Source organism: Eubalaena glacialis, chromosome 6 (assembly GCF_028564815.1).
Source record: "Eubalaena glacialis isolate mEubGla1 chromosome 6, mEubGla1.1.hap2.+ XY, whole genome shotgun sequence".
Taxonomy (NCBI): domain Eukaryota; kingdom Metazoa; phylum Chordata; class Mammalia; order Artiodactyla; family Balaenidae; genus Eubalaena; species Eubalaena glacialis.
The window spans coordinates 6,174,129-6,462,486 of record NC_083721.1 but is presented as its reverse complement, the minus strand read 5'-3'; the positions used below and the strand labels follow the sequence as shown (position 1 = coordinate 6,462,486).

The following is a 288,358-nucleotide window of genomic DNA, read 5'->3' as shown; positions in this document are numbered from 1 at the left end:
TATGTTAATCCCAAACTCCTAATTCATCCCTCCCCCACCCCCTTTCCCCTTTTTGTAACCATAAGTTTGTTTTGTATGTCTGTGAGTCTGTTTCTGTTTTGTAATTAAGTCCATTTGTATCAGATTTTAGATTCCACATGTAAATGATATCATATGGTATTTGCCTTTCTTTTTTTTTAAACCAGTTTCTGAAATAAAGTCATTCTACCAGTTAGTCTATAAGTCTCTGCTGGCTTATGCATTCAAGAGTCTTTTTTATTGAAGTATGGTTGATATACAATGTTGTGTTAATTTATGCTGTACTTATTTGTAAATAAGTTCATTTGTATCATATTTTAGATTCCACATATAAGTGGTATCATATGATATTTCTCTTTCTTTGTCTTACTTCACTTAGTATGAGAATATCTAGGTCCATCCATGTTGCTGCAGATGGCATTATTTCACAGAACTTCTTCTCTGTCTTACTGGTTTGTAGGTGTTTCTCGTATATTCTTTATTAGTTTCAGCTGTGGACACATCTTTCTGCAACCTGACACCTTCTCCAATCTGTTGTCTTTCTCTAACCTTGTCCATGGGGTCCTCATGGGCAATAGGTTTTATTGATTTTGTTTGTTTGTTTGTGATGTGAGCTTTTAAACTTTGGCTTACTAATCCTTTTCCCTCTCTAAGGCCAAAGACATCCTCCTACATCTTCTTCTATTGAATTTATGGTTTTACGGTTCACATTTAGGTCTTTAGTCCAGTGGGAGTCAAAGCTGGTAATGAAGTTATCTTTACATTGCAAACCAAGCCGTGCAGTAGCCAATGTATAAAAGCCAGGCATTTCCTTGCAATGGCCAGAGAGTCCCCGTCTTGAGCCTGTACCTCTGGGGATGGCTCAGCAGGTATGTTCTAAATTCCAGTGGCTGAAGGCTTTACGGAGTCTCCTTCTTTTTTTTTTTTTTTTTTTTTTTAACATCTTTATTGAAGTATAATTGCTTTACAATGGTGTGTTAGCTTCTGCTTTATAACAAAGTGAATCAGTTATACATATACATATGTTCCCATATCTCTTCCCTCTTGCATCTCCCTCCCTCCCACCCTGCCTATCCCACCCCTCTAGGTGGTCACAAAGCACCGAGCTGATCTCCCTGTGCTATGCGGCTGCTTCCCACTAGCTATCTATTTTACATTTGGTAGTGTATATATGTCCATGACACTCTCTCACCCTGTCACATCTCACCCCTCCCCCTCCCCATATCCTCAAGTCCATTCTCTAGTAGGTCTGTGTCTTTATTCCCATCTTGCCACTAGGTTCTTCATGGCCTTTTTTTTTTTTCCTTAGATTCCATATATATGTGTTAGCATACTGTATTTCTTTTTCTCTTTCTGACTTACTTCACTCTGTATGACAGACTCTAACTCCATCCACCTCATTACAAACACCTCCATTTCATTTCTTTTTATGGCTGAGTAATATTCCATTGTATATATGTGCCACATCTTCTTTATCCATTCATCCGATGATGGACACCTAGCTTGCTTCCATGTCCTGGCTATTGTAAACAGAGCTGCAATGAATATTTTGGTACATGACTCTTTCTGAATTATGGTTTTCTCAGGGTATATGCCCAGTAGTGGGATTGCTGGGTCGTATGGTAGTTCTATTTGTAGTTTTTTAAGGAACCTCCATACTGTTCTCCATAGTGGCTGTATTAATTTACATTCCCACCAACAGTGCAAGAGTGTTCCCTTTTCTCCACACCCTCTCCAGCATTTATTGTTTCTAGATTTTTTGATGATGGCCATTCTGACCGGTGTGAGATGATACCTCATTGTAGTTTTGATTTGCATTTCTCTAATGATTAATGATGTTGAGCATTCTTTCATGTGTCTGTTGGCAATCTGTATATCTTCTTTGCAGAAATGTCTATTTAGGTCTTCTGCCCATTTTTGGATTGGGTTGTTTGTTTTTTTGTTATTGAGCTGCATGAGCTGCTTGTAAATCTTGGAGATTAATCCTTTGTCAGTTGCTTCATTTGCAAATGTTTTCTCCCATTCTGAGGGTTGTCTTTTGGTCTTGTTTATGGTTTCCTTTGCTGTGCAAAAGATTTTAAGTTTCATTAGGTCCCATTTGTTTATTTGTGTTTTTATTTCCATTTCTCTAGGACCTGGGTCAAAAAGGAGCTTGCTGTGATTTATGTCATAGAGTGTTCTGCCTATGTTTTCCTCTAAGAGTTTGATAGTGTCTGGCCTTACACTTAGGTCTTTAATCCATTTTGAGTTTATTTTTGTGTATGGTGTCAGGGAGTGTTCTAATTTCATACTTTTACATGTACCTGTCCAATTTTCCCAGCACCACTTATTGAAGAAGCTGTCTTTTCTCCACTGTATATGCTTGCCTCCTTTATCAAAGATAAGGTGACCATATGTGCGTGGGTTTACCTCTGGGCTTTCTATCCTGTTCCATTGATCTATATTTCTGTTTTTGTGCCAGTACCACACTGTCTTGATTACTGTAGCTTTGTAATATAGTCTGAAGTCAGGGAGCCTGATTCCTCCAGCTCCATTTTTCGTTCTCAAGATTGCTTTGGCTATTCGGGGTCTTTTGTGTTTCCATACAAATTGTGAAATTTTTTGTGCTAGTTCTGTGAAAAATGCCAGTGGTAGTTTGATAGTGATTGCATTGAATCTGTAGATTGCTTTGGGTAGCAGAATCATTTTCACAATCTTGATTCTTCCAATCCAAGAACATGGTATATCTCTCCATCTATTTGTATCATCTTTAATTTCTTTCATCAGTGTCTTATAATTTTCTGCATACAGGTCTTTTGTCTCCTTAGGTAGGTTTATTCCTAGATATTTTATTCTTTTTGTTGCAATGGTAAACGGGAGTGTTTTCTTAATTTCACTTTCAGATTTTTCGTCATTAGTGTATAGAAATGCAAGAGATTTCTGTGCATTAATTTTGTATCCTGCTACTTTACCAAATTCATTGATTAGCTCTAGTAGTTTTCTGGTAGCATCTTTTGGATTCTCTATGTATAGTATCATGTCATCTGCAAACAGTGACAGCTTTACTTCTTCTTTTCCGATTTGGATTCCTTTTATTTCTTTTTCTTCTCTGATTGCTGTGGCTAACACTTCCAAAACTATGTTGAATAATAGTGGTGAGAGTGGGCAACCTTGTCTTGTTCCTGATCTTAGTGGAAATGGTTTCAGTTTTTCACCATAGAGGACAATGTTGGCTGTGGGTTTGTCATATATGGCCTTTATTATGTTGAGGAAAGTTCCCTCTATGCCTACTTTCTGCAGGACTTTTATCATAAATGGGTGTTGAATTTTGTCGAAAGCTTTCTCTGCATCTATTGAGATGATCATATGGTTTTTCTCCTCCAATTTGTTAATATGATGTATCACGTTGATTGATTTGCGTATATTGAAGAATCCTTGCATTCCTGGAATAAACCCCACTTGATCATGGTGTATAATCCTTTTAATGTGCTGTTGGATTCTGTTTGCTAGTATTTTGTTGAGGATCTTTGCATCTATGTTCATCAGTGATATTGGCCTGTAGTTTTCTTTCTTTGTGACATCTTTGTCTGGTTTTGGTATCAGGGTGATGGTGGCCTCGTAGAATGAGTTGGGGAGTGTTCCTCCCTCTGCAATATTTTGGAAGAGTTTGAGAAGGATAGGTGTTAGCTCTTCTCTAAATGTTTGATAGAATTCGCCTGTGAAGCCATCAGGTCCTGGGCTTTTGTGTGTTGGAAGATTTTTAATCACAGTTTCAATTTCAGTGCTTGTGATTGGTCTGTTCATATTTTCTATTTCTTCCTGGTTCAGTCTCGGCAGGTTGTGCATTTCTAAGAATCTGTCCATTTCTTCCAGGTTGTCCATTTTATTGGCATAGAGTTGCTTGTAGTAATCTCTCATGATCGTTTGTATTTCTGCAGTGTCAGTGGTTACTTCTCCTTTTTCATTTCTAATTCTATTAATTTGAGTCTTCTCCCTTTTTCTCTTGATGAGTCTGGCTAATGGTTTATCAATTTTGTTTATCTTCTCAAAGAACCAGCTTTTACTTTCATTGATTTTTGCTATTGTTTCCTTCATTTCTTTTTCATTTATTTCTGATCTGATCTTTATGATTTCTTTCCTTCTGCTAGCTTTGGGGTTTTTTTGTTCTTCTTTCTCTAATTGCTTTAGGTGCAAGGTTAGGTTGTTTATTTGAGATGTTTCCTGTTTCTTGATGTAGGCTTGTATTGCTATAAACTTCCCTCTTAGAACTGCTTTTGCTGCATCCCATAGGTTTTGGATCGTCGTGTCTCCATTGTCATTTGTTTCTAGGTATTTTTTGATTTCCCCTTTGATTTCTTCAGTGATCACTTCGTTATTAAGTAGTGTATTGTGTAGCCTCCATGTGTTTGTATTTTTTACAGATCTTTTCCTGTAATTGATATCTAGTCTCATAGCGTTGTGGTCGGAAAAGATACTTGATACGATTTCAATTTTTTTAAATTTACCAAGGCTTGATTTGTGACCCAAGATATGATCTATCCTGGAGAATGTTCCATGAGCACTTGAGAAAAATGTGTATTCTGTTGTTTTTGGGTGGAATGTCCTATAAATATCAATTAAGTCCATCTTGTTTAATGTATCCTTTAAAGCTTGTGTTTCCTTATTTATTTTCATTTTGGATGATCTGTCCATTGGTGAAAGTGGGGTGTTAAAGTCCCCTACTATGATTGTGTTGCTGTCGATTTCCCCTTTTATGGCTGTTAGTATTTGCCTTATGTATTGAGGTGCTCCTATGTTGGGTGCATAAATATTTACAATTGTTATACCTTCCTCTTGGATCGATCCCTTGATCATTATATAGTGTCCTTCTTTGTCTCTTGTAATAGTCTTTATTTTAAAGTCTATTTTGTCTGATATGAGAATTGCTACTCCAGCTTTCTTTTGATTTCCATTTGCATGGAATATCTTTTTCCATCCCCTCACTTTCAGTCTGTATGTGTCTCTAGGTCTGAAGTGGGTCTCTTGTAGACAGCATATATACGGGTCTTGTTTTTGTATCCATTCAGCCAGTCTGTGTCTTTTGGTGGGAGCATTTAATCCATTTACATTTAAGGTAATTATCGATATGTATGTTCCTATTCCCATTTTCTTAAATGTTTTGGGTTTGTTATTGTAGGTGTTTTCCTTCTCTTGTGTTTCTTGCCTAGAGAAGTTCCTTTAGCATTTGTTGTAAAGCTGTTTTGGTGGTGCTGAACTCTCTCAGCTTTTGCTTGTCTGTAAAAGTTTTAATTTCTCCATCAAATCTGAATGAGATCCTTGCTGGGTAGAGTAATCTTGGTTGTAGATTTTTCTCCTTCATCACTTTAAGTATATCCTGCCACTTCCTTCTGGCTTGCAGAGTTTCTGCTGAAAGATCAGCTGTTAACCTTATGGGGATGCCCTTGTGTGTTATTTGTTGTTTTTCCCTTGCTGCTTTTAATATGTTTTCTTTATATTTAATTTTTGATAGTTTGATTAATATGTGTCTTGGTGTGTTTCTCTTTGGATTTATCCTGTATGGGACTCTCTGTGTTTCCAGGACTTGATTAACTATTTCCTTTCCCATATTAGGGAAGTTTTCAACTATAATCTCTTCAAATATTTTCTCAGTCCCTTTCTTTTTCTCTTCTTCTTCTGGGACCCCTATAATTCGAATGTTGGTGCATTTAATGTTGTCCCAGAGGTCTCTGAGACTGTCCTCAGTTCTTTTCATTCTTTTTTCTTTATTCTGCTCTGCAATAGTTATTTCCACCATTTTATCTTCCAGGTCACTTATCCGTTCTTCTGCCTCAGTTATTCTGCTATTGATCCCATCTAGAGTATTTTTAATTTCATTTATTGTGCTTTTCATCGTTGCTTGGTTCCTCTTTAGTTCTTCTACGTCCTTGTTAAATGTTTCTTGCATTTTGTCTATTCTATTTCCAAGATTTTGGATCATCCTTACTATCATTATTCTGAATTCTTTTTCAGGTAGACTACCTATTTCCTCTTCATTTGTTAGGTCTGGTGTGTTTTGACCCTGCTCCTTCATCTGCTGTGTGTTTTTCTGTCTTCTCATTTTGCTTATCTTACTGTGTTTGGGGTCTCCTTTTCACAGGCTGCAGGTTCGTAGTTCCCGTTGTTTTTGGTATCTGTCCCCAGTGGCTAAGGTTGGTTCAGTGGGTTGTGTAGGTTTCCTGGTGGAGGGAACTAGTGCCTGTGTTCTGGTGGATGAGGCTGGATGTTGTCTTTCTGGTGGGCTCGTCCATGTCTGGTGGTGTGTTTTGGGGTGTCTGTGGCCTTATTATGATTTTAGGCAGCCTCTCTGTTAATGGATGGGGCTGTGTTCCTGTCTTGCTAGTTGTTTGGCATAGGGTGTCCAGCACTGTAGCTTGCTGGTCGTTGAGTGAAGCTGGGTCTTGATGGTGAGATGGAGATCTCTGAGAGATTTTCGCCATTTGGTATTACGTGGAGCTGGGAGGTCTCTTGTGGACCAGTGTCCTGAAGTTGGCTCTCCCACCTCAGAGGCACAGCCCTGATGCCTGGCTGGAGCACCAAGAGCCTTTCATCCACACGGCTCAGAATAAAAGGGAGAAAAAATGGAAAGAAAGAAAGAAAGAGGATAAAATAAAAGAAAATAAAGCAATTATAATAAAAAATAAGAAAAAAATTATTAAGAATAAATTTATTAAGAAAAAATTTTTTTTTTAATTTTTAAATATAGATTTATTAATTTTTTATACTAAAAATAAGAAAAAAATTATTAAGAAAAAATTTATTAAGAAAAAAAATTTTTAATTTTTTAAAATAAAAAATATGAAAAAACTTATTAAAAATTTTTTTTTAATTTTTTAAAAATAGAAAATAAGGAAAAAATTATTAAGAAAACATTTATTAGGGAAAAAAAATTTTTTTAAGTAAAAAAAACAAAAACAAAAACAAAAAAACGGATGGACCTAACCCTAGGACTAACGGTGAGAGCAAAGCTATACAGACAAAATTTCACCCAGAAGCATACACATATACACTCACAAAAAAAGGAAAAGGGGAAAAGTTAATATATCCTGCTCCCAAAGTCCACCTCCTAAATTTGGGATGATTCGTTGTCTATTCAGGTATTCAACAGATGCAGGTACATCAAGTTGATGGTGGAGATTTAATCCGCTGCTTCTGAGGCTGCTGGGAGAGATTTCCCTTTCTCTTCTTTGTTCGTACAGCTCCCGGGGTTCAGCTTTGGATTTGGACCCGCCTCTGCATGTAGGTCCCCTGAGGGCGTCTGTTCCCCGCCCAGACAGAACGGGGTTAAAGGAGCAGCTGATTCGGGGGCTCTGGCTCAGTCAGGCCGGGGGGAGGGAGCGGTACGGAGGAGGCGGGGCGAGCCTGCGGCGGCAGAAGCCGGCGTGACGTTGCAGCAGCCTGAGGCGCGCTGTGCGCTCTCCCGGGGAAGTTGTCCCCGGATCACGGGAGCCTGGCCGTGGCGGGCTGCACAGGCTCCCGGGAGGGGCGGTGTGGAGAATGACCTGTGCTCGCCCACAGGCTGTTTGGTGGCGGCAGCGGCAGCCTTAGCGTCTCATGCCCGTCTCTGGGGTCCGCGCTGATAGCCGCGGCTCGCGCCCGTCTCTGGAGTTGGTTTAAGTGGCGCTCTGAATCCCCTCTCCTTGCACGCCGCGAAACAAAGAGGCAAGAAAAAGTCTCCTGCCTCTTCGGCAGCTGCAGACTTTTTCTCGTGCACCCCCCCGGCTAGCTGTGGTGCGCTAGACCCTTCAGGCTGTGTTCACGCAGCCAACCCCAGTCCTCTCCCTGGGATCCGACCGAAGCCCGAGCCTCAGCTCCCAGCCCCCGCCCGCCCCGGCGGGTGAGCAGACAAGCCTCTCGGGCTGGTGAGTGCTGCTCGGCGCCGAGCCTCTGTGCGGGAATCTCTCCGTTTTTCCCTCTGCGTCCCTGTTGCTGTGGGATCCGCGCTGATAGCCGCGGCTCGCGCCGGTCTCTGGAGCTCGTTTAGGCGGCGCTCTGAATCCCCTCTCCTTGCGCGCCGCGAAACAAAGAGGCAAGAAAAAGTCTCCTGCCTCTTCTGCAGCTGCAGACTTTTTCTCGTGCACCCTCCCGGCTAGTTGTGGTGCGCTAGACCCTTCAGGCTGTGTTCACGCCGCCAACCTCAGTCCTCTCCCTGCGATCCGACCGAAGCCCGAGCCTCAGCTCCCAGCCCCCGCCCGCCCCGGCGGGTGAGCAGACAAGCCTCTCGGGCTGGTGAGTGCTGGTCGGCACCGCTCCTCTGTGCGGGAATCTCTCCGTTTTTCCCTCTGCGTCCCTGTGGCTGCGCTCTCCTCCATGGCTCCGAAGCTTCCCCCCTCTGCTACCCGCAGTCTCTGCCCACGAAGGGGCTCCTAGTGTGTGGAAACCTTTCCTCCTTCACGGCTCCCTCCCACTGGTGCAGGTCCCGTCCCTATTCTTTTGTCTCTGTTATTTCTTTTTTCTTTTGCCCTACCCAAGTACGTGGGGATTTTCTTGCCTTTTGGGAGGTCTGACGTCTTCTGCCAGCGTTCAGTGGGTGTTCTGTAGGAGCAGTTCCACGTGTAGATGTATTTCTCATGTATCTGTGGGGAGGAAGGTGATCTCCGCGTCTTACTCTTCCGCCATCTTGCCCCTCCCTCAGTGGAGGCTCCTTCTAATGGAGCTGTTCCATCCGGAGCCCCCGGCACAAACACCCATGCACCCCTTCCTCCCCAGGACAAACCCCACTGAGCCCCAGTATGTTGGGGCCATCTGAGTTCATGGTTTCCAAGAAAACCCAATATGTGGTTCCAATGTGGTAGGAGCAGGTATCATCAGAGTAGTACCTGAAATACCTACATATTCCAATAACCAGTGCCTGCTTTCTGCCAGGAACTGTCGTAAGCACTTAGCACCCTTTATCCCAGGATCTTGCTTGTGGTGTAAGGTCTCATCGAAGCCTCAGTGGAGACACTCCAGGGAGTGATGAGACATGGCTGGTGAGAATTCATCAGGCACAGAAATGGAGTGACACACATTACACCCGAGAAACCAATGTCATTGGCCAACCTTCCAGCATCTGCTACAGGAAACCATTCATAGCTTGTACATCCTTTGAGCCCAGCCCTTTGCTTGAGGGTCCTGGTAACAGCGTGACTGCTTGAAATCCAGCTGGGGCAAATGCTGGATTTCTAGCCATGGCAAGAAATGCTCGCTGCTAAGGTTGTAACACAAAGCAGAATCTAAAAAATAAAAAATTCACGAGCTTCCCTGGTGGCACAGTGGTTAGGAATCTGCCTGCCAGTGCAGGGGACACGGGTTCAAGCCCTGGTCTGGGAAGATCCCACATGCCACAGAGCAGCTAAGCCCGTGCGCCGCAGCTACTGAGCCTGTGCTCTAGAGCCCGTGCTCCACAACAAGAGAAGCCACTGCAGTGAGAAGCCCGCATGCAACAACGAAGACCCAACGCAGCCAAAAATAAAATAAAAATAAAATAAAATAATTTATAAAAATTAATTAATTAATTAATTTAAAAGTCACCAAGGGCAGAAAGCAGCAGAGGGGTGGTGGTGGGATGAACTGGGAGATTGGGATTGACATGTATACACTAATATGTATAAAATGAATAACTAATAAGAACCTGCTGTATAAAAAAATAAATAAAATAAAATTCAAAAAAAATAAAAATAAAGTCAAACTCATAGAAACAGAGAGTAGAATGGTGATTGCCAGGGGCTGGGGGTGGGGGAAACAGGAGAGGCTGGTAAAAGGGTACAAACTGAGTTATGAGGAAGGTCTGAGGATCGAATGTATAACATGGTGACTGTCATTTAGAATACTGTGTTGAATAATTGAAATTTGCTGAAAGAGTGGAACTTAAGTGTTCTCAAGAAAAAGAGAGTAAATACGTGAGGTGTTGGATGTGTGATAATTAGCAGGATGGTGGGAATCTCTCACAAAGTATATGGATATCTAATCACCATATTGTACATTTTAAATACATTACAATTTTATTTGTCAACCATACCTCAATAAAACAAAAAATAAAGCTGTAGCCACATGTCAAATGGGGTTCTCCCCATCCCCCAGACCTCGACGACGTCAGCTTGGACCCCCAACTCCATGTCAGATGCAACAATGTGAGGTACTCTCCATTCATCCAATGGTTTCCTGAAGTTTCTCCAACATGTGAACACACAAGCACACACGAAAACCCAAGCATAATAACAAATGCTGGAGAGGATGTGGAGAAAAGGGAACCCTCCTACACTATTGGTGGGAATGAAAGTTGGTGCAGCCACTATGGAAAACAGTTTGGAGGTTCCTCAGAAAACTAAAAATAGAATTACCATGTGATCCAGCAATCCCACTCCTGGGCATATACCTGGACAAAACTATAATTCAAAAAGAGACATGCACCCCTACGTTCATAGCAGCACTATTCACAATAGCGAAGACATGGAAACAACCTAAATGTCCATCAACAGATGAATGGATAAAGAAGATGTGGTACATATATACAATGGAATACTACTCAACCATAAAAAAAAGAACAAAATAATGCCATTTGCAGCAACATGGATGGACCTAGAGATGATCATACTAAGTGAAGTAAGTCACAAAGAGAAAGACAAATACCCTATGATATCACTTATATGTGGCATCTAAAATATGGCACAAATGAACCTATCTACAAAACAGGAAAAGACTCACAGACATAGAGAACAGATCTGTGGTTGCCAAGGGGGAGGGGTGGGAGAGGGAAGGACTGGGAGTGTGGGATTAGCAGATGCCAACGATTTTATAGAGAATGGATCAACAACAAGGTCTTACTGTGTAGCACAGGGAACTAGATTCAATACCCTGTGATAAACCATAATGGAAAAGAATATTTTAAAAAAGAATGTCAGAAACAAGAAAGAAAAGCCGAGCACAGCAAATGCGTGCACGTGTGGGCACGAGCATGCCTGGCTATTCATGTGTGCGTGCATGAACACACACGGAGAGGTATACACATGAGAGGACACATGTACATGAACGGGCGTGCACACTCGCACAAAACCAACTCGCACAGAACACCCGTTAGGGGTGACTGGCTTCACTGCAGATTGGTGGCCAGAGAGATGGAGAAGGTTCAAACTGAAGTTCACCTGCAAAACAACCTCCAACTGCAGAGCCTCAGCCGCCGCAACACCACCACCCCCGTCCCCTGACCTCTCTCTCCTCCCCCCTCTTTTCTCATCCTCCTCTTCTCATCTCTGAAAAAGCAATGGGTCTTTCTCCTACCTCAAGTGTCATGGTGTTTTCCAAATATCACGACGATTTCCTCCTTGAGAAGAATTCTGCTGCCAGTCGTTCAGATGACCAATGCTTTTAAATCACTTTATATAGTAAGAAGAGATGTACAATTTCAAGAAATTCCTCTCCTGGGCTAGCCTTCCCATGTGGATTCTTGAATGATGCTCTTTGTCACCTGCCACGGAATGTCGGGTACCTCTTAGCTATTTCACCCCTCATGTGTTTTTCAGGATCAGAGCCAATGCCAGGAACCCAGGTGTCATGTCAGGCCAAGTCGTTTGCATTCTGCCCAAGAGGTTCTAAGAGAACAGCACACTGACACATTATCAACGAACCGATAAGCAGTTCACAGGGGTGCCTGATAAATGTTTTTCATCCTCAGGATATTTTCTTACCAACCACTTTCTCCACTCCTAGTTTAGTTGCCCGTGAAGTCCATTAGCTTAGAATGGGGGTTAGAAAAGCCCGTGGCAATGACGCAGTAAATGTGGAATCCTCAATGGCCAACGCCTCAAGACATCTACAATTGATATGGCCTTTCAGGAATGTAGATGAGCCTGTAATTTTAAGCACTGAACAAAAGTCTCCATGACTAATGAGGAGGAGGATAATCAAGGGGCAGAGGGTTGTCCTTTCCAGGAAGAAAAGAAGCTTATCTTCGATTTTAAAGTAGGTTCATCATGGGTTGTCCCAACTGTTTGATGGATCAAATGTCAGTATTATCTATTTTATAGCTTAAAAAGGCGACATAAATTCTCCAGTTCCACATTTTGCCCCATTGGAATCCACAGTAACAAAAATCACAAAGGAATTTCTGGACTCTTCCCACACGTTCATCCAAAAAATTGATAATTAGAGCATTGGAATATGGTCCCACGCTTGGAAAGCAGTGACTGTACCAAGCGCACAAAAATTCAGGCTCAGTAGAAACTCTAAACCTAAGGATTTGGGGGATGTTGAGTGACAGTTTTCCAACCTTTGCAGAAGCATCTTTGAGACTTGTCACCAGTAAGATCAATTTTGGCAAAGACATGCCACCTCCTCCAATCCACACAAAGATTGCAGGAACCAGGTATTGGAGCAACATTTAAGTGTCTAATTCTCAGTGTTCTTGACACCTTCACAAAGACTCACCTTAGAATTAGTAGTTAGTGTCTAGTTAAATATTGGTTGTGTGTGTCTGGCATGAAAGTGCTCACCACATTTTAAGTAAATAGGCTCTTTTAAAAGCATTTTCCCTTGGGGCGAAGATGCATTTCTCTTGGTCGGGTCTAAGGGAAGAGGTTGGATTCTATTTGTAAGTTTCCAGCTCCTCAGAGCCTCACTGGGGAGTTTAGACCAGTAATGACCACCAGTGTGGTCATTAGTAGTGGTGTGAACTGGTTTCTTCCCAAGAGGATTGTGTGCCAATATCTAACAATGAAAAGAATACAGAAATACACATTGCATTTGGAAAAGTGTCCCCTTTGCCTTGTCAATTCCAATAACACATATCCTCCAAGTTACCAAATATTCAGTGTTTCACACTTCAAGGGCTGGGCAAGGATTGGCTTTTAGGAAAGAAAACTGGCTTAGGGCATATCCTACAATTGAATTAGACCCTATTGGGTGTCTACTCTGTGTCAAATGTTATCTCTAACTAATAACAAACCTACCAACAAGGTACATTGATCCTGTGTTACTTGTCAAGCTCAGAAAGATTAAGTAACTTGTCCAAGGTCAACCAGCAAAGTGAAAGAACCGGTATTCCAAACTAATTTCTTCTGGTCCCAAACTATTGGTCTGTATTAGTCTTCTCAGGCTGTCATAACAAAATATCACAAACCAGGCAGCTTGGACAATAGGAATTTATTTTATCCTAATTTTGTTTTTTTAAAGCACTTTATTTTTTTAAATTTTATTTTATTGTTTATTTTGGCTGCTTTGGGTCTTTTTGCTGCGCACAGGCTTTCTCTAGTTGGGGCGAGTGGGGGCTACTCTTCATTGCGGTGCACGGGCTTCTCACTGCGGTGGCTTCTCTTGCTGTGGAGCACGGGCTCTAGGCACACGGGCTTCAGTAATTGCAGCATGTGGGCTCAGTAGTTGCGGCACACAGGCTTAGTTGCTCCGCGGCATGTGGGATCTTCCTGAACCAGGGATCGAACCCATGTCCCCTGCATTGGCAGGCAGATTCTAAACCACTGCGCCACCAGGGAAGTCCCTATTTTATCCTAATTTTGGAGGCTGAGAAGAAGTCCACGATCAAGGTGTCACATTGTCGGTTTCTGATGAGAGCTCTCTTCCTGGCTTGCAAACAGCCGAGCTCGCTGGTGTCTCTTCTTACAAGGACACTAATCCTCTCAGAGAAGAGTCCCACACTTACGACCTTGTTTAACCTTAATTACTTCCTTAGAGCTCCCAGTTCCCATACAGCTACACCAGTGGTCAGGGCTTCAACACAGGAATCTGGGGGGACACATTCAGACCATAACATGGTCTTTCTACTACATCATGTGGCCTCTCTGTATCAATATATCAATTAGAGAAAATACACTAAAATTTTGGATATTTTCAGTCACAACATCACACACTAAGACTCAGGTCTTCCCTGGCCTAAATATTTTCAACCATTAAATTTTTTTTACCGTTAAATCAGGAAGCAAGAACACAAGTTAGCAAGATAGAGTCAATCTTTTTCTTGACAACTTCTAAGAATTTTTTTGTATCATTTCATCTCAATTTTAATCTTCTGTCAGTTTTAGATATTACAAATACTTTCTCCTAGAGTGACATTTGCATGTCTGCCTTATCTTCTTTACTGAACTGGTCTTATTTATTGAACAAAAATTCTTCTGTTCATTTTAATGTGCTATACTATTGGCGCAGACACATGTGGAAGGACAAAGGACAACTTGGAATTTTGCTCCGCTGGGCTCAGATGACTTTCCCCAGTTCAGTAATCAGCAGGAGTTTGTCTAATTGCACAATGTCAGCCATGCCAACTAAATCTGTTCCTTGCTCAGAACACTGTAGAATTAAGATATTCCCAAAAGACTAATGAAGCACAAACCAATGAAAGACAGGAACCATAGAAAAATCAGAGTTGCTCCCAGCCGTGAAAGACATAATCTTCCTTTAATATTTTGATTCCCTAGCAGAGCAGAAGTCATTTTTCTCCGTGCATCACACTCAAAGGGACTTCAGACAGCATCATGCTCATATTGAAGGCTCCAGGGATTCACAGAGAGGCTGGCCTGCTTGTTATGATGATGCAGAGGGACAGCAGGCAGCTGTGATATTGATCGCTCCCAGCCCGGAGATGCTTTCAGAGATAATGGGAATCAGAGCTGAGTTTTGAAAAATGAATGGCCATAAAGAACAGTGGTTAAGACCATGGGCCTTGGGATAGGCTGACATGGGTTCAATTTCAGCTTCCAGCACTGTCTAGCTGCATGACCTCAGGCAAGTCACTTAACTGACACGGGGCTAGAGTGAGCCTTGGAAGGGAGCTGTGTAACAGGGCTTGGATCAGCCTGGCACTTGGTTTTCCACTTGGAACAAGTATTTGTGGGCAAGAGAGAATTTATTCTTGAGAATAGAGGTTCCACTGCAAATTAAGCATCTTGACCTCAGGACAGAGAGAAGACTTGCTCCTTCTTCTGGGCTCAGAGGGGAGGATGCAAAGCCCAGCTGAGAAGCTGAATGAGAAGAGAGCCCCCTGTCATGGTGCATCCAGCACTTTGGAAGGACCATTTCAAGTTCCTCCCAGGGCAGGAGGGGAGGTCGTTCCTCATAGTGTCTTTTTTTTGCCTTTTTTTTTTTTTTATTATTGTGGCAGAGTACACACAACACAAAATTTACCATTTTGACCATTTTTAAGTGTAGAGATCAGTGTCATTAAGCACATTCTCATGATTGTACAACCATCACCACCCTCTATTCACAGAACTTTTTCATCATCCCAAGCTCAAACCCTGTCCCATTAAGCAGTAACTCCCCATCCCCTCCCCTCTCCCCTGGCACCTACTACTCTACTTTCTGTCTCTATGAGTTTGGCTACTCAAGGCACCTCATATCATGTAGAATCTTTACAGAATTTGTCTTGCTGTGACTGGCTTATTTCACTTATCCTAACGTCCTCAAGGTTCATCCCTGTTGGAGCACGTTTTAGAATTTCACTTCTTCTGAAGGGTGAATAATATTCATAATAAGGAGTAAGGCTGGATAATCCTATGGATGGACCACAGTTTGCTTATCCAGTCATCCATCGATGGACACTTGGGCTGCTTCCACCTCTTGGTCACTCTGAGTGATGCTGATGAGCAACGGTGGACAGGTACCTGCCCACATCCCTGCCACCCCCCACAGTGCCCTCCACCCGGCCCTGGCCCTGGAGATTGTCCCTGTATCCAGGCTCTCTGATGACACCGATGCCCAGACATCTTCCCCTCAGGTCTCAGTAAAAGCAAGGCTGACTTCATGTCTTCCCTCTGTACTCATCTGAGGAGGTGACTATTCTGAGAAAAATTCCAGAACAATTCTCAGGAGGATGTCTTGGGGCCGCAGCAGCTGGGAAGGAGACCTGAGTTCACCCCCTACTGAGCAAGTGCAGATGATGCAGATGACACACTATCATCCTATCACCTGAATGTCGCAGAGAAGCCATTGCTTATCTTTCTTGCCAGACAATATATGGGGACCTGCCTTAGGAGGACACAACATTTTCTCTTGGTGGTTGTTAGCAGGTTAAAAGCCATGCAAACCTGAGATAATTGCATCACACGCCATAAATTATTAGTGTGTGTGTGTGTGTGTGTGTGTGTGTGTGTGTGGCAGTAACATAGACCAGTACCCAACAGCACTGAGTAGAGAGAATGATCTAGAATTTCCTGGTGTTTCCAAAGTCAGATGACCTCCAAGCAGGAGGCCTCCACTCAAGCCTGGTGACCACAAGGATGACCCTCTGGGGACTGTGGGTCCCAAGCCAGAGCTCAGCACTCCTCCAGATGGGCGATTCACATCCACCCCCAGGTGTGAGCCCAGATGGCTTGGCCACCCATCCCTAGAGCAGAGGTTTGACCAGAAGATCTGAAGGCATTTTGGGGAAGCTAGTAAAATAGTCTTGTTCAGGCTTCAGAGGAAACAATAGGCCTTTGACTAAACAAAGACCTTGAAAGAGCTACATGCCGAACTGCTAGACTACATGCAGGTCAGCAGAAATGGTGTTAGCAAGTCTTGGGAACCAACAGATAAAGAAGGGAGTAAGTCATGAATCTTCTTGGGCCTTGGGGATCTGGCTAGTTCCCGGGGATCAGGGAATATTCTGAGACTTACAACTAAAGTATCAAAGCATTTGCAATAACAGCCAGAGCTACATATTTGCACGCAAGCTGATAGTCATCAGCGTTAAAAGCAGGACTCCTTTGGACAGCACTCTGAAGTGTCACCCGTGGGGTGGATGCACCACCTGGGACCTTCCCAACTGGGACTCCAGATTGTTGTTCAAGGGACTTCCCAGCTGCTGCTTGGATCTGGAAATAGGTGTCAGCCCAATTCGGTGATGTATGCTCTGTTATATACTCTGTTAATATTCTTATTCCTTTCCTTTTAATGATTGTATATTGAAATTAAGTTAAATCACCTTCTATTAAAGATTTGATTGAAGCTGTTTATTTGTGTGAGACAAGTGATTATCTTGCCAGCGAATCCAATGAACCCTAAAACCGAAAGCAGGCTTTTGGCCAAAAAGGGCAGGGATGGAAACATGGAGGAGGGGATCAAAAAGTCCAATATTTAATTGGTGACCAATGTACCTATTATAAGAATAAAGCAGACAGCTACATAGAAACATAGAATCCAAAAATTCTCATGGATTGGTACAGAACATGAGAAAATCTAATTGAAAAACCCTCCAAGACCAGCTCCACATTGGTACCAGAAAAGTAGAACATGTCCTGCCTCTCCCCCTCCCTGGAGAAGTCAATGCCCCAGTGGGGAAGGGCAGTTAGGAAGGAGCTGGCTGGCAGAGTAAAGAAAGAAGAACCAGCCCCCTTCCCTGTTTCCCTTTCCCAAGGCTGGCGAAGGAGTGAAGTGAGGGGTTTTCATGAGTACATGGGGCTGGACATGTGCTAATTACTAATCTGAGACCTTGAGGGAAATAAGATGCCCAGAGAATTTTCACTGATCTGAAAGTAACCAGAAGAGCCATGGGGCCTGCCCTGATACCAAACAAGGTGACAGGAAATATGCGCCTGTATTACAGGACGAGATGCAGAAAAGAGATAACCTGTACGCCCTGCTCATTCACGGTAGGAGCCCTGAGAGCTTCCAGGAAAACCCTCCCTGGCTGGCAAAACAGATAACAAACTATTTAGAAGTAACTCGGGAAACCTTTCAAGACAGGGCGTTCAGAGAGCTGGAACCACCTCTGGGCTATGAGATCAGGAGCCTCCAGGCTGATTTGGTCTCTGATTCCAGGTAGCCTGGTGGTGGGGGAGTTAAAAAATAGTGACCCGCCCCCCCCAGCATTAATCATTCTCAAAGTTATTCTCACATGATTGCAGTGCACTCAGGTGTGAGGTTGCCACATAAAATACAGGATGCCTGTTGCAGCTTGAATTTCAAATAAACATGACGAATTTTTTAGTATAAATATATCCCAAACATTGCAAGAAACACACTTATACTAAAAGTTAGTCACAATGTATCTGAAATTCATATTTAACTATGCATTTTGTATTTTTAACAGCTTTATTGAGGTATAATTTATATTCCATACAATTCACCCATTTAAAGAATATAATTCAATGGTTTTTTGGTACATTCACAGAGTTGTGCAACCATCACCACAATCAATTTTTTTAGAACATGTTCATCACCCCAAAAAGAAACCCCACGCCCATTAGTGGTCACGCTCTACCCCCTGCACCCAACCCCACTCCCCGGCCCCTGACATCCACTACTCTACTATTTGCCTATTCTGGACATTTTGTATAGACGAAATCTTGCAATACATGGTCTTTTAGAACTGACATACTTCGCTCAGCATCATTTCTTCCAAGTTCATCCATGTTGTAACACATGTCAGTACCTCGTTCTTTTTTATTGCCAAATACTACTCCATTTGACGGATATAACACACTTCATTCACCCGAACATCAGCTGATAAACATTGAGCTGTTTCTATTTTTGAGTTATTACGAATAAAGCTGCAGTGAACATTGGTGCACAAGTATTTGTGTGGATATATGTTTTCATTTCTCTTGGTTGTATACCTAGGAGTGGAATTACTGGGTCATATGATAACTCTAACGTTTTGAGAATTTTCCACAGCAGCTAAACTATTGATTTTTTTTTTTATATTCCCACCAGCAATATACAGGGTTCCAATTTTTCCACTTCTTTCCTACTCTTATTAGTTTCTGGGCTTTTTTTATTATAGCCATCTTGGAGGGTATGAAGTGCTTGTTATCTCACTGTGGTTTTGATTTGCATTTTCCTAATGGCTAACAAACATTTTTTTATGTGTTTTCTGGCCATTTGTGTATCTTCTTTGAAGTCATATCTATTCAGATTCTTTGCCTATTTTTCAATTGGGTTGTTTATCTTTTTATTTTTGAGTTTAGGGGTTCTTTGTATATTCTGAATACTATACTTGTATCAGATATATGACTTGAAAATATTTCCTCTCATTCTGTGAGTTGTCTGTTCACTTCCTTGATTGTGTCCTTTGAAGTACAAACATTTTCAATTTTGATGAAGTCTAATTTATCTACTTTTTCTTTTGTTGCTTATGCTTTTGGCGTCCTACCTAAGAAGGCTTTACCTAACCCAAAGTCACAACGATTTACCCTTTGTTTTCTTCTAATAGTTTTATACTTTTAGTTCTTACGTTTAGATCGATGAGCAAGTTTCGTACATGATATAAAGAAGGACTTCAACTTCATACTTTTGCATGTGGACATTCAGCTGTCCCAGCACCATTTTTTCAGGCATCTTGTATTTTTATTTGCTAAATCTGGAAGCCCTAGTCAGAGGTTTAGCCACAGGAACAAAGCTTGGAACTCCCTAATCCTTGGCAGTTTAGGGTTGATCTTTTCTGGGGGAGGTGCTCATCCCCTTCTTTCCTCTTAGCATGAATTCACATCTTCCTCCAACTCTTGCCCTTAAACACTGGGTGGGAGCTGCTGAGGAGTGACCATGGGCTGACCTCCGTTAGCACGTGCTGGCAGTGGCACCATTGTTGATGTTCCAGAGTCGACACAGCCCTCGTTGGATCTGGCTTCTTGGCATCTGGTCTCACCCCCGGTTCTGCTTCAAGCTGGGCGCTCAAAATCCCGAACCAGCAACTGAAACTCAAGAACGTTTCTTCTTCCCGTAAGCAAGCTCCCGCCCCAGGTCTCTGGTGTTTCCTCCGATAGAAGGTGTGGACTTTTCCAAAATGGTGGGCACCAGAGGGCCTTTCATCTCTGTCCCAGCCCTCTGGGCCATGGCAGCAGTGCCCTTTGGGCTCTCTGCACTCTGCAGTTAGACTGCCACCCTCCCTGCCCTCTGCCACCTCAGTTCCCAGAAATCCCCTTCTTGTCCATAGGCCATCGGCCAGATTGCACAGAGGTTTCTGCCTGTGAGAACTGAAACACTTGTTGGACTGTGTTTCTATGAGCTGGCATTGGGGTAACTCATCACAGCCACTCTCTGTGAAAAGACCCAGCCCAGTAGCTTGTGCCAGGCCCCCTGCCTGGCACTTAGCCTGGGCGCCAACCAGGTAATTTACTTTAAGGTTCAGACCCGACATGGCTCATAACTTTCTTCTGAGCCCCTGGAGTCGCTTCCCCAGACCAGCTCTGTTGTCTACACAAGATGACTTACTCATTAGCAAGAGTGAATAATGCCTAAACACACCACTGGATTTTCCCACAAAGCCCTACTGGGGTGTGCATGACAGGGCGTAATCTCACCTGCAGAGCTGGAATTAGGCAAGCGTCTATGATGCCTGGAGTGTCTTGATTCATACCTGGGAATCGTAAGTGAACATCTCCAAGGCCCGTACAGCCAAACTGGGGTGGGGGGGGGCAGGCAGAAGGGCCCATTAATACATTTCTAGGTTAACAGAAGTCTCAGTGTCTCTGAATGACCCCTGGGATGAAAACAGAAGAACCAAAAATATGTCCACCTTTTCCATTCAAGACAGGCTTTTTTTTCTACCTTTGCAGTGGAAAACATCATTAAACTTTCACTTTGTTAATTAAACTCATCATCACAATTACATCTCAGTTTTGTTCTTACCACGTGTATCAGCTGAGGGTTCTGAGCAACAGAACCAGCTGTGTGTGTGTGTGTGTGTGTGTGTGTGTGTGTGTGTTTAGAGACAAACAGGCAGATGGATTAATTGATTTCAAGGAATTGGCATATATTGGCATATGCAGTTGTGTGGTCTGGCTGGGCAAGTCTGAAATCTGTAGGGCAGGTTGGAAACTCTCGGGCAGGAACTGAAGGTAGAATTTCGGTCCATGGGTAGAATTTCTTCCTCCTCGGGAAAGCCTCAGATGTGCTCTTACAGCCTATTAACTGACTGCACGAGGCCCATCCACAGCATCGAGGATAATGTAATCTCCCTGACAAAATCAACCGATCATTGAGGTTAAATCAGCATCATACCTAAAAAATATCCCCACGGCAGCGCCTATATTATCATTTAATGAAATAACTAGGTACCATAGCCAGGCCAAGGTGACACATGAAACTAACCATCAAACCATGAAATGCTTTTCTGTCATCGGAGGAGGAACACTGGCACCATTTCCCAGATGAAAACGCTGAGACACACACCAGGTGAAGCATCTGCTGGCCAACCCGAGATCACACAAACACAAGTGGCTGAACATAGGGGGTGCTGGGGGGTCACTAACCCAGACCCTGGACCAAACCTGCAGAGGACTCAGAACTCATCCAAGGGTCCTTGGGCCAAGGCCAAGCATGGGCATCCCACCTTCCTCCCATCTCCCCTTCTCATCACCCTCCCATTTCTGATCACGTCTGTCACCTGCCTAGAACTCAGTGGCTTTGAAGCAGTAATAGGAAAAAGCCCACATTCCTTGCATAAGGCAGGAAACCATTCATGACCTGGTCCTGGCCTGACTCACCAGCCTCCTCTGCTATTGAAGTTACCCCCCCGTCCTTGACCTAGGCAGTGACACACCAGAGCACGTGGGCGCCCCGCATACTCCAGCTCTGCTGTGTCTCAGTGCCTTTGCACCTGCCATTGCTTTTCCCTGAATCCCCTTCTGGCTTTGACCTCCTGAAACTCCCACTTCATCCTCAAAACCCATCTTGGCACCACGACACCTGAGAAGCTCACTGACCCTCTCCACCCTCCAAGTCTTTTCCCCCAAACTTAGCCCCCATGTGGGGGAGATCAGGGGCCCCTCCCCCATGCTCCACCAGCACTTCCCGCCCTCCTCTGTCTGCTCTGTTCTTACCAGAGTGTGATATAATCGAGCTTTTATATTCCATAAGCTGAGACATTGAGAAACTAATTAGTGCCCTGCCGTTCTTTTTCAGTGGGAAGAGAGAGTTACTATAGACCAGAAATCAGCAAACTGCAGCCCACTGCCTGTTTTTGCAAATAATGTTTATTGGAACACAGCTGTGACCACTCATTTAAGTATCACCCATAGCTGCTCTCATGCTATAATGGCAGCGTTGAGTCATTGTCTAGATGACCAGCAAAGCTTTAAAAACCTGCTATTCGGCCCTTTACAGGAAAAGTGTGCCATAGACTCACCAGCAAGAAGGTACTTTTCCTCCTGCCCCTCAGGAACGCAGGCATGCTCTTCAGTTCCAGAACTCCTTGCACCTAGGGGGCTAGCAATCATTGTGGGGTTTTCAATGTTCATTGCAGCATTATCTACAATATCTAAGACATGGAAGCAACCTAAATGTCCATCGACAGATGACTGGATAAAGAAGATGTGGTACGTATATACAATGGAATATTACTCAGCCATAAAAAAATGAAATAATGCCATTTGCAACAACATGGATGGACCTAGAGATTATCTACTAAGTGAAGTTAAGTCAGACAGAGAACGACAAATATCATATGATATCACTTATATGTGAAATCTTAAAAAAAAAAAAAAAAGGTACAAATGATCTTATTTCCAAAACAGAAAGAGACTCACAGACATAGCAAACAAACTTACAGTTACCAAAGGGGAAAGGGGGATAGGGGGAGGAATAAATTAGCAGGTTAGGATTAACATACACACACTACTACATATAAAATAGATAACCAACAAGGACCTACAGTATAGCACAGGGAACTCTACTCAATATTAATAACCTATATGGGGAAAGAATCTGAAAAAGAATGAATATATGTATATGTATAACTGAACACTTTGCTGTACACCTAAAACAAATACAACGTTGTAAATCAACTGGACTCCAATAAAATTTAAAAAAACAACACTGGATTGTGCCCTTTAAAAGGATGACTTTTACAGTATGTGAAAAAAAAATAGTTGTGGGGTTTCAAGGATGGCCCATAAAGATCTCCCCAATCCTGGTCTTTGCTAGGTGGAGGCTGCCCAAGGAGGGGCAAGGCCGTGGAGGCAGAGTCTCAGGGCATTCCCAAAGTGCTTAAAATCTGAACAGATCTGATTTAACTGCTGGCTCAGTCCTTATTGACTGGTCTCCCTCAATGAAATTCCAGGGGAAAGACTCCACAGATTAAGAGGATCTCTTTCAAGGATGTTGAGATTCTTGGGAATCTGATGAGGCAACTAGAACAAGTGCTTGTTCTGTGATGCTCTGGAACGGTAATATCCGCTATCCCCTCCTCCAGGAAAAGGTCAGCCCAAAAAGGGTCGAGGGAGAAAGGGACAAATCCCTCCTTCTCCTCCCATCAGCACATACTCAAGTCTCTGGAGGGGGTGTCCCAGGCCCTAAAATTGGCCATGTCTTGGCAGCGAGAGGCCCCACGAGGAGGTTGGCCTCCCACAAGAAACCACAGATCTACAGTGATGGTAGCCAGGATCCAAACAAGGAGACATTCAGATGCCATTTCCACCCATTGGAAGGTGCTCAGCTTCCCAGATGAGTAAATGACTCTAGTAATTTCAAGTCAGAACAAGAGCCCCAGGGGAAACCTTCATCTGGATGCTTCCCCAACATAACTGAAGCTGTCTGCCAACTTTCTGAAGTCCTAGGTGCGGGACAGACCCGCATTCTCTGCAGGCAGGTCTTAAAAGGAGAGTTCAGCCATGTCCAAGGACTGAGAGATTGGTCAATATCCCCACTGTGAGATGGTCAATGTCTTATTGGTGTGCCCTTTCTAGGTGGGCAACTGGCATGATATATGTGTGTACTCTGGTGGGGATCCCGTTCATCTCAAATATCTACTTTCCCAAAAGGTGGCACAGACCCCCTCTTCCTGCCAACCCAGGAGAATTTCCCTGGGATTTCAAATTATTTGCAGAACCATGTAGCCATTTATCACATCGATGCCATCTGAAGCTTCACAGAGGGAATCTGGCAAAATCACACACTGTTCAAGAAAAGCAAAAAATATTCCATCTTCCCCCTCCCCAAGGGAAGCCAGAAATTACACTTGTTTTTCCAAGACACTCATACCAGAGGCATTACAAGCGACCCAGAGAGATTTCTCATCAAAGGGATTCAAGACAATGACAATTTCCAACATGATTGGAATTGCAACTGCAGAAATGACTGCTCTGCTACTCAGAAACTTTTTAATTGCCTTGGCTGATCTCTACCCTTGCTTCCAGTAATTTTATTACTATTATTGGGTTTTGGTTTTTTTATATAAAACATCTCAGGGTGTTTTCAACAGTCATCATGGAGAGTTGGCACCAGAGAGACATCCTGGAGAAAAATTATTTCAAAGGCTCGTGTCCTCTAGACAAACACACCAAAAAAAAAAAAAAAAAAGATTTTGCAAGAGAACAAGAAAGGAACTTTAAAGACAAAAACATCATGATGTGATCTATAAATTCATTTCTCTCTCTGGCACCCATTTGGAGCCCTACCATCTGCCATCACCTACAAATTATTGGCTTTTATGACAATGTTATGATTATACATGACAGCAAATATGAAACTTGAACAAATTAACAAAGCATAATTAACACAACTGATAAGTGATCAAAAAACAACTGCAAATAAAAGCTCTAATGAGTGGCGGAAGGCATCAGGGAACCCGTCTACACGCATCTGTTTGGAAACATCTTTGTATTGAGGCCACTTGTCAGCTCAAACGCACAGGCTGATTACCAATATCAAGAGACATTTCATAACTTCTAAGCAAGTTTAGAGAGGATGACTCCTGAATAATAATCCACAAAGTCACTTGACAAGTCCATACAAGTTCTTTAACGTTGGGTGTGAAGACAAAGCAGTCTGCATTTTTCAGAAATGTATACATGCATAAGACCTGAAACACTGTCTCTTTCAACCATAAGGACCATATACATATTTGGAATCAGGTGAAAAATGGACAGGACACAAAATACCATGAGGCTGTGCTGTGGAAGAAAATGTGGTCTGTGCTCCAAGACTGCAACCTACATTACTGGGGTTGCTATTTCAGGAAGTACGAGAAAGGAAGTGCAGAATTCCAAGAGCCATTTCTTCTTTCTAATATGATGCAGCTTTGAGAAAAGACGTCAAAGAGAAGACCAAGGATCAGAATAGGGAAATCAAACCATCAGGTTTGTGAAGTGTGCATCCTTCCTTAGGCCTTTCTAATGTTTATGCGAAAAACTCGACCTTCCTTTATCTTGTATTTCCATCCATCCATCTCTCTCTGGGAGACAAGAGTCACCGATGGGTAACTCGTTTGGGACCGCTCAATTCTTGACCATCCACACCTATTGCACGATCATTTCATTTGTTTCTCTTTCCTCCCGTTTAGATGCTACTTGAACATTTTTCCTTTTCGATAGTCTCCTTTTAGAAATTTAGAACATCCCAATTTTAAGTCTCATCTGTCTTTTTTTTCCCCTTTATTAAATTCCAAGTTCTGCTGGAAAAACTTGAGGGAGAAGCAATCAGGAGAAGAAAAGAATATTTAAAAGAAAGTGAAAAAAAAGAAAAAGCTACTATCTCAGCAGCCAGAACAGAGCCGGAAAGATGGACCTCACGCAAGCTGCAGAGATCTCAGTCGTGGAGGTGAAAGAAGCTGGGAAGGTCCCCTGCAAAGGAAAGAAAAGTCCTTTGCTCCCAAGGGCAGGAGGAGGGTTTGGTTTTATTGCACAGCTATGCACCTGCTTGCTAAGTTTTTTTTAACCTGTGTGCTAATTTTAACCTCTCCCTTCCCCACCTGTCCCCATGCCCTTCCGTACACACTGAAGATTCTCAACAACAAGGACGGAGAAACCAGGATGCTCCCTTCTGGCTCCTTCCAGCCTAGCCTGGAAACCTCTTTCAGAGGCTCTCCAGTTCCTGCTCCTGACCATCCATGAAACACCCCTTCCCCCTCTGTGCTCATCCTACAAAACAAAACGTTTCAGGACGTCATCAGAGTCCTTGGCCAGTTCCCAGGGGTAGGGGTGGGTTCCTGGTGAGCCCCCTCTCTCCTGTGTGTTGATTTCCTGCTGTAACAAATGACCATAAACACAGTGGCTTAAAACAACACAAATGTGTCATCTTACAATTCGGGGGTCAGACATCTGACATGGATAGCACCAAAAACGAGGTCTCAGCAGGGCTGGTTCTTTCTGGAAGCGCTGGGGACAATCTGTTTCCTTGTCTCTTGGCTTTCTAGTGGCTGCCTGCATTCCATCGTTCCTTCCACCATCTTAAAGCCGACAGCAGAATCAAATCAGCAGGAGCTGGCACGTGGAGGAACCGTTGTTGGCTGGTAGGTGTTTTCGTGCCTGTGATCATTTCCATTCTGGTAGGGAGAGTTGAGAGTGGCCCTCGGTTTTTGATCCGGGCAACTGAGAAGTGTCCTTTACTGAAACAGAGGACAAAGTGTAAGTAGAGGGTTTGATGAGAGTAGGTCATAATATTTCCTTATTCATTAGTAACATAATTATTCACTGATGCAAGTAAGTATTAATTTATTTTGAATACTAACAAATCCATAATAAATGAATATTTACTTACTCATTCCTTCCTAACTATTACTTGAGGCTTCTGTGTGCCATGCAGTGTGCTCTAGGCACTGAGTAGACAGCAGTGAACAAGATAAATAACATCTCTGACTCGGAAGTTTCGTGTCTTTTGCTATGAAACTGGCAGGCTGACTTGTTAGCTCACAAGTAGGGTAAAATCTAGGGCCCTTTGTAGTTCTTGACAAAGTAAAAATGAACAAACAAACAAACTCGTAGAAAAAGAGATGGGATTTGTGGTTACCAGTGGCAGGGGCGAGGAAGGATTAGATTAAGGCAGTCAAAAGGTAACAAACTCCCAGTGTAAGACAAATAGGTACTAGGGATGTCATGTACAAACGATCAATATAATGCACACTGTTGTACATTATATATGAAAGTGGTTAAGAGAGGAACTCCTAAGCGCTCTCATCACAAGAAAAAAAATTTTTCTATTTCTTTAATGTTGTATCTATCTGAAACGATGGGTGTTCACTAAACCTACTGCGGTCATAATCTCATGATGTATGGAAGTCAAATCATTATGCTGTACACCTTAAACTTATACAGTACTGTATGTCAATTATATCTCCATAAAACTGGAAGGAAAAAAAAAGTATATGTCTTAAGACCTTTATACAGAAAATTTAAATTTGGCTTATGAAGCCAGACCAAACACTGAGAAAAACTTTATTAACAAGATATTAATTTTAAAAGTCTTTTCACTGAGTCAAAAAGCAACTGAATCCCACAGAAATGTAATAGATACTAACTCAATATACTCTGATTTAATAAAAAGATTATTTTCCCATTCCCGGGATGGTTTGGTTTACCAATTTGCAGGTTGGCCAGCGTGACAGAGAATGCCCTGTGTCCCAAGGGGCTCCTGCTTCCGAGACACACAGCTGGACCAACTCCCCGGTCCCCTTTGCAAACAGGTGGACATGTGATGGTTCTGGCCAATGGAACATGAGCAGAACACATGCCACTTCCTGGTCTGACCCTGAAAAATCTTCTGGGAAATCTTTCATATGCTCTCTTCCCACATCTGCTGACTGAGTGGAGAGGATGCCAAGGCCTTGGAGAATGGCATGGCCATAAGACTGAAGGAGCTTGGGTTCCTGAATGATGCTGTGGGGCAGACTCCCTTCCCACCAAATTTCTACCACCAACTGGACTTCACATGAATACAGAGTACATTCTGTTGTACTAAGCCAGTAAAATAATGGGATTGTTTGTTACGAAGGTTAACTCGTGGTGACTCATTCAAACAGTTCCTGTATGTGGATCTCAGAATTGCCTCTCTCTCTCTCACACACACACACACACACACACACACACACATTTACAGACACAGGTAAGTGACACAGCTGTGCAGAGAGAAATCCCAGGACATGGTCACCATCTACTATCACACTTCATCTTCTCTCCCCAAATCTTGCAGGCCCCTCTAATACAGAGAAATGTTCCAGATTCGTGTATTATAGTTGCTGTTATTTTTAGCCAGTTATATAAGTTATAAAGTTACGTAAATTATATATGACCATTCTTGTTTGTGGAAAAATACCGTAAAATGATGCTTGGTTCAGAAGGAGGTTCAGATTATCAACAAAGGAGATATTGCTAATTCAACCATCTTCCTAGATGCTGAGAATTCAGTGTCTGTGAACTTTGGGCGATTAATGCAACAGAGTGTTCCCTGGCACTTTCTTTACTGACCAGACAGTCTCCACTTTGGAAGCTTCAGTGGACACATGGCAAAGCGTCTAAGTCCCAAATTAAGACTTTCAGCTGCTTTGGTGTTAATTTAAACCAGGCCCCTCAGTCAAAATTGTCTTGAACTAGGACACTCCTTTATGGGTGGGGAAGAGACTAACCAAATGCACAGTCTTTAGCCCAGCTTCTGCTTCCTCCTTTTCTGACATATAGCTATCTGAGGAATGGTTCTAGAATGGGATTAATAAAGATTTAATGTGGCAAATAAATACATCTAAATCAGAAAGAAAGAAGTGACATTGTCTCTGCTTGCAGATGACATGATTTCATACAGAGTAAACCCTAAAATTTCCACCAAAGAAAAACTGTTACAACTAATAAAGGAATTCAGCAAAGTTGCCAGATACAAAATCATCACACAAAGTACACTAACAATGAACAATGCAGAAAGGAAATTAACAGTTTCATTTATAATAGAGTCAAAATTAATAAAATATTGCTAAAGGAAATTACAGAGGATACCAATAAATGGAAAGATATCTTGGGTTCATGGATTGAAAGACTTAATAATGTTAGGATTTCAATACTACCTTGAAAACTTTATGCTAAGTGAAGTAAGTCATCACATGAGAACAAGTATAATGTGATTCCACTTATATGAGGTCCCTAGTGTATAAAATCCATAGAGAAAGTAGAATAGTGGTTGCCAGGGGCTGGGGAGGGGACAATGGGGAGTTAGCATTTAATGTGTTTCAATCGGGGAAGATGGGAAAGTTCTGGACACCAATGGTGGTGATGGTTGCACAATAAAGTGAATACACTTAATGCCACTGAACTGTACACTTAAAAATGGTAAAAATGGTAACTTTTATGCTATGTATATTTTACCACAATAAAAAAATGAATTACTGTTATGAGAAAATGGAATGTAAGTAAGAGAACAGAACTATACCATGCAATATATACACAAATATATTTTAAAAATTAAAACTAGAATAGCTACACTATTATTAGATAATGTAGACTGTAAGGCAAGAAAAATTACTAAAAATAAAGAAGAATGTTTCACTTAAAAAATTTTTTTAAAGCGCAATACAGCAAAGGCTTGTTGAACACATATTACATGGAAAGCCCAGGGCTCTGCACTTAAAAAATACTGTGGGGGGGGGATGGGGGAAGTCACAGCCCCCGCCGACCTGCCTTCTGCGGGGACTGCGCTTTGCGTTCCTCAAATTCACAAAGCATTTCCCAAATGCCCTGCCGTTGTCCACCCCCAGCAGTGCTGTGAGGTCAGCAAAGGTTGCTGCCCCCATTTTATGGATGAAGAAACTGACTGAGGTTTGGGAGGCACAAGGGGGCTGCTGAGGGTCACACTGCTCTTCGGTGGTGGAGCTGAGACCCAAACGCAACTCAGTGTTCTTCCCACGTCACCACACAAACATAGAAACTTGATTACAACTAATCTAAGGTATGTTCCATCAATAATAGCAAATATTCCAAATTTGAGCACCAAACTAATTCTATCTCAACCACAGAATCCAGCCTAGAGGTAAGGCAGTTATCCCGGTATTTTACATACACACACGCCCCTCACCCCCACCTTTTATACTTTCTAGAATGTTGCCTCCACTCTTCCCTCTGTGAGCCCATGTCTGCAGCCTCTCCTGGCAGAGAACCACAGGGTTCAGTGCCGAGTGAACCTCAGGGGAGAAGTCATGTGTCCTCAGGGGAGAAGTCACCTGCAGGATTACCCACACCTGGAATTTCTTGTTGACACGCGACCACCTTGGTCCTGCTGACGCCCCTTCTCAGGATGCTGATTCTTCCTCGGGGCATGTTGCAGCTTGCAGACTCACCGGAAGACGCCAATAACTACTAATGGGTAAGAAAAAGAAGGAAAAGGGCAACACATTAGACAAAATCATGGGGATGCAATCAGCAATGTCAGACTCTAGGAGATTACAGGGCAAATGTGTTGGTTTCTTCAGTAAATAAATTATAAGAAAATTTAATAATAAGAGAGAGATGTATGGACCAATCTAAATGAACCAACTTTGTTTGGATTCCAATTCAAATAAACTGTCCAAAATGAAATAACATTCACAAGACATTCAGGGAAATGTAAACATTGACTCATTGACTGAGTATTTGGTGATTAAAATTTTGATTTTAATTTGATTAAAAATTTGTCATTGTTTTTAGATGCGATAATGGTACTGTGGTTTTCTTGGTATTATTTAAGTTCTCAGTCTTTTCCTTATCTTTCAGTTACATACTGAAATATTTAGAGATGAAATTATATGATTCCTGGAAAGTGCTTCAAGATAATTTCGGGGGCAGGGTGTTGATTAGAGGGGTTAAAAGAAACAAGACTGTCCACATCCCGATCATTGTCAGTGTTTCCAGTTCATGATAAACTGCTCTCAAATCTGGTATGCTTTTACATTTCCACAATAAAAAGTTTTAAAACCATGCTTACAAATAATCTTCAGTGACATGAGAAAAATGTCATTATATACTATACACCATATTAAGTAGAAAAGCAAAAAATCAATACAGTAAGATCCAAGCTATATAAATCAACATGTTCTAGACCAAAATGTTCACAGTGGCTATCTTGGCTGGTGGGATTATTATTGTAAATTTCATTCATTACTCTATGCTCTAATTTTCCAGCTTTCTACCATGGGCATGTATAACGGATAATTAGAGAAAATATATATATTTTAATTTTTGAGAGTAGAGAGCGATGAGCCATTTGAGGTAACAGTCTTGAGTCTTCAGCCATGTGTTTGGGGAACATTCTCTCAGGAAGGGCTAATGCCATCCCATAATGCACCTTAACACTTAAAATTCACACCTGGTGAATGTATCACTTGATTTTTAAAATAAGCCACCGTATCATGGAATTAAGGATTTATTTGTGCTTCCAGAATTCCACTCAACATTACCAAAGTCAGATTTGAGTACCTAGATGTCCCCAGAGGACCAGAATCTGGTTAATTATTATTAGGTGATCATCTTTCTAGAGATTTCTGTCCAGAGATGACTTGGGCATTTCACCTTTTTTGTTTTGCAGAAAGATATGATGCCGAGGATTCTACACACTCTTCTGACGCCTTTCTCCATAAGAAATCAGACTTTCTGTCCCTGCACCATGGGGGGAACCTGCCTAGTGGTATTTCTGCTGGCAGCCATGTCCTCAGAGACCCAGCCCTGAGCCACCTCCTACAGCAGGGAACTCGTTTTCCCGTGGGGTGTTTAGGTAAAAGGAATTTGTATGCCAGTGGCTTCTTAGGAATCTTTCTTTAAAATCATAGGAAAGGAATACTGACAGAGATCTGAGTAAGGTTTTGTTACCCACCAGCCTCAAAAGTTCCAGAAGGGCTCGAAACGTTCCTACAGCCAACAGCAGCCTGGTCTACTCCCATGGGGTCATTCATACCCTGGGAGGGTCTGGCTGGATTTTTTCCATTATCTCTTGGATTTCTTTATGTTTTTGTTTAATTTTGTTTTCCTCTTTTTTCTTTACACTGCCTGAGGATCATATGACCTTTCTGATAAAATCTGAATTTGGGAGGTTCTTGGATTTCCTACTTGGAGATTATTACCCCAACATCTCTGTATCCCATCTGTGCGTGTGTGTTGTTCCCAGCACCTGCACTTCATTCCTTCTTTCCCTGGGTGGCCCTCAAATGTCTTCTCCAATCTCAGGAAAGACCCTCCAGGAATGTAAATTCTGTGTCATCGATGGGAAAACAGAGACACCAAGAGGCTAAGCGATTTGCTAGGCTCTTGGTTGCTTGCTTTTGTAGCTGGCTGTCCTTAGCGAGGGCCGACACCCACACGCAGGAGCCTCTTTCACTGACCTCCAGGGAAGCCTGCATTTACATGCTCCATCATCCCAAACGGGAGATCCTGGTATCTCCCCACCAGGCTTCGTTTCCCAACCACGGCACGTCTGCTGTGACCACACCTACCCCGGGATGAGCAAGCAAATGAATCAAAGTCTCAGCCCTTAGACCGACTTTCCAACAAATTTTGCAAGATGGAATTTCAATTTACAAGGGTCCAGTATATAGGAATCTAAACTTACCCACGTAAGGGAGAAAACCGAACTGTGAAGTTCAAGCAGGGGAGAGCATCATTCTTCAGGAAAGTAGAAGAAAAGCTTAGACGACCCACCCACCTCCCTGACTTCACCCAGATACTATGAAAGAGCCGGTTTCCCGTGACCCAGGACACAGACATGGCTTTTCACACGCCAGGGCCGCCTCCTCTCCGCCTTGGCGCTAACAGCAAACAACAGTCCATTCACTGTTGCCGAATGTCCTGAACCAAAGTCCAGCCGGCTGAAGCCCCCGTCGGAGGAGGAGGGAATTGAACATTTCTTTTCCCTTTTGCTGTTTGCAGGCCAGCCTTCATCATCAGCCATCAGATATGAGGGGTCACCTTCCCCAGAGAGCCCAGGGCAGTAGGGCTTCAACAGAGAGGCAGCTGAGTTGGGGGAGCCCAGAGTCCGGGATGAGAAGCTGCGGATTGGAAAGCAGCTGCTGGGAGAGAGACACTGTCTCATCTCTCTGCAAAGAAGGGTTCTGCCTCAAGGTAAAGGGCCTGCGTAGGTGAAATGTACCACAGAGCCGCGTCTGGCTAAAATGCAGGGGCTGACCCAGCAAGTGTGGGTGGGCCCTGAGGTTCTGCATGTAAACAGCTAACAGCCAGGGAATTCCCTGGTAGTCCAGTGGTTAGGACTCCATGCTTTCACTGCCGAGGGCGCAGGTTCAATCCCTGGTGGGGCAACAAAGATCCCACAAGCCTCGAGACCAAAATTAATTAATTAACTTTAAAAAACAACTAAATTCTAGTTGATGCAGATACCACCAGTTGATCTGGACCATACCGACCACACTTAGAGGAGCAAAGGTCCAGGGCTGTACCATCCAATATAGCTAAGTAGCTCTAGCAACTGTGGCTTTGAGCACTTGAAGTGTAGTTGGTCAGAAATGAGAGTTGAAATGTGCTATAGGTATAAAAGACACAATGGACTTTAATTTAGAATAAAACAAAGAATGCAAAAATCTCCATTTTTAGAGTGAATATATGATGCGATGATAATATTTTGGATATACTAGGTTAAATAAGCTATATGATTAAAATTAGCTTCACTGTTTCTTTTTTCCTTTTTTGGAATGTGGTCACTAGAAAATTTTAGACAACAAAAGGGCTCAGATTCTCTTTCTCTTGGGCAGCCCTGATCTACAGCTCTCCCCAAACTTTAAAGCTATGATTCTTGGAAGTATTCTTAAAGACCGTTTTATATCCGATTGCCTCTTTTTTGAAAATCCACACAATTTCTCGGCTTGTCAAAATGGTCTTGTCATCCCACCTCTTCTCACTAGAAAGGAGAAGGAAAGGGCTAATGGAACCAGATATTTATCTGCCACAAGTTATCCCTCAGCCTCGCCAAGGCTTCCTTTGAAAATTATCATGGTGGCCTTTGATTGAACATATCCAGTTCCAGGTATCAGAGGCTCATCCTTTAAATTGATGTTTAAGTCTATCCAACAAAATACTAACCTGCTATCACCCTCTGGTAAAAGCAACAAGCATGATTGGAGTCCCCAGCTGATACTTTGCTTGACCAACATGATCAAGCAAATTGTTTTTTCCTAATGATACCTTCTCCTGTCCCTTTTGTTACCAAGCCCAAGCTTATACTGCTCGCTGCACAACAGGCCAATAAATCAAGAGCCAAGTTGTTGGGGCAAGGAATATTGACTTTATTCAGAAAGCCAGCAGACCTAGCAGATGGTGGGCTAGTGTCCCAAAGAACCATCTCGCCTGAGTTAGAATTCAGGCTCCTTTCATACTAAAAAGGGAGGGGGTAAAGTCCAACATTTCTTGGTTTTGGCCAGACTCCAGAGAGGATGTGTTACTTTCTTCCTTCCTGCAGCCATTCACAGGTAGGCCTGGTCAGGATGTTTTCTGTGAGCTAAACAAAGGTACTGTAGCTTAATGCTCATTATCTGGGAGGCAGGGTTCCCAGAGGTGGGCCGCTATGTATAATTTAAGCTTATAGGCAATATCCCTTTAGTGATTAACTTGTAAATAGAACACAAAGGCTCTTCCCTATTACAGGTTCAGCTGAAAATGAACAAAACATCTCATTAGCTGACATTTTTATTGACGTATAGTTGATTTACAAGATTGTGTTAGTTTCAGGTGTACAGCATAGTGATTCAATATCTTTGCAGATTATACTCCATTATAGGTTATTACAAGATAATAGGTATAATTCCCTGTGCTATACAGTGTATCCTTGTTGCTTATCTATTTTATATATAACCAACGTTTTCGAAACAGAAGGATTGTTTGTTTTAGGCTTCAAGACTGAGGCAAACATTTGTTATAAGGCTCCAAGGGATTTTGCAAACAATTTCCACCCATGACTTCCAAAGCTTATGCAACATTTTGTGCAAAATGCGTGGGCCGCTTCCATGAAGAAAGAGTTTCCAGAGATGTTTACTTTGCAGAAGTAAGCATGCATGTTCGCCCGTTCCCTTGAAAACTTCCACATGTCCACACAACAGCTGGAGTGTTGAGCAGACACACGCTCTCCTCTCCACAGACGGCCCTGGCCCTCCCCATGCCTGTCCTCTGATGAGCTGACTTCCTGTGACTTGACCCCTCTGGACCGGCCGTGGCTGTCACCTTGTGAACTGTCATCAGTTAAGACTGATTGTTCACAGGCCAGATACAGATGGTCTCTCCAGCCCTCCGAATGTAAGCCATCCAACCAAATCTCAGAAAGGAAAGGCCCTGGACAGTCCTAGGGCCGTGTTATGGATCGAACTGTGTTCCCAAAAGAGATATGCTGAAGTTCTAACACCTATGCTATAGACTGAATATCTGTGTCTGCCCAAAATTCATATGTTGAAATCCTAACCCCCAAGGTGATGATATTAGCAGGTCAGACCTTCAGAGGATGATTAGATCATGAGGGTGGAACCCTCTTGAATGGGATTAGTGACCTTATAAAGAGACCCCAGAGAGCTCCTTCACCTCTTCCACCACGTGAGGACACAGCAAGAAGGTGTGGTCTGTGAACCAGGAATCCGGCCCTCGCCAGGCACCTTGCTTTTGAACTTCCCAGCCTCCAGATGGTGAGAAATAAATTTCTGTTGTTTACAGGCCACTCAGTTTATAGTATTCTGTTATAGCCGCCCAAACAGACTAAGACATCCTGGTACCTCAGAATGTGACCTTATTAGGAGATCGGGTCTTCACAGAGGTAATCAAGTTAAAATGAGGTCGTGAGGGTGGGCCCTAATCCAATATGACTGGCATCCTTATAAAAAGGGGAAATTTGGACACAGACACACACAGAGGGAGAGCTGTGAAGAGATGAAGGAGAATAACGTGACAAAACTGGAGTTATGCTGCCACAAGCCAAGGACCATCTATCTGTGGCCCCAGAAACTGGGAGAGACGCCTGCATGGATCCTTACCCAGCACCGTCAGAGGAAGCACAGTCCCACCGACACCTTGATCTCAGACTTCTACCCTCCAGAACTGTAAAAGAATAAACATCTGTTGTTCTAAGCCACCAGGTTTATGGTACTTTGTTACAAAAGCCCTAGGAAACTAACACAGACCAGAATTCCAACAGTTCCCATTATTGGTTTATTTTCCATCACTCAGACTTGTCAGCCCAGCTTGGGCGTCAGACCCACATCAGTGATTTGGCAGCTCCCATAAATAGCCCCAGGTGTCCTAAGAATGCATTAGATATAGAGTTATCAATTTCATAAATAAAAGCACAGGATACCCAGTTCAATTTGAATTTCAGACAAATAGTCAATAATTTTTTAGTATAAGTATGTCCCATGCAATATTTGGGATATACTTATGCTAAAAAAATTATTGGTTGTTTTTCTGAAATTCAACTTCAACTGAGCATCCTGTATTTTATCTGGCAACCCTGGATAGGGAGCATCTTTGGAATACTTCCGACTCCCTGGAAAAGACATGTATTTGGTGCCACAAGACGAACTGGGAGAATTTCCACAAAGCTGGGCCAGAAGACAAGGCTCACTGTTTGGCATCAGGTCACTGATGCTCACACGATGAATGGCAGAAAATTAAGTGCTCTAGTAGACAGCTCAACTCTGGCATTTTCCATGTAGGTGACACATTTCTGTTGCTGCCCTTTATCTTTTTTTTTTTTGGCCATGCCACATGGCTTGTGGGATCTTAGGTCCCCAACCAGGGATTGAACCAGTGCCCCCTGCAGTGGACGCACAGAGTCTTAACCACTGGACAGCCAAGGAATCCCCTGTTGCCATTTATCTAATACCTATGTTGTAGTTCAAAATATAGAGCCCATCTCTGTGACCAAGTTATTCCACCTGAAATGAGAATAATCACCCTAGCCTGTTCAGAACAGAGAGGGCCAGTCACACAGGGCCCCGCGCTCAGAAGGGCCCACACAGCTGTTGCCATACTGAAGTTCTTAATTTTTGAGCAAGAATCCCTGCATTTTTCTTTTGCACGGGGCCCACAAATTACATAACAGGTCCTGAAGACAAGTGTAAAGACAAGGAAGCAGGCTACATTAAATGCTTTCATGACTAACAACTGCCAGGTTGCAGCTTTTAAAGCACAGTTGTTGCTGGTAGCAACTTGGAGGCTGGGTGGAGATTCTCCTAAAGCCCCCTGAACCTGCAGATTTGGGCTATTTGTCTTCCCACCAGTGTTGATTCCCAAGCTGTGTTACATGGAACCAAGTCTCTACCAACAGCTATGATGGTTTTCCAATCTCTGCTTTCCCTTCCTTCCACACACAGCTTTCTGTTTTCCTCTCTTTCTCCCAGCCTTTCTCTTTAAATTTCTGACACATCCTTTTCCTTGTCCTTTCCCCATTACTAACCCCTTCTCTTATGCCTGTCTTTTTGCTTGGCTCTCTCTCCAACAAAGAAAACCAAAAGATGAAATTCAAGTGTTTTCTGCTGAATGTTAGTGTACCTTAGTGTCTTGTCAAGGGCAAAGTTCGGGGGCAGAAATTATGAAAGTTGGTTTTCCAATTCATTCCATTTCTACACCAACCTCTTCAGTGATTACATCATATGAAGGGCATCAGAAAAGAAAGACAGAATTACGACTCAAAGTCTCTGCTATGTGACCTTGGATAAGGCACTTAACCTCTTAGGATCCTGGTTTCTTCAGTTCTCAAATAAGGTTGTTAGATGAGATAATGATCTCAGATGAGTCTGTAATTTGAACATCAAAGTTAAAGCTAATCAGTCTGGTGAATTGTTTTTCTCCCAAGACCACCACGTACGGTCGCTCAGGTTGTGCACTACCCAACCCCAGGGACTCCACGCATGTAGCCATTGTGTTATGGTGCCTAAAAACTGCACAACTCAGCAAGCATCCCTTCAACAAATTACCCCTCCCTTGTCTTCATGCTAACTGTCCACGGGGACCTTCTCTCTGACCATAGTTCTCAGTCTCTCCCATTCCCAGTGCCATCCCCATCCTGTCCCTTACAGAACCCTGCAACAAGACCCAAGACTGTCTGTGTTAATGTATTTCCACCCCATTCTCTGCCTTCCCTGCCCGCCTACACCTCCCAGAAATGTACATACATCTAACATGGATGAATTGCGGAAAATAGGCTTCTATCTAAGCAAGGAAACTTTAAGGATCATGAAGGTTGGAATGGGGAAACTAGTTGGTAATTGATGGGATCTACATGATGGAGAAATTCTGAAGAGGGATAATGAGACTCTGGTTGCCTACCTAATAGAACTCCACCTGGAGGAAACCATGTATATGGTGTTGCATTGAAAGGGACTTGGGGTTACCATAGACGCACCAGCACAAATGCATTGCAGACGCGGGGAGGCTGGCGTGCCGAGGACTCTGAGGCTGCAGGTGCCCCTCTGGGATACATCGTACTGTTTAGCATCCCTGTCATTGTTTTCAGTTGAGGTGAAATTCACACAATATAAAATTTACCATTTGAAAGTGAACAATTCAGTGGCACTTAGTACATTCGCAATGTTATACAATCATCACTTCTATCTAGTTCCAGAGCATTTTCATCAGCCCAAAAATAAAACCCCACACCCGTTAAGTAGTCCTTCCCTCTTCCCCTCCCACCCAGCCCCTGGAAAGCACTAATTATTTCTGTCTCTTTGGATTTATCTATTCTGGACATTTCATATAAATGGAATTATATAATACATGACCTTCTATACCTGACTTCTTCCATTTAGCATAATATTTTCAAGGTTCGTCCATGTTGTAGCATGTGTCAGTACTTCATTCTTTGCTATGACTGAATAATATTCTATTGCATGGATATGTTACATTTCGTCCGTTGATGGACATTTGGGTTATTTCCACCTTTTGGCTATTGTGAATAATGCCACCATGATTGTTCATGTACGACTATTTGTGGAGTCCTTGTTTTCAATTCTTTGGGGTCTATACCTAAGGATGAAATTGCTCTGCATCCCCATCATTTTGATTTCACAGCAGACCTTGCTGAGACCTTACATTTCAGTGTATTCTGTGTAATATCTGCTCATATTTTCAACATTTATCTTGAATCTTTTTGCTGTAGATCAAGGGTCAGCAAACTTTTCCTCTAAGGGCCAGATAAGTAAATAGTTTAGGCTTCATGAGCCTTGTGGTCTCTGTTGCAACTACTCAGCTCTGCCTTTGTAGCATGAAGCAACCACAGACAATACGTAAAATATTCTTGGTGCTCCAATAAAACTTCATTCACAAAAATAGGCAGCAGGCCAGATGTGGTCCTCGTGCTGGAGTGTGCCAACCTCAGCTCCAGGACGAGCACTAAAGGATGTGACCTCCTTCCACGTGCTGCATCCTCCAAGGATGGACGGGACAGGACAGGACAGGATAGGACAGAATGCATATACATATACACATATGGGTACAGGCGCAATTACATCTCCACTGCCAGGGAGGATGCCAAGGGAAGTGAACTTCACTTGTGGCAAAAGGGTCTCGAGACAGCACCTTAAGAACTTCTTGATTATGAAACATCTGAAGTCCTGTGATGTGTCCCCGACGTGAGCAGCTGAGTGAGTTTGAGGAAATGTGGCCACCCTCTGGCTGGGCTGGTTTTGAAGATGAAAGGCCGATGACTTCATTGACAAATCCCTCAATGTCTTTTCTAACATTCACCCTGTCTGAGATTGCTCAGGGCAGGAAGGGGCGCCCAAGCTCAGAAACTCATTCATCCAACAAGCATTTATTGAGCGCCGACTGTATATAGGCTCCATGCTACATCTTGAGTATTCCAAATCATGCATTCCAGGAGGTCTTCCTGGGCAATTTGGTTACTTCCAGTAGCGGGGAGCTCATGACCTGCACAGAGCAGCCTACCCCATTGGTGGACAGTGCTTTGCTTCCTCAGAAACACATAAACCTCCACAGCATGATTCCACACTTGCCTCCCACCAGTCAAATATCAACAGGCACCCCCGCCACATACAGGTACAAAGAGAACAGGCAAGGAAACAAGGAAATAGCAGGCGAACAAAGGAACACTGACAACAGCTTTTATCTCCCCCGATGTTTTTAAAAGCAAAATCAATTTCACATCCGATGACTTGCTGGGAAGTTCCTTAACTCGGGCAAAGTTGACAATCAAATTCTAAGGTGCTGTTTCCCACGAAGAAGAGCACATCCTCCCTCCAAGGACACTGTCGGAGCTCTTCCCTTAAACCGTGATTTCCAAAAAAGGCAAAGAGAGTCTGGATGGAACAGAGATGAAAACCACAGGCCTGGGGGCCAGGCAGGTCTGGGCTGGAGGAGCTGCCCTTTCCCCTACTTGCTGCAGGACCTGGACCCAGGGCGAGTTAGCAGCTGGAGGCCTGGGTGACAATCGAGCAGCTTCACAGAGTTGCCTGGATGAGCCACACCATCTGCAGTGGCTGCGAGGCTAGGCGCTAACAGTCAGAGGCCTTTCCCACCTGGCCGCTCACGAGAGGCTAAAGAGAATCCAGTGCAGGCCTGGGCGGAGGGCACCCCATGGAAACCAAGCAGCCGTGGGGTGAGGGATTAGGCTGACAGCCTGAGGTTAAAACAAAAATAATAAGTCTGATGGAAACAGAGGCAGACAGAGGTCAAGGCCAGGAGACAAGGGGAGGTGCCCCAATGCTGAAGCCACAAGAAGCAGGCCTACCCCACCCCAGCCCAGGAATTCCTTGGCTGCATCACAAGCCTCAATGCATCCTGCCCACGCCTGTAAGATCTGTTCCCCAGCAGCCATCTGTACGGGGGCTCAACCCACCAGTCAGTCATGAAATCAATTGAGATATCACAGCCAGCAATTGATAAAAATGAAACAAGACTGGAATAGAATAGAATATGTAAGAATGCATAGCATATGTAGGGTGTGTTGTGTTACACTGTTTCAGCAACATGCACATGTGTATACACGTACATACATGTGTATACATGCATGTACATACATGGATACATACATGGATACAGGTATACTCACATGGCCTAGAACCAAAAATGTCAGCATGTGTGTGTACTTTAATTTGCAGAAACCTCCCCAATTATACACACACACATACACACACACACACACACGTATATGTGTATGTATGTATACACGTATTTTGCTAAACTTTTCTCAGTTACACTTGGGAAGGATTGGAAGCCTGTGTCTAATGCATCCTTCAGGACCTCTGGGAGCCAGTGAGGGGAAACACCTGTGGTTCAATTTCATGACCCCACCGTGCTGTCTGGGGAAGGTGGTCAGGGCAACAGAAGCAGATGGTACAGCCAATCAACAAGTATTTTATGCATGGAGAGCCGTGAGACGTTCATTTACTTCCTGAAGAGACGGGTTCGTGAAATTAATTCTAAAGGCAACAATGAAATTCCACGGTCAATTGAAAAATGTGGAAAAGAGCTCTAATCGTTACTAGCCAGTGCCGCTTTGCGTCTTTCCCAGTCCCATTCGCATGAAGTATAAGCCAAGCTTGTACCCAAGAAAGACCTGCATTTTCATAAACCCAGTGTTCGTACGCTCAGGAAGCACAGATTAGAATATTGACTTTTCTAGCTTTCAGCACCAGCTAACAGCACCTGGCAGGGGGCGGTGGGCGTATAAACTGCAGCAAATCCACTAAAATATCAGCGCGAAGAATAGAATCCTGATTTTACAACACTCACGTAGAGATACCAAAACCTGTGGGTTTGAAAAAATTTTCTAGTCACCCATCAGTCTGTTGTTACAGCAAAATATGTAAGTCTGAGAACCCCAGGCAGGTGTCACCAGCCTGGGAAGTCCATGGTAAAGCAGGGCCCATGCAGGTGGTGCCCAGGGCTCCCTCTCAACCTGTCCATTCATCGTGCTGGGGTTCTGAAGTTTGGGCTTTACGTCTTCCTTCTTTTGAGGCACTCAGTTTGAAATCAGGTCACAAAGGGTGGGCCTCCTTTTAAGTGAGTTGCGAAGAAAATCAAAATCCCACAGGACTCCCTCCCCTTGAAGGTCAGGCTTGCAGTCTCCCACCCTCCACTATCGCCTGCCTTTCCTTCCCTCCTGCTCGTGCCCTGGCAATGCCACCCCACAGGGTGACAGTAGCTAATGCTTGCTGAGCACCCAATGGGGTGACCAACTCATCCCCATTTGCCTGGGACTATAGAAGTTCTAACACTGGAAGCCCGGTTTCCAGAGAACTTCAGTCCCTTCAGGAAACCCCAGGAACATCAAAAAAACTGGTCACCCTGACCATGTACCCAACGTTCTAAGCACTCCTGAGATATCAGCTCATTTGACCTGGGCCACCCATGGATCAGCCCCTGATCTCCTCTCCTCTTAACAGGTATGGAATTGAGACATCAGGCGGTGATGGGACTAGAAGAAATGATAATTATGGGATGTGGTGGAAGTGTCAGCTAATGCTACAGTGGAAATCAAACTGCAATATAAATGTATCAAATCAATCTGTTGTACAACTGAAACTTACACAATCTGTCAATTATATCTCAATTTTTTAAAAAACAGAGGTGTCTGGGTCACACCAGTGGTGAGGATGGAGTTGGGATTCTGACCCGGAGCCCAGAGCTCTATGGCAGGGTTCCTTCTCTGCTGCCTCCAACCCTGGCCAGCTGGGACCACGCCCCAGCTGCAGAGCTCCACGTGGAGGGCGGGGACCATGGTAGAGCTCTTCTTTATCAACACCTGACACAGCACTGGACTCACGACACAAGCTGCCCTCATGCCTATAATCGAAGGAATTCGTTCCTTCCAGAAATATGTATTAAGGGCTATTTTGTATCAGGCTGGGAAAAATAGTGGGGAAGGAAGGGAGGGAGGGAAAGAAATGCCCAACATGGTTGCAGGAAGCCAGGAGACAATCCTAGTAAGTAAGCTCTAATTCCAGGGGTCCTAATCAGGAGTGTCTATGGGCAGAACTTAGGGGGTCTTTGAAATTGCATAGGGAAATAATGACATTTATATTTTCACTAATCTCCAACTGAAAATCAGCATTTTCTTCCATTACAAATGGACACAACAAACAGCACGGACAGAATCTGGTACTTGGTCATGGATTTGAAATCACAGATACTTTGATGGAACATTACACGTGTTCCAGAAATCTCAGAATAGCACTGATTGCCCACCACTACTTTCATATGACCGGTTATCAAAACTGCTGGTAGGTCTTATTACAAAATACAGTAAAAATAAGAGCACAATTTTTTTTTAAACATCTTTATTGAAGTATAATTGCTTTACAATGGTGTGTTAGTTTCTGCTTTATAACAAAGTGAATCAGTTATACATATACATATGTTCCCATATCTCTTCCCTCTTGCATCTCCCTGCCTCCCACCCTCCCCATCCCACCCCTCTAGGTGGTCACAAAGCACCGAGCTGATCTCCCTGTGCTATGCGGCTGCTTCCCACTAGCTATCTATTGTACATTTGGTAGTGTATATATGTCCATGACACTCTCTCACCCTGTCACATCTCACCCCTCCCCCTCCCCATATCCTCAAGTCCATTCTCTAGTAGGTCTGTGTCTTTATTCCCATCTTGCCACTAGGTTCTTCATGGCCTTTTTTTTTTTTCCTTAGATTCCATATATATGTGTTAGCATACTGTATTTCTTTTTCTCTTTCTGACTTACTTCACTCTGTATGACAGACTCTAACTCCATCCACCTCATTACAAATACCTCCATTTCATTTCTTTTTATGGCTGAGTAATATTCCATTGTATATATGTGCCACATCTTCTTTATCCGTTCATCCGATGATGGACACTTAGGTTGCTTCCACGTCCTGGCTATTGTAAATAGAGCTGCAATGAACATTTTGGTACATGACTCTTTTTGAATTATGGTTTTCTCAGGGTATATGCCCAGTAGTGGGATTGCTGGGTCGTATGGTAGTTCTATTTGTAGTTTTTTAAGGAACCTCCATACTGTTCTCCATAGTGGCTGTATCAATTTACATTCCCACCAACAGTGCAAGAGTGTTCCCTTTCCTCCACACCCTCTCCAGCATTTATTGTTTCTAGATTTTTTGATGATGGCCAATCTGACCAGTGTGAGATGATATCTCATTGTAGTTTTGATTTGCATTTCTCTAATGATTAATGATGTTGAGCATGCTTTCATGTGTCTGTTGGCAATCTGTATATCTTCTTTGGAGAAATGTCTTTTAGGTCTTCTGCCCATTTTTGGATTGGGTTGTTCATTTTTTTGTTATTGCGCTGCATGAGCTGCTTGTAAATCTTGGAGATTAATCCTTTGTCAGTTGCTTCATTTGCAAATATTTTCTCCCATTCTGAGGGTTGTCTTTTGGTCTTGTTTATGGTTTCCTTTGCTGTGCAAAAGCTTTTAAGTTTCATTAGGTCCCATTTGTTTATTTGTGTTTTTATTTCCATTTCTCTAGGAGCTGGGTCAAAAAGAATCTTGCTGTGATTTATGTCATAGAGTGCCTATGTTTTCCTCTAAGAGTTTGATAGTGTCTGGCCTTACACTTAGGTCTTCAATCCATTTTGAGTTTATTTTTGTGTATGGTGTCAGGGAGTGTTCTAATTTCATACTTTTACATGTAGCTGTCCAATTTTCCCAGCACCACTTATTGAAGAGGCTGTCTTTTCTCCATTGTATATGCTTGCCTCCTTTATCAAAGATAAGGTGACCATATGTGCGTGGGTTTATCTCTGAGCTTTCTATCCTGTTCCATTGATCTATATTTCTGTTTTTGTGCCAGTACCAAACTGTCTTGATTACTGTAGCTTTGTAATATAGTCTGAAGTCAGGGAGCCTGATTCCTCCAGCTCCATTTTTCGTTCTCAAGATTGCTTTGGCTATTCAGGGTCTTTTGTGTTTCCATACAAATTGTGAGATTTTTTGTTCTAGTTCTGTGAAAAATGCCAGTGGTAGTTTGATAGGGATTGCATTGAATCTGTAGATTGCTTTGGGTAGTACAGTCATTTTCACAATGTTGATTCTTCCAATCCAAGAACATGGTATATCTCTCCATCTGTTTGTATCATCTTTAATTTCTTTCATCAGTGTCTTATAATTTTCTGCCTACAGGTCTTTTGTCTCCTTAGGTAGGTTTATTCCTAGATATTTTATTCTTTTTGTTGCAATGGTAAACGGGAGTGTTTTCTTAATTTCACTTTCAGATTTTTCGTCATTAGTGTATAGAAATGCAAGAGATTTCTGTGCATTAATTTTGTATCCTGCTACTTTACCAAATTCATTGATTAGCTCTAGTAGTTTTCTGGTAGCATCTTTAGGATTCTCTATGTATAGTATCATGTCATCTGCAAACAGTGACAGATTTACTTCTTCTTTTCCGATTTGGATTCCTTTTATTTCTTTTTCTTCTCTGATTGCTGTGGCTAACACTTCCAAAACTATGTTGAATAATAGTGGTGAGAGTGGGCAACCTTGTCTTGTTCCTGACCTTAGTGGAAATGGTTTCAGTTTTTCACCATTGAGGACAATGTTGGCTGTGGGTTTGTCATATACGGCCTTTATTATGTTGAGGAAAGTTCCCTCTATGCCTACTTTCTGCAGGGCTTTTATCATAAATGGGTGTTGAATTTTGTCGAAAGCTTTCTCTGCATCTATTGAGATGATCATATGGTTTTTCTCCTTCAATTTGTTAATATGGTGTATCACGTTGATTGATTTGCATATATTGAAGAATCCTTGCATTCCTGGGATAAACCCCACTTGATCATGGTATATGATCCTTTTAATGTGCTGTTGGATTCTGTTTGCTAGTATTTTGTTGAGGATTTTTGCATCTATGTTCATCAGTGATATTGGCCTGTAGTTTTCTTTCTTTGTGACATCTTTGTCTGGTTTTGGTATCAGGGTGATGGTGGCCTCGTAGAATGAGTTGGGGAGTGTTCCTCCCTCTGCAATATTTTGGAAGAGTTTGAGAAGGATAGGTGCTAGCTCTTCTCTAAATGATTGATAGAATTCGCCTGTGAAGCCATCTGGTCCTGGGCTTCTGTTTGTTGGAAGATTTTTAATCACAGTTTCAATTTCAGTGCTTGTGATTGGTCTGTTCATATTTTCTATTTCTTCCTAGTTCAGTCTCATCAGGTTGTGCATTTCTAAGAATCTGTCCATTTCTTCCAGGTTGTCCATTTTATTGGCATAGAGTTGCTTGTAGTAATCTCTCATGATCGTTTGTATTTCTGCAGTGTCAGTGGTTACTTCTCCTTTTTCATTTCTAATTCTATTGATTTGAGTCTTCTCCCTTTTTCTCTTGATGAGTCTGGCTAATGGTTTATCAATTTTGTTTATCTTCTCAAAGAACCAGCTTTTACTTTCATTGATTTTTGCTATTGTTTCCTTCATTTCTTTTTCATTTATTTCTGATCTGATCTTTATGATTTCTTTCCTTCTGCTGGCTTTGGGGTTTTTTTGTTCTTCTTTCTCTAATTGCTTCAGGTGCAAGGTTAGGTTGTTTATTCGAGATGTTTCCTGTTTCTTGAGGTAGGCTTGTATTGCTATAAACTTCCCTCTTAGCACTGCTTTTGCTGCGTCCCATAGGTTTTGGGTCATCGTGTCTCCACTGTCATTTGTTTCTAGGTATACAATTTTTTAAATTTGATAATTGTATCGATATACTAATTGATTTCTTTTGCAATCCAGAGTGTGTTATTATTTTATTTATTTTATGCATTTAAAAACATTATCCTAACAAAGGGTCCACAGGCTTCGTCAAAGATGTCATGGCACCCGGAGAGGGAAGAACCCCTGTCCTAATGAGAACCCAGCTCACAATAGCTGGGAGTACACCCAGGAGACCCCGAAGCGAGGCTGCCCCTCCTCCAGGTGAGCAACTGAGCAGCTCAGACTCCAGGGAAGGCGGCGGGAAATGGCTGCTCCTGGGGCATCCATCAAAATCTTCGCCACATTCACACTTTAGTGTAACTAAACTGCCTCAAAGCTCTTCTGCAGAGCGGAGATGGCTGGTATAAAATGTTTCATTCTCACCTAACAGTTTACAGACAGTATGCGAGCCATGGCACTAGAGCCCTGTAACTGCAAGGCTGGCAGGTTGGAGATTTTGCCATTTTTTAAATAAAGACATGGAAACAAAGAAATACATTTGTGTCTTGCCCAGCATCACTCAATCCATGTGCCACTGGTGGAGCGAAGCCTCACGCCTCGGCCTGCGTGGACCTAAGCCCTGGACCTGGCGCTGGCCGCCCTCCGCCGGGGCCTCCTTCACGCCTGCCTGTGCCGCGCATGCGCTCTGTGCGGCCGCCCTGCAGCCCGGCCTCCCAGCCCACCTGCCTTTGCCCGCCCCTCCGCCTGAACTTAGGTGGATGCGACGCCACGTGACAAGGTCCGTTAGGACAAGTATGCCCTTGTTTATTAGCCTGGGAGTCCCTTGGTTTCTCAAAGCATGGTGCTGTCTCCCCGTCTTCCGTTCGGGTGCCCTTGAGGATGCCATGAAAGCCAGGCAATGACAAATAGAATCGATGAAAATAATAATGAGGGGAGGACCCCGCCAGTCACCCACTTCCTCCAGGATATTCGTAGAAGTACACATAAAAGGTCAGAAAGCATTTTGATTTCCTGACCCACTGCTGTCCTTAGACTCCTCGGGCTTCTCCAGATGGAAGGGTCGGGGGAGGGGTGCCTGCTCCCAGCCGCTGTCACTGGGGAGGGCCCAGCTGGCAGCCTAGTGATGGTAACCCTCCCAGGAGGCAGCCTCAAGTACAGCGCATCCTCTCAGACAGCGCTCTTCAAGGAGTCGGAGAGACAATTTCCTCTCGTTTTACGGATGTAGAAACTGAGGGACTCCACTCGGGTATGGGGGAGACAGGTTGGCGCCTGTTCCCTGTCCTGAGCTCTCCTTCTACCCACCCCCCCCCACGTTGGTTCTGCAGAGGGCAGAGAGAGCGCGCGCACACAGGCGTCAGCTTTCTGCATGAGTCTGGATTACCCTTCCTCTGTGATCTACAGTCGTGATTGCCCCAAAATAGAGTCTGGCAGCAGCAAAACTGCCCTTTGCCCTCTTACCCTGCCCTCTGACCTCTTAAATCTCCCTTCAGTCTCCGGGACTTCCTTGGAGGAATCTCCCTGGAGTACTAGTCACAGGATTGCATGGGGTGGAGCTGGAACATTTTGCTTAGGAAACCAGATCCTGTTTAAACTGCACAGTTTTGCAAGCACCCACGTTTAGCATCCTTCAATCTCCTGAGTGCTGGGGTGGGGCACGGGGGGTGGGGAGGTGACTCAATCCGGCAGGTTGCATAAGCCTTGCACAGGAAAGATGAGAGAGAAGCCAGGAGCACATATGTGCATGAGCATCTGCATATCATCAGCCATTGGACAGCATCTCTGTTTTCCTGCAGATCGGAGGTAAGGATTCAAAATGCTGCAAACGGGCTCGCTGAGCCTCTTAGCGAGGAAACAGTCAACAGCAACTGAAGTTGGGGGGCAGGGAACGCTGGGAGGTCCAGGACCCAGCCCTGATGAGCTTGAGCCAGGTCGAAATTTTCCTCACAGCTGCTGGGCATTTCCACAGTTGAGAATACCAAAGGGTGTGGGCAGCTTACTAAGTGCCAAGCATAACAGGATGGACAATGGGCACTTCCTGGACCCACACTAGTGGCTGCACTGCTGCCGCTGGGTGGGGGGGGGAGGGGGGCTGGCAGTGGGAGGTGGGAGACAACCAAGGCTTGACAAAGGGACAACAGATGCTTCCTCCCTGGTGAAGTAGGAGCTCCCACTCCCACTCTTTCTCCTCCACCTGGCCAGTGTCATCTGGCCCTTTGTAAGAGTCACACGCATGCTTATTAAAGATGCAGGTTTGACCTAGAGGGGTGGGGTAGGGAGGGTGGGAGGGAGATGCAAGAGGGAGGAGATATGGGGATATATGTATATGTATAGCTGATTCACTTTGTTATACAGCAGAAACTAACACACCACTGTAAAGCAATTATACTCCAATAAAGATGTTAAAAATAAATAAATAAATAAAAAATAAGAAACGACTCTCCAGTAAGACAAAAAAAAAAAAAAGAATGGGTTAAAATGTAAAACAGATAGCTAGTGGGAAGCAGCCACATAGCACAGGGAGATCAGCGTGGTGCTTTGTGACCACCTAGAGGGGTGGGATAGGGAGGGTGGGAGGGAGACACAAGAAGGAGGAGATATGGGGATATATGTATATGTATAGCTGATTCACCTTGTTATACAGCAGAAACTAACACACCATTGTAAAGCAATTATACTCCAATAAAGATGTTAAAAAAATAAAAATAAATAAAAAATAAGAAAAGACTCTCCAGTAAGACAAAAAAAAAAAAAAAAGAATGGGTTAAAATGTAAAATAGATAGCTAGTGGGAAGCAGCCGCATAGCGCAGGGAGATCAGCTTGGTGCTTTGTGACCACCTAGAGGGGTGGCATAGGGAGGGTGGGAGGGAGACGCAAGAGGGAGGAGATATGGGGATGTATGTATATGTATAGCTGATTCACTTTGTTATACAGCAGAAACTAACACACCATTGTAAAGCAATTATACTCCGATAAAGATGTTAAAAATATATAAAAATAAATTTAAATAAATTTTAAAAAAAAAAATGCAGGTTTGGACCCTGCCCCAGAGCTCCAGAATCCAGCTCTCCAGTGGCAGGACCTGGGGAGCTGCAGCAACAAGCACCCCCGTCCATATGCCGGTGGCTCACAAATATCAGAATCCCCAGGGACATTGTCAAAATGCATGCATCTACCCCAATACATGACAGACTTACTGAAGTCAAAATCTCCAGAAACTAGGTCCAGATGACTCTCAGGCATCCAAAGTTTGGGACCCCATCTTAGGCGTGTGGTTCTCAAAGTGTGGTCCCCAGACAAGCAGCATCAGCATCCCCTGGGAACTTGTTAGACATGCAGGTTCTCAGGCCCCGCCCCAGACCGGCTGAATCAGAAACTCTGGGGGTGGGGCCCCACCCTCCAGGTGATTCTGATGCAGCGGAAGTGTGAGAATCTCAGGGGAGACTGTGAGCTCCCAAGGGCATGGACGTGTCCCAGTCTTGGCTGCTCCAGAGGGGACTGTCTGCGCCTCCCAGCTCCCAGAGCAGCTGTGTCTGCAGGAGAGACACTGCTGTGAGGGGAGAGAGCCGCCTGCCTACTGCTGTGGCAACCTCTCGAAGGTTCTGGTTGGGTCTGTCTTGCACCAAATTGGCCCTAAAACCTGACCAGAGCCTTATGCATTTCCAGAGTCCCAGGAGTGCAAAGTCCAGTGTGGAATGTGCTTTCTCTACTTGTTTGAAGAATAGAACAAATATCCCCAGCTCCCAAATGCACCCTCAGGGCCAGTTCTAGGGATAGCTCTGAACAAAATAGGGAACCCTATGTGGTCCCCATTGAATTGACTTGGACTTTGCATTCCCGCTGCAATTCTGCTCATCCCCTGGGAATCACGTGACACATGGAGCCTCCCAGCCTTTGCCACCACCCCTCCCATCCCGCACCCACCTGGCCCTTGTGCTCTGAAGCCCCGCTCAAGCTCTCCTCATCCACGAATCTTCTCCGGCCCTTTCCAGCCCTCACTGACCTGTCCACTCTCCACTCATGGAGACTCAGTTGCCCTCAGCATTTGGCACTTCTGTGGCTCTTGGACTTCTGTTTTATTTCCCCACTGAAAATACCAGTCTGTGAGAGCAGGCCCGATATTCATATATTGGTTTTTTTTTTCCTTCCCTCGAACTGTTCAGCACCCAAGAAAGTCATTGCCTAGGTGCTCAGTAAAGATCTGATGACAGTAAAATCCTCATCACGAAAGGCAAGAGATCTATGTCACTCTTGCTGCACGAAGAGCTCTAGATTTACATGCACACACCCTTAGGACGGTTCCAGGTCAACAGGGCATTTGTCCTGAGGCCTGTGGGTGAGCTTTGGGTCCTTTATAAAGACAGGAAAGCAGCACCACCCCCTGAAAACCATGCCTCACGGTCAACCTGGCTCCGAGGGACTTCACACAAGCCCCCACACATGCTCCTGTTGACAAAGTGGCAAGGGTTTGGGCGTCCACAGACCTGGGTTCAAGTCCCAGCCTCACCGCTTATTAATAATATTAATATAACTGTTAACCAGAGGGGACCTGCTTCTCCCTGGAAGAGTCTGGCTTCACACACCCGGTGTCTCCCCTTCCTGCACCCGCCCAGGCAGGTGTCCTGCTCTGGGAGGCATCTGAGTTTGGGAATCAAGAACTGGGAAAGCATTTCAGAGAAGAGCCTCAGGCATTGGAAAGGCATCCAGAGAAGAAAGCTGCAGTGCCTGGGAGAAGGAGGAAAGAGCGGGGTTGCTGGACGTGATCGACTGCAGCCCTTTCAAGTCTTTCCAGACCACAGATAAAGAATGGCATTTCCCTTACGTGATCTTTGATGACCAAACTGTGCCCTCCAAGGCAAAGCAGCAAGAGGTCAGAGTGAGGTAAGGGGCAGTGAGCCAAGAACTGAAGGCACATCTGGAAGCTGACAAAGGGAAGAAAAGGGATTCTCCCCTTGAAGCCTCCAGAAGAAATGCAGCCCAGCCCATACGTTGATTTTAGACTTTTGACCTCCAGAAAGGTAGATGGAAGCAGATTATGAACAAGAACAGGAACAAGAGATGTGAACTTTAACATGTTTGAGGGATAAGTCCTTCGATGCTACTGATTTTGGTGACCAGCCGGATGATCCACCAGAAACTGATTAGTATATTCTGTCAAAGTAAATTGTGGTGGGTTGTTAAAGTAATGGAATCAACGAATTACACCTCCCAATGTTTAAATCCACGCTTAGGCCCCCTCTCCTATTTAACTCCTGGTTGGGCCATATGATTTGCTTTGGCCAATGGGATGTTAGCAAACGTAACACAAGAGAAAGCTTAAAAAGAACTTGTGGTATATATCACATCTCTGAGATTGTCATGTGAAGAAGCCCAAGCTACCTCTTGGAGGATAAGAACACAGGGAGCAGAGACAAGCCATCTCAATGGAGGCTCCGTAGCCCAAGCAGCCCCAGCTTACGCACCAGGAGATCACAGCGTCGATAGTGACCCAGCAAGAAGAGCAGAACTGCCCAATGACCCCAGCCCAATTGCTGACCTACAAAATCATAAGCAAATAAAATGGTTGTTATTTGGTGGTAGTTTGTTATACAGCAGCAGATAACTGACATACTCTATTTCCCTAAATTTCAGGTCAAAACTTAAATAAATTGAAATTATCCTTTAAAAAAAGAAAAATTCTCAGGCAGAGTCACAGCTTCAATAAGACCCCAGCATTGATAGCGAGCATTTACTGGGCATGGGAGCTGAGGGTCACACGCGATCACCCCTTGTCATAACCACATTATGGGGGTTCAAGGAAGCAGAGAGAGATTACGAAATTGCTCCAGGTCCCACAGCTTGGCATGACAAAGCTGGGCTGCGAGCACAAGCCTGTCCCGAGGGCTGTGCTCTGGGGCAGGCAGAGATGTGGGTCCCACAAGCCGCCCTCTCCACGTGGGGCTTCACCAGGTTCTCATCTCCCTTCCCTAGAAGTGAGCCAGGTCCAGGATTGAAAGCCTGAGGCCGCCAGCCCTGGAAACTAAGCCCCGAGCTGACGTCTAAGGCTCCTGTTTGCTCTGGTTCCACCCCACAAGGAGCCAGCTGAGGTCTGAGCTGGGGCAGTGGGGACAGAGCCACCCGGGGGGCCTGGTGCCAGTGAGGCTCCCACAAGGAGGGGACGCAGCCCTCGGGTGGAATGGAAACCAAACGGGGCCGTCAGAGCCGCAGGGTCCGCTGTCCAAGGACCTGCAATTAATTAAGGCAGAGGGGAGAACTGAATGGCCCTTTTGTGGGTCAAAAGCCTTCGGTTGGAAACCCAGCTGACAAACCCAAGAAAACCGACTTCATGGTTTCTTTTAAGAAAACCATTAATACATCGTCGAGGACTGAAGAAACGCTTTGTTCCAACCCTCGTGTGACCACCAAAGATTCGGATTACAAAGCAGCTGGCACTGCCCAGTGACAGCAAACATCACCTCGCAAAGCCAAGGCTGCCCAGGTATAAGAAAGCCAGAAATAACACATGACAGCTGACGCCAGAGCTAGGGTGCCCACAACTGCCCTTTCACGATGTTTCATTTACCAAAAAAAGATACACACACACACACACACACGCACACACACCCTACAACTAAGGACCCAGCAAGACTAGAAATTGCCTTGACGCCCTCCACCAGGTGGATCCCCACTGAGCCTGTCTCGGTTTAGATTTTTCAGTATAAAAGGCAACTGAAAACACAGGACTCCCTTGGGTTTTTCAACCAAGGCTGCATGTTGGCATCACCAGGAGCTTTGAAAACTCCCAGGTCTGTGTCCTGGTCCCAGGTCTGGTGTAACTGACTTGGGGTGAGCCTGGACAGCAGGACTTTTAAAACCCTCCAGGTGTCATGGGCTGAGTGGTGCTGCCCACCAGAAGATATGTCCCCCGGAACCTCAGAATGTGACCTGATTGGGAATAAGGGCCTTTGCAGATGTAATTAAGGTAAAGCTCTCTAGATGAGATAATCCTACATTAGGGTGGGCCTTACATCCAATGACTAGTGTCCTTATAAGAGACAGAAAAGAAGACACACAGAGACACAGGATGAAGGCCATGTGAAGATGGAGGCAGAGATTGCAGTGATGAGTCCACAAGCCAAGGGATGCAAGGATTGTGGGAACCACCAGGAGCTGGGGGAGAGGCCAGGGACAGATTCTCCCTCAGAGTCTCCAGAAGGAACCAGCCCTGCAGACACCTTGATTCTGGCCTCCAGAACCATGAAAGAATACATTTCTGTTGTTCTGAGCACCCAGTCTGTGGTTCTTTGCTACTCGTAGCAGCCCCAGGACAGGATTCCATGGGTGAATGTCAGGTGCAGCAAAGGCTGAGAATGGCTGGCGGGTCAGGACTGAAGGTGACGCCTGGAGAGGCTGGGGGTCAGGGGGAGGCCAGGTTGTTGGCCGGATCTAGAACGCGCTGCCCACATCTCCTGGACCAGTGGCCCCCAAGCCTGGCTGTGCACCAGAATCCACTTTGTAAAATCTTGTTGTCCAGGCCCCCCTGGAGATTCTGATGACACTGGTCTGTGTCGGGCTCTGTTGGGGGCACATTTTTAAAGCCCCCGAGGTGACACTAATGTCCAGCCAGGGTCAGGAGCAGCTGCCAAAAACTCAAGGTCTTTTGAAAGCAAAGCTTGGCTGTGCCCACATGCTGGACACCAGTGATCTGGCCCTTCGTTAGCACGACGCACACAGAGTGACAGTTCCGGGCTTTCCTTGCTGAATTTCCCACAGCTTTTGCTGAGTTGAGCAGCCTTAACAGCTGGAGAGACAGCTTCTCTCACCAGCCGCTTCCCCGGCGGAGCTGGACCCAGAAGGTGTCCAGTTGTCATTTCTTTGCTTTTTGCTGTTGCTGTATGGTTGGTTGGTTTTTGTGGGGTTTTTTCTTTGGATTTTGAGATGCTCCAAACAAGTGGTGCCTGAAAGCAAACCAGAAGTGCCAAGAAAGCAGAGCCAGTGAGGTTTCCCAGGAGGTCAACGCAGGCAGGTGCCTGGGTACCAAACAGTCCCCCAGACGGAGGGCTTTAAACGATGGAAATTTACCGACTCAGGCTCTGGAGGCCGAAAGTCTGAGGTGAAGATGTGGGCAGGGCTGGTCCCCCTGAGGGCTAGCATGGGGGATCTGTTCCAGGCCTCCCCCAGTTTCCGGTGGTTTGCTGACAATCTTTGGTTTGAGAAGCATCACCCCAACTTCTGTCTTCCTCTTCACGTGACCTCCCTGTGCTTCTCTGTGTCCAAATTTCCCCTTTTAATAGGACACAGTCCTACTGGATTAGGGCCACCCGAATGACCTCACTGTAACTTGATTACCTCTATAAAGACCCGGTCTCCACATCGTCACTTCTGAGGTACCAGGGGTTAGGATTCCAACATATCTTTTGGGAAACACAAGGCAACCCCTAACAGGCCCCGAGCTCACACACCTGCCCAGACCCCAGAGGCTGGCACTGGTCCTTTCGGGGCGGAGGAGAACAGGGCCCAAGAGGACTTCTGGGATGACTGAAGGCCTCCAGGCTCTGGCCGGCTCCTGAGTTATGCGAACCAACAGCTTTGTTCGGGCTGTTCACAGGTCCGGTGCCTCGGCCTAAGACCCCTGGCCTTGTCTTCAGGATCTTTGGTCCCAGGTTGAGGGTGAGTGAAAGAGGGGGTACCCTGAGGTCAAAATGGAGGTGACCCAGCTCCTTGGCAGGTGTTCGGGGACAAGGAAACCTCCAGAAGGGGCTTATTCCAGTGGCAACCGGAGGGTGACACTGTGTGTTTATTAAGAAAAGGTACATTCACTTACAGCAGGGACTAGATTTTAGAGCTCTTTTAATCCCAACAAAACTCCCCACATTTTATACTGAAATAAGCTGTTCTCAAGCACTCTTACCAAAAGTATCTATTTTGATTCTTAAAACAGGCCAGACTCAAAAAAAGTAGGTGCTCAGCTAAAGGCCACGCACGGTAATATTAAACTCAAGGTCTGGTGCTGATTAGAGACAAATCCAGGCCCAGGTCCCCCGGGTTCTAGAAATTTCTGTACTCAACACACCACTCACCTCACCCCACTTTTTTAGGAAGTTGACTCATGGCTCGGATGACACACTCTCCCTCCCCTTCCTCCCTCACAGACCCAGCCCCTGGATGCTGACCACCTCCCGCCCTGCTCTGCCCGCTCCCATACTTCTACCCTGCCAGGCTGGGGAGTGGGGAACCAGCAGATGGCAGCTCCCCTGGCATCTGGCTGGTTCCTGGGCCGCAGAGAGAGTTCGTGAGTTTTGGCTGAAAGTGTTCATGAATGGGCAACTACCCCAGCCAGTTACTTGGAAGGTTCAATTTTGATTTTAATTTCTATGTCTCACAGTATTGCCAGAAAGAAACAAAAGCCTCTTTTATAGATTGAGACCCAAAAAATCAGACCTACTCCTGAGCTAAACAAATACTGATTCATGGACACAAGGTGGGCATCATTTATAATGGTAAAAAAAATCACTGTGCTAACACCAGGACATTGAACAAATACATCAGGGATAAAAATTAATTCCATATTGACAAAGTAAGTCATATTGAAGGAATAGTAGCATAGCAAAACATTTTAACGTGGGAAGATGTTCACAATACAGTGCTAAGCAAGAAGAAAAGCAGGTTACAAGCAGTGTGGGTAAGATGGAAAGATCAACCCCACATCCTGGGCAGAGCATTTGACAGAAAGCAATGTTGACATTTTTCCTTTTAATTGATCTATTTTCTACAGTGAACAAACATTAATACTTTTGTAACAAAATAGCTCTTTTCAAATAAAGTTAAAGGAAAAAACAACTTCCATTCATCTCACTGACCCCCTTGGTTGTCCAGGGACCTCTCAGTGGAGGAGATTTAGAAACCCGACACCAGTCAAAAGACCAGCCGCATTGGAGGGGTCTGAGTTCGAAGCGCAGCCTTGAAGAGGAAACCAAAGAAACACCAAGTCCAAGACTAGCCTTTCATCTGCTCCCCGGGCACCTGGCCCCCATGCTGACCGAGTCTCTGACCCTTCCCACCGCAGGGGCTTTGCCATCTTGGCCTGGAAGGCAATGCCACCCTCCGCCCAGCTTGGTGCTGATTCCCCGTGAAGCATGGGATCAGGTTCCAGCTGAAGCAGCCCCAGAGTCTCCGTGAGAAGAGTGCAGTGTTGGATGCTGAGGCCAAAGGGAAGGAAAAAGTCCTCTGTGTCCAAGGCTCCTGATGCGGGTGGCCGTGTTGAGGGAGCCTCTGAACCCCTTCACGAAAGAATGTTCTCAAATACGTAAAATAAAACACATATGATTACAAAGGAAGCCAGTGATACTGACACATACAGTCTGATCAAAACAGTGTTTACTTTTCTGGTATAAAAATAGATGTGCTCCTTTAACTCATTCGATAACAAGGGCGGGCAGCGAGTCTAACACGCCCGCCCGATGTTTTGAAGGAATAGAGGTTAAACCCGATTTCTCCATCTCTGTAGCAACTGTATCACAGCGGGAAGTTACCTGGGGTTTCCGTGGGGACAATGTGGCAGGAAGTCCTGCCACCACTGCTGCTGGGCACTGGTCCCACCGTGCAAGGAGATGCCAAATTTGGTCCAAGGCTGGAGATGGTGAAAATAGGGATATGGTTTGTTCCCAAGTGGGTCCGGGAGCCTTGAATTGGATCTGTGGTTGAGAAGGGCTCCCCGAGGAGGAGGGTGAGGGGCCCGCCATGCTTCCTGGTCCCTCATCCGCCTTCCCAGCATCCCTATCGTCTCGCGTCTCCTCCACCAGCCTGGCCGGGCACTCACGTACACGTGGGCCCCAGCTGAGCCCTGCCTGTAACCATGAGACCATAATGATGACTGGCCAGTGGCCCCATGCGGACAGCATCTTTCGCAAAGATTCCTACAGTCTGCGCCCTCACAACAAACTCCAACCCTCAGCAAGATGGGGCAGCCAACAGGTGCAGATGCTACCCAACTTACCTGCCACTGTGACAACAGGTGAAGTAGCCGCCCTTCCTGGTGACCCTGAGAAAAACTCAGGCGTTATCAAGGGAAGAAGAAAGTATCCAAGAGACACCTCTCCTTGTCCCCTTCTTGTCCCCCATACATCGTAGCCCATGTGTAGAAACTGGCCAACATACACTTAGGAACTCCTGTTTCCCCAGGTGAGGGGAGCCTGTCCAGGTGAGGAGCCCATGGAAAGGGCGACCCATTTTGGAAGGAGCTGAGAACAATAGAAATGGCAGCTTGCCTGTCTTGAATTAAACTGAATAAGCAAAGTCACGACATCATTCGAAGCCACAAACAAGACACGCAGTGCTTAAGTGGACTTTTCTCAGCTTCTTTAACGTCAGTGGCCCGTGGGCAGTGTCCCAACCATGGACCGTGGCTCTAGGTTTGGCAGGGGTGATCTTCAAACACCACAACCAAGGCAAGCCCTGAACCCCAGGAGCCCAGGATGACACCTCATTTCCTCATTCCATTCTTAAAAAGCCCTCTCAGAATCTGTGCTGAGTACCATCCTTATTTTAGATGCCTGGTTAACTGAAGGCATAAGTCATAGTTCTATAGGCAGTTTGGGGGGTTTTTTTTCTTGAATTGAATTGTTCTGCTTGTTTGTTTCACTTCCTCTTTGGGGAATACCAGGGAACACGAGTTCCCCTTTTCCTGGTATTCAAAGTACGTCAGTTCAAGTCTGATTAAATGACAAGTGAAGAATAAGAGGCTGGCTTCATTGTTTGACAAATCACATCCGCTGTGAGATTTGGGAAACTATGGTTTGTCACTGTTTTCCTTTGTTTTCTTTTCCAAAGTGCCCTCAGAATATGAGTGAGTCTCTGAAGAGACATCTGCACCTGGCAATGCGTGGCTTCGATGGCAGGATGGGGATCCAGGGATGTGTCTGCCCACTAAGCTCCCTAGCCTCACAACCTCCAAGTTATACCGAACAGAGAACTCAGCTCAGCAGTGGCCCTCTGTGCTTTCTCTGCCCCTTTAGGACCTTGAACCTTCTGAAAGCTTCGGTGTGAATAATGAATTGTGCACATGAAGAGGACGGCTTCTGATCTATTCGTTTATACCATCTCAACATGATTCAAAAATAGAGTAGCAACTATATTGACAAGAAAGGCTGTTTAAATACACTATTAGAGTCAGAGAACATGGGAGGTATACGTGGATGGCAACTTGCATAAAACTGACATTTTTCATGAGAGTTTTAGATTATGATTTTATTTTGTATTTTTGCCCAGAATACCACAGAAGTGATAATGTGTCTTGTGTGCTTCAGGCACCTGATATTTATTTGTCCCATTACACCTGATGTTCCCTAGTTCAGGTGCTTTCTGCAAGATTCCTCCACTGTGAAGTTCATATATTGTATCTTTAGTAAATGTTTGATGTGATTCACTGAGAAATGTGAATAAACCATCAAGGTAACTGTGGAAAATCCTGTTTCTTCTTAGTTTTTGGGGTTTTTTTCTGCTTGCAGTTTGCTTTGGAAAATGAACATTGTCACCTTTGTCTATTAAAGATATTGGCTTTTCAAAAAAAAATAAAACAGAGTAGCAAAAACATATTTACCCCAGGAATTCCGTGGTGGTCTAGTGGTTAGTACTCTGCACTCTCACTGCCGGGGGGCCGGGTTTGATCTCTGGTCGAGGAACTAGGATCCCACAGGCCATGCGATGCGGCCAAAAAAAAAAAAAATTTACCCCTCAAAATGCCACATTATCCAATGTGAATGGCAACATGGATTTCCTCCCTAGCCCAGGACAGAGAAACAGAAGGGCTGTAAGTGCTGGATACACAGGCCCAGTATGACGGCAGATAAGAATATAATGTCTACATGAAGAGCACAATGTCAGAGAGAGCTTCAGTGGATGAGATCCATAAACTCCAGTATCACACGACCTACAAAGGCGCACCGTACGTGTATGCATCACTTTACACAGAACCTGACAGACAGGGTCCTACTGGGTGTCAGGGACCTTCAAATGAGGCCAAGTTCTAATCCTCCTTCACCAAGTCCTCAGGAGCTTAAAATAATTGCATTTTTAAAAATCTGTCCCCTTTTGAAGTTTTCCCAAGCTCTCCCTCTCCTCTGGAAGAGGCTGTTTCATGTAGACCCCTACACGCTTCTCCCATCCAAAGGCTGGGGGCTTCCACGTGGGCCACCAGAGCTGCTCTGACAGGTGATTTTCTTCTATGTGTTCTCTTCCTTGGTATTTAGCTCTACATTAACCTGGTAGTATAGGAACTCAGGACATGGGAGTCCCTTGTGCTGTGTAGCTGAGTGAGATATAGGAAAGCATGAGCACAGAGGTGAAGGGAGAAGATCTGGAAGCCAGACACACACGGCAGGCCCGGCTCTCACCTCCTGCCTGACCATGGGCGATTCCTCTGTTTTCTCTGATGAAGGGAGGTAACTCGTGTAAAGCCCTGACCTCTCTTTCCCGCCTGAGTCAGGACTCAGTAACAGCAAGGCATGCCCAGTGCTGAGTATTAACACCAAGCAGCCCAGGGAAAGGCTGCAGGGGGGGCCCGTCAAGAGGCAGGGTCCTCCCCAGGCCCGGTCACCGTGGGAGACCCAAAAGCATCCCCAGGGTGAGTTTGCGATTGTAGGGGCCTGCTGTCCTGGCAGAGCCGCCCTCAGAGCTCTCAGTGGCCAGATCGGAGGGTACTAAGGTTTGATCTGGCTTCATAGAAGTCACCGCACACCTGGAAAAGTTGCTGTCTTTTCCAAGCAGTGGAACCACATACAAACGCCCTTGAGGGGAGCGTGTCTAGATCCTTCAGAATCTCACTCTGTGCAGAGGCTGCCAACAAAAACACATCCTATCACATTACAGTATGAATTTCAGAAGTGGAAAGGGGGAGCGGGGGGGGGGGGTCCTGCTTCACAGGACCACCAGCGGGGGAACGGCAGCAGATAAAATGAGAGGTTCAAGAGACACGCGGTGAAAAGTGCCCATGGGGAAACTGTGACATCGAATATTAAACTGCAAAGGATGTGCAGCCCAGATAAACACGACGAGCTAATATCAGCTAAGGAAAGTGTGGTTTGCTTGGAGGAAACTGGCACATTCACATTAACGCTTGTAAACGGGCCTCTTAATAATTTCTCCCAAAGGAAGGACCTTGAGAGCTGATTCTTCAGGGTGGCCACAGATGAGATGACGCTCTTTCAAGTGACTGATTTGAAGCCTTTGGGCTCCTCTCCAGGCTCCCAGCAGGCGGTCCAGAGGAGCCCACCAGCAAAGCCCACCCAGGTTTAATCTGGTTGGAAACAGACAGAAGCAACTGAAAAAAAATTAAAAGAATATACATGTATTTGTATATATATAGATGTGTTTATATGTATATGTGTGTGTGTATTTATATTTTATTTTATGTATTTATTTTATACACACACACATTCTTTTTCTTTTAATCACAGAAAGATATATCGGAACAGTTCTCAGAGCTTTCTGAGATGCTCTTCCTGGGTTATAATCCTCAAATTTGGCTCAAATAAAGTTTTCCAATTATTTCTTTAAAAAAAAAAGAGAGAAAGACAGTATATCTTTCCTGTTATATGGAATAAACTCTACTGATATAGATTCAAGTGGTCCAAAGGAAGGAAGGAGAACATGGAAGAAATTTCTGCCAAAGCATTCTGCTCAATGAGAATGGGGAATGCAGGGAGAATGAGCTCATTAGGGAAGATGGGAAACGCACAGAAGTGCAATGAAGAAGACGAATCACCCATACCCCATCGCTCGAGCTGCTGTTCACATTTGTGTCTATGTCCTTCCAGACTTTTCTTTATTGAATATATTTATTTCAAATGTTATATACACTTTTTCACTTAATATCCTATCACACAATCTCCCATATTATTGCCTGGCCTTAGCAGCCATCATTTTCATGGCCGTGTAACATTTCATCAAGGGATACACCAGTTGACATTATCCATTCCCCTACTTTCAAATATTGTTTTGAAATTTCTCCTAGTATTAATCACATAGCCATGAAAATCTCTAAGAAAAAAAAATCTAGATACTTCTCAAGCCTGGAAGCTTGTCTTATATGTTTTCGTATTCTCATCAGTATTGGGGGAAAATGAAGGGAAATAAATACATGAATAAAGGTTTGGGTGGATGATTTGATAGATGGATAAATGAATGAATGGATGGATAAATTGATGGTTTGATATAAATGGGTGGATGGATGGATAAATGGATGGATGGATGAATGGCCTGAAGGCTTTAATCTTAGGCTTCTTTTGACTCAAAATTCTCTAACAAAATATCATCTCTCCAGCTAGGATATGGGTCACCTGCTATTTCTGATATGATAGCCAAACCTCCTAGATATTTCTTTTGGAGCACAGCCTTCACGTACTCTATTTTGAAGGTGAACTCTCTTTTGATCCCTTGAAAATCTGGAAGAGGATTCCACCATGTAACCCTTTTGTTCCTCCAGCTGACGTGTATTAAACACCTGTTGTTTGGACCAAGTACAAAGAGATGAAGGTGAAGAAAACCATGCTGGTCTCTGGATAGCTGGGCAGCACCTGGACACCAGGTAGATCAAGGCTGGCTCCGAAGTGCTTTCTGAGAAGGAGGGTAGACCATACTGGCTCTGGTGGCTAGAGAACTGAGCTACGGTCACACAGATGGGGGTCACAGAATTGACCTGTGGTCTGTGCCTGATGAACGCAGATGGCACTGCTGGGCGTGGAGGGTAGTGAGGGCATCCAGGCAATGAAAAGCTGGCTGTAGAGACCAGGAGCGTCCAGAACACCCCAAGTGCCCAGTTAGGTGGAGCACGGGAACCATGGAAGGAGGGGGTGACACGGGGGAGGCCAGTAAATTGAGGCAGATCACGAGGGCTGCACAGAACAGGCGATGGGATCCCACCAAGCCTTGGAGCTTGCGTATGAGCCCTGGGGCTGCTCCCACCCTCCCCGCAGAGGTCCTGGGCTATGAAAGGAAGGTTCTTCAAAGTCAGGTCAAGACTTGGCCCCTGAGGTGGCCATGTCCCCAAAAGAAGGAAGACCCGCTGTCGTACGTCAGTTGGTCCAGTGTCTGGAGCAGTGAGAAGAGAGAGGACCCGCCTCCCTAAACCGCCACCATCATGGGAAACATAAAGGCAACTGGAATCTGCCCTGATTTCATCCTCTCTCCCCCTCCCTCCCCTCCCCATGGCCTTCCTGCCTTGTTATGCTCAGACTTGTCGCCACTCCCAAGGTCCCTCTATATGTTTTCTCTGCCTGGATCATTCAACTCAAAAGTTCACCAGATCAGTGCATTTCTCCATGGAGGCCCGGAATCCTGCTGCCTTTGAAAGCCAAATGTGCTTCTACAAAAGATGACCTTTGGCAAGAAACAATGTTTTCTTTTTCCTGTGGTTTTAACAAGATATTAGGGAAGTGAAAAAAACAGTCGGCCAAGGAAGTGGAAGTAAACTTTGAGGGGAATCAAACAAGACTTGTAAGCCTCCAACTTAAGCAATAAACATGAATGTGCAGTTTTCCTTTCTTGCCAAAGTGGTCTGGGCCCACCTGTGGGCTGGACACGCTCCAGTCCAGTAAGACATGTCCCCCGATGGTGTCCCAAGTTCACACAGGACCCATGTCACAAAGTCATGAAACAGTCATTCCAAAAGCAAAAGTACCCTCTTATTCTGCCAGCTCGTCCCCTTCCAAGTAAGGAAGTGTCAAACATGCAAAAATCGCTGGCGTGATTTCTTGAACAAGCAACTGCAGGTCATCGTCAGCATTTCAAAGTGCCGATGAAAGAGTCTTCATTTAAAGACAGAACAAAAACAAAGCCTGCCCTTCCCCTGTGTGCCCTCCTCCGCAGAGCCCCCGTCCTGTTAACGAGCTTTTCTGCAATTACATCAGTCCCATTTGCATCTGGTTTCCATCAGTAGCAGAAGTGTCAGCTCTCTTGCACTGGGGCCAGCTGGTCATTACGCCTGGGAGCAGAGCTGTCAGTGACACCTGGCAATCTCTCCCTGTAAGAGCAGGGTCTGTGCTAACCACTCAGGGGACGGCCCCCGCGTAACTGGGGTGAAAATCTAATAGAGCACCGTCTGGAAATTTTCCCCATACACCTAAGCCAGGGCTCGGGAATTAAAGTGTCTCTGACGTTACGCTGCCATCAAATCTCCTGCACACCTATTTGCAGAGTGAAAATGATCCTCGGTACAAAACCCGGCTCCGTCTGAAACCTACAAGGGAGCTCAAAAGAGACGTGACAGACCGCAGTTTCAGCTCAATCGTATCGATGAAAAGAGAGCTTCGTAGGGAGGGGCAGACAGGAGGGCGGCAACGAGCAGAGTATGGCAGCTAATTTTTAAATCACAATTTGGTGTGAAGATTCTAGAAAGCCCGATTCTAGAACCATGTGATCATAACCCCACATCGCTGTTCCCAGGTTAGGTCTCAGAAACCTGGAAAATTCTCATGCGTGGGGGACACCAGAGTCATCGATTAGAGGCCAACGTGGTGCATGTCAACCCCAAATTGGCCTTGGGTTTTCCAGCAGCAAAGCTCTGCTTAATTATTCGTGGTGTGAAGTGACCCAGCACAACATAGGGATGTATTGTGTGTCAGTGACCCCTAGCAAAAGGACAGGGTCAAAAGTCATCCCAAGAGGAAATTTGGCCTTGGCACCCAAGGCCTCCCATCTCTGTCTCCAGGAAACTCACATGTAACAAATCAGAGATTCGTGCCATGAACCCTGAGTGAGACCCAGGCTCTGAACTCATTCAGCAGCACCAGCAAACACTTGGGGTCATTTACTCCTCAGTTACCCAAGGGCAGCCACCGAAGACAGAGAGTGAGAAAAGGAACCGCATTGCAGGATCTTGGTGGACATTTCATGGCCATATTCACTTGTCGTTGGCGTCTTTATCACTTTACTCCCCAAAGACAATCACTATGGCAACAGATGATTTTGCCTTTAGCTGTTCAATAAATAAAAAGCCTTCTTTAAAAAAAATTTTAAATCTCTTTCAAGCTTCATCTCAATTATCTCAGGAAAAAAAGTCTCTACTGCATTAACTGGGTCTTTTAAAAAAGATTCATTGGCTGTCGTAAAGTTCTAAGTTAAACTGAAAAATCACGAGACATGTAATCGCAGCCAGAGCAAATGTGGGCTTTCTGAAAACGAGCCTTTCGTCCCCAAAAGCCTCTGAGAATTTGTGTTACACTGTTTCACCTTTATAGCTGGGGGAGCAAGAGTCTTCTACAGCCTGTAAAGAACTGTTTTCCTTGGTAACCTGGGGACTGACCCCACCTGATGAAGAGATCACCCAACCCTGCAGGAAGTGTCCCCTGATGAATTCATCGGAATGAAGTGCTCTTAGAATTTTTCCACATGCCTACAGCACCTACCAAGTGCCGAGCCTTCACTCATTCATTCTTTCATTCATGCATGCATCCAACAATATTTATTGAGGCTAATTATGGGTTAAATGCTGACTGTATTCAATACAGGAGTGAAAAAGACACTCCTGCCCTCATGGGGTTGCCATTCCAGTGACAGGGAGCAAATAATACATAAATACACATGTAATAATGCGTCAGGTAGTGAAGAAAAATAACGCCATGGAAGTAGACAGAGAACCATGGGCAGGGAGCCAAGGGATTCCTAGGGTGGTCGGAGAAACCCTCTCTTAGGAGGTGATGTCTGAGCAAAACCTGAGTGATGTGAGGGAAGAAGCCAAACAAATATCTGAGAAGAACTTTCTAAGCAGAGGGAACGGAAGTCCTGACTTGGGAACAAGCTTGTGTTCAAGGAACCGCCAATCAAGAAGGCTGGAGTGACCTTACACCTGTTAGGATAGCTATCATCAAAAAGACAAGAGAAGACAAGTGCTAGTGAGGATGTGGGGAAGAGGGAACCCTTGTGGCTGTTGATGGGACTATGAATTGGTACAGGCTCTGTGGAAAATAGTATGGCAGTTTCTCAAAACATTAAAAATTAGAATTATCTTGTGATCCAGCTATCCTATTTATCCTATTTATTTATCCTATTTATCCTATTTATTTATTTATTTATTATTTATCCTATTTATCCTATTTATTTAAGTATTTATCCAAAGGAAATCAAATCACTGTCTGGAAAAGATATCTGCATCCTGTGTTCAGTACAGCATCTTTTACAATAGCCAAGACATGGAAACATCCTGACTGTCCATTGATGGATAAGTGGATAAAGAAGATGTGAAGATATACACACACACATATATATATGTACAATGGAATATTATTCAGCCATTAAAAAAAAAAGAAGGAAATCTTGCCATTTGTGACATCATGGATGGGCGGGCCTTGAGGGCATTATGCTAAGTGAAGTAAGTCAGAGAGACAAATACTGTATGACCTCACTTACATGTAGAATCAAAAAAACTCATAGATATAAAGAACAGATGGGTGGTTGCCAGAGGTACAGTGTAGGTGAGATGGGTGAAGGGGGTCAAAAGGTACACATTTCCAGTTATAAGATAAATAAGTCCTAAGGATGTAATGTACACCTTGGTGACCCTAACCCTAACTAATACTGTACCATATATTTGAAAGCTTCTAAATCTTAAAAGTTATCATCCCAAGAAAAAGAAATTTGTAACTATGTGAGGTATAGATGTTAACTAAACTTATTGTGGTGATTACTTAGCAATATATACATTCATCAAATTATTATGTTGTACATCTTGGACTAATACAATGTTATATGTTGATTATGTCTCAATAAAACTGGGAGATAAAAGGCTAGAGTGACATAAACAAGGTGGAGGGTTGCAGGAGATGAAACTGAACGAGGGGACCAGATCGTGCAGTCTTTGTCAGCCATTGTAGGGAACTTGGATTTGATTCTTTTGAGGTTTCCCTTTGTCTTTGGTGGCCAGCCATTTTACTGTAATGAACTTAGATGTGGTTTCCTTCCTATTTATCTTGCTTAGGGCTCAGAGTCCTTCTGGAATATGTCATTTGATATCTATTTTGGAATTTTTTCCATCATTATCTCTTCATATATTACTTCTGCCTCATTTTCTCCCTTCTCTCCTTCTGAGACTTCAGATATATACATGTTAGAGCTTTCTCTGCATTATATGTCTCTGGCTCTCTTCTGCTTTCTTTTCTGAGCTTCCTTCTAGATATTTCTGTTATTCTAATTCACTAATTTTCTCCTCAGCTGTGTCTAATCTGTGAATGAAAACTTAGTGTCTTAATTTGTTACTTTATGTTTCATTTGCAAGATTTTCTTTTGATTCTCCTTTATAGTTTCTAGTTTTCTACCTCATTTTGTATTCATTTCCTTGAATATATTAAGCATAGTTATTTTCCCTGTTGGTATGTTTCCTTTATCTCTTAATTCTCTCTTTTTTGAATATCATTGTTTTGTCTCCCCATGCACAGGTTATTTTGATTGAATGCCAGACATTGTGTATGAAAAATGAGATCTCGGAAGGTGTTTCCTTGGTCCAGCGAGAAATTGCATCTACTTATGGGAGGCAGCTGTGGGCACTAGCAATGCCTAATCTCCTTAATCCAATCTGGGATTGAAAAAATTCAAAGCTGGGCTTCATTTCTTCAAATGAATTTCATGTCACCGCCTCACTCCTAGACCGAAGCCCTGTGCCATTTTCCCAAACCAAATGCTCTGGGGGAATGGGAGTGTCAAGGGTCTCCAGTTCCTTGTGGGCCCCAAATGCCAATGTTTGTTCTTCTATCCCTATTTGTCTATCAACAGCTCTGTTAGCTTCTTCTTCTTCCCAGCTTCTTTCTTCTGGAAAAAGAACACCTGGGGGAAAGGAGTCACAAATGCTGGCTCACATTGCTGTGCTTTATTCCTCTCCCAGATCTTGGCCCTAAAATTCTTCACTGCTCTGTTAACTTTCCAGTGGCTTCAAATACTTTTCCTATTGTCCTCATTTCCAGCTGTTCTCAGGAGGAGAGTTGGATTTCATTCTGTGTGTATGATGGATTGCTTGCAAAAATAACCCAAATTCTCCACTCCTCCCTCTATAAACATAGACACACACAAACATATTGTTTATAAATTATCAGCATGTTCTGTTTTAGTAATAGATTATGTACATTAGCAAATGTACAATGTGTACATTTTAAAATAGACAGAAGGATGGGAAATGAGAAAATATAAATAAAAGATTTAATGGCTTCCTTTCCTCCCTACTCTGGAGACCACTGGTCTAGGAATATTTGAGGGATGGGATGCTAACTATTATAGGTCAGGTGGTGAGGGTGGAGGTGGTGAGAAGTTGTTGGATTCATCATGTGTTTTGAAGGTTGAGTTGAAAAGACCTGCTGATGAATTGGATGTGGAGTGTAAAGGAAAGAGGACAAATCCTGTTTTGGGTCCAAGCAGTTGGATGCAGGTGCTATTGACTGAGACGGGGAGGGCAAGGCTCGGGGCGGGCAGTGGGTGGGAAGGGGAGGATGAAGAGTCTATTGTGCACAGTGAATATTAGCTTTCCCCCAAAGAATCCCTCTATCTGAAGTTGAACTCAAGAAAGTTGTTTAGGCCCCTCACCTTCTGAGATGGCCCACACCGTGGAATGTGTTTCTCCCAGGCTGCTCTCGCCTTTTAAGATGGACCTCGTTCTGTCTATGGAATGTGTATCTCTCTAAATAAATCCACTTCTTACCTATCAAAAAAAAAAACAAGAAGTTGTTTAGACTTAAATCCCAGCTTTTCCAAAAACCCTCCTTGGACTCTTCCCACCACTTCCAAAATGTGCTCAACAGGTTTAGGACCTCTAGGCCAACATTTCCCAATCTGGGTTCTTCAGAATACCAGTTCTACAAGGAGTTAATACATATCCTATGGTGAAGAAGGAGGAGGAGGAGGAGGAAGATTCTCATGACCAAGTATGGGAAATTCTGCACTAAGTAAACAGTGGGAAAATGCTGCATAGGTTATTCAATTGCAGGACTTCTCAGAACCTTTATTATGCTAATGTGTACCACGACTCTCTAAGAAGGATACAGAGTCTGTAGTAGTTCCCAAACTTATTTTTCTGCATGCCTATTAATAGCCCATGAAGTAATTTTGTCCTTCTAACCAATTCAGGAGACACAGCTTTAGACCAGGAGTCAGCAACTACAGCCCACAGGTCAAATACAGCCCACCACTTGTCTTTGTACGGCCAGCAAACATAGTTGTTACATTTTGAAATGGTTGGAAGAAATCCAAAGAAAAACAGTATTTCATTACAGGTTAAAAGCATATGAAATTCAAATTTAGCATCTGTAATAAAGTTATACTGAAACACACCCATGCTCGTTTGGTTATATATCATCTAGGGCTGCTTTATATATATATATATATATATATATATATATATATATATATATATATTTATTTATTTATTTATTTATTTATTTATTTATTTATTTATTTTTGGCTGCATTGGGTCTTTGCTGCTGCGCACAGGCTTTCTCTAGTTGCGGTGAGCGGGAGCTACTCTTCGTTGCGGTGCGCGGGCTTCTCATTGTGGTGGCTTCTCTTGTTGTGGAGCATGGGCTCTAGGCACATGAGCTTCAGTAGTTGCAGCACACGGGCTCAGTAGTTGTGGCTCGTGGGCTCTAGAGCACAGGCTCAGTAGTTGTGGCGCCCGGGCTTAGTTGCTCCGCGGCATGTGGGATCTTCCCGGACCAGGGCTCAAACCCATGTCCCCTGCATTGGCAGGCAGATTCTTAACCACTGTGCCACTGCACCACCAGGGAAGTCTTAGGGCTGCTTTCTTGCAACAATAGCAGAGTTGAGTAGCTGAGACAGGGACGGTATGGCCCATTAACCCTAAAATATTTACTAACTTTATAAAAGAAGTTTGCCAACCCCTGCTCTAGACTCCCAACACAATAGAGTATTAAAATATGTGCTCTCAGAGGATTTTTAGGACAACAAGACTGTTTGGTATGATGCTATCATGGTGGATACATGTCAAACGTTTGTCTGAACCCATAGAATGTACTGCACCAAGAGTGATCCTCAATGTAAACTATGGACTCTGGGTGATGATGATGAGTCAGTGTAGGTTCATCAATTGTAACAAACATACCATCTGGTTGGGGATGTTGATAACGGGACAGATTGTAGGTGTGTGGGACCAGGGGGTATATGGGAAGCCTCTGTACTTGTGTTCAGTTTTGCTGTGGACCTGAAACTACCTTTAAAATAGTCTACTTTTGATGAAAACTCTAATTCAAAAAGAAAAATGCACCCTAATATTCATAGCAGCGCTATCTGCAATAACCAAGACATGGAAGCAACCTAAGTGTCCATCAACAGATGAGTGGATAAAGAAGATGTGGTACATATATACAATGGAATATTACTCAGCCATAAAAAATAATGAAATAATGCCATTGGCAGCAACACGGATGGACCTAGAGACTATCATACTAAATGAAGTAAGTCAGGCACAGAAAGACAAATAGCATATGATATCACTTATATGTGGAATCTAAAAAATGACACAAATGAACTTATCTATGAAACAGAAACAGATTCACAGACATAGAGAACAGACTTGTGGTTGCCAAAGGGGAAAGGGGCAGGGGAGGGATAATCAGGAGCCTGGGATTAACAGATACAAACTACTATATATAAAATAAACAACAAGGGCCTACTGTAGAGCACAGGGAACTATATTCAACATCTTGTAATAACCTATAATGGAAAAGAATCTGAAAAAGAATATATATATGTATACATATATATGTATATGTATAACTGAATCACTTTGCTGTACACCTGAAGCAAACACAACATTGTAAATCAACTATACCTCAATTTTAAAAGATAGTCTATGTTTTTAAGTGCGTAATGTATTACCATTTGTGTAAGAGGGAGAAGAAATGCGTGTATGTGTTTATTATGTATATATATATAATGCACATGTATATGCATTGACACATACATATATTTACATGTATATATATATATATATATATATATATATAATATGTATAAAATACATATACATAAAACATCACTGGAAGAAATTAGTAAGATTGATTGCTTATGGAGAAGAGACCTGGGTGGCTAGAGGATTCGTGTCGAAGGAAGAGCCTTCTGTGGCTTATTAATTTTGAGCCATGTGATTATATTACCTATTCAATTTTTTTTAATTAAAATTGTTGAGAAGTAAATTTTTTAAAAGCATGTGCTCTCTCATACTATATTTCTTCCTCAGTTCTACTCACTACTCAGAGAGCAGGAACCATGTCCTATAATCTTCCATCTTCGGCAGAACCTGGCACAGCCCTGAGTACAAACATCCCTGTTGCGATTTTCTTGCCAAGTGTCCAGTATGTGTTAGGAGGTGGCATTTCCAAAGGCCACGAGGAGGCACGTGAAGCATGGTACCTGCCAGAGTAGATCTATTAGGGAATCAAAGCCACTCTGTTACTCAGGACTCAGGTCGGCTGCATGGAAGAATTCCCAGCGCTGGGTGTACATTGGCCCCATGTGGGCAGTGCCTTGATCATTTTTCTTCCAGGAAAGATATTTAAACTACACGATGGAATTACATGATGTATTAGCTCCAGCGCATTCAATACTGTCAAGTGGGGAGTCACAGTAATACCCCAGTCTGCAGTTGCTTTGATAGTTAATAAGAGCAATCAAACGAGATAATATAAATTAAAATCACTCAGTCGATGGTTGAGGCACCATAAGGGCAACTAGGGAACACCCTTAACACTGGGGGGACCCAGGCTGAGAACTAAAGTGGAGGCATACAAACCACACATTTAAATATTTTAAAGTGATAAATCAAGTGGACAAAGTGTTCAATTGAGTCCTAGCCTTCCACCCCGATAGATAGGCCTTATAACAACCTGGAAAACTCAGGTTGAATGTAGACGACTCCCTCTCCCAGGGGTTCTGGAATCGGTGGCGGGGGAGCAGACAGCCTCCATCCACCAGTCCGGGGCCCCTCCCTCACTCTGTCGTCTCTATCCCCCCACCCGGCTCTGTCCATCCCCCGCGAAACCTCCCAGCCACTGTAGCGGTCCAGCTCACTTAGCTGTCCATCATTCATCTCACGAAAAGCCGTTCCACAGCCTCCTCCCTGGGTCTAAGGGGGCACAACCTGCCGCAGGTTCACCCTGGAGAGGGGGGCAGACCCCAGGGAGAAGTAGTCTTGGGACCACGGGGATGGGAACTCCAGAGTCCCCGGCACCTGGAACAGGGTCTAGAAGGGGGGGGGGGCATGGGCTCAGCCCATGATTTCTGACCCCATGGGGAAACCAAGGTGGAGCCCTTCTTGTCCAGACCTCAGGGCAGGGCAGATCATGACATGAAGCTCAGTGATCGCCACTCATAAAAATCATAATGTCAGCAGCTACTTCCTGTGGAGGGCTCTATATGCCAGACACTCGTGTGCGTGCTTCACACAAATTACCTTACTCCATAACAACTCTGACTGTCAAGTGGCTTATCTGTTTCCATCTCAGCAAGACTGTCCCTTGGAAGGCTGTTCTCACTGAGAAGGAGGATTTTCTAAGTTTTAAGTGGAGAGGGGTCAGATCATCAAGATGCTTCCCTGGGGAAGGGAGGATCCCCCTTTCCTTGTGGTGACCAAGCCACAGGTAAGAGAAGATTGTGAAATTGAAAATGACAAGGAAATTCCCTGGTGGTTAAGACTCGGGGCCTTCACTGCCATGGGCCCGGGTTTGATCCCTGATTGGAGAACTAAGATCCCAAAAGCCATGTGGCACGGCCAAAAAAAAAATAAGTTTAAAAAAAAAAAAAGAAAGAAAAGGTCAGAAGCCGAGCTCCTGCATCATGTGGTCAGGGGGTCAGACAGAGGAGGAGAGAGAGCAGGAGGAAGTGAAAACCTGACCCCTTCTGGCCCACACCTCAGTGGTTGGGACACAGAGCCTTTAGAAAAACCCAGAAAGATACCTGGAAGGCTTAGAATATCCCAGGCACAGAGGAAGGATTTCTTCAAGCCCCATGGAGAACTCCAACCCTCAGCTCAGATAAGAAGGAGATGGAAGAGGAGGGGACCATAGATGGAAACCTAGATGAGACTGAGAAATGGTCCCCCCACCTGTGTACAGCGTGCAGGGGACCAAGTGCCCCAGTGAGGGGGTGTGGATTGGCTGAGTGTGTAGGTGAGCTGGAAGGAACCTGGGGAGCAGCAGAGGTATCTTTTCCTCCTTGATAAAGTCATGTGAAGAGAAATGTGTCTGCCTCTAAACAATCTGTATGTTGCAGTGATCGCTGGAGCAGCAGCAGCCATCTTTTGACCAGAAGAGGACAAGGCTAAGGAGCAGCGAATCCAAAGGGGAAAAGGATTCTGGTCTTTGATGACGTCTGTGGGCCACTGAGCCCCAGAAGTGCTGCCTCTGGGCTTTAGAGAAGTGGTGTTTTGTTTTGTTTTGTTTTCATATTTAAGCCTTTGTCACTAGGATTCTCAATGGCTCATAGCCCAAAGCTTCCTAAGGACAATGAACCCTTTCCTGGTCATACATGGAAAGTTTCTTTTCTGCAAAGGGACTTAACATCTTTGATTTTCCTGGAGAAAGGAAAGGGAAAGTAAACAGATCACCAGCAACCACTAGTGTATTTTGTGAGAAAAACGTTGTCTAAGCAGGATGATTCTTGGGAGAGAGAAAAACACTTGAAAGTATTTAATGAAACAAAGGACATCTGGTTGAACAGCAGTTTTGAAGGAGGCAGCCCGGGGTGCGTGGTGAAGAAAAGAGGAAGATAAAGTGAGGAAGCCCAGAGCGATCTGGCTCCTGAGCTGACAAATATGGAAGATGTCAGGTTTCCCTCAGATCCCTGGCACTGAGATGCCAAGGGAAGCTGTGCAAGTCCAGTGAGTTATCTGAGCTTCAATGTCTTCATCTCCAAATTGGGCATAATGACAAAACCAGCCCTATCTACAGCAGGAGAGTGGGTGTGACATGGTGAGAGATGGGTTTTCCACAGAGTCCATGGATGTGGAACCACTATGGTCCACACGACAACCCCATCTAGTCACTGAAGGGCGTGGGCATTCATCTTCCAAACTGCTCTGATAGGACAATGAGCTGGACAAAGAAGGCTGCTCATCACTCCTCCCCAGCACAAGCTTGGGCCACGCACTCTCCTGGAGCCCATCCCCCCTCTAATGAGAGCCCACCCCTGCCTCTGCTGCCCACCCAAGGACTCGGTGGGGGGGGGGGGGTCTCGGGGTGTCTTGCCCATTCTGTGAACAAATTTGGTCAGATGTCCAATCACCACCACCTACATCAGCTGTTTCCTTCTCGACTCCTCCTCGGGGTCCAGGTCCAGGCCCTACCATGCCCACCCGGCACCACCTGCCCCCAGATTTCCTTCCTGCCATGTGTACGAGGTGGCGCAGGACGCCTGCAGCTGCCCCGTGACTGTGCACACTGGACGCTGAGAGCACGGGTCAAAGCCAAGGGCTCTCTCATCGATACCCACGGTAACACACGTAAAAGGAAGCAGTTAAAACAAATCCGTGTAAAGTACAAACATGGGTTGGCTATTCGAGCTACGGGGTGTTTGCAAGTGTTTATAAACAAGTAATCAAACTTCATAGTCCCTGGTTATTGAAGTAAACCAAGTCACTCTCCACTGGGTTTTGTTTTTAACATTGCCACGAAGACGGCAGGGATCTCGGGCGCGGTGAGGAACAGCAGCTTTCATGCTGAATATTTTTCTTATAATCCCCGAATTATAAATTCCATGTTGAATCAGAAGTCACTCATTTAGAAAATATCCCTGATTGATACAGAGACAGAAAATGCATTGTCCAAGATAATAAAGCCTGGGCAGTGCCCGGCATACGGACGGCACACAAGAAAGGTGTGGTGGGAACTTCCCGGCCAGTCCAGTGGTTAAGACTTCTCGCTGCCAATGTAGGGGGCACAGGTTCGACCCCTGGTCAGGGAACGAAGATCCCACATGCCGTGTGGCCCAGCCAAAAGATTAAAAAAAAAAGATGTGGTGTCTCCTGCAATTTACATCTAATGCCACCAAGGACCAAGGATGTGAGCTACCTAGAGGCACACAAGTGTCTGCGAAATTTAAAAATAAGTAAATAAATAAAAGAAGCTAACACGTGAATACAGTCAACTGATCCTGTCACCCACCATCTCAGACACACCAGGAAGACAGATAGGGTGGGGGCAGAAACAGCGATGCTGGTTCATTTCTTCTTGGGCCTCTGTTGTTTTGCTGTCCCAATAATACATTCTTGACTTGCAAGCCTTTCGAGAGAGGCTGAAAAGGAAATGGGGAAAAGGAACAGCCTTGGGTAAAACTTTGGCCGCCAAGTCGAGAGGCTGGTCCATATGCATGACTTTGTGTGGGTTGAAATCTATTTTCTCTGGGTTCGATGGATGGTTATAGCACCCAAAGTTTTCCCAAAAACGTCAGACGAGTTTACCACAGCAGTTAAGCTGTCTGCCATCTGCAAGAGGCTTGGCTTAAGGTTTACTGAAGTAAAATATATTTTGAAAAGAAAAAATTAAGTCTTTCAGTGTTTTGAGTATCAGTCAAGCCCAGCTGCATGAGGCCTCGGGATTCTCAAGAGAGGGCTGTTCTCTCTAAAGGGATAGTTTAGTGTTGGCACGTTGAGATTTCAGAACACAAGGAACACTCTGAAAAATGAGTTATTCCTTAAGAAACACTTCACCTAGTCTTGGGATTGGCAAAGTTAAAACTTCTCTAAGAAATTCAGCCAAGCAGTTGAGATCAACACTCTTTATCATCTTCCCAAACGGCAAGTTATTTTCAGAAAACCAGACTCAAATAGTAGCTGAATCTCATATTCCCACCCCACGGTTTCTTTAAAGTAAATAAGTGTCTAAAATGATGACAGTAAGACCTGTGGTTTAACATTCTCAGTGTCTGCAAAATCTTATATTCTCTCAGCAAAATTCCCTGGCTGAACAAGAGCTTTCATGAGAAAGGGAGGGGGGAGGAGTTGTCTACATTTCGAGAGCACATGTGCCTGGGAATATTATGATTATTTTCAGTTGCCCATCTTTAACCCAGAGTTACTTTTTATTCTTTGTTGAGAAAAAAAATATTCCAGAAAGCAAAAAAGCATAGTCGATTTTATCCTCTGAACAAACGGGGGCGGGGGATGGGAATCCATGCGTCTTCCTCATTTTTCTCCGGGAATGAATGACAGGAGGTTTTTCTCATCTTCAAGCAGTGGTGTGTAGGTAAACCATCTCTCTGAGAGGAAAATCTGCTGCCTTTGCCAGTTTCCATGGTGTAGCTATTCCTACCACGGCCAACGTCAAGGCATCAACAGTTTAACAATCAGATCCCTCAAATTCCTGAATATTTAACAACTGCTTCTCAGAAGAGGGTATAAGGCAGCTTCAGCTCACCACTGTCTTGAAGAGAATTACTATTATTGTCCACAACATGTATTATTCATCTCATCTATGTAGCTAACTTTACGAGGCATGGGTAAAATCCCAATAGGAAAGATAGAATATAGGAAAGGTCTCTGCTGTTAAGAACCTTACAATTTAACGAGAGAGAAAAGACATACAATAGAGGGCTTGAAAAGCACAGCTGGGTAGCGTCCTCTTTTTATGCTACATCAGTTTGGAATGTTCTCTCCCCTTCCGGACACAACATTTAAAGAGAGTCATAGTATCCAAGAGTGTCCAGGCAATGAGATGGTGCCAGGCATTGAAACCGTATGGTTTGGGGATGATGGAGGAGACCCAAGTGTGTCTAGCATGGGATGGAGGAGGTACGAACCCACAGGATGCGCTTCACTACGTCAGGCAAAGACAAATATCATATGATAGCACTTAATGCGGCATCTAATTAAGAAATGATACAAGTGAATTTATTTACAAAACAGAAACAGACTGTAATTTGAGAGTTTTTTCTCAGAATGATACTAGAACGTGCCACGTTGAAAGGTGACCACTGGTTAAAGAGCCTGAAGTGGGTGCAGCGCCAGGAGTCCCAGGCCAGGCACCCCCCTCCCAGGCACTGGATTGGGGGTGTGAACTGAATCCAGTCTACATCCAGGCACAGTGTGAGTGTTCTCCTGGATACGGTCCTAACTTACCGATTTAGACAACCTGAGTGGGAAACAACGAGTCAATAATAAGAGGTGCTGCTGAAGGTCCAAGGCCCCTGTGGACATACTCCTGCAGGTACAGGGATGCGTCCACCAGGGATGGCTCGGAACAAGTTTATCCCACTCCTGGGGACATGTCAAGGTAAATAGTCTATACTTTGAGCCACAATCCCCCAAAAATGAAAACATTGCTCATTCAAAGATCACAGAACATAATTCTGAGGAGAACAATGGTTTCTTCTCTGGGGGTTGTTAAGGGTTGTCATAGATTCAAGAAGTTTCCAGAACAAGGTAGACATTCTTCTCTCCGCATTGGTCCAGCCACCTGCAACCCAAGCCCTGCACTTAACCCAGGGCCCAGACGGTAAGACCACAGGCTCCCGACATTGGGGTCTCTCTCACGAATAACTATCACTTTGTAGATAGAAATTGCAAAGCACAAACCGATCTGCAGACCTCAGAATAAAACCTGGAGATCTTTCAGGTGGTGTTTTTAAGCTGCCAAAGGCACCCCTAGTTGGGATAATCGTGCAGATGTTGGATGCTCCTCTGAGTTGACCGTGAACTCAGGACATACAAGGCCAGCTTAGCCCTGCGGTCCCCCCTCACCTCCCCACACAGCCATCCCTCAGGGGAGCTGACCCCGGCCAGTGAGGGCTGGTGGCCAAGCTTGCCTCTGGCGACACAGCCAGCCCCCAGCAAGGGGACTGCCCCTCCAAACGCCAGGCTTCAGGGCCCCCTGGCAGGGCTCGCCCCTGCTGACACTCATGCTGTGAGGTAGTGTTGCCACTCAAGGGCTAAGTGTTCAGTGAGTGTCTTATCCTCTCAAAGATGACAAATGCATTACCCTACAGCTTGGGGAGCTCTGGGCCCTTTCAGACAATAGGGGGTGGTGAGTGGAAAATGAAACCTCGCTGGGAAGGCATTGAACGGTCTCCAAATAACACAGTGGGAACTGACACAGAAAACCAGAATGTTTTCTATGCACACATGTGCGAACCCACACCAGCTCCTGGGGGAAAACAAGCCTGCACCACACTTTGCCCCTAAACAAGTTCTCTCATCTCTCTGGATTTGGGCGTCTGGAGATGGTTCCCCCTGGTGACTTGCCGGGGAGGATGGTGGAGCAGGAATGAGGCCTCCACTCAGGCTGACGTGCTATCCATCAATCCCAATGTTACCCCTCCGCCTCCAGCCTACCAAGAGGGCTGCATTCCAGCCCCTGGGAAGGCAGAAAAGCTGTCGGAAAATCTCCAGGCTTTGGGGGAGAGGGCAGCTTTCCACCAGCCTTGCCCTGACTTTGTCTCCAGCTGAGGTGCGCTATGTGCGTCCCCCCTACAGAGGGTGACAACGCTTCTCCTGCAATGATCTTGCCTCTGTTCAGGATTCTGGAACCTCAGCCCTCCAGTCTCAAGAGCCCAACACCGGGGCCGCTATGGCGTCCCTGTGCACAGCACAGCTGCACGTGGACCTGCCCACAACAGCAAGCCTCGGGGTCTTTCCCACCCCACCTCCTCGGCGGCCCAGGCCAAAGGCAAACGCCAGGAGCTTTCCTGCCACCCACCAAGTGTCAATCCTAATGAGACCCTCTTCCAAACGTCATCCCCTCTTCCAAGTGGCTCTTCCCAGTCCCCAGGGGAACTGAGTTCTCCGGCTCCCATGCACTCCCGGCCCAATCATGCCTTTGTTACATTTGATTTTTTAAATTGTTTAATGGTTACTGGTTGCGATGGTTAACTTCACGTGTCAGGTTGGCTGGGCCACAGTGCCCAGTTGTTTGGTCAAACACAGATGTGGCTGTGAAGGTATTTTTTGTTTTTATTGAAGTATAGTTGACGTACAGTGTTGTGTCAGCTTCAGGTGTACAGCAAAGCGATTCCGTTATATATATACATATATATGTACACATATATATTCTTTTTCATGTTCTTTTCTGTTATACATTATTACAAGATAATGAATATAGTTCCCTGTGCTATACAATAGACCCTTGTTGTTTATCTATTTTATATATAGTACTGTGTATCTGTTAATCCCAAACTCCCAGTTTATCCCTCCCCCATCCCTTTCCCCCCTGGTAACCATAAGTTTGTTCTCTATGTCTGTGAGTCTGTTTCTGTTTTGGTAAATAAATTCACTTGTGTCATATTTTAGATTCCACATATAAGTGATAGCATATGGTATTTGTCTTTCTCTGTCTGCCTTACTTTTAAATGTGATTAACACTTAAATCAGTGCACTCTGAGGAAAGCAGATTTCCCTCTGCGATGGGGGCAGGCCTCGTCCGAGCAGTCGAAGGCCTTAAGTGACAAGACTACGGTCCCCGGGGGAAGAGGTGGCTGCCACCAGACTTCCTTTGGACTCAGGCTGCAGCATCAACTCCTCCGGGAGTCTCCAGCCTGCCAGCCTGCCCTGCAGATCTTAGATTTTTAGAAAGATTAGATAGTTGGATAGATAATCGCTAGTTAGCTAGCTAGCTAAATGATAAATATATATATATATTATTCATTAATTACAAAAATCCTTTATATATATGTTCTCTCTCTCCATATATATGTGTGTGTGTATATATATGGAGAGAGAGAGAGAGACACGGAGCGACAAGTATGCACATCCTATTCCTTCTGTTTCTCTAGGGAACCCTGACACACGCTGGTAGACATATGGGCCTCCCCAAAACGCTATCCGGATAGTAAGTCACGAAGAGGCACAAGCTGAGTGTCTTTGACCTCTGTGACCCCCAGCAGGTGCCCAGCCCCCGACCTGCCACAGAACAGACCCTCAATAAACACACATTGGACGGGACCGGCCCACAGCCTAGGCCAGGCAGGGCGAAGGGCAGGAGGCCGGGCAGGGCAGGGCGCCTCCCGCGGGGTCTGCGGGGAGGAGTCGCTGGGCCACGTGCACGGACGGCGCCCCTCCCCTCCTCCCCCGCCCACAGGGCCAAGCGCCTGGCTGGCACCGTCCTAAAGGCTTGCGGTACCCGCTGGGCATGAACGAGGGCCGGGGATGGTCTGCAAATTTCAGCTGACCGCAGTGTCCCAGGGAGTCAGAACCTTCCGGACCGCGCGCTGTTCTGCCCGAGGGCCGACCGGTGCGCCTTTCCGACAGCCCGGGGCGGCCCGGAGCAGACGCGGCCTTCAGCACGGGGATCGGGGACCTTGGCCTGGCCGCCCCAGCCCTGAAGCTTCTCCTCCACGAAGGATGTGGCCCAGGGTTCCCTGCATCCCGGCAGCGCTCACCGTTTCCCGCTAATCTGGGGGGAAACGGGTGCCGATACAAAACCCCGGCGTCGTGCCCCGGGGCCTCGCAGCTCCACGCACAGCTGACACCCCCAGGGCGCCCTCGAAGGCGCCTCCTGTCTTGTCACCGCTGCTCGTGGCTTTTCCTGTCCGGAATGCCGACAGTGGACCCACATCCTTCCTGGGGCCCGGAACGCTGATTCTCCTTGAATCCGCAGCCCTTTGGGGATGGAGCCACGGAGTCAGGAGCAAGAGGCCTGGCCCCAGCCCCGGGCGGACCCCCGGCGTGTGCCCCTTCCTTCCCCTGCCCGCGCCCGTCACCACCGCAGAGTAAGCGGAAGTACACGCGCCTTCTTACTTTGCGTGTCGGCACAGGCATGACTCAGGGATCTGAGGACATCTCAGATCACAAGAGGCCGTGAATGAAATTCTTGATGTGTTCATTGATTTGTTTGTTTTGTGCCGTCCACGCAAAGTGGAGAACTCTGGGGGCTGCCAGGCGCCTCCTGGGAACCACCCCTGAGATCAAACAGCTGATAAAAAAAAATTGGCGGGTCTAAGAGCCCCTTCAACGCTGACAAAATAGCTGGTTTGGCCAGGTGGGCATTGTGGGTGGGGTGAGGTGACGGGCAGGTAGGGAAAGCCGTCAAGGCCACGGGTCCCACATGGGGGCTGGAAAGGCACCTTCGACTTGTGGCTCTTTCTCTCTCCCCGGAGCAATCAGGGCCGACCCCTCCCAGCTCCCCCACCAGACTTGCACTGCTCAGCTGAGGGCCGCGGGGTTTCAGGGTGCTCAGGGCCCTGAGAGACAGAGGGCGCAGAGAGAAACCACCGCTATGCACACGCAAGCTTGGAGCCTGGAGCCCCAGCGTCCTTGCCCATCCCATTCCATCCCCACCTCGGGGAGGGCGCTTTGCGCCAGCCTGGCTGTTCCCTGCAGCCTTGGAGCCAGGCCAGGGGAGCCCCAGCAAAAGTTGCCTTCCCCAGGCCTCCCCAGGGCAATTATTTAGAGGCTGGCTTCCCCACCCCCCAACATAAAGGGAAATGCTTGGAAGGAGGTGGGAGGGCGTCTGGGGGTGAGGGATGAGGCTGATGAGCCCTTTTCATACTAGAAGCTTTTATCTTCCTAAAACTCACCCCAACGACCTCAAGTAGGCCTTTTATCCAACCTCTAGGGAGACAATATCAACCTGCTGTTAGTAATAAGAAGATAAGGATTAAGGAGAAAGTGAAATTTCAAATCCCCCCAAAGGAAAAAGTAGATTACCTACTGTATTAGTTTACCTGGGCTGCCCTAAGGAGGTACTACAAACTGGGTGTCTCAGAACAACTGAAATGTCTTCTTTCATAGTTCTAGAAGTCCAAGATGAAGGTATGAGTAGGACCAGGCTCCCTCTGAAGGGTCTAGGGGAGAATCTGTTCCAGGCCCCTCCCCCGGCTTCTGGTGTTTGCTGGCGATCCTTGGCACTCCTTGGTCTGTAGACACATCACTCCCATCTCTGCCTCCATTGTCACATGGCATCTCCCTGTGTGTGTGTGTCTCTTCTACTCTTCTTACAGGGACACCAGTCGTATTGGATTAGGGGCCCCCCTACTTCAGTCTGACCTCATCTTAACTAATTACATCTGTAACAACCCTATTTCTAAATAAGGTCACATTCACAAGGTACCAGGGGCTAGGACTTCAACATATCTTTTCAGGGTACACAATGCAACCCACACTCCTACAAAAGGGCAAAACCAGATTTTCACAGAGCTGTCAATGGTGACAGACACAAGAGAACAGCGGAGAATCACTTAAATATTTTGAAGGAAAAGCATTTGAGCCTAAAACAGCGTATCCAGCTTTGTGACGGAAACTAAATTATTACTTAACATAATAAGTAACATTATTCTCATACATACATGATTTCAAAGAATTTATCCCACAAAGTCCTCTTTGAGAAAATCCTTGAGTTGTTGACTCTGGTAAGAAGAAGAAGAAGAAAAAGAAGGCATCCGGAAGAAAGCAGAAAGATACAACAAGTAGGGATCAGGTTAAAATTTAGCAAAAGAAAAAAAAAATGTTGTCAAAAAATCATCAACTGGGGCTTCCCTGGTGGCGCAGTGGTTGAGAATCTGCCTGCCAATGCAGGGGACACGGGTTCGAGCCCTGGTCTGGGAAGATCCCACATGCCGCGGAGCAACTAGGCCCGTGAGCCACAACTACTGAGCCTGCGCGTCTGGAGCCTGTGCTCCGCAACAAGAGAGGCCGCGATAGTGAGAGGCCCGCGCACTGCGATGAAGAGTGGCCCCCGCTCGCCACAACTAGAGAAAGCCCTCGCACAGAAACGAAGACCCAACACAGCCATAAATAAATAAATGAATAAATAAATAAATAAATAAAAATTTAAAAAAAAAAAATCATCAACTGTAACTGAGTCCAAGCTCGTACTGCTCGCCACACGGCAGGCCAATAAATCAGGAGACGAGGTGTCAGGGCAAAGAATAGTGACTTTATTAGAAAAGCCAGCAGACCGAGAAGATGGCATTTGCCCCATCCCAGGGCTGACTTTGGCCAGTGATGACCACCAGTGAGCTGATGAGAGCTGGATTCCAGCCACTCACAGCCTTTCCTGCCATGTACCCTTCCCCCACTCCTCCCGAGCCCCTCATATACCCCTTCCCAAGAACCCCTCTCCAAGGCTCTGCTTCCAGGAACTTGGCCTGAGGCACGAGGAACCTAATTTTTTTTTTAAACATTTTAAAAAATTTATTTATTTTATTTATTTATTTTTGGCTGTTTTGGGTTTTCACTGCTGCATGCAGGCTTTCTCTAGTTGCGGCGAATGGGGCTTCTCTTGTTGTGGAGCATGGGCTCTAGGTGCGTGGCTTCAGTAGTTGTGGCACGCAGGCTCCGTAGCTGTAGCTCGCGGGCTCTGAGCACAGGCTCAGTAGTTGTGGCGCACAGGCTTAGTTGCTCCGCGGCATGTGGGATCTTCCTGGACCAGGGCTCGAACCCATGTCCCCTGCATCGGCAGGTGGATTCTTAACCACTGCGCCACCAAGGAAGCCCAGGAACCTAATATTTTGGACTCATTGTGTAATAGGGAAGAACAAATCTAACTCCATATTGGATCTGTTTCTTTTACTTTAACCTTTGTATTCTATTGCTTTTGCTTCCAGTTAAGAATGTTGCCTGTAGCCTGAAATATACAGGATAGCCCCCTCTCAAGGCTCTGACCTTTAAGAGTATAATACTTTTGCATTCATATAGAGATAAAAAGTTGCATAACAGACAATAACATTTGTCTCCTTGGAGGTTTGTGACCTGACCTACCTGGACAGATGAAAGAACAAAGGATTCCTGCACCAAGAAGTTTCCAACAACCAGCCGCCTTCCCTCTCCTTTTAATATAAAAGAAGCCTGAATTCTAACTGGGACATCAGTCTGCCATCCTCTCGGTCTGCTGGCTTTTGTAACAAAGTCACTATTCTTTGCCCCGACACCTCCTCTCCTGATTTATTGGCCTGTCTTGTGGCGAGCAGTACGAGCTTGGACTCGGTAACAGTTGATGATTTTTGACAACATTTTCTTTTCACTCTGGAGCCGAGAAGCTCAGCCCCAAGACCCTCTCCCAGCTCTGTGGGCCTGAGAAGACCACCCTCCCCCAGAAGCAGTTCACCCCTTGCTTTGATGCCAGCACTGTGTTTGAGGGGCTTGTGAGATCCCCAGATCCCTTACAATCAATACCACACTCAGAAGGTCATCAGGGGCCGCCAGTCTTGGGGGAGGAGGTCTGGGGTGCAGCCCTCCCGAGCAGGGGGTCTCACTGTGGATGCAAAGACGCAACCATCTTCAAAGATGCTCACATATTTCATTTTAAGAAAATGGAACCAACTTGTTTCTGGCAAGCTGAGCACACGTGGACATTTCTTCATGAACCCCAGTCGGCCGATCTGCCAAAGTTAAAGACGTCAGAGGAAACAGAAAACTCACCCACACTCACAGCCAAAGATGTCATGAACATCCAAGAAACGCAGGGAGGGTTCAACCAGCATTGCTCAGTCTCATGGTCAAGAAAAAGGTGGGCTTCTTTCTCACTCTGGTAACAACTGCTTTCCTCCGAATTGTCCCCCCAAAATGGTATCAGACTTCTCAAACGCACGCGTGCACACGCACACATGTGCACACGCACACGCGCCCGACCTGTGTCCCAGGAGAGCGTGTCCCACTGGAGGCGGCCATGCACATGCAGCTGCGAGTCCAGACACAGTCTGATTGGGGCTGCACACTCGGGTCCCAGCACCTGCCCTGCTGGGAAATGACCAAAGCTGAAAGCAGGCTGAAATGGAGACTCTAGTTAAAGAAAGCTGGCCTTTTGTTCCTCAGATAATTTGAGGGCAAGATATGATTTTTTGTCTGAGTATATTTATGGTATTTTTCCATTTGAAAAAGCATTAACAAAGGAAAAGGAAACAATGCTAAGAAACACCATTTCCGTTTTCAAGGGGGGGTGGGAATCCCTTTTAGAGGGGCTGTGCCCAAATCTGTAAATAGCCAACCTTGGAACGAACACAAAGGAAACCAATGTACGTGCCTACGTGCCTACGTGTGAGTGGGGGGCAGGGGATCCTGACCTTCCAGAACTTCCCCATCCCTTGTGGTGGAAGGAAACCATCTACAGCTTGAGGGCTGCAGACCTGACAGGAGCCCAGGCATAAGGAGCTGCTCCTGGGGCCCAGGTAAGACCCTGTCCCACCACCATGAGCTTGCGGGCACGTGCGCGCACACACACACACACGTTACATACACTTGTTTCACTGTGTTCCTTTCCACTGCAGGAAAGGAACAAGCAGAGGCTGGGGGCACAGTGTAAGGGACACTTGCTTTACACTGTCTATCTCTTTGTGCCTTTTGTGTGTGTGTGTGTGTGTGTGTGTGTGTGTGTGTGTGTGTCCTTCGGATGAACTGTTGTCTTCTAAGAGATTCTGGCTCTACTTCCTAATCTCCAGCAAGAACCCACTCTCCTTCTGGAACACAGCATGCCCTCCCCTCCCCGCCCACTCCGACACACACACCACATACAGTACACACACCACCCACACACCACGCACCCCACGGGCATGTGCACACACCCCCGGCCCGTAGGACACCTCCCGCAGAGTTTCTGAACCCAGGTGCTGGCAGGGCTCAGCTTGCAAAACAGGTCAAAGTCAGGTCACGATGCACCCTCGGATGGGACAGCAAGGGCCCTGCCGAACAAATCTCCAGGGTGCAGCGCCATCTAGAGGCTCCTCTGTGGCACTATTTCCCAACTCAGGTGGAAAGGGAACGCCAGCGCTTGGCGTCGTGAAGGGTGGGGGGGCCTGGGATACAGAGGAAGGCGCCGCGTTTCCTAGGAGGACTGGGGGCTGGGACTGCCCCTTCGACGTGCTGGCCGGGCCACCAAGGCAGCCGGATGTGCTCCACACGCCTGCAATTTTGTGGCTCCACCCTTTTATATATTTATAACTCCTCCTTTCACACACATGCACACACATCTTTACATTTTTTTTTGAATTATAAAAGTAAAGCATTTGAAAAGAGGCCAAATGTCTTCAGTCATCGAAAAATGCAAACTAAAATCATACACTCCCACCCGAATGCTCATAGGAGGAACACTAAGTATTGGTGAGACCGTGAAGCAGCTAGACTCACACCACACACATCGGGGCATAAACCCAGTCACTGGCGAAAACTATGTAGCGCTTACCTGTGGAAGTCGGGCCCGGGCAGCCCTTGGCTCTGCAGTCCCTCTCCTGCTGTACTCCTAACGCTCAAGCGGTCGTTCAGACCCGCTGCCCCCTCCCAGGTGGATGAAACGAGGGTCTGGAGGACTTCAGCCCCCTCGCTGGGCCCTTCATCCCTGCAGGGGAAGGTCCCCCCAGGTGCAGTGGCATCGCGGGTGTGGCTGGCCCCCTCCACCTGTCCTCTCTCCATCCCCTTTCGAGGCAGCAGTCCTCCACCAGGGACGGTTTGGCCCCCAGGGCGTCTGGAGACATTTCCGGTTGGCAGCACTGGGGAGGACGTGCCTCTGGCTTCTAGTAGGTGGAGGCCAGGAACGCTGCCCGACATCTTCCAGCGCACAGGCAGGCCCTCACCATCGGAGGCCCATCTGGCCAAAATGCCAGTAGCATGAGGTTGAAAAACGCTGCCTGAAACGCCCGACTGTGGAGTAGTGGTGTAAATTATTACTGCTTTTACATAAATGGACATTTTAGCTAAAAGTTTAGAATAAAAAAATTCTAAGTAGAATTAAGCAGGACATGGTTATAATGTAAATACATTCAGCCTGTATCGAAAAGGACAAAGCTGCAGAACGAAAAAGTCAGGGAATGAGAGCACGTGTTTTCCAGGGCTTCTGTGCAACTTTTAATACTTCCTTTGTCAGCGGCGGGGCCACTCTATTCTCCAGCTAATAGTTCTCTCCTTCACCTAAAGGCTGTTACGTCTTTGGGCCTGTGAGGGTACCCGCCTCCAAATGCTTCTATATGGAGCCATTCAAGAAATACATTTCTGTGTATTCTTCTCTCCCCTAAAGATAGTGTCTTGCTCGACATTCTTTTTGCCTAATTGGGTAATTTGAGTGATTTAATTATTTTAACTATGAGATTGATGATTAAAAGGTCAACATAGTCAAAATGAACTAGTCATATGATCTATTATCGTCGACATTAGCCATGAAAATTGTTTCCACCCACCATGGAGTTATTAAGCATTTAACTTAATACTACATAGACTTTACTGGATGCCATGGAAGACACAAAAAACAGAAGACATGGTCTCTACATGTGAGGAATTGTGTGTGTTCATTTTTTGCCAAATGCTGTCTCGATTGTGGCTCTATTTGGTGTTTTAGAAACACTGAAGCCTCTTTCAGTAACCTTTATTTGTTGATTCACATCATTCAAATACAATCCAACAAAGTTTCCAAATTTATTCTGGCTGTTCTGCTGTTGAAGAATTAAGCATTACCCTTTGGAAAACAGTTTTGTAGAAGAAACCAAAGCCCAACAGCTCCAAACATCTCAGCAGAAACCAACATAAGGAATCAGTATAATCCTCAAGGGCTGGCCCCAGAGTAATTTAAGGAATCAATGTAGGAGAAAATCCAATCTACTCATTAATAATTTGTTTTAAATTTTAAAAGTAAGACATGTACGTCATAAACTAAAATTCCAAACAGCACCAGAAAGTATACAAAAGTTGGTCTCCCCTTCGTCTGATTTCCCAACCTCCCTACTGTCGGTTTTTTTGTGTATTCTTTCAGAAATTCTTTATGTATACAACAAACAAGCATACATATTTTTATAAATTGGGGTTGTGCTACATATTGTTTTTGCAACTTGCTTTTTTTCAACTTTTTATACATATAAAATTTACCGGAGGGAGGGGCAAGATGGCGGAAGAGTAAGACGCGGAGATCACCTTCCTCCCCACAGATATAAGAGAAATACATCTACACGTGGAACTGCTCCTACAGAACACCCACTGAACGCTGGCAGAAGACGTCAGACCTCCCAAAAGGCAAGAAAAACCCCACGTACTTGGGTAGGGCAAAAGAAAAAAGAAATAACAGAGACAAAAGAATAGGGACGGGACCTGCACCAGTGGGAGGGAGCTGTGAAGGAGGAAAGGTTTCCACACACTAGGAAGCCCCTTCGTGGGCAGAGACTGCGGGTGGCAGAGGGGGGAAGCTTCGGAGCCACGGAGGAGAGCGCAGCCACAGGGGTGCGGAGGGCAAAGCGGAGAGATTCCCGCACAGAGGCTCGGCGCCGAGCAGCACTCACCAGCCCGAGAGGCTTGTCTGCTCACCCGCCGGGGCGGGCGGGGCTGGGAGCTGGGGCTCGGGCTTCGGTGCTAGCCGGGAGGGAGTCCGGGAAAAAGTCTGCAGCTGCCGAAGAGGCAAGAGACTTTTTCTTGCCTCTTTGTTTCGCGGCGCGCAAGGAGGGGGGATTCAGAGCGCCGCTTAAACGAACTCCAGAGACGGGCGCGAGCCGCGGCTATCAGCGCGGATCCCACAGCAACAGGGACGCAGAGGGAAAAACGGAGAGACTCCCGCACAGAGGCTCGGCGCCGAGCAGCACTCACCAGCCCGAGAGGCTTGTCTGCTCACCCGCCGGGGCGGGCGGGGGCTGGGAGCTGAGGCGCGGGCTTTGGTTGGATCCCAGGGAGAGGACTGGGGTTGGCTGCGTGAACACAGCCTGAAGGGTCTAGCGCACCACAACTAGCCGGGAGGGTGCACGAGAAAAAGTCTGCAGCTGCCGAAGAGGCAGGAGACTTTTTCTTGCCTCTTTGTTTCGCGGCGTGCAAGGAGAGGGGATTCAGAGCGCCACTTAAACGAACTCCAGAGACGGGCGCGAGCCGCGGCTATCAGCGCGGACCCCAGAGACGGGCATGAGACGCTAAGGCTGCTGCTGCCGCCACCAAACAGCCTGTGGGCGAGCACAGGTCATTCTCCACACCGCCCCTCCCGGGAGCCCGTGCAGCCCGCCACGGCCAGGCTCCCGTAATCCGGGGACAACTTCCCCGGGAGAGCGCACGGCGCGCCTCGGGCTGCTGCAACGTCACACCGGCCTCTGCCGCCGCAGGCTCGCCCCGCCTCCTCCGTACCGCTCCCTCCCCCCCGGCCTGACTGAGCCAGAGCCCCCGAATCAGCTGCTCCTTTAACCCCGTTCTGTCTGGGCGGGGAACAGACGCCCTCAGGGGACCTACATGCAGAGGCGGGTCCAAATCCAAAGCTGAACCCCGGGAGCTGTACGAACAAAGAAGAGAAAGGGAAATCTCTCCCAGCAGCCTCAGAAGCAGCGGATTAAAGCTCCACAAACAACTTGATGTGCCTGCATCTGTTGAATACCTGAATAGACAACGAATCATCCCAAATTTAGGAGGTGGACTTTGGGAGCAGGATATATTAACTTTTCCCCTTTTCCTTTTTTTGTGAGTGTATATGTGTATGCTTCTGGGTGAGAGTTTGTCTGTATAGCTTTGCTCTCACCGTTAGTCCTAGGGTTAGGTCCGTCCGTTTTTTTGTTTTTTTTTTTACTTAAAAAAAATTTTTTTTCCCTAATAAATGTTTTCTTAATAATTTTTTCCTTATTTTCTATTTTTAAAAAAATTTAAAAAATTTTTTAATAAGTTTTTTCATATTTTTTATTTTAAAAAATTAAAAAAAATTTTTTTCTTAATAAATTTATTCTTAATAATTTTTTTCTTATTTTTTATTATAATTGCTTTATTTTATTTTATTTTATCCTCTTTCTTTCCATTTTTTCTCCCTTTTATTCTGAGCCGTGTGGATGAAAGGCTCTTGGTGCTCCAGCCAGGCATCAGGGCTGTGCCTCTGAGGTGGGAGAGCCAACTTCAGGACACTGGTCCACAAGAGACCTCCCAGCTCCACGTAATACCAAACGGCGAAAATCTCTCAGAGATCTCCATCTCACCATCAAGACCCAGCTTCACTCAACGACCAGCAAGCTACAGTGCTGGACACCCTATGCCAAACAACTAGCAAGACAGGAACACAGCCCCATCCATTAACAGAGAGGCTGCCTAAAATCATAATAAGGCCACAGACACCCCAAAACACACCACCAGACGTGGACGAGCCCACCAGAAAGACAACATCCAGCCTCATCCACCAGAACACAGGCACTAGTTCCCTCCACCAGGAAACCTACACAACCCACTGAACCAACCTTAGCCACTGGGGACAGATACCAAAAACAACGGGAACTACGAACCTGCAGCCTGTGAAAAGGAGACCCCAAACACAGTAAGATAAGCAAAATGAGAAGACAGAAAAACACACAGCAGATGAAGGAGCAGGGTCAAAACACACCAGACCTAACAAATGAAGAGGAAATAGGTAGTCTACCTGAAAAAGAATTCAGAATAATGATAGTAAGGATGATCCAAAATCTTGGAAATAGAATAGACAAAATGCAAGAAACATTTAACAAGGACGTAGAAGAACTAAAGAGGAACCAAGCAACGATGAAAAGCACAATAAATGAAATTAAAAATACTCTAGATGGGATCAATAACAGAATAACTGAGGCAGAAGAACGGATAAGTGACCTGGAAGACAAAATGGTGGAAATAACTACTGCAGAGCAGAATAAAGAAAAAAGAATGAAAAGAATTGAGGACAGTCTCAGAGACCTCTGGGACAACATTAAATGCACCAACATCCGAATTATAGGGGTCCCAGAAGAAGAAGAGAAAAAGAAAGGGACTGAGAAAATATTTGAAGAGATTATAGTTGAAAACTTCCCTAATATGGGAAAGGAAATAGTTAATCAAGTCCTGGAAACACAGAGAGTCCCATACAGGATAAATCCAAGGAGAAACACACCAAGACACATATTAATCAAACTATCAAAAGTTAAATATAAAGAAAACATATTAAAAGCAGCAAGGGAAAAACAACAGATAACACACAAGGGCATCCCCATAAGGTTAACAGCTGATCTTTCAGCAGAAACTCTGCAAGCCAGAAGGGAGTGGCAGGATATACTTAAAGTGATGAAGGAGAAAAACCTACAACCAAGATTACTCTACCCAGCAAGGATCTCATTCAGATTTGATGGAGAAATTAAAACCTTCACAGACAAGCAAAAGCTGAGAGAGTTCAGCACCACCAAACCAGCTTTACAACAAATGCTAAAGGAACTGCTCTAGGCAAGAAACACAAGAGGAGGAAAACACCTACAATAACAAACCCAAAACATTTAAGAAAATGGGAATAGGAACATACGTATCGATAATTACCATAAATGTAAATGGATTAAATGCTCCCACCAAAAGACACCGACTGGCTGAATGGATACAAAAACAAGACCCATATATATGCTGTCTACAAGAGACCCACTTCAGACCTAGAGACACATACAGACTGAAAGTGAGGGGATGGAAAAAGATATTCCATGCAAATGGAAATCAAAAGAAAGCTGGAGTAGCAATTCTCATATCAGACAAAATAGACTTTAAAATAAAGACTATTACAAGAGACAAAGAAGGACACTATATAATGATCAAGGGATCGATCCAAGAGGAAGGTATAACAATTGTAAATATTTATGCACCCAACATAGGAGCACCTCAATACATAAGGCAAATACTAACAGCCATAAAAGGGGAAATCGACAGCAACACAATCATAGTAGGGGACTTTAACACCCCACTTTCACCAATGGACAGATCATCCAAAATGAAAATAAATAAGGAAACACAAGCTTTAAATGATACATTAAACAAGATGGACTTAATTGATATTTATAGGACATTCCACCCAAAAACAACAGAATACACATTTTTCTCAAGTGCTCATGGAACATTCTCCAGGATAGATCATATCCTGGGTCACAAATCAAGCCTTGGTAAATTTAAAAAAATTGAAATCGTATCAAGTATCTTTTCCGACCACAATGCTATGAGACTAGATATCAATTACAGGAAAAGATCTGTAAAAAATACAAACACATGGAGGCTACACAATACACTACTTAATAATGAAGTGATCACTGAAGAAATCAAAGGGGAAATCAAAAAATACCTAGAAACAAATGACAATGGAGACACGACGATCCAAAACCTATGGGATGCAGCAAAAGCAGTTCTAAGAGGGAAGTTTATAGCAATACAAGCCTACATCAAGAAACAGGAAACATCTCGAATAAACAACCTAACCTTGCACCTGAAGCAATTAGAGAAAGAAGAACAAAAAAACCCCAAAGCTAGCAGAAGGAAAGAAATCATAAAGATCAGATCAGAAATAAATGAAAAAGAAATGAAGGAAACAATAGCAAAAATCAATGAAACTAAAAGCTGGTTCTTTGAGAAGAGAAACAAAATTGATAAACCATTAGCCAGACTCATCAAGAGAAAAAGGGAGAAGACTCAAATTAATAGAATTAGAAATGAAAAAGGAGAAGTAACCACTGACACTGCAGAAATACAAACGATCATGAGAGATTACTACAAGCAACTCTATGCCAATAAAATGGACAACCTGGAAGAAATGGACAGATTCTTAGAAATGCACAACCTGCCAAGACTGAACCAGGAAGAAATAGAAAATATGAACAGACCAATCACAAGCACTGAAATTGAACCTGTGATTAAAAATCTTCCAACACACAAAAGCCCAGGACCAGATGGCTTCACAGGCGAATTCTATCAAACATTTAGAGAAGAGCTAACACCTATCCTTCTCAAACTCTTCCAAAATATTGCAGAGGGAGGAACACTCCCCAACTCATTCTACGAGGCCACCATCACCCTGATACCAAAACCAGACAAAGATGTCACAAAGAAAGAAAACTACAGGCCAATATCACTGATGAACATAGATGCAAAAATCCTCAACAAAATACTAGCAAACAGAATCCAACAGCACATTAAAAGGATTATACACCATGATCAAGTGGGGTTTATTCCAGGAATGCAAGGATTCTTCAATATACGCAAATCAATCAACGTGATACATCATATTAACAAATTGGAGGAGAAAAACCATATGATCATCTCAATAGATGCAGAGAAAGCTTTCGACAAAATTCAACACCAATTTATGATAAAAGTCCTGCAGAAAGTAGGCATAGAGGGAACTTTCCTCAACATAATAAAGGCCGTATATGACAAACCCACAGCCAACATTGTCCTCAATGGTGAAAAACTGAAACCATTTCCACTAAGATCAGGAACAAGACAAGGTTGCCCACTCTCACCACTATTATTCAACATAGTTTTGGAAGTGTTAGCCACAGCAATCAGAGAAGAAAAAGAAATAAAAGGAATCCAAATCGGAAAAGAAGAAGTAAAGCTGTCACTGTTTGCAGATGACATGATACTATACATAGAGAATCCAAAAGATGCTACCAGAAAACTACTAGAGCTAATCAATGAATTTGGTAAAGTAGCAGGATACAAAATTAATGCACAGAAATCTCTTGCATTCCTGTATACTAATGATGAAAAATCTGAAAGTGAAATTAAGAAAACACTCCCGTTTACCATTGCAACAAAAAGAATAAAATATCTAGGAATAAACCTACCTAAGGAGACAAAAGACCTGTATGTAGAAAATTATAGGACACTGATGAAAGAAATTAAAGATGATACAAATAGATGGAGAGATATACCATGTTCTTGGATTGGAAGAATCAACATTGTGAAAATGACTCTACTACCCAAAGCAATCTATAGATTCAATGCAATCACTATCAAACTACCACTGGCATTTTTCACAGAACTAGAACAAAAAATTTCACAATTTGTATGGAAACACAAAAGACCCCGAATTGCCAAAGCAATCTTGAGAACGAAAAATGGAGCTGGAGGAATCAGGCTCCCTGACTTCAGACTATATTACAAAGCTACAGTAATCAAGACAGTTTGGTACTGGCACAAAAACAGAAATATAGATCAATGGAACAGGATAGAAAGCCCAGAGATAAGCCCACGCACATATGGTCACCTTATCTTTGATAAAGGAGGCAAGCATATACAGTGGAGAAAAGACAGCCTCTTCAATAAGTGGTGCTGGGAAAATTGGACAGGTACATGTAAAAGTATGAAATTAGAACACTCCCTGACACCATACACAAAAATAAACTCAAAATGGATTAAAGATCTAAGTGTAAGGCCAGACACTATCAAACTCTTAGAGGAAAACATAGGCAGAACACTCTATGACATAAATCACAGCAAGATCTTTTTTGACCCAGGTCCTAGAGAAATGGAAATAAAAACACAAATAAACAAATGGGACCTAATGAAACTTAAAAGCTTTTGCACAGCAAAGGAAACCATATACAAGACCAAAAGACACCCCTCAGAATGGGAGAAAATATTTGCAAATGAAGCAACTGACAAAGGATTAATCTCCAAGATTTACAAGCAGCTCATGCAGCTCAATAACAAAAAAACAAACAACCCAATCCAAAAATGGGCAGAAGACCTAAATAGACATTTCTCCAAAGAAGATATACAGATTGCCAACAGACACATGAAAGAATGCTCAACATCATTAATCATTAGAGAAATGCAAATCAAAACTACAATGAGGTATCATCTCACACCGGTCAGAATGGCCATCATCAAAAAATCTAGAAACAATAAATGCTGGAGAGGGTGTGGAGAAAAGGGAACACTCTTGCACTGTTGGTGGGAATGTAAATTGATACAGCCACTATGGAGAACAGTATGGAGGTTCCTTAAAAAGCTACAAATAGAACTACCATACGACCCAGCAATCCCACTACTGGGCATATACCCTGAGAAAACCATAATTCAGAAAGAGTCATGTACCAAAATATTCATTGCAGCTCTGTTTACAATAGCCAGGACATGGAAGCAAGCTAGGTGTCCATCATCGGATGAATGGATAAAGAAGATGTGGCACATATATACAATGGAATATTACTCAGCCATAAAAAGAAATGAAATGGAGGTGTTTGTAATGAGGTGGATGGAGTTAGAGTCTGTCATACAGAGTGAAGTAAGTCAGAAAGAGAAAAAGAAATACAGTATGCTAACACATATATATGGAATCTAAGGGAAAAAAAAAAAAAGGTCATGAAGAACCTAGTGGCAAGATGGGAATAAAGATACAGACCTACTAGAGAATGGACTTGAGGATATGGGGAGGGGGAGGGGTGAGATGTGACAGGGTGAGAGAGTGTCATAGACATATATACACTACCAAATGTACCATAGATAGCTAGTGGGAAGCAGCCGCATAGCACAGGGAGATCAGCTCGGTGCTTTGTGACCGCCTGGAGGGGTGGGATAGGGAGGGTGGGAGGGAGGGAGATGCAAGAGGGAAGAGATATGGGAACATATGTATATGTATAACTGATTCACTTTGTTGTAGAGCAGAAGCTAACACACCATTGTAAAGCAATTATACTTCAATAAAGATGTTTAAAAAAAAAAAAAATTTACCGTATTAACCATTTTTAAGTATACGGTTCAGTGGCATTAAGTGCATTGACATTGCTGTGCAAGCATCACCACCATCCATCCCCAGAACTCTTTTCATCCTGCAAAACTGAAACTCTGTCCCCATTAAACAACAACTTCTCACTCGTCCCCTGGCACCCACCATTCTACTTTCTGTCTCTATAAATCTGACTACTTTAGATGCCTCATATAAGTGGAATCATACAGCATTTGTCTCTTTGGGGACTGCCTTATTTCCCTTAGCATTATGTCATCAAGGTTCATCAAGGTTGTAGCATGTGTCAGAATTTCCTTCCTTCCTTTTTAAAGCTGAATAACATTCCATCGTGTGTATAGACCACAGTTTGCTTATCCATTCTTCTGTCTGTGGATACGCGGGTTGACTCTACACTTTAGCTACTGTGAATAAATAATGCTGCTATGAACATGAGTGTACAAATATCTCTTCAAGACCCTGCCTTGAATTCTTTCAGGTATATAATCAGAAATGGAATTGCTGGATCATATAGTAATGCTATGTTTAATTTTTGGAGGAGCTGCCAAACTGTTTTCCTCGGAGGCTACACAACTTTACATTCCCTCCAACAGTGTACAAGGGTTCCAGTTTCTCCATATCCTCGCCAACACTGGTTATTTTTTTTATAGTAGCCATCTTAATGGGTACAAGGTGGAATCTCATTGTGATTTTAGTTTGCATTTCCCTAATGACCTAAAGATTAGTGATGTTGAGCATCTTTTCGTGTGCTTATTGGCCATTTGTATGTCCTCTGTTCACATTCTGTGGATTAGAGCTTAGTCACATGGCAACATCTAACTGCAAGGAAGCCTGGGAGATGCAGTATAGTTCGGTTTGCATTAGCTATCTATTATGCCTAATAATGTTGCCATTGATTTAGTATCTCAAAACTAAACATTTCTTAGCTCGCAGTTCCTGTGGGTCAGGAGCTTGGGCACAGCTCAACTGGGTCCTTTGCAAGGTTGCAATTAAGGTGTTGGCTAGGGCTGCAGTCTCCTCTGAGTCTGGACTAGGGAAAGATCTGCTTCTGGTTGTTGGCAGAATACAGCCCCTTGCAGCTGTAGAACTGAAGGCTTCAGTTTCTTGCTAACTACCCCATCAGAAGCTTCCCTCAGTTCCTAGGAGCCACGTTCAATTCTTCGTCGTATGGGATTTCCTCAAAGCCAACAAAAGAGAGAGAGAGTCCAGCAAGATAGGTGGTGCAATCTTACATACATCATCACATGCACACAAGCATGTGTGTCCTGCTACCTTTGCCATATTCTATGGTTAGAAACAAGTTGCATGCCCTGCCCACACTCAAGGGGAGGAGACTATGCCAGGGTGTGAACATCAGGGATTGTGGGCACCATTCTAGAGTCCTACTGAGGCCTCCCTAGTATTCCACGGCAATGGAAGAAAGAATACAGATTTCAGAGGACACTGGCTATCAGCCCACGCCACATTAGGTTGCAAATATTTTTCTTAGCAATGGAAAATTGCTAGGTTGAAGATTAGCTTCATATTTTAATTTGATGGTTACTTTTTGGTTGATATTTTAAATTTGTTTATGGTACCTTGACATAACAAAATCTTTCAAATTGCATGAAGTCAAATGTATCAATATTTTCCTTTACAGCTTCTGAATTTTGTCATGATTTGTGTCATGTCATGTAAGACCTCCCCCCTTCCAAGATTATATAAAATCCCATTCACATTTTCTCCTAAAATAACTCATTATTATGGCCAAGCATCCCATTTGGGGGAATTTTTCTTCACTACTAATGTAATTTGTTTATGTAAACTATTTTGCTGCTGACTTGCTTGAAAAGCTATTTGTTCACAATTTTGCTAATCAGTGACTTTTTAAGGGGAAGAAGTAGGATTTCAGCAAATTATTTTCACCCTTTAATATACAAGTCTTAGTGTGGTTCTAAGATAAGCAATAAAATTTCATGGGAAGCTCTTTTTTGGTGCAAATTCAGCATTATTCACATGTAGTCACTGATACTGTTTATTCCAGTTCTGAGTTCTCAGCCTTACTTGAACAGGGCATGACTTTATGTGCTCTGGGTTGTTTACCCTCACAGGTCACTCTTTTGCTGAGTGTTTACTTCCAATAGAAAATAATGATTGTGCCAATAGTATTCACTCAGATAAAGTCACCTGCCTCTCAAACAGAGGCTAAATCGTTTGGGAAATCATAAAGAAACAGAGTTTCCTTCTTTTCCTTTAGCAAATATTTAGTGCACCCCCTACTCTGAGCAAAGCAAACTATCCAAAGTGGGTAGCTGCTAGCAAAAAAATACTTTGAAAAATTGCCACCGGCAAAGGAACCCCATAATTTAGTTCTACAGATTCTACACTCGTGATAATAGTATAATAGCCCAGCATTCTTCAGACATCCAAGTAGCATGAGACCTTCAAGCATGGCCACCTTAGGCCCTGGTGGCTTGAGTGGAGAATAAAAGGATGGAAAGAAGAGACCAGTGAGTGGAGAATAAAAGGATGGAAAGAAGAGACCAACGTCTCCTGCATCTCTGTGTCTGTGACAGTTTTTGCATCTGCAATACTCATTATTTTGCCAGGCCCAGAACTGATGTCCATAAAGGCTTGTGTAGTAGATACAAATATCTGTTGATAAATGCAGGTGTAACTCTTCATTTCTCTGTAGCTCAGCATAATTTCCACCAATCGAATCCGGGTCCCCTGACTTTCCTGAGTTGCAGCTGAGTTCAAGGAGAAGTTCATGGTTCCCTGGTGTTGGAGAGGGGCTCGGGGGGGTCATCTGTCCATGCTTGCCCCTGCTGAGGTGGCCTCAGGCCCACCCATCCTGCTGAGTCAGGCCCCTCTCCCCGGCCCAAGGCCCCCAGGGCCCGGCTTTCTGTCCGGGTCTCTCCCACCTGCTCCCACTCAGTGGTCTGTACAGAGGAGTACTTTCTGACGCCCCCCAGGGTTGGCCCAGACCTGACTCCAGTTGTTTCTTTCTGCGGTCCCCTCCCTTCCCTGAGACAAAAAAAAACCTCACCTGAGTGAAGGATCAGAGGGCAAAAAGGAAAACATCAACTGATATTTCCAAATCATATGCTGCTACACTTGTCAGATAGGCTGACACACCACAGGGAGATTCAGACCCAAGAGCAAACTGGACCATCAACCTACCGTAATGCAGAAAACTCCTTTTTAAAAAAAGGAGGCTATACATTGTTGCTTAACAATGCAAGGCTAAGTAAGCATTGATTTGGTTAAGTGTGATTAAAGTTAGCTTTCAAGAGACACTAAAAGCTTATTATTTTAAATTACGACATAGACTCATAGCTTTACCAGAGCTGTAGCCATGTTAATACTGGTTTAAACAAGAAAGACTTTTCTTTTCTGTCACATCCGGTCTGGGTGCTGGGTCTCTCTGTCTCATCGCTCCATCAGTCCTGGGGGTGGCTTCAGCCGTGGCATCCAAACTGGCTAAGTACCACCATGGCCACCTGCCTGCTGGTAGAAGAGAAAAAAGGGAAGGGTGTCACTCCTGGGAGTTGCATCTAATGCTGCCTCCCCTTGGTCACACCCAGCTTCAAGGGAAGCTGGGAAAGGTAGTCCTTAGGTAGCCCCAAAACTGGGGGTGTCATTACTGCAGAAGATGGGACAGTGGCCAGTAAAGGACAATTAGCAATCTGTGATGCTCTTCTATAATAAAACAGCTACTTTGTAAAAATGCTATCCATCCTTCAAAGCCTAGATCAGACATCTCCTCCCTCATCAGTTCTCTGAGCTAAGTGACTCCTTCCCCCTCCAAACTATACCCACACCATTCATGTGGCAGTTACCCTCAAACAGTCTCCTTCCCACAAGCTGACCCCTAAACCTCCTCTATGTCCCGACATGGCAGCATCCACCTCTGACAGCACCCACCAGGGGAGGAAGGGCCGCCTTTCCCCACCACGTAAAGGCCCTGTTTATTGAGTTTGTGGCAACAGACCCCTTCTATTACCCCCCAGCATCCATTCAACACACACACACTCACACACTCACACTCACACACTTCTCTGCTAACAACCCCCCATGTCTTCAGCAAGCCCCTGCCCAGTGCTGGGGGAGCCATGATGGGTCTAGACCCGTCTTGGCAATTTCTTTCCACTCTGATGTCCAGATGTGGCCACGTGACCTGGTTCTGGCCAGTGAGATGTAAGGGGACATTCCCTCCAGGGGCTTCTAGGAAATCTGTTGTTTTCCAGCAAAAAGGGTGCAGCCTTGGCTGCCAACACCCTTCCCCCTTTTCCTTCCCTCTTCCTCTGGCCTCTGTCCTGGAGGTACTTTCTGGAGACGCAACTGCCTCTGCAACCACGAGTGGCCAAGGCAACGGGCTGCAAGGGCAGAGCCAAAAGAGTAACATGGGTCCCTGAGCCCCTGCAGCAGCCCATGACCAACCCACTCGGATCGCTTGATAAACAGGACTATTCCATTAATCAGGCTAAGAAGAAATGCACTATCACGCCACAAAAAGACATGCGTGTTGCTTATTACTGAGCGAAAGAAGTCGATCTGAAAAGTCTGCACACTGCACCATTCCAACTCATGACGTGCTGGAAAAGGCCAAACTATGAAGACAGTAAAGAGATTAGTCTCCAGGGTCTAGGGGGAGGGAGGCATGAAGAGGTGGAGCACAGAGGATTTTTAGGTACTGAAAATTCTATTCTATGTGATTCTCTTTTTTTTATCAGAGTATAATTGCTTTACAATGTTGTGTTAGTTTCTGCTGTACAATGAAGTGAATCAGCTATATGTATACCTATATCCCCTCCCTTTTGGATGGACCTCCCTCCCACCCCCCTCATCCCACCCATCTAGGTCATCACAGAGCACCGAGCTGAGCTCCCTGTGCTATACAGCAGGTTCCCACTAGCTAGCTGTTTTACACATGGTAGTGTATTTATGTCAAACCTCATCTCCCAATTCGTCCCACCCTCCCCTTCCCCGCCCTCCACATGTCTGTCCTCTACGTCTATGTCTCTATTCCTGCTCTGCAAATAAGTTCAACTGTTCATTTTTCTAGATTCCACATACATGCGTCAATATACGATATTTGGTTTTTTCTTTCTGACTTACTTCACTCTGTCTGACAGACTCTAGGTCCATCCACATCTCTACAAATGACCCAATTTCGTTCCTTTTTATGGCTGAGTAATATTCCATTGTATATATGTACCGCATCTTCTTTATCCACTCATCTGTCGTTGGACATTCAGGTTTTTTCCATGTCTTGGCTATTATAAATAGTGCCACAATGAACATTGGGGTAAATGTGTCATTTTGAATTATGCTTTTCTCAGGGTATATGCCCAGTAGTGGGATTGCTGGGTCGTATGGTAGTTCTATTTTTAGTTTTTTAAGGAACCTCCTCCATACTGTTTTCCATAGTGCTTGTATCAATTTACATTCCCACCAACAGTGCAAGAGTGTTCCCTTTTCTCCACACCCTCTCCAGCATTTACTGTTTGTAGATTTTTTGATGATGGCCATTCTGACTGGTATGAGGTGTTACCTCATTGTAGTTTTGATTTGCATTTCTCTAATAATTAGTGATATTGAGCATCTTTTCATGTGCCTCTTGGCCATCTGTATGTCTTCTTTGGTGAAATGTCTATTTAGGTCTTCTGCCCATTTTTTAATTGGGTTGTTTGGTTTTTTGATATTGACCTCCATGAGCTGTTTATATATTTGGAGATTAATTCTTCGTCCATTGCTTTGTTTACAAATATTTTCTCCCATTCTGAGTGTTGTCTTTTCGCGTTGTGTATGGTTTCCTTTGCTGTGCAAAAGCTTTTAAGTTTCATTAGGTCCCATTTGTTTATTTTTGTTTTTATTTCCATTACTCTAAGAGGTGGGTCAAAAAAGATCTTGCTGTGGTTTATGTCAAAGAGTGTTTTTCCTATGTTTTCCTCTAAGAGTTTTATAGTGTCCAGCCTTACATTTAGGTCTTTAATCCATTTTGAGTTTATTTTTGTGTATGGTGTTAGGTAGTGTTCTAATTTCATTCTTTTACTGAAAGATGTAAAAGGCAGCTGTCCAGTTTTCCCAGCACCACTTATTGAAGAGGCTGTCTTTTCATCATTGTATATTCTTGCCTCCTTTGTCATAAATTAGGTGACCATATGTGCATGGGTTTATCGCTGGGCTTTCTATCCTGTTCCATTGATCTGTATTTATGTTTTTGTGCCAGTACCATATTGTCTTGATTACTGTAGCTTTGTAATATAGTCTGAAGTCAGGGAGTATGATTCCTCCAGCTCCGTTTTTCTTTCTCAAGATTGCTTTGGCTATTCGGGGTCTTTTGTGTTTCCATACAAATTGTGAAATTTTTTGTTCTAATTCTGTGAAGAATGCCATTGGTAGTTTGATAGGGATCGCATTGAATCTGTAGATTGCTTTGGGTAGTATAGTCATTTTCACAATATTGCTTCTTCCAATCCACGAACGTGGTATATTTCTCCATCTATTTATGTCATCTTTGATTTCTTTCATCAGTGTTTTATAGTTTTCTGAGTACAAGTCTTTTGCCTCCTTCGGTAGATTTATTCCTGGGTATTTTATTCTTTTTGTTGCAATGGTCAATGGGATTGTTTCCTTAATTTCTCTTTCTGATTTTTCCTCCCTCCCTCCCATGGTCCTAGGACCCACATGGCCCGGAGGGGGCCTCAGAGGGCGGAGGACCCGGCCCGGGAGCCCAGCAGGCTTCCCGGAGCCCGACTGGGCAGGGAAAATGCTAGGCGCACTCCCCCCTGATCCTTCAAGCCCCCGAGGGTCCCTCCAGGAGTGGGAACCCCTCCCTTCTCCCAGCCACTCCTCAGGGGTGCTGGTCCTGTCCAGCCTCCACTTCTTGTCCCCTCTCCCTCCCCCCCATGTCCTACCCAGTTGCTCGGGGGTTCCTCCCATCTCCTTGGGCGTTGAGGTCCCCCACCGGCATCCAGCAGGTGCCCTAGGTGTGGGGAGACACAAATTCCGCATCCTCCCATGCCCCATCTTGACTCCGCCCCTCTATATGATTCTACAGTGGTGGATACATGTCACTGTACATTGGTCTGAACCCACGGAATGTACAGCACCCAGAGTGATCCCTAATGTAAACTATGGAGTCTGGGCGATGATGCCATGTCAATGCAGGTTCATCCATTGTAAAACGTCCCCCTCTGCTGATGGGCGGTGACAGGGAAGGAGGCTGCACGTGTGGGAACGGGGGGTAGATGGAAGACCTCTGTACCTTCTGCTCAATTGTACTGTGAACCTAAATTTGCTCAAAAAAATAAACTCTATTTATTGAAAACAAATGTTTATGACTATTCATCCCTGTTTGCTTCCACCTCTGCCATCAGGTGTTCTGATACGAGCAGCCAGATGTGCTTCCATCTGACACGAGCTGCAACCTGCCTTCTCTCCACCCTGGTGTGAATTCACAGAACCCACCAATCCCCTCCCCAGGCGGAAGGGCCGGGAAACAACCCGCCTGAGTCCACCGTCACCCCGTCTCCCTTGGCCAACCCCCTCATCTTGGTGGCCGGGGATGGCCCTGGGTTTTGTGGACGAGAGCTGGGATCCAGGCTGGAGCAGACCCAAGAGACCAGACAGCTCCCAGACCACAGCCTCGGGTCTCGTGACCACGTGAGTCCAAGGTGACCCAGGACTCCCTTCGCAGGGAGATCTGAACTCTTGGGATGCTCCACGCTGGCCTTAGTTCTGTGATGGATGGATTAGCCCGCTGGGCTGCAGGCTCCCAAAGGGCGGGCCCAGGACTGGGCCGGGCATCACATCAGTGTCCGTTAAACAATATCAAGTCCCTATTGAAATCCTGCCGTGGCCTCAGACAAAGAAGAGAGCTCCCAGCAGGCCAAATGGAAGCCACCAGGGAGAACACGGAAACTGTCACCGTCCATGTCACCGTGGATCCGGCCTCTTGAGCCTGCAGCCACTCCAAAGAAAACCCACATTGATGGCTCGAAAGCAGAGCCCCGTGTGGGGTGCAGAGCTGCCTGGAAGGAAGCCCAGCAGACACAGACAATTTATGGTTCCCGAGGGGGCAGCTGGGAGCCAGCCTCTTCAGAGGTGGCCGCGGGAGCATGTGGGGTCACATATGGAAACAATCTCGGCGGGGGCGGGGAGAAGCTGGCCTCTGGAGATGTGGCCGGGCGGGGCGCGCAATTAACCCAAGAGGAAGCCTCGTTAACGGGCCGGCAAAACAGCACACGCAGCCCCGGGGTCCAGGAAGGAAGAAAACGCCTCGCGTTCCAGCAACTCCTAGGTCAGACGTCTCAAAAAGGGACAGTGCAGAAATCCATGCACTTTGAGTTTTGATAAACGTCACCATCTGAGACCCATGCAGACCAGCATCGAGGGGGATGTGACGGGGCTCAGTTTGGAACAGGCGACGGTGGACAAGGACATTCTGTTCTGGGAGACCCCTCGGCTGTCCCATTCCCTAGTGACCGTTGCCCCGCAGAAGAAACTGAGGCAGCAACTGAAACATCCAAAACAACTCATCCTTGAGTTTCTCAGCCAACAGGCTTCCTCACAGATCAATTTCTCCTCGGGAACAAAAATTCCTGAATCTTAAGAATAATAATGTCTCCGGGGCTGGATGTTCCAGCACTGCTGATAAAGAACAGCGTCTTCCAGGAAAGGATCACTTTTTCATCTTTGGTAATAATGAGCTAGAGTCGCATAAAAATTTCAAGAGAAAAAAAGTCCCTAAAAATATATTTTAAAACAGTCAACAGACATTTTTATAAAGGTCCGATGCCTACAGATTTGGGGGGCATGTTTTTGATTGCTTCCGGGTCTTCGAAGAAAGAACAAAGAGTATTACTGATACGTAGACGTATTTAAGAAGAGCAGGTGACCAGCTCCAGGTTCAGCAGCCGAAGTGAAGAATCTTTGTGGGGCAATACTGCCCCCTGGTGACCAACTTTTACTTAACTATGTCAGGACGTTAACCTCTGGAAACCGACACAGATTTGTACAATCTGCAGGAAGATATTTTCACCCCTGGTTAACGCTCTTGTACTCCTGAAGGAGGCGGGCAGATACAGCACCACCTCTAAGCAAGGAGAAATTTGATTTAACAACAGTGTCATCAAAGAGTCACAATGGCGTTCCCAGGACAACTTTAGAAAATGTGGACTGCTGACATGGTGAAGAAGGCCTCACACCTCCAACCCAGCTGGTTTTTTTTTTGCTTTTTTTTTTTTAACATTCCCCACAAATAAGGGAGCTGCAAATGCCTGAGGGATCTAAAGTGTAAATTCCTTCCAGCCCATATAACTTACCTGCTGGATTGTTTGCTGTAAGGACAGACTGCTGTTCAAAACATTTCCAGCGATTCTTAAGACTGTGCAAAGAGCATTCACTGTGGTCATGTTGTTTGTTTGTTTGTTGTTTTTTGTTTGTTTTTAACTTTTTATTTTATATTGGAGTAGAGCTGATTAACAATGCTGCGTTAGTTTCAGGTGTACAGCAAAGTGATTCAGTTACCCATATACATGTATCTATTCTTTTTCAAATTCTTTTCCCATTTAGGTTATTACATACTATTGAGCAGAGCTCCCTGTGCTAGACAGTAGGTCCTTTGGGGTTGTCCATTTTAAATATAGCAGCGTGTACATGTCAACCCCAAACTCCCTAACTGTGGTCATTTTTGCCCTGTGAATGATGGGTAGTCACCCCTATGGCACTTAATCCTCATCTTCACCAAATATTTATCCTATTCACCAGGGACTTAACTGAGCATCTACTCTATGCCAGTGTCGCTGGGACGCCACGCTCAGCTGAGTCCGCCCACCAGCAGAAGCTGCAGCACTGAGAGCTTATGAGAGAGGCAGGATCACAGCCCAGCCCACGACCCCTGAACCCAGAGTCTGAATCTGCATTTCGACAAGATCCCCACATGGTTGAAGTTAAGCGTTTGGGATGCTCTGCGGAGGGGGGTGGGGGGTTCCCAGGTGTGAACAAGCTTCAGAATCATCTGGAAGGCGTGTTAAAACACAGGCTGCTGGGCCCGACCCCGGGGTGTCTGACTCAGTGGGTCTGAGGTGAGCCTGAGAATTTCCAGGTCTAACAAGTTCCTGGGTGATGCTGGTGATGCTGGCCTGAAGACCACGCTGGTTCTCCAACTCGGCTGCCTGTTGGCATCTTCTGGGAGTTGTAGAAAATAACGATACCTGGGTCTCACCTCCAGAAACGAATGTAAATAGTGTGGTGTGTGGCTTGGGCATCAAGCATTTGAAAAGCTCCCTGGGTGATTCTAAAGGCAGCAAAGTTTGGGAACCCCTGTTCTTTGTTTTGTTGTCTCTTAACCATTTTTTTATTGAAGTACAGTTAATGTACAATGTTGTGTTCCTTTCAGGTGTACAGCAAAGAGATTCAGTTATATATATATGTATATGTGTATATATGTATTGTATATGTGTATTTTTTCAGATTTCTTTTCCATTATAGGTTATTACAAGATATTGAATGTAGTTCCCTGTGCTATAGAGTAGGTCCTTGTTGTTTATTTTATATATAGTAGTATATATTCGTTAACCCCAAACTCCTAATTTATCTCCCCCACCCCCTTTCCCCTTTGGTAACCATCAGTTTGTTTTCTGTGTCTGTGACTCTATTTCTGTTTTGTAAATAAGTTTCTTTGTATCATTTTTTTAGATTCCACATATAAGTGATATTATATGATATTTGTCTTTCTCTTTCTGACTTACTTCACTTAGTATGATAATCTCTAGGTCCATCCATGTTGCTGTCAATGGCATTAGTTCATCCTTTTTTATGGCTGAGTAATATTCCATTGTGTATATGTACCACATCTACTTTATCCATTCATCTGTCGATGGACATTTAGGTTGTTTCCATGTCTTGGCTATTGTGCATAGGGCTGCCATGGGGAACCACTGTCCTAAGTGATAAAATGGGAGAAATTAGAAATCCTTTATCATCAAGTTTCACTAAGCTCCATGATTTTTTGATGAAAATATTTCGATGGCTTGCTAAGGGCCCTCCAGGAACCTACATATACCTCTTTGAGCGATAACACAGGACAAAACATAGTGTTAGCAATAGAGGGCAGTGTGCAGTGTTTGCCATAATTTCCCACTATTTTCAGTTATAATGTATGCAACAGCTGTGTTTCATGCACTGCATGCTGTGGTCCTCACCTTTTTAAGGTGGCAGGTGAAGGACAGGCAGAAGGTTTTACTGGTGTGTCCCTGGATCATCACCTGGATCAATGCGGCCTCTTTTCTGGAACCATAGAATAATGGGCAAGGTTTGTCTTCCTGACTGAGAACCCTGCAACAAAGAAATAGATATGACCAACCCTACGTCACAGAAGAAGAGGTGCAGGAAGAGTAACTGTCCAACATCACTTAAAGTAGCACAATTAGCCTGCAGGGCTGATGGGTGGGCATAAGGCTACTGGGCTGAGGACAGAACACTGTGGAAAGGCTTCGAGCTAGAAATCAGAGGGCTTGGCTCTGTGAGCTCTTGGGCAATGTAGACCAAGCCCCTTGGTCTCCCCAAACTTCTATTTAATTACTCATAAAATAGTGTTAAGAACTGTCACCTAGCTCCCTAGGCTGATGTGGAAAGCATGTGGAAAACGTCTGTGGAAACATTTTGTAATTGAGAGAGCATCAATAAAGTGTTTTCTGACTACACAGAGGCAATTAAGTTAAAATAAACACACAGCACATGAAACATAGCTGTTGCATACATTTTAACTAAAAATAGTAGGAAATTATATACTGCATATTTCCTTAACAATCACTTTTCCCTTACAGTTTAGAAGGTCTTTGGGGGAAATTGTTCAATGGCAATAAGTTTCCAGAAGGTGGTCCAGGATAGTTTGCTTCATTAATTTCTTCATTCAACAAGATTTTATTGAATGGCATCTGTGTGCCAAGTGAAGTGATGTGTCCTTTATTCTTTGTAAATATCTTTATGACGATAACATTCAAAATATTTATGGGGAAATACATACAGAAAGTTCTGTGTAAAACAAGATACAGTTATTTTCCTCCTTCCAAGAACCCATTCAAATGAAAGCAAAGGATATTTAAAAGCAATAAACCCATAAAAGCATTAAGCATTAAGTTGAGACCTCTCACGGTAGAAATGAAGCAGACAAATGGTTTTCCCTCCCAGTAAATCCTCGTGAAAGGGAATTTATAGGAATATAGTTCACGTAGACGGGGTGTGATTTCAGATAAGAGGTCTAAAGAATGCAACAGGAATGGAGGGCAAAGAAAATGTTAAATGAGTGGGGAGATTTCAGTGACCATCAGTTATATAAATTGGTAGTAATAATAACCACTGGGTTTTTTAAATTTGTACAGGTAGACCTAAAACCCCATTTGATAGTCACATAAGTCAGGAGCATGAATAGGCTGAATGTTTCCTAAGATCTGTGTATTATCTAGGAGAAGAGTAAAGGTTTTCATAAATTTTAAACAATAACTTAATTTTTTATGTTGTAATTTCTAAAGTAACCACTAAAAGAATAAAAACAGACAGTATAATTTACAAACCAGTGAATGGGGAAAAAATGGAACGATATAAGGAAAAACTCATTAGATCCCAAAAAAGGCAAAAAAAAAAAAAAAAGAGAGAGAGAGAGAGAGAGAGAACACGGACAGCACAAAATAAGATGGCAGAAATAATCCAAATATAACAATTACATTAAGTATAAATGCAGTAAATGTCTCACTTAAAAGGTCGAATGTTCATTGCAGCACTATTTACAATAGCCAGGTCATGGAAGCAACCTAAATGCCCATCAACAGACGAATGGATAAAGAAGTTGTGGTACATATATACAATGGAATATTACTCAGCCATAAAAAGGAACGAAATTGAGTCATTTGTTGAGACGTGGATGAATCTAGAGACTGTCATACAGAGTGAAGTAAGTCAGAAAGAGAAAAACAAATATTGTATATTAACGCATGTATGTGGAACCTAGAAAAATGGTACAGATGAGCCGGTTTGCAGGGCAGAAGTTGAGACACAGATGTAGAGAACAGACATATGGACACCAAGGGGGGAAAACTGCGGTGGGGTGGGGATAGTGGTGTGCTGAATTGGGCGATTGGGATTGACATGTATACACTGATGTGTATAAAATTGATGACTAATAAGAACCTGCAGTATAAACAAACAAACAAAACAACTAATACTAAACTTTCATTGGGTTATTTGTATGGAAATATGTTAATATAAATGTTTCAGACATTACATGAAATTTCTAAAAATCTTATATGTTCTGGTATAATGTTATAAGTCATAATCCTAGTTATTACTTTAAAATGTATATCTCAGAAATAACTAATTTTCTTGTCAACTGCATTATTATGAACTTTCATCCAATCCTTAACCGTGGTCATTTTTAAGTCTTTTGTCATTTACAGACAGTTCTGGGTGTACTCTGATGCTTTTGTAAATATGTTCCTATAAAAGGGTTTCATCTTCAGGAAATTCATGGAAAAGACTCTGACAAGTACAGGTTTCTGGTACCTGACTGTACTGCTGAACTGAATGAATAAGCATTTTCAGAACTCTAATGAAAAACTGATGAGCTCATAAAAGTGCTAACAAAAGATCAAGATGAAAAAAAAAAAATTAATTACATGGGACTGAGTGAACTGATGAGGATGAGTATAATTTTTGTGACTTTCTGGTTGAATTTAAAAAAAGAAAAAATCCCACAAGAACTCAGAGGCAAAGAATATACAAATCAATTTTCACTGCAAAGTAAAGGAGCTGTTGCAGTGGAGGATTACTGGACTGAATGTCAATATTATGACATAGTATGAGTGTGTTTCATGTTTGGTAATTGCAATCATTGTTGCTTTTGTTGTCGTCATCCATGTACAATGCTTGGTGTCAGTCTATTTATCTCTTGTAAAAATAAAATACAGTGTGTGTGAAAAAAAAAAAAAAAAAAGGTCGCCCATTTTTTTTAATCCAATTTACAAGAGATGCAGGGAAAATATATATTTATATACAAACACTAAGCAAATACTAACCAAAAGAGAGTGAATACCACTAATTAATATCAGATGAAATAATATAATTCAGCCTTAAAACAGAAGGGAATTTTGCCTTTTGCAAAAGTATGAATGGACTTTGAGGGCATTATGCTAAGCAAAATAAGTCAGAAAGAAAAAGACAAATGCTGTATGTTCTCACTTTTATGTGGTATCAAAAAAGCCAAACTCAGAGAAATAGCGAGTAAAACAGTGATCACCAGGGGCTGAGGTTGGGAGAAATAGGAAATGTTGGTCAAAGAGTACAAACTCCCAGCTTTAAGATGCATACATTCTGGGATCAAATTTACACACGGTGACTCTAATGAACAATACTGTATGATATACTTGAAAGTTGCTAAGAGAGCAGATTGTAAATATTCTCACTACACACACACACACAAAAAAGTGTAACAAGTGAGGGGATAGATGGGTTGACTAACCATTTTTGTGGTAATTATTTGCAATATATACATGCAGAAATCATCACATTGTACACCTTGAACTTACATGTGTTGTATGTCGACGATATCTCAGTAAAACTGGAGGAAAATAAAAATATAAATAAATAAAAGTAGTGGGTGAAGGACTTCCCTGGTGGCGCAGTGGTTAAGAATCCGCCTGCCAATGCAGGGGACATGGGTTTAAGCCCTGGTCTGGGAAGATCCCACATGCCACGGAGCAACTAAGCCCGTGCACCACAACTACTGAGCCTGCGCTCTAGAGCCCACGAGCCACAACTACTGAGTCTGTGTGCCACAACTACTGAGCCCGCGTGCCAGAACTACTGAAGCCCGCACGCCTAAAGCCCGTGCTCCACAACAAGAGAAGCCACCGCAATGAGAAGCCCGTGCACCAAAACGAAGAGTAGCCCCCGCTCACCACAACTAGAGAAAGCCCGCGGGAAGCAACGAAGACCCAATGCAGCCAAAATTTAAATAAATAAATAAATAAAGGTAGTAGGTGAAAGTTAAAAAATATGTATCAGATAAAATATAATTTTAGAAAGTATTTCCTCTAAGATCAGGAATGAGACAAGGATGTCCACTCTCACCACTATTATTCAACATAGTTCTGGAAGTCCTAGCCACGGCAATCAGAGAAGAAAAAGAAATAAAAGTAATACAAATTGGAAAAGAAGAAGTAAAACTGTCACTGTTTGCAGATGACATGATACTATACATAGAGAATCCTAAAACTGCCACCAGAAAACTGCTAGAGCTAATTAATGAATATGGTAAAGTTGCAGGATACAAAGTTAATGCACAGAAATCTCTTGCATTCCTATACACTAATGATGAAAAATCTGAAAGAGAAATTATGGAAACACTCCCATTTACCATTGCAACAAAAAGAATAAAATACCTAGGAATAAACCTACCTAGGGAGACAAAAGACCTGTATGCAGAAAACTATAAGACACTGATGAAAGAAATTAAAGATGATACCAACAGATGGAGAGATATACCATGTTCTTGGATTGGCAGAATCAACATTGTGAAAATGACTATACTACCCAAAGCAATCTACAGATTCAATGCAATCCCTATCAAATTACCAATGGCATTTTTTACGGAGCTAGAACAAATCATCATAAAATTTGTATGGAGACACAAAAGACCCCGAATAGCCAAAGCAGTCTTGAGGGAAAAAAACGGAGCTGGAGGAATCAGACTCCCTGACTTCAGACTATACTACAAAGCTACAGTAATCAAGACAATATGGTACTGGCACAAAAACAGAAACATAGATCAATGGAACAAGATAGAAAGCCCAGAGATAAACCCACGCACCTATGGTCAACTAATCTATGACAAAGGAGGCAAAGATATACAATGGAGAAAAGACAGTCTCTTCAATAACTGGTGCTGGGAAAACTGGACAGCTACATGTAAAAGAATGAAATTAGAATACTCCCTAACACCATACACAAAAATAAACTCAAAATGGATTAGAGACCTAAATGTAAGACTGGACACTATAAAACTCTTAGAGGAAAACATAGGAAGAACACTCTTTGACATAAATCACAGCAAGATCTTTTTTGACCCACCTCTTAGAGTAATGGAAATAAAAACAAAAATAAACAAATGGGACCTAATGAAACTTCAAAGCTTTTGCACAGCAAAGGAAACCATAAACAAGACCAAAAGACAACCCTCAGAATGGGAGAAAATATTTGCAAACGAATCAACGGACAAAGGATTAATCTCCAAAATATATAAACAGCTCATTCAGCTCAATATTAAAGAAACAAACACCCCAATCCAAAAATGGACAGAAGACCTAAATAGACATTTCTCCAAAGAAGACATACAGATGGCCACGAAGCACATGAAAAGATGCTCAACATCACTAATTATTAGAGAAATGCAAATCAAAACTACAATGAGGTATCACCTCACACCAGTTAGAATGGACATCATCAGAAAATCTACAAACAACAAATGCTGGAGAGGGTGTGGAGAAAAGGGTACCCTCTTGCACTATTGGTGGGAATGTAAATTGATACAGCCACTATGGAGAACAATATGGAGGTTCCTTAAAAAACTAAAAATAGAATTACCATATGACCCAGCAATCCCACTACTGGGCATATACCCAGAGAAAACCGTAATTCAAAAAGACACATGAAAGATGGCGGAGTAGAAGGACGTGCTCTCACTCCCTCTTGCGAGAGCACCAGAATCACAACTGGCTGCTGGACAATCATCGACAGGAAGACACTGGACTTCACCAAGGAGGATACCCCACGTCCAAGGACAGAGGAGAAGCCACAGTGAGACGGTAGGAGGGGCGCAATCAGAGTAAAATCAAATCCCATAACTGCTGGGTGGGTGACTCACAGACTGGCGAGCACTTATACCACAGAAGTCCACCCACTGGAGTGAAAGTTCTGAGCCCCACGTCAGGCTTCCCAACCTGGGGGTCCGGCAACGGGAGGAGGAATTCATAGAGAATCAGACTTTGAAGCCTAGTGGGAATTGATTGCAGGACTTCGACAGGACTGGGGGAAACAGAGAACCCACTCTTGGAGGGCTTACACAAAATAGTGTGTGCATCGGGACCCAGGGGAAGGAGCAGTGACCCTGGGGGAGACTGAACCAGACATAACTGCTGGTGTTGGGGGGTCTCCTGCAGAGGCGGGGGCTGGCTCTGTTTCACCGTGGGGACAAGGACACTGGCAGCGGAGGTTCTGGGAAGTACTCCTTGGCGTGAGCCCTCCCAGAGTCTGCCATTAGCCCCACCAAAGAGCCCGGGTAGGCTCCAGTGTTGGGTTGCCTCAGGCAAAACAACCAACAGGGAGGGAACCCAGCCCCACCCAGCAACAGTCAAGTGGATTAAAGTTTTACAGAGCTCTGACCGCCACAGCAACAGTCAGCTCTACCTACCTCCAGAGCCTCCCATCAAGCCTCTTAGATAGCCTCAACCACCAGAGGGCAGACAGCAGAAGCAAGAAAAACTACAGTCCTGCAGCCTGTGGAACAGAAACCACATTTACAGAAAGATAGACAAGATGAAAAGGCAGAGGGCTATATACCAGATGAAGGAACAAGAAAAAACCCCAGAAAAACAACTAAATGAAGTGGAGATAGGCAACCTTCCAGAAAAAGAATTCAGACTAATGATAGTGAAGATGATCCAGGACCTTGGAATAAGAATGGAGGCAAAGATTGAGAAGATGCAAGAAATGATTAACAAAGACCTAGAAGAATTAAAGAACAAACAAACAGAGATGACCAATACAATAACTGAAATGAAAACTACACTAGAAGGAATCAATAGTAGAATAACTGAGGCAGAAGAACGGATAAGTGACCTGGAAGACAGAATGGTGGAATTCACTGCTGCGGAACAGACTAAAGAAAAAAGAATGAAAAGAAATGAAGACAGCCTAAGAGACCTCTGGGACAACATTAAACGCAACAACATTCGCATTATAGGGGTCCCAGAAGGAGAAGAGAGAGAGAAGGACCAGAGAAAATATTTGAAGAGATTATAGTCGAAAACTTCCCTAACATGGGAAAGGAAATAGCCACCCAAGTCCAGGAAGCGCAGAGAGTCCCATACAGGATAAACCCAAGGAGAAACACGCCGAGACACATAGTAATCAAAGTGGCAAAAATTAAAGACAAAGAAAAATTATTGAAAGCAGCAAGGGAAAAACGACAAATAACATACAAGGGAACTCCCATAAGGTTAACAGCTGATTTGTCAGCAGGAAGTCTACAGACCAGAAGGGAGTGGCATGATATACTTCAAGTGATGAAAGGGAAGAACCTACAACCAAGATTACTCTACCCGGCAAGGATCTCATTTAGATTTGATGGAGAAATCAAAAGCTTTACAGACAAGCAAAAGCTAAGAGAATTCAGCACCACCAAACCAGCTCTACAACAAATGTTAAAGGAACTTCTCTAAGTGGGAAACACAAGAGAAGAAAAGGATCTACAAAAACAAACCCAAAACAATTAAGAAAATGGTCATAGGAACATACATATCGATAATTACCTTAAACGTGAATGGATTAAATGCTCCAGCCAAAAGACACAGGCTTGCTGAATGGATACCAAAACAAGACCCATATATATGCTGTCTACAAGAGACCCACTTTAGACCTAGGGACACATACAGACTGAAAGTGAGGGGATGGAAAAAGATATTCCATGCAAATGGTAATCAAAAGAAAGCTGGAGTAGCTATACTCATTTCAGATAAAATAGACTTTAAAATAAAGAATGTTACAAGAGACAAGGAAGGACACTACATAATGATCAAGGGATCAATCCAAGAAGAAGATATAACAATTATAAATATATATGCACCCAACATAGGAGCACCTCATTACATAAGGCAATTGCTAACAGCTATAAAAGAGGAAATTGATTAGTAACACAATAATAGTGGGGGACTTTAACACCTCACTTACACCAATGGACAGATCATCCAAAATGAAAATAAATAAGGAAACAGAAGCTTTAAATGACACAATAGACCAGATAGATTTAATTGATATTTATAGGACATTCCATCCAAAAACAGCAGATTACACGTTCTTCTCAAGTGCGCACGGAACATTCTCCAGGATAGATCACATCTTGGGTCACAAATCAAGCCTCAGTAAATTTAAGAAAATTGAAATCATATCAAGCATCTTTTCTGACCACAACGCTATGAGATTAGAAATGAATTACAGGGGAAAAAGCATAAAAAACACAAACACATGGAGGCTAAACAATACGTTACTAAATAACCAAGAGATTACTGAAGAAATCAAAGAGGAAATCAAAAAATACCTAGAGACAAATGACAATGAAAACACGACAACCCAAAACCTATGGGATGCTGCAAAAGGAGTTCTAAGAGGGAAGTTTATAGCTATACAAGCCTACCTAAAGAAACAAGAAAAATCTCAAGTAAACAATCTAACCTTACACCTAAAGAAACTAGAGAAAGAAGAACAAACAAAACCCAAAGTTAGCAGAAGGACAGAAATCATAAAGATCAGAGCAGAAATAAATGAAATAGAAACAAAGAAAACAATAGCAAAGATCAATAAAACTAAAAGCTGGTTCTTTGAGAAGATAAACAAAATTGATAAGCCATTAGCCAGACTCATCAAGAAAAAGAGGGAGAGGACTCAAATCAATAAAATCAGAAATGAAAAAGGAGAAGTTACAACAGACACCGCAGAAATACAAAGCGTCCTAAGAGACTACTACAAGCAACTTTATGCCAATAAAATGGACAACCTGGAAGAAATGGACAAATTCTTAGAAAGGTATAACCTTCCAAGACTGAACCAGGAAGAAGCAGAAAATATGAACAGACCAATCACAAGTAATGAAATTGAAACTGTGATTAAAAATCTTCCAACAAACAAAAGTCCAGGACCAGATGGCTTCACAGGTGAATTCTATCAAACATTTAGAGAAGAGCTAACACCTATCCTTCTCAAACTCTTCCAAAAAATTGCAGAGGAAGGAACACTCCCAAACTCATTCTATGAGGCCACCATCACCCTGATACCAAAACCAGACAAAGACACTACAAAAAAAGAAAATTACAGACCAATATCACTGATGAATATAGATGCAAAAATCCTCAACAAAATACTAGCAAACAGAATCCAACAACACATTAAAAGGATCATACACCACGATCAAGTGGGATTTATCCCAGGGATGCAAGGATTCTTCAATATACGCAAATCAATCAATGTGATACACCATATTAACAAATTGAAGAATAAAAACCATATGATCATCTCAATAGATGCAGAAAAAGCTTTTGACAAAATTCAACACCCATTTATGATAAAAACTCTCCAGAAAGTAGGCATAGAGGGAACCTACCTCAACATAATAAAGGCCATATATGACAAACCCACAGCAAACATCATTCTCAACGGTGAAAAACTGAAAGCATTTCCTCTAAGATCAGGAACGAGACAAGGATGTCCACTCTCACCACTATTATTCAACATAGTTCTGGAAGTCCTAGCCACGGCAATCAGAGAAGAAAAAGAAATAAAAGGAATACAAATTGGAAAAGAAGAAGTAAAACTGTCACTGTTTGCAGATGACATGATACTATACATAGAGAATCCTAAAACTGCCACCAGAAAACTGCTAGAGCTAATTAATGAATATGGTAAAGTTGCAGGATACAAAGTTAATGCACAGAAATCTCTTGCATTCCTATACACTAATGATGAAAAATCTGAAAGAGAAATTATGGAAACACTCCCATTTACCATTGCAACAAAAAGAATAAAATACCTAGGAATAAACCTACCTAGGGAGACAAAAGACCTGTATGCAGAAAACTATAAGACACTGATGAAAGAAATTAAAGATGAAACCAACAGATGGAGAGATATACCATGTTCTTGGATTGGAAGAATCAACATTGTGAAAATGACTATACTACCCAAAGTAATCTACAGATTCAATGCAATCCCTATCAAATTACCAATGGCATTTTTTACGGAGCTAGAAAAAATCATCTTAAAATTTGTATGGAGACACAAAAGACCCCGAATAGCCAAAGCAGTCTTGAGGGAAAAAAACGGAGCTGGAGGAATCAGACTCCCTGACTTCAGACTATACTACAAAGCTACAGTAATCAAGACAATATGGTACTGGCACAAAAACAGAAACATAGATCAATGGAACAAGATAGAAAGCCCAGAGATAAACCCACGCACCTATGGTCAACGAATCTATGACAAAGGAGGCAAAGATATACGATGGAGAAAAGACAGTCTCTTCAATAAGTGGTGCTGGGAAAACTGGACAGCTACATGTAAAAGAATGAAATTAGAATACTCCCTAACACCATACACAAAAATAAACTCAAAATGGATTAGAGACCTAAATGTAAGACGGACACTATAAAACTCTTAGAGGAAAACATAGGAAGAACACTCTTTGACATAAATCACAGCAAGATCTTTTTTGACCCACCTCTTAGAGTAATGGAAATAAAAACAAAAATAAACAAATGGGACCTAATGAAACTTCAAAGCTTTTGCAAAGCAAAGGAAACCATAAACAAGACGAAAAGACAACCCTCAGAATGGGAGAAAATATTTGCAAACGAATCAACGGACAAAGGATTAATCTCCAAAATATATAAACAGCTCATTCAGCTCAATATTAAAGAAACAAACACCCCAATCCAAAAATGGGCAGAAGACCTAAATAGACATTTCTCCAAAGAAGACATACAGACGGCCAAGAAGCACATGAAAAGACGCTCAACATCACTAATTATTAGAGAAATGCAAATCAAAACTACAATGAGGTATCACCTCACACCAATTAGAATGGGCATCATCAGAAAATCTACAAACAACAAATGCTGGAGAGGGTGTGGAGAAAAGGGAACCCTCTTGCACTGTTGGTGGGAATGTAAATTGATACAGCCACTATGGGGAACAATATGGAGGTTCCTTAAAAAACTAAAAATAGAATTACCATATGACCCAGCAATCCCACCACTGGGCATATACCCAGAGAAAACCGTAATTCAAAAAGACACATGCACCCGAATGTTCATTGCAGCACTATTTACAATAGCCAGGTCATGGAAGCAACCTAAATGCCCATCAACAGACGAATGGATAAAGAAGTTGTGGTACATATATACAATGGAATATTACTCAGCCATAAAAAGGAACGAAATTGAGTCATTTGTTGAGACGTGGATGAATCTAGAGACTGTCATACAGAGTGAAGTAAGTCAGAAAGAGAAAAACAAATATTGTATATTAACGCATGTATGTGGAACCTAGAAAAATGGTACAGATGAGCCGGTTTGCAGGGCAGAAGTTGAGACACAGATGTAGAGAACAGACATATGGACACCAAGGGGGGAAAACTGCGGTGGGGTGGGGATAGTGGTGTGCTGAATTGGGCGATTGGGATTGACATGTATACACTGATGTGTATAAAATTGATGACTAATAAGAACCTGCAGTATAAACAAACAAACAAAACAACTAATACTAAACTTTCATTGGGTTATTTGTATGGAAATATGTTAATATAAATGTTTCAGACATTACATGAAATTTCTAAAAATCTCATATGTTCTGGTATAATGTTATAAGTCATAATCCTAGTTATTATTTTAAAATGTATACCTCAGAAATAACTAATTTTCTTGTCAACTGCATTATTATGAACTTTCATCAAATCTTTAACCGTGGTCATTTTTAAGTCTTTTGTCATTTACAGACAGTTCTGGGTGTACTCTGATGCTTTTGTAAATATGTTCCTATAAAAGGGTTTCATCTTCAGGAAATTCATGGAAAAGACTCTGACAAGTACAGGATTCTGGTACCTGACTGTACTGCTGAACTGAATGAATAAGCATTTTCAGAACTCTAATGAAAAACTGATGAGCTCATAAAAGTGCTAACAAAAGATCAAGATGAAAAAAAAAAAATTAATTACATGGGACTGAGTGAACTGATGAAGATGAGTATACTTTTTGTGACTTTCTGGTTGAATTTTAAAAAAGAAAAAATCCCACAAGAACTCAGAGGCAAAGAATATACAAATCAATTTTCACTGCAAAGTAAAGGAGCTGTTGCAGTGGAGGATTACTGGACTGAATGTCAATATTATGACATAGTATGAGTGTGTTTCATGTTTGGTAATTGCAATCATTGTTGCTTTTGTTGTGGTCATCCATGTACAATGCTTGGTGTCATATTTTTAAAAAAAAAAAAAAAGACACATGCACCCGAATGTTCATTGCAGCACTATTTACAATAGCCAGGTCATGGAAGCAACCTAAATGCCCATCAACAGACGAATGGATAAAGAAGTTGTGGTACATATATACAATGGAATATTACTCAGCCATAAAAAGGAACAAAATTGAGTCATTTGTTGAGACGTGGATGGATCTAGAGACTGTCATACAGAGTGAAGTAAGTCAGAAAGAGAAAAACAAATATCGTATATTAATGCATGTATGTGGAACCTAGAAAAATGGTACAGATGAGCCGGTTTGCAGGGCAGAAGTTGAGACACAGATGTAGAGAACAGACATATGGACACCAAGGGGGGAAAACTGCGGTGGGGTGGGGATGGTGGTGTGCTGAATTGGGCGATTGGGATTGACATGTATACACTGATGTGTATAAAATTGATGACTAATAAGAACCTGCAGTATAAACAAACAAACAAAACAACTAATACTAAACTTTCATTGGGTTATTTGTATGGAAATATGTTAATATAAATGTTTCAGACATTACATGAAATTTCTAAAAATCTCATATGTTCTGGTATAATGTTATAAGTCATAATCCTAGTTATTACTTTAAAATGTATATCTCAGAAATAACTAATTTTCTTGTCAACTGCATTATTATGAACTTTCATCAAATCTTTAACCGTGGTCATTTTTAAGTCTTTTGTCATTTACAGACAGTTCTGGGTGTACTCTGATGCTTTTGCAAATATGTTCCTATAAAAGGGTTTCATCTTCAAGAAATTCATGGAGAAGACTCTGACAAGTACAGGTTTCTGGTAACTGACTGTACAGCTGAACTGAATGAATAAGCATTTTCAGAACTCTAATGAAAAACTGATGAACTTATAAAAGTGCTAACAAAAGATCAAGATAAAAAAAAAATTAATTACATGGGACTGAGTGAACTGATGAGGATGAGTATAATTTTTGTGACTTTCTGTTTGAATTAAAAAAAAAAAAATCCCACAAGGACTCAGAGGCAAAGAATATACAAATCAATTTTCACTGCAAAGTAAAGGAGCTGTTACAGTGGAGGATTACTGGACTGAATGTCAATATTATGACATAGTATGAGTGTGTTTCATGTTTGGTAATTGCAATCATTGTTGCTTTTGTTGTGGTCATCCATGTACAATGCTTGGTGTCAGTCTATTTATCTCTTGTAAAAATAAAATACAGTGTGTGTGTGTGAAAAAAAAAAAGGACGGTAATAAAATGAATTTAACCTAGAAAAAGATATATATATATAATTTTAGTCAAAGGCATTTTTAGAGACAGATAAGATTGCTAGTGGAACGCCATTTTGGGGCAACGTCCCTGTATTTGACCTGGGTGTTCACGAGAATGTGTCCACTTGTGGCCGTAGGTTTATGATCTGTGCACTTTCTATACAGGGGAAGGGGGTGCTGCTCTGGCCACTCCGGCCTCAAGTCTCATTCCCTCCCCAGTGTGCCTAAAAGAGGACTTTCACAAGTCAGACTTGCACTTCGTGAAAAGACAGCATCTGTTCTGTGTCTAAGGTTTGGGATCCTAGAATCTCCCCCATGTGTCCCTGAAATGCCTTGTATTACCGCTCATTTGGCTTTGCCTAATGAAGACTGCATTTGTGTGCCAATTGCATATGATAATTAAGGGCATAAACCCCCCAAAAAAGCACTAAAAGTGAAAAATAGGCTTTTCTAGTAAAGTTAGATTTTAAATCCCTATTTATATAAAAATCCTTTTAAAGAGATATACATACAGAAAACATTCTAACCCACTGAATTTATAAGGTGATTGAAAAGTACATAATTTGTGGATTGGAGGGCCACATGCCTTGGTTCTCTTCTCATTTCATGAGCAGGAAAAGTGAGGTCAGAAAATCCAGGGCCTGAGCTCTCCTTGCAAGTCCTCCTTCCCCCCGTGAGGACATCAGGGCCTCATGGGCGAGCCCCCTATACCGAGCCCCACCATCCGTGAACAGCACTGCAGATGCCCCAGCGGGCATGGTCCTCCCTCTACAGGAACTGCAATACCAATGTGCTTCATTAACACCATTATCAACTGTGCTGTAGGTGGCTGTCTCTAGGTACCTGCCTGGAGATGCAGGAAGATGCTCAGACATCACGACAAGGACCCTCGGGAAAGCAACATGCACACTTCAGAGCCGGCTGGTTTCAACCAGCTAGGAGGGAGACCAGGGGTCTTTTGGACCCTGATGGAGGGGAGGGGAGCCCAGAGAGTGAGTGCAATCATCCTCTTCCTCCCCTGTGTTCTACCAGAGCCCAGGTTTCCAAGAAAGCAGAAGGATACCACAGAAAAAGCCTTTGCGCAGGACTAACTAAACCCAAGTTTACATCCTGACTCTGTCACCTGCTAGTTGGTGATGGACAAGTTACTTCTCTGATCTGCAGCTTTCTCAATCAAAAAAATGAGGAAACACTTACCTTAAAGAATTGTTACAAGCGTTAAATATATCTGGAATACCAGGAGCTGGGCTCATCGTAGACTCGCAGCTAAAGCAGGTCTTTCTGCTATTGGCTGATGACAAAGGGCCAGCAGACAGGCAACCAACCAGCTTTCCCGAGGGTCCCAACACCCCTTTGGGGATCTTTCCAGACTGAAGACCACTCCCCTCCAAACCCATTCCACGTCCCCAGAGCGATCCCTGCCAGCCTGCTTCTCTCTACCCAAAGGTAATAGAACTTTCTGTAACCCCAGAAATGTTCTCTGTTTCCACCGCGCAGTAACCCCATGAGGCCGCTGAGCATGGGCAATGTGACCAGAGCAGCTGAGGAACGGAACTTCTCCTCGCCTTCATTTCACTGTAAAGAGCCACATGTGACCAGTGGCTTCTGTTCGGGACCGCTGAATCTTCACGAGCTCCGCTAGCGCCACGCGGTAGCTGGAAGGGTCAGACGAATTCCAAGCGAGGGTAGCCCCGCGTTAATTAAGCAGCACATCCAGGGTGACGTCTGCACGACATGCTGCATTCCGTGGCTGGGAGTACAGACTTCGGATAAATATTTATTTTTACACTTTCATAAAGCAAGCCATCCTGATTGGACATAAAGCCAAACCCTAGCGGAGCCCAGTTTTGATTCGTTGGGTAATTAGGTCTAAAACATTTTTGTTTCTATCTCCATTGTTTCATACCCCACGTGTCCAACACGCACACGCACACACACACACACACACACACACACACACACACACACAGGCGCACACAGGCGCCCGAAACCTCACACGCTTAGCGCTTGGACGTCCCAGCATCCTCCGTCTGCCCTTCAGCTGGTGGCCAACGCTGCTAAGCGGGCGGGAGCTGGGGTTCTGAGAGCTCGAACCCTGCTCGCCGTTAAAAGCTGGGGAGAGTGCATTTGTCCTGCTTCCTTTCTCAACCCCAGGACCTGCAGGGCCTTCCAGGACTGGCCTGGGCCAGGATGTACTTCTCCGCAACCAGAGTAATTACAAGATTTCGTTTGCTTGAAAATAAACTGGTTGCCAGCCGCAAAGCGAAGCCTCCACGGTGAGTGAGCGGTCTACGCATCTGGCAACTCTGTGAGCTGAGCATGCGCGGGCGCCGTCCTGGGTCGTGGGGTCTGGAGGTGGGCAGCGCAGACTGGGTCTCTACCTTCATGAACCCTCAGGAGGGCCAGGGGGCCACAAATAAGTAATAAATTCCAGGCAGTGATTGGAGTCATCGTGAAAAATGAAGAGGGGTGGCGTGATAGAGAACGAATGGGTAGGGAGGGGTCTCAGGCTATTCCAGCCGCCATAACACAATGCCTCAGGCTGGGGGGCTTAAAGGACAGGCGTTTGTTTTCTCACAGTTCTGCAGGCTGGAAGCCCAAGGTCAAGGTGTCAGCAGGGTTGGTTTCTCCTCGGCGTGTAGACGGCTGTCTTCTCCCTGTGTCCTCACGTGATCTTTCCTCTGTGCGTGTCCATGTCCTACTCTCCTCTTCTCGTAAGGACACCAGTCAAGTTGGATTAGGGCCCATCCACAGGACCTCATTTTAACTTAATCATCTCTTTATAGACCCGTGTCTCCAAATAGAGTTACATTTGTAGGTACTGGGGGTCAAGACTTCAACACATGAATTTGGCAGGGTGTAGGGGGCCCAGAATTTCAGCCTACAGCAGGGTTTTAGATAGATGTTACTTTAGGTAGTATGGGAGGGGAAGAGGGAATCAGTTTGCTGTGACCTAGGGGTAGAAGAGATCAGGCTGACTTCTGAACTTCACCTCTTGGCGGTAACGGATGAACAGAGCTGTGGTGATCAGCCTGGTCTCTGAAGTCAATTTGCTCCATCATCCCTGTGCCTGGAGGGAGATGGTGAATCACTTCTCCCGCTGTGGAGGCCAGGGGCTGCCCGCACAGAAAGGGCTGGAGGGAGGAAGTCACAGAAAAGGCACACATACCACATTGCCCTGGACTGAGGTCTTGGAAACCATCCCGCTTCTTTGTTGCTTAAAGTCTAAAGAAAAAAACTGGCCCCAAGCAGTGCTTCGCTTTGGTTAAGTTTCCCTAGAAAATGCATGCATTTTAGTAACCTTCACTAAAAGCTCAAGGAAGGGAACTTCCAGACACACCAGAGAAAGACCTCGAATGTTGCTGTAAGGATCAGAGGAGCACTGAGGGGGCGCACAGAGAGAGGGTCACCAAGGTGCCAGAACCGTGTGCTGAACGGACACCGCAGGGTGGAGCCCAACGGTGCCCACAGGGTCCCCTCAGAACTGCAGCCCAAAGGGAATTCCCCCAACCAAGAGAAAAGGGAGAATCACTCCCAGTGGTTTTGCCACTTGGGGAAGAGGTATATGTTCATTTTGCTGGTTGGAGAGGATGACAAGCAATCAGAGTGGGGCTTCCCAAGCCCTGGGGAAACCTAAAGCTGAAATACCATCCACACATCCCCACTGCAGGGTGTGGCGGGAACCACAACACTGTTCCGAATCGCCACCTGCAGTGGTAACGGCAGCACTGAGTTCAGGGTGATTTGTATAGCAAAATCTAATGTAGTCATAAAAAAATCCCTGCACAATTCTCCAAGTTTGCTCTTCATGCACCTTCCAGCTGAAAGGAAAGGACTCTGAGGGTCTAGAGGAAGGAGGAGCTACAAGATGGAAGAAGCTGGTCCCTGAGTCACCAGGTGAAGCAGAGTCTTCCCTCCCCTCCCCCAACCCACACAGGACTGTAACATGAGCAAGAAATGAACTTGTCTGCTGTCAAGGCCCCCAGGTAAGATGGCGAGAGGGTACCCAGGATCTTTCAGACCATGAACATGGTATATCCCTCCATTTTATTTAGGTCTTCTTTAATTTCTTTCATTAATGTGTTTTAAATTTCAGAGCAGGTTGTTTGTAATATTTTCTTGTTACCCACTTAATGTTTTTAAGATCTGTAGTGATGTTCCCTCTTTCATTCCTAATTGGTAATTTGTGTCTTCTCTCAATCCAGATAAAGGCTTGTCAATTTTATTGATCTTTGCAAAGAACCCGCATTTGGTTTTTTTGTTTTTTCTGTTGTTTTTCCATGTTGTATTTTATTGATTTCCCTACTGATCTTTATTATTGCCTTCCTTCTACTTACTCAGTATTTAATTTTCTCTTCATTTTTAGCTTCCTAAGTTGGAAGCTTAGTTCACTGATTTTAGAACTGTCTTCTTTTATAACATAAGCTTTTAAAACTATAAATTTTCCATATAACCACTGCTTTAGCTACATCCCACAAATTTGAATATGTTGTGTTCTCTGTTTCATTGTTTGATGCATTTTCTAATTTTCCTTGTAATCTCTTCTTTGACTCATAAGTTAGTTAGAAGTGTGTTTAGTTTCCCCATATATTAGGATTTCTCAAATTTTGTCTGTTGTAGATTCCTAAAGTTATTTCCATTGTCATCAAAGAGCATGCTATATACAATAGTAATCTTTTTAAATGTACAGACATTTAAAATGTTTTATCATCCAGCATAGAGTTTATTTTGTAAACATTCCACGTACATTTGAAAACAAAAGGTATTCTGCTGTTGTTGGGTGAAGTGTTCTATAGATGTCAGTTTGGTCAAGTTGTTTAATAGTGCTGTTCAAGTTTTCTGTTCTTACTGTTCTACTTATTCTATCACTTACTGAGAGAAGAGTATTGATATCTTCAACTATAATTATTGGTATTTCTATTTCGTCTTTCAATTCTGTCAGTTTTTACTTTATGAATTTTGGAGCTCTCTTTTAGGTACAAATAAATTAATAATATTTCATTTCTTTCTCTTGTATTGACACTTTTATCATTATAAAATACTCTGTCTCTAGTAATATTCACTTTCTTAAAGTCTATTTTGTCTGACATTAATAAAAAATCATTCATCTCCCTTCTGATTATTGTTTATGTATTTGCCTCCTACATATTTATTCATCCATTAACTTTAACCTCTTTATGTCTTTGAACTTAAAGTGATCTCTTATAGGCAACATCTCTCTCTTTTTTCCAGTCTGTCAGTTTCTGTCTTCTGATTGGAATTTTTAGTTCATTCCCATGGTTATAAGTCTGCCTTTAGCTATTTTTTTCTTATTTGTCTCATCTTTCTCTCTCTTTTTAATCCCTGTTACTCCTGCACTTTTATATTAAACAAATATGTTTTAGTATTTCATTTTAATTCTTGTATTAGCTTTTTAAATTTTTTTAAAATTTTATTTTGTTTTAGCGCATTGGGTCTTCATTGCTGTGCAGGCTTTCTCTAGTTGCGACGAGCGGGGGCTACTCTTCATTGCGGTGCACAGGTTTCTCATTGTGGTGGCTTCTCTTGTTGCGGAGCACAGGCTCTAGGCATACGGGCTCAGTAGTTGTGGCTCGCAGGCTCTAGAGTGCAGGCTAAGTAGTTGTGGTGCAAGGGCTTAGCTGCTCCACGGCATGTGGGATCTTCCCGGACCAGGGATCGAACCCATGTCCCCTGCATTGGCAGGCGGATTCCCAACCACTGCACCACCAGGGAAGTCCCTGTATTGACTTTTTAGCTATATTTCTTTGCATTAATTTTAGTGCTTTACCTAAGTATTACAATATACATCTTTTATTTATCACCATCTATTTCAAGTTAATACTAACTTCAAATAAAATGTAGGAACTTTGCATTTATATAACTCCATTCCCTTTTGTGCTATTGTGGTCATATATATAATCTTTATATGTTAAAGCCCAACCATGTGGTATTATAATTTTTGCTTCCAATAGTCATATGTCTTTTTTTTAAAAAGTAATAGAAGAAAAATATATATTATTTCCATTTGGGGTATTCTTTAGTCCTTCTTGAATCTAAGTTACTATCCAAGTTACCATCCAATGTCACCTCTCTTTAGCAGTTCTTTTAGCACAGGTTTGCCAGCAACAAATTATGTTTTATTTTCTCTTTTTAACCTAGAAATGGTTTTATGTTTTGTCTTCAGTTTTGAGAGACGGTTTTGTTGGTTATAGCTTTTTATTTTCTTTTAGCATGTCATTAAACAGAATAGGAAATCACTAAAAAAGAATAGGAAGCCACTGTTCTTTCAAAGAAAATGCAGCAAATTCACAAAGTATTTTAGGCTTTCAATGTCTTTTGGCTTCTGTTATTTCTATGAAAACTCAACAGTAAATTATATTGTTGTTCCCTGTGTAGAATGTAATATTTTTTTTGCTCTCTTAACAATGATTTCTCGGGACTTCCCTGCAGTCCAGTGGTTAAGACACCATGCTTCCACTGCAGGGTTTTGATCCCTGGCCAGGGAACTAAGATCCCACATGCCACAGGGCATGGCCAAAAAATAGAAAAAAGTGATTTCTTTACTTCTGGCTTTTGGCAGTTTGATCATGAGGTGTTTTCTTTTTGTTCTTTGGATTAAATTATTTCTGTCATTCTATCAAATTCAGCAATTCTTTCTTCTCACATCCCAAATAAACACATGCCATGAATTTTTCATTTCAGTTAGTACAGTTTTAAGCTCTAGAATTTCCATTTGCTTCTTTTTTCCATTTCTCTGTTGAGATCCTTTATTTGTTTATTCGTTGTTGGCATAGTTTCCTTGAATATTTTGAATATATATTTTTGTAACATCTTTATTGGAGTATAATTGCTTTACAATGGTATGTTATTTTCTGCTGTATAACAAAGTGAATCAGCTATACATATACATATATCCCCATATCTCCTCCTTCTTGTGTCTCCCTCCCACCCTCCCTATCCCACCCCTCTAGGTGGTCAGAAAGCACCGAGCTGATCTCCCTGTGCTATGCGGCTGCTTCCCACTAGCTATCTATTTTACTGCTTTGAAGACTTTGTCTGCTAGGTGTAATGTCTGAGCTGACTCAGAGTAAGTTTCTATTGAATGATTTCCCTCCTTCCTTCTCTCCCTGGGTATGGAAAATACTTTACTTTTTCTTTGCCTTTCTAATAATTCTTTATTTAAAACCAGACATTGTAGGCAATGTTGCAGCAATTCTGGATTCTGTTTTGCTCTTCTGAGGGCTCTTAGTTTTAGCAGACAAGTAACTTGCCTGGATTCAACCTGCAAATCTATCTATCTCACTGTCAATGGACAGCCACTGAAATCTCTGCTCATTTTTTTTTTAAGGGGGTGGGGTCTGATTCTTAGGAGTTTCCCCTTCACCTGCATGGTTTTATAGTCAGGCAATGATTTAGGCAGAGATTATGCTCAGACACTTCAAGCCAGTAAGTCTTCCGCTCTCCGCTGCCTAAGCTATGTGTGGACTGAGGGGTGTTCTCAAAAGTGCAGTAAAGTCACACATCTCCCAGGCTTTCGATTTTTGCTAGACCTCCTGTGGTTCCCGTGTGCCTGCATTGTCTAGCAGTCAACCAGCAATGTGTGGAGAGACTTCCGTCTGTGCTCTTCCTTGGCTCTCTCACTTCCAAAATCTCACCCTTAAATTTCTAGCTGCTCTGTCAACTCCCTGAATCAAATCTGTCAAGTCCAGCTGGTAAAGTTGTAAGTTTTCCTCACCCAAGTTGGGTGAGATGGAAATGCCTCCAGACTAGAAGGCCACAGACTCACCACTCTTACCCAATGTTGTAGCAATTTTCATGGGTAAATTCTTCTCAAGTTGTTGCCTATCTTTTGTCACTTTCCAGTGACCTGAAATGATTGTCTTTAATAATTTTGTCAGTGTTGTACTTATTTTCTGCAGAGGGAAGAAGTCACTTGATTTTCTTTCACCACCATTACCAGAAATAGCCCCTAGATTTTATCTTAAATGGAATAGGAAGTTACTGAAAGGACTCAAGCTACAAAGTGACATGAATCAGCTTTGTATTCTTAAGTGTGCACTCTGAGTGCTGTGTGGGAAATCAATTGGTGGGAGAGAGTTCCAGTCAGGATGAGTTCCAGGGACAGGTCACAAGAAACACAACGCATTTAGCTAAAACAATGAAAGCGATTTGTTGTCACATAACTAAAAAGTCCAGAGGTATGACAGTGCAGTTGGGGCCAAATATTCATGATGTCTTCAGATGCAGTTGTTTCTCTGGGATGCCCCTGGGTCTGTCTCAAGCCCTCATGGTAGTGAGGTTTGTGTCAGGAGCCTACAGGCTCATGTATCGTCATTTATTTCCAAGGAGAGGGATCTTCTCTTTCTTCAACCATTGAGCAAGAGCCCTGGGCTTCTCTCTGGTTGGGTCAATATGCTCAATCTTAGACTAATCACCATAACCAAAGAATTCAACGTGCAGATGGCTTTGATTGATCAGAATCAATCCCACCCAATTCCCACATAGCTGGGAATTTCTGGATCCCATTAGTAAGGGTGGAGGGCTAAATGGAAGCTGAGGAGGCTCCAGGGTACCAGAGTGGAGAAGCCCTGATTCCGTTCTTCATTACCAGAGGTATTAGTCAGCTTGGGTGGCCATAACAAAATACCACAGACTGGGGGCTTAAACAATAAAAATTTATTTTCTCACACTTCTGGAAGCTGGAAGTCCAAGACCAAGGCATCAGCAGGGTGAGTTTCTGGTGAAGCCTCTCTCCTTGGCTTGTAGACGGCCACCTTCTTCCTGTGTCCTCACACGGCCTTTCTCTGTGCACGTGCACAGAGAAAGAGAGAGCTCTGGTGTCTCTTCCTCTTCTTACGAGGACCCCATTCTTTGTGGATTAGAGCCCACCCTCATGACCTCATTTAACCTTAATTATCCTTAGAATCCCAGTCTTCAGATACAGTCACATTGGGGGTTAGGGCTTCAATGTGTGAATTAGGAGGGGGGGGGGACACAATTCAGTCTAACATCAGACAAGAAGCAAGGCTTTGGACCACCACTGCTCTCTTCCATCCTGGCCAATATAGCTACAGAAGATCAGCAATGAGACCACACTCCAGCCCAGAGGCTTTGCAGTGGACTCCCAGGCCAACCTGGTAGGGAAAGGAGGAAGGGAGAGTCACAAAACCCAGTGATTCTAGTAAATATTCCACTCAGTTAAGACTGAAGACTTGGGAAAATAAATCTTTCTTTGGTAATGAAGGGATTAAGATAGTGGTTGTCGGTTGTGACGCAAATGCAGTGGCCGTATCCCAAGAACTGTACGTTCAAGCTCCAAACCATCCATAAGTCAGGGGGAGAAATGGTAAATGAAAATGAAAAACAAAACCTTATCTTAAAAAATAACTCATATTTTAACCCACGGAAGAAGTTATAAATATAATTGGATTTACTCTCCTACAGTGCGTCGCTGGCACGGTAACCTGAGGACTGCTCTCCACACCGTGGAAACGTGTACCCTCAGCAGCTTCCAGTCTCCCTCTCTGCACTTTCTTTCCATTTCTGCCCAAGTGCTGAGTACAGAATTATCCTTCCCTGACTATCTATAACTCCTTTTGCAGGCCTGCCCTGCAGGGCAATGGTTCTCCCTCATTGCTATGGGCTGAATTTTTGTGTCCCCCTCTCCCAAATTCACATATTGAAGCCCTAGTCCCCAGTGTGATGGTGTCTGAAAACGGGGCCTTTAAGAGGTAATTAGGGGACTTCCCTGGTGGTGCAGTTGTTAGGAGTCCGCCTGCCAATGCAGGGGACACGGGTTCGAGCCCTGGTCCAGGGAGACCCCACATGCCATGGAGCAACTAAGCCCGTGTGCCACATTACTGAGCCTGCGCTCTAGAGCCTGCGAGCCACAGCTACTGAGCCTGCGTGACACAACTACTGAAGCCCATGCGCCTAGAGCCCGTGCTCCGCAGCAAGAGAAGCCACTGCAATGAGAAGCCTGCGCACCGCAACGAAGAGTAGCCCCCACTCACTGCAACTAGAGAAAGCCTGCGCGCAGCAACAAAGACCCAATGCAGCCAAAAATAAATAAATAAATTAATTAATTTATCTTTTAAAAAAGAGGTAATTAGGTCATGAGAGTGGAACCCTCGTGATAGGATTAGTGCACTTATAAGAAGACACACGAGAGAGCTTGCTTCCTCTCTCTCTCCTTCCCTCCCTCCCTACCTCCCTCTCTCTCTCTCTCTCTCTCTCTCTGCCATATGAATATCCAAGGAGAAAACAGCCGTCTGCAAGCCAGAAAAAGAGTCTCATCATTAAACAAGCCAACTAGCATCTTGATCTCAGATTTCCCAGCCTCCAGAACTTTAAGTAAACTTCTGATTTTTAAATCAGTCTGTGGTAATCTGTCGTGCAGCCTGAGCTAAGACACTCCTCAACACAACTCCTCCTGCCCCACACAACCCCAGTCCTCAGGGCACAGAACTGTCACCCTGCCAGCCGTCCACCTAACAGGAGCCTCTTTGGCTGGAGACCTCTAAACCCAGTGGAGTCCATTCTCATTATTCATGTTAGTAATGAACTTGCCATAAACACTGGATCAGTGAGTGCTGAGCCATTGCCCTAGGGGAGATGTGAACACACTGACGGTAGGTATATAGGAATCTCACACAGATCACAATCTGTAATCATAAAAACAACTCATCCAGGCAGATCCTATTTTCCTTATTTTACAAAACAGAAAACAAAGGAGGCTCAGAAGTGTTGAGTGAGTTGCCTGAGGCCATCCCACTAATGGGTTCCAGAGTTGGGATTCAACCCCACCCAGCTGGCCCCAGAGCCAGAGCTTCTTACTCTGCACTGCACTGTCCGCTCCCGGCTCCGTCCTCTGGTCATCTCTGTACGAGGCCGAGGCAAGGAGGCAGAGCATCACTTGGTTCAGCCTCAGCGGGAAACATGTGCGTCAGGCAACTCAAATTTTTTGCTGCTCTGCGCATGGCCACACAAAGGACCAAAAAAGTATTGGGAGTATTTGGGGCTTACAAATAGATTTTAGTGACTAGGCGATTTCGCAAATACGGAATCCACAAATAATGAGGGTTGGCTGTACTTTTCTTCTACTGTAACATGTTAACAGCCTAGACAAAAGTTAGCTTTGTGAGGAAAACGTCTGCATGTGGGGCTGTTCCTGTGTTTGCTTGTTCAGAACTGGGACTCTGGGGGTCAGATCCACGCATCCATCAGGTCAGTCCCTTAAGGGCCACAAACTCTGTGAGGACAGAAACTGTCTACCTTGCCCGTTGGTGCATCCCGAGCACCTGGAAGTAAGAACATGCTGAATGGTGGACAGAGGGAGATGAATGACCAGGTTTGGAATTAGTGCTTTAATTTGGGTCTTTACGAAGATTAAACAAGATTTGCTGGGCATTCTGAACACACCCACTGAAATGAGATCCAAACCAGACATGTTTAAGAATGAAACAGAGTGGGTCTTTTTTTATAAGTCATTGGTTTGGGGTTTTTTCCCCCTAGTTATAAAAGTAATTCATGTTCAATGTTGAAAAAAAATATAAGTAAAAAAAAACTACCAAATCCCCACCACCCAAAAACAGTTCTAAAATTTAAGCAAATATTCTCCTTTCTGCCCACAGTTTTTTGCAGTTTGACTCAGGTGTGTTTTCCTCGTAGATCCCTGCACCCCGGCCTCCCTCTAGCACCCCCTGCTTCGTGCCTCAGAGAATGGATGACACGGCAGAGCTCAGAGAACAGGAGTCAAGCTGTGGCATCTTGAGTTCTAAAATGTGAGGTCTTGGGACTTCCCTGGCGGTCCAGTGGTTAGGACTCGGTGCTCCCACTGCAGGGGGCACGGGTTCGATCCCTGGTCGGGGAACTGAGATCCTGTAAGCCGCGTGGCGCAGCCAGAATAAATAAATAAATACTTTTTTGTTTTTTTAAGTGAGGTCTTGGCCTAAAGAGAGAGATGGCATTATAAGATCAGTCTGAGCTGGTCCTTCCTGGGCCCAGAGATGAGATCACAGGGGATCTGTATGCGGAGGGGCAGACAATGAGCGTGGATGTCATTGGGGTCCCTGTGTGCACCCGACTTCCAAAGCCAGGGCCACAGGGCAGAGGGAGCCTTCCCTAGGTAGGTCCCAGCCCAGCGCTCAAACCCAGAATTGGTACCAGACACGCTTACAAGTGACCTCCAGAAGGAACAGGGTGGGCCCCCCAACGTGGAGCAGAAGGGATTCCCCTCCGCGGGGTCCGGAAGCCGCCCTGAAACAGCCCTCCTGGTTCCCGGACGCCCCAGCAGGTGGGGCAGCTTCTACCCAGTGTGATGCCTCCCCGAGGCCCCCATGTGGAGACACACCCCAGGGAAGGGGCCACCTCTGAACTGATGGACGTTCAGGTCCTGTTGCTGGTGGAACGTGGGCCTAAAAGAGAAAATGCAAGCCCCGTTGCAGAAAAGTAAAGCACTTGTATAACCACTAGGGTTTGGGCAGAGATTCGCACCCACAGCTCATATATACGTTGACCCTTGCACAACTCGGGGGTTATGGGTTACCTTGCATCCCCCATGCAATTGAAAATCCCAATACTGGTCTCTCATCCTCAGAAACTAAGGAATTGATAAATGCCTCACCCAAAGGCAGGAAGCGGAAGCAGTCTGGATAGAATCAAACCCTAGCTCTTTTTTTTTTAAAATTGTGCTATGACCATTAGAAGGCTGAGGATCATATTTTTAGTGCCTAGATTTTTAATTTTTTTTTTTTTCAAAAAGACACATGCGCCGCAATGTTCATAGCAGCATTATTTACAACAGCCAAGATATGGAAGCAACCTAAGTGTCCATCAACAGATGAGTGGATAAAGAAGATGTGATAGATAGATGTGTATATATACATAATATATATATAATATATATATATATATTAGTGCAATCCCACTCCTGGGCATACATCTGGAGGAAACTCTTATACACACACACACACCCCATATACAATGGAATATTACTCAGCCATAAAAAAGAATGAAATTCTGCCACTTGCAACAACATGGATGGACCTGGAAGGTATTATGCTTAGTGAAATAAGTCAGACAGAGAAAGATAAATACTGTATGTTATCATTTATATGTGGAATCTAAAAAATAAAGCAAACAAATGAATATAACAAAATAGAAACAGACTCACAGATGTAGAGAACAAACTAGTGGTTACCAGTGGGGAGAGGGAAGCGGGAGGCAAGAGAGAGGCAGTGGTGTAAGAGGTACAAACTACTATGTATAAAATAAATAAGCTACAAGGGTATATGGTACAGCACAGGGAATATAGCCAGTATTTTATAATAACTTTAAATGCAGTATAATCTATAAAAATTTTGAATCACTATGTTGTGCACCTGAAACTAATATAATATTGTAAATCAACTATACTTCAATTAAAAATTAAAAGAAAAAACACATAAAATAAATAAGCCATGAGGATGTTATGCACAGCATAAGGAATACGGTGAATAATACTGTAATAATTTTGTGGGGGGACAGAAGGTTACTAGACTTATCGTGATCATTTCACAGTGTATGCAAATGTCAAATCACTATGTAGTATGCCTGAAACTAACAAAATATTGTATATTAACTATATTTCAATAAAAACCCTAGTTCTTTTTATTCCACACCTTGTGATCTCTAATGAACACAGACTTTTCCCCACACTTAAAGATCTGTAAATTAAAATACATTTTAATTTACAATATATTTATTGAAAATGTCTGTGTATAAGTGGACCCATGCAGTACACACACATGTATGTGACCTTCTTCCTTTTCAAAGCTGCCCTGCACTTACAAAGTGTGTTCTGATATTTCTATTCTCACTCTTGCACTTTCACAGACATCTCTGCTCCCGCCCATGAGTTCTCCAAAATCCTCCCAGAGCATCCTGCCCTCACCCTCCAAGGTCTTCCCGCACAGTGAGGTCCACACAGACAGCTCCGTTTCTAGGTAGACAGTCATACATGCCGTAGGGCTCTGCAAACATCCAGGAGCAGAACAGACGGCTTTCAGCTGAGCAGCTGGGGGCGGCTTTTGGAAAAGGCAGCATGTAGTTGAGTTTTGAAGAAAGGGGGCGATAAGGTGAGAAAGATAAGGTAGATCTAGACCGTTCAGGAGCCTGAAAGGGGACCAGATATTTGGAGTGTATCTGATAAACAAACGGCTCCCACAGAAAAAAGAACCTTCATACACTGTTGGTGGGAATGTAAACCGGTGCAGCCGCTATGGAGAACAGTATGGAGGTTCCTTTAAAAACTAAAAATAGGGCTACCATATGATCCTGCAATCCCACTCCTGGGCTTATATCTGGAGAAAACTCTCATTTGAAAAGATACATACACCCCAATGTTCATTGCAGCACTATTTACAATAGCCAGGACATGGAAGCAACCTAAATGTCCATCAAAAGAAGAATGGATAAAGAAGATGTGGTACATATATACAATGGAATATTACTCAGCCATAAAAAGGAATGAATTTGTGTCATTTGCAGAGACGTGGATGGACCTAGAGACTGTCATACAGAGTGAAGTCAGAAAGAGGAAAAACGAATATCGTATATTAATGCATATATGTAGAATCTAGAAAAATGGTATAGATGATCTCATTTGCAAAGCAGAAACAGAGGCACAGACGTGAAGAACAAACATTGGATACCAAGGGGGAAAGGGGCAGGGGTGGGATGAATTGGGAGATTGGGGTTGACATATATACACTATTGATACTATGTATAGAGTAGATAACTCTATTCAGTGCTCTGCGGTGACTTAAATGGGAAGGAAATCCAAAAAAGAGGGGATACATGTATACGTAGAGCTGAGTCACTTTGTTGTACGGCAGAAACTAACACAACATTGTAAAGCAACTATACTCCAATAAAAATTAATTTAAAAAATAAAATAAAAGCCAACTTCAAAAAAAAAAAAGAAAAACTGGGCTCCCACGTCCATGCAGATGTGGGTAGGGGAGGGGGAAATGGAGGTGCCCAGACTGAGAAGGAGACCAGCGTGGTGATACGATGAGCCTTCTGCTTACCTGAGACCCGATTCTCTCCGACGAGGCTCGTCTAAGACGAGGCGATTGGATATTTAGGAGGCGCTGAACCTGGTCAGCTAGGTAGTCTGACTGCATCGTGCACCTCCACAGACTATTGCTCCAGAAGCGCCAGAGGGCAGAGGACAAGAGAGGGGGTGGGAGCTTCAAGGAACAGCAAGACTGAAAGAAGGTTGGAGAGTTCTAAAACAGGGCAGAAGTAACCACGTTTGCTGATGGAAGGATAGCATCCCAGGGAGAGAAATAGAAACAAGATTTAGTCAAAAATCTAACCAGATCATGAGTCCAAAAGCAGAAATCCTTTTGTGATTATAAATAACATCTCAAATTTTTTAAATAAAAAAGACTGCATCTGTTTAAAGTCCAACCATTTCTGTGAACTTGCAGCCATAACTGCAGGGCTTTTTATCCTTTTCTCGGGATGCCTTTAAAGTTCACTGCAAATATGAGGATTCAGATGTAAATTGCCCTCCTTCCTTTGAAATAAATATGCTTTGAGCTATTTTGGTATCAGTCATGTTTATTATCGGTTTCACAATGTATAGATGTGAATCTACGAACAATCTCACATTTTAATATTAAGAGACGGAACAGATGGCTGAGTTATTAATATGTGTTTAAATCCAGCACTCCAGCTGCTGGAGAACGCGCGCGGGATTTCTGAGTAATCACCGGCCATGCTCAGCAGTCTGGCAGCCACATGGCAACCCGAAAAGCGGGTTGTTTTGTTATAAACATCAAAGGCCCAGGCTTGACCCGGTGGAGACACGTACCACCCAGAGCATTCACTGGAGCCAGACCACCACGGGGAACTCGGAGCCCAGGGGTCAGAGGCCGAGGCCTTGCCTGCACCTCGAGGACAGGGCCGCCGGGGTACCTGCTCCTCCTGGGGCCTCTCAACGTTGGAGGCATCCTGGGAGCAGAGAGAGAAACCCCACCTCTCCATGGGCGAGCCCAGAAGCCAGCCTGGCCGGCCAGGCCTGAAGGCAGGCTTGGTCTTGGCAGGCCGGCTGGCACTCAGCACTGGCCGTCAGGTCTACGGCCAGGCCTAGCGGGTGATGCTGTCTGGATTCAGACTCGAGGTGGTGGGTAGGCAAGCCCTGGGACGGCCACCCTGGCACTTCGGCCGCTCCTGGCTGGGCCCCAACAGCCTCATCGCAGGAGCTGACGTGCCCACCAGACGGACTTCCAAATACCCTTTTGCCGTCGAGAGCCCAGTTCTGCTGCCAGGTCTCTGATTGGCGGTGTATCTTACCCTTCACTAAACACCTGCAGACATCCTCAGCCTGGCAGTGTCTGAGCCACAGCCTACACGGCCTCTAATTCCCTTTCCACTAGGACCTGAGACTTGGACCCTTGCTCTGTCTGCCCAGCCAACTGCCCATGGTTTTCAAACTGTTGCAGCAGGAAACGGGTTCCTACAGAGACTGCTGTGTTCAGACCAGGGAGGAACATCAGGAGAGCCAGGCCCGGAGCTCTGAGCACGTGGCCCGCAGGCACCTGTGATGGGAACCCTCAGGCAGAGCTTGGAGAGGCCACCACTGGGCAGCCTTGCCCCGTGTCACCCTGGCCTGGCCAAAGGCCGCCACCCGGCGTCCAAGTGCCCCAGCTGTGGCTGAGCTGGAGCTGCCAAGGCTAGGAGCCTAGTTCTTCTGGACCGTTTCCCCCCCCCAGCAAGGTGGAGCCCAGGCTCCGGTGACGGCAGGGCTTCCGGTCTGCTGGGTGGTTCCAGCCGTGAGGCCCCGGGGACCTCGCCTCCCCATCCCCGGGGCAGGGCAGGTTGTCAGGACTGAATCCACTCCTTACCAGGGCCCGAGGCTGTTCTACTCAACTCTTTTGTATTGTCAACTAGGCTCTTCCTAGGCCTGTTTCAAGAGTGATATGGTATCAGGAAAGGGATAACTTAGGAGGTTGGGATAAACATATACACACTACTATATACAAAATAGATAACCAACAAGGACCTACTATATAGAACAGGGAACTATACTCAATATCTTGTAATAACCTATAATGGAAAGGATCGAAAAAAGAAGATATATAGATATATATAGATAGGAATCACTGTGCTGTACACCTGAAACTAACACAACATTGTAAATCAACTATCAATATATTCCAAAAAAATTTTTTTTAAAAAATAAACAAGGGACTTCCCTGGCAGTCCAGTGGTTAAGACTCCGTGCTGCCAATGCAGGGGGTGCAGGTTCGATCCCCGGTCAGGGAACACGCCGCGCGGTGTGGGAAAAAAAAAAAAAAGAGAGAGAGTCACACACACATACAAAACAACAACAGCAACAAAAAGAATGATATGAAATGGCAAACATAACCCTGCCTAGGCAACGTCACGTACAGGGTGAGGATTTAACAAGCATGAGTCCCCTCTCCTCTGGTTAATCGCAGTAGCTTCTTTTTAGGAGGGAATTCCGGTGGAAGGGGAGTAGACGCATCGCCAAATGGCACCGAGGAAGGAGAAAGGAGAGGGGGGTTTAGTTCATTCCGTTCATCGTTTTTCTAAATAAGCAAGTCTGATGTTCCTGGCTGGAAGTTATCATTTCCCACAAGGAACAACACTGACCTGGCTTTGTTGGAAACCGTCCCCTCCCACCCCATCTCTTGGCTCTGCCGGAGGAAAAGCCAGGACAGCCCAGATAAACCTGCAGGGAACTCAGGATCGCCTTTGCGAGACATGTCAACAGTCATCAACATGATTTGATTTTCATCTCCCCTTCTTTGCTTTTCTGAGGCACTAATGAAGAGTGACATTGCCGTGGGGTTTCACAAATTATAAAATATAATTTGCAGATTATGCCGAGACAGGGCTCCTATTTGTGGTCGTAATGGAGTTTATTTAAGCAGCGTCAGGCAGTGCTTTGTTAAACAGGTCATGAGATGGGGAGCTGGGGACAGTGCTCATATTGCAAAATGGTTGTGGCGGCCGTATTTAATGGGAGGGGGTGGACCAGACTGGATTACCAGCACCGAGACATTCTAAAGTTGGATGATTAGCTCAGGAGCTGCACAGACGTGGGCGGCATGCCATGCAAACTGAGTTCCTCCTGTTATTGGAGGCTCTCGACCAAGCCGAATCTGAGTTGTTCTTGAACCCTGATTTATCTGGAAAGTCCCAAAGGGGAATCCAAGCTGCATCAATCAGCCCGCTTCCCTGAGAACCCAGAATTCCAGGCTGCTCTGGAGGCGGTCAGCTCCCCTTCTTTTTCTCTTTTCATCTTTCTCACACCTTCCCCTTCTCTCTGCCCTCTCCTCTGCACAAATGAAGATCGCGAAATTTTACAACTCAGAAATGAGTCTCCATTGCATTGAAAAGAGAGAAATCAGAAGTAATCGTTTGTGTACGTTCTACTGTTTACTTTTCTCCAGAAACCACCACCATTCACATTCGTGATCCACAAATCCTAAACCTCAGAACAATTATTGATCTGTTACCCTTTATTAATCTCTGTGCAAAGTAAGGACTATGTAACTCATTCAACCAACCACCACACTGAGAAATCCAACCTCATTTTCCTTGATGTGTCTTCAGCATGAAGCCCAGCTAACAGTCCTTCCTGCTTCAAGCACCTTCTTCACAGGCTTCCAGGAAACCATGGTCTCCCAGCTCCATCCTCCTTTACCGGAGGCCCTTCTCGGTCTCCTGGGATCTCCCTGACCACTGACACTGCAGGGCCCCGGGGCTCAAACCTCAGTCCCTTGTACACATTGCCTGGTGATCTCACCCAGCCCCAAGGCACTAAATGGTCCCTTTGCCGATGACTCCCATCTTTAGCCGCCAGCCGGGACCTGTCTCCCAAACCCCAGGCGGTGTCCAACTCAACATCTCCATCTGAACATCCAGCTGACACCTCGAACTTATACCCAGAACCACACTGGGCTTCTCTCCTTAACCTGCAAGCACCCCCGCCTCGGCTGATGTAATTCCACTCTACTAGGTGCTCAGAACACAGACCTGGGGTTCACCCTGGCTCCTCCATCCATCCAAGCTGTTAGCAAATCCTATTGGTCAGATTGCTCAGTGGCTGGTGGGGCGGTGTAGATATGAGGAGTGAATATTATTGGGAGAGAAGTCTCACATATCTGCACTTGTTAAGAGCAGAGATGCTATCTTTTCAAGGCTGTTTGTAGAGCAGACGGTCTTGGAAGATAGAGATGGTGTCTCCTGGAGCAAAGGGCAAATCTGCTTAATGTCCAGTGAAATAATGTTTCCTACAGAGAAAAGACAGGTTTGCTTGCTGTCCATCATAAATGATCTGGACTCCCTAAGCCTGAGGGTCCTCAGTGGTGATGCACACCCACTGCGATCACAGTATCCACCTGGATGGTTCCGCATCATCCTTGTAGGACTTGAGGGGGGCAGGTGAAACTGATACAAACAAGAAGCACAGGCTTCATGCTATGCTGTAATACAGTCCTTTGTCTCTATCCCAGGGTCTCAAGTCTATACCAGGATCCAGGAAATTGTGGCAGGCTTACCTGTAAGTTTGCATGTCAGCAAAATCCCTGACCCTTCACAGTTCTTGACAGTGTGATGTTCGGAGCATGGAGCGAACTATGATTATATACATGGAGGGAATTCGTGGTTAGGACTCCACGCTTCCACTGCAGGGGACATGGGTTCGATCCCTGGTCAGGGAACTAAGATCCCGCAAACTGTGCAGCGCGGCCAAAAAAAAAAAGATACATAGAAAGCCCAAAATGTTTTAAGGGTGTTGTATTTCAGGCTCTCATTTTCTATGAATCAGAAAGCTACAGAGCTGCTAACAAAGGTCATTTCTTTGAGAGTAGACAAGGCATGAGATGCAAAAGGACACCTTAGATAAAGGCTGAGAATGAGACTGAAGAGGCTCTGCCAGAGGACAGAAACTGGGCCTCGTCAAGGAACACTCCCCACTCCCAGGGGAGGGGAGCTGGGCACTATTTGCCCAGCGGAATTTCAGAGTTGGTACAGACCAATGCCTACGGTCTATGTCCTAGTCTCTGCCGTTTCAAATGGAAGCACTTCCTGCAGATGGCCTGTCCCCGTCTCACCGCTGTGCGCTGGGTGTGTAGAGAACAGACAACTTGTCTTTTTAGTTTGTTGGTTTCTGTAGAAGATGCGTCTAGACCTGATCTAGGTTACAAGATTCTATAGACTTCAAGACGGATACTGGATGAGACGCTGGGTGCCCTAGGGCTGGGATGCACATATTTTGCACGTGCAAGGGGCACGGATAACTGTGGTCAGAGGGCAGACCCGGCACAATTAACGGCCCCAACTTCTCACGCCCCCCCGCCCCCGCCCCATCCACACCTTCTGGTGGTGCCCCCCTCCCCCACACTGTCTCTGGATGTGACCATGGGGATTACAGCAAACTTGATACAGAAACCTGAAGCAGCACTTGCTGGTTCCTGTTCCCTCTCCTGCTGCTCTGTCATCACCATGAGAAATGCCCAGGCAGCCCTGACCCAGGCTTGTCTGCTGGGGGAACAGGAGTGACACATGGAAGGAAGCCAAACCACACCAGCTGAGGCCATCCCAGAGCAGCCAGGACCCAGTCAACTCACATCAGACACCTGACCGCAGATGCAGGAGCCAAGACCAGCTGACCAGGGTCACTCATCCAACCTGCAGACTCGAGAAATGGGTAGTGGCTGCATTTAGTCTCCAAGTTCAAGTGTGAGTATTAGGCAGTAATAGCTAGTGGACAAGTTATCATTTTGTTCTTATCTGCCTGGCACTTTGGCCTTTAGGTTCAGTACATCTAGCTTTTTATGTCTTCGTTCTTACCACTGATGGGGCTCTTTTAATTTACAGACTCCAAGTCTTTCTTCACTTCGGAAAAATCTCTGTTCTTTGTCATTCATTACTGTCTTGATCTGATCCCTTCACCAGGACACTACCTACATGTTGGAGGCAAGCTATCTTGTGCCACCTCGTGTTACCTTTCCATTTCTGTCCTTCGGCAACTAAGGACACCACCTCAGCTTAGTCTCCAACATAACGGCTCTGTATGACATACTGTAATTTACATGTAACAGTATATACACTTCAGATTACATACTGCACTCGTTCTGCCCTTCTATACAATACCGATTTTAATTCTAAAGTTAAAATTTTGTCTCTTTCAAAATCTTCTATGCAGTTCTTAAATTTTCCTTTCAGCTAGCTTCATCTCATATATTCTCATTCTTTCAGAAAAATCCAAAGTCTCTGAATTTTAAAAAATAGCCGTTTTCTATAGTTTTCAATAGAATGCTCTTCTGTATTTTTAAGGCAGTTTCCTATCCTTTACGTCACCAGTTCTCTTCGTGGGGCCCACGTATGTTGTTTCGGCTACTCCTCTTTGATTGGGAACCCTAACCAAGCCCGACGTTTGCCCGGAAAAGGCGACCTCCCAAGTCCGCGAGCTCTGAGTCCTCCCCCGACACCTCCCGCGCCCCCCCGCTCAGGGCTGTGGACCCGCACACCCTACACCAAGTCTCTGGTATCTCGCTTTTCACTACGGCCCCCTCTGCTGCACTGATGATCCATCTCCCGCAGGTGCCACCTGCTGCTTCTTGCAGCGGCTTACTCCCGGATAGCTGAGGCCGCCTGTGATTCTTTCTTTACCAAAATTAATGAGAAACAACCATCCCAGGGTATCTGTTTTTATCGTTTTCCCAGGATCACTCCTGATGAAACTTTCCCAGCTACTCCACTCCTGGCCACTCTACATTGCCCAGAATTGTGGTTCTCAGATTGGTGGGAGGAGTGCTGAGAAGGGAATGGCCTCTTCCTGGCTGCACCACGAGGTCTGCATCTTCGGGATGTGTGTACACAAGTGTGTGTGTGTGTGTGTGTGTGTGGAAATACCACTCTACTGTTCATCAAAAGCATTTTTATATTTTTATTCTTACAACCACCCAACAATGTAAGCAGACAGAATCCTCATCAGGCAGATGAAAACCTGAGACTCGAGGGAAGTAACACTGACTGCACATTTACATTAATTCATTAAACTTTGATTTCTAGTTTTGTTTTTGTTTTTTTTAATTTGGTTGTGCCAGTTCTTAGTTGCGGCACGCATGTGGGATCTAGTTGCCTGACCAGGGATCGAACCCAGGCTCCCTGCATTGGGAGCACGGCGTCCTAACCACTGCGCCACCAGGGAAGTCCCTGATTTCTAGTTTTACCTGCAGTTTACAGATGAGGAAACTGGGCATCTGCCCTGCTTGAGGGCATCTGCCTGAGGTCACCAGCCGGTAAGGGTTGCCCTGAGATCTGAACATAGGTTCATTCCAGGATGGATCTTCCTTACTTTCCACACTAACCCTCAGGGCAGGAAAAGACTCCAGCTCCAGCTGGGGCCAGAACCCAGTGTTACCTCAGGGCTCTACAAACCAGTGCTGAATGGATACATACATTCTTGCAAGAAGGAAAATATTTCAGTTTCTATCACCCGGGCACGTTCACGTGTGCTGCGCATAAGCCTCACAGCACTTGACTACGAGAGAAACCGAGCTTACCGGGGGAGCCAACAGAGTCTCCCCTGCCCAACTCCAACCAGTAGCAACAAATACACTGAATCTAGAAGACAGAAATGGGTAAGCTGTCTAAATCTATAACATATCAATGACTCAATAACGAAATAGGAGGAAAGGAAGAAGACATAAGAAGCACTTCTCCACTCCACCACCTTAAAATTTATCTTCACTGATGCAGGTTACACTTTAGTTTGTGGGTCTGTGAAGCAATGTGGCTCCTTGGAGCTCACGATCTAGTCACATTCTAGTGTAATACTCTACCGCAGTAGAGCTGGGGACATCGACACATTAACCTTGCCAAAGAGCCCAGAAAGTCTGCGTAAAGAGGCTACTGTGAGATATTACTGAAAGTGAGGAAACACAAATTTTTTGGTTTCACTTTGAGTAAATATATAACTTTGATTTTTATTCACAAAACAAAACAAAAAAACAACTGAAGAACTCATAAAATAGAACCTTTCCAAATAATAAGAATCACCAACAGATCATCAACTTTCAGGTTTCATACAGAATTTTTGCACCGAAGTATATATTTTTCCATATTATAAAACCTGTTGTTATCTGTAGCTTTTTAACAATTTAACTCTATTACCTTAAAATATTCAAATAAAACAATACTCCCACCTAGTGGATAAAGAAAAACGTCTGGCTTATTTCAGGTGTGAACAGTACCAACATAAAAAAGGAACAAAAACTACAATGAATTTAAAATAAGTTTATTCTGTTAACATCCTCAAAATACTCCCCTGAAAAAAAAAAGTAACCTACAAAACAGTGCAGGCCGCTCCCCTTAAAGGAATGGATGGGTAATATACTCTACAAAACAATCTTTGGAATCATGTGTAAATGTTACTCTGAATCTCATTTGTTGTCATCAGTTTCTTCAGTATCTCTGTGCTCTGGGGAATATTCTGGAAGGAGAGAAAAAAGGCGTTCATATAGTGAGGCTGAGCATTCAGTCAGGAGCAAGGCACACTCTCGAGGCAGAAGCAGAGAAGGGCACCACACGTGACAGGCCCTGCCCCTCATCTCCTCGCTCGGCAGACGGGACATCGAGCGTGTCCCCCCGCCCCCCGCCCGAAGCTCTGCCAGGACCTCAGGACTCCCGGGAGCCTAAAGCCCTCAGACGGACACGACACTCTGCTTGGCCCACCTCTCCCACCTGAGCTCACGCCCGTCTGCACCCCAGCACCACGCTCCCCACCGTTCTCCTCACACGCACCCTGAACTTGCCCACTTCATGCCCATGCCGCCTCGCTCCGCACGTTCCTCCCCCAGGACTCACCCACCCGCCCAGTCCAGCTGGAGGGCCACCCTCCCCCTGGGGCCTCTCCTCGGGTCAGCCTCGCCCCCACCCCCCGCCCTGGCTGGCACCTGGCACAGTGACCGCCTGCGCCAACTCCAGGCTGTGGACCACCCAGCACCGTGGGGTCCACGCAGCAGGCGTGCAAAAGAATTCCATGTTGTTGACCGAATACCACTTTGAGGACAGACGCGATGACCTAAGCCAGGATGACTGTATCTGGTCACTAAGAAAACAGCACCCTTCAAAGAGCCACTTCAAAAAAGTTAATTAAATTTCCTCTCCAAAGAATATTTTTAGACACTGGAAGTTGACTGAGAGCCCACATGGCGGATGATCTGCAAGTCTGAGAATGAGCACAGATGCTCCTGGAGCGCCCGTGCCCGGAGCACCGACCGCACCACGGGCAGAACCCGCCCGGCCCTCCTGCTCAAGCCTCCAGCTCTCTCCACCGTGCTCACCGCGGGGCTAACTGGCCGCACGGCAATGCTGCTACAAAAGACGAAACAACGGCCGGCAGTCTGGGTCTCTCTGTTGACACAGGACTCTCTAAGTCACTTAGGTCTTGGCCCTCATGATGGTGTGCAGGGTGACGAGCAGACCTGGCATCTTACAACAGGGGATCGTGACAACCATGCACATCGACTTGACAGAAAATCCGGTGACAAAACTTAGGGGAAGCGTGAAATAGGAGAGGGTAAAGCCAGACCGTGTACTACACTAGAAAACGGTAACACACCAGTTCACAAATCCTTCGGTGATCTGAAGGTGCAGAGTGGAGTCCACATTTCCCATCCTACTTAGAACATCCACCAGTGGACATGTGACAACAGGCCAAGAACAAACAGTGCAGAAAAAGTTTCACAAGGCAATAAGGAGGCTCAGGTCACACATATGCATCCCAGGCTTGGAAACTGATACCTCTCTTAATGAAGGAAGAAATTCTGGTGAAAAAGAAAAGGTGCAATGCTGAAAGAAGAGACAAATCAACAAGCCTATATATATATGTATGTGTGTGTGTGTGTGTGTCCGCGCACATATATGTATACGTATATATACATACACACACGTATGCTCACATATATGTACAACTTGGAAGACAAGAGCTTAGGTACAACCAACAGAATCTGTTATTTGCCCAGTAGCGCCAGAAATTTACATACATTTTAAATGTATTCAAATATTTTGTATTTTGCAATAAAATCTTTCTAAATCTGTTATTCATTTCTCATGTTTCACTATGTCCTCTTTAATGTCCCTCTTTTATTTTTCGTTATTTTATCTTTTGTGGCAAACTGCCTTTCAGACAATTAGTTATGTGATGAAAATTTCTGCAGTGAACATGCTTGCGGCCACGATGTCTGTGGCAAAGATGCTCCAGTGAAAGTGCCCAGAAGAGACACAACGGCCATGGCCCCTGCTCTCAACGAAGTGGGAAGAGCCAATCGGTTAACTACAGATGCAAGCAGCACTATTAGTTACTATATCCTCGGAAGGAGATGCTAAATACAAAATAACTCAATTTGTCTGAAAGATTATCCATGACTCTAGCTCTTCTGAAAGATATACTTGAATTATACTAAGTTACAGTTTCACTCTTACTAATTCAACAAATGGTTGAGGGCCTTCCACACATCATATTCAGGATGATCTGGGGACACCAAAAGGGAAAACATTCCCACGGAGTTGACAATCTAACTAATTTATGAGAGCTATGAAATGAGATGACGCCAACAGAACTTACAAGAAAAGCTGCCCTAATACTAATGGCCATTCTAGAACAAAACAAGGCTTCCAACTTGGAACAATGTTGTTATAATCTCTTCCCTTTAAGGAAGAAGTTCTTAAACCAGGAGTCCACGGACTTTCAGCTAATCTCTTAGGGAGAGGACTGGAGTTCCTAAACTACCTGCAATTACTGGCAAAACTTTTCTATACATGTTCCCATATGTATTTTTCTGGGAAAGGAGCCCACAGATATATCCAGACGGAGAGCAGGGAACAGATTTATCTCATCGAGTCCCACGCAGGATTAAGTGAATAAACGTGACGATCATGTGATCCACACTGTGCTCAAAAATGCCTTCTCAAATATTACACCTTCCAGATTAATTAGTTACAAAAACTTCCTGAACACTGGAAACATCTTTCCACACAAACATCTGGGATTTAAAGCACTGATCCATCCTGACAAAACATGAACAAAATATTCTCCAAGTTACAGAAGTATATCTAGAAGAATATGTGACAATCAAATTCAAACTGCCAGACCAGCAGTTTTCTCTTTATGTGGAGAAGAAAGGATCTCTACGTGCTGCTTAGGTTTCACACTGATACCACACGTTTATGTTTGTTACTAAGTTCATTACAATAACTCAGCTATTAAGTCAATGAGATAAAACCTTACCTTAACCAAACTTTTCAAGCTTCTGGAAGAAAGTACAGGCTTAAAAGCTTCAACTGTGATTAGGTCTAATTTCATCACATCAGTATAACATAAGTACAGAATTGCAGAGATTTTCCATACTTGACAATAACTCAGAACTATGAATATACAAGAAAAAAAAATCACTTAAGTTTTCTGTTATATGATTTTAAAATTAAATACCTCTAACTCATAAAGGCTGCTTTTAAAAATAGTCATCTCTGTTGCCTCTTTTAATCAAAGCATTTACTGACATTTTGAACCAATTATAATGCACATTTTCTTTCAAAGCCAATTTATTTTCCTAAGTTATCTCTTGCTTTTACAAATATGTTTATTTAGCATTTTCTGAACATACTACTGAGACACAGCTGGGTCAGCTAAGACACAAGATTAAAATTTTGCTGACTACACTAAAGTAAATAATAAATATACAATGCATAATGTAAAATATTTAGCCATTTATTCTAGTAAACTTAACATTTAAAGTTAAAAACCTTTTATTTATTAACAAATAACACTGAATTATATATTATAACATATTAGCCACTAAAAAGTGACAATCATAATTTGATATGATGTTAGGGTATAATTAGTAACAGGAATAAAAAATAAACTATTGAAGCAACTACCAAAATTCAATGTCTGAAGCTTCTATTCTGACAATTAAAACATACTTTACCAACTTCTCATACACCAACAATTTACATCTAACACTGGCTTGCATGATGAGTTATCAAAGACCAAAAAGAAATGGCAACTCTGAAGCTAACAGTTAAGAACTCTGAGCTGCTCTCATACAACTGTGTGTCTGGAAAGTTTCAACACTCAAACCAAACAGAATATACCAGCAACTAGAGCAACTACTGAGGATAAACAGCAATACAATGGTATCAATCATCATTAACAAACTACCTCAAAAAGATCCCTACTAGTCCAACTAATAACTATGAATAAAGCAATAACAAGATAAAATGTGAATGTTATGCACTGTAATACCACCTGCCGCAGGAAGGTCATGTACGATATTTGGTTGTTCTAGCAGTGAACAGCAAGGAGGCTCTCTGAAATTCTGTGTTTTTAGGGCTTTCAGGAAAGGAGTATGAAGACTGCTGGTAGATTCTGAAGTTTTATAGTCAGTAACATGTCGACATGTAAGAATAGTTACTTGCATATTCTTCCTTGGACAAGAGCCAAAAACCTAGCACAAAATTGATTTCAAATTAAAATATATATATATAATTTTGTGACAGAATAGAAACATCCCTCTAGTTGTTTATCTACACCATTCATATATATATATACACACATATACACACACACACACCTTGCAGGGGTGGAACTGTCCATGGAAAAACAAAACCCATGCTTTGCTGTGCCCTCACCTGGGTCTGATCTTAATTCTGTCACTTTCTAGGTGGGTAACCTTCTCCAAGTTACTTTCCTCACCCGTGAACTAAGGACTACTTACCTGAGGGAGGTGTGATCTGGATTAAATGAAGTCAGGAACGAAGGAGGCAGAGCAGCTGTTATAACACCCAGGGATGCCATGGCAGGTAAGGCAGTCACTCAGCTATGAGCACCTGTTCATTTACGCCCTCTCCCACCCGCCACAGATGCCTGCAAATTATTCTTTTCGGTTTGTTCCAGTTCGTTCTGTTTCTAAGATCACTACTTGCAATCAGTGTGGAGAACAGTGTTACACTGAATAGAAGTGAATGGGAGTGACACCCATTCTTTACTGGATAAAGTGATGTGATCAAGATCTCTTCTAACACAGGTATCTCTAAGAACGCTCCACTTAGACTAGTGTTGTATCAGCAACAGGAAGTGATCCTTTCACTAATATAATAGGTTCAAGAACACTGTATTAAGGATGTTTCTAAGAACACCACTTGCAAGTTGCACTCATAACAGTGTTTTATCAGTGCAATTGATTCTTAAATTCACTTTTAAATTTATTTCAATTGTAGACTACGTTTCAATCGCTCAAGACCTCTAAGTTGGTATTTCATGGATTTCCAGGGACCCTTCCAGCTTTTAAAATCTTTGGTGATGTAAGGAAAAAAAAAAACAAACAGCTATCTTTTAAGGAAAAAAAGAGTAGATTTTAGGTCATTGCACCTTGTTTGAAAATATTTTATGAAGAGAACAAAATGGCTATTTCAAATAGCAAGGGAACTGAAGATTTTATATTATGTGCCATAAGTGATTTATAAGGCTACTTTAATTACAGTGTAGCTTTATAAATAAACACAAAACTTAACACCACATACATTTGTCAGCAGACAAGTCCCATTTAAGGGCTATAACATTACTCACAAGGCCTGATTTATCATCCTCGCTAAAATACTTATCATCTGAAGCCAGAATACTTGACAACTGTTGGACTGTGTGTGATTATCAGGATTATGCGGCTGACATGAACCAAACAGTAGAGGGACCCAAAGAGTATCCCCGGGGGAAAAAATACTGATTAAAAAATTCTGTTTTGGAAATGCATAATTCTACATTTCTTCAAGTCTGAGAGAGAAAAGCTGTTCCATAGTACAAAAATAATAAAATGCCCTACATACATTAACAATACAAATTAATATGGCAGTTTCCTACCCTTCTGAGATCTGTTGAAAGCTATGGACTCTCTCTCTAGAAAATACACATAGGTACACAGCATAAAATCACATATACAACCATAAGATTCACAGATCTTATTAGAAAATTCCTCATTTAATAAAATGCATTGAATAACTTTTAATAAATGTTTCTAAGTATGCCAATCTGGTTTAAAGCAGGTGTACACCAAATTTTTTATTTCTAATGAACTTAACTGTAATACCTACATAAAAATATGCCTAAGATTTAAGTTGCAATGTTGAAAAGACGTATATAAAAGGGCTATTTCATTTAAAAATAACCTGCAACTACCAACTGGACTTCCCTGGTGGCGCAGTGGTTAAGAATCCGCCTGCCAATGCAGGGGACAAGGGTTCGAACCCTGGTCCGGGAAGATCCCACATGCCGCGGAGCAAGTAAGCCCGTGTGCCACAACTACTGAGCCTGCGCTCTAGAGCCCACGAGCCACAACTACTGAAGCCCGTGCACCTAGAGCCCGTGCTCCGCAACAGGAGGAGCCACTGCAATGAGAAGCCCACGCACCGCAACGAAGAGTAGCCCCTGCTCGCTGCAACTAGAGAAAGTGCGCACAACGACGAAGACCCAACGCAGCCAAAAATAAGTAAATAAATAATTAAAATAATAACCTGCAACTACCAAAATTAATGATTATTCTCTAAAATTTCTAGCTGAGTTAAGTTCTTCACTGAAAAATTTGTTTTAGTGGACACATACCATGTGCTCAATTTTCCCACAAGATGAAGCCTCAATTGATCCATTCTAATGCTACGAAAAACGGATGAAACCCTGGTGTGAGTGTCAGCTGAGCGCCAACCCCAGGAACCCAGTTTCCCACCTCCCGTCCCTGCACTTCCGGGCAGCATCGTCAGCACGGCCCGTTTTCACCCGTGGCTGCAACCCTGCTCTGTTTCATGGGGGTAACTTGTTCCAACTATGTCTTATGTCTCTATGACCACCGATCTTTAGCACATCGCTGATCACATTTGCCAAATGAGTTCTTTTATTCTTTATATTCTATAACAAACTCCTACTATATTTCTAAGGGAAAAAGCAAATACTTACCCTGCTTCAACATCTGACTACATAGGTTTAAGTGTAAAGATACTGAACCTTGATAAAGTAGCAGCCCCAGAATCTCTCTTACCTTTTCCAGCCACTGATACTGCTGATCTTCAGCAACGTAGCAACTACATTGACAGAGCACAACCTGAAAATCAAATCCCGAGTTTTCTGTCAGGTCAAATAAATGTTACACACCCCCCACACTGTCATCATATACCCATCATGTGAATCCCAACATAACCTCTGGATAACACTTGTTTTGCTTAATCTGCTACTGCCTTACTTATTTTTCTTTAAAATGTAAAAGTTAAGAATCAAGCCACTACTGGCAGTTAGTATCAGAGAAAAGTGCACATTGACAGAGCAACTGTGAGGGCTGGCACAGGAGATTCTAAAGACACTATCAGTAAGTACTACCGGAGTCCTCTTTATAAAACAGAGACGACCCCAGGCCTGCTGCCCTTCCGGGGGTCGGTGGTGCCACACACTGTGAAGATCAAACTCAAAAAGCATTACAAAAACAGTAAGTGCTATCAGCACAGCAGCCCAGCAGCACCTCAGCCCAGCGGTACCCCAGGACACTGCTGACGCCTGGAAGGCGATATTATTCTAGAAACCATGTCCAGACCATGTGCTTGAAGTGAAAACATGCAATGCACAATGCTGTAAAAGGATGACATTCCTGATTATTAATGCTTGTGGAATGACAGCATCCATAAAAGTCAACTTTGTCTTCTATTGAAATATTGCCAGAAACACTAACACTTAATGACACAAGTGGGAAAAAATGAAACACAAGGACTTCCCTGGTGATCCGGCGGTTAAGACTCCGCACTTCCACTTCGGGGGCATGGGTTCGATCCCTGGTTGGGTGGAACTAAGATCTCACATGCAGTGTGGTGTGGCCAAAAAAAAAAAAAGAAGAAGAAGCACAAGAGGGAAAAAGGGGGCCCAGGGATAGGGGGAAGAAAAAGACTAGATATGTAATTATCTACACACAAAGATTCTGGATAGTCAAGAGACACCCAACCAATCAATGGTATAACTAAATGCAGTAACAGAAATTTCTACTGCTTGACCTCCATGATGTATTCTAGAGTGAAAACTTTCCACTAAGGATCAGATAAAGAACATGCTTTGGGACTTCCCTGGCGGTCCAGTGGTTAAGACTTCGCTTTCCAATGCAGAGAGTACAGGGTCGATCCCTGGTCAGGGAGCTAAGGTCCCACATGCCTCGGGACCAAAAAACCAAAACATAAACCAGAAGCAATATTGTAACAAATTCAATAAAGACTTTAAAAATGGTCCACATCAAAAACTCTTAAAAAAAAAAAAAAAAAAGCTTAATTTCCTTATTATTTCCTATAAATACTGGATGTTTACAAAAATCCTTATGTAAACTTTAATAACTTTGGATAACACATTACAAAAACAAACTGTAAGTATTACAAAATCAAATTTTATAGTTTTCAAGGCTAACATTATAGTATTATGGAATTACTGACTTCTTGCCTTGTTTGACTCCCTGCCCCTGGCCTCTGTTCAAGCGCTCCGCAGCTGTGAAACGGCACTCTGTCAGACAAGCAGGTGGCGAGACAGACATCATCTGCTTGGCCACCTCACCTGCCTGACTTGTCTCCCAAACCGCCCAGGACACTGCTTTCTCTCAATGAACCCAAGGATAGGATTAGGACAAACGGTTCCAATGAAATCACTAGGCATCAGCTACAGAGTTATCTTTCATAACTTAAAAAATCAGGATGAATTAGGAATTCCCTGGCGGTCCAGTGGTTAAGACTCTGCACTTCCACTGCAGGGTGCATGGGTTTGATCCCTGGTCGGGAAACTAAGATTCCGAAAGCCGAGGGGAGTGGCCAAAAGAAAAAAAAAAAAAAATCAGGATGAATTAGGCGAGGATGAAAGCTTGAGGTCAACAGAATTGTATTTAGAATGCACGAAGCATCCATTTGCTCAGTGTTAACTCAGTCCCTAGGCTGTGCTCAGCGCTGGCTGAACACCGGGCGGGTATACAGCGACAAAGCAGAACCCCCTGCTTCCACAGCGGGTACGCATTTTCCCATGTTTACATTTGCCAGCTTAAATCATTCTTTGAATGAGGGCAAAGTTTAAATATCTAATGTTTCTGGTTTGTTTCTAAAAAAGTTATTTCAGAATTTCCTCAGAAGTTTACCAACACACCACATTAACATTTATATAAACAAAAAAGTAACAACATTGTTGACCAAATATGCTTCAATAAAAAAAGTTTTAATTAAAAAAATTTTTAAATTTGTTTTTAATTTTAAAAAATAAAAATAAAATAAAAAAACAAGAACCAGACAAAAAAGTGGTTACTACCACTGCCTACAGGCAGAATTCCTCAGCCCAAAAGGAGATATAAAGGAACATGGAATTCAAAGGAACACTACATAAATGATGCCTAAGGAACCCCACTTAAACATACAAGTCAGGCCCCACATACCGAGGGATTCGATTTTAGGTGATAAAACACACAAAAAGCCTCTGTGGGGGACAGGTGTGTAGTGTCCACTGTCCTACACCATTCATTCCAGAGTTTAGCACAACCAACTTCTTCCCAGACTCCTGAATTCATGATGAATGATGACAAAAATGCTGTGAAAAACAATTCGCATAAGTTAGTGTTTGCTTCTGCAAGTTGCATTTTCTATTCAATAAAAAAAGATATTCAAGTTACTTGAGAATCTTAGAGCTGAAAGAGCCATTGAGACCATCAACCTTATGCACACCATCATCTTGCAGAAAAGCACACTGAGGCCTCAAGAAGCTAAAGGCCACACCCTGAGTACAGGTGGTACTGGAGCCAGGAATCGAGAAGACAGGTTTGCTGACAGACTTTACCAGACTCACACTGTAACACACTTGTGGAAAATTTCAGGCCAGGAGAACTTCATGTGAATGAGTCAGCAGTTGTTTACCATGTACTGCTCTACAAGCACTAGGGGGACCTTACAGGGCAAGGAATCTTCACGGGGGTTCCCCAAGGCTCTCCTCCAAGCCTGTGAACCCCCTAAAACGATACAGGTTTGTGTACTTGTGTGTGTGCGCGTTGTTCTAGCTGCACTCTGCACCGTTCTGGCTTTAACCTGTCAAATGAATTCATATATGTGAAGATCTTAGAAACCAAGTACTGAAAAATGTAGCAATTATTATTGTCATTTTTAGAGTGCTCCATATGTGTTTAAAGAAGTTGGTTAACTCAGAAACATACAAGGACCACTGTGACAAGGGGGCCGTGTTGCACATGCCACCGCTGCCCTCCCAGTCTGGCCACGACAGGCCCAGAAGCCTAAGAAAACCTGTATACTAGAAACAGTGTTTCCTTGACTCCGTAAGTTCCCGAAGCCAAGAATATTTCCTCTAAATCTCATTTTTCAAGCTTATCAAAAAGACAGTGCCGCAGGAGCAGGGATAGAATTCACTCAGATACAAAGTTACTCTGCTATGACTTTTTCTAAAAAAGTAACAGACATTTGAAATCTTTTATGGTGGAAATAAATAACTGCAGCTTTTGCTCTTTCAACAAAATGTGCAGTCTAGGGCTTCCCTGGTGGCGCAGTGGTTGAGAATCTGCCTGCCAATGCAGGGGACACGGGTTTGAGCCCTGGTCTGGGAAGATCCCACTTGCCGCGGAGCGACTGGGCCCGTGAGCCACAGTTGCTGAGCCTGCGCGTCTGGAGCCTGTGCTCCGCAACAGGAGAGGCCACGATGAAGAGTGGCCCCCGCTTGCCACGACTGGAGAGGGCCCTCGCACAGAGACGAAGACCCAACACAGCCATAAATAAATGAACAAATAAATAAATAAAATTTTGAAAAAAAAAAAAAATGTGTAGTCTAATGCACTTCCACTTACCTACTGCATTATTTCCTATAGCAATTATAAACTTGGAGCAAGGATATTTTTCTAGCAGAGAAACTTCCAAAGTTGTTTTTGTTTGTCTTCGAAGGAGCCGCACCTCCCTAACACAAGAAACGAAAGACGAAACGAAAGCAATTGAAATGTAATCAGTACTATACTATGACAAAAAGGCTACTATAAATAGGATTTTGTATTAAGTAAAATGCAAACTTTAATTTTATAAAGAACATAATTATAATCCTAAGGAAACAATGGATTCAGGCAACGATAACTAACAGGTAAAACCCTTTGCTGCAAAGCTCCTGGAGAACTGTACAAGAGGGATCAGGCTGTCCAGCTGACCCACTGATCAATCCATCTTAGCAACCCTAAAAGTGGGACAACTGGGCACAGTGCGCAGTAAGAAACTGCAAATACCACCTCCGAGGCATCCGTGCCAGCAAAATACTGACCAAGCCTCTTAGAAGGAGCTCCCTTTACAGGAAATGCAGGTGATGGACACACATCTGCATACATGACACCAAGAGGAAGCAATCAGGTAAATCCAGAGCACGGGACATCCTGCAGGACAATCAGTCTCTCAGCCAGGGTGAAAAAGGAGGGGCACTGCTCCAAACGAAAGGAAGCTCAAAAGAGGAAACATCTAAATGTAAGGTGCGGGCCTGGCCAGGATTCTGATTTCCAGAAGCCCACTGTAAAATGTCACGTCTGAGACAACTGCATAAATCTGACCATGGACTGGCTATTAAACAGTATGCAAAAAGTATTATTGTTACGGGGGATGACAGCATACGTAAGACAATGCCTATATCGTTGAGACGCATTCGGAAAACTGTAGCGGTGAAAGGCCACGGCGACTGGCACCCACCTAGGGGGTGGAGGGAGATAAAAGAAATGTGGCAAAATCTTCATAACTGTTGAACTTACGTGACTGAATGGGCTTAAAGTGTCATTTTACTATTTTCTCCAGTGTCTGTGTGTTTGGAAATAATCCATTTTTTAAAAAGACATATCCATCTGCTACTGACACATAATGATAACTGAGGTGTCCGGCGGAGAAGAAAGTTCTAAAAGACCTGTCTTATGTCCCTGAACCAAAGACACGACAAACCTGGGGCGGGAAGACAGCCCTGCAGCGCTGGAAAACCTAACAAGCCCGCAGGAAACCACCTGCATCAAAGCTAAAGGAAGCCTTTAAAGACGCGAGGATCCGACGGCTCCACGGAGCCTGCAGCAGGCCCCGCGAGCCGCGTCCACCCGGCACCCCCGGAGCTGTCTGGACCCCCTGTGCCCCCCGAGGACCGGTGCCGAGCGCGGAGCAGCCGCGACCCCTGGGCCTGCGCGTCTGCTGCTGCGCCCGCCGGGCCGGGTCTGCGACGGCGCGCCCAAGACCTCACCTCTTCCGCGACAGTTGCTGCCGGACCTCCCCGTCTTCGGGCGTCTCCCTCCTCCCCTCCTCTTCCTCCTCCTCCTCGTCCTCCGTCCCGGCTCGGCACGGCGCCCTCACCACCTCCCCGAAGAACGTTGCCGCCATAGCCGCCCTCACACCCTCCCGGCCCAACTGCGGCTCCACAGCACGACGCATGCGCCCCGCGCAAGCGCCCCTGAGCACCGCCACACCGCCCCCCCACCCCCGGGCACCACCCCCGCGCATGCGCCCCGGTCCTTGCGGCGGCGCAAGCCCGGAGCGTTTATTCTTCAGCCGCCTGAGCTCGGCGGGGCCACGGAGAGATCGGAAGACTGCGGGCTAGAGAGGCGAGAAACGAGAGGCGAGCCGGGGGGCGGGGTCTCCTGTCCAGCAGGTAACGGGCAGAGGAGGGGCTCGGCCGCCCCAGCCCCAGATTGTAGCGCTCCGGGAAGAGGCCAGGCTGGTTACCTTTCCTTCGTTAAATCCGTTTCCGTTTTCTTCTCCGTTAGGAGTGACTGGGTGAGCTTTGGCTTATTAAGCACCCGGCTTCAAACCGCGACCGCCCCAGGTAGGTGCCGGCCCGGCGCGTCCTAGGGATAGTGGACAGAGGGCGGATGGAAGGGCAGGAAGAAATACAGTGCTTCGCGGTGTTGTAAAAATGAGCCTTTACTCTGGCAGTAGGAAGTCACATTTCAAAAGCTGATGCTTGTCAAGCTGATCTAAAAGACTTCATGAGAATGCAAAAATAGTTGCTTCTTTTTTAAAACTTGGCCATTTCTAATACAAAGTTTGTTTTCGTTTTAAATAGCCTTTCATTAATAAGCAAAGTATGTAATTTTTGAATTGGTTCTCTTCTTTCAAATTTAATCGAGACAGAGTTAACGGAGCACTAATCCAAGCAGGAGAGAAAAGGGACACTATACCATAGTTTAAATGAAAATACCCAGTATTGCAACGGAAAAAAAAAAAAAAGTCCATTCACCTAGATTTAGTTGTGCTGAAACTAGAGGGCATTGCTTACATTCTGGAACCCTATCAATAAATAGTAACAAAGTTAAGTGCTGATTTGGGGTCGGGGGAGCCTCTTGAGATTAAAAAAAAATCTCAGAAATCTGTTGCTAGAAACATCTTGTTTAAAGAAGTGGAACAAGCCTTTCCATAAAATCAGTATTTAGCAATTTTACACATTACTGCAAAATAATATATTGAGTTTTGAAGAAATTTGAACATTTAAGTATAAACAATAAGACCAAATTGCTATCCAGTTAGAGCTTAGGAAACTTTGGGTATAGCTAGCAAGCTAGAATATACAAGATTACCAGTGTAATATTTTAAAACTGCATTAACACTCCTGGGTTACTTGGTTTTATAGAATGACTGAATTGCAGAATAAAAGTTTGGGCATCACTTAGTCCTTTTGTTGAATAAAATAGCTTCATTTTTACCAGTAAGATCCTCAGTTTGATTTCAGTTACATTATGAAAAAATCACCTGTGGAAAGCTGATTAAAATTATAAATAGGGTAATGATAGTACATTTAGCCGTGATTAAAATTCTGCATACATTTCAGAGAGAGAGAGTTTTACAAGAATGTTAAATTTTAAACAAATGCTTATTTCATGCAGTTACAATAAATTTAGGCCAAACACTTAAAAAATGGCACGTATATGTTCAAATTAAATACTCAACCAGAAAAGGGATTCCACTATGAAAGAAGGCTGATGATACAATCTCAAGTACTGACAGAAATTAACCCCACCACAGTAAGTTATAATTTCAAAATGAAATCTTCATGACACTGAAACTGTCAAAAAACTTTGCATAAAATAGTCTTAAACTGAGATTTTAACATTTTCATTTTATGGCATTTGTTGAGGACATAGCATACCCAATAAGAAGTTTCTATGAAATTAAGTGTAAATATGGGACTGAAAATGGGTTTAAACATTTCATTAAAGATCAAAAATCAAACCTCATGCACCTAAAAATATTAGCAGTTTATTAGGAATTCTTCCCTTTCTCACCTGTACTAGTAACAAGTTACTGGTATCAGTATTTCAGATGAAAATATAGTATAAACAGAGCAAAGAACACGGACTCCGTAGGTTAGAAATACTCTGGCTTATGCTAAGAAAAAGAAAATAACAAAAAGCCTTTTTTTAAGCAGACATGCAACCACAAATTTCTCAAGTAATCAAGACACTCGGTTGATCTGTATAACCAAAAAATATGCACTACATTAGTCTAATGAAAAAGGAATAGAAACCCTTAAGTTTCTATATTTTACTTTCTCAGATTTACGCATGCAAATCTTATATTAATATTCACAGGTATTTTTAAATGGGAAAACAACTTGCTTCTAACAATTCAGTTTTCCAATAGCATGTTACCATGTTAAAAAGATTTGACAGTGCGTTCATTTAATCTGGTGATTTTAATTTCAACTATCAACAAATTAAACCTCATTGCAAATAAGTTCTTTATAGTATCAAGACCAGATTTTCCAATCCTAGTGAAGGACTGAAATAGCCCAGACATGCTGCCATTGTGATCAGACTGTAATAAATTTGTAATAAGTTCATAAAGTTCTTTTAAGGTGCTGTAGAGAAACATAAGAGGATGTGACTGTATCATCTAAAAATAGGACTGTTTTGATCTTTATACTTTTTATTTTCTATGTCATTGAAACTAAGATCTGCCTCATAGTGAGGCACATTTTGGCCATCTCTGTAAATGCTACTACATGAAAGAAAAATGAGAAAAAGTTGTAATAGTCACATTCATAGCTTTCATAGAAAAATATATATTCCCTGAATTAGTCATATCAAGTGGTCACCATTCAGTGTGAATTCCAATATTATAAACAAAAGAAGAATATTAATGGATTTTCTCTAATTGTCTATTTCCAACGCTCTACTTCAGAACTCATTTATCAACATCCCCATCATTGAATCCCCAGGTCCTTCTAGTTTAAGTTGTTTATAACTTTGGGGGTTGCGAATTATGGGGACTGGATCTTGTTAAAGTATTTGCTTCAATCAAAAGTCAAATAGGCTCAATGGCACTTCCTCTTGAAATGTGCCTTTTTTTCTCTTATTTCATTAACGACACTATAGTCATGGTGGTCTGAAATTTTATACTGTAATGCAGAACCCTGAAAATTAGCATCAGGTTGAGATTTTGAAATCTCAACCCTGTACAATTCCCATTATTTTCTTCCTCTAAAGAATCAAGAGATTTCTTCAAGGCCGTTCCTTTCTGGAAAGGAATAATCTCATGACAGACCATTTGTCTTTTCTTTCCGCCTCTCCAGCTACAGGCGCCACAATCTATTTCCCCCTCAGAATTCTCTGTAACGTGTGTCTGTACAAGGGCTGACTAGGAGGAAGCCGTCCTCCCACTTTGACCCACTGGATTATGGCTTTTAGAAATTCCTCAGACGGTGCCAACAAGGGATTAACGTTAGAGCTAGGAGCAGAATGCAACTGCCAGTTTACTTGTGGCCCCTGGTTTTCAATTCCACTCTACATTTTCATAGTCACTACTGTGCTTTTTCTTTCCAGGATCTGAACCGCCTTAAAAAAGGCATTTTTCTATTAATACCTTCTAGCTCCTTTTCACTTTCAGAATTTATGGTTGTATCATCCTCTTTGTAAACATTCAGTAATTTTTTCTTAGCTGCAGCAGAAGCATTTCGATGGGTCAGTCTTCTGCTACTCTTCCTAATCCACCCATTTTCTGCTCCTGAAATCGTTTCCTTTAGATTACTCATTATCTTTATTTTATTTGCAGCAACAGTGGCACATCTGCGGGGAACTTTCTCAGGCACCAGTTTTGCTTTCACAGTCTCACTAGGCATTTGCACTGCATCCTTCTGATTATGCACACATGTTCTCATTTTTGTATTGGGTTCTCTGTCTCTAGGAACAGATTCTGAAAAATGAGTGAAAGCTCATATAAATGGAAAAATCTTGTAACACAAGATTTTACTACTACTTACATTCCTCAACAATACATTCCTCAACAATAAATGTTAAAACTACTCACATTGCTAAATTAAAAAACATAAATGATCATCGTCAATGATAACGTCATTCAACGTTTTCGACATTGATATAACCTTCCATTTCCTTATCTACAAAAGGAAGTCTTGGGTAGAAGCTACGATCCCTTGCACCTGGCATACTTTGCAATCTGGAAGGATAACTGTCACTCAAAGCAGTAGCAGACTTGTAAGAATGGAGTTAAGTACATTTAGTCACTAACCTAAAGCTACTAACCTAAAAGCACTTTTTAAAAATCTGAATTTTTTCAATAGAACTTTGTAGGTTTTAAATTTTTGGTATCATTTCTAATACTCTATGTTGAATTACTTTAAAATACTCAATATGATTTCTGAAATAATTTTCCTAGAGCCTAAACAAGAAGGAAATGCCATCATGACTTATGATGATATAGCATCAGCCCTACTTCAAGATCCTTAAGGTTTTAGTTCCAACACCAATATTTCCTTTAGTCAAAAAAAAATTACATGGGTAACTAGTAGATAAAAAGGAACTGTATATTAGTTTTATATAACTGAAATGTGGTTTTCATCCTAGATTCATTTTCTTCAAATTATTCCAGCATTTTATATAACTGAAATGATTAAATCCTAGTTTCACTATTATTCAGATACTTTCTGAGCTGGTATATGCTGGGCACACAGAGGATCAGGCTAAATATTCTAAAAGAAATGAACTCTACACACGCAAGTATAGTTGCTATAAGGAAGAAGCACAGGGTGCTGTGAGAAATACTCTAGAAACCTAACTTCGGAAGGGACAAGGAAAGCTTCCTTTGAGGAAGTGTTATTGTAGCTGTGAGCTAGAAGCTGACGGGATCCACCAGCCAAAAGGCAGGACAAAAGGCACACTACAGAGGCAGGTCCTTCACGCGGCCCGAGGCGGCCTCCGAGGTAGCTCAGATGGGTCTCAGCGGGGTCGTGCTGAGCTGCCACGTGGTGCTGGGGCCTACCACTCGACATCTACCAGCTGAGATGGGCTCAAATCATTTTTATTTTTGCCAACATCTGAATGCCGTATTTTCAAGTTTCAAATACAAGATTAATGAGCAAAAGTATCTCTTGATAAAAATGCATCTGAAGTTCGTTAGCCCCTGAATGTTGGGCCTTATCTGTTGGCAATCTAGTCTTGCTGCCACTGAGTCAAACTACCTAAAACTGTCTTAAAGGTTCACAAGTCTTGCTGGGGGGTGAGGTTGTAGGACCCTGCCTCATGTCTCCAGACAGTCAGCAGTTGATAAGGACAGGCTGCAGACACTGAAATCACCACACATCTGGAGGACTCACTTCCCCTATATCCTTTTCACTGCTAAGGACAGAAAATAAGGGTTTTCTCAGCTATCAACACGGTTACTCTGTAGCAGTGAAACTACAAATTACCAGCCTTCTTAGTTTTTCCTTTTGTGAGGGGAGATGTGTATCTTTCTGCCACCAAGGGCAAATGAGTACAGGTGAAAATGGCTTCTGTGGATTGACATGTTCATTAACAACAGAGCAAGGATTATGAGGAAGGTCTTCCACACTCAAAAGAAAAACCCTTCAGATTTTACCTTAAGTCTATGAAACTCGTTTCAAAGATGTGCTTTGTGCTTTCTCCAAGACCCATGAAAGTTCTCCCAAAGTAGATTAGGAACTACTCTAAAAGCAACCCCCCACAAATGCCTCAGTCTTCTATTTGCTTTTCCAGTGAAATTCTATTTCTAAAGACATGATGTGCTCAATATAAGTCCCACGGCATTGCAAAAATGGCATTTTAGCAGGCTGAGCTACTCAGCAGGGCAGGGCTCCATGCAGCACGTCCCCCTGCTCCACACCCTTGGTTGGGCTCTGTGGAGTCCCCTGCGCATGCAATTGGGGAGTGAAAGGACGACTGGCTTAAAGTGGTGTTTTTACCACTTCAAACAATGTTTTTAAATTATAAACTGTCTCAGCAAACCAACCCTGGATTCAAAGTGAATCTTTAGCACATTAAATCAATGTTAAGCAAATGCTAGAATATAAATATGCTACAACAGATGAAGTTTTAAAAAATACATGGCAAAATTAAGGTGAAATTTGTACTTTATAGTAAGATAAGGATATGCTATTATCAGTCAACAAACTGCATCCATTTGCATGTTGAAAAAAATATTAAAAATAGACAATTGGTTCATTCCCAACAACATATCCAGTTGAATGGTATAGATAAAATCCTATTACACTAAAAATTTCTGTGGGACAAAATGATTTAAATTGCATTAACTAATTCCTTTTTATTTTTTAACTAATTCCTTTTTAATGTAGTGATGAAAGTACTTATACTGACAACTTAGGAACCTAGTAATACCAACTCTTAGGACATTTGTAATCCAAAATAAGGGAAAAGTTAAGATTCTACAGAAGAAACTATAATTAGGCTTTTAAAAATGCTTTAAGGAAATATGAACTGTGTCCAGAGGAGAGAGAATACAGGAATAAGTTATACTGTATAAGCAACTCCAACTTGATATAGCTGTATCTCTAAAGACTTAGACCATAAAATGGGAATTTCATAAAGATAAAAACAATCTGAGGAAGACAGAAGAATGACAGTGGGGAACTTTTTAAAATATAATAATACATACAGGGGCTTCCCTGGTGGCGCAGTGGTTGAGGATCTGCCTGCTAATGCAGGGGACACGGGTTCGAGCCCTGGTCTGGGAGGATCCCACATGCCGCGGAGCGACTGGGCCCGTGAGCCACAATTACTGAGCCTGCGCGTCTGGAGCCTGTGCTCCGCAACAAGAGAGGCCGCGGTAGTGAGAGGCCCGCGCACCGCGATGAAGAGTGGCCCCCGCTTGCCGCAACTAGGGAAAGCCCTCGCACAGAAACGAAGACCCAACATAGCAATCAATCAATCAATAAATAAATCTAAAAAAAAATTTTTAAAAAAAAATTTAAAAAAAAAAAAAAAGATCAGCTTCCTGAAGAGTATACTTTAAAAAAAAAAAAAAAAAATACATATAAGTCAGTGTTAATTACTGAGAACTTGGTAAATTATAAAGTGTTTTATTGTCCTTGAGAAAATCACAAACAGTTTTTAGAAATATATACAGGATAATTCAGGGTTAGAGAGAAGTCCAATTTATGTATTAGGGTACAAGCTTAAAATTTTTGGAGGATACTGCTCTAAAAATACATCTGTGATCGTGTCATTTAATACTAACAAATCAGTATAATCCCAAAAGTCCTACTGTCCTAGATGGTCTTGGGTCAGCCACAGGTGTTGGAACAGTCACTGAGTGCTAGAGGCATTGTTGCTTTTCTGTAAATGATTCCCTATTTGGGTATGGTAAAAACTTCATTAGTAGAGTGAAAATTTACACCTTTAATGGTGCTCCATCACAGTTTACCTAGATGACCACTTTAATTTATAACTCAGAGATCACTATGTATTCTAATATAGTCTGTAGTGAATAGAAACTTGGATATAGACATTACAGTTCTGATTCAAAGCAGCAATCTCTAGTTTCTGTATTTTAAGGATCATTCATATTCCAATTATGATACTTCATGATACAAAATTGTATTCCTAAATCCAAAGTAAACTTCGTATCACTGCTATAGAAGCATAAACAATTTTAATCTTATCAGCATTTCAACTGGGAGTATTAGAAACAAATTTGATAATGGAAAAATATAAAAGAATGTGTGAATCAAAATGAAAATATGCTAGCCTATTTCATATACTTTACAGACATTATTGGTCACTGTGATTGGTGGATAAATCAAATCCCTGTAAAGGGGAAACATTTTAGTTGCAAGTCATAACCTCTGTCCTGCAAGCCTCTTATCAGAGCAGATATGAGACGTCCTTTCTTCACTGTCTCTCCTTCATTGATAGGCAATGAAATGACCAAAACTCAGGAAGCAAATAGCATTTACTACTGATATTCCTTACAGCATAAATTTCCAGAAGATCCCATAAACTGAAAGTCTCTTTAGAGAAGGGCTGTAGAATAGTGTTTTCTGTAACTCGCTGGGTTTAACATTTTTCTAGGGGGAGTTGGTAACACTGAGAAGTCAATGTCTGTGGTATGGCAGTGTCAGGTCAAGGGATTGTCAGAAATAATTCTGTAACCAAGAGTTGTTCTCTGCTAGTTTGGTCACTTCTGTGGTTGAACACATGAACTTAAGTCTTTAATTCATTCAATGATGGGTACATAGAAGCTTGTTTTGTTTTGCATCTACAGCTCATCTGACTCTCTATAGTTTTCTTTCATCTCTAGGAGCAATTAATTGGTAACAGTCATATAATGATTCTCACAAGAGTTGTGATGGCTACTGCAACTTTTTTTCTAAAAATCTGATAAAAACTATATGAAGTGTGAATTCAGGGATCTTACATTTATCTGCTTAATGAATTTTTTCAGAGAGATCTCACATCATTTCAGACTAACGTAGGCAGGATAAGAAGATATCAGAAGTAAATACTGGGTTTTCCATCTACTTTATTAGTTTATGAATGAAAAGCAGCAGGGCCACAGACAGTCCAACGGCAGCCCCTTTTCAAGAACATCTGACTCCCTCCGGTTTCCCCTGGCTCACAACAAACTGTAGCCCTGCATTCTGCCTGCATGAGAAGAAATCACAAATGGATAAAGGTTGGAGAGTTGCTTAAGACAAGAGGTAAAGATGAGCTGCAATGGAAATTGACTGGATGTTGCAGACCTCACAGAATTAACCAGCTAGAAGGCTCGTAGTAGTTTAAAAAAAAAAAAAAAAGCCTTTGCTTGTAATTATGATGACTATTAAATTTATTATACTCTACTACTTCAGTTAGTTGTCTAAAAAATTGGTTCCTAGTTGACAATGCTGACTTAGTCGTGGTAACGAGCTAATTTAGAAAGTTAAAGTAGAGCTCTCATGTGGGAGTGGAAAATTAAAGATTCGCCTTTTTGACAAGCTCCAGTAAAGTGGTAGAATTTTACAGATGAACTGAATATGTCCATACAGTCCAAGGACTAAGGGTGGATCAAAACTTAGGAAATCAACTTCAACCTATTAAAAATTAAAGATTCCTTTAACATTTAACCACTGATCAAAAAAGGTAATGATTTCTACATAATTTTCCTTGTGGAACCAACAGTAGGTAGGGCTGGCTGCTGCAGTCCACATAGTCTGTGCCATCTCATTTCAATTGTCAGAATGCCTCTTTCTCTTTACAGTCCTAATTCCCATGAAAGATTTTAATAAATGATAAAACTTACCTTAAAATTAATGTAAAAACTAAACTATGACCAGACAATATGCTGTAGCACTGATAATTAAATTCAATGAAATTATCGGTCTTGACAAGTAGTCTGTAGCGACTTGCATGCTGCCAAAGATAGAGCCTGCAAATTTGTAGGACTCAAATGCTGTGAGCGCCCCCGCCCCTCCTCCCTCCATCAAATCCATAAAAGCAATCCTTGAAGAGACACCAAGTAAGAGTCTTGATATTCTTCTACCAAATTAACAACGTATTAGGAACCAGTTTGGCCGATTATGAGTGATTGGTAAAAATTTCTCTTAACTTTGAGAATTCCCATGTATCCTTAGGCAACATCTATAATTTTAAGAAACAGCTATAAAAACCTTTCTTAAAATGTGAGAAAAGACAACACAGCCCTCACCATTATACTCTTCACACTTCAGTTCTTTCCATTAAATTCACAATTTGAGCTATAAGTAGGATTAGCATTTACTAATCAAGTTGGACTGGATTCTTCCACAATGCTCCATTTTCTCCCTAGCTTTGACAAATACATTTGATCTGGTATGTATGTTCCCGAATACTAGAATGAGAGACAGTCTTATTCTGTTAGGTTGCAAATTTCTTAGGGTTTCTGCTTTATTATTCCCTGATACCCACAGCAGAAGTTGAGAGATATAACTTAAATAATTAACAGACGGAAAGTTCTTCTACAATGAAGGTGCTTTGTTAAACTCCATCATACTGGAATAACTGAACTATAATTTCCATACAATGTACGAACTAAAGGATTTGGTGACAACCACAAGATACCTGATAAAGTAAATATATTGACTTAGTATCAATGAAAAGAATGGAGATGGCATTTCAGCTATAAAAAGGCAGGCAAAAAAACCTTTTCTAGCCATTTCACTATTACTCAAAAAACAAGTACAAAGGAAGTAGAAAGGAAAAACCAAAAATATTGTATGCACCTTTAACAATGTTCTTGCAATCTACTGATATACAAACCTCTCATTTTTTTCAGGTAACACAAATTCAATTTGTACTGACAGGAGAGATTAATAAAACCCTTTCATTTTAGTTTTTAATACCATACAGTGAAGTTAATAAGTTCTGTGTTCTGATTATTCTAAAGGAAAACAGGCAGGAAGAGGGACAGGGGACACGGTATGGACCCAGCGTCGCTCTGAATGAGAACTTTTACTTAAGAAGTCATCAAGCAATGGAGTGTGAAGGATTCAGTGACGGGTCTTATTTTTGGACAGTAGTTACCTTCAGATGGCATGTTTATTGGTTTACGTCTCCTTTTCCCATTTGCACGTCTAGGTTTTGAAGTGCCTTTTCCTAAAACATAAGTTCTTTCCCCCCATTCTCTTATTATAAAACTAATTTATTTTTCAGGTACAACTCTTAACTATCTAGAAGAAACTTTTTTGTTGTAACTTAGAAGCTGTGAGTAAATAAATGCCTTATTCTTTCAAGGATTACTAAATTGACAAAGGGTTTAATCCCTAAAATAAAGAGAGAATGGTTACCCTAGGAATTATCTGAAAATGGGATAAACTTTTCCTTTTATTCAGAAGTTACTACACATTGTCAGTATACCCTTTTTAAATAAGCAGGAAGTGGGGGGAAAAAAGCTTTTTTAAACCTCACCTTTTTTTTTAATGTTTGAAATCTTTTTGTCTTAATATGCTTGGTAAAATTAGTCTTTCAAAGGAATCAAAAATCAAATCTAAATACACCTCAAACCTTTTTTTTTAACCATAAATGAATAAAATCATAGGACTTTGGACATACACAACCACAGTAGTCTTTTTTTCATATACATCATTAAGTTACTTCAAGTGCAATTGAAAGCTATAGCACTTACTTCTGGATCAGTTCACATTCACTTTGTAACCTTTTGTCTTTTTTCACAAGAAAAATACAAACTGATCCCAAACATATTAAAGTACATCTGTGCATTAAATCCCTGCTCATTTCACATAAAGAGAAGTAGAAAAAAAGTCAAACATGTTCTAGTGCTCAATGTAAACATTTTGAACTATTAATTATTTATTAATTTTCCTTAAAGGTACTTAGCAGTGTGTGTCACATATTCAAAGTTAACCTTAGGAATAGCACCGTGACCAAAAAAACCCATAAAAGTGATTCTTTCTATAATCCCTTAGTTTACTTCAGAACTTGAGAAGCTACCATTGTCAACCATGCTTTCAAAGTCACCAGGCCAATTTTTGGGGGTTTTTGTTTGTTTGTTTTTCAGATGAAACCAAAATACTGCTTCTACACACAAAGGCCTAACCATTTTGGACAAAATGAACAATTATGAACGGTTGACCAGCCAATCAATTCAGTTAATTCAGTCCAAAAGATAAGACTAGTTCTACTGATGAAGCCTAAATGGTCAAAGTATCATTTTACCAAAAGAATTGATGTATTTATGAATATAGTCCGTATTTATTTATGGATTTTTTTGGTACCTTTTTCCAGGTGATGGTAAACATGGAGTTATAACCCTGAGAATAGATATAAAACAGAAGCTTAAGAAGAGTTAAAATAAATTAATGGATATGACATCTATCACCATTTCTTAAAATTAAGGAAGTAAAGAGCATGCCACTAATTTTTTTCAGGTCAGTAGTCGAGGACAATTATCCTGACTCAATCTGTTAACAATACAGTTAACACGAGCTTTGAGAAGAAAAGCATCATAGTTTTGAAGTGGTGATAGCTCTCTCAACAACCGAAGGAGAGGTAGGTATACCACCTACCTCAGTTGGTAATGTCTAAGAACATCCTTCCCCTTATACCAGAGTAGAAAGAGAAAGTACCTTCTACCATGTCAACTGGAAAAGATAACTAAAAAGTAGCAACACTTAAGAACATTCTAACACTGATACCAGAGTCTGATGCTTTTCCTTATCTGCCACCTTAAGGATACACAGGAGAAAAGGGTTAATTTTGTCTGAAACCAAACACAGTTAGGGCCAATAAATAACAAAGGGTGGGAGTACTGTAACATACCCCATTAGCTACGAAATATGTAAACCACTTGAATCAAGTCCATCTTCAGGCACAAACAAGCTAGGAATGGCCACCTATATACTGTTTGGAGTAGCACAACCTATCAAGTAAAAATATTTGGCTCGAAAATAAGTGTACTATGGTATTTGATGATGTAAAAGTTACGCTTTAAGTGGATTTCAAAATTATTTTCCCACAACACATGACAGTTTCTTAGATTTAAACTAGAGGTCACTAATAAAGATACTTAGTTGCACCAGCAAAGAATGCTTGGGATTGCACATGGCAGCAGTAGACTAAAAGAGATGGAGAATGACATTTAACTATTTTCCTATATAAATGAGATTTGTGATTGCACTCTTAACAAAAATCAACTCTACAATTTCAAGAGATGGGGGGAAATTACACATAATTTACTCTTTTAGCCCTGTACACTCTATTGAAGAACACACTTTATCTAAATCTAAGGCACACAAACTCCTCTATTTCACAGAGTAAGACTATGGAAGACCAAGATTATGGTTAAATTCCGTACATGGAAACCAGGAGATCTTGGAAAGACAAATTATATAGCATTTTGTTAGTGCACAATTTAAAAGAAAATGCTAGTACTATAGTCTGGCCTTAGAAGTTTAAAATGTACAAACGTTAAGAAAAAAATAATAATTTACCAGCACTTTATAAATTCAAGTTTATAAAATAAAATGGATGATATTTTCCTTAAAAATAAAGAAAAAGAGAAAGACCCAACAGGGCTTGGAAACAAAACTTGGAAACCATTTCAATGAAAATGACCAATCTGGTATAAATGCACTCTACTCAAGTAGCCAGGGAAAGAAAAAAGTGGTAGGTACCTTGCCTACTAATCATGGTTACCCCTCCCACGATTGTTATGTCAGTATGCACATAATATTTATGAAGAATCTGTAAACAAAGGTCACATGAAATTCATACTACAATAGGACTGGGATTAGAAACTACGACCTCTTGACGAATTCTGAAAATATCTATGACAATTGCTACCATGAAAGTAATGCTCATTGGTTTTGATAACCAGAATGTCTAGTGTTTAACATATTTCAAACTCTTGCTATATGTAGTTAAATACTGTCAAAGTAGATCTGCCCCCAAAATGAAGCATATTTTGGCACCTGTGCTGAATGCTGCTACAAAGGCAAGCAAGTGCAAATAAAAATAACAGTCATGATTTAGTCACATTCATAACTTTTCATAGAAAAATATAAATATATTCCCTGAATTGTAGGACAAAAAATAATTTCAACAACCAGCTTTCACTATAAATTCCAGTCCATTCCCTCTTTCAATGAACTGGTTTTCCCTCAAGGTCATAAGGTGCAATCATCAAAATCTAACACATTTTCTAAGCTTCTGTCGTCATCCCCATCGTGGTATCTCACGGTCCTCCTGCCCTGATTCCTCGTCTTTATCTTTGAACGCCGGAGAACTCTTCTAGATTTTGCATAGTCCACGTCCTCCCAGTCATTATCATCCACATTTAACCTAGGACGTTTGCTTTGTCTTTGTCGTCTCATGGTTTTAGATACGTTAGCTGTAAAAGTTTTACCTTTTCTAACTACTTTTGCTTTTCCTTTCATTTTCCTCTTTTTGGTTTTTGTATCATCAGTAAAGTCAGCATCTGATTCAGTGGCAGATCGCAAATCTGAATCAGATTTGGGACTAGTGTCAGGTCCACACTTCGGGCTCCCTGGTGTTTCAGAAGCTTTCACATTTTCCAATTCAGGACGCGGTCTCTTCCTCTTCATTTCCGCCACCTCGGCTGCCTCCTGCGAATCCCGCATCACCTTTGTCTCACTGAAAGGAGCCTTCCCATAGGTCCTGAGTCTTCTGCCGTTCCACCTGCGTAGCCCATAATTCAGTTCCTCTTCAAAGTTATTCTCTGCAGTAGCTTTTTGCACCGGAGCTGACTCAGAAGAACATTTTCTACCAGTCTCATTCCCTGGAATATGGCTTTTTGAATCTTCCTCCGAAGACCCAATCAAGGAATTCTTTGTTTTAGAAGGTGCAACGTTTGTTTTGTGACTACTGGTATGCCTGTTCTTGTGTCTTGAATTCAACATACCTTCAGAGTCTGAGTCTTCATTTAAAGACTGATTAATACTTTTTGTACTACGGTCTGAGTCGGCTTCGGGTGGCTTCCCTTCACAGCCATATTGTTCGTTTGGCACGTCACAGTTTACATCTCCCTCAGAATCACTCACTATCTTCTTAGCTGTGGTACATGCAAAATGGAGGGACTTTTTCCTTCCCTTTTTGCTTCTAGTACACACATTTTCTAAACTGACGTCTTCCACATCACTCATCAGCTTGATCCTAGTAGCAGCGGTGGTGGCACATCTTCGAGGAACTCTTAGGAGACCCGTTTTGGCTTTTGATGCCTTCTTAACCACCTTCGAATTGCTGTCTGAGTCACTGGAGCAGACCCTTTTCCTGGCAACTTTTCTGCTTTGTCCATGGTCTTGTGATGCAGAGTCTAAAAATTAAGAGTACTCTTTTAATCTTTAATAGAAGATTAAGTCTAAAGGAATTAAATGTTCAACATTTTAAACAACTGAAGTCCGAGATTCTTTCTAACTTGGAAAGAGGGTGGCAGTGAATGGGTTGGGCTTTTACTACTTTAGAACAGTGACTTTTTCAGCCTCAGCACCATCCACAAGTATAACATACTCCCATCAATAACATCCCATGCCTTTCTATCTATATACACAAAACACTTGACACTAGAGTATGTTATTTACATGAATACAAACTACACCCTCTTCATCACTGCACTGAAGTATGCAAACTCATCGCTCTCAGCCTCCCTGAAACTTCTTAACTTCACAGGTTCCATCACACACTACAGTTAGTCTTAGCTTTAGATGCCTCTTGCTCTTTAATATTTTTCAATCTCCATTTACCAGGACAATCTTAATTCAGCAAGTTATCTAAATTCTCCATGCTCCAGAGTTATTATCAGTAAAATGGACATAATAATAATAATAGTACTTATCTCATAAAAGATATGAAGACTAAACTGGTTCATAAATGTAAAGCATTTAGAAAAACTTCCTGATAAGAAATAGCTTGGTAACTTGGTAACTGTTCTTAGCTGCTATTATTATTATTACTTATCACATTCCTTTCAACCACCCTTTTCTTTCCTCTTCTCAAACTATTATCACCAACAGCTTATAAATGTGCTGGCCTCTGCCTTTCTTAAGCCCATAGCCAATACAATATCCCCAATTCCATTATAAGAAGTGAAATCTCTATTAAAAACAGCTATGGCCAAGGCGGCCTGTTACATGAGCAAAACAAAATGTACTCAACCAACAGTACACAGAGAAAAGACTAATGGAGAATGCAGGGGGTGGAGAGAAAACAGGTGGCAAAGAAAAGTTTCATGGGGGGAAAAGACAATGTATGCTATAAAAAAAGGACAGTGAGAAAAATCAGTGAACCAAGGTTAAATGTTTTGAATTACCTTTCATAAAATTGTTTGGTTTTTCTTTTGTTTTCTTGTCATCATCTGAATCCAGATCCGTTTCAGATATATGATCTGAAAAACACTGGGACCCAGCAATAGGTTCACACTTCACATTCCCTGAACTCGGGTTAATTTCCATTTTATGACATCTACCGTCTTCTCCATCTTCTGCTTCAGATTCAGAGTCCTCTGAATCACTGAAGATTTTTGCTTTTTTAAGGAAAGCAGCATTCTTGCGACCTGTGTTGTATCTCCTACCACCATATTTTCTTGGTTCAGAATTTGCTTCCTCCTCTTCCTCTGAGATGCTTTCTGCCTTAGTTTTCTGCGAAGATGTTGATGGGCCACCAGTTCTGTTACGTCCATTATCTGAATCATGACTTTTAGAGTCTTCCTCAGAAGACTCTATCTTAAGAAATTTTGTTTTAGAAGTTGCTGCAGTTTGGGACTTGTAACCATTAGCATGCCAATTTTTCCGGGCTACCCGCAAATCACTTTCTGACTCTGAATCTCCACTTTCAGTATTCTGGGCAGCATGAGAACTGGACAATGGTGATGGTTGATTTTGATCTTTTAGCTCCTCTTCTTCAAGTTCTGACTTTAAGCTCTGGTCATCCTCAGAATTATGTAATAACTTTTTTCTAGCTACAGCAGAAGCATTGCGGTGAGGCAGCTTACGGCCAGAACAGACACTTTCAGAGCTAGAATTCTCCTCTACGTCACTCATTAACTTTATCTTATTGGCAGCCACAGCAGCACACTTTCGTAGCACTTTTCGGTTACTTCCAGCTCTGGCTTTTAGACTTTCACCAGTCTCCAAAGAATTGTTATCAGAGTCACTTAAATAGACTCTCTTTCTAGTGGCTCTTCTGCCACATCCATTTTCTAAAGAAACTGGACCTAAAAATAAAGTAACAGTAAAATTAGAAAGGTCTTCCTTATTTCAACATTTTTAAATGACTTCATTTTAGTACTGATGTTCCTTATTTTTTTAATGCCAAAACAAGTTTACCTTTCTAAATTTAAAACGTTTAAAGGACAGAACAGAACAGAGAGTCCAGAAATAAACCCATGCATATATGGTCAGTTAATTTACGACAAAGGAGCCAAGAATATAAAAATGGGAAGGGACAGTCTTTTCAATAAATGGTGTTGGGAAACTAGACAGCCACATGCAAAAGAATGAAACTAGACTAATATCTTATACCATACACAAAAATTAACTCAAAGTGGATTAAAGAATGTAAGACCTGAAATCATAATACTAGAAGAAAACACGGGTAGAAAAATCCTTGACATCACTCTTGGCAATGATTTTTTAGATCCGACTCCAAAAGCAAAAGCAACGAAAGCAAAAATAAAGCAAGACTACATCAAACTAAAAAGCAACGGAAATCATCAACAAAATGAAATGGCAACCTACTGAATGGGAGAAGATACTTGCAAATCATATACCTAATCAGGGGTTAATACCCAGAACTCATACAACTCAATACAAAAAAAACAAACAATCCAATTTAAAAATGGGCAGAGAATCTGAAGAGGCATTTTTCCATAGGAGACATACAGATGTCCAACAAGCACATGAAAAGATGCTCAACGTCACTGATCATTAGGGAAATGCAAATCAAAACCACAGTGAGATATCATTTCACACCTATTAGAATAGCTATCATCAGAAAGACAAGAAATAACAAGTGTTGGTGAGGATCTGAAGGAGAGGGAGCCCCTGTGCACTGTTGGTGGGAAAGTAAATTGGTATAGCCACTATAGAAAACAGTATAGAGGTTCCTCAAAAAATTACAAATAGAAATATTATATGACCCAACAATTCCACTTCTGGCTATTTATCCAAAGAAAACAAAAACATGAATGTGAATACATATGTGCACCCCCATGCTCACTGCAGCATTATTCACAATAGCCAAGATATGGAAACAACCTAAGTGTTTACTGATGGATGAATGGATAAAGAAGATACACACACACACACGAATACTATTCAGCCATAAAAAAGAATGGACTCTTGCCATTTGCGACAACACAGATGGACCTTGAGGGCATTATGCTAAGTGAAGTAAGTCAGACAGAGAAAGACAAAAACCCTATGATCTCACTTATATGTGGAATCTACAAAAACAAAACAAAAAACAAGCTCGTAGATACAGAGAACAGACTGGTGGTTGCCCGAGGGGAGGGTGCATAGGGAGTGAGTGAAATGGGTGAATGGAGTCAAAAGGTACAAACTTCCAGTTATAAAATAAATAAGTTATGAAGGTATAATGTACAGCATGGCAAGTATAGTTAATAATACTGTATTGCATATTTGAAAGTTGCTAAGACTATATCTTAAAAGTCCTCATCACAAGAAAAAAAAAAATTTTGTGACTATGTATGGTGACGCACAGTAACTAAACATATTGTGGTAATCATTCTGTAAAGTACACAAATGTCAAATCATTACATTGTACACATGAAATTAATATAATGTTATATGTCAATTATACCTCAAGAAAAAAAAAAAGCCTAAAGGACATGTAATCATGTGCAGATGCGTTAAGTCAATAAACCATCCAGGACTTGCCTGGTGGTGCAGTGGTTAAGAATCCACCTGCCAATGCAGGTGACAGGGGTTCAAGCCCTGGTCCGGGAAGATCCCACATGCCGCGGAGCAACTAAGCCCGTGCGCCACAACTACCAAGCCTGCGCTCTAGAGCCCGCGTGCCGCAACTGCTGAGCCCAAGCGCCGCATCTACTGAAGCCTGCACGCTCTAGAGCCCGTGCTCCCTGCAACAAGAGAAGCCACTGCAATGAGATGCCCGCGCACCGCAACTAGAGAAAGCCCGCGCGCAGCAACGAAGACCCAATGCAGCCAAAAGAATAAATAAAAATTTACAGTAAAAAAAAAAAAAAATGTTTTTAAGTAAATAAATAAATAAACCATCCAATATTTAGCTTTTGAATTCTCTTGATATACATTTCTCCAAAGTACCACTGAACCTCTTCTCACCAGTTTTTCTTTTAGCGGCTCTGGTTCTGGTCACCCTGCTCCTGGCCAACCCACTACGTAAGGAGGATTCACGAGCTCTTGAACTCTCTTTGCTTTCCTCTGAACTATTTGAAGCTGAAGATGATGAAGAGGTACCTAAGGAATCTTCCATTTCACTTTCTAAGAAAAATGAAGCATCAACAGTTCATTACATATATTCTCCTATCTTTACACACAAGCAGTTATTTTGTAACAACAGACTAAAAGCAGATTCTTAAAATACTCAGAAGAGGAGAGTATATTTTTAAAAACCGTTCCAAAGAATAGCTGATAACATTTTGGTATTAAAAGGTACATAATCAGCATTTGAAATCAAGTTTGTTCTCTTATTTCTGAAAGTAACATGTTAATACGGGTTTGGATTCAGAAAATACAGTTTATATATTTTATAAACAAGCTTTCATTAAAAATTTAATTAGCTCCACTATCTTCTTCCTTCTGTTATGAGACAGGTATTTCCTATAGAAAAGACAATCGTTTCAAGTCCAGTATTTCAGTAGGCTTTCAGGTCTCTTTCTAGTAGCCCTTCCTAACAGCATAGTTGTACCATACAGGCTTCCAAGCACAAGAAAGAGCATTTCAACACACACACACCAAAAAAAAGGTAGAAAAGGTGTGAGATGAATAATTTAAATAGTACACGTCATTTCCCCCCACCATAATACTTAATGAGTATATGCACAAGTGTAAGCACAAGATAGGAAACCAAATTTCCTGTTCCTTCATCCAGGCTCAGTTCTTGCATGCCTATCACAAAATAAATATTTCACCAAAATGAGTGGGAACATATTGTTGAAAGACAAGATTTTGCTCCATATTACAACCCAACTCCACGTCAAAGAACAGAGTGGCTGTTAGAGGGGTATCAGTCACCAAATCGTGTTTCTTCCTTTGAAATTGCTCTGCAGTTTGCCCACTCTGCCTGCTCCTACTGTATCCCACTTCCCATCATGTTGACTATGTTTCCAGATTCTTCTCCTTCCCCACATATCACTGCCAAACTGATAAATCTTCCTGAAACAGAATTCGTCATGTGATTCCTTCACAACAAGGGACCCTATTAAGTAATCCAAACTTTTCTGCAAGGCTTGCCAGTCTCTAAAATGTGGCTGCATTTTACCTGTTTGATCCTACTATTTTAAATCACAACAGTAATCATTATACCATCATCACAAGTCACCAAAACCACTCAGAGCAATATGCAAGTATGTACACACCATGGCCTCATTCACACAATGCTAACAAAGGGGTCAGCGTCAGCTACAGTTATACCACCAAATAGTAATAAAATAAACAGTTTAGAATTTACTAGGTCATCAGCTTTAAACTTACCTGATTACCAAGTCCTTTTTTTAATTTAAGGAAATTTTTAAATGTCAAATTTTGCACAAAAAGTCGTACTTATATCACATTATTTAAAACCTGAAGGATTCAAATTTGCTTAAAATGTGGCTGCACCACTTGCAAAGAACAGTATTTATCAAATATAATCTAACTATTCCATGTGTTACTTACGTCTCTTCTGTTAAATTTAAGTTCCTTGAATGTCAAGGCCATGTCTTACTTCTTTATTCTTCCCTCTAAACCCATAGTAACTACCAATGTTACAAACGTGAGTGCTCAACAGGTGAATGTATAACATTCCACTTCTCACCAGATAATGTAGAACCATTTGTTAGAGTGACAGGTGTATTTCTTCTCACTCTTTCTGATGATGCCGCTGAATCTGAAGAATCACCAGAAGTAACACCCGAAGAGACACTAGCACTTGTCTTGCGGCTTGCAGAATAAGCTGCCCTACTTGAGGTAGACTGGACAGGAGAACCTACCAACTCAGGAATTACTTTTGCCTGAGATTTTAAGCGCTTCTGCTTGATATTTCTGGTCAAAGATAGGAAAAATAAAACAATATTTAACAAAACAAAGGGTGCCTAAATAAAGTATATTATTACTTAACCTGAGAATAACTTTATGATCAAGACATTAAAATATTCATTATTAACATCTTATTCTAGCATGGATTACTTATTCTCTTTAAATTTGACATCATTTTATTCCAAATTTGAGTAATGAACAAATGATCCAAGTAACAGAATTACAGAAAATCATGCTGAATACCTTAGATTCTTTGGATTAAATGCTAAGGGGAGCCAACATTTATGTAATACAGGCATTCATTCATATTACAAATTTTTTTAAAGTTATATCTGCCGTAGAGCTTGTGATGTGATTTGATTTTGATTGATTGATTGATTGATTGATTTTTGGCTGCACCACGGCTTGCGGGATTCTCAGTTCCCTGACCAGGGATTGAACCCAGGCCACACCAGTGAAAGCCTGGAATCCTAACCACTTGGCCACCAAGGAACTGCCCATATTACAAATTTGAGTCTCAATATGACAATATTCCCTCTAGGCTCCTATTTATATATTCCTAAAGACAGTATAAAATTAGGAGAAATTGACAAAACCTGAAGAGAAAGAACAGAGAGGCAAAAAAGAGAACAAGCTAGTTTTTTTCTGAGACCAATCTGTTTATATCTAAGTGCCAATTCACCAAAATTGGCCCCTGAGCCATGGATTATGGTGAAAAACAGTGGAAGTTTAAGATAAGACAATCTTTGGGTTTAAATTACAGATCTGAGTAATATTCAGGTTTTTTAAAGATAATCCTTTAAAACAAAAGGATTTGGTTTTGCTTTCCTGTAAAACAAAAAGATAAAGGAGCTTTTAGGAGTATCTAAGACATCTGAGCTTAAAGATAACCACAATTAATCAACTATACTTCAATTTTTAAAAAACACAATTCTTTTAAGCAGTTATTGTTTATCATAATCAAGAAAATTCAAGTTTCCAAATGTAAACAGACCATGTTTAAAGACAAGTAGTCTTTCAGTTTCCATGTGTTAAATCCAATCTGTCAGCTACAAATGGGAGGGGGACAAATGACTGTAAAACATAACATCTTGGTTTCCTCCTTTTATTAAAAAATAAAAAATAAAAAAATTTTAAAAAGAAAACTCAAACTTGTTATGTCAAAATTTTAACTTCCATTAATATCAGCTGGAGGGTAATACAAAAAGAAATAATTATATGCTTATATACTTATCATAAACTTGATTTTTAACAGTAGACAAGGTGATAGTACCTCAAGAGTGAAAACTTTCCCTTTTTATCCTATCCTTTATGAAGAAAAAAATGCAGAAGGCCTCAGAGACCTTTGGGAGACCATTAAACATACCAACATATGGGAGCCCCAAAGGAGACGAAAGGAGCAAAACAAAGTATCTGAAGAAATAATGGCTGAAAACCACCCAAATCTGATGAAAAACATTATACATCCACAAAGCTGGACAAATTTCAATAAGGATAAACTGAAAGAAATCCACACCTACAGTCATTTGCAAGATGAAGACAAAAAGAAAATCTTGAAAGCACCAAGAGAAAACTCCATATGCACAAGGAAGGGAACCTCAGTAAGATTAATAGCTGACTTCTCATCAGAAACACTGGAGGTCAGCAGGCAGTAAGATGACATATTCAAAGTGCTAAAAGAAAAACACTGCCAACTAAACTAGTCTTAAATAATAAAACTAGTCTTACATAATAAAAGTGAAATTAAGACATTCCCAGATAAACAAAGATCAAGGGAATTCACTGCTTGCATGTCTGCCTTACAAGAAATATTAAAGGACTTCAGGTTGAAAAGAAATGACACCAGAGGGTAACTCAAATCTATAAAAAGAAATAAAGACCACGGGGAAAGGTAATTACATAAGTAAATATAAATAACAGTATAAATAATTTGTTTAAAAGATTTAAAAGACAACTTCATAAAACAACATATAAAGATATAAACTGTATGACAGTAACAGCACAAATAAGAAGGGGAAGGGAGCTAAACTAGAACAAAATTCTTATATCTATGGGAATTAAATAGTATTAACCTGAAGTAGACTGTTTTCAATTGAGATGCATGGTGTAATCCCAAGAACAACCATGAGGAAATCCATCAAGGGTATAGTGCACATTCAAAATGTACATGACGGGTTTCCCTGGTGGCGCAGTGGTTGAGAATCCACCTGCCAATGCAGGGGACATGGGTTCGATCCCTGGTCTGGGAAGATCCCACATGCCACGGAGCAACTAAGCCCATGCGCCACAACTACTGAGCCTGTGCTCTAGAGCCCGCGAACCACAACTACTGAGCCTGCGTGCTGCAACTACTGAAGCCCACGCGCCTAGAGCCCGTGCTCCGCAACAAGAGAAGCCACCACAGTGAGAAGTCCGCGCACCACAACGAAGAGCAGCTCCCGCTCGCCACACTAGAGAAAGCCCGCGTGCAGCAACAAAGACCCCACACAGCCAAAAATAAATAAATAAAATAAATTTATTAAAAAAAAAAAAAAAAGTACGTGAAAACAAACTAAACACTGAAAAACTCAATTTCCACATTTCAACACTTTAAAATATCTATAAATTTGATATTAATGTAAGCTACATAGTCATAAATGGCAAAATATAAATTAATATTAATTTACTATAAAGAGAATAAATCCTGCATTTTATATTTCTTCTCTACAACTAATCCCCAGTGAAAATAGAGTGCATTACATCTAACTGGCATTTTCCCTTACACGATCAAATGCTCAATAGCCATACACAGTAATCATTTTACCCTCTGCATTTAAAAAAAAAATTCTTATGCAAAAGACAAGTAATATTTTGAATAATCCTTAGTAAGATTTAGTTGATGCTTTTCATTAAATGCTTACAAATGTATATAATTAAAAATTAATGCAACAGCTCTATATGCAGATAATGCTTTCAATCCATAAAAAACAATGACTATTCTTTTCTGAATATACTATACTCTAAAATGATTAAGAATTTTTAGCTTAATAAAATCAAAGAAGTATCACAACCTGAAATTTTTAAAAACTGCACACAAAGACTGCAATAACCAATTTACCTGATACTTTTGTTAGCCTGATTGACACGGTTACAATTTTGCCATCTCTTGAACCTCTGGCTTCTTCGAAGTTTTTCACTGAATTTTTGACCAATCTTAAAATCAGAAGAGATTTTCTTCATTTTTTCTTCAAATAAGGCAGACAATCTCAACGTCATACTGTAAATCTGCAAGGACATGAAAGCAAAACTAGTACTATAAAATATCTTTTAAAATATTTTTACAAGTAAAATTATAGTCATTGAGGCTACTTGTAATCTATTATATCACTGTTATAGATAAATGACTGTTCCTTACTTTATTTCCCATCCCTTCCCTGCAAGGACAGTGGAAGTATCAAATATACACTTCTCCGATCAAAAGAAAGTAATTTTAAATCAATCAACCCTAGGGTTGTATCTAGGGTTTATGTCTGTATGTCAATGGTTCTCAACTGGTTTTTTCCACATCTACGTGTACAAATCCCCAAAATGCCTCCTTCTCCTAAAGTTAGATAGGAAGTTGGTTGGTTTTAAGGTTGCTATTTAGGCAGCAGAGAAGTAGTGTCTCCTTGGCAAGGGAACAAAATCACTTCTACACTAGTCTCTACTTGAAATCTGACTGCCTCTGATGACACTTAGATTATTATCGGGAAAAAAACGATTGCCTACATCCAAAAGAAGACATTATGCCCTATAACTTCATATAAGAAAGATTGTGTTCTAATAACTTTTATAATTAAACAACATCAAATCTTCAAAAGAACAGCAATGTGATGTTAAGTGCCACTATAAATAACTTTCTGGCACAGCTATGTATTCACAGGAAGTACCTTTACTCAGCCACAATCATTCCTGAAAAGTAAAAATCTAATATTCAAAAGCTAAATATCAATCATTCTGGTGCATGGTAGAGGAGGGTGAAGAGACTAACACTGGGGAACCTTTAAAAAGTATGTAAAATGTATGAATTTCCCATATTCATATATATATACACACACACACATACATATATACACACACATATACACACATACATATACAGGTATCCCCACTTTCAAAAACGCTACTTTCTGCCACTTCACTTTTACAAAAGACCTACTTTATTAGTACTTGTTTTCGCTAACTGAAAAAAAATCCAAAGAAGATTTTCACTTTTATGAAAAAAGGTGAAAACAGAGTTCAGCATTTGTTTGCAGCAAGCTGTTACAGAGGTAGTGCATACCCCAAACAGCAAGAGTAGCGCCGCCAAGCTCCTTCCCCAGCGACTACACTCAGCATCTCAGCATCAGGTCGCCACAGTTTTTTGTTTGTTGTTTGTTTTTGTTTTTTTAGCAATGTCCCAAACCAGAGAGATACATTTATTATGGTTGCTGAGCTTGCATTGATACGTTATCACCCGAAGTCCATCAAAACCATTAGGGTTCATTCTTGGTGTTGAATATTCTATGGGCTTTGACAAAAGTATAATGACAACAGATTTTCCCTTTCGGCACTTTGAATATCTCATTCCACAGCCTTCTGGTAGGCAAAGTTCTGGCAGAGAAATCAGCTGATAGCTTTAAGGGGTATCCATTACGTTATGACTCTTTGTTTTTCTCTTGCTGTCTTTAGAATTCTCTTTATGCTTAACTTTTACCATTTTAATTATGACGTGTCTTGGTGTACATCTCTTTGTGACTCATTTTGTTTAGGCAGGTCGCCACAGTTTTGAACTGTATCTGTGAGCATCTGTGCTTTATCTTGATCTATTCCGTGCATCTGTTATCAAGATGTGTCCTAAGGTAGCTGGTTCTTCACCTAGAAATGGGGTACTTTCAAATACAGGAGGAAACCTATATACATATACATATAATAAGTATATGTGAAATCTGTAATCCCTCTTTATCTTTGAAGTGATCTTTAACAGTTATTTCCAGTATTTTGTATATATATTAAATTTATTCTTTTCCCTCAAACCTGAACTCTAGCATAAGTCACCAATTTTAACAAGAGTGATTTTTTTTCCTCAATCATATTAAGTTTGAAATCTCTGATAATCTTGAGTACCACCACTTTCATCTGAAAAATTCAATAATACATTTGAATTAAAAATAAAATTGTTTAACAAAAATGAGTGCTAAAATTATTAGTTCCTCAACATGAAAAAGGGCATGTGTGAAAAACCCACAGTTATCATTATACACAGTGGTAAACGACTGAAAATCTTTCCCCCTTAGATCAGGAATGATACAAGGATGCCTGGTTTCACCACTGTTATTCAACACTGTACTTTAAATTCTACCAGAGCAATTAAACAAGAAATAAAAATAATTCAAATTGGAAAGGTAGAAGTAAAACTATCTCTATTTGCAGATGAAATGATCCTATATATAGAAGCAATCAAAGATTCTACAAGAAAGCTATTAGTGCTAATAAATTAATCCAACAAAATTACAGAGTATGAGATCAACACACAAGAATGTGCTCTGTTTCTATACACCAACAATGAACAAGCAAAAAAGGAAATTAAGAAAGCAACTGCATCTCAAATAGCATCTAAAACAATAAAATATGAGGGAATAAATTTAACCAAGGAGCTGCAAGACTCTCCACTGAAAATTACAGAACGTTGCTGGAAGAAATTAGACCTAAATAAATGGAAAGACATCTGGCGTTAAGGGATAGAAAAACAGTAGTCAGGATGTCAGTACTGCCCAAAGGAATCTACACCTTCAGTTCAATCCCTATCAAAACAGACATGGAAAAAGTCAATCCTCAAATTCAGAATGAATTGCACCCCCTGAATTGCCGAAACAATCCTGAAAGAGAACAAAGAGGACTCAAATTTCCTTTATTGCCAAACTTACTACTAAAGCTACAGTAAACATTATAGTACTGACACAGAGACAGACAGACACTCATATGTATAAACCAATGGAACAGAACTGAGTTCAGAAATAAACCCATATATCTATGGCCAACTGATTTTCAAAAAGGGTGCCAGGCCATTTAATAGGGAAAGAATAGTCACGTCAACAGATGGTGCTGGGACAACTGGATTTCTACATGCAAAAGAGTAAACTGGACCTCTGCTTTACACCATATACAAATATTAACTCAAAATGGATCAATAGCTTAAATAAGAACTAAACCATAAAACTCTTAGAAGAACACATGAGGTGAATCTTCATGACACTGAATTTGGCAATGGATTTTTTTAAACTATTTTGAACATGATTTCCAAACATTTGCCTCTATAAATTACTCCTTAATATACATGTTTTGTGCAAGTAGTCTTTTCCACAGTTAATACTGTCTATAAAAAATAATTATTAAAATTAGAATTAATGGGTCAAATGGCACTTAAGCTTCTGACACATATTTTTCAAGTTGCTCCATAATAGTGTTGGGCATCTTACAGGCTGTAGCAATGGGTTCTTAAACATGAAACCAAAAGCACAAGAAACCAAAGAAAAAAAAATAGATTAATTGGACTTCATCAAAATTAAAAACTTTTGTGCATCAAAGGACATTATCAAAAGTGAAAAGACAACCTACAGAGAAAATAACTGGAAAACATTCATCTGATTAGGACTTAATATCCAGAATATATTTAAAAATTCTTACAACTCAACAACAAAAGGACAAAAATCCAATTAAAAATTGGGCAAAGCACTTGAATAGATATTTTTCCAAAGAAAATATACAAGTGGTCAATAAGCACATGAGAAGATACTCAACATCATTAGTGTACTGACTATATTTTCTTATTTTCTGTATCCTTGATGCTCTGGCATTTGGAGCCTTTATCCTGGAGAGACTACCCCATCCCAGGGCTAGTTCCCAGAGATAGCAAGTGGCTGTTTTTCTGATACAGAAAACAATCAATCCAGAGATCAAATACCTAATAGTCTTCTTTATCAAACTCTCATACACCAAGCCAATATTCCCCCTACCCAAATCACCCCAGGGCCAGGAATCAGACATCTAGAGACCACCCCTACAGATCAAAGCTCCAATGACTACAAACTAGCCAATCCTAGACTGTTTACTCTGCCCTGCCTTGCCGTCCTGTGAAAACCCCAATCTAGGCTCTGTGCCATACTCTTCCCTTCCCTCCCCTCCCCTCTGCCTACTCATCAACCTTGTATCACACTTCTGTTTCTAGGGATCTGTGAGTATAAACTTCTTCCTTCATGACAATTCATGTCTGCATGTCTTACTATATCTGATTAAAACAAATTCTAGATATAATTTTTTCAAAAGTCATAACATAAATACAAATCAAAACTACAAGGAGATAACACTTCACATTCACTACGATGGCTACAATTTTTTTTAAAAACACAGAAAATAACAAATTTTGGCAAGTATGTGGAGAAACTAGAATCCTCGTACATTGCCAGTGGGAATACAAAATGGTGCAGCCATTATGGAATACAGTTTGGTGGTTCCTGAAAAAGCTAAACATAGAATTACTCTATGAACCAGAAATTCCACTCTTAGATATATACCCAAGAAAACTGAGGACAAGAACTCTTACAAATACTTGTATTCCCATTAATCACAATAACCAAAAAGTATTAACAACTCCATCAACACTTGTCCATCAAAAGATGAATGAACAAGATGTCATATACCCATACAATGAAATATTATTCAGCCAAAAAAAGGAATGAAGTTCCAATACAGGCAACATGGATGAACCTTTAAGATACTATGCTAAGTGAAATATGCCAGACACAAAAGACAAATATTGTGTGATTCAATTTGTATGAAATATCTAGAATAGGCAAATTCAGAGAGATACAAAGTAAATTAGAGGTTACCAAGCGCTGAGGGAAGGGGAGAATGTGGAGTTACTTGCTTACTGGTGACACAGTTGCTGTTTGGGATGATGGAAGAGTTCTGGAAATAGACAGCAGTGATGGCTGAGCAACACTGTGAATGTAATTAATGCCACTGAACTATATACATAAAAATGGTTAAAATGATAAATTTTATGTTTTATATATATATATATGTAACCACAATTTTGAAAATTTGGCAATACACCAAAACCCACTAAACTGTGCACTTTAAATGCATGAGTTGTATGATGTGTCCTCAAACATATATTTTAAACAAAAGGGAAAAAGACATGAATGAAATTTATTTTCTGTCTGGAAAGAAAGTCTCACAAATGGTGACTACTGACAATAACACAAGCTTGGAAAAATGTTAGACTTGTATGTTAAACTGATCCAATAAGCAATTTGGATACTGAATGCAATGAAAAGGTTCTCAGATTAAGAGAAGAATTAATAATGCAGGCAGAGTCTGATAATAAGTAATGAGGGGGAAGTGAAATTAAGACAAAATGGTTAATTAGCAGTGATAGTCACTGATGATAGAGAAAGTGCTGTAACATCAAGCAAGGGCTTTATTTTAAAGTCTTACTCTCAAATTATTGCTGTTTTTTTTTTTTTTTCAAATTACCCAGCACACTGGCCACAAACGTTTATGAATATTCACTGAGAGTATGTGTACCCTTTTGTGTATTTATTATGTTTCAACAAGTTTTGAAAAGTTATCCAACATAGAACATTTGAACAAAAATTTAGGAATGTCCACTCTACTTGTGTTCTTAACTAATCAGATGGCCCATGTGTTTCTTCTTCAGATCCAAAATGTTAGTATGCCATCAGTAGTCCACGCCCACTTCAGATTTTCCTTTTCTTACTTTTAATATTCTTCCAGCCTCTATCACTAAGTTCCCAATCCACTTTTCAAGATTCCCATATGTAAGAAAACAGATTTTTCTCACTCTATACATCAAATACAAATTTGTTCATTTCTCACTGGTGTCCTCACTCGCACCAATCCTCTTTTGCTTATGAAACTTTAGGAAAGCGGAACAGTGTCACAAGGAGATGTTTCCTAAGCAGATGCCTGGGCAGTGGCACTCTATGCTCAACAGTGGTCTCACTCTACTCACCGATCTTTTATGCTCCCACCTCTACCAAACACTAGAAAATTACCATCTATACAGATCACACAGACTCTTTTTTTTAATATAAACTTTTAAAATTACCTTTGATCTTTTATTTGGTGTATATGCTTTTGCATTGCTAAATATCAACCGGATGTCTTTGCAAAATTCCAAAGGGCTGTCATAATTTCCTGCTTCTAAAGTTTCCCTTACTGTTCCAAAATCCATTGGAGTATCTATAATATCTCGGTAATCCTAGGTTTTAAAAACAATAATTAGTTCAAAGATTCGATTCCTGTCTTTAGAAATGTAAGTGCATCAAATCTCTAAAATATTCAAAATGACAGAAGAAAAAAAGGTTACAAGGATCTTAAGAATCATCAATAATTTTTAAAAAGACATCCAAACACATGGACAAGAAATATAACAAAATGATATACTTGGTAGCAAGATATGGAATTGTTTTTATTTCCTTCTTTATACCCTTCTATAATTTCTAAGCTTCCTACAGTAAATTTGTGCTTTCTAATCTTTTTTTTTTTTAAGGTCATTTTCCATTTCCCTATTAGAAAGTAAAGACAGACACTTTTAACCAATTCATAGTTTTCCTGGGGCTGGGCCTACTAATCCTCCAATTATATTATGTAACACTGGTTAACTAAGTCTTAACCCAAGTTACAAGGGTGTCTATTAATTCAAGAAAACTGTGTAAAACACTCTTCCACAGCTGAATTAGTGGTCAGAGACAAAGTTAACAGGAAGCCTAGTCATCTTACTTTTTGGTTGCTAGGGGTTTTTTTTTTCTTTTTTTTTTTGGCCACGCCACGTGGCTTGCAGGATCTCAGTTCCCCGACCAGGGATTGAACCCGGGTCACGGCAATGAAAAACCCAGAATCCTAACACTAGGCCACCAGGGAATTCTAGACACCTTACTTTTTAATTTGAATACCTCTACCCCAATCTCCTCTACACCAACAAGAAAAGCCCCAAACATTCAAATAATGACAACTTACTGGATATTCAACCAAATCAACAGGTTGTCTAAATGGTTCAGAATCTTCACATTGAAATATTAAGTTCACTAGTTCCTTACACTGTTTCTTCCAGTTGCTTTCAACATAATTGGTTGCTTTGATGCTCCTTGTTTTCCAATCATGAACCTAAAAATACATTCATAATATTAAAAGTTTTTTCAATCTTGGAAAAGTCACACTATGGTATGGTATAGTATAATGGTAAGAATGCAACTGAGCTATTGTCTTCTGTATTACGTCATAATATGTCATTACATGATTTTCTATCTACTTGGGGAAAAAATCCACTTTTTTAAAAAACCCAATGTCACATCTGTTACTCTAAAAACATTTTCATTCCACCACTTATCTCCTAAGTTTAGAAAATGTTTTCACAGGATATGAAGTATCACACTGGATAATGTAGTAGGCAGAACAATGCTCCCAAAGATGTGTACATCTTAGTCCCAAGAACCTGTGACTATGGCAAAAGGGACTCTGCAGATATGACTAAAAGAGTAGATAGACTTTGAGATGGGGAGATAGTCCTGGATTATCAGGGTGGGCCCAATGTAATCACAAGGGTCCTCATACAAGGGAGGCGGAAGAGTCAGAGGCAGACTGGAAGATGCTATGCTGCTGACTTGAAGATGCAAGAAGGGGGCCATGAGGCTCCAGAAGCTGGAAAATGGAAGGAAATGAATTCTGCCCTAGAGTTTCCAGAAAGGAACACAGCTATGCTGACACCTTGACTTTAGTCCAGTGAGACCCATGTCAAACTTCTAATCTACAGAACTACAAGATATTTTTATTGCTTAAGGCACTAGATTTATAATTTGCTACAGCAATCATGACAAATACTAAACAGATACTAAATACTTAGAAGTCTGTTTAGAAATGAAATTATATGAAAATGGTAATAATTCAAGTCTTAACTTTTCATTGTTATTTGAGGCAGCATATTATGAAAATTGATGTGATAAAAAGCTTAAATTTAAGCAGCATTTGAATGAAATATAAGATAACACTATTAAGCATTTTCCAATTAATAAACTTTACTTTTCATTAACATATTACATTAGAGCTTCAAGAACTGCCGATGACACCACAATTTTAACTACCCAATATCCAAAGCTTATTTCCCACTTTGTTCTCCCCATCCTCCCAACAAATCCTCATTTTTAAAAAAGGTTCAGTCACCAAATCCTAGTTAATTTCCCCATTAAAAGGTCTCATCTTCTTTCCTTCCTCTCTACTGCAAGCCAACACTATTCTTTTTTTTTTTTTTCTTTTTTAATGGCTACGCCACTGTGTGCTTGTGGGATCTTAGTTCCCTGACCAGGGACTGAACCCGAGCCCTCGGCAGTGAAAGTGCGGAGTCCTAACCACCGGACCGCAAGGGACTTCCCAGCCAACACTATTCTTGACTAAGTTTCCCACCTTTTCTCTGAGATTCTTGCAATGAACTCCTAACTTTAATACAAATCTATCTAACTTTAATCAAAATCTATCTGTTTTGGCTATGGAGTTGACTCTCTACTGTAAATTTAAAAGAAATCTTTGGTTTACAACATCACCATCATCTGCTCCCAACATAACAGCCAGACACAAGCACTTTGCTCACTCCAAAATTCAACCCCTACGCCAGTCAGGCCAGTGCTCTCAGTAGCCCACTGACATGCCACACTTTCCTACTTTTTTGGCTTGAATCATAATAACCCTTACTTCTCGAGTGTCCTCTTCTTACTCTATCTCATTCTGAGGACACAGTCCAAATCCCAACCCTTCCACTAAACCTTACCTAACCATCCACCTTACAGTGATTTCTCCCATTTCTCTTATAAAATATTCAATATCAATATCAATGTAACTTTTCAAAGACAACACCTAAAATCTTATGTTGATTTTAAAACACAGAGTAAACAAACAACCAAGGTTAATCACACAGATTAACTTACTCTCCTTCTTCCAGAAGATGTTTTAGGAAGATCACTATCATCCTAGGAATAAAAATCAGAGCACTTTAAGTGTTAATATTTTCATTAGATATGCAATAATCTTAGCATATCAAAGACATTAGGTTTACGAGGGTTATAACTTGTTAACAAAATCTCAAAATACAGACTATCAGATGGTCTTTGTGGCACTCACCCTCCAAGAAACCAACCCTTATTCTTATTAATAACCCTTTACATTCCCTAACGTAAACATGCACTAAATCCAAAATATAGCTATAAAAAGTTGCCTTGTGCATGTCTACAGAAGACATGCCCAAGGAGCTTTAAATTTGTGTTTTTACCTCTTCCATAAAATTCAGAAAGAGTCTCCCACAGATTCCTACATTTTGTATGCTACACATTTTCTTATTCCCTAAATCACACATTAGCATCCCCATTTTTATTCCAATGAAAATCAGTGAACTACAATAATAGTTTGTGTAGAAACTGACACCACACTGTTTTTAAAAAATATCCCTCCTGCAACTCCATACAACAACCTGATTTTCTGTGAAGTGAAATTACACAACATCAGTGATATCTGCCTTTACTTACACTTTGACACCATCTTGAGTGAAGGATTTTAGGGTACTTACAGCATGGTAAAGTTCATTAATTTTTAATTACAATTAAATCCAACTCTCAGATACTGATTTTTTTTTTTTTTTTGGCTGTGTCACATGGCTTGTAGGATTTCAGTTCTCCAGTCAGGGATTAAACCCAGGCCACGGCAGTGAAAGCACCGAGTCCTAACCACTGGACTGCCAGGGAATTCCCTCAGATGCTGATTTTACCAAAAACATATCCAAGGTACTTCTTATAATACACCTTTCTCTATCTCAAATTTGGAAAGAGAACATATTCCACACCTAAGTTAATTCACTTAGACATAACTTGTTTATTTAATATCAATTATTGGCTATTACCTCATTGATGATCTAGATAATTTAAAAATGTAGTTTTATCAAGTGCCCTATTTTCATAGTTCATTGGAATATAGCAAGAATTGATTTAGGTAACCAACGTTTTCTACTTCACTCTTCATTCTAAGTTATCATTTGCAATTAACAAAAATCATTATAAAATTGACAAACTTCATACCAAATCCCCGGCATTTTGCTCATCATTTTCAGAAGTGTTAGAAAGTTCTGAGATATTTGTACAGTCTTGACTCCTAAAAGACAATTTTTTAATTTAACAGTATGCAAATGTAGTCCCTGTCTCCAAACATTCAAACCACAGGTTAAGATACAAACAGTTCCCCAACTATGCAAACAGTTCCCCAACTATGCACACCTAATTTCAAGCAGTAGAATATCAGGTTTTTACTCTATCCTCTGTGGAAACAACTGACCATACTAGAACAGTGAAAGTGAATTTTTTTTTCAATTTAAGTGTGTACAGAAATCAAGCTGGTAATCCAGAAATACTATATGTATAGCCTCAATTGGATGAATACACGGATGAGTTTTTCTAAGTTATCACCACTAGTAATATTTGTACAGTGAGTACCAGGAAAATGGTTGATTTGAGATAAAAAAGAATAGAAGCAAAAAAGGAAGTAGAAACTAAAATAAATTATATCTTAACCTCACTGTAAACACAGCAGAAGAAAGAATCGTAAAATAGGGGTATCTAGACACAACGGAGATGAAAATGGGTATGTGACCTTCCTGAAGTAAAAAGAAGAAAATCTGGGAGGAGAGGCAATAAGTTTGAGTCCTCCAGACATCGGACAGATTCAGCCCAGGAGAGTGAAAACAGCTGGAATCAGTTATTCCCCAGTTTGTAGCCAGATACGGAAAATGATGTCAGAGTTTATAAATTATCTTCTCCAGTATATAATTCTTTCAAAGAATTTTTATAACTGGGGGAAAGGCATACAAGATCATATAGCAAAATCATTCATTTTAAAGGAAAGAGGCTGAGTAACGTGTGCAAAGTCACCCAGAAAGTTCACTAGAACAGGTTAGGTTAGAACCTGGATCTCAATTTGCAGGTCAGTTTTCAGCCTACTAGTCCAAATCGATTTCCAAATGCAAGAAAAGTGTGGAATATTCACAGGATACAATCCAAAACAGATTAAGACTCAATCTAATCATGAGAAAATATCAGACGAGCCAAATTAATTACACGCTACAAAATAAGTGTCCAGCGCTCATAAAAAATGATGAAGTGATAAAAGAAAGGAAAGACTAGAGAACAGATTAAAAGAGACTAAGAAAAAAAACAGTGAATGCAGTGGGAATTCTGGATTGGATCCTGAAACAGAAAAAGACATTGATATAAAAACTGATGAAATCCAGATAAATTCTACACTTTAGTCAATAGTACTGTACCAAGGATAATTTCTTAACACTTCATAAGGACACCAAAGTTGTGTAAAATGTTAACCTAAGGGGAAAACAGGTGAAGGGTATATGTATACATAGGGCAACTCTCTGTAGTATAAAATTATTTCAAAATTTAAAAAATAGAAAAAATTGAACTATTCAATTTCTCATTCCTTTACCTAAATTACAATCACAAAAGAAGAAATGTAAAGAAATGTCATTTAATGTAACACATTAAAAGGGTATAATTCAGAGAGCACAAATTAAGAACTGGAAGAGCACAATATGCAAAGTCACTTTTCCACAACATCTATAATATGAGGTCACTTACTTGATAAATTTCAAAAGCTGGTCAGTTATCTTCTTAGCTGATCTTGCAATTACACTCTCAGGTTCATTAAATGTTCTGGCATTATGTTCTATACATCTGACTTCCCATACTAATGCAGATAGCCTCCTTCAAAGTAAAAAATAGGCAATTTAGGGCTTAAAAAATGAAAAGACAGAAACCAAGTAAAAAAATCCAGCATGTTAAGCCAGCATGATATATTAATTAAACCATAAGTGCAAAGTTATAATGAATAACTTTCTAATACTGTCAACTTGATCACAGTCATAAGCAATTACATTGGAAGCTGAACTGCAGAGAATACATTTAAGGACTGAAAGTTGTAACAGATCACTTAATCACATCCAGAAAACCAAAAGAGCAACACTCCCTTTTCACACTGCCTATAGGTATATTTGAAGCTATTGAGACTCAATGAAAAAATGTGTTAAATACCATCAATTCTAAGAAAGTCAATCTGACTATAAACTCACAAACTGGTTTCTGAACGAATGCACTACAGAGGTAAATTAACATCAACAATGTGAACTCAAGAAGTCAGTTTTTTGTAAAGATAATTTCCCAAAGCAGCTGAATCATACAGAATACCATCACCGGCTTTTAAAAAAAAAAAAAAATCACTGAGAATGGGAAATTTTATAGTTTTCAAAGCTCTAGAAGCCAGAGGTAAAAAGTTGATGACTCTGGGGATTTTATCTTTCAAAGGCCAAAGTCATTATTAATTAAATTTTATATTTAAATGGAGCAGCTTTTGCAAGAAAAACAGACTACTAAAGACTGAGGAATGAAATGTGGTACTTCTCCTTATCCAGGTTCTATCCATACCTACCCACAGGCATCTAACACACTGTCTTACACACAGGACCAAGAAATGACTATAACAAAAGAAGAGAATGAAACAGAAAATAATGTTAATCAGCCCCCACTCCACCACTGTCACAATCAGCCACCACTACCTCTGTTAACTCTACCTGGTTAAATGGCCAAATATCTTTTCAAATTTTTTTTAAAGTAGGTTTCTACTGACCTGTAAAATCGATTAACAAGTCTCATTCGAATTGTGTACAGATCAGTTGGATAGGCCACTACAGTACAGTACTTTGGATATGTACACAGATCAACTGGACCTGCAAAAGCTGCTGCTATATCTGTAATGGCAGAAGGAAGAATTTTCATCAAGAAATTCATTACCTCTAAGTGATATTTCTCTACAAATCATTCATAAAACAGTTACAATTAGCACTACAGGCTTACCCAAAAAGTAATAAATACAAATTGTAATAAAGAACATAACCACAATTATGCTACTGTTTTAAAATACTTTTGTGGAAAAGAAATCTTGAACATGAAACTTGTCACTGTAAAAAAAACTTACCAAGATTCAAAAGTTGATCTATACCACTGATAATTCGTTCACATTCTTCATCTCTCGATTTCTGACCCCATTCACCATCTTGGGGTTTGTAGAGCAATTTCTCTAGCTCATCTGAAGTGACAGAAATACTAGCTCCTAATTCTTCAGGTGGATCAACTATGATTCCATCAAAAAAGAAAAGAAAAAACAAAATCAAACCAAACTAAATATACACTATATTTAAATTCAGTTGTCCAAGTTCATATACAAGATACTAATCAAAGGAAAAAGAAGTTAGTTTATAGCAGAAAAACCTGGCAGACACCACCTAAATTAAATGATTAAAGTTAACATTCCCAGTAACAGGACAAACTGCTATCACGTGCCTCCTGATATGATGCACTGAGAAAGCCACAACATCACTTCTCTGACACTCTTGCCAAATATGCAAACTCTGGACTTAATCATGAGGAAACATCAGACAAACGCAAACTGAGAGAAATTCTATAAAGTAAGTGGCCAGTGCTCTTCAAAAGTGTCATGGTCATGAAAGATAATGGAAAGATTCAGGGATTCCAGACTAAAGGAGACTAAGAAGACATGGCAATGAAATCCAATGTTTGAAAGAACATTAGGACCATGTCAAAATTTGAAAAAGGTCTATAAGATTAGAATTGTATCAATGGTATTTCCTGATTTTGATAAATGCACTGTACTTGGGTTAAGATGTTAACATTTGAGAAAATAGGGTGTTCAGAAATTTTTCGTACTCTTTTTGTAATGTTCTTAAGTTTGAAATTATTTCAAAATGAAATGTTTAAAAAGTGCAGTAAAAACTGATAATGGAAGAGTGTGCACATTTTTAAAAAGAACAAGAGGCAATGTAAATATTCAGAGAATAGTTTCTTGAAAACTATTTTTTAAAAAAGAAAAATGTCAACAGAAAGAAGACAAACATATCAATCTAACAATCTGATAGGTAAAACGATATTTTAATATTTTAAATTATTATTTAAAATATTATTATTTTAATATACCTTTCCGAGACTGATAATGCAAATGAGCTTTTCTTCATATGCCTCCAAATTTATTTTTCTGCCTGTTCATGTCTTTTGACAACTCTTCTAAAGACTTATTGGCCTTATTAACATGTAAAATCTCTTTATGTAAGTGCTTTCATTGATTTGGTATCGTTTACAAAGCGGCAGCTATAACTAGCAGTTAAAAGCACTGGTTGGTGCCAGATGGCTTAGGCTAGAATCCAAACTCCTAACCTTTCTAGAGGTGTGTGACTTAGCTAAGTTACTGAAAACGCTCTGAGCCTGAGTTCCTTCATCTGTAAAATTAATAATAGAGCATCACCTCAGAGTAAGATTAAATGAATGGATACATATGAAGTTCTTAGCAGCAGAGTAAGACCTCAAAAAAATGTTGGTTTTCACTTATCTATATATGCTTTATACAACGCAAAATGTCATTTCATATTGCTAAGTATTATTTGTTAAGATACTAAGCTCAAAAGAAAATTTAATAAAGGAGTCACTGGTGACTTTCAAGAGTGTAGTTATTTAAAACAAATTTTTTTGAAAAAAACTCCTTAGTGGGAAGCAGCCGCATAGCACAGGGAGATCAGCTCGGTGCTTTGTGACCACCTAGAGGGGTGGCATAGGGAGGGTGGGAGGGAGACGCAAGAGAGAGGAGATATGGGGATATATGTATCTGTATAGCTGATTCACTTTGTTATACAGCAGAAACTAACACACCATTGTAAAGCAATTATACTCCAATAAAGATGTTAAAAAAAAACAAAAAGAGAAAAAAAAAAAAAAAGACTCCTTATTTCCAAAGTAAAGCAAGGCAACAGTTGATGGAGATATGACAGAGAATAAAACACAAAGGAAAAAGGGCTTGATCCTTAAGGCAGACACAAGAAGAAAACACAGAGCAAAGATTTCATGTGTCAAAAATGGTGGATGTGGAAGGACACAAGTTCTTGCATGTTTTTATGTTGAATCAACACTAATATAAAAGAAAGCTTGATAGTGGAGAGATGGGAGGCAACAGATATATAGGGTACCCCTTCAAAAAGTTTAACAAGAGTGAAGTAATTCAGTAGCAAAATGTTCAAGAAAACGAAATGAAAGCTGTTTTAAGGTACAAGACACAAATCCAAACTTGAATGGAGATAGGAAGGAGGAAACTAAAACTGTTGGAGGGAATGAACTAAGTGTAAATACCAGGTCCAAGAGAAGTTCAAAGGAGTGGGACAGCAAGCACTGGAGAAGAGACGGCCTTTGGAACAGAGGCCTCTACCTCTCAGACAAGTTGAGGTAATGCGAAAGACAGACGCAAGCCAGGTTAGAGCTCTTCTCTGAAGAAAGAACAAGGGTAAAAGAATAAGGATGAGGAAAGGGAAATGGAGGCTATGTTAAGGAGATCAAGAAGAGACTAAAGCACAGTTACATGAGAAATGACAGTTGGTGACTAAGATACAGCGAGCAACAAGCTGGAAACAGGATAAGAATTAAGGAGCCAGATACACATAATTCTGTTCACTTGTTTTAGTAAAGCTCACAGTTACCATAATTTAAAAATGTTTCTCAAAGACCACAAATGTGCTCTATGTGCATTAGTAAGATAAAAACTTGAAAATATATTTTCATTGTTTAAAAATTACATACCATTATCAGGTATTGGTTCCATGTCCCAAGGGCTAAGTTTTTCAATTTCAGTATTGTCCCACCTGTTAAAACCAAAAAAAGTCTGGTTAGCCTTTCATAAAGACAATTGATAGCATGTATAAAATAGATAACTAATGAGAACACTGTGCATAACACAGGGAGCTCTACTCAGTGCTCTGTGGTGACCTACATGGGAAGGAAATCCAAAAAAGAGGGGATATATGTGTATGTATAGTTGATTCACTTTGCTGTACAGCAGAAACTAACACAACATTGTAAAGCAACTATACTCCAATAAAAAATAAAAAATTAAAAAAAAAACCTGTGGCGAATAACTAGGTACCCACTACAAGAGTAAACAAAAAGATAGAAAATGCAAAAATTAACCTCACTGTAGCAGTAAGTTTAAATATTAACAGTATGGTTTTTTTTCAAATAGATTATAACAAACAAGTATAAAAATGTATGGTGGATTCAAGGACAAAACCAGAAATCCTGTGTGGCCTGTACCCAGGGTAAGTGAAGAAAGACAGTGTGAAGGCCTTGAATGCCACACTTCAGAATGTGGACTTTGTTTCCACAGCCAATGGAAAGGCAGCAAAGACTTTTTTTGAACACGGGAAATGAAGTAACATGTGCTCCTCCTGAACAATGATCCCGCAATATTGGGTTGAGGAAATATTAGGAGGCTACAAAAAAAGTCCCAGGGAAGCAAGTAGAACCTGTACCAAGGCGGGTACTAGTAACAGAGGCATTCTAGAGAGATGCTGCAAAGGTGAGACTGACGTGACTTAACAATGAACTCAATGGTGTTTTTTTTAACCTGAAACACATCATTCATACCACAACCTGCCGCAATGAACAAATGTTTGTAGATGACTGCTTTTCATCTGCATACATACCTAACAATGTAACACTGGAAATGACTATCAGGGTACTGTGGCTGATACGGCTCTTGACTCAGCACCGTTCCAAACCACCAAGCATCGTCAATGATAGAACGAAACCTGTCACCTATAAGAGAGACGACCAAGTCTGAGACATCAATTTGCTAACATTAACATTTTTAACTTATAAAATACCTATGACACAGATAAAACAAATCAAATAATATTTTTATCTTAAACTTAGCCATTCTTCGCCACTTACCTGCAATCTTTAGTGATAAAACATACGTGAAAAAGACATAGTACTACACTCGGCAATTTACCAAAGGTATAAAACCATATAATATAATTGATGAAAACGGTTTATGACTAGGTTCCATTATTTAATGGATCCAAATGCCCACTCCAAAATAAGTTCTATTACAAAGAACAAAATTTAACAAAACTCAAAAATCTTTTACGATGTATACAAATCGATAAATATTTAATAAGCATATTAAATATACTTATGAAATATGTAACATTTCCTGAATAAAACAAGTTATAAACGTATGATCAGAAGTTAATCCATGATTCTTCTAAAGTTGCTGCTATATATATATCTCCACATAAAACGGTGTTCTAATTCTTAAGATCTCATAATAAAAATCAGGTCTAAATGTACCCTTGAAAATACTTATTTATTATTTAAAAGAATTAAACATCCACATACCCCATTATCTCAGCATAATATAAAAGCAGGCAAGCAGACCTTAGGAGAGCTCCCTATACAAACCAAAGTAACTGGAAAGAATACTTCAACTGACTTCAGTGATTTTAGATTATACATATACATTTCTAAGTGTACTCTATAACTGTTAACAACTTCTAGAGAAAGAAACTGTATTCGATCTTTGTTTTACATATATTACAAAAGAAACACAGACTGCTATAATAACCCTATCCCCTCCTTCCCATCCATCCCATCGTTTTCAAAACAAAATCAATATAAAAAAAGTTACTTATCCTTCATTAATAATTCTTTGCTAGATTAACAATACTTTCTTCAAGGAAAGTTTTACAGAAATAGTATCAATCAAAATTAAAGCTACATATCACTCCCAAGAAAGAGAATATTCCCCACAAACAGTCTTGACTAAAGAAAGTATGCTTTCAATAAATTCTGTAAAACTGAAAAACATAGCAATATCACAACTATTGGAGCTACATGTTTTGAGGTTAATATATTTTCAAATTTGTATAAACATGATCTTTATGTATATTTTACTTCAAAATCATTAGAAACCCATAAGCCCCTCATCCCCCCACCCTTCTACCATTAATAAAATTCTACTTTTGACAGTATTTCATTAATACAGATATTCCAAAACAACACTTCAACTTTAAAAAGAAGTCTTAATAAATTTTAACAACAAACCTTTTTAATGGAAGGAATATACTAAAATTTTGATGTAACACCATGGTTTCTGTCCAATTCTATAAATAACCCAATTTAACAAATATCAATTATAATATTTGTTACAATAAGTATTACTGTAATAATAACAAATCCAGGGGCTTCATTTTGAGAAGCCTAATACAAAAATATATGGTTACTAAGGGAGCCAGTCTTTGACACCAAGAATTAGGTAGTATTTTTCTTCCCTATTTATCTAATATTAGAATACTTTCAGTTGAGATAAAAATAGTTCTTTGGTGTAAGACTAAAAACTTTAAATTAAAAGGAGGCTTAAAAAATGCATTTTCTCATGGTAAAAATGGGCTTTTCTATTCCATTAAGATTTTTCAAATAAACCTATTTTGGCTAGTCAAAAGCAGGATAAACATCTGCTCAGTAAAAAGTTCTCACAAGCAACTTCCTATAATAACTGCTCAAACTTCAGGAGAAGAAGTAAGATTTTTATGGGGGAGCAAAAACAAATTAATTAGCATAGAAGATATGATACAATAATTTCACAACCTCAAAAATAAAACAAAACCCACCAAATTACAAGGGGTAGTCAGGAATCAATCTCTAGCATTTACTTGTAGAGAATCAAGGTTAAGAAATTTTTTTGAATGGGCATGTTGGTAGAAAAAAATGAGAGCTTCTAATTTACACATCATGGGGGTTGAAAACCAGATTGGCTAGGAAACTATAAAGTTCTTTGGGACTTGGCTGTACAACATTAACTTCTACATATTCCAGCTGTCTGGTTTGTTTTTTGTTTTGTTCTGTTTTGTCTTTGGTGGCTAGATGTTTCTCTTCAAGAAAACTTTCCTTTACACCTCCAGTCCCCAAAATAACCCTGATTACTTGTGTGGACGTTACCATTAAAAATAGTCTACTAAAAAAAAAAAAGTGCAACGGGAGGGGCCGCGATAGTGAGAGGCCCACGCACCGCGATGAAGAGTGGCCCCCGCTTGCCGCAACTAGAGAAAGCCCTCGCACGAAACGAAGACCCAACACAGCTATAAATAAATAAATAAATAAATAAATAGAGTAGCTATTAATTTAAAAAAAAAAAAAAAAGTCTACTAAGAGCAGCCACACTCTCCGATAAGATTTCGTTTCAAATAGGGACAACTCAGGGAATTTATTTACCTGTTTCTATTGCCTGCAGAAAAAGGCAGCAGGAATTAGGAAAATTAATGAGGTCTTAACATCATTTATGAATGTGTGCACCAGCTGACACAGCCTAGGTAGAACTTAGTATTTCACTAAAATTGATAAAAGGAGAATGACTTTTCATTCTCCTAGGTGACTAAAGTCAAACTCAATACATGAGCTCCCCAGACAGCATTATATACCGGAAAGTAATACATATACACCTGTGAAATAACTATTACAGTTGCTGGCCTAATTACAGTCATCAATTATGTCCTAAGGAGATTAATAACCTACACAAGTCTAAGCAAGTGAGCCTACCAGCCTGCCTTAAATAGTCACCATGAAAACCACACTGAAACCACATTCAAAAAGCCACACTCAAAAGTTAGTGCCTACATTTAGGTGATTTTATTTTTTCTGTCGACCCATACAATTCATGGTTATTATAAAGCGTAAGTTTTACACAAATTTTTTATTTTTTAAAGGAATGGTTACCTCAAGTCAACCTATTTAAGTCTGGGTTGATATGATTATCAAAGGTTAAGATACTCTGGCATACCAGAACATTATTGCGTTATTTTTCAACTTTCTTATTCTTTTACATTACAGGTAATTTTGTGAATTATACCAGTGTCACATTAAAGATGGAAGTAATGCAGTGTGGACAAGTCTGAAAGGAAATAGAAGGTCTACTCTAGCCCATATTCCAGGAGTAAGAAATCATCCTTCCAAAATGTCACATACCATACCAAGCCCTAAGCAAAATATACTTAGCAGTCTTATATTTCTTTCCAGAATTTACATGTTTGCATCCACCATAATAAGCAGCACCACAACCAAAAAATTTAGAGCAATAAAATGAGAGATTCATTTCTCAGGGTAAGGACAGACTTACAAGACTGCCAGTTCCTCTGTCTTGCTTCATCGTAAAACTGACGCAGTACAAGAAAGTCAATAACATCTGGCATATCATGATATCTAAACAAAAATAAAAGACTGTTAAATTTCCTGCACAGCAGGTTACAGTCTAGAGCAGCAATGTCCAAAAGAAATACAATGGGAGCCACATATGTAATTTTTAATTTTTGACTAGCCTTATTAAAGTAAAAAGAAACCACTGAAATTAATTTTAATAGTGTATTTTATTTAACCCAATATATCCTAAATATTGTTTCACCACATAATCAATACAAAATAATGAGATATTTTACATTCTTTGCCTTCATACCAAGCCTTCAAAATCCAATGTGCACACTTACATCACACTCAATTCAAATTAGCGACAGTTCAAGTACTCGGCAGCCACACGTAGCTAACAGCTACCATATTGGACAGCACAGGTTTAGCAAATTATTTATTCTAACATTTTCTCAAAAACAAATGCAGAAGCAATTTCCACTACAGGCCAGAATTCTCTACACATTTAAGTGGCACGAAAAATGTATAAAACACGCTCCTGCCTAACTGCTGCTGCAGTACCAGTATTTTTACTTCCAGTGGGTCCCATCTATCAGAACTTCAACTTACATCTTGGGCTGTCCACAGTGCTCTACTATTTACCCTGCAGCTGAATGCAAAGGACATGCTGATCAGCGAGAGGGAAAATCTAAATTTAAATAATTCCATTTTTTAAAAAGTAACACATACCTAATAGAGAAAGATTTGTCCATAAGTTTTCCAGTTGCAGGATCTATAAATGCTAGCTTGAGGCAACAAAGTGTAGGGGGACCAACCTCATATCGTATTCCAACTATTTTGACCAACTCTTGATCCTTTAACAGATATTTTTAAAAGAATAAATGGTTAAAATAAAGCAATTCCTCAAGATTATAATTCTCCACATATTGCCAAATTAAGTCAGCTCACAATTTAGGATTCCAAACCAGAAGAGGGGTTTAATTTACCATTTTTTACAATCGTTTTTGCTAAATCTTCACATCTTTTTGAAGACCGGTATTTAACACTGTTTCTAACGTAAGGAATATACTAACTTTAGAAAAAAACACAACAAAAGTATAAGAAGGAACACACAAATCACCCATCAGCTCAGTATCTAAACACAACCACTGTGCACAATCAGAATTTCCTTCTGGCTTTCTTCTCTTCCTAGAGAAACATTTTCATTTATATAATTTTGTACTATGCAAATCAAACTATGTAAGCATTTGGCTTATTATTCTTCAAAAACTTGACATTAAATTTCTACCTAATACATTTCAATAAATATTTGTTGAAGATCTATGTGCCATGACCTATTCCAGGCAGTAGGGGTAAGACAGGGAATGGGAGAAACTTCCTACCATGACAGAGCATCCTACTCATTATACTGTAATTAGCCTTCCCCCAATACCTGTTTCCTTAATACTAAGAATATGAGATGATTCATCCATTTATTCACTGCACAAAATGTTATTGTTATAATATACCAAACAAAGTGCTAAAAATACAGTTGGTTCTCATTATCTGCAGTATTCTTACTATTCTGTAGTGCCACCCAAAATGATGAATTAGTGAGTTCCCAGTGAATACTGAACCACTGCTCCTGGAGGGAATACAAGGCTAGGTGGCTACAGGCCCCCAGTCGTAACATTTCAGTCACCTAATTAAGATAGTATCTTGTGTAATGTGAATTTCTATGTAAAGACATGTCATTTAATCTAGGTTGTTGAGTCATTAACATTGAACTCACAACCAACAGCACTATGACTCATGCCTAAAAGAAGCTTATCTAACACACAGATTTTCTCCATAAGGTACATCATCACCTTCTTGTACATAGTAACACAAGACAGCACTTTAGCACTACGCTAGGGGGCCATCTTAAACAGCAAGTCACCAACACAAAAATCTGAAAAAAAAAGCACAAAAATCTGAAAAATGTTTAATGTGGCACTGAATAGACTGCAAAAAGAACACTTATTTACAATATGAGAGCTCAAAAGAAGGAAGTATCACCTTGTTCAACCTCAGCTGAGAACATGCTGGGCAGACAACTCAAATCTTTTGCCACACTGTGCATGTCTGCAAATGACTAGAAAGCACCTTGAGTACTGATTTTGGTGTTACAAATAGCAAACAGTGAGAAAGGCAAATTCGTAAATACAGAAAACAAGAAAAATGAGGATCAGCTGTCCTCAGGTACACAGTAATAAGTGAAAGAGACATAAATTTGAATGTATCTGAAGCCAAATTCATAGAAGTAGAGCCACTAAGTTTTTTCATCTTCTAACAGTTAATGAAAGTATCAAAAATATGAAGTATAAAGATTAAAAATCACCTGTAATACTACTCTACATGTAATCACCACTAACATTTTAATGTATTTATTTTGGTTGACCATATGTCTTTAAATTTTTATCATAACCAAAAACAGAATTTCACATCCCGTTTTTCCTCTTAGTAACACACTGTGAATATGTAACATTCATTCTACAAACATTTTAAAAGCCTCGGCTACATGGTGGGCTCTACATAGTAGCCAAATGTGTGAATATATCATGGTTTGGTTCGTTCAGTACTGTGGGATATTTGGATTTTTTCCTAATTTTTTGTTTTTATAAACAGTGATACAGAATTTAAATTTGTATGCACTTCTGGTTGTTTCCTAAATTACCAAAAGTAGAACTGCTGATTTAAAAGGTCTAAATATTTTCAGTTTCAATTCCAACTGCCAAGATACCCTATAGGGAGCCTGCACCTGTTTCATGCACCCTTATGACCAAGTTGAACAACTATTAACAAACCTAAACCTTTGCTACTTGTTAAAACATGGTATTTTCTTTCTTTAAATGTTAAAAATATGTATATACATAAAATTGGTTAAGTACAGAGAAGCTAAAGTTTTTTCTGTATTTTATTACATGTGAGGTTGAACCTTTTTTTCCAATTTGTATTGGTTTTTTTGAAAACTTGCACTTCTTTTGAAAATCTGTCCTGGGTACAATCATTTTAAGATTAATGATATATACAGCCAAGCTGCCTTCCAATAATGTACAGAGTGCCCACTGACAAGCATGTCTTCTGACTAGACCTTAATGCTTAGCAGGTAATAGCAGAAATGTTTTTAAGTTGGAAATTAACAGAAAGGTAGTAATGAAGTATGCCTCCAGCAGGTTATTTTTAACGGATTTATAAATAATTTAACTATACATGTATGTGCTAAATGCTTAATGATTTACCATCATCTTACCCTAAGATCCATTTTTCTCCATGGCTCCTTGTTAGGGTTCAGTTCATAAATGTTATTTCTTCTGACAGCCTCAATATAAGCTTCATGACCCTGTCGAAAATATATTACCTACAAAAGGGAAGTATACATTTAAAAATAAAAACCTAAGAGTAATATTAATTTTACGTTCCATATTCACATTTTTAAACTTTATTACTCTCACCTCATCACCCATTTGAGGAACAAAAGGAGACTTCCGAAGTGTGGTGTCAGTTATCCAAACCGGAGGATGAAATTCATATAAACGTTCCATGTTTGCAAGCTCTGCCTGAGTCATCCTCCGCAGATTCTGCCAAGGGGAAGAGAACAAAGTTTAATAGAATAGAAAGGGGCAGCGTGCACCGTTTAATTGAAAAACAAAAGACTTCACCATTCAGAATGGCTGTTTTATTAGCATGTCACCTAATGATTAGTTTTTAAACAGCATACATATTTGGTTCTTTAACATACATAGGAACATTATCAGCTGTGCAAGCACTGTAGATCTACCTAGCACTTTCCTAGCGTCTCCTGAATTTCTAACAGATTCTGCATAGCACTTTACATCCCATGAAGCGGGTCTAATTTCCAGCTGGGTCCTCTTCAACACACTAAGGCTGCTTTGCCAAGACTCCACAGTGAATTTCACCACAGACTAATCATCTCAGGGAGTCTCCTCTTGATTTGAGGTTTTAAGACTGGTAATTTTGCACATGATATCACATGTGGAATCTAAAATATGATACAAATGAACTTTTATGAAATAGAAACAGACTCACAGACATAGAGAACAACTAGTGGTTGCCAAGGGGGCGGGGGGTGGTACAGGGATGGAATGGGAGTTTGGGGTTAGCAAATGCAAACTATTATATTTAGGATGGATAAACAACAAGGTCCTACTGTATAGCACAGGGAACTATATTCAATATTCTGTGATAAACCATAATGGAAAAAAATTAAAAAAAAAAAAAAAAGACTGGTAACTTTAAAATATAACCACAAATTCTTTGATACGCCTCCTTTCCTCTTTAAGAGGTGGAGCCTAAGTATCCTCCACTCAATGTGGGCTCCAACTACTTCTAACAAATAGAAAAAAGCAGAAGTAACAATGTGCGACTTCCAAGACTAGGTCATAAAAGGCTTAGCCCTTGCTTAATTTTTGGATCACCTGCTGTGGGGACAATCAGCTACCATGTCAAGAAGACACTCAAGCAGCCCTATGGAGGGGCCCATATGGTAAGGAACTGAGGCCAGCAGCCAACTGCCCCATGAACAAACTTCAAAGATCCACCCCCAGTCAAGCCTTTAGACAACTGTGACCCAAGCTAACATGATGACTGCAACCTCATCAGCCAAAACTCAGCTAATCAGTTCCCAAATTCCTGATTCATCAAAACATGAAATAATAAATGTTTCTTGTTTTTAAGCTAAGTTCCAAGATGATCTGTTACACAGCAATAGATACCTAATACAAAGACATAGCATCTTTAAATAACAACAGCTACCTATATGACAGGAGCACATGTAGCACTGTACATGGAACAAGGTAAAGCAATATTACAATCAGGAGAAAAGTATGAAGACAGAACATGTCAAATGAAAATGGGAAACAGGACAACAGCAGACAAAACAAGAAGAAAGGATCTTAAAATGCCTTGAAGTATATTTTTGGTGTTGGAACTGGAGGACAAAGTAAGAGTTATGGTGGGGATCCGAGCAAAATAGAGCTTTCCCTCTAAGTTACAGATTCAGAAAGGTATAAGTGCCAAGTCCAGCTCAGAGCAGATTAGAGAAGTTTTAATAACAAAGGAGATTTTCCAAAAATAAGTTTGTTTGCATCTTACGTTTGACTCCTGATGATGTAAATCGATCAAAAAAATAATAATAATAAAGCCTCCAAATTCCCAAAGATTTCTAATTTCTAAATATGGACAGAAACTAGAAAAGTGTAGATAGATGGTATTTTTAAAGATATACTTTTCTTACCTCTTTTTTAGGCTTATTTTCTTTCTTTCTCTTTCGTCTCCTTTTTGGAGGAGATAAATTCTCAGTAGACATTTCGTCCTCTGAACTACTACGAAACCGAGTAATTCGTCGACGGGATGACGTTCGTAAAGGAGGCTGCAGATTGATGCCTGCGTCAGCCGTCCAATCAGAATATCTAGATGAAGAGCCACTAGAGAGGAAAACAGTTTCAGTTGTACAGAACCAGAATCTAAGCCCTAAGAGTAAATTCATCCTACAACCTTAAGAGAGGAGAGACAACAAGGAGGAAAGAAAAGATCCTGGGAAGATTCGACTGCCCTCCCTATCAGTGCATATTGAAATGACCAAAGACCATGAGAAGGAGAAAAATCTTCACTGACACTGGAAATTAGGAAAGGATATAAGCCTGAGAAATTTTTTGTAAGTATAATTTGGATGAGACCTCATAGAAGACAACATCTAGAGCCAACTAATAATACCCTTTCCAAAAGTGAGTGTAGCTACGAAAGCAGGAGAGACTGTGCAGAAGAGCAGCACGCCCCCTAAACCGCAGGAGGCTCCAAAATGGGACTAGAAATTGTAACTGGAATGACAAACCGTCAGTGACTACACTGAGAGCCACAAGGAAAGCACAGAACAGAAAACTCTAAGTGGACAAAGCTTCTTGCCAACAGGGGGACTCTCCCTGATATGAGAAAAGATCCCAGAGAGGGCCTAGTCCTAACCTACCCTGGAGCAAAAGCAGAGTCAAATAGGAAACTAGAAAACTAGCCCCTGGCCCACTCCCAGCTTTAGCAAACACAGAAAAGGATAAAAATCCTCTACTGGGGCCATCATTGTCCAACCACATACCTCTCAGGCTTGATAAAACACACAGTTCCAAAGGTATTTATTACAAATATTATTTTTGTATTATATTTTATGTTATAAAAAGAGCTGTTTTAAAAATCTTAAGAGCATCTGCTCTGTACAATAAAATTCAAGAAAAGTTAAATTAAAAGATAGTGAATACAGAGATAGAAAGGACAATGGTGGTTGCCAGGGGTGGATGGGGTGGAGTGGCAAACTGTTGTTTAGTAGGTATACAGTCTCGGTTTTGCAAGATGAAATGAGTTCTGGAGATTGGGTGCACAACACTGTGAATGTACTTAACACTACTGAACTGTACAATTAAAAACAGTTAAGATGGTGAATTTTATGTTCTGTATATTTCACCACAATTAAAATTAAGTTAACAAACAAAAACAAGGGTAGACAAGTGCTCTAGAAATCACTCCAGCTCCTAAGCATAATGGAATAAAAGAAGACAAGAAAGGAAGCCAGGAGTATGGTATGGTGGTCTGTAAAGCACAGTATCAATGGAAATTAAAATAATCTGAGTCATATTTAGAAGGGAGAATTTTCTAGACTTGGTGATGGAAATGTTATGAAGAGAGAATGATGTCCAGGTTTCTGGCTGGAGCATCTGCCAGGACAAAGTTGACATTTACCAAGACAAGGAACAGATGTTAACATCTTAGTCCCATGAAATTTGGATACCAAAACTAAACAAAAGGTAATACGCATGATAAAATCAAGTTTATATTTTAAGGCAGGACAAGAAAAATTAAACATAAAATTCTCTGTGTCCATTTGGGCCTCCACCCTCCCTAATGTGCAGCGGGCATCGGCATTAAACATTAACCAGAGCTGCTCAAAGATGGGAGTGTCTGCTCAACAGTAAAGATCAATTTTTTTTCTTTCTTCTGACGTTAGCAATTTAACTTCTTAAAAGAATAACATTCTTTCCCAGCTCTGTAGGGGGTCATAGTACTTGGTGCTCACTTTGTAAAAGTTTACCTGGACTATGTATTCTTGGTGAACTTTATATAAAATAGCACTATGTCATCCTGATGTACCATCATTTGTCTTGAAAGTGTACATGACCGTGCCTTCAGCTTCTAACAGGTGGAACAGTTCTCAGAGCTTCCTGAGAATCTGCTTCCTGGTTATAATCCTCAGTTTGGCTTGAATAAAATTCCCTTTTTTTTTTCTTCTTGATAGTTAATTGAACTTTCATCAACGTATGCAATAACTAATAATAAATTCAACGGTGATTTTATCACACAGACGTTGTATACTCCTCTTTATAAACGTAGCCCAAGACTAAATTGATGTTTTGAGTACACATATTTACACTGTTGGCTCAAATGTTTTATAGTCAAAAAAAAAATACCCAAAATATTTTCTATAGAAACAGCTGTTAATCCAGCTTTCTTCTCCTTTTAAATGTATTAAAAACAATGTTAGTTGTTCCACAGTTGGAAGCTCTTACACCTTGAATGCCATTCAAGTATGATGGCATTCAATGTCATGACTAAAATGCTTAGAAGATTAAAACGAGTAAAAACAGGTACCTTGAACTTTCACTGTCACTTTCACTTCTTCTATCACTTTTCCATTCTTCTTCTTCAGAAGAACAAGAACCTTCACTTTGATCACAGGAAGTCTCCTAATTTTGTGAGGGGGAGAAAAATAAAATAAAAATCTTGATCTCTGAGATTAAATAACACAAGTCAAGAGAAACCACACAGTCATTCTAATCATCTCAGGAGTAAGTATGATAACCGGGTAATAAAATAGGTAAACTTAAAACAAAAAGCAAGTGTCTTTACTACACCCTTTTTCTTATCAAAGAATTAGGCAATAGAAAATATTTGTGAGACTTAACATTACTACTATTAACAAAAGAAACTGATACAAGAGGCCATTCTCTGAGCAAAGTTAATAAGTCAATGTAAATGTTCTCAGTGTTTTGGACTCAAGCCACTGTAACAGGTGGGTAGTGGTATCTCATTTTACTTTCAATTCTCTAATGACATATGATGTTGAGCACCTTTTCATGTGCTTATCTGCCATCTGTATATCTTCTTTAACGAAGTCCCTGTTAGATCTTTTGTCGATTTTTAAATTGGGTTGTGTTCTTACTGAGTTTTAAGAATACAAGTCCTGGGTTTCCCTGGTGGCGCAGTGGTTAAGAATCTGCCTGCCAATGCAAGGGACACGGGTTTGAGCCCTGGCCCGGGAAGATCCCACATGCCACAGAGCAACTAAGCCCGTGCGCCACAACTACTGAGCCTGAGCTCTAGAGGCCGCAAGCCACAACTACTGAGCCCATGTGCCACAACTACTGAAGCCTGCGCGCCTAGAGCCCGTGCTCCGCAACAAGAGAAGCCACGACAATGAGAAGCCCGCGCACCGCAACGAAGAGTAGCCCCTGCTCACCGCAACTAGAGAAAGCCCACGCACAGCAACAAAGAACCAACACAGCCAAAAATAAATAAATAAATAAATTTATTTATTTTTTTTAAAAAAAGACCTTCCCAGTCCTTTTCTCAAAAAAAATTAAAAAAAAAAAAAAAAGAATACAAGTCCTACCACCTAGAGGGGTGGGATAGGGAGGGTGGGAGGGAGACGCAAGAGAGAGGAGATACGGGGATATACGTATAGCTGATTCACTTTGTTATAAAGCAGAAACTAACACACCATTGTAAAGCAATTATACTCCAATAAAGATGTTAAAACAAAATTTCTTTAATAAAAAAAAAAATATACAAGTCCTTTATCAGACATGAGTTTTACAAGTATTTTCTCCCAGTCCATGGCTTGTCTTTTCATTCTCTTAACAGTATCTTTCAGGCTTTTCTATTTGTCAAGTTTTTCCTTCATGGATCATGCTATTGGAATTTTATCTAAAAAGTGATCATTACACCCAAGGTCACCTAGATTTTTATTATATGTTATCTTTTAGAAATTTTATAATATTGTGTTTTACATTTACATTAAGTTTATGATATATCTTGAGTTAATTTTTGTGAAAAGACTGTGTCTAGATTTTTTTATTTTTTTTGCATGTGGATATCCAGTTGTTCCACACCACTTGTTGAAAAGACAACGCTTTGTCCGTTGAGTTGTCGTTGTTCCTCCATCAAACACTAGTTGAGTATATTTGTATTGGTCTACTTCTGGGTTCCTTATTCTATTCCATTGATCTATTTGTCTATTTTTTCACCAGTACGACACTGTCTTGAAAACTGGAGATTTATACTAAGTCTTAATGTCAGGTAGTATCTATCAGTCCTGCACCTTTGTTGTTCTTCAGTATTGTTAGCTATTCTGGGTCATTTTTTTCTCCAAACAAACCTCAGAATCTCTTTGCCAATATCCACAAAATAAACTTGCTGGGATTTTGATTGGAACTGTGTTGAATCTATAGATGAGGTTGGGAAGAAATACTATCTTAAAAAGATGTGAAGCACAGGAACTCTCATTCACTGTTCATCAGAATACAAAATGTAACACAACCACTTTGGATAATAGTTGGGCAGTTTCTTACAGAGCTAAATATAGACTTATCATAGAGGAAAATTAAACTCATATTACTAGAAAGTAGTCAATGTGAAAAGGCCACATATTGTTTGATCCAACTATATGACATTCTAGAAAAGTCAAAACTATGGAAACAGTAAAAAGATCAGTGGTTGCCCGTAGCTCAGGAAGAGGGGAGGGAGTGATGATTAAGTACAGCAGAGGGGGGGTTTAGGACAGTGGAACTATTCTGTATGATACTATTATGGTAGGTACATAACATTATGCATTTGTCTAAACCCATACAACACAGAGTGATCCCTAATGTAAACTACAGAATTTAGTTAATGATAATGTATAAAATTGGTTCATCAGTTATTGCAAATGTACCACACTAAATCAAGATGTTATTAATAGGAAACACTTAGGGAAACAGTATATGGGAACTCCCTGTACTTACTGTGTAATTTTTTTTAAACCTGAAACATGGAAGTCTTTAAAGGAAGAGAGGGGAACAAGTAGCTAATTCCCACAACCCTAATAGCTGCCGTCTACTTTAAATTCTGGTCTTGGATACTAAGCAGGTACTTTTAAATTGAGATACAACCTTTTCCTATAACAGCTACTTACATTAAGTGAGTCATAAATGGATAATGAAAATGCTGTGGAGAAACAAAACTAAAAAGATGGAATTGCAAGGAAATAGCTATTTTGTTTACTTCATTTGAGTAGGCAAAATGCAAAGTAAACATATTCTTAAAAAATGTTCCTCAAAATGTGAGCCCAATGCTATTCAAGGAGTACAGATTCCTAGGCCAACCACACTAGATCTACTCAACAGGAGTCTGTTTTTTATGCTCAAAATAGACTTCTAAAAAATCACAGTAATAAAATAAACTCTTAAAATCTACTACCTGGAAACCATGCATTCTGGGAAAAAGTTTTAAATGTTTTATCTGCATTAACTCTCAAAATATTTCTGTAAACAGAAGCAGGGTTAAGATAAAGCTAATGAAACTTAAGTTTCAGAGGCTTTCAATTTAACTTGCCTACCAAGGCCCTGTGTCTATTTGTAACTTTGAATTCTTTTTCTAAAGAACGTCCCTAAAATTATACAAGATTCAAACCCCACAAATCTTGGATCCGTCTTGCCAATGAGTTTTGTATTATCTCAAGTCACTACCTGCCCACTACTACCTTTTCATATATAGAGAAACCCAAGGCTAAGAAATGTAAAGAAATACGCCTGGGGTCACAGAAGAGTAAGTATAAGAAATGGAATCAGAAACCAGGCCAACTCTAAAACCCATACTTTTTCTACTATCAGTGCTTTCCAAACCAAAGCGTAATGGAACCAACATACACATATACACAACAATCTCCACCCATCTGCAACACTCAGGAGAATGAATTCATACCACTGTAGGAGGTAAACTACCATAACACAAAATTATGACTTATCTTAAAAGGTCAAGTGGATTTAACATTCTACATTATACTTGTGTTAATTTAAAAGTTCCCCATTAATTGCAAATAGACCAAATTAAGACATAAAATCATAAGATTAATACTACTGATCTAAAAATTAAAACTCAATCTATAATCATTCCTGATTTTTCAGAAACACTTAAGAAAATAAGAATTAGTTGATATTTCCCTAGCATAATATATATGTATACTGTAGAAACCTAAAACAAAGCATCTTACTTATTGTGAAAATAGCAGACACATTTCCACTGACAACAGGAATATGGTCCACTATCTCCACTAGTATTCACCAATGTACTGGAAGTATTAAATACTGCAATTAGACAAGAAAAGTCAATTAAAAGTATAAAAATTAGAAAAGAAGTAGTAAAACTGAATACTGTATAAATGAGAGTGTACCTGGAAAACTTCACAGAATCCAATGATAAAATTAACTCAAAAATACAGTAATGTAGCAGGGTGGAAAAAATTAAAACTTGAAGGGGGAAAAAGGCCAAAAACACGATAGAAAAATAGCCAAGAGACATGAAACACAATGCACAAAGATGAAAAAGGCTCTAAATATATAAAAATATGTTCAACTTCACACATAAGAGAAATGTAAACTACACTGTAAATAAACCAAAGACAAAAGGACAAATATTGTGATTCCACTTACATGAGGTACCTAAAATAGGCAAATTCATAGAGACAGAAAGTATAAGAGAGGTTACCAGGGGCTGGGAAGAGAAGGAAATGGGGAGTTCTTGTTTAATGAGTACAGAGCTGCTATTTGGGATGATGAAAAAGTGCTAGAAATGAAGAGCAGTGATGGTTGCATACATCTGTAAATGCAGTTAATGCCACTGAACTGTATACTTAGAAACAGCTAATGGTAAATTTCATGTTACATATAATATTCTATCACATAAAAGAATAGCCAAAACATATAAAAAATAAAACTAAGATACCATCTCTCGCCAATTAAATTGGCAAAAATTAGAAAGTGTAACACACTGTTGGTAAACAGTAAGAAAATGGACACTCTCTTACGCCACAGGGAGGAAAGCAAGTTGGAATTCTCCTTTATGAGGAATTTTTATCAGCATCTCATAAGATGCAAACGTGTTTATCTTTGGGCCCAGCAATCCCATTTCAAGGAATGTACCCCGCCCCCAATAACATCTCCATCATTAGAAAAATACATACATCTACAAGATTATTCATTGTAGCATTATTTAAAATGAAAACGCTGTAAACATCCTAAATGCCCATAACCAGGAGAGTGGTTAAATAAACTCTGTTACAATCAGATAACTTAAATATGATGCAACTCTTTAAAAATAAATAAATAAATAAGGAAGGCATTTATGAACTGATACGAAGTGATTTTAAGAATATTTTAAGTGAAAAAACCCAAGTGCAAAAGAGTATCTGTGGTATGCAATATTTTGTGTACAAAAGGAGAAATAATAAAATATACATGTATCTAACTGAGTATATAGGGAAAGAAAAAGAAAAACACAGGAAAGATATGCCAGAAACTAGTGAGGATGGATGGGAACATTTATCATAATTACCCCAAATCATTAAAGGTTAATAAAACATGCTCAATACATACAAAGAAAAAGAAAATAAATAAGAAAGGTCTTACACAAAATCATTTAAGTGAACGGTTAGCAGCTAACATTATTGGATATTAGGCAGTGTTTTAAACACTTTACATGGTTAACTAAATGAATTCTCACAACACCTCTGAGGGACATACTATTAATTACTTTAACAGATATAGGCAGAGGCACAAAAGTTTAACCAACTTGTCAAAGTAGAAGAATTTGTTTTTAAATTCAAACCCTATGTTTGACTACTACCCTAATGCTTTATAGAGGAATTCAAATAAATTGTTCATCCTTATGTAACATTTCAATCCTCAAAACATTACTGATTAGAAAATACTAACATTCTAATATTAACCTTTAAAAACTCTTTACAGAAATACTGGTTTCCCCCCAAAAAATCAAAAAGAAGAACAGTAACTTACATATGATTATTGTAAGTCAAGAAAAGGGTTAAGACAAAGACTTCTTAGATATGACGGCAAAAGCACAAGCAACTAAGGAAAAAACAAACTAGACTTCATCAAAATGTAAAACTTTTGTGCTTCAGAGGAAACAAGCAAAGAAGTGAAAAGACAATCCCATAATGGGAGAATATATTTCAAAGTCATACATCTGATATAAACGATTTGTATCCAGAATGTATAAAGAACCCTTATAGCAATAAAAAAGACAACCAAATTGAAAAATGGGCCAGAGATTTGCATAGATATTTCTCCAAAGACATACAAGTGGAAAACAGCACACGAAAACATGTTCAACATCATCAGTCATTAGGAGAATGTAATCAAAACCACAGTGAGATACCATTTCACATCCACCAGGACAACTGAAATCAAAAGGACAGAACATAACAAGTGTGGACAAGGTTGTGGAGAAACTGGAAACTTCATACATTACTGACTGGGAATATAAAATAATACAGCCACTTTGGAAAACAGTCTGGCAATTCCTCAAAAGGTAAAAATACAGAGTTACCATATGACCCACCAAATTGACTCATAGATATAAACCCAAATGAATTGAAAACTTATGGCCAAACAAAACCCTGTACATTAATGCTGATAAGGAGCAACATCCATAACAGTCAAAAAGTAGAAATAATACAAATGTCCACCAGCCGATGAGTGGGTAAACAAATTGTGGTCTATTCATATAATGGAATATTGGGCAATGAAAAAGAATGAAGTATTCATCCATGCTACACATGGAATCAGCCTTGAACATTACATAGTAAGTGAAAAAAGCCAGTCACAAGATCATACTGTATGCTTCCATTAAATGAAATGTCCAGAATACAAAAATCCACGGGGATAGAAAGATTAGTGGTTGCCAGTGGCTTGGGTGGAGTGGGAATGGGAAGTACTTGCATTGCAAATGGGTACAGGGTTTCTTTTTAGGTGATTAAAATATTTTGAAATTAAATAGTGGTGGTGATGGTACAATTTTGTTAATATACTAAAACCACTGGATTGTACACTTATATGGTACAACAAAGCTGTTCAAAATTGTTAGAGAAATTCAAAATGTGAAATTTCATCTTAATCTCTAGAGAATACTATACTGTCACAAAATTTCAAGGTAGAGTCCAAGTAAAGAATTAAGACAAATTATTCAAGATTATTTTATATATTTTAAAGTTATGAAACTCACATGTCTTACGGAGCTTGAAGATTCATTTCCAGAAGACAACTCAAGCCGTCCAAGATTTCTTCTACCATAATTTGGATATTTACGCCTACATGTCCTCTGCCTAGACTGTGACATCAAAGCCACGGAATCAGACTGAAACACAAACATGGAGATGAAAATCAACACTTAAATAAGTACAATCTTCAATAAAGTATTTCGCATTCTATCCAATCCCAAAAGGATTTAAGGCAAAAATAATAATAATAATAGTTCAAAAAATAAAATATTCTTGAATGGGTATTTTTGCCACATACTGTTAACCAAGATTGGTTTTTGTTACTTTTAAGATATTTAGAAGACATGGCTAAACTTAGGCACATTAGATCATCATTTTCCAAACTAAACCATAAGTTAATTGGCTTACCCTAAATTAGATAATAATAACTATAATCCAAAAAAGAAATCACTTTAAAATATATATCTTAGAAGTGAAAATATATATTCATATATTATGATGCAGTAACCAACCTTAAGGAATATATCACTGTGTGAATACACAGGTATAGAGAAATATCTGAAATGATCCTCAAATATCAATCCTAGTTATTTCCAGGTTTTAACTTTTTGGATGATTTGTTGTCAGTACTTTTCAGTTGTGCTTGAATTTTTTAAGTATCTTTTTTTAAAATTAAAACAAAATAATTAAATAATCTTTTAAAATCAGCCAAATAAAATAGCTAGATTGAAACGGCGGTGGGGGGTGGAGGGCGGGGGGGGCAGGGGGGGCACATGCTATTCCTCAAACACCAAAGTCACGTATGCGAGATCACTCAGTGAAAGTACATATTCCCAGAACTGATATACAAATCAATTTTCACGTTAGTGCCATCTGTTTGATAATCATTGGGATGTTTTATCATTTCAACATATCCTGAACAATATATCCTTGCTGATTTTAATACAACTCATCTTTCCTTAATTTGTCAGTACTTTTTTTGTTAAAGCAAAAACTCCTATTAATGAATTTCATGACTAATAATATGTATATTCAGATGGACCAAAACTACCACTGAGAAGAACAAGAAAATCTGTCAAAATATATTTTTTTAAAAAAACGGTTTGAGGGCCCTATATACCTAACAAGGCTATGAAGATTTACAGGACCAATACACAAAAAAGGATACAAGCAATAAAAAACAACCCTAGAATTTCACTCTGGAAGAGGAAGCTGAAAGGTTTAGCAGGTAAGCAAAAAACTGACAGACTAAACTCTTGAGTCATGCTAACAAAAATTACAACTCGGAGTCTCCTATGTACAGGCAAACACCTCAAGCTTCAGCTGTTAGCCCATAGGGCTATAATCTAGACCTACAGGTAAACTACAGATAAACAGTAATCCCAAGGAACTAAAAGCCCATCCTTGTCTGGGTTAAGGTGATACAGGCTTGAGAGTGGCCCTAGCAGCCTACCAGAAGCAAATTAAAACCTTCTCTGGAGAAGAAATGCCATCCTAGGCTTCAAACCATCTCTAACATCTAACATTCAATCAAAAACACAGGCAACAAAGAAAATGTGATTGTAAAAAAATGAGAAAAAAATCAACACAGAACGCAAACAGATTAACGGGGGAACAAGATACTGAAATAATGAAATTACCAGAAATGGGTTTTTTAAATAACCAGGGCTGATTTTCAAGGAATTAAAATAATGAGAACTTCAGCAGAAAACTGAAAACTCTGGAAAATTCTGAACAGAAAAATACAATAACTAAAACTAAGAATACAAGGTTATCAGCAGGATACACACAGCTGAAGAGAACTAACTAAATGGAATATATTCGGTCAGAAAAAAATTCAGAACAGCAAGGAACAGCCTAAAAACAAAAAAGACAGAAAATAGGGCTTCCCCGGTGGCGCCGTGGTTAAGAATCCACCTGCCAATGCAGGGGACACGGCTTCGAGCCCTGGTCCGGGAAGATCCCACATGCCACGGAGCAACTAAGCCCGTGCGCCACAACTACTGAGCCTGTGCTCTAGAACCCGCGAGCCACAACTACTGAGCCCGTGTGCCACAACTACTGAAGCCCGCGCACCTAGAGCCTGTGCTCCGCAACAAGAGAAGCCACCGCAATGAGAAGCCCGCGCACCGCAACGAAGAGTAGCCCCCGCTCGCCGCAACTAGAGAAAGCAGCGCACAGCAACGAAGAACCAAAGCAGCCAAAAATAAATAAAATAAATTTATTTTAAAAAAAAAGACAAAATAAAAGGGAAAGACAGGAAGTAAAAGATAAAAACATGTACTATGCAAACACTAGCCAAAAGAAAGCTAGCACAGCTACATTCATATACAAGAATTTGAAGAATAAAGCATTACTAGAGATAAGTTCATAATGGTAAAAGGTTCAATTCAGTAGGAAAAAGGGAAATTCTAAATTTGTACATACCAAATAACATAGCTTCAAACCACACAAAGCAAAGTAAGTAGAAACAAAGAAATCTACAAACAGTGAGACTTTAATACTTATCTCACTATAAGCAAGAGTGCAATCGTTTTGAAACCACATGTGGCATTAACTACTAAAGTTGAATATACACATATCCTATGCTCCAATAATTTCACTCCAGTGCATATACTCAAAAGAAATACACAGACGGATACCAAGAAATATGTACAAAATGTTGAAAGCAATATTGTTCCTAACATACTATTCCTAATTCATATTCCTAATATGAAAACAACCCAAACGTCCTTTAAGAATAGATTAAACAGCAACATTCTCATTAAGGGAATACTATCCAACAGTGAAAACAAATGAACTTCAACTACTCACAACAAAGATAAATCTCACAAGGGCAAATGCAAGCCAGATACAAAAGATTACATATACATACTGTATGATTCCATTTAGATCAGTGTTTCTTATCCTTTTTTTTACATTACCACTACCTTACAGGAAACTTGACTTTCTCCTAATTTACTCCCTCGAATTGTAATACCACAGACATACATACAGTACATAAACACTTATGTAGTATATCTGTACTTTGTACATAAACAGATTAAGTATAAGGCTTAGCCTTCTTATCCAATACAGGGTTTAAAATAGATAATATTTTTAAGATAAAAGCTAAATTGAAATTTTTAAAGCTCTCTGCATTTAACTTTATAACTTTCTTGAATAACTTTTGATGTAATTTAATTACACAGATTGTAATTTATCAAACTACATATCCAAATTAGAAATTTCTGAATACATAACAGCACAGTAATCAAATTTTTAAAAATCTTCCAAAACTTTTCCAGCAAAAATAAAACAAATGAAAAAATTAATTTCTTAAAAATTTTAGTAAATTTAACTTTGAAGGTTTTTTATCATGAGAAAATATCCTAACTATAGCTGAAGATAGTCAACATTTTTTTCTTTTCAGTACTTATCGTAATAGATTTGAATTATTTTTAAATTAAATAATAAGATAGAAACTATTTTTATTTAATTCTCAAAGCCCAAGTCATAAACAAAAACACCATGCATCAAGGCAGTTAATGTGGCAGACAGGCATGCACAGGCCATTTCTCACAATATGGCTACAAAACTGAAAGATCAACTGAGAGAATATCTTGCAAACACAACCATTTTCACCATAGTTTTGTAGCACTGATCGTGCATACATTTTGTGTAAATTCCATTAACTTGTTAATGCTTCACATATGATGGTCAAGAAATTAAACACTAAGGAATAAGATTTTCTCAGGTAGGGTTGGGCTTTGTCGCAAACCATTGTGACACCTAAGATTTTTTATAAATGCATGATTTGGAAAACATCAGAAACAGACAAAGCTAACCAGCATCTTTACAAGTCAAACAGTTGGTTACCTGCAGGAGAAAGGAGAGAGTAGTGATTGGGAATGGATACACAATGTTTTTGATGGGCTGGCAATGTTCTAGTGGTTATTAGACAATAACATTTTTTTTTTAGGCCGTGCCATGAGGCATGTGGGATCTTAGTTCCCCGACCAGGGATCAAACCCGTGCCCCCTGCATTGGGAGCTCAGGGTCTTAACCACTGGACCGCCAGGGAAATCCCAACAATAATTTTCTAGAATCCTTCATCACTGTTAGGCATTAGGCTACTTCCAGCAAGTTTCAAGCCACTTTTCCTAACACCTGTACAACTTTATGTCTACTATTTTAAATCCCAAACAGAAGACTAATATTACTAATATTCTCATTGATCAAAAAGAAAACTATAAATTTCAGTTTAATTTCTAACTTGTTTATTCCTAAGGAAATGGAATTTAGGTTACCTTTTGTGAAAGATGCAGAGTCTTCCTCTTTCTTCCAATTACATAAAGATTTCTTTCTTCTTCACCTTTCTCTATTCTGAAGTCTTCCAACTTCCTACAAATTTAAGTACCCAGTTATATTAGTTGCTGATAAATAAAGGATATAAGGAGAAAAAAACTAATCATTACGATTCTGGGAATCATAACTTAAGTATTTTTTTAATTAATACAGAAAATTCCTAAAGTTATAACAAAACTTAAGGCAAACTACACTTTTCTAGAAATTTAATATAACCAAAATCTCAGAGGCAGCTAGGAGGTCCTATTTTTCATATTTAACACAGAAATATTCATTCATTTATATTTTGATTGGCCCTATGATGACCAACTCAAACAGAATCTCTCGTGTTAGCTACTCAAAATGTACCCATGATTTTCCAAGATTGCAAATCCATTCTCTAAAGGATTCTACTGTATCACTCAGTATCTCCTTCATAAAAACTCAAGTGTATTTTAGAATAGAGTTCTAGAAAGAGCTATGCTCTTCTTTGGGAAAATTATACTGCAGCAGCTAGCTGACTCACAAAATCCATTCTTCTTTCTTCCTTAGAAGCAAAATCCCAATTTTCATCTAGGCTCTTCGCTGCTCTAAATAGAGACTGTATTACCTTGCCTCCTCTGTAGCGAAGTATGGCCATATGAGGACATTCTGGTCAATGAGTTATGAGGAGACATGTCATGTGGGACCATTAAGTCTGCTTAAATGAAACTCCTTCAACTAGAAATGTCCTTTTTGCCGCCTTCTGCCTTCTCTTCCTTCTTCTGGCCTAAATCTCAACCTCTATCACAGATGCAATATGTGATAGCTATTATAAAGTCCAGCTATCTTGGACCTTGAGGTGACCTTAAGACTGGAAGCCACACTCTTAAGATGGATATCAGAAATAGAGGAGCCTGAGTCCCTGATTAACTGGGGAACCATGATTCTAGCCTTAAACTACTTCCAGTCTTTCTTTATGTTAAGAAAATAAATGATCGTTTAAGGAACTATTCTTCAGGACTTTCACTCCTGATACCTATTTGCTTCCCTTGATTTTGACAACAAAAAGTATCCTAAAAATGACACTTTCAGTTCTGATGACCATGCAACTCAGACATAATTTTAAGACTTAATTATAGCATGCTGCATACACGACGGTGATTTTCTGTATTTCTCATCCCAATTCCAGATTTTGCTTTTTACTAGTTTATCGTATACTTATAAACATCCTTAAATTCACTGTATGAGATATAAGTATTATCCAATATTACTCCACCAATCAACTGACTCTTCTAGCTAAACACATGAAAACTTTTACAAAATTATCTTCAAGGTATTAGTTATTATGAGACACAAACATGACAGAATACTAAAACATTTTAGATATCAATGAAAAACAGTATTTGCTGCCTCCATTTTGATAACTTGAAAATCAGTACATTACAATTCAGTACAAGGAAAACCCTACGATCCACACTATACTTACGAAATATCATTTCTCACTAAAAGAAAATAGGGCCGCTTAAGAGAAAAGACTAATCCTAAGTCTAGGTCAAGAAATTTACAAGAAGAACCTGTAACACCCTGCCATGCCTGACAGCAAAGATGCTACGCAAGGCAACTACATCATTTCAAAAGGACTCAGGAGTCAACTTGAAGAAGCTCCTCCTGGCCAGAGATAAAAAAATTTAAACATTAATAAGGACATTAGAAATAAGCTAAATCACAGCAGTGTAATTAATACAGTGAAAAACACAAACACACAAATTGGCCACTGTGGGAGAATATAAAGAAATAAATCTTTATTTTGAAGGTAAATAAAGCAAAATGAGCAGGCAGCTATCCTGTTTTTTATATACAAACTTGTTTTTTATATACAAACTTTACTACTGGATAATCAAATAGTAGATGTGGGTAAATTTTTATTTGGAAGTATCTAAGATAATAAAGACTTCAGAGCTGAAATATCACTATTTTATAATCCCTAATGAATTAATGAACCTGGGCAGTGAGTATCAGTTCCTGCTAGCATCACAAAAAAAAAAAAAAAAAAAAAGAAAAGAAATAAAGAAAAAGATATTATGTGCCTTCTGATGGAATTTTACCACTTATCAAATAGTCGTGCAAAAAACTAAAAATATGACATTTGGAACAACTGGAAATTTAAACACTGGCTATTTGGTTCTACTGAGGAATTGTTTGTTTTTTAAGATATGACAATGGCATTATAGTTATATTTTAAGACAATTCCTTATCCTTAGAAATTACATACTGACATACTTGTAGACAAAATGATATTATGTCTGGAATATCTTTCAAAATAATACTGAAGGGAGAACAGGGGGGTGTTTGTATAGATGAAACAAGATTGGTTATGGAGTTAGAGAACAATTTTGACATTTTCCTACCACAATTAAAATACATCCCAACCCATTACTAAAATATATGTATATGATTATTTATACCACTAATGATTAAAATATGTGTAAATAACCATATAGATATATTTTCACAGATATGAACAGTATTAATAGATATCCTAAAACAAACCTAAATATGCCTAGTGGTACCTCTGGCACAACCACTCTTCGTCTCCAAGCCTGCAGGTCACGCTCTGTAGCCATCTGACTACGTGGAGCATTCTGGTGCATTTGACGAACACCTTCCACTTGTCCACTACGACGCAGACCAATATTTGGAGGGGACTGGATGTCTAAGCTTAGTCTTCTAAAACCTAGGGAAAAATTGTCAAGAATGATTACAAAACAAACTTCAATCTAATATGCATATACATTCCTCCTACTAAGATACAAACCAAAAAAACAAGATCTACTGAAAAAACTTTGGAAAAAAGAATCTTAATGTGACTGAGATCAAAATGTAGGCTACATGGGGGCTTCCCTGGTGGCGCAGTGGTTAAGAATCCGCCTGCCAGTGCAGGGGACACGGGTTCAAGCCCTGGTCCGGGAAGATCCCACATGCTGCGGAGCAACTAAGCCCGCGAGCCACAACTACTGAGCCCGCGCGCCACAACTACTGAAGCCCGCGCACCTAGAGCCCGTGCTCTGCAACAAGAGAAGCCATCACAATGAGAGGCCCGTGCACCGCAATGAAGACTAGCTCCCGCTCGCCACAACTAGAGAAAGCCCGCACACAGCAACGAAGACCCAACACAGCCTAAATAAATAAATAAATAAAGATCTCTTTAAAAAATGTAGACTACAGAACAAACGTTAACATAACTATTAACCTCAATTTCTATTTTTATTAGACTTTCTGAAATTTAACGTACAAGCATTTTCTATAATAATGTTATATTTGCAGTCCTAAAAACCTTGCCTTCCTCAAAACTGCAAACTAAAAACACATCCTTCTGGAAAAATTAGCACTGCAAATAGATGCTTCAAACTGTGGTGGCTTTATAATAAGAGCTCTAACAACAAACATTATTTGGGACCTAAAGAGATAATCTAAGCCACTCAAGCAGGCAAGCTGCCAGAGCCCATTATTAAAAATTCACAAAAATGTAAAGTGGGGAAATGCTGGCAGCACCTGAACTGGAGCTAGGAGAGTGGGTAACAGGGCAATGCAGACCACATCAAGCCCTGAGCCTATGCAGAGCTGATCAGGTAGACACAGGAGGCAGGGCAACCTCCCAAGAGCTGGAAGTCACAAAGGATGGAGACCACCCTGGGTGGATGTGGAGGGAATCCCAGGCAAAGTACTTGTTTTCTTGAACCACAGGGTGAAGGGGATCCTGCTACTAATGCAACAAAAAAAAACTGGGGGCTATATCCTTTCCTATGGGAGGCTATTAAATTTTACTCCAAATATGCCAGCTCTCCTTGCTTAGGGTAAAACTCAAATATGAGTGAACAAACCTCTGCATTCTTCTATGTACAACATTCTGTTCACCAATCAAATGTGAACCAATTTGCCCTACACAACATATTATACTCCATCTATTAAAAATGACATTAAATGCCCCTATTAATCCAAATTTTATATTAAAATATATTGATGTTTAAGAAACACTTTTTGAATTGAGAACCAAAAATAAATTCTAAATTTTTTTTTTTTTTTGGCTGCACTGGGTCTTCTGCTGTGCGCGGGCTTTCTCTAGTTGCAGCAAGTGGGGGCTACTCTTCATTGCGGTGGGCAGACTTCTCATTGCGGTGGCTTCTCTTGTTGCGGAGCTCGGGCTCTAGGCACATGGGCTTCAGTAGTTGTGGCACGTGGGCTCCGTAGTTGTGGCTGGTGGGCTATAGAGCACAGGCTCAGTAGTTGTGGCGCACAGGCTTAGTTGCTCCGTGGCATGTGGGATCTTCCCGGACCAGGGCTCGAACCCATGTCCCCTACGTTGGCAGGCAGATTCTTAACCACTGCGCCACCAGGGAAGCCCTAAATTCTAAATTTGACTGCCCAAGTCATAGTATTATTCTCCAACAATTTGAAGAAAATATATGTTATGTATCACAACATTACTTGTAATAGCAAGCATGAAAAATAACTTAAGTGGCCATAAACAGATTAATTACAAAGACTGGTTATTCCACACAGTGGAGTACTATGAAGCTATAAAAAGGAATGAAGACGAGCTCTGTGAATGGAAGGAGAGTGATTTCTAGAATATGCTGTTAAGGGAAAAAAGCAAGGTGCAGAAAAATGCATACATATCTTGTGCCTCTTGCTCTGATGCACTGAGAAGAACACAGCAACTATGCAGTATTCTTACCTAAAATGTTTAACCTGAATCCAATTATGAGATAATCAGACAAATTCAAATTGAGGGAAATTCTGTGAAACAACAGGCCTGAACTCTTCAAAAGTACCAGTGCCATGAGGGAACTGTTCTAAATTAAAAGAGATGCAATAATTAAGCACATGGACCAAGGCTTGATTAAACCCTAAAATTTTAAAAAGCCATGAAGGACAATTTTGGGACAAGTGGGGAAATGTGAAGATTGTACATCAGAGAGCAGTACTGTAGAGTCTGTACATTGTGTAGTACTGTAAAGTCTGTTGACTGTGATCATTGTATTATGATCATATAAAAGAATGTTCCTGTTCTTGGAAGATACAGAAAGAAGCCTAAGGGATAAAGTTCACATCTTACTCTAAAATTTAGAAAAAAAAACATACCAGAGAGAAAGAAATTCTTTCAAGTGTATAGGAGACCCATACAAGACTGTTAACAGCATTTCTGTTTGAGATTAGCAAAATCTCAAAACTACCCAAAAGCCCATCAAGAGAATGAATTAATAAAATCAGATATACAACAGAGTACACAATAGTCAAAATTAATCCAATGCGACAACTGAGCAATCTTAAATATACAGCACTATGTGAAAAAAATTAAGTCCCTTTATAAACCTTTTATAAACCTTTTGATAAAGTTAACCTTTATAAACCTTTGGATAAAGTTTAAAAACAAATGCTTTTTATTCATACATTTAAGAGTGTCAAGTCTATTTTTTAAAAGGCGAAGAATCAACATGAGATTCAGAATAGTTGTTATCTTGGGATAGGGAAACAGGATAGGACCACATAAAAAGATGTAGATTATTACCATGATTTAAAACAAACCAAAGAGGAGCATGTGTAAACAAACAATAAGAGTATGTCAAGAACAAAGTTTTGATAGACCCAATTCTGTGCTGCTAGAATCCAAAACAGTTAAATATATAAAAGAAGTAAAACTTAAAGTATAAGGCACTAATTTTAAAGAGAAAAAAATAAAACTTGTAGACCTAACAGTCGCTGCAAATAAAAATCTAAAGCACTGCGAGTTCCCTGGCGGTCCAGTGATTACGACTCCCTACTTTCATTGCCGAGGGCCTGGATTCGATCCCCGGTTGGGGAACTACACAAGCCGGGATTTCCTGGTGGCACAGTGGTTAAGAATCCACCTGCTAATGCAGGGGACATGGGTTCGATCCCTGGTCCGGGAAGATCCCACATGCCGCGGAGCAACTAAGCCCGTGCGCCACAACTACTGAGCCTGCGCTCTCAAGCCTGTGAGCCACAACTACTGAGCCCATGTGCCACAACTATTGAAGCCCACGCGCCTAGAGCCCGTGCTCCACAAGAGAAGTCACCACAATGAGAAGCCCGCGCACCACAACGAAGAGTAGCCCCCACTCACCGCAACTAGAGAAAGCCTGCGCATAGCAATGAAGACCCAACGCAGCCAAAAAGAAATTAAAAACAAACAAAAAAGATCCCACAAGCCATGCAGCCAAAATAAAAAACAAATAATAATAAAAAAAATCTAAAGCCCAGTTACGAGGCAGATTAGATGAAAGGAAGATCAAGAGTGAAAGGGCAGAAAGAGCTGAAGAAACTGTTCAGAACACAGCACTGAGCGATAAAGAGACAGGAAATTTTATAGCATTTTACAGCCTCTCAAATCTTCTCTTATCTTCCACAAGGTTTTAGCTTTTCCAGAGTGAGTTTTCAGTTGCATAACAATCACCCATCTCTTCTAGATTATTTCCACTAATATAATTATTACTACATTCCAATATCAAGTACTTTGCCCTGAAAACTCACTTCAAGCTTCCTGATTCAGTAAGAAACAGGGCTCTACTCAATTCAGTTTTTTAAGGATTATAAAGGAAAGGAAACCTAGTGTTTCCTTTAGAAAACACTTTGTTCTTTATTCTTACTTATTTAATGTAATTTTGTAAATACCCTTATTTTAGAGCAAAAAGATTTCAATAGCCTTTCATAGTACTTGAAATTCAAATGTCCATTTGTTAGTCCATCAACCTTACACGTAATAAAGCTACCTCCAGACTACTACTCAAGTTGTAAGCGTACATTGCTTAAGGTTTTTTACACTGCATGTAGGGGACAATGACTTCATTTATTCTTCAATTTCAATCCAGCCATATTAAGGTAAAATATCTGTCATATATTTATTACCTCTTCGGGGTGTTTCTTCCCCATTTGAAAGTCCACTTGGAACAGCATCCTGACCTGCTCCCAGTCTCTGATCTTGCTGCTGCTGCAATTGTCTTATCATTCCATCAAGAACACTGGACTCTGGGCTTTGTTCACCATTGTCATTGGTTTGTAGGCTTATAATTTGTTCAATTACCTCTCCATCACCTGCAAATTCAATGAATGAATATGAAATCATAATACATATGAATAGGAAAAAACTTTCAATAGGCTACAATTAAAATTACATTAGCAATTGTCAGAATTCTTGTTTTTCAAAAATAATTAATTAAAGATATCTTTTATATTCATAACTAATTAAGTCATAGAAAAAATTCAAAACAAACTTTAGGGTACTAATACCACAAAAACCTCACCAGAGGTTCTGAAACCCTAGAAGTGAGCACCTGGAAACACACTTGAGTGAAAGTGAAAGTCTTGTTTTTCTGTTTCACATTAACGCCCCTCATATATACAAGTATTTCATTAAAATCTTATTTCCCAAGGTCTCTCTGACTATAACAACCAACAATGTGTGATTTCTGATGTAGAGAAAAGCAGTGGCATTTCTTTGTCTTAAGAAATAAAAAAGAGTAAGTAACACCTTTTAGGCCTTCAACAAATGACCACTCCCAACTCCAGCTCTCTCCCACCCCAAGTACGTACAGTTGAGGGAGGCAGCTTCCACATGCCTCTCCCACCAAGCTTAAGTCACTCTTTCAAATAGGCTTTAAGCATAGCCATAATCCTTCACGTACAAAATCAGATATTTTTAGATGTCTTTGCTTCTTTATTTTTCAAATAATACATTTTCAGAGATATTTAATAGGTTCAGTTAGTGTTAATGGATAAAAAGTGTTAGATGGTTGTGGGGTCTTGAAATTTACCTAAACATTGACATTTTCATGCAAACAACTCGTTACATATCCTCCCACCATAAAACGCATCTTCTTTGAACATAATATATAACATGGACCACCCCCCCACCAGCTTATAAGCAGAACCTTAACAAATTGCAATTAATAGGGTATTAGGCAAAAAGAATGCAAAGATACACTTGCATACTTGCATCCATAGTAACACGTCAGAAACTGAAAAATGTCATATACTATTTCGGGGGAAAAATACTTCTATCCTTCTATTCTACTAATCTACTTTTAGATCCCTTAAATCTTATTGATAACATCTCCATTTTACTGTGGAAATCAATGAAGAACTTAGAAGAGCTAAACAAAAACCACGGAAATTTTTTGATCACTGTCAAAAAATGACCTAAGACAGCAAGAAGAGGAGCCCTAATCTAAAAGGATAACAAGGGACTTCCCTGGTGGCACAGTGGTTTAGAATCCGCCTGCCAATGCAGGGGACACAGGTTCGAGCCCTGGTCCGGGAAGATCCCACATGCCGTGGAGCATCTAAGCCTGTGCACCACAACTACTGACCCTGCACTCTAGAGCCCACGAGCCACAACTCCTGAGCCCACGTGCCACAACTACTGAAGCCCGTGCACCTAGAGCCCGTGCTCTGCAACAAGAGAAGCCATCGCAATGAGAAGCCCTCGCACCACAACAAAGAGTAGCCCCCGCTTGCCACAACTAGAGAAAGCCCGCACGCAGCAGCGAAGACCCAACACAGCCAAACATAAATAAATAAAATAAATAAATTTATATTTAAAAAAATTCCATAAAAGGATAAAAAGACTTTAATTAGAACTAGGAATAACATAACATCCCTAAGATCACAACATGGAACCAAAGGGAAAACAGCAGAAAAGGAGACTTCTAATCCTCTCCCCTCCCCAAAAAACCCTATGTAACTTTTCTTTCACAGCACTGAATTTAAATGTAACTTGGGAAATATCAAGAATGATACTTGTTTCTACTTGGCATAATGCAGTCACCATTCAAATACCAAAGAAGGGTTCTACACATAAAGGCTTAAGTACTACAGTGCCCTTCCACTATAAACTACTACAACACTGGAAAAAATATATATGAAAGAAGGGCTTTCAGATATTGGATAACAGCACAGGACTGTGATCCCTGAGAGAAGACAATGGAGCCCAGTCTTTTGATTGCTCCAGGTAACAGCCTGGAGGCAATTTCCAGACTACAGAACAAGGAGAGGGAACCCAAGTACCACCCAGAGGTCACAATGAGTTGAGGGACAGAGGTCAGAGTTTGAGAGCAGGGGAAAGACTAAAATATGCAGGGCTGAATATCAGAGAGGACTGGATTGCACAGAAAGCTCAGAGGTACACAATGAGGAATCGATTCTTTGGCTAAATAATATGTGCACACATTGGTTAAAACTCCACCATGCTGGGGAATAAAACATGAAAAAGCCAAGCCATTTTTTAATGCCAAAAAATTGCCAGAACTCTCACAGGGCTGGCAATAGTACATGTTCCCACTAGCCAGAATAGAGACTTCAGACACAAACAAGAACTGTTTTAAGCATATTTCCAATTTTAACACTCAGAATATTTAAAAATGTGTGTTCAAAGCAGTGGAGAATACAATGACCGCTAGTAGTTTGGTGCCACAGCCTTGATTTGTGCTAAGGTACCAAATGTTTCACCCACCACTGCTTCTGTTTCATCAGTGCAAATGTCAAAGGTAAATAATAGTTCCATATTATTATGAAGATAGTCATAACCTCGAAGACCCCATAAAAGGTCATGGATAAAACCATGGGTCTGCAAACTACACACTGACAATTTAGGCCCTAGAACAACCATTAAAAATAAGTAAGACTAACAGGTATTGCTAATAAAACATTAGTGGCAATAATGATAAAACACTAAAAAATAAGCAACTTCAAAAAAGTTTGGAAAAAAAGGCACAAAGAACAGAAAGGATAAAGACAAAACAAGTAGCATTATATACAGCTTTAAGCCTGACTATACTAATAATTATATTAAATGTAAATGGTCTACATAGTCCAATTAAAAGACAGGTTGTCAGATTGGATTGCTGCCTGCAAGAAATCTGTTTTAATATAAAGACATATTGGTTAGAAGAATTGAAAAGATACACCATGATAACACTAATTTTAAAAAGTTGGATTATTTACTTTAATATGAAACAAAGTTAATGGTCTTCAAAACAAGAAATACTCCTGAGGATAAAAAGGGACATTTCATAATGATGAAAGAATTAATTCAGGGCTTCCCTGGGGGCACAGTGGTTGGGAATCCGCCTGCCAATGCAGGGGACACGGGTTCGAGCCCTGGTCCACGAAGATCCCACATACCGCAGAGCAGCTAAGCCCGTGGGCCACAACTACTGAGCCTGTGCTCTAGAGCCCAGGAGCCACAACTACTGAAGCCCACGTGCCACAACTACTGAAGCCCGCGCACCTTGAGCCCGTGCTCCGCAACAAGAGAAGCCACCGCGATGAGAAGCCCGCGCACCACAACGAAGAGTAGCCCCCGCTCGCCACAACTAGAGGAAGCCCGCACGTAGCAATGAGGACCCAACGCAGCCAAAAATAAATAAAATTGTAAAAAAAAAGAATTAATTCACCAAGAGCACAATCTGAAACGTGTATGTACAGAATAACAGAATTTTAAAATACATAAAGCAAAAATTGAGAGAACTGAAGGAAAAAATAAGACAAATCCACGGGATAGTTGGATATTTCAGCACTCCTTAAAACAGCCACAAAATGGAAAAAAGACAAATGTTTTTCAGCTACTAGTGAATAGATAAATGATGATATATCCGTACAATGGTGCACTATCAATAAACAGGAAAAAAACGACTGATACCTGCAACAGGAATGAATCTCAAAAGCACCATGTTAAGTTAAAGAAGCCAGACACAAAAGACTACATATTGTATGATTTCATTCATACAAAATTCCTTAAAAAGGAAAACTCAAAGTGACAAAATAAAACAGTCATTACAAGGGGTCAGGAGAAGGGAGAGGACTAATTCCAAACAGGCCCAAGAGAACTTTTGGGGGCACTGGAAATGTTCTGTATCTTGATTGTGGTGGTGGTTTACACGACTGTTTAACATTTCTCAACTCATTTGAATTGTACACTTAAAAGTGGTGAATTTTGTATATAAAGTACACTTCAATCGAACTAATAAAAAAAATTTGAAAGAGTAAACATATAGTGATTTACATTAATCTTTAACTTTAAGGTGATTTAGTTTCAGTAAATTAATCCTCATCCAAACTAAATAGAAGCATCTTTTTTCTTCATTTAATAATATTAAGGAAAAACACTACACTGCCATGAACAAATACAAAAACAGACAAAACAAAAAACTCTGTACTTGGCTAGGACAGGCAAAGTACAAGATGGGACTGGAACATCTTTTGCCAGAAAGTAAGGAAGTGCTCAAGGAATGATGGGGACTTGGGAAAATACACGAAACTCAGCTTGAATGGGCTCTCCCAGCCAAATCCAAGGATAATATGAGCAACTAAACAATGATAGTACTGGATTGTAACCCACTATATAACAACCCGGAAGTCCATACTAAAACTTAATAAACGAAATAAATAAATAAATGGGAGAGTAGTAGATGGCCAGCTAATGACAAAATGCAGGTGCAATGATAATAGAGTTAGAAAACCGTTTTGCAACCTTCAGAGTAACAACTGATTTAGGCAAAAATTATCAATGGATCCTAAAAGTTTGAAATAGAACAGGTTATTTAAACCACAAGCTACTTAATAATTACAAAGAGAAAAAAAAATTCATAGTGGAAAACCTTGGCGAATACCAAGTGTTCAAAGTCAGCGTCACCAATAAGTGCACAAAACACAATCATAAGCATCCTGACGTGATACTCCAGGAAGGCTACAACACCATTTATGTTGTCTTCTTTCCAAAATGCATAACCTGAACTTAATCAATGACAACTGAATTTAATGTGCAGTCCCAAATTAAAATCTACATCAAGGGAGAAAAAAAGCTATAACAGGCATTATTAGAACAATAATATTTGATTACAGACTATAGATTTGATAACAGTATAATTGTTAAATGTCCTAATTTTGATAACTGTTTATGATTACATAAGAAAATATCTTTGTTCTTAGAAAATACATACTGAAGTATTTAGGGGTAAATGGACATGAGGGCCAGAACTTAAGTGTCAAATGGTTCAAAACAATAATATGTATCTAGAGATAGAATAATAAAACAAAATATTAAGGACTGGTGAATCTGAAAGTACAGGAGTTCTTTGTATTATTACTTACATTTTTCAAATTAAAAATTAAACAAAACAAAAAAAACGACTTAGAACTTACTTGTTGCCACATAACCTAGCTGTGGAACCAAATGTTCATCTGCAGAATTTTCTCGGCCTGGTACTAATCTCTGATACTTAGTTGGATGAGGATTTCCATCTACATCTACCAAGAATGGTGGAGGCATAAGATGAGGAGCCTGCTGAGTTTGCTCATCTAAGACATAATTATTAGAATCCCTAATCAGTGGCCGATAGTCAGTATGGAAGAACATCTGATCGGGAATCTAGAAAAGGGAAGTTTACAAATTGATATTTTGAGGTTTATACATGTTAAAGAAAATAAATTATTAACCAGTTAACTTTATTTGAAAAGACAAAAAAATCAAATCAATACATCTAACCTATTTTCAAAACATCCTTTATAACTATTTTACATGCTATAAGAAAGTATATGAAATGACCTTTTCATATGGCTTGCTGCATCCAAAACCAAATATCAGAAGGTGACCGTGAGAATCTGTACAGGCAAAATGCTGTCCATCCTGTGAAAACTTACAGTCAAATACAGCTCCATGTCCTTGTCCTTCAATCTAGGAAACACGGAGGGAAAAATATATGACCATTTCTATGTAAGAGCTTCTGCTATATCAACTTCTGAAAAAAAAATTTTTTAAACAAATTTTTCGTTAAGCACATGTTAATATTTTCAGAAAATAAAATTCATTTTAGATACCACTAGCCTAGAAAAAAATCTTGAAAGATCTTCTAAGAATTAGTTCTCAAACTGATCAAATGAAGGATCATAAACCAATCCAAAATGAAGGCTTTCTTTACTTCTTACATTTGAATGACAATTTCACAAACTTTTCTTTCAATATATAACAAAAATCTTTTGATTAATAACCTACAAAGGAAATGATTAAAGATTAATGAAGTTTGGAATTCATGAACTAAAATCAATACTTTTATGGAGTTTAAGCTTTCCACTTAGATGAGACTAAGTGGAAATGCAAATGTGTAATGCTGCAAAGTCTCAAGGGTGCATATGTAAATGCCTGCACCTGCAACTACCTTATTTCAAACTGCCACAAATTTCAGGAAGGATACTCTAAGTGCATCATGAATGTTGCCTTAAATAGATAACTTTTAAACTGTTTTATTCTTGTTTTTTTTTTAACTGTAAATTATAGTAGTTTAGTATTATCAATTTATAGTTAAATGAGTTGTTTCATTAACTCAATAGTGTAGAGCTATGCTTATTTGTTGTCTCAGCCTATAACTTTCCAATAATTAAACTTTAGGACAAGTTAAATCAGCGTTGGAAGAAGGATTCATCCACCCAACTAACTGCCAAAACAAACTCACATACATACCTAAATACCCGCTCGAAAAGCAACAATTCACTACTGCTATACCACACATGAATGAGTGCCAATTAACAAAATGGGGGGGAAAAATTAAGGTATTGGGATATTTAGGGACTTGCTGAATAAGATAATCCATGTATACAAATTTGCATTCTCTCATAACATAAAAAGGAAAAAAATGTGTAAATATTTTCCCTCCTATTACACAGATTCACCACCAGGGTCCTTTGAAGAGCCACCTCCACCACAGCCCAACCTGCACCCTGGCACCACTTCACACCTCTGGCCTGAGACCTTCAGTCCAAGTAAAGCAGAGGAGGGTGGGGAGGGGAGAGCCCTTGGCTGGTAAAGCAAAGACAGTGGCAGCTACTCTCCTATCATACACATGGAACTTACTGCACCAAAAGCTTTGCTAAGGGTACCTGCTGAGAAGGAAGTTTTCCCAAGTGGGCAAACCTACCTAGGCAGAGCAAGACAGTCTCCAGTTTTTACCCACAGTCTGAAGAGTCCTACACAATGATTCCTGACAAAATACGACCTGCAACTGTGCCTGGAGAACACTTCAGTGTCACATTATGTTAACTATTTACTTAATGAAATACTGTTTTTGTTAGTAGTTTACAACCGTAAGTAATTTGTCTAGCATTAAAGAATTAGGAGACTCTCAGATGAGCAGTAAAGGTAAGAAGAATTCAGTATACAAGGCCAATTTTTGGTGTCTGACTGGAAATAAGATCATCGTTGCCCATTTGAGACTTTTTTCAGATTACTCTTTGGCTTAGAGGTTATTTTAGCTTATATTCTGTTTAAAGTCTGAATTAATGTAGTTTTCTGTTTTAATAGATTAAATTTAGTATGTAATGTTCCTATTGAGTTTTAAAGGCTAATTAAAAGATGGATGTACCTATGAATTTTAAGGCCATAGAAAAACTGAAGAAGGCTTAGTTCTTTTTCCAGTAATTTGAACAGAGATGCAAGTTTCAGAGATGCCTAATGATGTACTTGGGGCATGCTATTTGAGTTGTTTTAGTGCACTTAATGTTAATAAATAAAAAACTGTATTTTAAACTGTTTGTTGAAGAAACTGTCCAGTGTAAGCACATTGAAATTAAAATTTTAAGGTCAAAAAAAACCAACAAAAACATGGAACACATGAACTAAGATGGTCTTCAATCAAATATCTAAGAATCATTCACCTATAGGATGCTACTATATTGTCTCAAAAATTAATTATAGTTTGCATTGGACCTCAATATAAACTGAAGAGTAACGGTATAAAACCTATCATATATATATGAGATATATATATATATAAAAATCAAAAGTCTTAACAATGTACAAGCCCTTTTACACATTTCCCTCAGAATTTATCCCAAGGAAATAATCAGGGATCTACCTAAACAGCCATGTATAAAAACATTCAAAGTATTGTTGCTGTGCATATTTTAGAAACCACTTAAATACTCAACAACAGTAAATTAACTATATAGGTAACATACTTCTAAGATAGGCTGAATTTACCATCAAAAATATATTTGCAAATTCTTAAAAAATACTTAAGGGTTTGGAAAACATTCTTTATATAAAATGAGAAAGGATTACAAAACTATGTGCAAGAATGCCAACTAATAAACATGTAAAGAACGATGCCATTAGAAAGCCTTCGATGGATACTGATATTTGTGAAAGTTTAATGAGGAACCAGACATTTACATAGTCTCTGAAAAAATTAGTTTAAGATTTACAAAGAAAAAAACAACTATTTTAAAAATCAGTGGGGAAACTTGGCAGATGCCACCTTAACCAAATATTAATAATTATCACCATATAACAGTGGAACATATAAATATCATGTGCCTTCTAATATAATGGAGGGCACACTATCATTTATGTTTTATTACATCAAAAAAATGTGGGGCTTCCCTGGTGGCGCAGTGGTTGAGAGTCTGCCTGACAATGCAGGGGACGCGGGTTCGCGCCCTGGTTTGGGAGGATCCCATATGCCGCGGAGCAACTGGGCCCGTGAGCCACAACTACTGAGCCTGCGCGTCTGGAGCCTGCGCTCCGCAACAAAAGAGGCCGTAACAGTGAGAGGCCCGCGCACCGCGATGAAGAGTGGCCCCCGCTCACTGCAACTGGAGAAAGCCCTCGCACAGAAACGAAGACCCAACACAGCCAAAAATTAATTAATTAATTAATTAAAATCTTTTAAAAAAAAAAGTGAAGAACAACTCACAGAATAAAATATTTGCAAATTGTACATCTTATAAAAAAAAAAATGTGAAACAGTATTGAATCATGAAGAAATATCAGATAAAACAAAGATATCCTGTAACATTACTTGCCTGTAAAAGGGCAAGATATAGGAAAAAAAAAAAGGCAGAATTATTGATTTTACAAAACTAGAGATACATAACTACTTAATACAATGCATGATCCTGAATTAGATCCTGGTCCAAGGGGTAAAATATAACTATAAAGGCATTATTAGGACAACTGACAAAATTTGAATGTAAACCTGGATTAGATAATGCTACTTTATCAATGTTAAATTTGCCTATTTTGGTAACTGTATTGTAGTTATGTATAAGAAATGCTAAAAACATGCAATAAGATCGTAATCTGGTTTTCAAATATTCATGTGCAAAAAGAAGAAACGCTGAAAAACAATGATGTTTGATTCCCTAGATGACTCTACTGAGTATTATTTTTAATTATCAAATTTTTTTTTTTGGCCGCACCACGTGCCATGTGGGATCTTAGTTCCCCTGCATTGGAAGTGCTGAGTCTTAACCACTGGATGGCCAGGAAGTCCTTACTATCAAATGTTTTAATAAATTTAAATAGTGAAAAAGTTGTGTGAATTACCATAATTTTGCCAATATAAACACAGACGGGGACAAATTCACACACACAAAGCTAAATAAATAAATTTTGAAAATCTTTCCCTCATGTGAATTAGTTATACAGATTAATTTCACATTTGTATGTATGTATGTATGTATATATGGCTATCAGATATTTATCAGACTAAGTAGTGCCCTGATTCCTAGAAATATAAACTGCCAAAATATGCAGATCGGTTTCTGGCTACACTTCATTATCCAAATACGTGAAACAAATGCAAACATGCATGAAGATACCTCTCACTCCACTTACCATATTAAAATAATGTTTCATCTTGGTGCCTTTTGTAATATCCCATATGAATATGCTGCCATCATGTCCTGCAGATAACATAATTCTGGAATCAAAGGGATGTGTCTCCAAAACAAATACTTCATCAGCATGTCCCTTTATTCAACAAAGTCATACAGTTAAGGAGGGTTTGCAAGTTATAAGTTTAAAATTAAAAGCCCATATTGTCACAGTGTATAAGAGTTTTTAAATATGTATTAATGACAGTAATTTATACATTAGTATATATACAAATTTCTATTCATTTGATAATATAAATGAAACATGTTTATTAAAAATAAAATTATAGTTCAAAAATTTTTGATTTGTTATATTTTATAAAAACTACCTACCAATAAGTTATGAAGCAGCTGTCCAGTATAAGAATTCCACACTTTGAGGACATGATCATTCACAGCTGTGACAACAATGCTATCATTCTGATTCCAAGCTATCATTGTTACTTTGGGTTTCATAAACCTTTCCTCTTCTAAAGATAAATCTCTAAGAAAAAAAATATGAAATGTGCAATGCTATATGTGTAGGAGGCTGTACTATGTACACAATCCCTCATCGATACAAAAATAACTAAAGTAATCCAGCTCATGTCCATACCTTACCAACTCGATAGAGAGTTCATCACATCTGACCCGCAACAGGTTATCTATAAACAGATAAGGGCAAAATCCCGAGGGGTAAGGGATGATTTACAAACCGTTCGGAGACTGAATACAGGCAGATTTCAGAATACCGCCACTGCTCATGAAAGCAAAGCTTTTTCTCTCTACCTCTTTTCTAATTATTCCCTTCTCCTGACCCCAAGCCCTGTAAGTAATACTTTCAACTGCTTCACTCTCTATAGATGACAAAAAACTTCAGGAAGACAGAAAGAAAGAAATTCATCTTTATGACCCCAATGTCTAGTAAAGTGCCTGACACAGACTCTCAATTTGCTGAACTGTAAATGAGCTGCATTCAACTCTTTCTACTTCCCTATAAACTGTTCCTACAGGTCCTTGCCAAGAACGGTCTTGGATACACGTCTGCAGTGTTTTGCTGCCTTTATGAAAGCAATATGCAAAGCTTCTGAATAAAATACAGCAGTCAGTAGTATGGGGTTGGGGGGAATGGGGGGACCTAGCTGCATCTGAAATCATAGAGCACATTCTAAGAAATGATTAAGCATATAATAAACACGTATTTTAAAGAAAACGGCTACAAGAATATGGAATGAGTGCTATGTAACACCCATCTATGTAAGCACCATGGAACACAAATGAGAGAATAATTCTAACTAGACTGATCAGAGGAAGTGTAACATAAAAGACAATAGGGGACTTCCCTGGTGGTGCAGTGGTTAAGAATCCACCTTCCAATGCCAGGGACACGGGTTTGAGCCCTGGTCGGGGAACCAGGATCCCAGATGCCACGGGGCAACTGGGCCACGTGCCACAACTACGGAGCCCGTGCACCACAACTAAAGAGAAGCCTGCATGCCGCAACGAAGATCCCACATGCCACAACTAAGACCCAACGCAGCCAAATAAGTAAATAAATAAATGACAAAATGGAATACAGGCTAAGACCCTCCACGCTTCATTTGAATTTACTAACAGACGTGTTGCATTTCATCAAGTTGATTAGCCAAGATTAGAACACTAAAACAAATATATCCATCAATTTTTACACACAGAAAACACTGCCTTTCAAGATATGAAATAAGTAAAACTTTAAATGAGAAAAGAATATTTCCACCACGAGGGAAAATACAAGAAAAGTTCTCTCCATGAAGAGAGGGCGACAACAAGAAAAATAAACAGTTTTCAGTCTCATTTAAAAATTTCTATTCAAGTTTTTACAATGGTATTCCTATTTTGCCTAATAAAATAATTGTTCATGGGCGAATACCATTTCAAATGTTCTTCACTGCCATTCTTCCATTATTTTTCACTTTCACACTAAGATGCTTCTAAATATCCAGATGTAACATCCTTAAATAATCGTAAAGATTTGTTTGTGAACAAGGATTATCAGATTTCTAGTATGTATTCTTTCCATTCTCTACCACAGATTATTTCACAAAAATATTAATATCAAATTTATTTTGAAATCCAATACAATTGTTTGAGCCACAGCAGAGAATGGGTTAATTTCTCCTACTATTACTAAAAATAAAGCAGACATGAAGATGTCTAAAATGTGTAACATTTCTCAGAAAAACTGCTAAGAACATTGATATGCCTACTCTAGACCAAGCAGTGCTAGAAATTTTCATATGATTTAAAATTGCCAACAATACTTAAAGGCAGGTAGTCTCACTTCCCAGATGATGAAACAGATTAATAAATATTAAATGATGTTCTCAAAATTATATAGCTATAAACAGTATAAATGGTATTTGAGCAAAGGTCTGACTCCAAAACACATATTCTTTCCACCACCTGTACTGCCTCCCAAAATATACAAACCAAAAAAGCAATGTATTTGAAATTTGTAATATTTATCTTGGAAAGTACTAAACTTATCTCAAAGATGCTCAAGATACATTTTTGAGACTTTGGAGGTTGAGGGAGGGGGACAGTTAGACAAACTTGCCTTCAATGCCATTTTACAAACCAAAATTTCAGCATACAAAAAGAAAAATTTTCACTCCCACTGGAGCCCAATTTTTTTAAACTTAAAGTGTGTTTGTTTGCTTTTTTTCGCCAGAAGTAGCTGTAAGTGACTTCTTAAAAATTCCAAAAATCCTAGCTTCAAAAAGGAGAATTTTCTGAAAATTTCCACACTTGATATACTTGAGTTATTTTTATATATTTTTTGAAATAGTAGGCGGGGACTTCCCTGGTGGCACAGTGGTTAAGAATCCGCCTGCCAACGCAGGGGACACGGGTTTGAGTCCTGGTCCAGGAAGATCCCACATGCCGCGGAGCAACTAAGCCCGTGCACCACAACTACTGAGCCTGTGCTCTAGAGCCTGCGAGCCACAACTACTGAGCCCGTGCGCCTAGAGCCCGTGCTCTGCAACAAGAGAAGCCACCGCAACGAGAAGCCCGCACACCGCAACAGAGTAGCCCCTGCTCGCCGCAACTAGAGAAAGCCCGCGCGCAGCAACGAAGATCCAACGCAGCCAATAATTAATTAATTAATTAATTAATTCTTAAAAAAAAAGAATATACGAGGTTTAAGTATTTATCTGTCAGATGTGCAGGAGGGAGCCATTCACTTAGATCGCAGCTCTTCTAATAGGAGGTGGCTCCAGTCCCCTGAACAAAGCAATCAACCAACCAGAGAGAGAGAGAGAGAGACCAAGTACTTAGGATGCACCTACTTAGAAACAATCCGTCTCAACTTACCCTGAGATTCTTGTAGCCATATCCAGTAAGATGCTTCTCCATTCTAACTGCTCAAATCTCCAAATCCGTGCTGTTCCATCTCTGCTACCACTTAAAAACCTTAAAAGAAAAGAAGATCTTCTACTCACATACGTGCTACCAAGGGCTACGGTTAAAATTTCAAGTGAAAAAATTTTTAATGTAGCTATCTTGACTGCAGGTAAATCTATAGGTGTTAATTCCAAAAGACAGGGAATTTAGCGTGTATCTAAACAGAGAAAATCTGGTTTGCTATGATTTGCCTGGCCCTATTAAGCAAAGCACATTTCAAACTCAATCACTAGCTTCTCGAATAGACTGTTTTGAAAAGACAATGTACAATAAGTATTTGGAGGGGGGGTGTGGGGGGAGAAGGACAATTAAAAATGTATGGAAGAAACAGTAAAACCAAAAGCACCATTATAAGCATTTTAACTCTAAACTCAAATTAATTCATGCTAGCCATGTGTAAAAATAAATCAATCATTTAATAAAGTTAAGTGTTAAAAAATCACAGTTTAGGAATGGTACCTGAAAAGACACTGGGGACCACAAAGGATTTAATTTAAGTGATAATTCTGTTGCATTCACAGTGATTGATTAGAAAAGATTTTCTTTTAACTACTCAAATATAACAAATTTCTTTATCTTTACACCTAATATTCCTATAAATCAAACATTTAGCCAGCAGTGAGATAAAGAAAAACTACTTTTGGTCGTAGGGGGCTGCAGAAACTACAATTCTAAAAACTTACATTTAATTGTTTCCTCCCTGCCCCAGACACTTTTCCTTCAATTATTACATTTACTAACCAGTACCTGCAATATGATATATACCTACAAAGTGATATATTAGTTATACTAATAGGAAGCATAGTATATTTACCTAAAAACACACTCACAAATACAAACATGGTGGGGGTGGGGTGGGATGAATTGGGAGATTGGGATTGACATGTATATACTGATGTGTATAAAATGGATGGCTAATAACCTGTTGTATAAAAAAAAATTAAATTAAAAAATTTAAAAAACAAACACACACACACTTACTTACCGATCACCATTGTTACAAAATTGGATACTATCAACTTTATCCTAAAGAGGGGAAAAAACCAAACACAAAAGTAATCATCTACATAGTCTGTACACAAAGAAAACCCACTCAGTTTTAGAGCCAGAAGCATATTTGGTTTAAAGCTAGAGATATGCACTTACGCTGCTTAACCCTGCCATTCAAACATATATTGTACGTTTAAGTGCAAAGAATCTACCTACGAACCTAATAAGACTAAGATACAGCTCTTGTCTCAAAGATAGACACATGCGGTAAAAAGAAGCCTACTTCTAAAATTAAAGCGGTATTTGCAATTAATTACATCTGTATAAAAATTGATATGTGTAGAAAGTAATCAAAATAAAAGGTTTAAGCAGCTGAAAACAAGGTACATTCACTTCGATGATTATGTGCAAAAAATAATAATAATAATTTCTTTTAAAGTGATTTTTTTATCAAATAACTTCACAGAACTTCCTATAGGAGAAAAGATGACCTGATCGCTAACCAGCACTCCAGAATACCGACAGTTATCTATCTTAGTACACATTGATAAAACAGCATTCTAATTTCATGAGCTTGGTTTAGATAAATAGACCCAATTCAAACCTAATCCACCCAGATTAATTATCATAATCAAGAGTTTGGACTTAAAGCTGAAATAACCACTGCAAAGTATTTGGCACCGTAAGGTGCTGAGTTTGTCAATATCATGCTTCACCTTTAAATCCAATTTCCCCTAAATTTAAGTTAAAATTAAAATCAGTAACAATTTCCCTTAGCAATATGAGGTTATGTACCAACAGGAATATTAACAATCTACAGAATTTTAAAATGTAAATACTTACAGTGTGACTTTCAAGTTCTGCGATTTTTTCAGGTGCTTCAAAACCCAAAAAATACATTCTGATTACGTGATCAGTACTACCTGTGGCTAAAAACATACCACCTGAAATAAAAATTTTAAGGTTTAAAAAATCCAGTTTGTAACAAATATCTTAACCAAATTTCTGTATTAAATTAAGCAAGCTCTCTATGCCAAAACTAAATTTATCTCAATAAATCCGTTTTCTAATTCATTATATAAAGAACTTTTAAAATTAATGCAGTGTAATGCTGTGACTTTTAGGAAGAAATATATATTTGGTCTTCATCCCTTTTTCTGGCAGAACTCCTAAAACCCTTAGAATTTCCTAAGTGAAGTGATACTGGTGTCTTGATTTTCATCAAACCCATTTCAACCACACCAGAGTTTATGTTAATGAGGTGACTTTTGGAAAGCATCTATGGATGGGAGCTAACTGCTAGGGGAACCAACCATGTGATAAGAGAGTTGGGAGACAGCTGAATCAACAGTGATGACCAATGATTTAACCAACTGTGCCTATGTAATGAAGGCTCCATAAAAAACCCAAAAGGGCAAGGTTCAGAGAGATTCCAGGTTGATGGACAGGTGGAGATCAGAGAAGAATGGCACACCCAGAGAGTGCCCCTTCCCACGTACTTTATCCTATGCATCTCTTCCATCTGGCTATTCCTGAATTATATCCTTTTATAATAAACCAAAAATCTAGTGAGTAAAATGTTTGAGTTTTGTCAGCTGCTCTAGCAAATTAATCAAACCCAAGGAGGAAGTTGTGGGAATCTCTGCTCTATATAGCCCATCAATCAGAAGCACAGGTGACAACCTGGTCTGAGGCTGGGGGTAGGTGGGGCATCTTGCAGGACTGAGCCCTTAACCTGTGGGATCTCACACTAATCTCTAGGTAGGTAGTGTCAGAATTGAGTTGAATTCTAGGACACCCAACTAGTGTTGGAGAATTGTTTGGTGGTGCTGGGGGGGGGGGGGCGCAGGAAGCACACATCAAATGAGGCTTAATTTTTAAAAGTTAATTCAGTCTGGAAATGTTCACTATCTCCCTCTGTTGTATTAGTTGTGACAATGACTTTAAGATGCTGCGGCTCTGAAAATGCATGAAAAGGGGCTCTGCTTTCCAAACAGCTTTACACACCTAAACCTAGCTATGGAATATAAAGTTCACTTGTTCAAATTTTCAGACTTCTATGGGGAAAGATCTTTGACCTCTCCCAAAAAGAAAGGTTTCACACAAGTCCACTGTACAAGGAAAGAAAATGGAGAATAATTTCACAAGATGTGTGGAAAACAAATTTAAACTACCAAAAACATGCAGTTCAGTTAAAAGAACCACATTCTTGGTTTATCATACACACAGGGCACATGGCACAGGAATTGCTCATATGGACACTTTAAGACTCCTTTTTGCCAGCTCTCTCTCATAATGTGGTCATTCAAAATGCTAAAAGAAAACTAAGAAAAAAACACTAAAGTTATCTTACCAACACTAAAAGAAGAACAAAGCATTTGAACGCCTGGTCTAGGCTTTTCAGTGAACTTCAGGGGACGTGGACTTGAAAAGAAGATGTTTTAAAATACGTTAGTTTAGCACATTAACATGGTTTAAAATATTGGTTTTAATCTAGCATATTTAAATGTTATAATCTTATTTCTAGTACCTCACAGTATACCAAATATTTCCACATATGCTGTTATAGTTGGATGGATTTTAGAGGACTGTCCAATCCCCAAACTTATAAAGAACATAGTATACAGAAAGAGCAAGCCTACTAACCCCCGTTCTGTAACTTAGGTGACCAAAGCTCAGACAGTGTAAGAGAATCCATTATCGAGGCCACAGAGCAGGATGTAGAACCACCAGGTGATAGCATGGTCCAACAGAAAGGGCATGCGAGCCACACGTGTAACTTTAAATTTTTAGTAGCCACATCATAAGTATAAAGATAAAACTAGGGTTTTTAGTAGCCACATTATAAGTAAAAAGATAAAATTAGTTTTACTTCATTTAAACCAATATATCCAAAATATCACATCAATTTTAATAAAATTTTATTGAGGACTTTAGGTTCTTTCTTATTAAATCTTTTAAATCTTCCAGAGCATACTAGACACTAATAATACATCTCAATTTGAAGAGTTTTCATCCAAAATACTTGATCTGTACTCAGATTTCATAAAACTTATAGCTGAAAAACTAAATTCACATACTCAAGTTGTTTGAAATATGCTTAAAAGTTTTGTAGTAACTGGATCGTATCAGTTAAATTTAAATTAATAATTCGATTCCTCAATTGCACTAGCCACATCCGAAGTGCTCAATAGAGACATGTGGCTAGCGGGTAACACACTGGGCAGTGCAGGGCTATAATCCAGGTCTGATTCTTAAATGATCCTGCCTAAATTTCTGCCTATGTAATTATACATTTCTAACATTTTTCAAAATGTTCACATATATACTATCATTTTTTCTTTTTCAAAAAAATGTGCCCACTAAGACAGCATGGCTATGCTCCTTTTACATATCCAACTATCTAAATCGTACAGTGTAAACAGTAGTCAATATGGCACATATGCTGTATATAACAAAAATTAAATTCAAAAGTAAAAAGGCAACCACAATACACAATTTCTCTTTATAATCAGATTTCATTTCACTAGACTAAACTGTAACAACATTAAAAAAGAAAACTTATTACACAATTAAAGTCACTTACCTGAATTTCAGGGATTCTAAATCCCACTGCCAAAAACAAACTGTCCCATCAGCACCAGTAGAGACCATGTATCTTTGAGAGCCTTTGGCCATTGGGCTAAACTAAAAAGGAATAACATTTACAATTCAGCTTCCTGAGCTGCTACTGTAGTTAAACAGTTTTTCAAAGTTAACTTCAACTAACACTTTAAGTAAAACACAAGAAATCCAAAATATAGGTGATATTATTGCAGTGAAAACTCATAACCTGTAAAAAAATGAAGTCTATCTCTAATTTGTAAATGTAATGTGATCTCAATAAATGATTATTTTCAAAACTAACAAGAACAGTCAGAAAAACTTTTACAAAGAGAAAGTAAAGATCTAGTCCTATCAATGTGAAACCTACCACAAGGCCGATTAATTAAAACTATGGGGCACAGTAGGTACACAATGACAGAATGACCAATGGAAAAATGTGAAGTCCAAACTGGACTCTAATACACAAGACTTAAGATAAAGGAGCCATCTCAATCAGTTGAGGAAACAATGGATCGTAAATGCATAAATGGTAAAGGGACAACTGTGCAACAATCTGGGGAAAAAATGGATCCATTCTTCAGACTGTAAAGCAGGATAAATTCCAAGTGATCAACATTTTAAGTATTTAAATAACAAAACCATAAAAGTATTATAAGAAAACACAAAAATTATATCGTAACTTCGGAACAGGGCTAACATTTGTGCTACACAAACAAGCTAGAGAAAGCAAGATCAATTTGGTCCAGAGACATCCTGGACCAAACGCAGCTTTTAAGGCAGCTTAAAAGACAGAAAAATATAAGGAAAACAAGAAAAACGCACTAGGCAAAGGAATAAGATGAACAAAAATACAAAAGTGAGAGGGAATGTGATATGTGATAGTTAACAGAAAGATCTGTAAGACTAAGTGTTCATTTTGGAAGTGGTATGGAAATGGGTTAAATGGATAGAAAATCTCGACCCGATAAGAGCAAGTTAAGAGGTTAACTGTAGTTCTCAAGTAAAACACTGAAGGCAACCCAAAGATCTATCTGACAGCAGTATACAATATTGATTGAAAAGGAACAGATAAGATAAAGAACCGAGAATCAATCCAATTGATCCAAGAACCGTAACTGGAGGGCAGTACCCCCTACCTTCATGAAAGAAGCAACACAACTTGCTGACTCATGAGACATTCAAGATAAAGGAGCTTAAGCAAAAGGAAGACCAGGATTGCCATTAAGAGAAAGGAAGTGTTGGGAAGAAATGGGTTGGTTTTGTTTTTCCGTATGATTTACATACTTACGTATCATTACATGCCAGAGAGATATAGTTTATTATCTCTGTTTCATGCTTTTTCCCAAGGTTATATACACTTTGTAAGAGAGATAGGATTTGAACCTATGACTTCTTCAGCGAAGCTTCTTCTAAGCTCCTTCTCTCGAATATATGAAATGAAGGGTTTTTTAAGTGATTATTTACATCTAAGTAGATATGTTTCAGAACATGGACTAACAATGAGTTTTAGAGAATATCCCATTAAAAGTAATAACTGAAATTATATTAACAATTGGATATTCTTGTTAATTAAAATTAAAACAAGGTAAAATTTGTAACCTTGCCAACACAGAGTACTTTAAGAATTTTAATTAAAGTTAGTTAGAACACAGGTGACTTAATATGACAGATACACAAGTCGTTTGCTGCTCTCTATTTTGTCTCACTGATGTCTTTGTCTAGCCCTGGGTTGACACTATACTGTTTTCTCTATAACATCTTTTAAAGCATTTTTAAATATCTAGTATGGCAAAAAGTTGAGGGTTTTTTGTTTTTTTGAGGGATTGGGGGGGGAGGTTGGCTATTTGTGCTTATCTTTCTCTTTCTAAATGAACTTGATAACATGCCAAGTTCCATTAAAACAAAGCAACTGGGATTTCAAATGTAAATACACTGACTTTATACCATGATTTGGAGATGTGACATCTTTACAACATTGAATCTCCTGATTCAGGAGCACGGTAGACATTTTCACTTAATTAGACTATTCCCTCCCCACCACCCAAGGTTCTGTCATTATTTTCAAGACCTTTCCCGTCTCCTGGTAAGTTTATTCCTATGTGAAGCTTTTGTTGCTATTGTGAATTATATACTTTTTTCATTATGTTTGCAAACTGATTATTGATGGTTTATAAGAAACTTTTGGTTTTAGGACATGGGTCCCATGTTTTACTAAGCTCTCAGCAGTTCTAATAGGTTTTAATAGAATTCACCAGGTAAATCCTCTTAAGTTTGTGTTTTAAGAGATTTTTTTTTTAGTACCCAACAGGTATTTTTAACTTTTGAAGCCTTCCTTTTACTGTTTCTAAGTAACAACATTTCCTCAAATGCAGTATCACTGACATATAGCCATGTTTTATTAACCACCCTCAAAGCTACTCATTGATGACTGTAACATGCATCTCTAAATAAAGGAAACAGTAAGAACTGCAATTTCTCAAAGTCCCTTTTGGCTTTGTGATTCTGTACTACAATCTCACATGTCTACTTCCAAAGTCAGAATAGTTTTCCTGAAATCACACATTCTGAGTAACTGTCTAGTATATAACATGTGCCTGAGAGCATAATAACCTCTACTTTTACAACTTATTCAATGGCAAAATAAGAAGTCTTTAATGTATGTTGATCCTCTATTTTGCTATTAAAGAATGCATTATTTAAAGGTAGTAAGCTGTCCTATTAACTGTTAAAATGCAAATCTTTCCTGTGTGCTCACATGTGCATTCTAGACAGAGCTATTAGCATGGGGGAGTGGAGGAGGGGGTAAAATTCACACAACGTTAAATTCACCACTTTAACCATTTTCAAATGTATAATTGGGGCTTCCCTGGTGGCGCAGTGGTTGAGAATCTGCCTGCCAATGCAGGTGACACGAGTTCAAGCCCTGGTCTGGGAAGATCCCACATGCCGCGGAGCGACTAGGCCCGTGAGCCACAACTACTGAGCCTGCGCGTCCGGAGCCTGTGCTCCGCAACAAGAGAGGCCGCGATAGTGAGAGGCCCGCGCACCGCGATGAAGAGTGGCCCCGCTTGCCGCAACTGGAGAAAGCCCTCACACAGAAATGAAGACCCAGCACAGCCATAAATAAATAAATAAATAAAACTAAAATGTATAATTAAGTGGCATTTGGTACATTCACAATACTCTGCAGCCGTTATCACTATCTGCTCCCACAACTATTGTAAGATTAAACTGAAATCTGTCAAGGCATTTTCCATTGATTCTCTTGGCTTTTTCAAGTAGGTAATCAAACTGCTTGAAAAAAATGAGAATTTGGGGGAATTCCCTGGCAGTCCAGGGGTTAGGACTCCATGCTTCCACTGCAGGGAGCAGGGGTTAGATCCCTGGTCAGGGAATTAAGATCCCGCATGCCACACGGCACGGCCAAAAAAAAGAAAATGAGAATTTTTTTCTCTTTCTTTCCAATATTTATACATTTTTGTTTTTTCTTGCTTAGTAGTACTTGCTAATGTTGAACAGTTGCAGTGATAGTACAGTGTTTGTTCATTTTCCCCAAGTGTCACTTCGCAATATTTCAAATCTGCATAAGAGTTGCAAGAATAGTACAATGAACACTCACATACCAGTCACCGAGATTCACCAATCGTTAATATTTTGCCACACTTGCCCCTGGCTACTGGATGGACTTGAACCATCTGAATCTAAGTTGCAGACATCATGACACTTCAACCCTAAAATCCTCAGCATGTATCTCCTAAGGACAATGATATTCTCCTACATAATACATTTATAAGACTCAAGACATTTAATATACAATTAATATTGAAATTTCCCCCAATTTCTCAGATGTCCATTATAGGTTTTCTTTTTTTTTTTCCTCTCTTAAAGACAGGATCCAAATCACATATTTATATTTGTCACATTTTTTACTTTCCTTATAAAATAGTTCTCCCACCTTTTGTCTTTTTGAAACTAAGCTTTTGAAGGATATAGATTGCTTTCATAAACTGTTCATTTGGATTTGTCTGACTGCTTCCTCATGTGATTCAGGTTAAACATTTCTGACAGAAATACTAACAGGTAGAGAAAGAATTTTAACTACAGATTCAATGCATTTTATAGTTACAGGTCTATTCAGATTTTTCTTTCTGTGCCAGTCTTAGTGTTTTTCTGATATTTACCTATTTCACTTTTTCAAATTTTCCATATAAAACTTTTAAAATATACTTTTTAGTATCTGAAGGTTCTATAGTGATTCCCTTTTTCAAATATGATAATAGTTATTTATGATATTTCTATTTTGATCCTAGATTAATCTCAGTCTTACACCATTTTTAGTATTTCATTCAAAGAACTTTTGGCTTTGTTGATACTCTTTACTGTTATGCTTATTTTTTCCATCCTTAATTGTTTCTTGTCCTTTTTCTAACTTTCTGAGAAATACATCTAATCACTGAATTTCAGCCTTTTCTTTAATATATGCGTTGAGGGCTATAAACTTCCCTTTCAGCACCGCTTCAGCTGGGTATTATCTACTGTTGTATAACAAAGTATCCCAAAACTTAGCTACTGGAAACAACAATAAATATTCATTATTTCACAGTCTCTAAGGGTCAAGAACTCAGGAACAGCTTAGCAGGGTGGTTCTGGCTCAGGGTCTCCTGAGGTTGAAGTCAAGATGTCAGCCCAGGCTTAACTGAGGATGGAGGACATGCTTCCAGAAAGGCCGACTCACATGGCTACGGTAGGAGACTCCAATTATTCACCATGAAGACCTTTCCATAGGGCTGTCTGAGTGTCCTGTCGACATGACACAGCGGGCATCCCTCAAGATGGGAGTCAAGAGAATAAGACAGACGTTTCCATTCAAGTCAAGAGAATAAGATAGTGACTCTCACTGTCTTATAACCTTCCACTATCAAGCAATGGAAGTCATCCTACATCACTTTCCCAGTATCCTATAGGTTACACAGGTCAACCCTATTCAACAAGGAGACTACCAATGGGTAAGAGTATGAGGAGACAAGAATCACTGGGCACCATCTTGGTGGTTGGCTACCAAACTCTACATCCCACAAGTTATAATTATAATATTTTCGTTATTAATCAGTTCAAAATATTCTCAAATTTTTATTGTGATTTCATCTTTGATGCATGGGTTACATAAAAGTGTATTGCTTAATTTATAAAAGTGAGGATTATTCTATTAATTCTGGCTGCTAGTAATTTCCAGCTTAATAGCACTCTTGGAGAATATACTTAAGATTATTTTCAGTATTTTCAAATTTATTGAGAACTTAGTTTAAGGGTTGGAATGTGGATAATATTTAGATAATAATCCACTTATGACTGAAAAGAAATGATGCAAATATAATACGCAGTGTTCTAATGTGTCATACAGATCAAGCTTATTATTTACATTGTTCAAATCTATATTCTTAATGACACACTGTTCTTCCAACTACTGAGAGAGACAGAGATGTGCTTATCGCCCATTAATATTATGGAGGTCTATTTTTCCCCATATGTTCTATTTTTGCTTAATGTATTTTGAGGCTGTGTTACTGAACACATACAAATTCAGAACTCTTCTTCCTGCCTAATGAAACATTTAATTATTATAAATTGTCCCTCTTTAGCTCTAAAATTGGTATTTGCCTTAATGCCTTTTTATCTAATAATATTAGGATGCTATACCAGCCTTCTTATGGTTAATTTTTGGATAATTGTTTCCATCCTTTACTTTTTTTTACATCCAGACTCCCTATACCCTTATATTGAAGGTGAGGTTTGTTTTTCAATTATGTCTGAAATCTTTCTCTCTTATCTGGACCATTTAATGCATTTACATGTAATCTATGATTACACTGCCATTTAATGATATCCTAGTATCATCTCAGTACTCTTCCCACACTTCTTTTTCTTTCCTTTCTTGCCTTTTTATTATTCCATATTTCCCCCTCTATTAAGCTTAGTAGTTATATATTCTCTTGCTAGTCTTTTAATTATTTTAGAGATTACGAAATGCAAAGATCTAACAAATACTAAAGTTACCTCCTCCCAATATACAAGCTATTATTACTGTTAGTTTAATTCCATACATAATTTAAAACCCTAAGACATTACATTTGTTGCATGAAGTCAATGTTTATTTCCATTTGCCCACACACTTTTTTTTTTTAATTCTTCATTCTTTCTTACTCCAAGCCTGGGATCACACTCCTTCTCTGCCTAATGGATACTATTTCGAATTCTTCTTAGTGCTGTTCCATCACTAAGAAACTCTCAATTTGTCTGAAAATGTGTTTATTGTAGTTCAATGGTATTTTCAGTAGGTTCAGAATTCATGACTGGCAGTCATTTCCTATTAACACTTCAAGAAGAGCACTCCTTTGTCTATCAACTTCCACTGCTTCTACTGAGAAGCTAGCCGTCAGTTTTATTCCTTTTTTATTTTCCCCTCTGGTTACTTAAGATTTCTCTTTGTCTTCGGTTTTAAAGCTTTTACTGTAATGTTTAGTAGTTGTAGTTGTCTGTATATTTATTCTGCCCAGGATCCTTAGTGTTTCTTCAATCTGTGGCTTTATTTCTTTAGCATATTTTGCAAAATTCTCAGCTATTATCACTACAAGCATAGCTTTTGCTTCATTCTCTCCTCTTCTTCAGGAATTCCAATTACACATACGGTATATATGTATGTATACACATGTGGAATCTTTTCAGCATTTCCTGGCTATTTCTTAATCTCTTTCAGTACATTCCAAACTCTTCCCTCTGTACTTCCATCTATTTATTTTCTTCTGACCTCATTTCCAGCTCATTAATTCTCTCTTTGATTTCTTCAGTTGCATCTAATCTGGTGTTAAAACCATCCATTGAATTATTAAATTCAGTTATATGTTTCAATTCTAGAATTTCCTTTTTACTAACTTCTAGTTCTCTGATGAAATTTGCATATTTATTATGAATTTATTATGCATACATACTTCCAAGATATATCCTCCCCAACCCTACAAGTCTGTCAGAATTTCTGCTAAGCTTCTCAGCCACCTCCTGTGAAACTGGCATATGCCTTCAAACTCAAGTTCCTCTCCATGGGCTTTCCTTATCTCCCGTATCTTGGTCCCATAATTTCTCATTATATTAGTACTTCAGATACTTTGTTCACCTTCGTCCAGCTTTTCTAGTTGCCAGCTCTGCAGTATGTCTTTTACTCCTGAAGAATGTTCACTTGATCCTCTTAGATAGACAAAAGGTTCTACCTCTAACCCAGTTAAGTCTAATACTAACATTTTTGAGAATGTAAATTATATTAAATGACACTGTATACTGCTACCCATGAGAAAGGTGTGTGCTAAAATACTGAAAGTGATTATTTCTAGATAGTAAGATTATGGAAGTTTTTAATTTTATTTGCTATTAACTACTGTCTAATTTTTTTGCAAACAATATTACTTACATATCTTTTTTTAATAAATAAAAAGAAAACCTTTACTAAAATTTAAAATGGTTTATACATGCCAGTAACAACAAGGCAAAGAACATGAAGAACGCGCTGCCTTTGAGCCCCCGCCGCGCCTGCGCGTGGCGCCGGGGGTCAGGCTGCAGCGCCAGAGCAGCACGCGCTTGCGCATAACTGGGGCCGTCTTGCCCCCGCGGCGGCGGCCCTGTTAACCGCGAGCTACACTGCGGCACTGAAAAGAAAAAAAAAAAAAAAAAAGAACATGAAGAAGATTAATAACTGAAATCATGCATTTGCTTGACTTTGAACTTCAGAGTAACCACCAGCAAGCACAGATAAGCCTTCTGATGTATGAAAACCTATCACCACCCAAGTAGAGTTTTTTGATATATTCAGTAGGTAGTAAACACATGTGGGCCCCCATTACCAAAAGAATGGGGCTTTCAGTGAAGACCAGAGCTCCACTTTCACACTGAAGAATTCCCTAATGGTTTTAAGACAGACACCCTCAAAAAGTATTATAAATGTTCTTATTTGCTGTTATGTTGCCTATAAGTTCATATCAAATAACAAAATAAAAAAAAATTTTTTAACCTGTGGAACATAGCTAGGATTTGAATTAATTTTTAACCTATGAAATCCTCTAGAGAACAATATACTCCTTGCCAAAAAATAAACAGGCAAATCAAAAATTTTGCTTACATTTTCAAAGTAAAACACAATCCCAATTATAGTGTCATCCTTCAAAAATAAGTCTGCAGTCTTTATTCTTCAAGAATATTGACCACAGGAGTTGAGAAAAGTCACTTTTATCACAGAACTTCACACCAAATCTACTTATAGACCACTTAACATATACCCCGGGTAAATTCACATATGAAAATGAAACCACTCTGCTTGTCTTACTCAAACTCAAATCAGAGGCACCAACATGCCTTAAAAGGCCTTACAAATCGTTATGTACTAACAAAACGTAATTTTCAAAAAATGACTGAGTAGCACCATTCTCAGTACTAATGGATCTAAGGCAACTGCAGAGATCACCAGACATTCAATGCCTGGAAGAGCATACCTCAAGGTAACCAAGCCTCTCGATCAATGATCCTGAAAGTGTAGTCCCTAAAGGAGGAGCAGGACTTCCCTGGTGGCACAGTGGTTGAGAATCCGCCTGCCAATGCAGGGGACACGGGGTCGAGCCCTGGCCCGGGAAGATCCCACATTCCACGGAGCAACTAAGCCCGTACACCACAACTACTGAGCCTGCACTCTAGAGCCTGCGTGCCACAACTACTGAAGCCCGTGCACCTAGAGCCCGTGCTCCGCAACAAAGAGCAGACCCCGCTCGCCGCAACTAGAGAAAGCCTGCACACAATAACAAAGACCCAACGCAGCTAAAATTAAATAAATGAATAAATAAATAATAAAATAAAAGATATAATGAAATAAAATTTTTAAAATAATAATAATAAATAAAGGAGGAGCAGAAGCAGCACTTGGGAACTTGTTATCATGGCAAATTCTCAGGCCCCGCCTCCAACATTCTGAATCAAACAAAATTTCTGGCACTGGGGCCTAGTAATCTGTGTTTTTTTGGTTTTTTTGTCTTTTTTGTTTTTATATAAATTTATTTATTTATATTTGTTTTTATTTTTGGCTGCATTGGGCCTTCATTGCTGCGTGCGGGCTTTCTGTAGTTGCGGTGATCGGGGGCCACTCTTCGTTGCCGTGCGTGGGCTTCTCATTGTCGTGGCTCCTCATTGTCGTGGCTTCTCTTGTTGCGGAGCACAGGCTCCAGAGCGCAGGCACAGTAGTTGTGGCGCACGGGCTTAGTTGCTCCGCGGCATGTGGGATCTTCCCAGACCAGGGATCGAACCGTGTCCACTGCATTGGCAGGCGGATTGTTAACCACTGTGCCACCAGGAAAGCCCCGCAATCTGTGTTTTAAACAAGGCCTCCAAGTGATTCTCATGCACATTAAATAAAACTACTGCTCTGGATCCAACAACCAACTTACAAGAAACACAAAGAAACATGTTATCTACTCCACAAGGAAGCAAACGGTACCCAAACTGTGGGAACTCTATAGATAAACCCAACTTCCTCAACAAAGAAACTGCAAGTGGTTATTAAAAAAAAATTGGACAAGACTGTGCAATTGTTTTAGAATTCTTTTAATCTATAGCAATTGTAAGGTACAGGCTTTGTCTGATTCCTAATTCAAACAAACTAAACAAAATAATGCTATTTATGAAACAACTGGAAATTTGAACATCAACAAACAAGTGTGATGATAATGTTTTTAATAAAACACAGTATGTCTTTTAAGAAGACATACTGAAGTTTTTACAGAAGAAATGATATGAAATCTAGGATTTGCTTTGGGTACAAGGTGAAATGGCTGAAGAAGAATTGGCCTGAGGTGATGGGCACACAGGGGTTCATCATACTATTCTGTCTACTGTGTATGTGGTTCAAAATTAACATCCCCAATGAAGGAAAAAAATTAATATATTTCAGCAAATTTAATCCACTTATCAAAATCCACAAGTCTTAAATTGATGATTTTTCTCCTTTAACACCATAAGTGTGTAATGACACTCATTCAGTTCAACTATAAACCTTTAGGAAACAATAAGTCATCCATCAAGCCTTCATATAAAGCTCTTAACTGCATTATATATTTGTTACATCACCCTTCCAAGATTCATGGAACTATGACTAATTATATTTCTCTTCATTACTAAATTTAAAATAGAGCATATAACTACGAAGCATCTTACTATTTCTCATCTCCAAAGAAAAAGAGTTTTAAAGGAAAAGGAGATAATACACAAATATGCACACTAAAGCTGGTTTACCTGTAAAGATGTAATTGACCCCGTGTGTCCTTGGAGCACAGCAACTGGAGCACAAGTTCTCAAGCACCACACTCTAATTATTTTATCACAGCTCCCTGCAGCAATCATTGTATTCTCATAGTTTACTGCCATATCTGAAATTTCTGCAGAATGACCTCTTAATGTGGATAATAGGCGGCCATTGTGTGTTGACCAAATCTTCACCAGACAATCGTCCGAACCCTGAGAAAAAATACACCCAAAAATAAAATGTTAATACAGCAAGTCTTTTTCATCATTTAAAAAAATACCATTTACATGTCACTCAAATTAAGTGTCTATAACTCTTCCTCTCTTTCCAACTGTAGAATATTCTGCAAATTATGAATCTTACAGCCAAGAACACTTACAATAGTTTTTTCTGACAGCCGACAACACTTATAATAGTTTTTTCTTCAAATCAAATAATAAAGATACCTTGAAGTTTTCATTTCTATGGCTTAGACCTATTATAAATACTATTTTCCCCAAATTCTCTGCCATGCAGTAAGTCCAACTAAAAGTTCATGGCTCACCCATTTCAATTAACAATGGTTAAATGTTCGTTTAGCTCACATCAAGCTAAATAATTTTATAAGTGTTAGTTAAGACTGATCTATGTTTCACAAGTTGAGGAAGTGGCAATTCCAAAAACAGAAAATAATGGGACTAGAACACGCATTTTAAATAACTAAGCAACAGAGTCTCAAATTTATAGTACCAGCAAGCATCCATCCACTCAGCAAATATTTGAGTATCTACTCTGAGTCTCAACAACTGAAAAATGAAATTTAAACTTCTTACCCACCCTAATTTTCCCTTAAAACATTAAAATGGTAAATTAAATTCCAAATATTTACATATAGTTTTACAACAGTTATAAAATAACCTTTCAGTGTTAATCAATTTCCCTAGATCATGATTAATCAATGTAAATATGAATCACCTGTAGAGATTTGGATTTGGGGGTAAGGGGGTCTTTTTGATTAATGTAGAGGGGTTTTTTTTGGATTGTTTTTGGTTAATACATACTATAACCTAATTCAGTAGGTCTAGAATGGGCTGGAGGGGAAGTATTAGGAATGCATATTTTTAAGCATCCTTGATGATCATGCTCAAGAACCACTGCCCTAAATCAGTGTATCACAAAAAACACACAAGGCCTGATTATTTGCATCTGAATCACTTGCGATATTGAATAAAAATGTAAATTCATGGGCCCCACACCAGACCTACTGAGTCAAAATTCCTGACAAAGAGGAAAGATAGAATCTACATGTTTTATAAGATTTTCTAGATAATTCTGAGGCACACTAAAGTGCTCCAGATGATATCAAATTGAGTTTAAAATGTTAACTCACTGTAAAGATTCTATGTCCTGTCCTATCAAATGCTACACAGTAAACAGCAGATAGATGTCCGAGAATCCTTCTGTGCATTTTTATATGCTGATACATAGTTCCTGGAAATGCTGTGCTAAAAGTGGAACACCCTGTGAGTTGCTTTCCTCGATGTATCTCCACTAGGAAATAAAAACAATGAAAGTGGTTAAGGGGGAGCCAATATGTAAAAAGCTAAGAAAACCTCCAAAACAATTTCTAGAGGGTCACAGAAATCAATGTTCGAGAAGTCCTAAAGACGAAGCTTCTTCCCAATTCTCTTCTACTATAAGCACTAGTACAGACTTCTTATTAAAATAAGATTGTTTTCATTGACTTTTATTACTTTTAGTAATAATTTTAGGAATTTGAAACAACATTATCAGTACTACCTTTTAAGTTTTAATATAGCAGTTACAAAGTTGGTCAAGAAATTAAAAAATGGTTTTGGGCCTCTGAAAAGTCAACCTCACTTACCAAGATTTGGTGGGGAACCATAATTCACCGGCATTTCAGGAGGTCTTCCTCTATGAAGAGCAGCAAAGGCAGAGCCCTTCCAAACTGTGTGCCTGCAGTCTTTAAAATGAATTTTAGATACACATAAAATCTTGAAAGTTAACCCCAAGAAAGATTTTATAGAATACTTACGTATATTGTAATAAACTGTTTATTCAAAGGTTTACCAACTAATATACTTTAACAGAAAAGCCCTAGAGGTTTATTAGACTATTTCTGAAGGAAAAAAAAAATTTAAGACATCTCAGATACAACAACAACAACTAACATTTGTGTAGCACTTTACAATTTACAAAGTGCTTTCCACATACATTATCTCATTGAATCCTCACAACAACCCTGTGAGGTAGGTATCATTGCCAATTTACATGTGAGGTAACTGAGGCTCAAAGGTTCCAGGACCTTTAAAGAGATCCACTGCAAATGATTAGTCAAGATGGACCATAAAACCAGATCTTTTGACTCCAAGTCCCACTCAGTGCCAAACAGGTTTTTATTTTTCATTGCAGAATTATACACCGTACAATTATTACTGATAAAGGTCTTAATCACAACTGATCCAACTTTCCAAAACCGGAAATTTTTGTAAGGAAAATTTTAATTTTTTTGGTTTATATGAAAATCCTGACTTAATTAACTTATTGAAATGTTACTGAGTTTTAAAAATAATGATGGCCAATATTACCATGATTTTAATCACCTTAGAAAGTACTGACAAAATTAAATGGCTTTCCTCTTGTTTTAGGATCATAGATAATCCTTTACACAAGAGCATATGTAGGATCTTTGAGTCTGAACACTAATTCTCAAGTCTTATCCCTCTTAGCAAATATACTAAGAAAAACTGTCTACCCCCTGTATAGGAGATAGCAGCAGAACACAGATTATGCTGTGCTAGAAATTTGCTTCTTCACAACTGAAAGAGGAAGGTAAGAAAGGCATTATATAAACCCTCTACTGAGCCTCGGGTGCCCCAAACTAACAGGCATATCATGTGTTACATGAATGAATTCATTACCACTATCATTATCAAAGAGCAGTTACAAGGCATCCTCTTGTGTCACTAGTACAAAACAGAGAAATACGGTCCCTACCCTAGGAGAGCTTGCTGAAGTTTCTTCTAAGGTCTGCCAGTTCTAAAGCAGTGCTCATCACAAAACGACATTGAGCTTGACACAAGTAAAGAAAACAGGAAAACAGGCTACCCAGGCAACTACTATATAACAACCTAAAACAGAATAATTACAAGGTGAATAGGGACACAGAAAAAGGAAGAATATGAACAGTTTCCTGATTCAAGCCACAGTGTGGCATGACCATAGAGCACTGAGAAACAACTAAAGCTGACAAACCAGTCTGGCATGGAACCAAGAGGAAGGGTTGTTCTTTCTCAGTCAAACTTTACACTGGTGGAGCATCTAAGAGGCAGCATCACATCAGCAACAGATCTTAAAAATAATCATGAGGGATGAACTTGACGTATACTCAGGATCAGAAGAGCCAACATTCTTGCCCATTAGCAGTTAAGCCACGTTGTATACATAGATCATATCACATACATATACTGAGTCTAAGTAATTTATACCAAGCTAACAGAAAAAGAACAGCAATTCCAAACATTTTGCTACCACGTAATTTCGCAAAAAAATTAAACTGGTGAAAAAGAACCATGCATTTGTACATTTTTGGTGCTCATTTTCAAACTGCTACCAAATTTAGAAAATCACTTCCCCTTATAAAAGGGCTTGCAGAATCTAAATATCAAATGAAATACTTCTAGCATTTAAAGAGTTTATTAGACACATACAATTACATTCAATGAAGTTATAAGTGAGCTACAAAATGGAAAAATAAGAACTCACATTGATAAAACCTCAAACACATCTCAGAATAAATTCAAGCTTTTAAGCTTAACATCTATACCTTTATCATTTTTTTAAATGCAGAAGGACCCATTAAACACTGATGTAATAAAATTCAACGTCTATGCTAAATGCAGAGAATTTTATAGTCCACAGCATGGTTTTTAGTTACATATCACCTTTCTTCCACAATGCTTACATTACTTCACAATTATAATAATTATTAAGCTAGTAATACAAAGCAGAACACTTCTTCAAATTAAGGTACCTTTTGCTGTACGTAGCAAAGACTGCCTTCCTGCACCAAGTAAAGAAGTGACTCTTGAAATACTGGGTGGAATTTCTTTATCCAACATGGGACCGATGCGCTGGCAGATTTGCAACAGATGATCAGGAGCCACATGCTTATTGGACAAGACCTGATTGGAGAGCAAGTTTCAAAAACAACATTTTTTACAAGAGTTTCAAAAAATATTAAATACTTAGGGATAAGTCTGACAAAACATGTGAAAAACATGTACAAGGAAAACTACAAAACATTTCTGAGAGAAATTAAAGAATGAAATAAGCAGTAAATTAATCTACAGATTCAAAGCCATCCCAATCAAAATCCCAGTAGGCTTTTTGTGTAGAAATTGACAATTTTATTCTAAAATGTATATGCAAATGGCTTAGAAAAGTCAAAGCAGCTTTGAAAAAGAACAAAGTTGAGGGCTAACAATACCTGATTTCAGGACTTGTTATATAAGAACAACTGATTTTTGGCAAAGGTACAAAAAAAAGATAATCTTTTCAACAAATGGTGCCAGAACAAGTGAATACCCATTTGCCAAAAAATAATTATAATGTTAACTTTAGTCTATACATTACACAATAAATAAAAATTATCTCAAGACAGATCATAGATCTAAATGTATCATCTAAAACCATAAAATTTATAAAAGAAAACATTGGAGAAACTCTTTATGACCTGATGTTAGGCAAAGATTTCTAAAATGACACCAAAAGCATAATCCACAAAAGAACAAATCGATAAAATGGACTTCAGCAAAACAGCTTCTGTTTTTTCAAAAGGTACTGTTAAGGGAATGAAAAGACAACCACAGACTGAAAGAAAATATTGGCAAAGGATATATCTGATAAAGGACTTGTATCCAGAATATATAAAGAACTATCAACACTCAGTATTTCAAAAAACCTAATTTTTAAGAATGATTTGACTAGACACTTCACCAAAGAAGACATACAGATGGCAACCAGACACATGAAAAGATGCTCAACATCACCAGTAACTGATGAAACACAAATTAAAATCATAATAAGATATCACTACACACCTACTAGAATAGCTAAAATTAAAGACTGACCAGACCAAGATCAGCAAGAATGTACAGAAACTGCTGGTGGAAATGTAAAACAGAACAATCACTGTGGAAAACAATGGGGTAGTGTTTTTAATAGTAACACATACATTACCATATTATCTAGCTATAATACTCCTAGGTGTTTACCCAAGAAAAGTGAAAGCACACATCCACATAAAGGTTTGTATGTGAATCTTGTTGAACAGCTTTCTTTTTAAGAGCCCCAAAGTGAACACAATCCAAATGTCCATTAACAGGTGAATACCTACACACATTACTGTATGTCTGTACAATGGAATACTATTCAGCAATAAAAAAATTTAATAACACACAACGACGTGGATGAATCTCAAAATAATTCTGCTGAAAGAAGCCAGAAAAAAGAGCACATGCTATATGATTTCATTTATATAAAACTCCAGAAAATGTAAATTAATATATAGTTACAGAAAGCAGGTCACAGGTAACTGGGGGCTGGTAGGTAAGCAGGAAGAATTATAAAGAAGAGGAAACTTTTGGGTGTAATAGGTATGTTCACTATCCTCACTGAGGTGTTGGGTCACAGTACACGTAACACATCTAAATTTATCAACTTGAACACTTTACATTCAGTTTATTATGTCAATTATACCTCAAAAAAAAAAAAAAAAACAAGAATACAAAAGGGACTTCCCTGGTAGCACAGTGGTTAAGAATCCGCCTGCCAGTGCAGGAGACACAGGTTGGAGCCCTGGTCCGGAAGGATCCCACATGCCATGGAGCAACTAAGCCCATGCACCACAACTACTGAGCCTGTGCTCTAGAGCCCACAAGCCACAACTACTGAAGCCCGCATGCCTAGAGCCCGTGCACTGCAACGAAGAGTAGCCCCCGCTTGCCACAACGAGAGAAAGCCTGCACGCAGCAACGAAGACCCAACACAGCCAAAAATAAATAAATTAAAAAGAAAAAAAAAAAAAGAACACAAAGGATTGGAACTTCCCTGGTGGCACAGTGGTTAAGATCACACGCTCCCAATGCAGGGGGCCTGGGTTCGATCCCTGGTCAGGGAACTAGATCCCACATGCATGCTGCAACTAAGAGTTCGCATGCCACAACTAAGGAGCCCGCGTGCTGCAACTAAGGAGCCAGTGAGCCTCAACTAAGGAGTCAGCAAGCCACAACTAAGAAGCCCGCAAGCCACAACTAAGGAGCCCGCCTGCCACAACTAAGGAGCCCGCCTGCCACAACTAAGGCCCAGCACAACCAAAACAAACAAATAAAAAGACTCAAGAATCTACCATCAAAAAAAAAAGCAAATACAAAGGATACTGTGTAAGTTTAACTCATGAATACGCCTAATGTTACCTGATATCAATGTATCTGGCATAAACTTTAATGCTTCATCTCTAGGGTTTCTCAATTGTGATGCTACCAGCATTGAGGAAGTTCTGACAAAACATCACTGCATAGGACTGTCCCCACATTCAGGACACACAGTATCTCTGGCTCCCTTCCATTAATGCCAACAATATTCCCCATGCCATTCTGACACCAACAATGAATGCCCCACACATTTTCAAAGTCCCTGAGAAACACTGCTACAAAGAAAATTTGAAACCGAGTTCTAGATCTTACTTCTGGTTCTGAATCATGAATTCAAATGTAAAATAAAACTGGATTCAATATAAAGTTTTTGTTCATAAGCCCTGGTGACATCTTCAACTTTCCAACCTGACTTATGTTTCCCACCATGACAGATATTCCAAGACAAAACTCAAAAGATATATCAAAGCTCAGACAGACCTCAAAAAAGTATTTAATATTAGTTAACACTCTGTGCTTCAAAAGTCTCAGTACGTAAAAGTCCAAAAACTGGTGTAAATAATTAGCTCATCATAAGAGTAGAGAGGAAGACAGGAGGAACTAGAAGTTAATTCCAACAGGATAAAGAAAATCACAGATCTAAGAACTTGTCAGTAATGCAAATCTGAAAACAAAAACCCAACTAAAGTAACTGTACTGACTGACCTAAACAACATAACTGAAAGGATTAAATATTTAAGAGAAAATGACTTTGGACAATGGCAACATGACTTCTGTAAGGTGGAAAATCATTCTAATAGTTTTCTTTGAGATTTCCACTATTCAGGTGGATAGAGAACTGTTAATTATATAACTGACTTTAAGTTTTGAGGTTACACAACCAACTCTATCTGAGAATGGAGACTTGTTTTTGAAGATCAACTATAAAAGATATGGATAAAAAGAAATTCTCCAGATAGAAAAGGTATGGATAGAAAATTTTAAACAGATTGCTTCTCACTGCTAGATATTTCATCTCTTACATGATATGGAAGGAGGACTTTACAAACATGCAATAAAAGATTGCCAGTACTGAAGAAGCAATAAAACTGATCATTAAATTAAAAGAAGAATTCAACATAGGCAAGTAGATACAGACAAAGTCCAGATACTATAGGAACATGGACTCCATCCGGCAGCTATTAATTCCCATAAAGAGAATTACAGATTCTCTGCTTTTCTGAGGATTCTAACAAAGCCAAATCAAAGATAACATAACATAATCAAAGATCTGGGGGGGAGGATTATCCTATTTTTGTACAAAATAAGGTGTATCTGAAAAATAATATGGTTCTAGTCCCAATACAGACAACAAAAAAAAATGAAAAAATGGTCCTGAATTTTTAAAAATTAATATCATATTGACAAAAATCAATATAATAAATAGCTAATTTTCCTTTAATATTTTCAAGTCCTAGATATGAACGTTAGTAACAGTTTCTAACAGCAACTTCAATGAGTAAGCCACAGTTACACAAGGTCCTCAGGAGTGAAGCCAGAAACAAAGTCCCTTCAATGGTCAAACAGCCCATCTCTCTACCATCTTGTTTTTCGTAGGCATATTCAGTCTCAGAAAGTTTATCAGCAACAATCCTAGAATCACTGTATTACTATCATTATCACCAAATCCTGCTGTGAGCATAGGCCCCTTCAAGCCCTGGGTAGCAGTTACAGAAAGTGGTAGTAGGATCTAGATAACCTGACTAATTAACAAATTGAAGAAAAAAAAATCGTATTAACAAATTTAAGGAGAAAACCCATATGATCATCTCAATAGATACAGAAAAAGCTTTGGACAAAATTCAACACCCATTTATGATAAAACTCTCCAGAAAGTGGGCATAGAGGGAACCTACCTCAACATAATAAAGGCCATATACGACAAACCCACAGCAAACGTCATTCTCAATGGTGAAAAACTGAAAGCATTTCCTCTAAGATCAGGAACAAGACAAGAATGTCCACTCTCACCACTATTATTCAACATAGTTTTGGAAGTCCTAGCCAAGACAATCAGAGAAGAAATAGAAATAAAAGGAATACATATTGGAAAAGAAGTAAAACTGTCACTGTTTGCAGATGACATGATACTATACATAGAGAATCCTAAAGGTGCCACCAGAAAACTACTAGAGCTAATCAATGAATTTGGTAAAGTTGCAGGATACAAAATTAATGCACAGAAATCTCTTGCATTCCTATACACTAATGATGTAAAATCTGAAAGAGAAATTAAGGAAACACTCCCATTTACCATTGCAACAAAAAGAATAAAATACCTAGGAATAAACCTACCTAGGGAGACAAAAGACCTGTATGAAGGAAACTATAAGACACTGTTGAAAGAAATTAAAGATGATACAAACAGATGGAGAGATATACCATGTCCTTGGATTGGAAGAATCAATATTGTGAAAATGACTATACTACCCAAAGCAATCTACAGATTCAATTCAATCCCTATGAAATTACTAATAGCATTTTTTACAGAACTAGAACAAAAAATCTTAAAATTTGTATGGAGACACAAAAGACCCCAAAGAGCCAAAGCAGTCTTGAGGGAAAAAAAATGGGGCTGGAGGAATCAGACTCCCTGACTTCAGACAATACTACAAAGCTACAGTAATCAAGACAGTATGGTACTGGCACAAAAACAGAAATATAGGTCAATGGAACAGGATAGAAAGCCATGCACCTAAGGTCAACTAATCTATGACAAAGGAGGCAAGGATATACAATGGAGAAAAGACAGTCTCTTCAGTAAGTGGTGCTGGGAAAACTGGACAGCTACATGTAAAAGAATGAAATTAGAACACTCCCTAACACCATACACAAAAATAAACTCAAAATGCATTAAAGACCTAAATGTAAGACCAGACACTATAAAACTCTCAAAGGAAAACATAGGAAGAACACTCTTTGACATAAATCACAGCAAGATCTTTTTTGATCCACCTCCTAGAGTAATGGAAATAAAACCAAAAATAAACAAATGGGACCTAATGAAACTTAAAAGCTTTTGCAAAGCAAAGGAAACTACAAACAAGACGAAAAGACAACCCTCAGAATGGAGGAAATATTTGCAAATGAATCAACAGACATTAATTAATCAACAGGATTAATCTCCAAAATATATAAACAGCTCATGCAGCTCAATATTAAAAAAACAAACAACCCAATTAAAAAATGGGCAGAAGACCTAAATAGACATTTCTCCAAAGAAGAGATACAGATGGCCAAGAAGCACATGAAAAGCTGCTCAACATCACTAATTATTAGAGAAATGCAAATCAAAACTACAATGAGGTATCACCTCACACCAGTAAGAATGGGCATTATCAGAAAATCTACAAACAACAAATGCTGGAGAGGGTGTGGAGAAAACGGAATTGTCTTGCACTGTTGGTGGGAATGTAAATTGATACAGCCACTATGGAGAACAGTATGGAGGTTCCTTAAAAAACTAAAAATAGAATTACCATATGACCTAGCAATCCCACTACTGGGCATATTCCCTGAGAAAACCATAATTCAAAAAGACACATGCACCCCAATGTTCACTGCAGCACTATTTACAATAGCCAGGTCATGGAAGCAACCTAAATGTCCATCGAGAGACAAATGAATAAAGAAGATGTGGTACATATATACAATGGAATATTACTCAGCCATAAAAAGGAACGAAATTGGGTCATTTGTAGAGACGTGGACGAATCTAGAGACTGTCATACAGAGTGAAGTAAGTCAGCAAGAGAAAAACAAATATCGTATATTAACACATATATATGGAACCTAGAAAAATGGTACAGATGAACTGGTTTGCAGGGCAGAAAGTGAGACACAGAAGTAGAGAACAAACGTATGGACACCAAGGGGCGAAAGCAGCGGGGGGTGGGGGGGGTGGGATGAATTGGGCGATTGGGATTGACATGTATACACTGATGTGTATAAAATGGATGGCTAATAAGAACCTGCTGTATAAAAAAAATAAAATTCAAAAATTCCCAAAAAATAAATAAATAAATGGAACGTTATGGGGAAAAGTAGCTTTTTCTGTAAAGTTTGGGATGCTGTAATCTAATCAGGATCTAGAATAAATATTTAATATCTTTAATATGTACCTGTCTGATCTTTAGCTTTCCCTCAAATTATTTTAAGCTACACCTAGAAATCCTGCAACGGAAAACGTGTAAGTAAACTACCATATCATAATTCCTATAACAATGAAAAGTACAGTATAACAATGAAACATAAGAAGTGACAGAAAGCACTGCCTTTTATAAAAAAAAAAAAAATTTGGTGTCTTCCTTGCTTAAGAAATTCCCCCCAGCTTCTGATGAGATAGACGATCTTCTTTATTTAAAAAGTGCAAGTTTAGGGACTTCCCTGGTGGTCCAGTGGGTAAGACTCCATGCTCCCAAGGCAGGGGGCCCAGGTTCGATCCCTGGGTGGGGAATCAGATCCCACATGCATGCCATGACTAAGAGTCCACATGCCCCAACTAAAGATCCCGCATGTCGCAACTCAGACATGGCTCAGCCAAAATAAATTAATTTAAAAAAAATTTTTAATAAATAACTAAATAAAAAGTACAAGTTTAGTAGTCAATGGCAGAATATTCCTATATAAATAAGAGGAAAAAGGAGCTTAACACTCAGTATATACAAAAGGACCTAGGCAGAGAAATGTTCTAGTGCTGGCATGAAGATCCTTCATTTAAAAGCATTTCAATGTATTTTAATTCAAAAAAGTTAACCAGTTTTAGCTTCCCAGAGCAGTGATTGCTTGCTTAGCCAACACTGAAGTCAGCATTAATAGCATTTTCCAGGCAAGCCTCACTTTACTGAGATGGTTGGTGGGTGACTTTGTTACAGATAGATATTCAGATTGGTGGACATGCTTTTATGATTTGTGAGATTGCGCAGCACATGAAAATAGGCTTGTTGAATACTTCATTTGCTGCAAAGCAATGGCTTAACTAATAATAAAGATATGTAATGGTGTCTTAACAAGTCTCTAGATGGAATCGATGCAGTGATCTAATGGTGTCATTAAAGAGCATGTCTGGGCTTCCCTGGTGGCGCAGTGGTTAAGAATCTGCCTACCAACGCAGGGAACACGGGTTCGAACCCTGGTCTGGGAAGATCCCACATGCCGCAGAGCGACTAAGCCCGTGAGCCACAACTACTGAGCCTGCGCGTCTGGAGCCTGTGCTCCGCAATGGGAGAGGCCGCGACGGTGACAGGCCCGCGCACCGCGATGAAGAGTGGCCCCCGCTCGCCGCAACTGGAGAAAGCCCTCGCACAGAAACGAAGACCCAACACAGCCAAAAATAAATATAAATAAATAAATTTATAAAAAAAAAAAAAAAAAAAGAGCATGTCTTTCTGCTTGGGCAGCCTTGACATTTTGGCTTTTTTCCCCTCAGACTCTTAGTTTTTACGTTGCTGGATGGTTTTTGCAGCTCTTGCCATCATACCCTGGAAATGCTGGAAGGGAAGGATTCTTTCTTCTTGTGACTATTTTATTAGGGAGGAGAATTTTTACGGGAACGGTCCCCTACCTCAGGAGATTTATTCTCAGTTTCACTGCCCCGACATATCCTTAGTTAGCATTTCTGTGCAGTCTATTAATATTTTCTTCCCCCCTTAGCAAAACAATGACCCCTGTTTCTAGACCATATAACCTTTTCCAAATTACAAACTATTCAGCAGAAAAAATATCTAAAACTTCTGATATTCTTTTTTTGTTTGTTTGGCCAACACGCAGCTTGTGGAATCTTAGTTCCCCGACCAGGGATCAAACCCGGGCCCCAGCAGTGAAATCACCAAGTCCTAACCACTGGACCACCAGGTAATTCCCATAAGGTTTCTGATACTCTTGACAGGGAGTTCTCCTGCTATTTCTAGAACTACCATCAGATCATCTGAAAAGAATAAAACACAGAATGCAAAATTCTCAGGGACTTTAGACATAAATCACCTGACTTCTGAAAAGAAAACACTCATCTTGAGATTTTTGTTGTACCAAATCAAAATGACAGAATTTTCTGAGCAGAATATGATCAAAATGTGCAAAGACTAATTAAAGTATGGATCCTATATGGCAGGGGTCCCCAACCCCCAGGCCAAGGACCATGACCGGGCTGCAGAGCAGAGGGTGAGCAGTGGCCGAGTGGCTGAAGCTCCACCTGCCGCTCCACATCGCTCGCGTTACCGCCTGAACCATCTCCCCCTACCCAATGGAAAAACTGTCTTCCATGAAACTGGTCCCTGCTGCCAAAAGGTTGGGGACCGCTGCATATGGAACTTAATGAAGACACAAATATTCCCAAAGAAGTCAAACTTCATTTTTTAAAAATACTGTTTAACAAGATGTATTAAAACAGAAGAGACAGGCACACTTTTTTTTTTCGTGCCACGCATCTTGTGGGATCTTAGTTTCCTGACCAGGGATAGAACCCATGCCCCCTGCAGTGGAAGCACAGAGTCCTAACCACTGGACGGCCAGGGAATTCCCAAGACAGGTACTTTAAAATGCATGAATTTTACACATGTATAGCCTACAGAAGATATGAAATAATAAATGTTCTTGGTCAAATAACAATTTCAGCCACATGTACATAGTAAAGACCACAGATTTCAATATCAATGCAAAACATCTCCTAGCCAGACTTAGTTATTTCACCCAGAAGTCTGTCCTATTCCAAATGACCAAAAGAAATAAAACCTATTCATTTTAGCTATGTCTTTAAAAGAAATTCATAAAGTGCAATACAAACATAAATCAAGAGTTTACTAAGAATCAAATAAAAGAAATGTACTTGGTGGAAAGTCAAAGGTTCAGGTGCTGAGTCCTGAAATGTCTAAAATACTTAAGTAAATGGACTTAAATAATTCAGAAGAGAAATATTATTTCCCAAATACAAGGCCAGAAAGCACACATGGCTACACAGCTATTGGTTAAGGTATAGTTCAAAACCAATTCCTTCCTAATTCCTTAACACCTTAAAGCACAACACAGTGTATTTAATAACCACCTTCTTTTTGATCTACAACGCTGATTATATATTATAAAAGTTCAATCAACTTACCTCAACATAATAAAGGCCATATATGACAAACCCACAGCCAACATCATTCTCAATGGTGAAAAACTGAAAACGATTCCACCAAGATCAGGAACAAGACAAGGCTGCCCACTCTCACCACTATTATTCAACATAGTTTTGGAAGTTTTAGCCACAGCAATCAGAGAAGAAATAGAAATAAAAGGAATCCAAATCAGAAAAGAAGAAGTAAAGCTGTCACCGTTTGCAGATGACATACTATACACAGAGAATCCTAAAGATGTTACCAGAAAACTACTAGAGCTAAACAACGAATTTGGTAAAGTAGAAGGATACAAAAGTAATGCACAGGAATCTCTTGCATCCCTATACACTAATGATGAAAAATCTGAAAGAGAAATTAAGGAAACACTCCCATTTACCACTGCAACAAAAAGAATAAAATACCTAGGAATAAACCTACCTAAGGAGGCAAAAGACCTGTATGCAGAAAACTATAAGACACTGATGAAAGAAATTAAAGATGATACAAACAGATGGAGAGATACACCATGTTCTTCAATTGGAAAAATCAACATTGTGAAAATGACTATACTACCCAAAGCAATCTACAGATTCAATGCAATCCCTATCAAACTACCACTTGCATTTTTCACACAACTAGAAAAAAAATTTTCACAATTTGTATGGAAACACAAAAGACCCCGAATAGCCAAAGCAATCTTGAGAAAGAAAAATGGAGCTGGAGGAATCAGGCTCCCTGACTTCAGACTATACTACAAAGCTACAGCTAATCAAGACAGTATGGTACTGGCACAAAAACAGAAATATAGGTCAATGGAACAGGATAGAAAGCCCAGAGATAAACCCATGCACATACGGTCACCTTATTTTTGATAAAGGAGGCAAGAATATACAATGGAGAAAAGACAGCCTCTTCACTAAGTGGCGTTGGGAAAACTGGACAGCTACATGTAAAAGAATGAAATTAGAACACTCCCTAACACCACACACAAAAATAAACTCAAAATGGATTAAAGGGCTTCCCTGGTGGCGCAGTGGTTGAGAATCTGCCTGCTAATGCAGGGGACATGGGTTCGAGCCCTGGTCTGGAAAAATCCCACATGCCGTGGAGCAACTAGGCCCGTGCGCCACAAAACTACTGAGCCTGCGCGTCTGGAGCCTGTGCTCCGCAATGGGAGAGGCCGCGATAGTGAGAGGCCCGCGCACCGCGATGAAGAGTGGCCCCGCTTGCCGCAACTAGAGAAAGCCCTCGCACAGAAACGAAGACCCAACACAGCCATAAATAAATAAAAATAAATAAATAAAAATAAATAAATAAAAATAAATAACACCTCCAAAGAAAACTAAAAAGCAACCTGCAAACTGGAAAAAGGAATTTAGAACATGTGACAGACTAAAGAATAACCTAATATATGGAGAATTCTTGCAAAACAGTAAGACAGCAGGAGAAAAGCAGGTAAAAGATATAAAAAGGCAATTCAGAAAAGATGAATTATCAACCGCCAATAAACTTACTTCCTTAAAAAAATAGTCCTGGTGCTTCCCTGGTGACGCAGTGGTTAAGAATCCACCTGCCAAGGCTTCCCTGGTGGCGCAGTGGTTGAGAATCTGCCTGCCAATGCAGGGGACACGGGTTCGAGCCCTGGTCTGGGAAGATCCCACATGCCGCGGAGCAACTAGGCCCGTGAGCCGCAACTACTGAGCCTGTGCGTCTGGAGCCTGTGCTCCGCAACAAGAGAGGCCGCGATAGTGAGAGGCCCGTGCACCGCGATGAAGAGTGGCCCCCACCTGCCGCAACTAGAGAAAGCCCTCGCACAGAAACGAAGACCCAACACAGCCAAAAATTAATTAATTAATTAATTAATTAATTAATTTTAAAAAAAAAGAATCCACCTGCCAATGCAGGGGGCATGGGTTTGATCTCTAGTCTGGGAAGATCCCACATGCCATGGAGCAGCTAAGCCCGTGCACAACTACTGAGCCCACGAGCCACAACTACTGAGCCCACGAGCCACAACTACTGAAGCCCACACACTCTAGGGCCCACGTGCCACAACTACTGAAGCCCACGAGGCTAGAGCCCATGCTCCGTGACAAGAGAACCACCGCAATGAGAAGCCTGCACAGCACAACCAAGAGCAGGCCCCGCTCGCCACAACGAGAGAAAGTCCGCGCGCAGCAACGAAGACCCAATGCAGCCAAAAAAAAAAAAAGTGCTGTAAAAAAAACTTTGAGGCCTATCTATTTAAAAAACAAAGAGTATGTGCTATAACGCTTTTGAATTCCTATATGCAGTTATCTTCACATGGAGCTTACCTACTCCATGACTACATTTCCCAGTGATTCACTATTGTGTAAGTACACATTTGGTTCAGAAATCAGTTTTTATTTCTCCCATTTCTTGTTTTATCAAGATTTTGTTGTTGTTGTTCAGTGTGAATTAAAACACCATCATTTGAATATACATAATTCAAAAAAAATGCCATTTCCCCATTTCCACATAAAAAAGGAAACATAATAAACAATCATTGAAAAATTCTATTTTGTAGGTTCCTAATGAAATGGATTAAGGAGCTTTAAAAAAAAAAAAAAAAAAGGGATGTATAACTTCCATGTATCTCGTGACCATTCGGTGCTAAACACTGCCCTAACTGCCCTACAAATGAAGTACACTTCTTAGAGAAATTTTAAGAAATCAAAGATCAGACAAAATACTATTTAATAACCAAACTGTTAATGACCGGTTCTCAGTAAAAACATATATTAAGCATTAAACATTAATTCTTTCGATAAATACTGAGAGCCTACTATGTGCCAAGAAATATAATTAGTTGTACCTACAGATAACTACAGGTGGTTGTATGTCCCATATAAATTAAAAAAAAAAAAAAAAAATTATGTTTGGCTGCGTTGGGTCTTCGTTGCTGCGTGCGGGCTTTCTCTAATTGGGGCGAGCAGGGGCTACTCTACGTTGCGGCGTGTGGGCTTCTCATTGCAGTGGCTTCTCTTGTCGCGGAGCATGGGTTCTAGGTGCGGGGGGCTCAGCAGTTGTGGCTCACGGGCTCCAGAGCACAGGCTCAGTAGTTGTGGCGCACGGGCTTAGTTGCTCCGCAGCATATGGGATCTTCCCGGACGAGGGCTCAAACCTGTGTCCCCTGCATTGGCAGGTGGATTCTTAACCACTGCACCACGAGGGAATTCCTGTCCCACATAATTTTTAAAAGTCAAAAGTAATCATTTATCTATTCCAACTATTTCAAAGGAGATAATGCAAGAAAAACCATTGCTCTCACCTTAAAAATGAGAACAAGCTGGATTATCTACCCCCTTCACAGAGCTAAGGAAACAAATCTAAATTAACTGTACCCCAGAAACTGATGAGCCCTTCTGTGAACAGAAAAAACACTCACAGCTGCTTCCATCCGTAGCAGACAGGCAGGAAGAACTGACACAGACATAAGGAAAAAGGAAAAATCTGTCAAACTTTTAAACAGCCACCTGTGGGCTGACGACTGATTAGAACACTAAGGAGCCTCCTCAGAGTGAGTTGCACCCATGCCGATTCCCTTCCACAGGCCTTCACCAACTGCCCAGGGCCAAAAACTGGATGCAGAGCAGCTGGCTAGGGATAGGACAACAAGGTAGAACTGGAGAGCAAAGAGAACTCTTCATCAACCAAAATGTAGGCAACTGGACTATAAAATAGCGCAAGATCTTACAAATTTGGAAAGCTGGCAACTCAGCTATAAAGTATAGACCTCTCAAGAATCTCACTGGTGGGACCTCCCTGGTGGTCCAGTGGTAAAGAATCCACCTTACAATGCAGGGGACACTGGTTCGATCCCTGGTTAGGGAACTAAGATGCCACATGCCGCAGGGCAATTAAGCCCACACACCACAACTACTGAACTCGCGCGCCTCAACTAGAAAGCCCGCACACCACAACCACAGAGCCCACGTGCCACAACTAGAGAAGAGAAAACCTGCACGCCACAGCTAGAGAGAAGCCCGTGTGCCGCAAAGAAAGATCCCACATGCCTCAACGAATATCCCATGTGCCATCAACTAAGATCCAACGCAGCCAAAAATAAATATAATTAATTAATTAATTTTAAACAAAAGAATCTCACTGGTGCCCAAATTCCAAACTCTGCTGAAAGAGAGTCTCAATCCCACCCTCAAAACACGTGAAGCCAGTTATGAAGTGAATGCAACTAAAGCTGCACCAAACACCAGAGATGATCAGCTACAGATCAGATTGACCCAACCCCACAAACTAACAGCTTTGAGAGAGGAAAAAAAAGCACATCCTTTACTGAGACTAACTACACTACTCTTTTAACGCAAAAAGGCCCAGTACACTTCAAAAGATGATGAGACGTACAACAAAGCAAAATATGAGACCCAGGGTCAAGAGAGGGTGTGGCGAAAAGAAGCAGACCCAGAGATGGCCCAGATGTTGGAAAATGCTCAGCCATTATCTCTTCAAAATACATATTCTGCCCTATTCTTCTATGCTTTCCATATGGGACTTTAATTATACAGTGAACTACTTGATATACTACAGATACAAGAAGCTCAGAGAACCCCAAGCAAAGTAAATGCCAAGAAATCTACCTAGGCACATGTGGTAGGCAGCTTCTGACATGGACCCCAACATTCCCACCTTCTGGTACTCAGACCTGTGAAATCCCCTCCCCTTGAGTAAGTTACTTCTAACCAACAGAACACACTAACATTGAGTAACACATCCATTATTAGGTTACAAAAGACTGTGACTTCTGTCTTGCCTGCAGACTATTGCCTTCTCTGCCTTCATCTTTCAATGAGGCACGCTACTATGTTGGAGAGATCAATGTGGCAAGGAGCTGAGAGCAGCCAAGAGGCAACTAGGAACTGAGGCTCTCAGTCTAACAATCCACTCCAGGAACTGAAGCCAGCCAAAAACGATGTGAACTTGGAAGCAGATCCTTCCACAGTCAAGCTTTCAGTTGAAACCCCAGCTCTGGCCAACACTTTGATTGCAGCCTTGAGAGAGACTGAGACAGAGGACTCAGCTCAGCTGTGCCTGGACTCCTGACTTAAATAGAGACAATAATAAATCTGTGAGACTTCCCTGGCAGTCCAGTGGTTAAGACTCTGCTCTTAAAATGCAGGGGGCACGGGTTTGATCCCTGGTCGGGGAAGTAAGATCTCACATGCTGTGTGGCGCAGCCAAGTAAAAATAATTACTTAATTAATCTGTGTTGTTTTAAATCACTAAGTTTAGGATAAGTTTTTATGTAGTGATAGATAACGACTACAGTATATCATAGTAAAACTTCTGAAAATTAAAGACAAAATGAAAATCTTAAAAAGCAGCCAGAGAAAAAAACATTATCTTGAAAGAGGCAATAGTAAGACTGCTGGCTTTACAATATTAATGTGCTGAAAGAAAAAAACACCAGAACCAACCAACCAGAATTTCACAGCTTAAAAAAAAAAATCTGGGGGGCTTCACTGGTGGCGCAGTGGTTAAGAATCCGCCTGCCAATGCAGGAGACACTGGTTCGAGCCCTGGCCCGGGAAGATCCCACATGCCACGGAGCAACTAAGCCCATGCACCACAACTACTGAGCCTGCGCTCTAGAGCCCGCGAACCACAACGACTGAGCCCACGTGCCATGACTACTGAAGCCTGCATGCCTAAAGCCCATGCTCCACAACAAGAGAAGCCACCGCAATGAGAAGCCTGCACACTGCAAGGAAGAGTAGCCCCGGCTCGCCGCAACTAGAGAAAGCCCGCGCACAACAACGAAGAGCCAACGCAGCCAAAAAAACAAATTAATTAATTAATTTTTAAAAAAAAATCTGGGCTTCTGTGGTGGCACAGTGGTTAAGAATCTGCCTGCCAATGCAGAGGACACAGGTTCGAGCCCTGGTCCAGGAGGATTCCACATGCCGCAGAGCAACTAAGCCCGTGCACCACAACTACTGAGCCTGCGCACCACAACTACTGAAGCCCGTGCACCTAAAGCCCATGCTCTGCAACGAGAAGCCACCGCAATGAGAAGCCTGCACACCACAACCAAGAGTGGCTCCCACTCGCCGCAACTAGAGAAAGCCAGCGCGCAGCAACAAAGACCCAACACAGCCAAAAATAAATGAATTTTCAAAAAATATTTTTTTAATAATAATAATGAGTAAAAATTATTAAAAAAAGAAAAAAAAACTTTAAAAATAAAGTCAAGGGACTTCCCTGATGGTCCAGTGGTAGAGAACCCGCCTTCCAATGCAGGGGAGTCGGGTTCGATCCCTGGTCGGGGAACTAAGATCCCACATGCTGCACGACAACTAAGCCCACGCGCCACAACTATTGAGCTCGTGCACCTCAATGAGAGAGGCCGCATGTCGAAAACTACAGAGCCCACGTGCCCTGGAGCCCAGGAGCCACAACGAGAGAGAGAAAACCCGCACGCTGCAACTACAAAGAAGCCTGAGCGCCACAACAAAGAGACCGCACGCCACAATGAAAGATCCCACGTGCCACAACTAAGACCAGACACAGCCAAAAAATAAGAAAAATAAATCAAAAAAATAAATATTTTTTAAAAATAAAGTCAAAACAAAGACGTTTTCAAACCAAAAAAAAAAAAAAGAAAGAAAGAAAAAGGAAAACTGAAGTCACTGCCAACAAACTTTCATTAAAAGAAATACCAAAATAAGTTGTGGAGACTGAAGAAAAAATAATCACATATAAGAGGCATGGAAAGACAGGAAGGAATTAAAAATATCAGGAAAGGTATACAGGTGGATAAGCAAATGAAAATTGACTTTAAAACAACTACAGGGACTTCCCTGGTGGTCCAGTGGTTAAGACTCCGCACTCCCAATGCAGGGTATGCGGGTATGATCCCTGGTCGGGGAATTAAGATCCTGCATACTGTGCAGTGTGGCCAAAAAAAATAAAATAAAATAACATAAAACAACTACAATAACACCTGGAAAAATTTATAACATATGTAAAAGTAAAATATGCTAATAGCCCAAAGGACAAGAGGGTGACAACTAATAGTTTTAACTCCGTTTATACGAGAAGTGGTTAAAGTACCTAAAGTAAATGGTAATGCATATTATAATCTCTAGGGTAACCACTAAAACAATAAAAAGATATATTATGGAAAAGCAATAAAAAAAAAATAAATAGAATAACAGCTGGTTAATCCAAAAGAAAGTAAGAGAGGAAAAATAAATGGGACATATATAAAACAGATACTTGGTAGGCCTAACACAATCATGTTTAAGTAATTATATTAAATACAAATGGTTTAAACACTCCAACTAAAAGACTGAATAAAACTACATGCTGTTTCAGGAGACACACTTTAAAAATGAGACCACAGGAATACCAAAAGTAAAAGGATAAAAAAAAACATACTATGCCATCACTAACCAAAAGAAAGCTGGGCTGGCTACAATAACATGAGGCAATGTTAGACTTTAAGGCAAAAAGTATGAAGAGAGAGTATTTCCTAATTTTTTAAAAAAGGGTCAGGGCTTCCCTGGTGGCGCAGCGGTTAAGAATCCGCCTACCAGTGAAGGGGACATGGGTTCGAGCCCTGGTCCAGGAAGATCCCACATGCCGCGGAGCAACTAAGCCCGTGCATCACAACTACTGAGCCTGCGCTCTAGAGCCCGCGAGCCATAACTACTGAGCCTGCATGCCACAACTACTGAAGCCTGCGTGCCTAGAGCCTGTGCTCCACAACGAGAAGCCACCGCAATGAGAAGACCACACACCGCAACGAAGAGTAGCCCCCGCTCACCACAACTAGAGAACACCCGTGCGCAGCAATGAAGACCCAATGCAGCCAAAAATAAATAAAAATAATATAAATAAATTTAAAAATAAATAAATCTTAAAATAATAATAATAAAATAAAATGAGAGTCAAATTCTGGAAAAGGTGAAACTATGGAGACAGCAAAAACATCAGTGGGAGGGAGGAAGGGAGGAAGGGAGGAAGGGAGGGACATTTAGGCAGAGCACAGAGGATTTTTAGGGCTGTAAAATTACTCTATGATACTATACTGGTGGATACATGTCATTGTACATTTGTCCAAACCCACAGACTGTACAATACCAAGAGCACTGAATGTAAATGTAAGAGAACACTAACATAAACTATAGACTTTGGATGAGCATGATATGTCAAAATAGTCATCAACTGCAATAAATGTACCACTCTGGTGGGAGATGTTGATAATGAGGGAGACTATGCATTTATGGGAGCAGGAGTATATGGGAAATCTCTGTATCTTCCACTCAATTTTGCTATGAACCCAAAACTGCTCTAAAAAATTAAGTCCATTTGAAAGAAGGGGGGGGATCAACTCAACAGGAAGATAACAGTTTGGAATTTGTATGCACCTAATAACATAGCTTCAAAATAAAGAGCTAAGAAAAAAAAAAAGAGAGACAGATAACTCCACATAGGTAGGAGATTTTTTAAAACATCACATGACCTTTGTCCTTTAAAGCAGCGGTCCCCAACCTTTGTTGCACCAGGGACCAGTTTCGTGGAAGACAATTTTTCCACAGACTAGGGCGGGTGGGTGGGGATGGTTCAAGCATAATGCAAGTGATGGGGAGTAATGGGGAGCGGCAGATGAAGCTTCACTTGCTTGCCAGCCACTCACCGCCTGCTGTGCGGCCCAGTTCCTAACTGGCCTCAGACAGCTACCAGTCTGCAGCACAGGGGTTAGAGACCCCTGCTTTAGAGGAAAATAACTGTTATGATTAGATGCGCCTATGAAAACAAAGTAACTAATAACTATTCTCTTTTAAAGTAGCACAGTCAAGGGAGTTCCCTGGTGGTCCAGTGGTTAAGAATCCGCCTTCCAATGCAGGGGATGCAGGTTCCATCCTTGGTTGGGGAACAAAGATCCCACATGCCACAGGGCAACTAAGGCCGTGCGAACTGCTGAGCCTGTGCGCCACAACTAGAGTCTGTGCACCACAACTAAGACCTGACGCAGCCAAAAAATTAAGTAAATAAATAAATAATAAAGTAGCAGTCAAGGCTAAGTGACTCAGATTGCGACACCACTACCGTTATTCAGCACTAAGGTATAGAGACTGCCGTTCCCCTTCCTACTCTGTGGTCATCCATAAGGGTGAATACCAGGTACCATTCATACAAGTGTTAGAGCTCATAGAGACTGTATTTTGTTATTTTATAAGACCCTACAAATATAAATTAGGTGAAGGGGAAGTCTAACAATATTATGACTTACTGTCCTATCAACATTGTTACTAATAAACACTGCAAAATCATTTATTTCCATGTAAGGTTCACAACAACACTTTGATACAATTATTATTACCCTTGTCTTGCAGATCAAGGAACTGAGGTAGAGATTAAATAACCTGCCTTAGAACATCTAGTAAGTAATGCTAAAAAGTCAGGATTACAGCCTAGCCACCTGGCACCAAAACCCAAATTTCTAATTTAATACTGCTCTATTGCTAGACTACACTTATCATCACACTGCCATGATCATTAAGTGTTCCCAAGTGTTGTCAATGAAATGCCTGTAGAATGACAGATCTCTATAGTCAAGTACAAAGAAAATGCAGAATCCCTACAGAGAGGAAAGAAATAAGCTGCACTCAGGATGAAGGGTCTTTAGAATCCCACAATGAAAATAAAACGGTAATGTGACTAATTGCAATACAGGTGGGGAATACAGAGTTTTATTTATTTATTTATTTTTGGCCACGCAGTACAGCATATGGGATTTTAGTTCCCCAACCAGGGATCGACCCCATGCCCCCCTGCAGTGGAAGTGGGAATTCTTAACCACTGGACCGCCAGGGAAGTCCCAGGAGTTGTTTTGTTTTAAATGGGTAAATAAGTAGCCTTACTATTTAAAAAAAGGCTCAATTTGAGACTCCAGTAGAGTCTATCTGGCAGTGCACCCAAATTTCAAGTCCTGAGTCATAATCTTCAATCATAACCTGAGTCCTTAATCCAGTAGGGAGCTCAAGATGGTAACACCACTCTCCCCTTGGCTTGGACAGTGAATTCATAAACTGAGGAAGGTTGACAAATAAGTAGATATGAAGAAAAGAAGTATAGATACACTTGTGCAAGTTATAGTTATTCTGATATAGTAACAAGTTTTGTAATAACTTAACTATTTTTAATGTTTGTAAGAGTAAAAAAGAATAATTTACTACAATAAATTTAAAATACATTTACGGGACTCCCCTGGTGGTCCAGTGGTTAAAAATCCACCTTCCAGTGGAGGGGACACGGGTTCGATCCCTGATGGGGGAACTAAGATCCCACATGGCGTGGGGCAACTAAGCCCACACACCACAACTACTGGGCCCGCGAAATCTGGAGCCCACGCGCCACAATGAGAGATCCCGTATGCTGCAACTAAGCCCCGATGCAGCCAAATAAATAAATAACTAAATATTTTAAAAATAAAAATAAATAAAATAGGACTTCCCAGGTGGCACAGTGGTTAAGAATCCACCTGCCAATGCAGGGGACACGGGTTCGAGCACTGGTCCGGGAATATCCCACACGCCGCAGAGCAACTAAGCCCGTGTGCCACAACTAGTGAGCCCAGATGCCACAACTACTGAAGCCCGCGTGCCTAGAGCCCGTGCTCCGCAACAAGGGAAGCCACCACAATGAGAAGCACTCATACCACAACGAAGAGTAGCCCCCGCTCGCCATAACTAGAGAAAGCCCGCACGCAGCAATGAAGACCCAAGGCAACCAAAAATAAATAAATTAATTAAAATAAATTTATAATAAATAAATAAAATAAAATAAAATAAAAATATACTGGGAATTCCCTGGTGGTCCAGTAGTTAGGACTCTGCACTTCCATTGCAGGGGGCACAGGTTCGATCCCTGGTTGGGGAACTAAGATCCCACGTGCTGCATGGAGCGGGCAAAAATAAAAATAATTAAATAAATAAATAAATAAAATATACTTACAACAGTTAAATTCTTAGAAAGATTATGCTTAGATCTTATGTTTGCCATCTTGAGGCATCTATAGATTAAAATCATCATCTATTTGTATATACAGTGTGGAAACCCCCAAGGAAACTTTATTAACAATATTAAGTTGGTGTTAAATATTTTAAGATTAAATTATCGTGACAAATTAAACACTAATCAAAATGTAAAAACAAATATACTTGTTTCTATATATGTTACTAGACTTCTAAAATTTGTAAATGAACGTAAAAGTTTAAAAAATATGACCACTTACAATTCTAATAAACCAGATACTGATTTCAATACAAATAACTCTGAAGACTCTTCCTCACACAAAAGGCCTACTCAAACATTATTTAAAAAAAAAAAAAAATAACAAGGGACTTCCCTGGTGGCACAGTGGTTAAGAATCTGCCTGCCAATGCAGGGGACACGAGCCCTGCTCCGGGAAGATCCCACATGCCGCGGAGCAACTAAGCCCATGTGCCACAACTACTGAGCCTGCGCTCTAGAGCCCGTGAGCCACAACTACGGAGCCTGCGTGTTGCAACTACTGAAGCCCACGTGCCTAGAGCCCGTGCTCCGCACCAAGAGAAGCCACTGCAATGCTCGCCACAACCAGAGAAAGCCCGCGCACAGCGACGAAGACCGGACACAGCCAAAAATAAATAAATGACGACTTACTGACGATAAATCCTCTAATGATAGGCTACACTATAAGAATCTTCTGATTTTTTTTTTCTGGTTAAGAGATTGCCTACAAAAATTGATCTATCATGTTACCCAATCACAAAGTATATCAAATCACTTCCCCCTTTTTAAATACACCCCTCCTTTACAAACCTAGTCCTTCCCAATTCCCATGCCCAGTTCTATACTTCTATTTCATTCTTCCCCTTTCTTCACCACCTATAAATCATAAAAATTCCAATTAAATTCACAGGCCCAACTGCTAATGCAGGGTTAGGTATTGAGAGATAACTAGTCTCAATTCTCCTGAGAAGTATCAAAAACATTCTTACTTCCAAAGTACATGCTGGAGTAACAGCATGGTCACAAGTCTAAGATAAACTGTAGCTCTGTAAACAGTGATATGGGAATCACCCGAAAGGCTTTAAAAAATAGTGATGTCCAGCCCCATCACAAAGATTCTGATTTAACTGGTCTGGGGCATAGCCTGGGCATCCAGATTTTATAAAGCTCCCAGGTGGTTCTGATCCAAGAATGCGAACTACTGAGAAAAAGGAGTAAATTAAACAAAGTAAAGAAACAAACAACATCATAAGAAACAATCAGACAAAACCAAAATGTGAAACATTCTACAGAATAACTCAGTCTCTTCAGTAAATCAACAGCACGGGGAAAAAAACTATGCAAGATAAAAAGAGATTTAATTTCGGCCCAATGCATGGAACTTGTCTGAAGCCCAATTCAAGCCAAATATAAAAAAATAAATAAGTATAGCAAATTGGGGGACTTCACCAGTGGTCCAGTGGTGAAGCCTCCGTGCTTCCACTGCAGGGGGCGCAGGTTCAATTCCTGGTCAGGGATGTTCCACATGCCACAGGGTGAGACCAAAGGAAAAAAAAACATTGCTAATGAATTTGTTTATGATATATGTGGGTTCATTACATTATTCTCATTTGTGTATATTTGAACACTTCTTAAAATATTTTTTTTTTAAAAAAGAAGACTTTGTTGGAGAACTAGAAGCTAGTCATATACCCTTGACAAAAGAATAATTCTCTATATAGGAAACTCATCCTCTACCACTTAGTGCTGGGAGAGGAGGAGGGAGGAAGGTAAAGGAGGAAGAGGATACCCATCAGACAAATCATCCAGACAATGAGAAGACATATGTCGCAGCCACATCATAGGGATATATCACAAAGAGAGATTCTGAATAATTTAAAGCAGAATTTTAAGTTTTAAGCAATTCTACCAGCAAAAGCCAAAAAATATACAAATCTATTTTTAAAGAAACTTTTCCAGTAGTTACAGCATTACGCTTATTTCAAAATGTAAGCAATTTTCTCTTCAGCAGCATGACTGCACTGTCATGTCAATGATGCTTTTCTGGGGAGGCAGGTGGGAGAGGGTTGGACTGGGAGTTTGGAATTAGCAGTGCAAACTGGTATATATAGAATGAATAAACAACAAGGTCCTACTGTATAGCACGGGAACTATACTCAATATCCTATAATAAACCATGATGCAAAATACGAAAAAGAATGTATATATGTGTATAACTGAGTCGCTTTGCTGTACAGCAATAATTAACACATTGTAATTCAACTATACTTCAATAAAAAATAAATTTAAAAAATAATAATGCTTTTCTGCTTCACTGACAACACTGTTTTCACCTAACAACAGGAGTAAAACAATAAGACGGAGCAGTCCTTTAAACATTTCCTGAAGTCTCAAAATGTCAAACTCAAGAAAACATAAAAACTCTGCCATGATACAGAACCTTCAGAGCTCACTTGCTTGAAAATATTCACTTTTAAGTGTCTGCTTCAAAAAACTCTAGGAAGGCAAATATTAAAACTGACAATTGAAATAGAATCTTTTGTTACATTCACCCAACTTTAACTGTTAACACTTAGGTGTTCAGTATCTATGAAAACAGAAACAGACTCACAGACAGAGAACAGACTTGTGGTTGCCACGGGGGAGGGGGAGTGGGGGAGGGAAGGACTGGGAGCTTGGGGCCAGCAGATGCCAACTATCATTTAGAGGATGGATACACAACAAGGTGCTACTGTAGAGCACAGGGAACTAGATTCAATATCCTGTGACAAACCGTAATGGAAAGAAATGTGAAAAAGAAGGTATATGTAACTGAATCACTTTGCTGTATAGCAGAAATTACCGCAACATTGTAAATCAACTATACTTCAATTAAGTTTTTTAAAAAATACTTAACTGTTCACATACAGATAACAAATCCCCCTATTTCTGTTCTTTTGTATAATTCAACAGTGGTGATCATATTCTACCAACTTCTGCTTGCAGGTATTAGAACTGTGGTAAAAAATCATTCAGGAACTCTTTTTTTTTTTCCCCAGTTGTTTTGTGCATACAAGATGCTGAATATGGCCTGGCAACTAAAGAAATCCTTTGCCCTAATATACAAATTGGAAAAATATTTTCCTGAAAAATGTTTTATTTCACTAAGGACAAAACGAGTGAATCAAACCAAATCATATACTGTGAGAGCAACTAAAAAAGACGACAAAATACAATGGAAAGAGAACTGTAATCTATGTTAAATGGTGCTCCAGAAAGAGAAACTGCGTATTTAGAGCCTATATTAAGTTACATACACCAAACAGCAACGTAAAAATTCATCACATTAAGTTTCCTAAGGCATTCAACAAGCGTAGCACAGTTTACAGCGGCACAAGTACTGGAGGAGCGGCACAGTCTCACAGCAGCCAAGGTTTTTTATTACTCTGCTGAGGGAAAAAAGAGGAACATTTCTCCACCTTTCAGACACCGATGCTTCTATTCCTAGGAACAAGTGGTTGGAGAAGATGGGCGGGGCAAAAGGAGGAAGACCAATCACAGGTCGAGTTACAAGTCGGGTTCAGGAGAAACCCCGATGAGCGCAGCTCGCTGAATGGCTGGCGCGCCCACGGCTCTCACCAGAGGCACCGCACCTGGGGACCCACCCCGCCACCTCGCCCCCCGGAGCCGTTTCCTACCCAAACAAACCCGGCCACCCCAAAGCAAAATACTACCTACAGGGGGGAGTCCCGTCGTCCCGGTGACGCCTGGGCCGCCCTCCCGCGCCCTCCGAGCGCCGCTCGGTCACTTCGCCCCTCCAGCAGGAGCCCCGAAAAGGGGGCGGGGGGCGGGCGCTCGGAAATACCGGGATGGAAATGTCAAAACTCTCACCAATTCCTCGTAGCTCCTGTTGTGCTCGTTGCCCTCCCAATCCAACCTCTTCGGCAGCAACTGCAAAGACCCGAGACGCACACGAGTGACCACCGCGCGGGGCCGGGCAGGGGGCTGCGGGGCGGGGGGCGGCGAGGCGGGGGGCGGGGGAGCCGGGCGAGCGGCCCCCGGGCAGGGCCGGCAGGGGACGCAGGGGACGCGGCGGGCCGGGCGCCGCCGCGCAGCACAGACCTGGTACTGCTCCAGCTCCTGCACCAGCACCTGCAGCCGAAGAGACGCGCAGTTAGGGGGGCGGGGGCCGCACCCCAGTCCGCCCGGCGCCCTCCTCCCGCGACCCCAGGCGGCGGCGGGGCCGCGAACCCCGGAGCGCGGCCGCCGCCCGCGGGCCCGCACTCACCTGGGCGGCTCTCCGACACGGGCCGGCCGATAGGTACCGGGCGATGAGGAAGTACAGCTCTGCGGGGAGACGGGGAGTCGGGTCAGGAGCGGGCGCGGCGGCAGGTAGGGGGCCGCAGCCGGGGCGGGGGCGGCGCGTCTTACCCGACTCGATGAGGGGCACCGGGCGTCGGGCGGGCGAGGACTCCGCCATGGCCGGGCGCGGAGCCGGGGCGGGAGCGGGCGAGCGAAGCGTGTAGGCCGCGCCGAGGCCTGACCGGGCCGGCGTCTCTCTACCTCAGGCGCGCCGCCGCCGCCGCCGCCGCCGCCGCCGCCGCCGCCGCCGCCATGCCGTGCGCGCCGCCAGCGCCGACGCCTCCGCGAAGTAGTGCCCCTGAGGGAGAGAAAGTAGTTCCTCCGTTGGGGGCCGCCGGCGCCACCGGACGAACGTCGGTCGGGCCCCGGCCGGAAGAGCGAGCCTCGCCTCCCTCTCCTCCTCTTCAGGGGGCGCAGGGAGGAGACTATGTGCGCCAGGGGTCGAGCCCCGGGGGAGGCGGCGCGTGGGGGAGGGGAGCGCGCGTGGCCGGGATCCCTGCGCGCGGTGAGAAGGCTCCCGGCCATTGTGAGGCGGCGGCCCGACTGCGCGGAGGGGCGGGCACCGGGGGCGGAAGTCGGGTGGGGGTCGTGGGGGGTGGGGGTGGGAGAGGGACCGGTCTCCGCGTCTCCGGCCGGAACGGAGCCCCCTGGACGCGGAACCGGGGGGCCCCAGGACGCGCGGCGGGTGCGGCGGGGTCGCCAGCTTCGGGCTCTCGGAAAGGACCTCACGGACGGTCATGTGGGGCCAGTGTGTTTGCCCCCCACGGAAGATCGCTTGCTTCGAGGACGCGAAACCCTTACAACTGAGAATCGTGTCACCCGCAAAGAGGAGAACGCCGGCCCGAGAAGCTTTCCCCCGGGAGGGGAGGAGGGATGCGGGGAAGTCACAGGATGGGGGTGGGGACCGGGGGGCCGCGGACACTGAGCCTCTGTGGCTCGGAGGGCACAGCAAACGTTTACTAAGAGCCCACGTTGCCGCGTTCAGTAGAAGAAGATAGAATCATGAGGCCGAGCCGCAGCCCGAGGAGAACCCAGCAGTCTCGTAGAAAGGGTTAAAGAAAATGCAGTACATCGCTGAGGATGTCAACCTCGCTAGTCCGGGAAGGCAGTCCAGGCCGGCGATGACTTAGCCGGATAGGAAGGCGGGTGGGAGGAAGCGGGCAATAGACACGCAGCAGCCCAGTCTCTTGAGGGACACCGGGGCGGGGGGCGCGTGGGGGGAACCATGCGTCATTAGGATGCTCTTGGAAGACAGTAGTAGGATTTGAGGCTGGAGCAGTGCACAAGGGTCCAGAAAATTCCCTTAATGCCGTGGTAGGCTGCGGATTCATTCACTCGGCATAGCCAAGGAGCCCTATTCGGAGCCCTAAGGTACAACAGCGAGCAAAATACTGCCCTCGTGGAGAAGACATTGTAATTCCAATTCCTACGCAGTAGAATAACAACCACAGCATAGGAAAGTTAAAGGTAGTGGTTTAGAGCAGACCCTGGAGTGGGACTGACCCTGGGCCTTGCCGGGCTGTTCAGTGTGTGACTTTGAGCAAATCACAACCTCTGAGCCTCAATTTTCCTCACTTGTAAACTGCAGATAATATTTGTACCTATTTCATAGGGTTGTGAGGGTGTAATGGGTTAATATGTGTTCTTAGCATACAGCAAGCACCCTGTACGTGCCAGCTTTTAATTATTTAGACACCACATAGCAAAAGGTTTTATATATGTTTGTGAGGGAGCGATCCAAACGTGTTTGAACGAGTGCATCAGCAGTCTTCTCTTGTATCTGTTGGTTCAGCAAACACTTATCAAGTGATGGGGATTGAGATGAAGGAATGAGCTACAGCTTTGCCAACCAAGATTTCAGTGTCTTTTAGGAGAAATGATGCTTACATCGTTGCAAAGAATGACAAGAAGGAGGGTGAACCCACCTGTGGGAGGGGGAGATGTTAGAAGTTTGAGTCTTCAGTGTGTGGAAAGGGATTTCAGGTACATGAACAACAATGGGCCAAGACATGAATAACATTCCAAGTTTAAGGAATTCAAGTTTAATATGACTACTTGGGGTGACTTTGGAAGTATGAATGGGACCCATTAAATCCAAGTTTAAATTGGGGGGGGGAAAGTTAAAATTGGGAACAACTGAAGGGTTCTAAGCCAGAAAGGATTCTTTTCATTGTAGGATAGATTTGAAAGGGTTAAGACCAAGAGGCAGGAAAACCACTTAGTTGACCCCGAAAATAGGAAAGAGATGAGATGCATTAAGGCAATCATTGTGTAAAGATGGAGAGAGAGACAGGTTCAGAAATAGGAAGTTCAGGGCTTCCCTGGTGGCGCAGTGGTTAAGAATCCACCTACCAAGGCAGGGGACATGGGTTCGAGCCCTGCTCCGGGAAGATCCCACATGCCACGGAGCAACGAAGCCCGTGCGTCACAACTACTGAGCCTGCGCTCTGGAACCCGCGAGCCACAACTACTGAAGCCTGCGTGCCTAGAGCCCATGCTCCACAACAAGAGAAGCCACCACAATGAGAAGCCCGCGCACAGCAACGAAGAGTAGCCCCCGCTCGCCGCAACTAGAGAAAGCCCGCGCGCAGCAATGAAGACCCAATGCAGCCAAAAATAAATATAAGTAAAATAAATTTTAAAAAGAAAAAAAAGAAGCTCAGAAATAGGAAGTTCAATCAGTAAGATGAGGTTGAAGTGGAATGAGAGGAAAAGTCACAAAAATCTCAAGTTTGGGGCTTAGTAGGTCAAGGTTGTGCCACCAACTGAGATAGGGCATCCAGGCTAGTTAAATTGTTACGGTGGATAACTGCTTGGAACAACTTGATTATTTGAAGTTACAGCTCATATATTCCTGTGGGACAGTATGATCTGATGCTACAAGATTACCAAAGTTAGCAAATAACAAAGACATGAAGAGGAGAGAATTTAACCTTTCAGAGATAGACGAAGGAATTGCATATTTCATTTTGTAGCAAAATCATAAAAGTAAAAGACAGCCCCAAAACATGTTACAAGAATTTATATCCCAAGCACTGGTCATTGTCCAAAACTGCAATTCTGGTGTGGGCAGCATGGTAACCATTACAAGAGGTCAGAAAAGATGACAGGAGTTTTCCCTTGTACAAGCCCTACTAGTTCCTTTACAACTTACCCTGACGTCCATGACAAGCACTGTTCCTAGGTTTGGAATAGAGACGCAAGGATTTCTGACAAGAGGCAGAATATCTTCCCCCTTCAGCTGTCAAGTGACAGAAACCCAGATTTGACTCCCACTTACGCCAGTGAAGAGGGGGAAAACTGTCCATCAGCAACTCCATAGTTGGGACCTGCCCGAAGTGGTAGGCGAGAATCATGTTTGGGTCCCTCACGCAATTGAATCCAAGCCATTCCAAATGCACACACTAAGGTTTGCTTTTGGGTAAATGGAAATAACTTTTGCATTTCATCACAGGAAAGCTACATGGAAAACTAAATTATCGAAAAAGTGCTTGGTAAGCAAGGGTTGGAAGATCTTAATGGCTGGTGACATCAGCTATAATGCTGTCACCCATCTCCACTAAAAGGGAGCTACTATGATGTTTTAGTCCTTGGCAAGCATCCTGGATACACATCACTGATCTTCACAACGGTCAGGTGCTGTTAATACGCTCTCTTCACAGCTGAGAAAGCTGAGGCCCACAGAGATTGCGAAGGGCCCAAGGGCATGCAGCTGCAAGCCCGGTGGGACAGTACTACCTTAAACGGAGCACAAGCTCTGCAAAATGCTTTCTGCCGTCGCCGCATTTCATGAAGGAGGAAATCAGAGCCCAAAGGCCAGGGGGCCTGGACAAGATCGCACAGCTAGTAGGTGAGAGAGCTGAAATTTGAAAATGCATAATACGTGCATTATCTCACCACAGGCAAGTCTGAGCTAGACTCTATTATTCTCATTTTAAGAATGAGGAAACTGAGGCTTAGAAAGTTTAAGAATTTGCCTAAGGATGAATCATAATAAAAAAAAAAAAAAATTCAGTGGGGCCTTCCAAGTCACCATTTAGGAGTCACAAAGGTATTAAGTGTGAAAAGCACATCTGGAAAATGGTGAGCAAACCAGACTGTTTCCAACAGTTCACATAGGAGAGTGGTCCAAAATGAGGATTAAAGAGTAGATTAGGGTCAATTTTAAAAGTAAAAAATGAGGTCGGTCTGTGAGCAGTGGGGATTATGCAAAGAAAATTATATACATCATTCAGATTCTAATATCAATATGTTAATGCAAATGTCCATTATTAACTGAATTTAGATTCAGCTAGCAGACATCAATGATGCAGGCACAATATCAGCATAGTTCTGAGGGATGTAAAAAAGTAGATGACATTGGACCTACGGAACAACGATACCACAAAACTGAATCAGTACATGGAAGTGAATTCAAGTGCACCCAAAGTCCTGCATCATTTCATTCATTCAACAAAAACTGCATTTCTCTAAGGCAGGCACCATGTGGTAAACACTGGCTCCCGGGCTTCCGTAAGATAAATCCCTAGAAATAGAAGAGTTAACATCTTCAGAGACTCCCAGAGGACTTTTTCTTCTTTTTTTTTTTTTTTGGCTGCGTTGGGTCTTTGTTGCTGCGCGCGGGCTTTCTCTAGTTGCGGCGAGCGGGGGCTACTCTTCGTTGCTGTGTGCAGGCTTCTCATTGCAGCGGCTTCTCTTGTGGAGCATGGGCTCTAGACACGCGGGCTTCAGTAGTTGTGGCGCATGGGCTTAGTGGCTCCGTGGCTTCCAGAGGACTTTAAAAGGAAAAACGAATGAAGATGTCTGACTTTGGGATCAGCCCCTAGTCACTCGCAGACCTTGCATCTAATTCCCAAGGCCCTTCCTCCACCTTCTGGCAGTGTCACCTTTCTCTCAGGGCCTCTTCTTCCCTCTAAGTCTAACCCAGCCAGCTGTCCCCTTAATGCAACTTGTCCCTGCCTCCCTCAGCAAATTGTTTCCACATTTATCTCTTGCCTCTCCAGTTCTGCCTCTCCCTTGTTGTTGGCTTCAGTTCCTAGTGTTCCCACATTGCAGGCATTGGCCCGTGTCCGTCTCCAAGACTTACCAGTTCTTCCTTTGAAATGTTTCTCAGGGCGTTGCAGAAAACACAGGTTGGACATGACCTTGGGAATGTGGGAGCCAGAATCAGAATGTCCCTGTGTTTGAACGCCACTTACACAACTTTTCTGTGGCTCAACGTTTGTTTTTGGTTTTTTAATCATCTTTAAAATGGGGATGACAGCTAACAGATAACACATGTTGAATGTTTCTGTATCCTGGGCACTGTGCTAAACCACTGACGTGTATTCTTTCACGCTCATGCAATAGCTGGTGTTGTTTGGGAGCTCTGCCAGAGAGGATGCCTGTAAAACTCTTTGAACAATGCCTCTCTCTCAGCATGATGCTATCACATAAAAATGAGTATTTTTCTCTCCATTCCCTCGGTCACCAAAGAGCCTCCTCCTTGACTCCCCGCCCGATTAATCCTATCACGACTTTTACATTTCCCGAAGCACAACTTTGCATATTCTCTAATCAAGCCGTTCTTGGTCCCTATCACCTAAAGCTGAACTCCTGGCTTGTTTTGAAAGCTGGGTGGGTTTTCAAGGGGGGCTATCCGGGCTCTACCCTCCCCCCCCACTGCCCCCGCTGCACCCCCAGCTGACTGCACTAACAGTTAAGGGCTCTCTTGCCCTCTGGCTTCATCCAGTAGGAGGCCCCGGCGGGAGATGGCAGGGGTGGGTTTCTATTTTCCCAGCTCCCTTCCTGCCAAGCTGTAGGTTAGTGGCGGCCGCTGTTCCTCTCCTGGAGGCCACAGTTCACGAGGGACGGCCCTCTTTCCACACAGCAGCCATCTCGGGGTTTTGATACCCCTACCTCCCCTGGCCCCCCAGGACTTGGGCTTGTCTTCTGAGTCAGATGGCCATTGGAGGCAGCCCAGGGCGCTGTGCCATCCTTTGCTGATTTATTTTAACCGCCCACACCCTTGTAAATAGCATCATTAACCTCCCCAATTATCCCAGCGGATTATGCATTCTGTTTTCTTCCAGAACTCTGATAGGTACTAATTCTCTCCGTAATGACTCCTACCCTCCACTGTATCCCCTGTGGCTGTTCAGAACACCCGCTCTCCAGGTCTCCCCTCTGCTCCCATATTTCTTCCTTGTCTGTATATATCTGTCCTCTAGCCTGAAAGAATCCACCTAGTTCCCCAAACTCCTTCCTTCACAAAACCTTTCTTACATCATTTGGGTCCTGGTTAATCTCTTTTCAAAAATCTTAGAATCATCTGTCTTTTCTATCACACGTGCAATCCGTCAGTAAGCCCTGATGAGCCCACCTTCAGAGTAGATCTTGAATCTAAGCACTTCTCACCCAGATGAGCACAGCAACCTCCTAAATGTCTTCCTCCTTCTGTCTTCATCCCGTTACCGCCCATTCTCAACAGTTAGCTGAAGGATCCTTAAAACCAGTCAGGTCTGCCCTCCTCTCAAAACACTCCGATGGTTCCCATCTGACTCAGAGGAGAAGCCCAAGTCCCACAAGGCCCCAAGGAGCTGGCCTTCCTGGTACTTCTCTGACCTCTTGTCCCACTGTTCTCCCCTCCTTTGACTCTGCTCTGACTACACCGGCCACCTTGTTGTGCCAGGCACGCTGCTGCCTCAGGGCCTTTGTACTTGCTGTTCCTTCTGCCAGAACCCTCTTTCCCTAGAAAACTGCATGGCTCAGTCCCTCTCCTCCTTTAAGTCTTGGCTCAAATTTTACCTTTTCAGTGAGACCTTCCCTGACTACCCTAAATAAAAGTAAAACTTACCCTCACTCTGCACCCCCATTTCCCTTTTCTCCTTCCTGCTTTCTTTCTTTTTTTTTTTTTAATAAATTTATTTATGTATTTATTTTTGGCTGTGTTGGGTTTTTGTTTCTGTGCGTGGGCTTTCTCTAGTTGCGGAGAGCGGGGGCTACTCTTCATTGCGGTGCGCGGGCTTCTCATTGTCGTGGCTTCTCTTGTTGCGGAGCACAGGCTCCAGACGTGCAGGCTCAGTAGTTGTGCCTCACGGGCTTAGTTGCTCCGCGGCATGTGGGATCTTCCCAGACCAGGGCTCGAACCCGTGTCCCCTGCATTAGCAAGCAGATCCTCCTACTTTCTTTTTTCCTTAGTACTTTTGACCTTCTAACCTACTGTGAAATTTGCTCATCTCTTTTGTTTATTGCCTGTCTCCTCCCACTCTATGAGGGTAGGCAGAGATTTGTGAGTCTTGCTCTCTGAAATCCCTCTAGAGCTACAACCAAGCCTAACATATGGTAAGTACACAATAAATAGTTGT

The 288,358-nt window shown here is 41.0% G+C and overlaps 3 protein-coding genes, 1 long non-coding RNA gene and 1 other non-coding gene across 14 annotated transcripts; 2 read left to right on the top strand and 3 right to left on the bottom strand.

The window, feature by feature from the left end:
• Positions 1-24,681: 24,681 nt before the first annotated feature.
• On the bottom strand, positions 24,682-83,921 carry LOC133093845 (uncharacterized). Of its 7 annotated transcripts, XM_061193906.1 has the most exons (4): positions 83,539-83,921; positions 67,767-67,881; positions 56,738-56,835; positions 55,756-56,502 (listed from the first exon to the last, which is right to left on the bottom strand). In XM_061193906.1, the coding sequence occupies exons 1-4, from the start codon at positions 83,723-83,725 to the stop codon at positions 56,348-56,350; spliced, it is 555 nt and encodes a 184-aa protein (XP_061049889.1). In that variant the 5' UTR covers positions 83,726-83,921; the 3' UTR covers positions 55,756-56,347. The 7 variants fall into 7 exon arrangements, 2 of the variants coding, with proteins under 2 accessions (XP_061049889.1, XP_061049888.1); XR_009701320.1 differs by lacking the exons at positions 55,756-56,502; positions 56,738-56,835; positions 67,767-67,881 and adding exons at positions 24,682-26,263; positions 29,716-29,990; XR_009701319.1 differs by lacking the exons at positions 55,756-56,502; positions 56,738-56,835; positions 67,767-67,881 and adding exons at positions 24,682-26,263; positions 29,855-29,990.
• LOC133093846 (uncharacterized) lies at positions 25,975-31,692 on the top strand. Its single transcript, XR_009701324.1, has 3 exons — positions 25,975-26,167; positions 29,732-29,997; positions 31,195-31,692. It is a non-coding gene; the product is annotated as an uncharacterized LOC133093846 (long non-coding RNA).
• Positions 83,922-142,415: 58,494 nt separating the features above from the next.
• On the bottom strand, positions 142,416-154,580 carry PSMG1 (proteasome assembly chaperone 1). 2 transcript variants are annotated; one of them, XR_009701233.1, is made up of 8 exons: positions 154,435-154,580; positions 153,032-153,138; positions 151,622-151,773; positions 149,222-149,284; positions 146,446-146,644; positions 145,426-145,562; positions 143,758-143,962; positions 142,557-142,626 (listed from the first exon to the last, which is right to left on the bottom strand). XR_009701233.1 is itself a non-coding variant. In XM_061192863.1 (7 exons), exons 1-7 carry the CDS (start codon positions 154,569-154,571, stop codon positions 142,552-142,554), a joined length of 870 nt encoding a protein of 289 aa, XP_061048846.1. In that variant the 5' UTR covers positions 154,572-154,580; the 3' UTR covers positions 142,416-142,551. The 2 variants fall into 2 exon arrangements, 1 of the variants encoding a protein (XP_061048846.1); XM_061192863.1 differs by lacking the exon at positions 143,758-143,962 and having other exon boundaries at positions 142,416-142,626.
• A 3,406-nt stretch (positions 154,581-157,986) lies between these two features.
• BRWD1 (bromodomain and WD repeat domain containing 1) lies at positions 157,987-281,209 on the bottom strand. Of its 3 annotated transcripts, XM_061193903.1 has the most exons (42): positions 281,082-281,209; positions 280,939-280,997; positions 280,773-280,802; positions 280,542-280,601; positions 256,101-256,251; positions 253,932-254,030; positions 253,437-253,597; positions 252,058-252,279; positions 241,718-241,818; positions 240,485-240,555; positions 238,975-239,075; positions 238,127-238,167; positions 237,052-237,150; positions 234,052-234,202; positions 233,681-233,815; positions 229,616-229,744; positions 229,213-229,438; positions 223,921-224,106; positions 219,544-219,727; positions 216,975-217,068; positions 212,691-212,822; positions 206,004-206,098; positions 203,608-203,797; positions 201,806-201,931; positions 201,604-201,711; positions 199,062-199,186; positions 198,310-198,392; positions 194,840-194,951; positions 193,938-193,999; positions 191,278-191,433; positions 190,930-191,050; positions 189,885-190,010; positions 188,322-188,394; positions 187,182-187,223; positions 185,224-185,370; positions 184,313-184,465; positions 178,280-178,446; positions 174,962-175,188; positions 173,269-173,427; positions 170,256-171,158; positions 168,336-169,262; positions 157,987-158,378 (listed from the first exon to the last, which is right to left on the bottom strand). In XM_061193903.1, the coding sequence occupies exons 1-42, from the start codon at positions 281,128-281,130 to the stop codon at positions 157,987-157,989; spliced, it is 6,975 nt and encodes a 2,324-aa protein (XP_061049886.1). In that variant the 5' UTR covers positions 281,131-281,209. The 3 variants fall into 3 exon arrangements, with proteins under 3 accessions (XP_061049886.1, XP_061049887.1, XP_061049885.1); XM_061193904.1 differs by lacking the exon at positions 157,987-158,378 and having other exon boundaries at positions 167,943-169,262; XM_061193902.1 differs by lacking the exons at positions 157,987-158,378; positions 168,336-169,262; positions 170,256-171,158; ... (1 more) ...; positions 174,962-175,188; positions 178,280-178,446 and adding an exon at positions 179,960-180,057.
• Positions 249,290-249,426, top strand: LOC133094178 (small nucleolar RNA SNORA76). Its single transcript, XR_009701395.1, has one exon. It is a non-coding gene; the product is annotated as a small nucleolar RNA SNORA76 (small nucleolar RNA).
• Positions 281,210-288,358: the final 7,149 nt, after the last annotated feature.

Bases quoted from the DNA above. Each gene is read 5' to 3' on its own strand.
- PSMG1 (XM_061192863.1), bottom strand. From the start codon at position 154,571: ATGGCGGCAACGTTCTTCGGGGAGGTGGTGAGGGCGCCGTGCCGAGCC. The intron at 151,774-153,031 runs GTAAGTGGAAGT...TGTTTTTCACAG, and splicing joins TATAGGAAATAATGCAGTAG to CATTTTTGTCATCATTCATC. The intron at 145,563-146,445 runs GTGGTATTACAG...GTATATTCATAG, and splicing joins ACATGACCTTCCTGCGGCAG to TTCTGAGTTATTGTCAAGTA.
- LOC133093845 (XM_061193905.1), bottom strand. From the start codon at position 83,725: ATGTGTGCGTGTGCACGCGTGCGTTTGAGAAGTCTGATACCATTTTGG. The intron at 67,882-83,538 runs GTGAGTTTTCTG...TTTTTTTGATAG, and splicing joins ATCTTTGGCTGTGAGTGTGG to GTAAGAAGTGGATTTATTTA. The intron at 56,503-67,766 runs GTGAGGGGCCTA...TACGTATTTGAG, and splicing joins GGTGTGGGCCATCTCAGAAG to AACATTCTTTCGTGAAGGGG.
- BRWD1 (XM_061193903.1), bottom strand. From the start codon at position 281,130: ATGGCGGAGTCCTCGCCCGCCCGACGCCCGGTGCCCCTCATCGAGTCG. The intron at 229,745-233,680 runs GTAAGTGGAGTG...CGTGTTTCCTAG, and splicing joins TGAAACATTATTTTAATATG to ATTGAAGGACAAGGACATGG. The intron at 229,439-229,615 runs GTCATTTCATAT...TCCCTTTTCTAG, and splicing joins GCAGCAAGCCATATGAAAAG to ATTCCCGATCAGATGTTCTT.